Source organism: Macaca fascicularis, chromosome 11, assembly GCF_037993035.2.
Source record: "Macaca fascicularis isolate 582-1 chromosome 11, T2T-MFA8v1.1".
In the NCBI taxonomy this organism is placed as follows: Eukaryota; Metazoa; Chordata; class Mammalia; order Primates; family Cercopithecidae; genus Macaca; species Macaca fascicularis.
The window spans coordinates 46,690,363-46,893,947 of NC_088385.1; the positions used below are offsets into that span (position 1 = coordinate 46,690,363).

Here is a 203,585-nt window from a genome sequence, read left to right on the forward strand (position 1 = left end):
CTTTTTCAATAATTTGTGAGTTTCTTCAGAGCTATTTACATAATAATCAATTTGTTCCCCATTGATTCATGATGTTTACTAAGTTCTCATGTATGCTAAACTCTGTTTTAGATCTATCAATTCTGTTTCATTGCCTAACAATATTTGCAAAAATTGCCTATTCTATTATTTTTGTGATATAATATACCTTAATATCTTATAAAGAAAATCTCCTATAATTTTTGTTTCAAAATTTCCTTAGCTTTTCTCACAAACTTGCTTTTGACTTTCCAAAACATCATGTTTAATTCCAATAATGATAATATACCCAGGGCCACCTTCATTGGAATCATGGTAAATCTGGGATAAATTTTATAGGTCTTTATCATATGAATTTTTTTGATTTAGAAATGTGGAATAGCCATCTATTTAAACCTCACCATGTATTCGAATAGTTTTACGATGTTTTCTGTGTGTGTGGATGTGTATGTATGTGTTTATTAGACGCTGACATGTTTCTTGTTAGGGCAATTTCTAGAGATTTTTGTATTGTTTTGCTTTATAATTTTCCATTTTTAGACAGGTTCTCACTCCAGGTTGGCGTGCAGTGGCACGATCACGGCTCACTGCAGCCTCAACCTCCCAGGCTCAAGGGATCCTCCCACCTCAGCCTCCTGAGTATCTGGGACTACAAGTGCATGCCACCATGCCTGGCTAATTTTTGTACTTTTTGTAGAGATGGGGTTTCGCCATGTTGCCCAGGCTGGTCTTGAACTCCTGGGCTCAAGTGATCTATCTGCCTTGGCCTCCCAAAGTACTAGGATTACAGGTGTGAGCCATCATGCTCGGCATTGTTTTGCATTTATTATTTTGTTGCTATTTGTATAAATCACTTTTCCCTATTTATTTACACACTGTTGTTATGCTGCAAATATTTTAATATAAAGTTTCTATTCTACCACTTTATTAAGCTCTGTTACTAATTCTAAAATTTTTGTAATCACTCTGTTAGGTTATCTAGACTCATAAAAATACCCGTTGCAAATAATGAAGCTCTTTCAAATAATTACTGCTCTGTTTCTGTTAATCTTATGCCCTTACCAGAATTTCCAAAGGAAAGCTAGGTAACAATCTCTGTTTGCCTCATTAGACACTAGAGCATGTTGCTAATGACAAATTATATGAGTATCTGAGTTCCTTGAGACCAGCGCTCGTGCTTTCTCCATTTCTGAATCTTCAGCACCTGTCGCAATGCCTAGAATAAAGGAGGTGCATGATAAAAGTGTATCTCATCAATAAGCTGGTTCAAGTGAATAGAAATGTCTCTAAGGTTTTCCCATTAGTTATTATCCATGTTAAGGGTGTATCTTCTTATTCACAAATTTATGAGTTTGTATTTTAATTAATGCTACCTAATTACAAGAGTGGGAATTACTGATACTGATTTGTTACATGTTTCTAGAGGATTATTCTCACTAAACATAGATACTCTGTATGTTCTTTTTAATGGATATGCTTTACAGTAAGAAGTTATGCCAATAAACGCAAACCTACTGAGTGCTGTGTTCGTGATGTATTCAGTCTTTGAAAGTATCTATAGTAACATGGAGGTAAAGAATTATATAGCTTAGTCAAGTGACACAGGTATATAAACATTAGTTTTTCTTGGAATTATGTCAGACATAATAAATTAGAAAAAACATTTTAAGCATATTTTTTAGACATTGTACTAGATATTTTACCTATGTTACTTTTTGTTATTGTTGTTAATTTCATCAAAGGACTGTGATAAGAAGTTTTGAGATTTTAAAAGTATTTTTTAAATGTTACCATTAGACCCACTTTTGTATAACTGCCTTCAAAGGAATCATAGTTTTCCAGGTGGCCAGTCACGGTGGCTCATGCCTGTAATCCTCATCACTTTGGTAGGCCGAGATGAAAAGATTGCAAAGAGTTAATGACCAGCCTGGGCAACATAGTGAGACCCCATCTCAAAAAAAAAAAATTCCCAGGTAAATGATAATCTCCAAATCTATTTCTTTTAGACAACTGTGGTATAGAATTGTGACTAGTGTATTATTTTGTGATCTTTTTTGTTACATCCTTAGTGTCCAATAGGATTTTTGTTGCGTTTGCTTTAAATCTGAAATGCTGCATTTTAATTCAGCTACATAAATAATGCATGTTTTCAACAAAACTCAGATACAAATAATGTTCTAATATTGTTATTTATTTGCATATAGCATTAATCTCTAGTAAGTCTAACTTCACAATCTCTTTTCTCACTTTTCAGTATACCTCTAGCTTCCAGCTGTTTTACCTAGAGACTCTAAGACCTATGACTGCCAGAATGAAAGATTGTTACTCTTTTCCCTTGCTTATTAAGGTAGGAGGCCATGATGACGTACTTTCCTCAGTCTCTTGGCTTTAACTGGATTTTAGCTTGGGAGAGTTACAGTGAAGGAATGAGTAATTATGGTTTAAAACTTTGCTTCTGTGTCATACAACAATGCTGCATCCTGAAATGTTGAGTCTTGTCTCTTTTCCTGGCAGAGGGCCAGAGGGTGTGATGGCTCCGACTTGACTGATATAATTGAAATCAAAGACTTGCCAAGTTATACCAGCAACTCCAGCAAAACTGTGAATTTACTGGCCTTGGAGGACTATGGATTGAAACACACAAAACATCTTTGACTGTGCATGCCCTTCACACTGACTGCCTAGTTCCCTCACAGAAGACTGTACCATGTGGTAGTTGGTGTAAGAAATCATTGTGTATATGAATTTTGTCATGAGGACCTAGTGGTCAGCACTCCTTCACATTACAGAACAAGGAAAATATAGTATGTATAAACTCTTCAGCAATCCCTATTTTAGGGAGCCCAAATTCAATTCACCTAAATTGAAAAAGTTCAAATATAACAAAGGATTAGATCAGTTATCAAGCTAAATGAATCCCAAAGCATATTGCCTTCTAAACTAATTTTATTCTATACACAGCTGTAAGATTACTATGTAGATGGACTTTTTTTTTTTTTTCAATTAGCTTTGTGCCACTCAGGAATATAAAAAATGTTTGAAATATCTTTTTGAATCCATTATTTGTTCCCAAATATTTATAAACTTCTTTCAATTTTAAGCCAAAATTCTGTTGCACACTGTGAATATAAAGTCAGCTGAATTATAATAGCTTGTTCATCCAACTTCTGTGAACAGGTAGACATTCACTGGAATCTTTCCAAGCCCTTGGCAATGGAAATTTTTACCTATTGGCTAAGGCAACGCTCTTTGCATTTCAAGTAGTGAACACGATGTTAATGCTTAAGCTATCTTAATTTTCCAAATGCTAATGGCATAGTTGAAAGTGTTAATAATATGACTATATCAGATCTTGTCTTTAGGGGGGCTTAATTTATCCTATCCTTGAGCAAACCATCTGGCATTGCTAAGCCCCAAGTTGCCTGGGCCTGTGTAACACTGGGTGGGTTTTAATTCTTTTGTCTAGCCTAGTAAATCATTCAATATGGTTAGTTTTTAAATGCCGGCTTGTTTTCAAAACTGAAATAGTAAGAGCTGATGATATAAACCAAAATTGAAACTAGAAGAAATTTCTCCTTCCTTATTTTACACAGAAGTGGGCTGGAGCTGCTGCAATCATGGGGATGTTTGATATTGCAACAAAGGAAGCAAAACAGAGCTAAATGAATCCTGTGCAATGAGGAGGCATTTTCAGGTAGTGGCCAGAAACTAGAAACTGCTCTTTTCTGGTTAAAAACATTTGTGACCCATAAAACCTTCTCACTGCTTACTGAATAGCACAGCTCTGAGATACAAACCAGCAAATTTACAAATCACAATGCTTTTCCTGCTGAACCAATAGCTGTAGCAAATATATATGTAAAATGCGATGGAAGAATGAAGACCTCTTTAAAAGCCTGAAGAAAATTTATACTAGATATGAAAGTTTGAGCAATCACATAAAAGCCCTAGTCCCTTAACATTGCTTTTAAGGTCATCAGTGTCCTGGATGTTGGTGACTTCCTTGGACCCATTTCTCCACTCCCCACCTTGAACTTCATGTTTAACTCTTATTTCTTCCAGTACTTAGTGAATATTCTCTTCTCTCCAAGCCTTTTCCTGGAGGAACATTCTCTTGTCTGACTTCCTAAGTCTGAGTTAAGTGGTCTCCTATGTCTCCTCTGATAAACTTATTTTACCCTGTCATTATTCTTAGCACACTTATTTAATGCCCTATTTACTGGCTTATCCTGCTTCTACGCTATAAGCTCTGGCGTATCTGTCCTGTTCACCATTGTATCCTGAATGCCTGGCACTTAGAAAGCCTTCAATAAATACTTTTTGAATGGAGTTCATTGCAGAAACACTAAAGAATTTTTGCATGTTTTTACATTAAGAAAAATCTTAGTAGCAGGATCAGATCTCAGTCATATAGTACACTCAATTGTGCACATGATTCCTGTATTTATATTCTTTAAATAAACTGAATTTTAATTCCAAACTACCATTTCACTTGGATGTCAAGAAATTTAATCTCAGTCATTTAGGGGCTGGATCCTTCCCTGGGATCTCACAGAATCAGGGAGGTTTATATGAAATCCATGAAATGGCTGAAAGGTTTCCACTGTCTTTCTGGTCCTGCTCCTAGTCCACGCATGAGGAAAGAAGCCCTGTCTATCTCTGCTCCTAAGCTACACAGGGTTTCAAGAATCTGAGCTGCTTCTGGGAAGCGCTGGCCCAGAGCCCCACCTTCCTAGTTATTCCTGCAAGGAATTTGCTCTGAAGCCTGGTCACTGCCTCGCCTTCTCCAGTTCACCCCACCTCCATCAATTCTGACCTTTTTTTTTTTTGATCTGAGAAAAATTTTACCTCCTCCACTTCCTTCTCATTTCTCCCCTGAATACGCTTTCCCCCTTTCATTGGCACTTAACCTTTCAAAATAGGACAGGTCTTAGAATAACAATTGCCGGGAAAGCATCTTGTTCTCCAGCCCCATAAATCTTGGGCAAGAAACATAAAAGGCATGAATAATCAGTTACAAATAGGAAGTGGAAGGAAACATACAGAGAACAAATATCCAAAATAATTTTCCAACAGAGAAGACAACTACAAAATCCTGCTACTTCTTGATTTCCTTACGTAAAGATTTGGCCAGATGGCCCAAGATATTAATAATGTTAGATACAGGATTGGAGATAACTGCAGATGGGCAAAGATCAGAACCACTTCCCTCAGGCACAAGCTAAAATGGGTACCAGCTTCCAGAAGCATTTGGAAATTAGCATCTAAAACACACTGTTTTATTTAAAGTTTATTTTTCCTTTTTCTCTTTCATATTTATATGTATACACACGTATATCAATCATATGTGTATGTGTGATAAGCTTGCATATAATATATATATACATGCATACATATATAATACATGTTATATATAAGTATATAGTATAACACATTATATTTATTTTCTATTTGTTTATTATATATTAAAGTATACATTATATTTATATATTATAATATATAATATGTTAATGATATTAGATACAATTTGTGTATTGCATGATATTGTATGTTATACAATGTGAAAGGAAAATATCTTGTGCCCTCAAAATCACTAAGCTAAGGGGAAAATTCAAGCTAGGAACTGCTTAGGGCAAACCTGCCTCCCATTCTATTCAAAGTTTTCCCTTTGCTTACTGAGATAAATGCATAACTGATTGCCTCCTTTGGAAAGCTTTGGAAAGGCTAATCAGAAACTCAAAAGAATGCAACCATTTTTGTCTCTCACCCACCTGTGACCTGGAAGCCCCTTCCTGCTTCCAGTTGCTTAGGAAAAAAATAAAAATTAAAAAAAATTTTAAATTCAGATTATTACATCTGTGTATCTCTTTGTATGCACTTTCAAAGTACTTATGACATTGAGTTACAGGGCTTTGACTCCCAGGTCCTTAAAGGGACACCAAGTACTGCTAAATTTTAAACACTAACAGCAATTGAAGCCCCATCTTCGGGCCCAGTACAAGATGCCAATCAAAATAAACTGCATTCCTGAAACACACAGCCAGAAATTAAAGCTATTCAACTCCTCAAGGCCCAGGAACTGTCATGGAAAAGGTGGGTGTGTGAGAATGTAAGGGCCAATTTTAAGAGATAAAATGAGTTCAGTTTCTCTATAAATTAATCATTAATGTCAAAGGCACACTGATGCAAGACCAGCATATGGACCCATATCAGATTAACAAGGTTTTCTTGAAGCAGTAGCCAACTCTTAAATAAAGTTTATAAAAGGTTTATGAAAGTTATATCTCATGGTCAAGATTAAAATTTTATAGATTGTTTATAAAATTTTGAGAAACAAATTTAATTGGCTTCATGCTGTTTTTATTAGGGCTTATTGTTTGGAAAATTCAGTCTCCTCTCAAAGAATGAAAGTTTTTGTCTCTTTTTTTGAAATTTTTGAGTTATTACTTTTGTCAAATGAATGACTTATTTTACGATGACCTGTGATATCAAGTGTTTTAACCCTTTGATTTTTGACAAACTGTCCAAAATCAAATTATAAATTATGTCTTTTTCTGATCTAATTAATCCTTTAAGATATTAGGTACCCTAAAGTCCAATAATGACATAATTTGGCTTATTTGGTATAAAAATTGTACAGGAAACATTGTTAAATATGAATGGTTTGTTGTTGTTGTTGTTGTTGTTTTGAGACAGAGCATGGCCTGCTGCCCAGGCTGGAGTGCAGTGGCATGATTGTGGCTCATTGCAGCCTCTGCCTCCTGCGTTCAAACGATTCTCCTGCTTCAGCCTCCTGAGTAGTTGGGACTACAGGCGTGAGCCACCATGCCCAGCTGATTTTTGTATTTTTGGCAGAGATGGAGTTTCACCATGTTGGCCAGGCTGGTCTCAGTCTCCTGACCTTGTGATCCACCCGCCTCAGCCCCCCAAAGTGCTGGGATTACAGGTGTGAGCCACCATACCCGGCTGGTGTTTGATTTCTTTAGGCTATATTTATATAAATGTGTTATTGGTATGAATCCTCAAATCATGGGAAACTCCTATAATTCTAATATGACTTGGTGTACATTATCAGTAATAATTATCATTGTTATGTTAAATTGTTGTGTGGCACAGAGGTAACAAATTTTTTTGTCAATTATGTCTTTAACTATGACTGCCCTAAAACCGTTGGTCATCCATGGGCAATTGTTGTCTTATTTTGGTCTTCCTTAAAAGGTGACTTTATAATCAGCTATAGAACTCTAACAGGTATTCTTAATCACAGATTTCTGTTAACTTGGGAGATTGTGACATTAGAATAGAGGAAAAACCTTTCAGGACTCTCATGGAGAGCCAAAATGTTCATGAATATCAAGCAGAACAGGCGTAAACTGTGTGAACTGAACTAATAGAAGACTAAAGTAATCTTTTTAACTTTTTGGTTAAAATGTTGCTGATCCTTTGTTTTGTTTTTCAGAGTCAAGAAAAATTTTCTTTTAAGCTCTTTACAGCTTTTACCAATTAAGTAAAGTATACTCCTATAAACAAAATTTGAAGTGTATTTGTTTTTCTCTACCTGATTTCTCCAGAATTTGGAAACTAATTGTGAGTGTTCTTAACTTACAACAACACAGTTATTTGTATAAGTGCAATAAAAATCTGTTTTCATTTGTAACAGGACACAATTAAAGAAACTGGTCATTTTACCAAGGCTTTAACTGAAATGGTGTGATTTCCTTTAAGGAATCAAACTTAACTTATAGAGCCAATAAAAGCCCCTTGGAAAAACTAGCCTCATACCTTTTTCTACACAGTTGCTGTACAGGGTTTCTGACCTGTAAAGAATGTCAATTTGTATCAGGCCCTGGAGCCCTGGTTTACCGTGGAACTTCAAAAGGAGAGAGTCATCCATCTCATAGGTATTTAATGCACAAATCCATGGGTCGGCTGGGCTTTAAAAAAGTCTTATCTGAGAGTCTTCCTAAGGAATGCAGTTCCCTCAAAGCCAATTTAAAAGCATATGTAAAAAACAATTAGTTTTGCAACACTGTATGCAAATAATTAAGCCAAATATAACAAAGCAAACCAGCCCTACCATGATTCATCTTTAGTAAAAATTGGAAACTGGAGAGAGAAAAATTATGTTTCAAAAACTACAGTACATTCTAGCCTTGCCTAACGTTTTTCAATTTTTATTATTTTCTACAGATTGGACAGGATTCTAAGTTTTCTTAGCTATAAGTCTTCAAAATAATGTTTTCAATTTTTTTCTTCTTTTTTCCATTTTTCCTTATTTGAAATTACTAAAAACTAAGATGTGCTTTCATAAAGCCCTGCAAACTGAAGCTAAACAACTTAAACTTCAGAAGAAAATAACAGCAATCTATTTACATAAATAAGCCACTTTCATACCTGCCTATCAATGTATGGACTTCAGAGTAATGTGGCCTACATTTGTCTCTCACCTCTCTGTGACCTGGAAGCCCTCTCCCTGCTTAAAGTTGTTTCTCCTTTACTTCAAGTTGTTCTGCCTTTCTGGTCCAAATCAATGTTCATTTTACATATGTTGATTATGTCTCATGTTTCCCTAAAATGTATAAAACGAAGCTGTGCTCTGACCACCTTGGGCACACATCATCAGGACCTGACTGTCTTAGGCCATTTTGGCTGCTATATCAAAATTCCTTAGACTGGGTAATTTATTGACAAAAGAAATTTATTTCTCATACTCTAGAGGCTGGGAAGCCCTAGATCAATGTACTTTGTTGCTCTGTTCTCAAATGGCAGAAGGTGGAAGGGCAAGAAGGGTCTTGTTAGCTCCCTTGAGCCCTTTTATAAGCTTACTAATCCCATTCATGAGGACAGAATCCTCATGACTTAATCACCTCTTAAAGGCCCCATCTGTTAATACTGTCACATTGGGTCTTAGAGTCCAATGTATGAATTTTGGGGAGACACATACATTCAAACCATAGCATAGGCTCTGACTTTCTACTCACTGACTCATGAACCCTGTGGGCTGGCTTCAGCACACACCACCCTTTTATAATAGTTCTTGGCAACAAAATCATTACGTCTCTGCCACTAATACTAAGAGACATGGTGGCACATTAGCTCCTTGAGCTTATTTGTCCTTACAAATGTCCTTTTCTGTCCATTCCTTAAGTGTTGGTATTTACTATGGCCTGAATGTTGGTGCCCCCTAAATTCATATGTTGGAACTTGCTACCCACTGTGATACACTACTAATAAATGGGGTTTGGGGGAAGTGATTCAGGAGGGTAGAGTCTTCATGAATGTTTTTAGTGCCATTATAAATGAGATTGAAAGAAAAGCACTAGTTTCTTATACCCCTTCTGCCATGTGAGGACATAGCATTTTTCCCTTCTACCATGTGAAGACACAACATTCACCCCTTTTGCCGTGTGTGAATGCAGCAAGAAGGCACCATCTGGAGGAACAGGTCTTGACCAGACAACAGATCTGATGGTGCCTTAATAGTGGACTTCCCAGCCTCCAGAACTGTGAGCAATAAATTCTGTTGTTTATAAATTACCAATTCTAATATAATTTGTTACAGCAGCCCAAACAGACAAAGACAGTATTTTTTAGTTTTCTGTCCTAGGTGTTCTTTTCCTACTCTATAGCTTTCTCTGAGATATTTAAGTTTTTCCTAAGAATAATTTATTATTTTTAAATTGGAGGCAAACCTACTAGAAGCTACATTTTTTTTCTCATAACTCCTGACCTGCAGGTATAGCCACATACCACTTGGATATGCTATTCACATGTAACATCCAGGATTCCAAAATTGAACTAGTTACTCCTATCCCTGCCCCTCCCCAACTAAGCCTTGTTCCATCTCTGGTGGTACTTGGCTTGGTGAATACCACCACTATCACTTATTTTGTAAGCATTCATATTCCTTCCTTTGCACCCTCACATAAAATCAGGAAACCAATTTAACCCATTCTGTGACTGAAATTTGTCTCAATTCATCAACTGTTTTCCAATTCTATTGCCATGGCCCCATTCAGGCTGCCATCCTCTCTTTCCTAGATCCCTTCAATAGCCTCCTAACATTCCTTCTTTTCCTCTTCCTCCAATCTTGTCATTTTTGTCTCTTTTCCCACCCTAAAAGAATAAACATGGGCATAGTGATCACTTAAAAGTACAAATATTTACACCTCACTATCTTGAGGAAAACTTTGCAGTGGCCACCTTGTTTTGTTTAGGTAAAGTCCAAAGCCCCTAACCTGACTTACAAGACCCTTCATGATGTGGCCTTGGCTTACTTTCTCAGCTTTATCTCCCCTCTCACTTATAATCATGCTGTCATCTAGCTATCAGATCAGCCTTCAAGACTGAAAGGTTTATTCTGACAGCTACTGGCACTGCTGTTGGTAGTCAGCCCTCAGCAGTCATCCCTTTTCGGAACTGCATATATCAAATGGCTGATATACATGAAGTTATTGTAGAGAGCTGGTCCTGTCATTTCAACTCAGGACAGCTCTGAAGGGCCATCTCAGCTTCAGAGCTCCTGGTGAGGTTGGCTGACGCTTCTGTTAAGACTATCACAGCCCGACTTTTCTCTCCTCTCAATCTAATTTCCTTCCCTTCTTCCCCATACTACCTGGTAAAGATAAACCTTCTGCATACTAATCTCTGTCTCTGAGAATCTGCTTCCAGGGGAAAACAACTTATAACAACTCTCTGGTTTGCATTCCTGGCTGTAGCCATACTGAATATCATTGAGTTTCTAGAATGCCTGTCTTGCTCTCTTTTGTCTTCAGGTTTGTGCCAGGAACACAGGCTTGAAGAAAGCCTTCTCTCATTTTATATCTTATTCTAAAAAGGTTGCCATTTAAATGTATTCTCATAGTACCCTCATTTTAATGTATTCTCATTCCCTCATTGCAACACATGTACTACTCAGCACTGTAACATCCCGAGATCATAAACTCTATGTTTATGCCTGGTGAATAACAGATTGTCAGTAAACAATTGATGAATTCATTTGTTCATTAATTTTGGTAATAGGGTAGCTTCACCAAGTGTCCAAAATCCAGTAGTGAAGACATGCTCTCCAACAGTTCAGTCTCCTTTTCCACCAAAATTTATGTTAATAGGGACTTTTTCTAGATGGCAATTACTCAAGGTTGCTGCTTGGTTTTCTGTGTTTTCATGCTCAATCCCTTTCAGATATTTAATACACTTGTTCTTTAGATATGTTAATACATGTAATCCGTTAAATATACTGTTGCCTGCCTGGGTACAGTTGTCTTTCTTCAAAGTGATTTTAATGTACTAGTTTTAATCTGATCTGCTTTTGTTGATTTTATCCTTCAATTTTTCCCCAAGATCTTATGGGGATGAGGAGTTTCTCTCTATAGTCCCCATGTTCTGGCTGCTAATTACGACATAGCCCTGTGGTGGAGGGGACTGTGTCAACATTCTTATTGGTTTAATATTCCTTTTCTGGTGTATAGTAAAACAAGTATGTTTTCAATTCTTTATAGCAACTTAAATTGTGTTTTAGCAGGGTTATTGCTTTTACTTGGAGAGAAACACTAATTTTATGGAAAAGGTGACAATGGTAATGTAGAGATAATAAAAAGAGACAAGAAGTAGATTCAGAAATACTCTTCTTAAAGATAGTTACAATGGGAAAAAAGCCACCTCATATATATATATACACCTGAAGATTAACCTCACCTGTAAAACAGTCATCCATTCCCATTCACAGTCCAGAGAGCATGCTACAGTTGGATTTCAGAGCTCACCACTGTGCAGAATTGTTCTCAGTAAGGTCGTCACTGTTACCTAATCTCAAGGGCACTTTTCAGTTCTTCCTGCTTTTAACCTCACTGGTAAACACTTCTCCTTGTAAGTACCTGCCTCCACTCTCTCCTTTTTTTTCTCCTCTCACCCCGTCCCTGTACCTCCTGAGCCTCCTCTTACTCTTTCACTTCTCACATTCCTGAGTCCCCTCTCTTTCTTCCCTTCTAAGCATGGTGAGTACATCAAACTCAGGATTTTCTAGGCAGTCTTAGGAAACTTTCCCTTTTTCCCCTTATAACAACTACTATTGTATAATAGAATGTAACAGTGTTGTATTGTTTCTTAATTGTTTGAGAATTTGTCTCACTAGATTGTCAGCTGCTTCAGGGTAGAGATTGGGTCTTTTGCATTCCCAACACACAGAGCAGAGTCCACAAACAACAGGTACACAACAGTTGTTGATTTAATAAATAAATACTCTGGGAGATACTTGTTCCTATCTATAAATATACTTCTTTCTATATAAATTCTTGTCAGAATTTGCCTTCTTATTTCAGAAAGTACTCTAAACAAAGTAAACAATCACATTGAATACACTCTAGAAAGATGTGTGCTCCTAGTAGCAGGTTTAATTAAAATCATCCATATGTCAGTAAAAAAAAAATCTGGATGTTTCAGAAACTCTATTACCAGTGGTGAAGGCTATAATCCAAACATTTTTTTTTTCATTTCGAAAATGTCTTTATTTTATAATTACCTTGGTAAGGTCATAAAACTATGTTCTAAAGATATTTTAAAGTTATTGACTTGAAAAAACAATGTTTCTGCAAAAAGAAATTTCAAGTTACTTTTTCCTATAAAGAAGTGTGATAAAAAGATTCATCATCTTATTCTTGTTCTTAATATAATAGAGATTAAATATCATGACTAATAATTTAGTTTAATCCAATCAATATTTCTTTACCTATAATATAGCCAACAACCTAAAGGCAATGATCTGTTTTGGGTGAAACAGACAGTGACTTGGTTTCAGCACCATACTAGTTCTCTCTGATACACTTAATATATACATGCACTTTTAAAACTTTTAAACTAGAATACAATATTGCCATATTGTTTTGGAAGACTGCTTTTTCTGAGAGAACCAAGCGTGAAGACTGGATACTCTGCTGTTCTAATCTCAGAGTGACTCGGATTTGACTTTAATGAGCGATTATTTCAACTAATATGAGAATATCATACCATAGCACAGTTGTCATTTTTATCTCTAGTTCAGAAACCAGAAAAAAAGATTTTTTTTTTCAGTATATATAAGGCACAGATGATAAAGGATAAGTGCAGTTTCAGCGATTAGATAGCTTATCTCTGGTTTAATGAAACTCATCTAAGAACAATAAAGTGATGGAAAAAGTTTGGATTGGGAAGCTGGCATTACACAGTACAGTTCTGCCTCTTAGTAATGCCTTTGAGAAGGTCATTTTATTCTGCTGGTCTTCCATTTCCATTCATTCAGTTATTCATCTAAGTATCAACTATTCCTCTAATGGCTCCTGTGTGCCAAGAACTGTTTTGAAGAGTTGGTAGAGAACAAAATCCAGGATGTCCTATGGAATTTTCAGTTATCAATGAAGTACAGTTGACCCTTGAAAAATATGAGATTGAACTGTGTAGCTCCACATATAAACCTTAGATGCCTTCACTAGTGTGCCTCCTCTTCCACCTTCTCTACCTTTTCTTCCACCTCTGTCAACCCTGAAAGGGCAAGACCAAGTCCTTCTCCTCCTCCTCCTTCTCAGCTAACTCAACGTGAAGATGATGATGATGAAGTCCTTATGATGATCCCCTTTCACTTAATAAACAATAAATATATTTTTTCTTCCTTATAATTTTCTCAATAGCATTTTTTCTCTAGTTTATTTTATTTTAAGAATACAGTATATAACACATATACAAAACTATGTTAATTGACTGTTTATGTGACCACCTAACATGAAGCATTGTTACATGTGTTTCTTATCTACTTTCAGTAGTTTTATTAGGCATATACTTTTTTGGGTGTTTTTGGAAAATTTGGATCAAAATTCTGAAATTTTATGACATTGTTTTCTCATATATTGTGAACAATTTATTATTATGAAACTCCCACACACATTTCAAAGACTTCTTTCATAATTTGGTGAATGAAAAGGGTTAATTTGTTGATTTATTACTTTGAGCATCAGTGAAGTTGAAAATATGTTTAATTATTATTATTATGAAATAAGTTAGAAACAGAATATGGGTAATAATATAATGAATTCCCATGTACCCAATGACAAGCTTAAAGAAAAAGTTACAGATACACTTGTAGCCTATAAAATATCCTTCCTGGATGCATTTCTACTTTCTTCTCCCCAGAGATAACCACTAGCTAGAATTTGGTAAATATTATTCCCAAGTATAATTTTTATACTTTTATACATACATAAATATCCCTAAAGTACATGAAACCTTGCATATTTTATATCATTGGAGCACTGATATCATGCTATAAGTATCCTCTGCAACTTATAAAAAGCCCAGTATTACAATTTTTTGCTATTTAGCCATTTTGCTATTTTGCTATGGAGCTCTAGTTTAATAATTTTCACAGATTTGTAAAAGTTCATTATATGAATATATTCACTTTAAGTGTTGAAAGATATTCATATTGTCTACATTTTCATTGTAAGCAAAAAATGATGCACTGAAAATTCTTACATAAATGTCTTTATGGACATTTGAGAATTTCTCTAAGAAACAGCCTTAGAGTGAAAATGTCAGATCATAGGATAGACATATCAGCTTTCCTAGATTTTGCCATTTGCTCTCCAAGGAGCTTGCTCTGATTTATACTCTTACCAATACCACAAAAAGTATTCTAGTTGCTCCTCATCCCAGCCAGTAGTTATTGGTAATCGGATGGTCGTGAAATAGTATCTCATTATGGCTTTAATTTTTATTTCCTTGATTACTTGTGTAATTGAGCATCTTTGGATAGGTTTATTAAGTTTATTGGCTTTTCCTCTTCTACATATTGCCATATATATATATATATATATTTAGGCAAATTCTCATCCTGTTGCCCAGGTTGGAGTGCAATGGTGCAATCTTGGCTCACTGCAACCTGTACCTCCTGGGTTCAAGCAATTTTCCTGCCTCAACCTCCCAAGTAGCTGTGATTACAGGCATGCACTACCACAACTGGCTAATTTTTGTATTTTTAGTAGATACAGGGTTTCACCATGTTGACCAAGCTGGTCTCGAAGTCCTGGCCTCAAGTGACCCACCCACCTTGGCATCCTAAAGTGCTGGGATTAAGGTACAAGTCACAGTGCCTGGCCATATTTTTAAAACTTATATAAAAACCAGGCTACTTATCTTTTCCTTTATAATTTGTGATAGTTCTTTTTGTATATTCTTCTTATTAATTTTTACTTGTTATAAGCTTTCCAAAAACCTTCCAGCCTATGGTCATCTTTTAACTTTGTTGATGGAGTCTTTTGTATGGTGTTACTTTTAATGTCTGTAGTTTAATAATTTTTTCCTTTATGAACTGTGATTTTATTTTATTTTTTTTTTAGTTTAAAGAGAGGACCTTGCTCTGTCCCTCAGGCTGGAGTGCAGTGTGACAATTGTAGCTCACTGTAACCTGTAACTCCTGGGATCAAGTGATCCCCTTGCCTCAGCTTCATGGGAAGTTAGGACTACTGGCACACACTACCATACCTGGTTAATTTCTAAATATTTTGTAGAGACGAGGTTTCTCTATATTGCCCAGGATGGTCTTAACTCTTGGTCTCAAGTAAGCCTCCCACTTCGGCTTCCCAAAGTGCTTGGATTACAGGTGTGAGCCACCATGCCTGGCCTGAACAGTAATTTTTTTTTCCCCTTTTAATGTCAGATACTTTTCTATTTTTTCAAATGTTTTCTTTTCTTTCCTTTTTTTTTTTTTTTTTTTTTTTTGAGATGGAATCTCCCTTCTTCTCCCAGGCTGGAGTGCAATGGTGTGATTGGCTCACTGCAACCTCTGCCTCCCGGGTTCAAGCAATTCTCCTGCCTCAGTATCCCCAGTGGCTGGGATTACAGGCACATGCCATCATGCCTGGCTAATTTTTGTATTTTTAGTAGAGATGCGAACTCCTAAGCTCAAGAGGTCGTCCCACTTCGGCCTCCCAAAGTGCTGGGATTACAGTCGTGAGCCACTGCACCTGGCCTATTTTCATTTTTTAGGCAAAAATGTTCAATCCATGTGGAATTTATTTTTGAATATGGTGTGAGGTAGACATAATCATTTGATGCTTTTTCCACAAGTAGTGGTCTCAGATTCATTTATCAAATTGCCCTTTTTCTTCCCACTGATACATAATGCAACATGTCTCATATATCAGGAAAGATGTATTTCTGGGTTTTCTATACTTTTTCATTGGTCATTTTGTACAGCTGTGTCAATAACATGTCAATTAATTTCTATAGCTTCAAAAAATATAATGCTTCCTATATTGTACAAGTTGTGTCCTCCATAAGAACACCAGGGTGAAGAAATGGGTAGAGACTGAAATCCAAATCCTGCTTGATACTCCCAGACATAAGGCTGTGTCTACCTGGAAGGAGGGGCAGCTTTTTCTAATTCATAGAAAGACTGCCTGCTGGGTAAACTATGTGCTTTCAGGGCTCCCCACTTTCATCCTAGGGGCACTTTTTCCTTCTTGGGAAATTGATAGAGAAAGCCTACTATATACTCTGAATGGATGTCAATTGGACATCCAAAAGGACAAGATGGCAATTCTCCCATCTTGTCCTTCTTCAAAAGTGTCTAGTCTATACTAGGTCTTTTGATCTTGCTGAAATCTATATAAATCTTGTTGAGAATTTCACTAATCTTGCATTGTTTTTTATTACTTTGTCGAGAATTGATATATTTTTGAATTTTCCCATTAATTAATATGTACTATCCATGTATTTGTGCCTTTTTAATGCCTTTTAACATAGTTCAATAATTTATTCATAAAGGTTTTGTAAGTATTTGTTAGATTTATTTTCAAAGTTTCTCTCATTGTCATGATACACACACACAATTACACTTTATAATTGTGTGTCACTCAGGTTTATGAACACAATTTTTTTTTAATGATGACATTAAAAAATACTCAGTGGTCATTCAAAGTGAATTTCCTTTTCAAAACCTTAGTTTATTACTATTTTTTTCCTGGTCTATCTGTGGCATAATGCCCTCCTCCCAGTGATTTGTAAGAACTTTTGAAAGTTAAAGGCAAATTGTGTTTCATCATATGTATTACAACTTTTTTCTTCCAGTTTGCCATTTGACTTCTAGTTTCATTAATGGGTATTTTTTCTTTGACTGCAGAGAATTTAAATTTGATGGAGTCACATACACCAACGTTATGTGATTTCTTTCTTGTTTTTATGTTTTCTTATTCAAGATTATATAACTATTAATTTATATTTTATTTTTGAAGTTATTTTTATTTAACTTTTTAATCTATCTGGAGTTTGTTTTGATGTTTGCTGTAATTAGAAATGCCAGTATTATTTTTTTCTTTTCAGGAAGTTAGCCAAATGTTCTAGCACCATTTTATTCTCCACTGAGCACTGCTTCCATCATAAATTTGTGCCTGTAATCTTCATTTTCAGTCTTGTTAACTACCTGAAGAGTTGATAAATCTTGGAATTTTAGTCAGTCAATTAAACATTTTTGAAACCTAAGAGAATACTTTACCTTAACACTGCAGTAGTTCATGGGAGAATGCTCCCAACAGATAATTCATATTTTCATACTGCCTACTCACAGTCTGGCCAATATAGATTAGATAATAAATAGGCAATAGATGGATGAATGAATTGTGGAAATTGGAGACATCTTTTTTTTTTTTTTTTTTTTTTTTTTTTTGAGACGGAGTCTCGCTCTGCCGCCCAGGCTGGAGTGCAGTGGCCGGATCTCAGCTCACTGCAAGCTCCGCTTCCCGGGTTTATGCCATTCTCCTGCCTCAGCCTCCCGAGTAGTTAGGACTACAGGCGCCCGCCACCGCGCCCGGCTAGTTTTTTGTATTTTTTAGTAGAGACGGGGTTTCACCGTGTTAGCCAGGATGGTCTCGATCTCCTGACCTGGTGATCCGCCCGTCTCGGCCTCCCAAAGTGCTGGGATTACAGGCTTGAGTCACCGCGCCCGGCCGGAGACATCTTTTAATTTAGATTTATTTTGCTTTGGAAGGGAGGTAGGTTTTAATTTCTTGCAAGGTTGTAATTCAGTAGAATAGGAAGGGAGAAACTAATGCAGAGGAACAGAAGGAATGCATGAGATCGAGAATGCCTAGAAATATTTGAGACATTGATTAAGTCATCAGAAATGGAAACAAGTTTAGAAACAACTTAGAAAAGAATACACTGTAGGTCTGATAAATATTGTTAAGATTAGGATTTTTTTTTTTTTAAATTATGGAAAATGTTATACAGACAGAATAGTAGAACAGACCACATGAACCCATCTCTTATTATCTTCAACAATTACCAGTTCAAAAGTTGTTATTGTTATCTCTGCCTCCACACATTTCATCTTTTCCTCCACCACTGGATGACTTTGAAACACATCCTAACCCTGCTACCATTTCAACTGTAAATATTTCAGCATGTCTCTGTAAAAACTGAAGACTCTACAACAACAAGACATAGACCTAATATCCAGGTTAAGTAGGAATTTGCTATCTTACTAATCTGATGAAAAAACAAAGTCTAGAGCATTTTTATTAAAGTGGTAGAGCATGAAGAACCATCTACCGGGTGTTAGGAGATTTGCCTGAGTTGAAGTCCTGGCTCTCAACTTCCCACCTGTGTGACTCCAGCAAAGCTCTTCACTTCTCAACTCCAAATCTCAATTTCCTCATTAGTGAAAGAAGGATACATAGTAGTAGTTTTATCCATTTCAGACTTGTCATCAGGATTGAAGTAACAGATGTGAAAACAAATCTAAAATTGTGAAGTAGTAACTTCCAGTCCAATCCTCTTCTTTGTAAATAACCTTGAGGACAGACACATCAACTGAAGGATAGATCATCTTTGCCTAGCCTTGTTTACAATGTTCTTGCTAGGTTTCTCTTCCTAAAAACACATTACTTAAGTACTTAACAGAACAAACAATCAAAAAACGAAACCAAAAAACTTTGGGGTTATAGACACCCATACTCATAAGTAATTTTGAATGCCAAGAGAAGAGTATTTCGGTTTGCTTCTCTCACCTTTTCACCTTTCATTTCATGTACCCTGTCCTTTGTCTCAGTTCTAATAGCTCTGAGAGCTGATTACTTTTCGGGTGTCCCACGTATCAGGATCCTGCCTAGTGCAACTCAATTCCAAAAGTTAATTTAGTGGCCTTTTGGTGACCAGAGCTTCAGATAACTCACAGGGAAACAATGTTTATTTCCTCTCCCACTAACAGTCACAACAATAATAAAAAAGACAGTAGCGGGGCAAGTTTTGATGGCTAACTTCTCTCTCCATCCTTTAAGGGGAGAACTCTATAAAGAGAATGTTTTCCTAAAGGGGCCATCTGGGCGGTGTCCTCTTTTTCCCAGCGCCCTGATTTCTATTCTTAGATCTGGAGATAGGCGGCTTTCATTTTTCCTGCTGCCAGTTCCCAGACCTTCCCTGGGGCCGCAGGATCCCCGGCTGGCGGGTCGCGGAGGGTGGCCGGCCGGGCTGCGCACTGCGCGCCTCCGCTGCGGGGCTCCGGGCCTTGGGACTCGGCGGAGTCCGCTGAGTCAGTTTCTTCCTGCGCGACTCCCCGCCGCGCCGCCGCTGTGGTGGAATCTGGTCCCAGGAGGCGGCGTCCGCCCGGGTCCAGTCTAGGCGTGCGTGGGGGCCACCGGCACGGTCATCCCGGCCAGGCCCGGCTCCAGCAGCCCCACGGCCGCCGCCGAAGTTCTGCGCGGCCCGTCGCCCCGGCGGAGCCTCTGGCAGGCCCCTGAGCTGGTTTTTTGGGGCCTGGCTGGGGGAGGAGGAAGCCGAGCAGGAGGGCTCTGGAGAGGGAGGGCACCGCGGGGCGGGGAGCCACCGCCTTCCTCATAAACAGGCGGGCGTGGGCGCCGACGGGGCCCCCGGGGAGCCCTGGCTGAGGGCGGTGAGCTGAGCTAGATCCCGGGGAGCTGTGGCCGGCGCCCCTGCCGGTTCCCTGAGCAGCGGACGTTCGTGCTGGGAGGGCGGCGGGTTGGAAGCAGGGGCCACCATGGCTAGTGGCAGCTGTCAGGGGTGCGAGGAGGACGAGGAAACTCTGAAGAAGTTGATAGTCAGGCTGAACAATGTCCAGGAAGGTAAACAGATAGAAACGCTGGTCCAAATCCTGGAGGATCTGCTGGTGTTCACGTACTCCGAGCACGGTAATCACTTGCGAAGAAACTGTGCTTTTGTTTTTGCAAACTTTCGCCCCCTCCTCACATTTGCAAACTTTGTCCTCCTCCGCTGACGCTGCTCAAACCCGGACTCTTAAAGAGCCGTAAACTCCCATATCCTTTCCTTAGGGCGGAAAGGAGCTGAGAATTCCAGGAAGGTCTTCACCTTTTTGACTTTTCTCCCCTTTTCAGACTTAAAAGGAAAGGGGGTGCTGTGGATTGTGACTTTGCTTCTTTTCCCCACCCACTTGTTTTCCAGCCTCCAAGTTATTTCAAGGCAAAAATATCCATGTGCCTCTGTTGATCGTCTTGGACTCGTATATGAGAGTCGCGAGTGTGCAGCAGGTAAAGGCATTGTTTTCACTTCAACTCATTCGCCCTTCTGTTTGGAAGGAGACGTTTTACTGGCAGTGTTATATAGCCGGGAGTTCTTGGTTATTCTGGAAATTTGGCTTGAGGAACCTCCGACTGTGATTTTCAGATGGGGACATTGTTAAATATTTTGATCATGTAAAAAGGGATGAAGGGCCGCAGTATGTGTTCCCTGAGTGTCTTTAAGTAGTAACTTTATAAAACCGACAGTATGGGTGGTGGTAGAAGGGGGATAAAAATGGGTTCGGGTTTAGTCCCGTTATTGGCAAGATGAATTAATTACTGTTTAGACCTGACTATTCCAGGAATCTTCCCAATGTAGAACATGTCCTAGATGAGAGGATTATGAGTAGTTTGGAAAAGGGGAATAACTAATAGTGATAAAATGCCACTTTGTCACTGGCAAACTCTTGTAGAGTTCAGCATTTCTTAAAATTCAAAGACAGATTTCTAGCCTTTAGTTTTAGAATACCTTGTAGTATCTAAAGAAAGTCATGTCTTTTGAGACCCTCATAATTTACAACTGTTGTCATATAAAATGCATGTAAAACTGAAACTTTTACAATCTGTACCACAGGAAACCCAGAAATTTGCTAAATACCTTGGATATATATTTTTTTAAGGGGGGCTTTAAAATGGTAATTAAGAATGATTTACAGTCAAAACAAAATTATAGGCCAAAGTGATAACTTCCTTTGGAGTACTTAGAGATTTGGGGAACTGAAATCAGTTTTGTCATCTGCATGTTAACTCATGCAAAGAAAGAGAACTGGACTTTGAACTCCATGGAGGTGCAGTCAGAAAGCCAATGTTTCTTAATACTTGAGAGGCTTGACAGAGGTAAGGCATCTCAATCTTTAAATTGGTGTGGGTCTATCTTTATCTTTATGCTTATCTCTGTATCTAGCTCTATCTGTCTGGGTGAACCATCTAGCTTCTTTCATATGAGGACATTTATATCTGGAAGAAATATTTTAATTTGTTTTCAACTGTGAAATATTTTCCATCTGACTGTTACAGATTTTCACACCACTATCAAACCAAACCAAGAAAAGATGGAGGCATAATAAAGATGCTGTTCTTTTAAGACTCAAAGTCGGAATTTTGCCTGTGGAATATGAGTCACTCTTTGGGCAATGGCCTATTGTGCTTCCTGCTCTGCACCCACGTCATCCCTTCTTGCCTCTGCTTTGGTGTTCAGAAGTGCCTGGTTCTGGCCACTTTCATTCCCTAGACTCTGTACTTCATAGAGTCACTTCTGCTTGATACCGCTCAGGACAGTCAGACCCTAGGTAGGCTTTGGTCTGCAAGGTCTAGATAAGGGAGTGCTAGACTTGAGAACCCAAGGGACTCTGGAACATACCACCTAATTCTTAATTTTAGAAATTGCTCAAGCCTGAGCATACTTGTCTGGAGTAGTTATGAGTGTGTCACTCAGTATTTCTGCCCAGAGGATACTGGAGGCAAAGTATGCTGGAAAATAAGGAAGAGTCTTTTTATAAGTAATTAATTACTTTTTTGGATGTATCATAGTTGTATATGTTTTTGGGGTACATGTGATATTTGATACATGTATACAATGTGTAATGTTCAAATCAGGGTAACTGGACTATCCATCACCTTGAACATTTTTCTTTGTGTTGGCAACATTACAATTCCTTTCTTCTAGTTATTTTGAAATATGCAATAAATTCATAATTTCCCTACTGTACTATTAAATACGAACTTAATTGCTTCTATCTAATTATATTTTTGTACCCATTAACTACCTTCTCTTTATCCCTCCCCATCCGTTCATTCCCAGTCTCTGGTAACCACCATTCTACTCTCTCCCTCCATGAGATCCACCTTTTGGCTCCTACGTATAAGTGAGAATATGCAATATTTTATTTCTGTGCCTGGCTTATTAAATTTAACATAATGACCTCTATTTCCACCCAGGCTGTTGCAAATGACAGGATTTCATTTTTTATGACTGAATAATATTCCATTGTGTATGTATGCCACATTTTCTTTTATTTTTAGTTAAGTAATTAATTTAGAGACAGGGTCTCACTCTGTTGCCCAGGCTGGAGAACAGTGGTGTGATGAAATCTCACTGCAGGCCTGAAATCTTGGGCTCAAGTAGTCTTCTTTCCTCAGCTTCCCAGGTAGCTAGGAGTATAAGCATGTGCCACCATGCTCAGCTAATTTTTTTTTTTCTTTTTTTACTTTTTGTAGAGATGGAGTCTTGCTATGTTGCCCAGGTTAGTTTCAAACTCCTGACCTCAAGCAATCTTCCTGCCTTGGCCTCCATATTTTCTTTATTAATCTGTTGATAGACATATAAGGTGATTCTGTATCTTAACTATTGTGAACAGTGCTGCAATAAACATGGGAGTTGAGACATGTGTTTGATATACTGATGTTCTTTCTTTTGGATATATACCCAGCAATGAGATTGCTGGATCATATGAAAGTTCTATTTTTAGTTTTTTAAGGGACCTCCATATTGTTTTTCATAATGGCTGTACTACTTTATGTTCCCATCAACAGTGTACCACCATTCCCCTTTTTCTACATCCTCACCGGCATTTGTTATTTTTTCTCTGTTTGATAATATAGCCATTCTGTCTGTGGTGAGATAATATCTCATTGTGGTTTTGATTTGCCTTTCCCTAAAGATTAGTGATACTTAGGATTTTTTTTTTTTCATGTATCTGTTAGCCATTTGTCTGTCTTTTGAGAAATGTCTATTTGGATCTTTTGTCCATTTAAAAATAAGATTTTTTTTTTTTCCACTAACTGAGATTTTTGAGATCCTTATGTATTCTGGTTGTTAATCTTTTGTTGAGTGGTTATTTTGCAAATATTTTCTCCCGTTCTTTATGTTGTCTTTTCACTTTGTTGATTATTTTCTTTGTTGTGCAGAAGCTTTTAGCTTGATACAGTCCCATTTGTCTATTTTTTGTTGTTGTTGCCTGTGCTTTTGAGGTCCTACCCCAAAAGTCATTGCACAGACCAATGTCCTGTAGTATTTCCCCAATGTTTTCTTCTAGTAGTTGCACAGTTTCAGGTCTGAGATATAAGTCTTTAATCCATTTTGAGTTGATTTGTGTATATGGTGAAAGCTGTGCATCTAGTTTCCTTCTCTGGCATAGCCAATATCCAGTTTTCCCAGCACTATTTATTAAAGAAACTGTCCTTTCTCCATTGTAGGTCTTTGGCACCTTTGGAAATAGGTTGCCTATAAATGCATGGATTTTTATCTAGGTTCTCTATTCTGTTCTATTGATCTGTGTGAGGAATAGTCTTTTGATTTGGTAATTTAATGCAATAGAATTATTAATTTCAGTACCATATGTGTATAAGTCTATAAAGGGCATTGCATATTACATGATTTGATTCTTACTGAAATCTCACTGCCCTCTCAGAAATCTTACCGGATGGTTTACTCTCATAGCTCAGTGAGAGTAAGCTACTAACTGAGGATCAAAGAGCTTGTGACAAACCTGAGACCCAGGTCTTCTCACACCTTCAAAATCTCTTTCCATCATACAATCTACTAGCTGCTGAATTCACAAGCTTTTTGTGCAAGCTCATAAAAAGCAAAATGGTTTGGTTTTTGCTTTGGCCATGCTAGGTACAATGACATCAATTTAAATTAGCATTGGTCTTACCAAGGGGATGTAGAAAGGGGTCTCCTACTGACATTTTAATACTCACTTGAAAGTAGTGTTTTTCCTTCAGATTTCTTTATATAATTAGTATAATTACTGTAAGTATCCTTTAATGTTTTATATGTTGAGTTAGCTGGAAGTGCCAAATTAAAAACTCTTAATGATGAATTTAAGGTATTAAGGTAAATTACTCCTTCATTTAATTTAATTGTAATTCTTAATTACTATTTAAAATAAAGATTAAGGTTTGTTTCTAGATGCCATTTAACATGATATTCCGGGCTATCAATTTTATTTTCGAAGTTTATTTCATATTTTATTAATGCTTCTTCATAAATGACAGTCTTTAGAAAATTGGTAGTTAAGCTGCTTTATATTTTTCTTTTCCTGCCCATCGTTTCACTGTGCTCCTAAATTTTACATCTCTTTATTCTCACGGTTTCAACCTTGAAGAAGGGGAGCAAAATACATGAAAGTGGCTAAAAATTTTTCTTTAACCCCTAGACTCTTTCCTGTTGTGCCTTAATTACATGCTTGAGATTTTAGAATAATTATAATAAAGTAAAACTACCAATTTAATTGTATTGTAACCGTGCAGGATGGGAAATTTCTCTCTTTGAAAGATAAGCTTTTAATTGAATAGATTAATGGATCAATTGTTACCTCTGCTTTGCTGCCAGAGATTCTGTTTCATCACAGAAGTTCCATGTAGTACTGGAGAGCTCAGTTGCCTGAATCTTTTTGCAAAGCACTTACTTAGGCTGTTGCTTCACCAACCAAAACAAAACAGGTTTTTTCCTTGAGTCAGCTTTGTAGGTATAGGGATGAGTTTGGCATCCTATGTGATTTTTTTCACCACCAGAAGCTGTTCAGAATGTTATTTTCTTAAATACTTCGGAAAAAAGTCTTGATGTATTTTATGAAAGCACAAAAATAGTTGGTTTCTATGACAGCTGGATTGTCAATGTCTGTTCAGCTTACGTGGAGGAGGATGTCCTACTTAAGTAGTATAGGTAGAAATAGCTGTCAGAAATTGCTGCCTTTGAAAGCAATTTGAAATTATGTAAAAGGAAGTAATGACGAAATAAAGCAATTTCTGTTTAATCTGGAAAAGATCCAAAAGTAATATTGTAAAGAGATCTTGAGTAATCATTTTTATCTTCCTAAAATAACCCTTGTTTACTCCTGTAAACAGGTAAGAAACTTGTGCCATTATTCCTTATTGGATGCATATAGATTTCTCACCTTGTCATTCAACTCCTTGCAATGTTCAACTTTACTTATGCATCCAGCCTTATCCCAAAATAGCCTCTTTCCTGTAGCGGCTTCCTTATTATGTAGCAGCCTACTCTCCTCACCACTCAACAGTTCTTATACAATCTGACTCAAGCTCTCCCTCTTCCTATTATATTCTCTGAGTAATTTCAACTCACACTGAATCTTACTTTCAGTATTTCTATTGTATTGGTATTTATTACACATCACACTTAGGTACTTTTCCATAAGTCTCTAGAGGGTGGTGTGTGTGTGTGTCTGTGTGTGTGTGTGTGTGTGTGTATATATAAATGCACTTTCTTTTTTTTTTTTGACCATGTCAAGTATAGTTCTATAGTATAATAGAATTGGAGACCCTTTACATTTAGAGAGGAGTCTACAATAGGAGGAGTAGGTTAATTTTAATCTGTGGTTTGAAATCAGGACTTTCAATTTTTTTTTCAGAGGTAAAGAGCAACTTAGGCAAGTTGGCATCTTGTAAACAGACTGAGTGAAGATATACTTAAAATGCATCCATAATTTCATATTTTATTTCGAAATGTGAAAGAGCCTACTAGGGGTGTCTGTATCTCTAGACCTTATCAATTCATTCTAGAGAAATCTAGAGGGAGCCATTGAGGAGTTCTACCTCCTGTCTATGTTATAGAGCCCTTTCTTTTTTTCTCCTATCAGATGTAGAGTCAATTGCTAAAAATGCCACGTTTCTTGCCTCTATTATTCTAGCTTCATTAATTGGGGAGCAGCCATTCTGATAACTTACATTTTGCTACTAAAATTTTCAACTTGCCCTAATCCTTCATTTTAAGCCACTTCATTTTTTCCTATAATTAAAAATTTAAATATGTGGAGGAAATTCTGTCAGGTAGCTATTACTTAAAACCTACTAAGGGCCAGGTGCGGAGGCTCACGCCTGTAATCCCAGCACTTTGAGAGGCCACGTCAGAAGGCTTGAGCCAAGGAGCTTGAGACCAGCCTGAGCAATATAGAGAGAGACCTGTCTTCACAAAAATGTTTTAAAAATTAGCTGGGTGTGGTGGCACATACCTGTAGTCCCAGCTACTTGGGAGGCTGAAGTGGGTGGATCACCTGATGCCGTGAGTTCTAGGCTGCAGTGATCGGTGATTGCGCCGTTGCACTCCAGCCAGGGTGACAGAGTGAGACCCTATCTCAAAAACAAATCAAAACCAAAAAAAAAAAAAAAAAACAAGAAAAGAAACGTACTAAGGATCCAGTATAGCCGTTCTTGCACTTAATAATCTTGGTACAACCTCTAAAACTATTTTTTGTAGTTTATTTTATTTTGCCTTAGACAATAGGCATGTCTATGTTCTTCAAAATTTAGAAATTATATATATTTATGTGTGTGTGTGTGTGTGTATATATATATATATATATTTTTTTTTTTTTTGGAAATGGAGTCTTGCTCTGTCCTCCAGGGTAGAGTGCAGTGGCGCAATCTCGGCTCACTGCAACCTCTGCCTCCTGGGTTCAAGTGATTCTCCTGCCTCAGCCTCCCGAGTAGCTGAGGTTACAGATGCCTGTAACCTTACCACCATGCCTGGCTAATTTTTGTGTTTTTAGTAGAGACGGGATTTCACCCTCTGCCATGCTGGTCTCTAACTACTGACCTCGTGATCCACCCGCCTCCGCCTCTCAAAGTGCTGGGATTACGGGCGTGAGCCACTATGCCCAGCCGAAATGTTATATTTTTTGTATGTCTTTCTGGTTTGATTTTTGGAGAAAGGTGTATCCTAAGGATATGGCTTGCTTTTGTTTCTTGGTAAGCATTTTAGGGTATCATTTTGTTTTATAACAATTATTTACAAGTGAGATAAGCATATATTCCACTAAGACTGAAGAGATTCATGTTTGACTCAGTATGTTCTATTAACATTCTTTAAAACACGTGAATATATGTCTTTCTTGTTTTCAGGTGGGTTGGTCACTTCTGTGCAAATTAATAGAAATCTGCCCGGGTACAATGCAAAGCTTAATGGGACCCCAGGATGTTGGAAATGATTGGGAAGTCCTTGGTGTTCACCAGTAAGTATGATAGATATGTAAAAACAAACTGCCTTGAGTATTTATCTATACACATAAAAACCTTCCCTTTGACACACTGAATTTGCAATCCAAGGCTACTCTTGTGAAATTCTTTGAAATACAGATATTTTTCCTTGAGTCAATGATTTACATTTATAGAGAGCTTTAAACTCAGAAGTTTGATTTAGAAAGCAAACATTTAAGGTAACATGTCAGGAGTTATTTTAATAATATAATCATATAATTATAAAACTGGTTAACTTGTAGATTTTTGATGAGTACTTTTGCATTCAAACCATGAAGATATTTTGCCCTTTAATAATAGAACTGATACAAACCACTAGTTCCTAAAAAAATGGGAACTGAGAAAAGTTAGTTCTGTACGTAGTAATTTGAAAGTTGATGTTCTGTCTTTAAATGGTACATTTATATATATTCATATATATACACAGTAAGTTTAAACTACGGCTTTCAAAAAGAGTAAGAAAGAGGAAATTACCTTTCAGCACATCTGCAGCCAAATCTTGATGACAATTTTACCAGCTATGTTTTTGCAGTTTGCAGCATAATGACTTCTTAAATGAGACTACTTCCTTAGCCACAATTAATTAAGAAAACCTTTTCTGAAGAAGAATGTGTTTTCAGGAAAATACATTATTTCTTGACAGTTAAAAAATATCTTCTCAGCTACTCGGGAGGCTGAGGCAGGAGAATCACTTGAACCTGGGAGGCGGAGGTTGCAGTGAGCCGAGATTGCAGCACTGCTGTCCAGCCTGGGTGACAGAGTGAGACTCTATCTCAAAAACAAACAAACAAACAAACAAACAAACAAACAAACCTTCTGTCATTAACTTTAAATCTTTTTTATAGTAATGTGACTTTTCTTTACCACGGAAAAGGAAATTGTGAATATATCTGGCTTACAATGGTATACAGTTTATGAAAATTTAATTTATGAAAAATTTTTAGGTGTTTATATTGGTGATCAGTATCAAGTAGTGCTGCAAATTTAGACAAATTAGAGCTATATGTTTGGCCATAAGTGAACATATCTGTGCTTATACATTTTCCCCTCTTTGACAAATGTGTTGCTCTTCTTGTTTTCAGTACATAAAGGGTGTGTTTGGAAAGAGCATATTTACAATTAATTGGAGTTCTCATCTTCAATCTAATCTTTGTAATTCTATGTTTCAGTTCTAAAGTATACAGCTTTTGATGAGGAATTACTCAGAATATACCAGTAATTAGCAATTGTAACTTTTAAGTGTCCCTTGGTTTGGTTGAGAATTTCCAAGATGTCCAAAGATGAGCCAGTCTATAACCTCAGGGAGTGTTTGGGAAACTCATCTAGTCATATTCCTGTTCAAACCAGCTGTTCAAATTAAATTACATAAATATTTATACAGGAAATTTGTTCACTCACTCACTTACTCATTCACTCACTTTGTTCATCCAGTCATTCATCTTCCATTCATCAAATGTTTTTTAAGCCCCTCCTCTAGGCCAGAAACAATGCAGTTGTGAAGAAGATAGACACACTGCTCTCTCCAGTGGAGTGTATTAGGTCACTCCCGGCAAAAATTGATTGCAAAACAGATTTCTGTTTTTTCAAGGCCTTTTCTCTCCAAAGACTTACCAGTTCTGAAGAAAAATTTCTTCCGTGGTGTCAAAGTCAGGAAGAGTGGGAATGGTACAGGGAGAGGTAGGGGCAGGGTGATTAGGAGGAAGACTGGCAGAGAATTGAAGACTGGCTTCATTCAGTTCCTCCAACTGCCAAATGGAGATTATGCAACGTTTCTTGAATACGTACAAAGCTCTAGATGTGGTCAGCTCAGTCTTTTCCCAACAATTCGCCAAACAATGCTGTGCAGGAATAGACTAGAGATTATATTTTGGGATTAATAATATAGAGATTAAAATCTCATGAATTTGAACTAAACATTATTGATATGTTAAGTTCACTTTTTTTTTTTTGTTTGTTTTTTGAGACAGAGTCTTGCTCTATTGCCAGGCTGGAGTGCAGTGGCCTGATCTCGGCTTACTGTAACCTCTGCCTCCCAGGTTCAAGTGATTCTCCTGCCTCAGTCTCCTGAGTAGCTGGGACTACAGGAGTGCACCACCATACCCAGCTAATTTTTGTATTTTTAGTAGAGACAGGGCTTCATCATGTTGGCCAGGATGGTCTCGATCTATTGACCTCATGATCCCCCCGCCTTGGCCTCCCAAAGTGCTGAGATTACAGGTGTGAGCCAGTGCTACCGGCCCACTTTTTAATATATTATTAATTTCTCTTTTAAAAACAGTAGCAATCAATAATTTAAATATTGAAATGAATTCTTAATTTATATACACAAACTAACATCTTTATATCTCTCTATATTTTAATATATCAACATGTCTAAGATAAATTATAAATTTATATCACATGTAAAAATGGGTTTGCTCTCGATGTATATAAGACTTCATGATATTTTGAACATGGAGTTGGGTGAAAATAGTGAATCTGAATTTTTGAATTTGAATATTTATTGGAAAATAAGTAGCGCTTTTACCTTTTTAAATGAGACACATAATAGTTCCCTGTTGATTTTTTGTTTGTTTTTTTAACTTTATTAGAGTTGACAATTAGAAATTGTTTATATTTAAGGTACATAGTTGATTTGATATATGTGTATATTGTGAAATATTACCACAATCAAACTAATTAGCATTCCCTGTTAGTTTTTATAAGCCTGATTCAGGTTTGTAGAAAGAAACAAACACACATGGCCAGGCACGGTGGCTCATACCTATAATCCCAGACTTTGGGAGGCCGAGACAGGAGGATCACTTGAGCCCAGAGGTTTAGACCAGCCTAGGCAACATAGTGAACTCTGTCTGTCCAAAAAAGAATGAAAAAATTAGCCTGCTGTGGTGGTGTGTTCCTGTATCCCTAGCAACTCAGGAGGCTGAGGCAGGAGTATTGCTTACTTGAGCCCGGGAGTTTGAGGTTTCAGTGAGCTGTGATTGATTGCACCATTGCTTTCCAGCCTGGGTGACACAGCAAGACCTTGTCTCTAAAAGCAGACAACAGACAACAAAAACACATGAGCTTCACTATAGGGAATTAAATACAATGAGAGTAATAAAAAATAGGTGAGCAAAAAAATCTAAATAAGCAAATTTCTGAGTATGATATTTCATTCTTATCTTGATTTCTGTTTTTAACTCCAGATTGATTCTTAAAATGCTAACAGTTCATAATGCCAGTGTAAACTTGTCAATGATTGGACTGAAGACCTTAGATCTCCTCCTAACTTCAGGTAATACATGTATATGTTTTTCGTGTTGATTCAGTTTAAAAAAAATTGATGCCATTAACTTAAATTTTTTTTTTTTTTTTAAAGATCAGGATTAGGGTAGCTTGATTTAAATGTCCTAAAATTGCATCTTTTTTTAGACCTTGTGATGTGACAGCCACAATGTAATCTAAATATCAGTTATTTCCAAAATTCTTTCTGTTTCCATCTTTTCTCCTTATCTCTTTTCTCTATACGTTGCCTCTCAAAAAATCTCATTCAATACCTTGGTTTTAAACATTACCTTATATATTGTCCCCAAATCTCTGTTTGTAGCCTGATGTTTGCTCCCAAAATCTGGACCCACATCTCATATTCTCCCTAGGTTAGTGGTCATTCATGCCCTTGCATTATTACTTCTTTCTCCATATATATCTTGAATATATTTTCTATAATGTATGTTCTGGAGTATGCCATAATAGTTACATTTTGAAAATACATAACATTACTTCTTGAGTATTTGCTAGATGCCAGGCTTCACAAGTAAAATGCTTCACATTCTTTTAAACACCTAAACCTGAAAACACCCCTCGTGATAGGGATTTTATCTCAGTTTTCTAAGTGAGAAACACTGAAATGCAGAGAAGTTGCTTCCGCCACTAAGTGGTAGAAACAGGGTCTGATTCTCCATGTCAGGTTCCTTCCCTGAGAAAACTTTGGCCTGGAAAATAACGGACCTGAAAACAAAAAATCTTGAAATGATGCAACAGTTGTGGGCATTGCTGTGCTGGACACTGCCTATTATATAAGGTTCTTAGAAGAAAGGCTGCTCACAGGGAGCTAATCTTGTAGGGCTGGGAGGAGTTTCCTTCCATGTAGGGGAGGGCTTTTTAGGTTGAGAGAAGTATGGGTGCACAGGCCTGGGAGAATAGCATAAGAGAGGCTGGACATGTGATTGGGAAGGTTTGAAATGTCCTCATCAGTCCACATCAGTCCTGCTAAGAGATGAAGACCTTGATGGAGAAAGAGGAAGATGAGAGTATGAGGGAAAAACAAGAAAGTACTCAGCATTTCACCACCGCTTTTTATGACCATATTGTATGGAATGCACTAACAGTCTTAACCATGATTTAATTTAACCTCATACTTGGGAGGTATTTTTTTTTTTTTGAGGGGTATTCATTCTTCATTTGGCAATGGACAGGAAGATGAGGGTTTATTAATCTGAAAAATCTCTCCACACTGGAATATATTAAAGTTAGCCTCATACAGTACTACCATTCCTATTCCAGTATTATTATTTTTATTGACAGAATAGATGCTGTTTGTGTTATGTTTTGGATTATGATAGGAGATGTTTGATATAGTAAAAGGCAAGAGTATGGCAAGCAGTTAGTCCAAGTACAAAGACGTAACAAAATATTTAGTGAGGAACAGTGTTTAGCATATTTGGAGTGAAGACAATGTGCAGAGGGATAAGGGGCTGATGAGATACATGTACTATAGTCAGTTGTGTGATGGGTCTTGTTTTTTCATACTAAGGAGTATGAGAAGATCTTAGAAGATTCCAGCAAGGGATTTGCAAGACCACAATTGTGTTTTAGAAATATAATGCAGGCAATAAACTAGTTGGGTAGAAATTGGGGCCTGTAGAGCAATTAAGCATCTGTTTTTGCATTCTAGATGAGAATGCAAAACACAATAGGAATGAAGGTGCCTTGTTCAAAAGGCATTTTGTTCAGAAGGAATCTTCAAGATGTGTAGGAGATATACTTAAAGGACTTGGTAACGAATTGATTTGTTGTTTGGATAGAGAATGAGAAGAGAAAGGATGGTGGAAAAAGAAGATGACTCAGGAGTTTCTCTTGGGTAGCTATTGGATTATGGTATCATTGATGAAGACAGGGAACAGGAGTAGACCAGGTTTGGGGTACCTGTAGAATATTCAGATGATGTCTAAGAGGCATAAGAATGTATTTCAGGTGTTTGGGGCAAGTTATCTAGGGTAGAAGTACTGATTGGGACTCATGAAATTGTAATAAAGTGAACTGAGAATTTATCTCATTTATAAAGATCTAGAGCTTGATAAGTCTAACATCTAGGGCAGTTAAGTGGTTTGTCAATAAACAAACAAAAAAATCGTGAGTCTACAAACCATTCACAGTCTTCATGTAAAAATTAACACATTAAATGTTAAAGCAGATCTTTACTCAGAGCATATTATTCTCTTCAAAATAGGTAAAATCACCTTACTGATATTGGATGAAGAAAGTGATATTTTCATGTTAATTTTTGATGCCATGCACTCATTTCCAGCCAATGATGAAATCCAGAAACTTGGATGCAAAGCTTTACATGTGCTGTTTGAAAGAGGTATTTTAAAATGTCAAATTCCTTAAAGTATATATAAGAAAAAAAGGCTTATACTGGGAAAAGTAGAACACAATTATAAGAAGAAGAAGGTTTCTAAAATCCTACTATTAAGAAGGGGGAGTTGTCTGTCAAGGGTGAGGAATGGGGTTAATTCAGCAGTATTGCTTGTTTTGGTGGAGTGAATTGCATTCATGGGTTATAAATCATGCCAGTGGAGTAGACTTTCTTCAGTTGCATAACAAGGCATAAAGTTTACTTTGAAAACTGGATGTGTGGGTGTTATGAAAGAAAAAATACAACTGAAGCCAAGCATAGGTTACATCGGGATTATGATGTTGAGTCATCATCAGAAGTCTTAGAAATTGATAAAGGCTCTGCATAAAGAGCCAGGAGGTTTACAAAGTGTCCCTCAGGAAAAAGACTAATATGCATTTCATAGCCTGGCCCTGAGATTGGTAACTGAGATTGTCATGTAATTTTAGAGTTGGTTGGAGTCCTTGTTTAGTCTTTCCATTGACCTGAGGAGGAAATGGGTCACAGCAGTGAAGTGAGCATCCTGCCTCAGGGCACAGAGCTTGTGACAGTACAGTTCAATTAGCAATTATTTTGAGAGCCCCTTTTGTATCATTATGGGAGCCAACCGTGCTAGGGGTTTAGATAAGAATGATTTTTGCGGGCCCTGTGTCAGTTATCAGTTTACCAGTCTAATTTCTCGCAGTTCCCAGAATGGGATAGATCACCTAATAACTGAGACAGTTTCATGATGTTCTTCACTTGTTAGAAAAACTTAACTGATTTCGCATTATATTATAGGGACACTGGCATAAAATTAAAAAAAAATTAATGTTGATCACTTAGAGTGCCGTATTTTCTAACATATTTCTGGCACCATTCTCAAGCTAGATAAACTAGAATTTTATACATGTTTTTGAGGTTGTTGCCCAATAACAGTGACTCCAAATGGAACTTACTGGCTTGATCAAATGACTTTAATTGTGAAAATTAATGATCTATATTTTTGCTGTCTGATGGAAAATCACTAAGACAGAGTATTTCAAAGTCTGATTACTTGCCATTTGCTCAAGTTGACAACTCTTGAACTGAAACATTTAGCCGAGCTACCCTTCAGCAGCCTACCATTAATGCCTCCCTTTCAAATATTGTAATATGTCCAATTCTAGTTGACCATCTTTATTAGTCACTGTCAGTTTTCTCTAGAATTTCCCAAATGAAATTGTAAATAATTTTGTTTTTCTGAGAATGACTAGCACTTTTACATTTCAAAACATTGAGTACCGAACATAGACTGAAACAAAATTATTTTAATCTCTGTAGCTTGCTTTCCCATTATAACATTCTTAGGAAGGGCTGTTTTCACAGAAATATATTTTTTATTTAAGGAGATTACATTTTTTTACACAACTATCATGAATGTTGTAATTTTTGAATAATTAAACTTCTGTATCATCTTTAGGCTTATTCAGTATTTTGTCTTTCATTTTTTAGTCTCAGAGGAGCAACTAACTGAATTTGTTGAGAACAAAGATTATATGATATTGTTAAGTGCGTTAACAAATTTTAAAGATGAAGAGGAAATTGTGCTTCATGTACTGCATTGTTTACATTCCCTAGCAATTCCTTGTAAGTAGCATTTATATGTGATTTCTTTTTCGTATCTGAAAAATCACAATATATCTCTTTCTGAGTATATTTTAACAATATTTTTATTATTTAGAAACTTGTGGATGCTAAACCCATTCATTCATTTATCCATTTAATTAATTTACATTAATTGACACTATACTGAAGTTGGCTGTGGGCTTGGTGCTGGAGAAACAATAGTGGAAAATACAAATGTGTTCCTTACCTTTTCAGAGCTTGTAGTACAATGGGGGACACAGATAAGTATAGAGGTGATTACAATGGCAGAAGTGATGGCAGAAGTACCCAGAGTTAGGAGAACAAATAGGAAGTGAGGCAATGTCTCTTAGCCAAGATTGAATAAGTAGAGCTTCCTGTGCACAGAGGTGTGAGCTGAAGTGAGAGTGCAGGCAAAGTGGCCCAGGCAGTGGGAATGGTTAGTGTAAAGATGCTGTAGCAAGAGAGAGCAGACTGCCTTCAAGAAGACAAAAGTAGCTCAGTAAAGGTGTGGGGTTATGAGTGTGCATGCGTGCATGCGTGTGTGCCACTGTGCATGCGCATCCCCAAATATCCTGTCCGTTTGTGTTTCATTGACAGAGGCAAGGGAGACCTTGATAAGAGGCAGTGGGTGAGGCCAGAGACATGGAGTGGAGAGCATGAAGGGCCTAAAAAGCTGCATGAAGGAGTTTGAATTTTATTGTGATTCTTGATTAGCATTTTAATGATGCTTTGAAATTTAGCCACCTTTTTCACCAAAAAATATTAATCAGAAGAAATTAATTTGATGTGTATGTTACCAATGATTACTAATAAGCTAAAATAATGGCTCATATTCTGTTTTGTTTTGTAAATGCCCATTAACACTTTGTATTTCATGTATTACTTGTGTAGGTTTCTACAGGATATACATATGCATTTATCTAGTGATATTTTCATCCTCACACATGTGAAGTTTTGAGGATTCAACGAGTTAAAAATGTAGAGTAGTACCTGGCATGTAATAAGTGTTCTAAAATCACTGACAGGATTATTACACAATATGTATTTTATATGTATGTTGTATACTATATGTAATTGCATTTATGGTTTCAGATATGGAAATCACTGTGTCAGTCTGAAGGTGTGAGCCTTCAGTGTAGGCAGAGTAAAAACCCAATGCCCTTGTGAAAGAATGCCTTTTTTTTGGTGATGTTTATAAAATCACAACGTTTTCTTATCCACAGGAAATTAAACACTAGAAAGTGGGTGGGGCTGAACAATAATAGAGAAAGGCCATGCTTTTACATTTCTCTGAGTCATCATTGCCAACAAACTGAATATATTTTTCATTATACTTTTCCTTGGCTATATTTATTCATTTATTTATTTATTTTGGGCTGGCAGTTTTTGGAATCCATTGTTTTCCACCCACATCTGACATAACTCCAGTAAAAATGTGTTGATTCATAATACAAAAGTCAAAGAAAGTGGCAGCTAAAAATTAAGACTCAAGAGTTTTTAAAGCACTGATTCTAACTGAAAAACATTTGCTTTTCAGTCTTTAAGTCTATTGTTTTGAATCAAAGCAGGTAACTCCTTTAACAGACCATTTCCATACATTATTAACTTTTTTTCTATGTTTAAGCATTATAAGACACTTTTTGTGAAAACAGTTGATTAGTTTTGGCTGTGCCAAAACAGATACTAAAATGTTTTGCAAACAGCCCTTTTTAAAAAAAAAAAAATAAAAGAACAGTTAACATTTGATGCAGAAATAGACATATTTTCTCCATGTAGGTTCGCACTTCACTCCCTTTATTGATTCATTGCTTTTTCTGGTAGAGTCTTTCCTTCCTTTCTGTTTCACCTGTGTTTGTCCCTTAGACTTATATTTTAGTATTGTGCCTCCCCTTTTTCCTTCTCCCATCTTTTCTTCCACCTATTTTGGAGCCTTCAGGAAGCTTTATTTTGCTGCCTTGTACACTGGTTGCTCTCCTGGAATGGAGGAGGAAACAGGTCATAACTGATTTTAACTCTTCTATCTGGTGACATATTCTTGATTTTCTTTCTTTTGGTTGGGGGAAAAAAATGCAAAAGTTATTATCCAGTGAGGTTGAGCCTCGTTAAGAAAGAGACCCTCCAATTTATTTTTTGAAAACTTAGACCAATACATTACATTTCTAGACTTTCATTTTCAGTACTTTTCATTTCGTTTTCAGTACTAAAAGTACTCTGAATTTTTCCTTTTTTTTGATCTTAAGGCTTTAAGCCAAGAAACAGGAAAGAAGTAAATTTTTCTTAATGCTAAAGATGAGTCCTACATTCCATTATGTTATCAATGAACAGCCTAGAATTTTTTACAGCTGCTTAACGGAACATGATGTTTAAATTTGGAAATGCAGTCATTATGCTGCCATCTATTTACAATCTATATAAGACATCTTTGTATGCATATTTGAAAGGGGAAAATGGTTACCTTATTGATAATTATGATCTCTTTAAATTCAGGCAATAATGTGGAAGTCCTCATGAGTGGCAATGTCAGGTGTTATAATATTGTGGTGGAAGCTATGAAAGCATTCCCTATCAGTGAAAAAATTCAAGAAGTGAGTTGCTGTTTGCTCCATAGGCTTACATTAGGTGAGTTTCTTAGTTAATATATCATCACAATCTGTATGATATACATATATATAATATATATGTTGCATAATGATGGATAAGTAGCATATTGACATACTTTGAATGAAAATATTGTAAAGTCCCAGAAAAAAATAAATTAAAAAAAAGAAAATACTGTAAATTACCAAACCGTTTTGCTATGTTTAGATGGACTTTTAAAAGGAGTGTCAAAAATAGGTGTGTAGAATGTGAAAGAAGTATTATCTTAATCTTATTTTTATAGAGATAGTTCTATAGATGAGTTTTTTTATTGTTGAGGCTATATTTAAAATGTAATTATGTAAGAATTGATATATACAAAAAATATGCATAACATATACAATGTAAAGCATAATGCAAAGAACTCACCATCCAACTTAAATATTGTATATTCCCAGTGGGGGAAGCTACCCTGGGCTGCTTCTTGCCCTTGCTTTCTCTATAGAGGTTAACACTATCCAGAATTTTGTGTTTACAAATCTTTTGCTTTATAAATATGATTTACTACATTTTCATGTTTCTTTAAGTAAATTGTTAACACTTGCCTCCTTTTGCTTCATCACAATGTAATTATATTGTATGTTGTCTTCTGCAATTTTCAAATATCAATATGATTATAAGAATCAGAAATATTTTTGCATGTGGTTGCTAGTAGTAGTCTATTATTTGGAAATACCACAATTTATTTTTCCATTTTTCTATCAATGGACATTTGGGTTCTTTCTTGTTTTATGCTACTACTATCTGTGTTGTTAGGAAAATATAAATAAGGGTTAATATTTTTAAAAATATTTACTTGCCATTGGTAGGTCCTTCTTTGTGAAATACACAATCTGTCATTTATCAATATTTTTCATAGGATAGTCTGTCTTTTTAAAACTGATTCATAGATTCTGGACAATAATATTTTGATGGTAGGTTATATGTATTGAAAATACCTTCCCTTGACTTGTAGCACGTCTTTTCACCATCTTTATAGTGGCTTTTGTGATATAGTTAAATTTAATAATCAGTTCCTTTGTGATTTACTCTATGTATCTTGTTTAAGAAATCTTTCCTTTCCGAGATAATAAATATATTGTATATTTTATTCCAAATCTTTCTCATTTATTAAACTGTTGCAGTTTGTTTTTGTAAAGAACCCGATTCTCCCTCTTTTTTTCAAGTGTGGAGAGCTAGTTACCATCATAGCACAATTTATTAGAGGTTCACCTGTTTCCCAGTTGTGTGGTACACCGACTATATATATTTATGTTTCTGTCCCTGCTGTTCTGTTGCATTAATCTGATTTGTCTGAATCAATTTAACGCTATTTAAATTAATAGTTCTGCAAGTCCTGATATCTGAAAAGCTAGTAGGTCAAGTCACTATACATTCTTTTTTAGGCACAGCTTGCCTTTTTTCTTGGGCCTTTACTATTCCATACTTATTTTAGAATTAACTTGTCCAGTTCCTTGGAAAACACTGTTGAGATTTTGACTGGAATTGCACAAAATATGTGATCATTTTAAGAAGAACTGGTGTCTTTACATTATAATTTCTTCTATACGTGTCTTGCACATCTTTGTTAGTTATTGCTACATATCTTATTTTTATTATTATTGTAAATGGTATTTCTTTTTACATCGTATTTTTGAACTGTGTTTTCATAAAGAAATGCAAATGATTTTTTTGTATATTGAGCTAACCTACCTTTCTAAACTCTTCTATTAATTCTGACAATTTGTTTCCAAATGCTCTTAAATTCTCTACATAGCAATTATATAATTTGTAAATAATGACAGTCTGAGTTCTTCCTTTCTGCTTCTTATATTCTTTATTTCATTTCCTTGTCTTTTTACATGACCCAGAATTATTAATACAGTGTTAAATAGAATCAGTGATAGTAGACATCCTTGTCTTGCTCTTTTTCCTGATTTTAAACAGAATATTTTTAATATTCTCCCATCCAAAATAATGCATCTTACAAGGTTCTACATTTTAAAAAAAATTTTAAGAAATTTTATTTTATTTCTTCTTTGCTTTTATTTTTACAATGTGGGCTTTAAAAAATCACGGGTGAATATTTAATTTTATCAAATATACTTAAAATGTAAGTCTTTTTTTTTCTTTTCATTTTGTTAATATGAAGAAATACATCTACAGGTTTTCTAATACCAAGCTACTTTGCACTTCCTGATAAATTTAACTTGGTCATTTATTAGATTTTTAAAAACACTTATAAAAAAATCTTGTCTGTTTATTTTCGCATATACCAGGTGAGTTTTGGCAGCCTCTTGTTTTTTTCTTTTTTACGCTTTCTTTTTTTTAAAAAAATCCTTCTATTTCTTTAATGATTAATACATGGCTATTTTGTGTTTTGTATCTGATAACTATATGTAAAGTTCTGGGGAGTCTAAACCAACTGCTTCTAGGCTGACTGCCCATCAGTAGCCTTGTTTTCTTGTATGCTTGTGAGTTTCTCTTTGATTGAGTTTAATATTTGAACATCCTGAGGACTTAAATTAAAGATGCTCTTTCAGAGGTGTTTGCCAGAAGTCAGAGCACAGGACTGACGTGGGAGCAGTTTAGGATCTTAAGATCTAGGCTTAATATGGGAGACTCTGGTTGAATTACCTTACCTTGCAGAGAGTCTGAAACTCGATTGTTGAATGCAGCGCCGAAATTCATGCTTTCCCTCGAGACTACTCTGGCGTTCAACTCACAGCTCTTGTTTCAGCTTCTTTTTGAACTCCCTGTGCCCCTCAACACACACCTTGGAAACTTCCTTGATATTTTTGTGAGGACAACAATGCGTGTAAAAGGGAGTGGCTGGTGACTAATAAGGAATGATGGCTAACTGTTGGAAATTGATTCTGATGACACTTTCCCAAAAGGATAACCAGGAATATTTTGTGCAAAATTAGGATTATTATAATAGGCATTTAGTTTTTCATCATTACAAATTTTTGGGAAAATCATTAATCATTTGAAAAAACTAATTGACACATCTCCATTGTAGCAACTCGTATTTTCACTTCTAGTATCATGATTATATCCCCTGTATAATTTGGAAATTGATTTTAGCATTAGGAAAGTTCCTAGTTTCAGTTAAAATGAATTTTTTGTAAGTTGAATTCTATTTTAAATGCACAACTTTAGTTTGTTATTTCTTTCCTTGATAAGCATTTATTGAATGTTGTTATATGACTAAGACTGTAAGATGATCATGTTTAATATTTTCACATTTCTTTCATAGTTTCCAAAGTGTATATATACACTTATATATTTGATATGTATGAATCTACTTATGTACTGTATATATAAATATAATAACATTGTATATAAATGTATATAAATATATATACATGTATAGAAATATACAAATGTATATACATATATTTATATACAAATATACAAATGTCTATAAATATAAATACATTTATATATACAAATATAAATACTGTGCATATATATATGCACACAGTATATATTTGTATATATAAATGTGTATACACACACACACACACACACAGTATTTTTTGATCCATGCAACAATCTTGGGAGATGGGATATTGTTATTATTTGTACATTTACAGATGAGGTCCTGTGGTTCACCAATCTTTGTGTTTTATTCAAGATTATGTAAGCAGTAAGGGGTGAAATCAGGCTGAGAACCCAGATTTCTTCATCCCTAAACAAAGTATTTCTTCTAAAATTTGGTAGCCATTTACTAGTTTATCTCTATCAGGTTACCCTTTATTCATTATTTTTCGTGAGAAGGTTGTAGTTGTACAAACTGGCTGATATCTGATAATGTTTTAATCTAATTCAAAGTTGATTTCTTAAATCCAGGTGTTAGAGTAGCACACTACTGTACAACTCTCTGTTTCATGTTTTACACAGTCAAGTTACAACTTGCACATGTTACATTAAAATGTGAGTTCGCCTTCATTTCTTGAAATGAGCCAGAGGAAGAAGTGATTTTGTTTTTGTGATGAGGGAAATGCTACTTGACTGCCAAATTGGTCTAGAAGAGCACATTAAAGGTGCTTGATTTTATACTGTTAAAATTAAATAAACCATGGCAACTGTCATGTCGTATGCAACTTTTGTATTATTCTGTAAGATTTTTTAAAAATAAAAAGAGATCAAACTGATCTTCAGGTAAAGATGCTTTTTTCTCTTGTTTATCTCTTAGTGAATGATTATTAGTTCCATTTAATGGGTAGATAATTTATTGTTGCTGTTATTGTTTCAAAAGTAGCTGAATAAAATGCTTAACTTTTTCTTCATAGTTAAAATTAAAACCTCAAGTAAGTAAATATTTAACGTTTTGCCAAATTATGTAATCTAATTATGGGCTTAATGCATTTAAGGACTCTGTACAGTTTGCTATGTATTTTCACACAAGTTGTCTGAACATAGGTCTAGTCTTCCTGCCGTTTTCTGAGTCACACAGTGAGTCAGTGACGGAACAGCTGTAGGCAGTGGTGTGGGTATAATAGGGAAAAGAGAGTGATGGGGACCACCCAAGTTTAGACAAGCTGGTAAAAGTAGAAGAAAATCTTTTTGAAAACACTAGTGATCTTTAAGGGCTGTGGAGAATGTTTGCTTGGTGGGTGAATGTGAAAGAGGCAACAGCATGGGAAGGTGTTGGTAAAGGAGCTCCATAGTTGCTTAAACGGCCTTTTGATTGTGAGGCCGTTGATGAATATTTGGGCTTTAGGTTTTTTATGATACAGGATCTTTTCCATTTCTGGCTTTGTATCTCAGAGATCACTTAGTTACGCTTATAGATGAACAGGAGTTTTAATTCTTTGTTTTAGAAAGAAGCTTGGCAATTGTTAGTGAGTTACAAATAAGCCAAATGGAAAAAGGTACATATTTCTGGAATATCACGTAAAGTTTTTCCTCATAAGGATTTAGACTCTTGGGTGTCATATTAATTCTCAGAAGAATGGGTATAAAAAGATATGGAACTTCTTCCCAGGGTGGGTTGGAGGTGGTGAAATATCTCATTTATTTTAGTTTTTATTTTTTTTTCTGAGATCATCATAGACAAGATCAAGTAATGGTAAGCATGCCAATGAATTTTCTGAACACTATTCCTTTAAGTGAAAGAAGAGGGTTTCAGCAAAACTATTTAATATTGGATCTTCTAAAAGACAGATTTAAGAGTTTCATCTTTAAAAGTCAGAAAAATTAAGTTATTTTATACAATGAATATTGCCGTGCCATGTGTAACAGACGTGACATGAGAGGGAATCAGAGAACATGCAGTTAATACAACCCAAACTAGTATCATTATTTTTGCTCAGTCACTTCCATTGTCTAAGTAAGATAAATAAATGACAGCATAAAATAAAATTTCAAAACTACTCAATCATATTAAGCTATTTTAATTACAGTAAATGTTTTAATGCCATTAAATATTCATCACCATCCAAAATTACTGATGTAAATAGTGTTACATGTTAAAGGTAATTTAACTTCCATGGATGAGAATTGAGCTAATGTTTCACTTAACTTTTAGGTAATTTTTTTAATATCCTGGTATTAAACGAAGTCCATGAATTTGTGGTGAAAGCTGTGCAGCGGTACCCAGAGAACGCAGCATTACAGATCTCAGCGCTCAGCTGTTTGGCCCTCCTCAGTAAGTAACTTCACTAAAAAGGAGATTCTTCCAGAGGCATTTGACATCAAATATGAACATTGTAACAAGAGAATCATATGTACAGATGGGAGTTCTGTCCTGTGTAGCTCATTTTCTAGTAGAGAATACTTTCAAGGAAACTAACAGTTATGACAAGTATACACATCTCCATGTAGAGTTTTGCTTTACATCATTCTTGATTTAGCTTTGTCATTAAGCAGCTAATCTTTTTTTAAAGAATTTTTACTTGTGGCCGGGCATGGTGGCTCACGCTTGTAATCTCAGCACTTTGGGAGGCCAAGGCGGGTAGATCACAAGGTCAGGAGTTCGAGACCAGCCTGGCCAACATGGTGAAACCTCGTCTCTACTAAAAATATAAAAATTAGCCAGGCGTGGTGGCGGGCGCCTGTAATCCCAGCTACTCGGGAGGCTGAGGCAGGAGAACCGCTTGAAACCAGAGGGTAGAGGTTGCAGTGAGCTGAGATCGTGCCACTGCACTCCAGCCTGGGCAACAAGAATGAAACTCAGTCTCAAAAAAAAAAAAATTTTTTTATTTTAAATTCTGGTGTACACGTGCAGGATGTGCAGATTTTTTACATAGGTAAACGTGTGCCTTGGTGGTTTGCTATACCTATTAACCCATCACCTAGGTATTAAGCCCAGCATGGTTTAGCTATTTTTCCTAATGCTCTCCCTCCCCCAGTCCCATCCCCCAATGGGCCCCAGTATGTATTGTTCCTCTCCCTGTGTTCATGTGTTCTCATTGTTCAGCTCCCACTTATAAGTGAGAACATGCGGTGTTTGGTTTTCTCTTCATGTGTTAGTTTATTTGAGGATAATGGTTTCCAGCTCCATCTGTGTCCCTGCAAAGGACATGATATCATTGCTTTCTATGGCTGCATGGTATTTCATGGTGTATATGTACCACATTTTCTTTATCCAGTCTATGACTGATGGGCATTTGGGTTGATTCCATGTCTTTGCTATTGTGAATAGTGCTGTGATGAACTAATCTTTTCAAATAATCCTTCTCTAGTCTATTAGGTTTTTTTTTTTTTTTGGTACCCTCTTCCTGATTTTATTATTTATCTGTATAGGATGGTAGTATTATGAGGTGTGTAATATATCAAAAATTATCTTTATAATTGACCAAGGCTTCTACTAAAGCACACCTCATTCTGTTGGTAATATTTCAAAATATTGAATTAGAGTTGGTCAAACTGTTAAGTAAATCATATATATAATGCTTTTATTTATTTTTTAATTTTTTTCAAGCTGAGACCATTTTCTTAAATCAAGATTTAGAGGAAAAGAATGAGAATCAAGAGAATGATGATGAGGGGGAAGAAGTTAAATTGTTTTGGCTGGAAGCCTGTTACAAAGCGTTAACGTGGCATAGAAAGAACAAGCACGTGCAGGTTGGACTCTCATAAATATTAGAGTTACTCAAAATTGTGTTTTCTAATCATTTATATTTTGACAGATTTCTTTTTTCTCCCCTAATCCAGGAGGCTGCATGCTGGGCACTAAATAATCTCCTTATGTACCAAAACAGTTTACATGAGAAGATTGGAGATGAAGATGGCCAGTCAGTAGTTTTGATTTTATATGATAGAAAATTTCAGTTATATTTTAAATCAATACCTACAAAATACTTTAACCATAACTTTTATTGTTAGAAATATTTTTGATACAGCCTTTTAGTTTTAGATGTTGCTGCCAAATAGTAGTATGTATGTAGCATTTTGATCTTATTACCTCCAGGAGTTAGAAAAGGTAGCATGTTTGAGAGTTATTATTGAGAGATTTGGAATCAAGAGTCATTTGGTAATTCACAAATCATGGAGAAAGAATCTGTTTCCTGGCTGTTCGTTTTAAAATGCCATATTAATTCATCTTGGGTGATAGAAATTGCAGAGCCATCTGTGATCTTTTCTTCTGTGGTGACTAGCCAGCAGGTTGTCAATATCAGGAATTAGATTTGGTTAGAGAGCTCCCTATGATGAGTTCCCATCTGATGTGACAGAGTTGACCTGTCTTCTTTTGAGAGGGTTATTTGAAGCTGTCATCTCCAGATAACTCTTTCACTAGGAGTGCCATTCAAACATCATAAGACTGGCACTCTCTCCCAAAGATACAAACTGTAGCAAGGAGTTTTGTGCATATCAGGTTTGTTTCATATCCGTGAGCCTTTGTGTTTTATGGCAACTGATTATGCTTGTGCTATTTGCAATGGATATCCTCTGGGTTTTAAATTGTGAATGACTTATTTTGGAAACAAATAGTAGTATTCTACATCTGAAATCTTGACAGTCTATTTGTTTAATTATCTATTGCTGATAAGAGGGGAATTAATAACACAGATGCTACTTAATTAAACATTTTCATTTTGACAAGAAACAGTAGTTCTTTTGAAAACTATGCTAAATTGGCATCTTAATAATCTCATGTTGAGCAAGGCTTTTGGAGATTAGGGTAAGGGAGATTCATGTTGCAGTTTATAAATTTTAGTTCATAGGATACCTGTTTCTCAATATCCATAAGAGAACTTTAAAATAAATATATTATTAAAACAAAGAAAATAAATTTATGTTGTGCATCTTTAAAACTTATCTTGCTTCTTGACAGTTTTTTATTGTTCTTTTCTTTTTACCATTATCTTCTTTTCCTCACTTTATGTTTTTCCTCAGCATCTCTTTACATATCTGCTAAGCTTCTTTATTTCTCTCTGCTGCTTATTGGTTTTTGAAAAAGCATAAAAATACTAATTTATTAGTATTTAATTAATTTGAGTCTTAAAAATGAACTATAATTAACTCTTGTAAGGGGAGGTGGCATAAAATATTGTTTACATGCTCTTAATTGTTGTTAGAGATATTTGATAATGGTAAGTGAGAATTTGAGATAATTATTTAAAAGATTACTACTAACATTTTCGTTGAATTTTTGAAAGTTTCCCAGCTCATAGGGAAGTGATGCTGTCCATGCTGATGCATTCATCATCAAAGGAAGTTTTCCAGGCATCTGCTAATGCATTGTCAACTCTTTTAGAACAAAATGGTAAGCAGTGTGCCATATTTTCAAATAAAGGGAAACACATTTTTGTGGTAGTTTTAATTATAAAAGCTATATATTGTGAGAAACTTACATAATTTATAAAGCTATATATTGTGAAAGATCTCTCTGTGTGTAGAGATATATTGGCATGTGGATTATGAACATATAGGTACAAGGATGAAGAATAAAATAAACATTTATTGTATATTTTTCTGGACTTCTATGTGTAAACTCACACATGACATATACAAAATTTTACATATTTTGTAGAAATATTATACTCTTTCATAACCAAATTTTATTTTCTTTTTTATGTTGATACATGTGTATTCTCACATTATCATTTTTTATTTTTAATTTTTAAAATTAATTTTTGTTTTTAGATATGGTCTCACTCTGTCACCTAGGCTGGAGTGCAGTGGCATGATCATGGCTCACTACAACCTCAAACTTTTGGACTCAGGTGATCCTCCCACCTCAGCCTCTTGAGTAGCTGGGACTACAGGTGTGCACTGCCATGCCTGGCTAATTTTTTGCAGAGATGGTGTTTTGCCATGTTGCCCAGGCTGGTCTCGAATTCCTGGGCTCAAGCAATCGATCTGCCTTGGCCTCCCAAGTGCTGGGATTACAGGCATGAGCCACTGTGCCCAGCCCAAATTATCATTTTTAAAAGCTATGTAGTTTTTCATTGCATGCCTGTATTCTATTTTATGAACCAATTTCTTATTAATGAAGTTTCAGTTTGTGTCTAGTGGGATGTTTCTGAAACCCATAATACATACCAATGATCACTTTCCTCCTCTGTTTTCCTTTATACATGGTTCCTATTATTTTCTTGGGAAAATTTCATAGAAATGCAACTGGGCAGAAAGCTATTCACCATTTTAAAATCTGGTAAAATTGTCTATTATAAATTTTCACACTATACTTTTTAAAAAAATGGTTCTTTACATATAATTCTTATAAGTCTTATAGCTTTGTATAATTAAGAAGAGAAAATGGCTTGTATACCTTCAGAAAGACATGAGTTTTAAGCTTATGGTTCAGGCTGCTCAAATTTCTTCCCCCGTAAACAGGAATACTGACAGAAATCCTTAGGTGAAAACTCATCATAAAGGCATTGGGACTTGGCAGCTTTTGTAGGATATTTTTATAGGGCGAAAAATAGAGAAAAGCACTGAAAGCCAGAGACAGAGACCAGTGTAAGCACCAGCTTTTAATAGAGAACCTGGGTAGGGTGGGAAAAAAAAATAAAGCCACCACCTCATGCATGTTTCTTTATATCATTATTGAAGCTAAATAAAGAGGAAAATCATTTCTTCTTCCTCTTCCTCCTTTTCCATCTCACCTCTCTGATGGCACTTTAATAAAACGCTTGGAGTGGCAAGGGCACTGACAGACAGACAGGGGCTGCTCTCAAGGATAATGAGTCCGAGTAACAGGGGAAGGAGAGGAAATCACTGTTCTCGAATCTCTCATATTCTACTGTGCAGTTAAAGAGGTCTGGACAGGGATTTCACTCCCAAAAATGAGGACTGGACTTTGTGGCTTCTGTTGAGGCACCTTAGAGTGGAGGTAGACTTTTACTATGTACAGACAACATTGCGTTGGTGACGTCATTCATAACCACCTGGAAATCTCCTTTGATATGCAAATTAAACAACCAAAACTTTGTGAAATTTCGACTGCTTCGTATTATGATGTCTGAGGACTGGTTACATTCAGAGTACACCCTGATGTCTTCGTTCAGTTCTCTGCTCTTTCTAGTTCCCTACTTCTTTGTTCCTGACCACCTGTCAGGTAAAATGTCCTCAGATCCTTTTGTATTGTCTTTGGAGTTCTGCCTTAATAAAGCATGAAGAACTTGAGTAGCTCATTCATCACCTTTCTTGGGCAATTTCTCATTGAAAGACACTTGAGAACCTTTGGGTGTACAGAGCTGGGCATGGCTTTTTTAGAAAAATGGCTACACTGGCAGGCAGAAGAACTGGGTCCTTGGAACCATGGAGGTCCCAAAGTTGCACACATCTTGTGTGACATTTTCCATTCAATTAATTAACTAATATTCATTGAGCTCCCAAGTGTCTAGTGTCTGTAGGCACTTGGGATACATTCATTAAGTAAAAATCCCAGGCTCATGGAATTTAAACTGTAGTAGGGAAGATAATAAGACTAACTAAAATATGTAATATTTGAGGCAGTTAAGAATAAAAAATGAAGCAAGGAAGGAGAATATGATACGTTAGAAATCAGAGGAGATGAAGTTGTGAATAGGCAGCCAGGAAAGAAGGTGTCTATTGAGTAAGACCTGCAGGGCGTTGCATATTGTTTTTTGCCTCTTAAAGCAGTTAATTTCCTGTTAAAATGGAGTGGATGAGATCAGGAGTATTATGTAGATAGCTGGTAGATGCGATAGCATGTAAAATGTTCTATAAAGTCTGACGTGACTTTATGATGAAATTTCTTCTCCTAGGTTTATTGCTCGCAATTTTCAAGTCACACATTGGGTTACTGTCTAGGATAGTGATTCTTAAAGTGTGGTTCCTGGACCAGCAGCATTTGCTGGGGAAACTTGATAAACAATGTAAATTCAAGGGCCCCATACAGACCTTCTGAATCATAAACCCTGGAGTTGAGACCCAGCAATCCATGTTTTAACAAGCTCTCTAGATGATTCTGATGCACGCTACAGTTTGAGAACCACTGATCTAGTGTTGTTTTTGTCTTTTAAAGCGTCGTCTTGGCTAGAAGCTAGCCACTTTGGGAAAGGTTGTTACAACTTCTGATGTGATCGAGCAAAGTAACCAACTGTTTATTGTATATTAACGTGTGCTATTCTGAATGTGTTTAAAAGATACGAGTTTTTCAGGTTCTGGCAGTATTGTAGAATGTATACGTGATTTCTGTTTGTTTCCATGTTTTGTCCTATCTTCTTGAGATAGACTACTTATTTTATTTATTTTTTATTTATTTATTGTTATTTTTTTTTATTATTATACTTTAAGTTCTGGGGTACATGTGCATAATGTGCAGGTTTGTTACATATGTATACTTGTGCCATCTTGGCGTGCTGCACCCATCAACTCGTCAGCACCCATCAACTCGTCATTTACATCAGGTATAACTCCCAATGCAATCCCTCCCCCATCCCTCCTCCCCCCTCCCCATGATAGGCCCTGGTGTATGATGTTCCCCTTCCCGAGTCCAAGTGATCTCATTGTTCAGTTCCCACCTATGAGTGAGAACATGCGGTGTTTGGTTTTCTGTTCTCGCGATAGTTTGCTGAGAATGATGATTTCCAGCTGCATCCATGTCCCTACCAAGGACACAAACTCATCCTTTTGTGTGGCTGCATAGTATTCCATGGTGTATATATGCCACATTTTCTTAATCCAGTCTGTCACTGATGGACATTTGGGTTGATTCCAAGTCTTTGCTATTGTGAATAGTGCCGCAATAAACATACGTGTGTATGTGTCTTTATAGCAGCATGATTTATAATCCTTTGGGTATATCCCCAGTAATGGGATGGCTGGGTCATATACTTATTTTAAAAGCAGTACTTAAGTTAAAACTTTTTATGTTTCTTTTTCTGCCACTTTCAAAGTGTTGAATCACAGTGTGTAATGTTGGAATTGATATTTTTATAGAGGCTTCAAGACAATTGATGTTTATGTGGAAACTTGAAGACAACAGATTTATGTTTAGTGAAGGAAGTTTATTGCAAAGAGGAAAATTGGCCTATTGTGATGGCTCATGCCTGTAATCCCAGCACTTTGGGAGGCCAAGGCAGGAGGATTGCCTGAGCTCAGGAGTTCAAGACCAGGCTGGGCAACATAGTGAGATCCCCTCTCTACAAAATATTAACAAAAATTAGCCAGGCATGGTGGCACACTTGTAGTTCCTGCTACTTGGAAGCTGAGACAGGAGGATCACTTGAGGCCAGGAAGTTAAGGCTGCAGTAAGCTATGATCTTGCTACTGCACCCCAGCCTTGGCAACAGCGAGAGATGCTGTTACAAAAAGCAACAACAGCAAAAAAAGAGGAAAATTATTCCTTAATCATTATTGCTGGAATATAGTTACTTTTCACAAATAAATGAAATACCAGTTGTAAAGCATATCTCTATGTTTCCTAGAGTTTGGCATTACTTTGTGAAAATAACCATAATTACTTATATTCTTATATTAAATGCTTATATTAAATGCTTTCCATTCCTTTGTATATGATGGACTATATTCTAAATCTTATGGTAAAATTATGAAAATATGCTTTCATATCCATAAGTGACACTTTAAAAAATCTCAGTTAATTTCAGAAAAATCCTGTTATCAAAAGGAATATACCTGAATGTTTTGGAGTTAATGCAGAAGCATATACATTCTCCTGAAGTGGCTGAAAGTGGCTGTAAAATGCTAAATCATCTTTTTGAAGGAAGGTAATATAGATTCATTAACTTGTACAGAATATATCATATTGGGCCAGGTAGAATATCAATATTTCAAGCATATTTCTAACAATGAAAAGAAAAAGAAAAACGTAAGACACTTGAAAATTGAAGCATTTTGCAATGTAATCTCGTGTCACTAGTACCATAGACTTACTTTATCTGAACACTGAAAGGAATGGCAAGATTGTGGAAACATGTTGAAGGTCTGGTTTTGAACCTGATGCTTGATGTTGACTATATTTTGAAAAGTGGTAATTGTATAGCACATAGCATACAGCAGTTTTTCTAATATTGTGTGTGTGAAAGTTATAAAAGATAAAATCAGGATATAGCTTCCTAATTGTTGTTCTTTCACAACGAATATATTATTCCTTCATTTGAATGAACTTTGGCTTCTCTTCCTGCTCTCAATCTTTAGTTAGGGAAAATTTTAACTACATCTAGTCCAAGTGCAGAGATGTTAAGATTATACAGCTGCTGGTTAGTGGCACAACAGAGACCAGATCCTTTGATCTATGTATGGATGGTGGTGGGATAGAGTGGGATGAGGTGGGGGTGAGGGGTGGTAGGTGTGGGCAGAACTTGTGGCTTAAAAAAAAAAAACCTGTTTAAAAGACGAAAAATGAATAATATGCAGAAGGTACCTACTGTAGAATAGGCTCAGTGCCTTTTTGCATTTTGTTAAGCCAAAAAATATGATGTAAATTTGGCATTGTCTGAGTAAATTTCAAACAAAAAGAGGCTATATAGAAAACTCTCATGTGTAGACAAAATAATTGGCACAGAAGTTGCAGTAAAAACTAATTTTGTTCTTGGCTTTGCCACTAATTTGAGCCAACTGTTTCATCTCTAAAACTTCATGTTCCTCATTGGTAAAGAAGAATGGTAATAACAACTTTGAAAGTTGTAAGCTTAGAATGTAAGGATTAAATAAATTAATTTTTACAAAGGGATTAGGATAATGCCTGCTACATTTTAAGCACTCAACAAATTATATCTATTGTTATACTGTTATTAAGTGTGAATAGATGAAGTGCATGTAGCATGAAATGTAACATAACTGCAGACTTGTAAGAAGTAGGGTTACACTGTTTTTAACATCAGTCTAGCTAATCTATGTTTATATATCTCTTTAAGTTGTATTTCTCTTATTTAAATGTTGTTTTTGAACACTGAGATGAAAAGTTTATCTTAAATGTTGATTTTAATGGCGCCGAAAGTGTGCAAACCTTTATAAATGAGGCACAAAAACAGTGGAATAAACTCCAGTCTAGGATTCTGTAGATTCTGGGCAAGCGATTTGATGTTTCTGGCTGCATGCTCTTAAGTAAAATGTGTACAGTTGCAGTCCTGGAGATTCCACATTGGCTCTGGCAATGTGTCTGCCCCTAGAGAACTCATGTTAGTTGAGAGACTGATATGTAAACAGGTTATTATAATACAGTCTCAGAATGCAGTAACAGTAGTGTGTAAAATACACAATGGTAAGAGTAGAGTGGACCCAGCTGGGGTTACCTAAGGAGGGCAGGCTCCAACAGAGGGATGTGTTTAAACTGGGACTTTAAGTTGGAAAAGAAGGAGTGTATCTCAGTGTCCACAGAACCATGCAAAGTGAGAACATGGTTCTGATATGCACAAGTTTCAGTTAGCAAGTAAAGCAAGGATTGACTGTATTAAAGTTCATAGTACCTACCGCATTCTAGTCAAGTGACATTTGCTCATATGTAAAAGAAAGAATAGCTTAAATACCTTAGAGAAAACAAGACTGTAAAACAAATTAAAAATAATTAAGGATACTATATAAGAAGTCCAGTGATGTTAATCTGGAAGAGGAAGGTTCATGTGCTGTAAAGAGGCCTTATCTTGGGGTCAGACAAGTTTGGGTACCAGCCTTGTCTCTGTCACTTTCTAGTGACAAAACCTGAATATTTAACCTCTATCTGCCTAAGTTCTTCATGTAGAAAATGGGGATAATAACACCTACCTCCTGGGATTGTTGTCATTGACCCATCCTAGGTCAGAAGGATGTTGTTAGTTTTATGAAATGAAATAATTCCCAGGTTACTATGAATTCTATCTTATGAGTTCAAAGTTTAGACAATTAAAATTATGTATGCTTATACTGCTGATTTCAAATGCATTTTCATATAGTCTTTCCTGATAAAATATATTGGTTCTGTCCTCCTGTACTTACTTCAATTTGGTGTTTATACCATTGAATCAGATCGGTCTTCCAATAAACATGCCAATTTTATATCCCCAGCAACACTTCCCTGGATACAATGGCAGCAGTGCTCCCCAAAATAATAACAGTTATGAAAAGTCATGAGACATCATTACCAGTGCAGCTGGAGGCGCTTCGAGCTATTTTACATTTTATAGTGCCAGGTAAGTTACATAGTTGATTGTGAGAAGAGATAACAATTTAAAGGGATTTTTGACTTTTCATGAAATAGCAATTTTCTAGGCAAATATTAAAAGACTAGTTTCTGTTGACTAAATGTAAATCTTTCTGTTACACCAAAAACAAAAATAGGGGTTAAATATGATGCAGAATTGGCATTTAGATTAATTTTTATAAAAAATATGAAATTCAGTAATTTATTTGTTTTAAATAACTACAATGTAAGATGTGGAGATTTTATTTTTAAGGAGAGTGTTCATCTCTGATAATTGTTTTCTATTTTTGTTGCTGTGACCTGAGTTCAAGCTTTTTTTCACTTGTTTGAATTGTACTATTAGCTAATTTTCATACCTATTCTCTTCCTTCATTTCCATCCTTTTCTTACTCTGTGATTGAATTAATCTTTCTCCAATATGGCGTGTACTCATTTACCTCAATGGCTTCCACCCTCCACCCACCTTTAATTCCTACTTACATCTGTTATCACCTTATTTGTTCTCAAAAGCCCCTTTAAAATACCCATGTCTCTATTCATTCAGCACATTTATTAGGTGCTTCTTATGGTCTAAGCACTGTGATGCTGTTAAGCTTTGAAAGATGAATTGGAAAAAAAGCACAACTGTACTATTATAGGAGCTTAGAGGTAGATGGACGTGTAAATAGTTAATTAACAGGCAGTGTGAGAGGGGCCATGATAGATGCATGTATAAAAGGCTTTGAGAATATTGATTGAGGCACAAATAATTTCTTCAGAGGAGTAGGACAGAGATTATAATATTTGAGGTGGAAGGGTAAATAGAGCTGGCCTGGCAGAAAGACGAAGGGGGACATTTCAAGCACACGAACATGCACATGGTCAGGGGTGAGTGAGGCATAGAGGATGAGGAGAGTAGTGCATGGGGATGAGTGTGGAAGGACAGGCTGAGGCCCAAAGAAAAGGGGCTTGAATGCAGTGTTGAAAAATCTATGCCTTGTAACAATGGAAGTTAATCCAAGTTTATGAAAAGTGTTTACAGATTGTAGTGTCACACCGAATTTTGCAACTAAAGACAATAGCATTGTGGTGTAGAGGATGATAGACAGGGAGAGAGACTATATAAAAGGAGATTGGGTTGGAGGTCTGTGGTAGTCAAGTGAGACCCGGTGAAGGAACCCTGCAGTGGAAACACAGATGAGAGGGCAGATTGGACAGATGGTTGGGAGATCTGTTTGATGTGACATCGTGATCCCTAAGTATGAGGGATGATGCTTTGTTCTGTGAAGTTCCCAATCTTTTGCAGTCATTTTTGCTTTGTTCTTTTAAAATGAAATCTTCCTAAATCTATCATTTTCTCTAGTTATATAGACATTTTATGTTTCTCTGTATAAGAGTATTATTCGATATACAAGTTTTTTAAGGACAGAGCTTTCTTCAGTCATGTTTTTCCAGTCCTCTGGTAGCTATTCAATCAGTGTTTTAAAAATTGAGTCATGGTGTCCTATTCATAGTTTCAGCTTAATTTTGAGACATAATTTAACAGATGTAATTTTGCTTGCAAATATTATTGCAGGTTTTATTGAATTTTATTTTTAGATTGTAATTAAAAACAATAAAAATGCCTTTTGATTATCCTTAAAGTTGACAGCCTTATTCTTTTGAGAGAGGTTTTGAGTTTTAAAGATAACCAGAGGACACTCAAAAACCGTATCTGTTAATGAAATAATATTCTTTTAGTCCAAAAGTAAGTTTGGAATACAGTGTTTCTTTTCTTTTATTGTTCTTAAACTGACCCTGAAGCAAAATTGTTAGTCAGCAATCAATCAGATGTATTATGGGTGCCCTTGAAAATAATCACTTGAGGACTGTACTTCATGTAAAAAAATACATTTTATAAACATATCAGTATGTAAGTACATTCTTCTGGTAGGTAAAGGCTTAATCATTTACTCTATGCTAACATATTATACTACCACATTACACCATACTGTATTGTACCCTACCATCATGTACCATGCCGTGCAGTACCATATCATTCTAGGTATCAACAAGGAACTATTGTAGCAATACTCCGGTAGTTTCTAGGTTGAATATGATTCTGTTTTGAACATGCTAAGTTGAGGTTCTTATAAGATACCTAGGTGTACATGTATTCATTTATTAACTAGATTATATTCAGGTTTTTTAGTGGCAAAGATGTACGTTATGGCAAATGTGTATAATTTAGTGTCCAATTAAGGATAGCATATTGCATCTAGTGTATGTATCTTAAGTTTCTTCCAATTTATTACTGTACATTTTCTCTTTTACTTTGTAACAACTTGTTGAAGACGTTGAACTGGTTGCTTTAAGAAAATAATAATAAAGACCCAGTTACTTCAATAAAATATCATTTGACTTGTTGTTTCTTGAGTTACTGCTAGTTTTAGAGGAAATAATGTGAAGTTCTTTAAGAAGGGATATAGGCGAATAGGGAAGTATACAGAGGAGAGTGATTAGGGAGATAAAAGCACATCAAAAAGAGCGATAAAAGGAACTGAGATTGTTTTATTTGAAGAAGAGATGACTCAAGGGGATATGAAACTCTGTTAAAATCTACTCACTTACAACCAGTAACAGTAATAATACTAAACGAACATGGAGAACTTAAAAAGTATTAGTCATTGTTTGAAGTGTTTTAAGTATATTAACTCTTTCAATTCTCACAATACTCCATGAGGCAGATATTATTATTATTATTATTATTATTTTGGTATTGTATGGACAACAAAACTGAGGCATAGAATTGTAGAGATTTTTAAGGTCAGGCCTGATATAACAGCACCAGATTTTCAGTGTATGCAGGCTGACTCCAGAGTAGGCATTTTAAAATAAATGTTTGTGCAACAAATTTGTCCTGAACAACTGTTGTATTTAAAGCACTATGTCTAGAATCCTTAAGGTCTGGGGAGATGATGAGGTTATGGACACTGCTCTCAAAAAAATGTACCATCTGCACAACTTAAAGGACTGTTGTGTAGAAAGGAGATTATATCCATTTGAGTAGTAGGACCTCAAGTGATAGAACAAAGACTGGAGAAGAAATTTACAGGAATGTTCATTTGGTCTTAATATAAGGAAGATGTTTAGTAAGACCCATTACATGTAGCATGATGTTTTTACTACTCAAACAGGCCAGTTTTAGTGGTCACATTTTCTTAAGGCATAATAGGCAGCCTCAGAAGTTAGTGTGGTCTTGGTCACTGGAAATGATACACAGAGAGTTTAAGGGACTTGCCCCAGACCACACGACTGCAGTGAATGTCAGAACCTCTTTGAATACATTTTAAAATAAGGACTGAAAGTTGGAGTAGGGTGGTTATCAAGGCTGCCTTCTTTACCATAGTATTCCCAGCATTTAACAAAATCCTTGGCATGTAATTGGAATTCAAATTCTTCTTAAATAAATGAAAAACCTGCTGTAGCCAGCTTATAGTTTGTATTAATGTAGATTATTAAAGTGGAAGATTTTAAATGATTGTTTGTTAACAATTATGTCTATAATCTTAGGTTTGGAAAACATTATTCATTCATAATATTTTTACTTACATGTTATATTACATTTTTGACTTGTAGTGTTTTTAGCATAGTTCAACTATAGTGTAGCTTAATAAGGAGTATGATTTTTTAAAAATAACAATGCTATTCTATAGCCTTTACAGGACTTCTAAAAAACGACATGTTCTCTACCACTTTAATACTGAAACTCAAATCTTATTTTTTGCCACGATTATTCCAGCTACTCTTTTTTGACTACTTTTCATTTCTGACCTTTTTATGTTGTAGTCCAAATAACTTTGAACTTTTCTCAAGTTGTCCATTGTTGCATACAAATCTTCCAGCATCTTAAAGCACAGCCTACTCACACAAAAAAGTGATTGCTTGCCGCAGAAAATTGCTTCACCATCATAATTTTTTGCTACTTCAAATTCAGTAAGCATTCTTACACATTATATTTATTTTATATTCAGTGATGAACTATCTTTATAGATTCCTTAAAATTTCGGGTTATTTCTTTGATAAGGAAATATGTAGTAGAAAAAAGTACGACACATATATTGTAAGATTAATTATGACAATTTCTAGAAAGTAACAGTCTGTTCAACTCAAATGTTTATAAGAAAAGTCTTTCTTTATTTATTTATCTGTGCATTTAGGCATGCCAGAAGAATCCAGAGAGGATGCAGAATCTCATCGTAAGCTAAATATGGTTAAAAAACAGTGTTTCAAGAATGATATTCACAAACTGGTCCTAGCAGCTTTGAACAGGGTATGTTGAATATGAGTTTTCTGTCTTTACACTGTTAACTAAAGTATTAAATTTGGAGAACTAGGGGGCTTTTTCAGTCGAAGTTTTCTATTCTCCATTTACTATGATAGCAGGAAGTCATGTGGTTAGAGACATAAGATGTGGGAAGTGAAAAGATACGTACTAAGCTAAGTCCAGCTAAGTGTATTATCAATTGCAAATGTAGGCAAGATTCTTTTGATTGCCAGTAATATAAATCCACTCTAGTTTGCTCAACCAAAAAGAGAACCAAAGAGCCAGATATGCAGCTAGACCTTATGAGTCATGCTGGGTGCTATGGCTGCTGTTTTCTCTGTCTGTCCTCTCCGGCTACTTATCTTTCTTTTCTGGTCTCATGGTATATGATTTAGCCCATGAAGACATACCAGGGTTAAAAGTAAAGTCTTCGCTGGGCACGGTGGCTCAGGTCTGTAATGCTAGCACTATGGCGAGGCCGAGGCGGGTGGATCACGAGGTCAGGAGTTCGAGACCTACCTGGCCAACATGGTGAAACCCTGTCTCTACTAAAAATACAGAAATTAACTGGGCATGGTGATGCACGCCTGTAATCCCAGCTACTCGGGAGGCTGAAGCAGGAGAATCGCTTGAACCCAGGAGGCAGAGGTTGCTGTGAGCTGAGATGGCGCCACTGCACTCCAGCTTGGGCGACAGAGTGAGACTTTGTCTCAAAACCAAAACAAAAACAGAAACAAAAACAAACAAACAAAAACAGTAAAGTCTTCTTTGATTCCCTGTGCTCCTTTTCATTGCTCTCCTAAGAGATAACCTCTGAAATGATTTGGTATACATTGTTTCCATTTATTAGCATTTATATATCTATGTTCCTACGTTATAATTAAAGTATCAATAAATCATACTGAATATGAAAAAGAGAAAAAGGGAATTAAATTTAAATTGTGTAATGCAAAAAGTTTTGGTGGAATTAAGTTTTGGAAATTTTGCATAAAATGCATTGGTTCTTTATTAAAGATGTTAAGAATAAAGACATGATTAGTGTGAACGTTTTTATAAAAGGAGGAGCCAATTTAAAGTAATTAATGGAAATGATTCCATGTGTTTGATATACTTTGATAAATGTCATAAATTAATTAAAGTAGCTTCCAAAGAGATCTCCCTTAAAAATTCATTTTAAAGTGAACTTTATAATGTCACTCACTGCCTATAATATGTTTGAGTCATTTATACTCAAACTTTAATACAGTCCTTGAGTATGGCAAGAATTTATGTTGTAATGGGTTAAATTTAACTTGAGAAATATTTGTTGAAAATAAGTATATGGAAGGAAGCGGTTAGGCATTTAGAAGATAAATAAAAATGCTTTGTACCCTTCTCTCCTGAATCTCATAATCTGGTTATTGATGTCTGTTGTGAAACCTTGGTTCTTTTCTGTAAACAAGAGACACACAGCAGAGGAGATGCAGCATCAAGTAATTTATTGCAAAAGAAAGAATATTTTGCAGGTTAAGTGAGGAATAGACACTTACCCTGACAGAATTCAGGGCGGGCTTGCTAGTAAGGAGGAGACTGCATAGACTGGCACTAGGAAGACTCCATTTGTGGGAGTCATACATGACTTTTCATAAGCAGGTGGGAAGATGTGTTACTAGTAAGCATATTCTAGGTTGTCCTCTGGGTGCATATGTGCAGTAGCTGTACATGTTTGTTCATATATCCCATGTCTCATAACTCTCTGAAATCTCCACCCAGTGGTGTGTGTTTTACTATTATAATGAGCAAAGGGTCAGTCTGAGGACAGGAAAATCAAAATGTGCATGCTCCCTACAGGGGCAATTCCCTACTGGAGATAGCTTTGCTTGAATGAGCTGGACTACAATGCGAATGCTGAAACTTATTATGTTGACAGTAAGATTGCCACAGTTGCCACGTCCTGAAGACATGGTTACTTCCTTTTAATACCTATCCTGCCTCATTGTTAGAGGAATAACAACTGTGCATAAAATCAGTTGTTCTACACGAGCACTTAGGAGGGATACCAGCATTGTGAACATAGTCTAAGTACATAGAGGAGGGAACAGTTAATTTTATTCATGGTGAGTGTTGGTGAAAAGTGGAAGAGGTACCAAAAAAGCCATATATATAACTGGTTCCAGTTAGCCAATATTCTCTAAAGTTATTAGAGAGGCCTAAGTGAGATGTAACCTCAGCAGTCGGGAGCCAAGAGAGCAGGTAAGTGCTGTGATGTGGAGAAAATCGCTTTGTTCCATCTGAGAAGAAATGGTTGAACACTGCTTTTCCCCCCATGCCAGTACTTCAGTAATGACGCACAGCCTTTCACTCAGCACTGATTATCGTTAGAGGTGGCGAGTTAAGGTCATGGAGAAACACAAGTAACAATATTTTATTTCAAAGACCTCTCCAGTGTAATTCCCCTAATCCTTCACCATGGTTGAGAAAAATGGCTCTAAGAGATGAGAGTGATTACTGTAGCTCCAAAATTCTGTGATTGCATGTCTTACTCTGAATAGTAATTACAAAGCATCAGAGGTTTTAGGTCCAAATATTGCAGACACGATAAAATGAATTACATTTTAATACATCTAAACTTGGAGAGCAGAGTTCCAAATAAGGTAGAACTTGAGATTCAACTCTGATTTATAAAGCAGACTAAGAAGAGTATTTATGAAAGTGAATCCATGTTTGGATACATAAAAATGCAATAAAATTCAAGCTGAAGTTAAAATCTCTGTCTAGAACAGCGATGTTCCATTTATGCCTGATCCTTTTAGCTTTTCCACAGATGAAGACTTTGTCACCTGTTCCAGAGAGATATATTTGTCCATTATTGTTTCCAGAGAGCAAAGCAGAAAATAGACTCTACACATTTTGGCTGCATCTGTGTTTTATATGTGGTGACATTCCTGTGTTCTTCAGTGAGGAAATCCAGTAAAGTAAAACAAATCTTCAGATGAAAAGGGCACAAATCAGAGAACTTGTGAGCTTCACAAAAACCTTGAAGCAAAATATACTCAGCTTAAATATTGAATATATTTATTTCAGTAGTCAAAAAAAGAGCTTATCTGCAAAAGCAACACCAATAACAATAACAACAAATTGCATATAAGTAAAATTTATAAAAGGTTTACAGGAAGGATATACAGAAAACTACGAAGCTTAGGGGTAGAGAGGAGTAGCTGAATATATGAAAAGATACATCTTCTATTTTGATAAAAGGACTAAATTTTTAAAAATGAAAATTGATCTATGTTTATGAACCCTTAGTAAAAATAACAATAGTATTTTCTGGAACTAAGTAAGCTAGTGTAAAATTTGCATGAAAAAATTAATACATATGAGCAATCAGGAGAATTTTAAACAAGAGTGTTAATTCATATGGCCTAACTCCAAAAGATAATCAAATGTATTATACAATTTTAGTAACTATAATGGTGTGATACTGGCACTAGAGGAGACAGATCAGTGCCACATAAGGGTGGCTCAGGAAATAGACTTAAATAAAAATTTGTAATGTTATGATATTCCTCGACTGCTGGGAGGAAAATAGATTACTCAGTTACTTGTGTTGGAACAACTAACTCTTCAGCCATTTGGGAAAAGCAAAGGAAGCTGAATATCTTACTCCTTTTGCCAAAACAAATTACAGATGGATGAGATTATGGTCTATAATGAAGTTGGTATATGTACACATTAAAAGTTTCAACTATAATTGTTATTAACATAAATGATAACGAAATAGCTTGTTGGAGAGAAATTTGGTAATATTTATCAAAATTAAAATGCCGTATTTTCTGATCAGCAATTTCATTCTAAGAATTTTTAATGTAGATATACTTGCTCATGTACAGAAATATTATTAGACATGAATGTTCACTGTGGCAGGATTTGTAATTAAAAATGTGGCAACAAACTAAAAGCTTACATGGTAATCATTCATGCTGTTCGCCAAATATTTTTAGTTCTCCACCTTCTGGTGATTCTGGCATAGGATTTAGTAGTTAGGTTGAAGCATGTGACTAAGTTTGGTCAGGGAGTTGTAAATGGAGGGAGCACCGTCTCAGGTATGTTGACCTGCAGTGTTTAAGATAGTAGTTGATCTGTCAGTGGAGGTCCCTGAGGGACTACAACAAGCAGAGTCCCCTCCTGACCTGCAACACATATGTAGCATGAGCAATAATGGAGCTTATTATTTTTGCACCCCATAAAATTTTGAGAATTGTTACTGCAGCTTAATTTAATCTTTCCTGACAATGCAGTACTCATCAATAGAGACTAATCAGATAAATTATACCATTTCCAAATTATATCATCCTACGTAAATATTAAAAAACAATGAGGTGAGATTCCTAATGTGCTGCTTTGGAAAAATCTTCAATTTTCTATGTGTATGAATGTATTCCCCAGGTATTCATTTTTTCCTTCCTGTGTGTTGACACCTTATGCACACTTTTGGCTGAAATTAATATATTTCCACTGCTTTATGTCCTCTCCCTCGCTTTTATCACCCAATTGTAGCAAATTATATGTTCGCTTTTATAGCTTTAGCTATGTAAAATTTTCTAATAGCTAAGTTTGTGGTTTCTGGAATTAAGATATCTGAATTTAAGTCTGACACCACTACCTACAGACTCTGCACCCTGGACAAGTACTTAATGTCTTGATTTTATTATGTATAAAATGGAGATAATAACTGATTTTTCAGTTAGAGTTGTTGAAGATTTTATAAGATAATTCATGCAGAAGTGTCAGTATAATGATTGGCACATAGTACGCACTCAATAAATGTTAATGTTATTGCTATTAGATTTAAAAGTATGTTTTGACTCCTGGCTATATAAGATGAGAGTATTTGCACTTCTGATGTCTCCTGTTTTCCCACCTACTTTTTTTCAATAAACTAACTCCACATTGGCAGAGTAGATAATATTTATATTCAGCTTTCTAATTATGCTTTCTAAGTTTGTGTTTACCTTATTCCTACAGTTATTTGGAAGCAGTCTTCATCTCAAGTCCTTTTGTTATTGTTTTTCCATTCATCTTTTAGTTGTCTGAATTTCTTTAGAAAAGTTTAATTCCTTGAATATCTAATGTTTATATTTCATTGTTGCTGTTTTTGCCTTTATAAATTTTGCACTCTTAAAAAAAGTTATGTTGGTTGTAAAATATTGTTTTTTTTTTTTCCCTGAAGTGTTTGTAGGCATTTCACTGTGTTCCAGTACTGAATGTTTTAGTGGAGAAGTCTGAGACCAGCTTCATTTGTTTCTTACTGTTAAGTGCTTGGATTCTTTGCCTGGCGCTGAAAGAATTTTTTCTCTTGAAATCTATCCACTTTAGTAGGATATATCTCAATGTTAGTCCTGGGATATGGTATTCTCATTCTAGCTATACATTCAACTTTTTTTTCTGGAAAGTTTTATTGAATTGCATCTTTATATACATGTATATTACATATACATATACATATACATGGTAAAGATATTAAGGATAAAGATAGATGCTTTATAAATATCAATTCGATATAATTTTGGCGTGAAAATAAGCCTGTGGTGCATTTTGAGTTTGGAAGTAGAACTGGATCTACTTACTTATTATTATTTTTAATACAAAAGTGGAGACAGGGTCTCACTATGTTGCCCAGGCTGGTCTCAAACTCCTTGACTCAAGCAATCCTGCCTCGACCTCCCAAAGTGCTGAGATTACAAGTGTGAGCCACCGTGACCAGCCTAAATATCTGTATTTTTCTCTTTCATTATTTTAGCTCTCTTCTTTGAGGCTATCAGTCATATGATGTTGGATCTCTTTTGCCTTAATCTTTTAATTTTTCAAAGACTGATCCAGCGACACTATCACCATGCCACTTACTTGTAGACAAGGGAGATGATTCCAAACATTTAGCTTATTTATCAAAATCAGAGATGGGATTTATAAGAAAAAAAGGATAAAGGGAGAAAACAAAACACAAATTATCTGGGAACGTGAGTCTGTTTTCCTTTCTTTGGCTAATCTACTTACCTAGTAGCTAGGAAAGAGGCCAGCGTGAGTATTTTTCCATTGAGCTGGCAAGCTCACTCATTAGAGAAACCATTTCAATATTTATGGATTCTCTGAAAAAAACTTGGAGAGTAGTAAAGCATAGGTGGTAGGATGCTGCCATCCTTCTGTTGGCATCTCCAGAGTTTCACTTGAAAAACACCTCCTAAGTAGACACTAGTAAATTGATTTTAATCCCTATTTGAGCACCAGTGCAATACGTTACTATTGCAAGATGGAGCATTAGATAACTGAAGGAAATTCTTTTGTGGGTTTGTAAATATCACGATAGTCATACCTATATAATACATATATGTATATATAAATATTAATTTTTAAACATTTACTTAGCTATTAAAAATCAAATGCTCATATTTAAAATTATGAGTTTATACTCTGAATTCTCTTTTTGCATAGACAAATCAGAGATTATCTGTTACAAGTCATTAGTCATCATTGACCTGGACTGAAATGGTTAGAGCCTAGGGGAGTTCCAGGTAAAAGGACCAGTAAATGAGTAGAAACTCGTTAGATGTAGAGCTATTAAGGACAAAGGTAGGTGCTTTATAAATATCAATTTGATATAATTTTAACATAAAAAGAAGCTTATGATACACTTTGAGCTTGGGAGCAGAAGTGGATATGTAATTGTGTAATAAAATGGAAATGCACTCTCCTTGTTTGAAAATTATTAAGGATTTTACAAGGGTGATGACAGAGCATTGAAGCAAGTGCTCTCTGAGCATGAAGCCGTATATGATTGTACAAATACACACCTGTGAAGCTGGCCTTGCCTGTCAAACAGGAATGTTGGTCCCATTAATCGAACAGAAAGTTCAGAATGACAATCTGACTTTGTTTTGTAGAAGATACTAAGTTTTGGCCTTGAATATTTGAGTTAAGATACTGGTATCAAGCAAAAATAAATTTGGGCTTAGAACTTTAGAGAGTTTAAACTTGTGCTTTGACTTGTGTGCTCACATGTCTCTGTGTCACAATTTTTTTCATCCGTACATCAGGACAACAATAGTGTGTCTACATCACAAAGGTTTTGGGAGGATTAAGAAGGTGAATACATATGAAGTACTTAAAAGAATGTCTGGCACAGAGCGAGTGCTACATAGGTTTTGGCATTGTTATTGTGGTCATTGCTATTGTTATTACGACCTGAAGTCATCTTAGTGTATGAAATCCCACATATGAATAGAAAATAGAAAGAACTTTGGGCAAGGTTTGGAGGTGAAAGAAGAGATCGTAAAGAAGATGGGTAAAGGAATGGTTTTAAAGATTGAGAATAATTAGGGGGGTACTGTGTCATGGAAATTAAGGGGTGAAAAGCACCAATTAAGTTGTTATTAGACTTTTTTCTTTGGTTTATGTTCAGAATGGCTAGGAAAGAAGTCTGATTATAGGAAATTAAAGGGTAAGGCGAATGTGGAGGTAGTGGGAGTCGACTTTTCTATTGATAAGTTTAGAAATAAAGAAAAAGTGGTAACTTGAGGAAAGAGAGGACCAATTAAGGGAAAGTCTCTCATTAACTCTGAAGTTTTTCATCTCTGAGGACAGCGCTTAGCCCCAGGCCTGACCTGTGATGATTGCTCTCTCCAGGTCTGTTCCATGGACAGAGCCATCTCATCTCCTCCCCATCACAGCCTGCATTAGGAGAATTGTTTTAAGGATGAGGGAGCTGAGACACAGCAAACCAGCCTTCCAATTTCACTTCGCACGACTCTGAATTTCTTTATATTTCTTGAATAGAAGATTCACTTTTTACTTACCACTTCTTAGTAGTCATTGTCTGAGTAATTGTTACTTCATTCATTTAATGGTTCTCAGATTTATTTAATGGTTCTCAGATTCACAGAATTTAAACCCAAATTTAATTGGCCTCCAAGCTGATGTGCTTATGGAAACAGTGACAGGAAACAAAAACGTCACGGGAGACAATGTCTTATTAAGATGATACATGAAATGATGTCCAAGCTGAGCAATTAAAGTGTGAAGTGGAAGGACACAGGGTGAGAAACTGATACTTCTCAGCCTCTGTAAAGAAGATAATGAGTAAAGATAATTGAGAGGCATTAGGGGAGTAGACTGAGAAAGGGATAGAAATCTGTTCACTGAGAGTACAGAAATGAGGAAGCTTGGAAGGCAGAAGATTTCGGTCAAAGACATCCGGCTTGAAGCTATTTCAGCTCTTTGGATTATCTGTGGTGGAGGCCATCACGTCTTTGGAGTGGAGGTACCATGAAACGAGTGTCTGCAAAACATCATCTAAATGAAAGCAAAATTCCTGGGAAGGATGGCATTATAATTTTTGAAACAAAAGCTATGAGTTGAGCATTCACACCAAGGTAGATGTTTGGAGCGTATTGCTTGTGTGTGAAAAGGCAGAGATGACCAGAATAAGAGTTAGATGTATGTTGCATTTTCTTCTTGGTTGATGAGTAGGATGGTCTGGACAAAGAAGTGACCTGTATTAAAATACCTTTATAATGTCAAAGCATCTGGAGGAAATTCAGATTAAAGAGGTTGGATGATGTTGTAATTAAGATCCTGGGCTTTTAAGGTGGAAACATTTATATTCAAGTCCCAGGCCCAGTGCGTATTAGTTCTGTGACTTGAGCTCTTACTTCTGCATCTTCAAAGTTTGGCAAACCTATTACATGAAGCTGTCGAGGAGATAAATGAAATAAGGCATGCAAAGAACTTGCAGTGAAGAGTAATTATCAATATTTTCTTTGTTGAGAGGCAGCATTGCGTTTTACTGGTCATTACATTTTACTAACTATTAAGTTAGTGTGGACTTTGAGAATAGTTCTCAACCATTCTAACCCTCAGTGAATTCTTCTTCTAATGGGAATGCTATCAGTATGGATTTCATGAGATTATGAAAAGAAAATGCCTACAAAGTATTTATTACAATGCCTGGCACAGAGCAAGCTCTCATTAATTGTAAAAATGCTAACTCTTATTCTTCATAATGCATAAACATAATTAATATTATAGAAAACAAAATCAAGGATACTAATTTGTGTTTGGATTAATTGATTTATATTTCATCAGTCTATAACTGGTCTTAACTAAGGTAAGTATTAAGATCTCATTTTTAAGAGCAAGTATTCTTTTGATTTCAGTTCATTGGAAATCCTGGGATTCAGAAATGTGGATTAAAAGTAATTTCTTTTATTGCACATTTTACTGATGCATTAGGGGTGTTATCCCTGGAAGGTGCTGTGGATTCAGTGCTTCACACACTGCAGATGTATCCAGATGACCAAGGTCAGTACAATTTGAATTCTGGATTTAGAATAGATTTTTGTAGGCCATTAGCTGGCGACTGGATGTCTGTAAATATTTTTCTTCAGTTTTGAGATTTAAAACAATTCTTTTTTTTTTTTTTCTTCTAGAAATTCAGTGTCTGGGTTTAAGTCTTATAGGATGCTTGATTACAAAGAAGAATTTATGCATAGGAACTGGACATCTGCTGGCAAAAATTCTGGCTTCCAGCTTATACCGATTTAAGGATGTTGCTGAAGTACAGACTGAAGTATGTGCATTATCTTGGAAAGAACTTGGGAACTTGTGCAAATTTCACTTTTGGAGCAGTTCGTGTAATTCCCACTTTGCATGAATGGGGTATTCTAGTTAATGGAAAACCATTTATCATTTTGTAGTTATTTTAATTATACAAGCAAAGAAAATTGGATTGAATCTCTAAAGATCCAGTGTTTCATTATTAAATCTCTAAAGTCAGCATGTTTATTCACCATTTATCTTGCCCATAAAAGTTCAGAGACTGTGCTTAGAAATCTCAGCTAGAGCTGAATTTATTCACTTAGATTTTAGATAAATAGAATTTATAAATATTCCAAAGTTTGTCACTCTCTGGGTTTTATTGTAGGTTGCTTACCTCTAATAATTTGACTTGTTAATTTTTTTCCTTGCAGTGAAAAAAATGTTTTTAACATTTTTCATCAAGCAAAATTTAAAACATGATATATAATAACTATCTTTATAAGGAATTCAAGATATTGGCCTAGAGTGAGTTCAGGGGAGATTAAGAAATAATTTTTTTTTTTAATTGTAGCAAAACAAATAGCTTTTCTTCAAGAGTTTCTGTCTTAGTTGTGGAGTTTGCAACTTTCATAAACTACACTAAGGAATTTTTTTTTTTTTTTTTTTTTTTTTTGGAGACAGGATCTCACTCTGTCACCCAGGCTGGAGTGCAGTGGCAGATTTCAGCTCACTACAACCTCTGCCTCCTGAGCTCAAGTGATTCTTGTGCTTCAGCCTCCTGAGTAGCTTGGACTACAGGCATGCACTCCCATTCCTGGCTAACTTTTGTATTTTTTGTAGAGATGGGGTTTCACCATATTTCCCAGGCTGGTCTCAAACTCCCCAGTCTCAAGCAATCTGTCCTGCTCAGCCTCCCAAAGTGCTGGGATTATAGGTGTGAGCCAAGGTGCCTAGCCGACTCAGGAAATATTTTTTGTAACTGGCAGCATTGACCAGGAATAAAAATACTTGGTCTCTAATCTTTGCACAGACACCATCAGTAAATGAGAGAATGTGTGTAAAGTGTTTTAAAAAATTATGAAGTTAAGAACATACAAAATTCTTACATTAATAACAACAATGTGTTTTATAACTGCTTTTCATAATGTGCCTCAGGATAGGCTGATTAGAGCAAGATAGGATTGATTAAAAGTAATCTTAAGGAAAGGAAAGGATTTTATATGGGTATGGAACTCTCAGTCACTCTGGATTAATTCATCTAGGCATTAATTTTAGAATCTCTACAGTAGAGGTTATGAACTAAATCTGTCCTGCCAACATATTTTATTTGTCCAGTTCAGTGTTTTATTTTATTTTTTGAGACAGGGTCTCACTCTGTTGCCCAGGCTGTAGTGCAGTGGTACAATCTCAGTGCACAGCACCATCCGCCTCCTGGGTTCAAGCAATTCTCCTGCCTCAGCCTCTCTAGTAGCTAGGACTACAAGTATGCACCAACATGCTCGGCTGATGCTTGTATTTTTAGCTGAGAGGGGTTTTGCCGTGCTGACCAGGCTGGTCTCAAACTCCTGACCTCAAGTGGTTCGCCCACCTCGGCCTCCCAAAGTGTTGGGATTACAGGCATGAGCCACTGCACCCAGCCTTCAGTTCAGTGTTTAAAAGTTTTTAATTCGATTGATGTACTTTCTGCACATTTGCATGACCTGCTCTGCTGCAGCATTCACTAGTTTTCAGGGACCTCTGGCTCTAGAGGCAGGTAGACCACCTGTCCCTCAGACATACATAAATTAAGGCTACTTTGCTTATCAAATATTAGTATTTGTAGAAACTCAGTATCATAAGAGTTTGAAGTAATAATTTTAATATTTAGATGATTTAACTTAATTTAAATTTTTTTTGAGATGGGGTCTCTGTGGCCCAGGCTAGAGTGCAGTGGCACAATCTCGGTTCACTGCAACCTCTGCCTCCTGGGCCCACCCTCCTGGGTGGGCTCAAGTGATCCATCTCATTCTCCTGAGTAGCTGGGACTACAGGTGCACGCACGGCTAATTTTTAAATATTTTTCACAGAGACAAGATTTTGCCATGTTGTGCAGGCTGGTCTCAAATTCCTGGGCTCAAGCAATCCCAGAGCGCTGGGATTATAGGTGTTAGCCACGGTGCCTGGCCAATTTTATTAATATGTAATTTTAGAGGTAATAAAATGTTAAAAAGTTAAGATGATCTTTGGGTTTACCCAAGCTAAATAATACTAAAGTCAAATCCCAGTCTTTCATTAAAACATCACATGGGTGAAGAGGACAGACTCTGGGGATGTGCTTAAGGTGGTTCTAAAAAAGTAATGGTGTTCTTTATAAATAACTTATTATTATAATGTAATCCTCAGAGTGCCCTCAGTGCTTCTCTATTACACTCAACATAAATGAAACCTAAGAGTCCACGCTAGCCTTTTTGAGGTAAACATTTCAGAAGACAGCACAGAAAGTTGGGGGATATGCTAGGCTCTCTAGAGAACCTACTATTCATATTATAATAAAAATTTTTACTCTATTTTCCTATTTGGATGTGTAGCTCTGCTGATCCAACTGTTTTAATCCTGTTTAATATCTGGGTTTCATCCTACAACTATGGCTTTAGACAAGCATCTTTGAAAACCAAATTTGAGGGGATTAGTTCTTTTTTCTGCTTTGCTACTGGATGGTTAACTAGCATTTTATTCTTTGTACCTGCTATATTTCTTAGTCATGAGAGAGAGAGGGAGTATTTATTTACAGGATAAATACTTTCAAGCACCAACCCAGTATATCTATAGTTAAATGAACATCCTAGGTATTGTTTCATATACAAACTCTCTGCTTTATACTGTTTATTCTTTTTGCCTATAATTGCTTAGTTTATTATTTTTTTCTTATACTTTTAGGGATTTCAGACAATCTTAGCAATCCTCAAATTGTCAGCATCTTTTTCTAAGCTGCTGGTGCATCATTCGTTTGACTTAGTAATATTCCATCAAATGTCTTCCAGTATCATGGAACAAAAGGATCAACAGGTACAGTGTTTTCCACTTGCATCCTAAATGTTATGTATTTATCTGACTCTAATTCTCTTTTCCACTCTTTTTAGTTTCTAAACCTCTGTTGCAAGTGTTTTGCAAAAGTAGCTATGGATGATGACTTAAAAAATATGATGCTAGAGAGAGCGTGTGATCAGAATAACAGCATCATGGTTGAATGCTTGCTTCTATTAGGAGCAGATGCCAATCAAGCAAAGGAGGGAACTTCTTTAATTTGTCAGGTAAATATTAAAGGCCTCACTTGTTTCTTTGCTCATTATTCTTATCAAATGTAAGAGCCCTGCCGCTGTGTATCTCTTACTTACATCATATTATTCTTCACTACGGAAATTTACCAGTTTATTGTAATTGCTTGTATCTTGTAGTAGGGATTTAGATTTATAGAATTCCAGAAGTAATAGGGTCCTTTAGGTGTTATCCAGTCTAATCTTTCATTTCATCTGTTGGCTTATCTTGTTAAGTTGATAAATAACTTTTCAAATGTGTCCCTTAGTAGGCATCTCTACAACTTGTTCTCCAGATACACTCCACATAACACATAGTTCTAATATTTTGATAATTTTTTAACCATTTTTTTTCCATGGTTTTAGTTTCTTTGCCTACAAAGTTCTCCTCTGAGGGCTACCACACATGGCTATGCAGGCTGTGAATGTCACACTTTTGTGGGTGCCATTCACACTGACATGAGATGCTATTGGCCAAAGTTGTGTAGTAGTGTGGTCTTTCTTTCCTTCTCTCTTCCCTCCTGAACCATGCAAACATATATCTGTCTGATTGTTTTGCTCTTCCTTCAAAATATAATTCAAATTGCCTTTCTTTAATAAAGCCCTCCCCATACCTCCAAACAAAATTAAGATTTACTTCTTCTGTCAGTTCATGAAAATATATACATATCTCTTGTGTACTTGGTGAGTTGTGTGAAAATAACCATGTATAGTGTTCGTCTTTGTATGATTCAGAATATCTAGCTCATTGCTTTACATATAGTGTGTATTCTAATAAATACTAAGTTCATTGCTTGTATTTCAGATTTGTATTATTTGTATAAGTGTTAGAGTTTATACTAGCATTCAGGTAGCACTATGTCTATTTTCTAGAAATTTAACATTTCTAACAAATATTAAATTTCAGTATTTAATAATCAGTATTATTATCAGTAAATAATCAGTAAAGTACTACGTTTGCCAATAATTTACTTTTTAAGCTTTACTGTATTTAATATCCCACTTGCCTATGAATTGAAGTCAATTTGTTGACTGTTAAGATTAAGTTAATACTAATTAGTAATCAACATAAAAAGAAACAGAACGTGGAACCCATTTTCATGCACCATTATGTTTATGCATTAAAATCACATAAACAATCTAATTATTCAAATTTAGTCAAATTTCTTTTAAGCAAGCAAAAATTAAAATAGTAGTTCTACTTTATTAAAGATAATTAAATTTTTCCATCAATAATTTAATACATTTTTATGGTGCATCTTTTGCATGCAGATTATTGTATTAATGTTAATTAAAAATACCAAAGAACTAAAAAGAAACTTCCCCTTCTAAGTCCACATTAAGGAAACAACATACCTAAAAGCTCCTGATACAACTTTACTGCATTCCCCACAGGAAATCATTTCTGCTCTTCTTTCCATTTATCCAAATCTTCCTATACAACAGGATTTTTACTTTATTTCTCTTTCCATATTCTTTTGGCCTTCATATGCTTATTTTTATCTTTTCTTTTCAAAACAAAATCTTAAATCCAAGGATTATGTATTAGACTTAAAGAATTTATCCCAGTTGTCAGAAGTTATTTATACCTAGCAAATAATAACTGCTGATTAAATCTTGTGGATGAATTTATTGTATGTACCTTATTTGTGCCAGAGCAAAATAAGGTAATGAAGACTATTCATTTAACAAGAGGTTGCATGTAGAAGGAGTATCTAGTGCACGGGTGGAGTTGTGTTAGGCTTTCTGCAGAAAATTTAATAATGGAATGTACATGACTGGTGGAGAATAATATGAAAGGTTAATACTGGATATGCAAATGCATGGATAAAAACCTCAAGGTAAAACTCATCAAATCACAGTGGAAAAAGTATAGTGAAGTCTGAATAAAAATAATAAGAGGCTGGGCATGGTGGCTCACATCTGTAATCCCAACACTTTGGGATGTTGAGGTGGGAGGATCACTTGAGCCAGGAGTTAGAGACCAGCTTGGGAAACATAGTGAGACTCCATTTCTACAAAACAAAACAACAAGCAAAAACCCATGTATGATGGCACACACATGTAGTCCTAGCTTCATGCAGAGTGGCTCATGCCTGTAATCCCAGTGCTTTGGGAAGTCAAGGTGGGAGGATCATTTGAGCCCAGGAGTTTAAGACCAGCCTGGGCAACATAGTTACACTCCCATGTCTACAAAAAGTCAAAAAATTATCTGGGTATGGTGGTACCTGCCTATTGTCCCAGCTACTTGGGAGTCTGAGGTGGGAGGATGACTTGAGCCTGGGAGGTTGAGGTTACAGTTAGCTGAGATTGCACCACTGCACTCCAGCCTAGGCAACAGAGCCAGACCCTGTCTCAACATAACATAACGTAACATAACATAACATAACATAACATAACATAACATAACATAACATAAGAATGCTGAGGCGGGAGGATCACTTGAGCCTAGGAGGTCAAGGCTGCAGTGAGCTATGATTGCACCGCTGTACTCCAACCTTGATGACAAAAGCAACCAACTAACCAACAAACAAAAAAACAATAAAACCAAACACCTCCATCATATGCATTACCAGCTGGGCACTGCTCCAAATACTTTGCACAATTTAATCCTAACGACAACCTATGAATAGGTCCAGTAGGTTCTAATGTTATTCCCATTGTACAAGTGAGAAGTTGAGGCACTGAGGGATTAAATAACTTGCCTAAGAACAAGCTCCTGGTAAATAGTGCAAAATCTGCCTCCACAGTGCCTGCTTTGATTTCTTGGCTACACAGCAGATTCATGGTAGTGGTGGTAGTGGTGTTCATTTACTCTAAAATAACAGTTTAAATAATTTGATTTTGATAATGTGCTGCATTTATTATAAATTAGATGATCAGAGAAAGATTGCAGGGATAAGAAATTATGCTTTTGATAATCTTTAGTTATTATATTCTGAATTTTCTTCATTATTTAAATGTGAAAATAAATATCTGTAAGCAGTAGTATTTTCCTGTCATGAAGTTGAAATTACTTTCATAAATATGTGTGAATATTCTAAAGAGAATGACTCTGTAGGATTTAAAGAAATTAATTCTTATTTTTGCTGACATTTATTTCTTTTCTCAGATTCCCTTTCTTATATATCTCTCTCTTCATGGCACCCATATGCCTAAAGTCAGCTTGGATAGTTTGGATCCTCCAAGGAAAATTCCTTCCACAAACATGTGCAGAGCACAGTGCTAGATAATTAATAGAGAATATATAAGGGGTTTCCTGTTTCAAGAAGTTTATAGGTCTGTATGTGTTGGGACATTGACAAGAGAATAAAACATAAATCACCTTAGTACAAAGTAAGGAGTGAGTGGCTTATCCTAGAGAAAAAAAGTTACTGGGCTACAGGAGAAGGCATTTGTGAGTTTTTCCCTTCCCTCCCCTCCCCACCCTCCTTCCTTCTTTCCTTCCTTCCTTCCTTCTTTCCTTCCTTCCTTCCTTCCTTCCTTCCTTCCTTCCTTCCTTCCTTCCTTCCTTCCTTCCTTCCTTCCTTCCTTCCCTCCCTCCCTCCCTCCCTCCCTCCCTCCCTCCCTCCCTCCCTCCCTCCCTCCCTCCTTCCTTCCCTCCTTCATCTTTCACCTCCCTTCCTTTTAATTTTGCTGTGAGCCCTTAAGGAGGATTTTAGTAATTTACTACTTAAATTAATTATACGTCCTAGGTGTTGTGCTAGGCTTCAGGAATACAAGTTGAATTGCAGTAATGTACAGGCCTTTGCATTCTAGCAAGAAAACAGATGGGTGTGTATGTTTGTTTGCTCAGTGCTACATTAAATGAAATGGATGGGAGCCAGGAGGGGAAATAGTGTGTTTGGCCTGAGAGGTTAGTAGCAAGGACTTCTCCACAAGAAATTTTGAACCCAATTCTTCAAGAATGAACACCTTTTTGCTGGGTGAAGAGTAGAGGAAGGCATTTGGGGTAATAGAAATAGCACAAAAGATAATGAGGTTTGAAAAATTACATGCTGTGTTTGGAAGAATGTCCGGAGCAGTGGCATTTTAGGTTTTTAAAGAGGACAGTGACTTGATCAGAGCTCTGTAGTGCTTTGAGTATGGGTTGAAGGTGAGTGTACTTGGAGACTGGTGGGCATTTAATTGGTGCCTTCCAACCGTATGAATGAATGTCCCCTTAAATCCCTTGGAAGCACTTTGATCCTAGAAAATTCAAGAATTGTCCCCAACATCTTTTTCCTCTGAGTTGGTACCCTGGATCTTAGGGTCTTCTTTTCTTTCCTTTTTTAATGTTTAATTTTGGGTAATGAAAGTCGCACAGGTTTTGAAGCCAGCAGATTTGGCTTCAAATCCAAGTTTCAGTTGCTTGCCAGCTTTACGGGACAAATTATATATCTTTTCTAAATACTCATCTATTAGGTGGGAGAAATAATTGCTATGGCATAAGATTTTTTTTTTTTTAAAGATTAGAAATCACATGTGTACAGAATTTAGCACAGTAACTGATGGATATTATTTCTATTACCTGTTATTTTTGTCTTCTAGTTGATAGCTCCTTGCTAACGTCTAGCTCCTTTCCAAAGCTCTTCCTGAGTAGGGCCAGTGTGTAGTGCTGCAGGTTGCTAAGGCTTCTCCTGGCTTGCTGAGTTGTTCTAGTTTTTGTAGCACCTTGCGTGCTAACCCACCCCGAGCACATGCTCTGAAAACATAACATTCAGAGGAAGGTTGAGGACTGAGAGACAAGGTATATCTTTGAGGAAATTCAGATGCTTGTACTGAGGAGATGAAGAAAACCAGACACGAGTAATGATTGTCGTTTGCGTGTGGCATTAATAAATTTTACAATAGCTAAGTCCTCATTTAGTTATTCTATGTCACAGATAAAGACAGGACAGTAGTATTTACTGTGTTAAGGTACTGGTTTCCCAGATATCTTACAGTGAGAAGACAGAAGCTCAGAAAGTGTAAGCAATGTGCATACTTGTTGGAGTCTGGATGTAAACAGAGATCTTGATGCCAAGCCTATGGAACTTTGTCTCCATATAATATTGTCTCTTTCATGGATAACTGACTGCCATGTGGCAGATTATTCACGCTATTCTGACAGTTATGGCTTTAATATCATCTTATTTTCCCAATCTATTCAAGGATCAGTTTTGTCTTATTTTATTTTGTTTAATTCCAAATTGGAGATGTAGAGAAAAATCACATGACGTTTGATTTGCCAGTCTCCTAAAAAGAAGAAAACTATAGATTTTTAATATACTTAATTTTTTTTTCTTTAACAGGTATGTGAGAAAGAGAGCAGTCCCAAATTGGTGGAACTCTTATTGAATAGTGGATCTCGTGAACAAGATGTACGAAAAGCGCTGACAATAAGCATTGGGAAAGGCGACAGCCAGATCATCAGCTTGCTCTTAAGGAGGCTGGCCCTGGACATGGCCAACAATAGCATTTGCCTTGGAGGGTTTTGTATAGGAAAAGTTGAACCTTCTTGGCTTGGTCCTTTATTTCCAGATAAGACTTCTAATTTAAGGAAACAAACAAGTAAGTAACAAGGAGAATATTTTTGACAGTTCTTATTTTTAATAGTATTTTTTTAAGTCACTAGTCTTTTAGTGGTTATTCATGCCAGTTTGAAGGACCTTAAGCCAAAAATATTGCAAAGGTTTGGATTTTTTTGGCTATGAAATACTTCAAAATGATGTATTTAAGTTCTTTATGAGATAGCAAATAGGTACTTATAAAATTAGAGCAAAATAGCGGAAGCTTTTTGAAGAGCTACTTTTTAATATAGTCCTTTTTTATTTTTAAAGTAAAGCATCCTTGTTTTTTTAAAAAAATATAAAATTATAAAAAAGAAAATAAAAATAACTTATTTTTTCCCTTTTAAGTAATTAAAACGGATATTTTTCCTAACTTTTTGTATGCTTACATGTACCTATGCATTCAAATGTATGTAAAAGCATACACACATATTCACTTGGCATTTTTAACTTAGCATATATATATTTCAATTGATAATGCATTTTCTTTATACATTCAAGCTCATATGTATTTTGTACATATTATGTGTATTGATGGTAAGTTGCCATCCTCTGACACTGTTTTTGTCTTTTGAGCTCTTTCATTTGTTCACACTAAATGTGTTTTTAGCGTGTGAGCTCCCAGCTTTTCCTATGTTAATTTAGTCTCATGCCCATCTCCTTCCCCATGGTCATGATACTCCATGACTCAACACCTTTAGGACCATCTTGCAAATAGCATGTTTGCTTCTCTCATTTTTATGATGCACTCAATAGCAAAACACCAGTTTTGGTCAGTCTACCAGTCTACTTTTTCCCTCACTTTCACCAAGATAACTGAGTGCTGCTAGAGAAAAGTACCCGTCCATGCAATTTGGTGCCTTTTTACATCAAGGTTTCCAACCTCTCAGTAGGCTTCAAAAGTTCCAGTCAGGCTGAATTTTCCTCGGTTTCTCAAACACTTCATGTACCCTTACTTCCAGTCTTTTTCCATTGTTACTCTCTCTACCTAACTCTAAATTCTCTCTTCACCTGGCTGTCTCTTCATTCTTCCTGTCTCAGCACCATCATCAGTCTGGAAGGTCCTCTTACATGACCCTATAGCACCTTATTTCTCACCTATACTACCATTCACCACATTATATAATTTAATTTTTCATTTTTATTATCTACTTTTTGGTAGATTGTTAGTACCATGAAGTCAATGTCAGTTTTGTTCATGGTTGTAACCTTACCATTGATACGAGTGCTTTGCACATAGTAGATTATCATTTAGAATTAAACATTTAATATTGGCAAAAATAAAAATTATGTAATACATTATGTTGCTAAGCATATGTGGAAACATGCTTCATACATTGATATGAATTTAAATTGTCCTCTTTTGAGGACAATTTGGCAATATCCACTAATATTTTTTAATATACAAACATACTTTTTTGACCTAGCAGTGTACTCTTAGGAATCTATGATACAGACATTCTCAATGTGCACAAAAAATTATGTACAAAAATGCACATTAAAACATTGTTTATAATAGCAAAAGAGTAGGGAAAAACCTAAGTATTCCCCAAAAGGAACTATTCAAATAAATAATGGTACATTCATGTAGTGGAATGCTTTGCAATCATTGAGGAAAAAAAAAACATATAGCAAACTTAATGTCTTGATAAAGATTACATTACTCAATGGCAAAAAAACAGGCATAGAACAGTGTTTTTACTGTGCTAATGTTGATGGAAATGCAATTGGAATATGATAGTTACAAAAGTTTGAATATGAAATAAAACCCTCCAGAAATGGGGTCCCTGATTGTCTCTGGGGTCTTTGGAAATTACTGAGACATGGTTAGATCCCATGTTTCATTACTTAAACTAGTCTCATGCCAAAAATCTGCTTACTTTAATCTTCGCTGTCTGATAGAGAGGAATTGTGGGCCCATTGGAGAAGGATGGAGGAGATTTATCATTCACTATATTCCCTTTGCTGTGTATGAAGTTTTTACCATTGACACATCTTACCCAATTAAAAGAGCACAGTAATGTCATTTGATTAATTGGAGGGTATAACCATGATTTCATTGGCAGCTGGTCTGAGTAAAGAACACTTTGGGTCATAGCTTTCAAACATTTTTCAGGTAGTATTTGCCTGAGTGACATATATGTGTGTGAACTCATCCTGCTGGGCTTCGGGATAATTTCCCATATCGTAACATATTACTCTGGAAAAAAAGAACTATTTGGGTATATGGGTATAGTGTAAGCCACAGTATCAAATGTCTTCTTGGGGTTTATCATATGGGCTCACCACATATTTACAGTAGGAATAGATGTAGATACATGAGCATACTTCACCTCTGCTACTATAATGATTGCTATTCCTACTGGCGTCAATGTCTTTTAGCTGATGAGCTACACTTCACGGTGGTAATATCAAATGATCCCCCACCACGCTCTGAGCCCCAGGGTTTATTTTCCTTTTTACAGTAGGAGGCCTAACCAGCATTGCATTAACCAACTCATCACTGGATATTGTACTACATGATACAGTGGTATCCTTAACTTTGTTAAAGGTAGTAATGTTAATAAGATGTTTGGTAAAAATGGAGTGAGGGACTTTTTTGTTAACATAGTATGATTGAAAACATTGGTTGATAGAATAAGGATATTTGAGAGGGCAAAAAATGAGAGTTGTTCCAAGATATTGTGTCTCAAGTCAAACCATTTTTAAAAATCAAGTGTAGTGACTTATATACATATATAATTTATATAAAATAAAATGCATATATATAAATTTTATATATAATTTATATAAAATTAAGTGTATATTTTCATGTGCTTTGAAAATTACCACTGTATCATGTAGTAATATTTGAAGTAATTACAGTAGTAATATTTGAAGAAATCTTCCTGGCTGTATGTAGAACAATGAGGACTCTGTCAACTTATTCTTCATAGTAGAGCTGATATATAATGTAATGAAGTTGTGAGAAGAATGTTAATTTTGAAATTCCATCAAATTTCCCAATAGTCATAATGAATCACTCAGCAAACTTTATAAAAATAACAACATCCTTTATTTAGTATTTTATGTGTTCTATGCATTGTGCTAAACATTTTATATACATGGTTTCATTTACTCTTTTCCATTACCATATGCTGTGTATGTTATCATCTTCATTTTCCAGGTGAGGACACTGACACCCATGGAGCTTATATAACTCACAAATGGCATTTCTATGACTTGAACACAGGCCTGTCTGGCTTCAAAGCCTAGGCCTTTTCCTGAATAAAGTTCCATAGAGATTCAATTTTGCTATCTACACCAAGCATTGTATACATGGTTATGTTTTTTTTTAAAAATATGATCTGCCACCTGCTAATTATTTAGGATCACTAATGTAAGGTGACTTTGGAAGGAAAAATAGAAATTTTCTCTAGAAGCATAGGAATACATAAGAATTTTGGTCCTATATATGTTTATTTTTGCATAATTGTTGATTTCTAAGTTCCTGGTGCATCTCTTTATTTTCAGATATAGCATCTACACTAGCAAGAATGGTGATCAGATATCAGATGAAAAGTGCCATGGAAGAAGGAGCAGCCTCAGGCAGTGATGGAAATTTTTCTGAAGATGTGCTGTCTAAATTTGATGAATGGACCTTTATTCCTGACTCTTCTATGGACAGTGTCTTTGCTCAAAGTGATGATCTAGATAGTGAAGGTATTTATTATAAAAAGAAATCCCTTTATGTTTTATATTTACACACTGATATTGAACAATAGGACCCGAGACAAAAACCTGACTTAAATCATTTGGAAAAACTTAAGTAGAAATGTGTTTATTATCACAAACGGTTAGGTTTACTAATTTTGGTCAAAGTGATGTTTCAAGGAAGTGTGTCTCTGTGCTTCTAAATGTTATTCTGACTAATTGGTTAATGGTTAATATTCCAGGAAATAAACTCTGACTAGACTGGAACGAGATTCCACACTCTGACACTGACTAAATCCTTTTGTGGCTTGTGTAAGCTCCTTAACTTTGTTAAAGGTAGTAATGTTAATAAGGTGTTTGGTAAAAATGGAGTGAGGGACTTTTTAGTTAATATAGTATGATTGAAAACGTTGGGTGATAGAATAAGGATATTTGAGAGGGCAAAAAATGAGAGTTGTTCCAAGATATTGTGTCTCAAGTCAAACCATTTTTAAAAATCAAGTGTAGTGATTTATATACATATATAATTTATATAAAATAAAATGCATTCACTTTAAGTGTATATTTTCATGTGCTTTGAAAATTAACATATTCATGTAGTCATCATCGCTATTAAGTTATGCAATATTTTCATCATCCAAAAAAGTTTCTTCATGCCTCTTCACTGGAACCGTCCCCTTCCCCTGCCCCTGCCCCTTAGCAATCATTTGCTTCCTGACACTGTAGATTAATGTTTTCTCTAGTTTTATGTACATAGAATCATACAGTAAGTACTCTTTTGTGTCTATTTTCCAAAGTGGTTGTACTATGTTCTACCTCCACCAGCGATACATGAGCATTCTGGTTCCTCTACATCCTTGTCAGTACTTGGTATTTTCAAGTTAATTTTAGCTCTTCTAGTGGAGATTTAATTCATTTGGATGTAATTTTCATTTCCCTAATGACTAATTACATAGAGGACATTTTCATGTTCTTATTGGCCATTCTTATTTTTGTGTGAAGTGTTGAAGTATTTTGCTTTTAATTGGGTTGTCCTACAATTACATAAAAGTTCTTTGTATATTCTAGATAGAAGTTGTGACAGGTGTATATATTGCATATATTTTTTTCCCAGTCATAGCTTGTCTTCTCATTTTACTAATTCTATAATTTTTAAAAAACAGAAGTTTTAAATTTTGGTGAAATGCAGTTTTCCAGTTTTTTTTCTTTTATGGTTTGTCCTTTTTCTATCCCACTTAAGAAACCTTTTCTTAGCCTAAATTTGTGAATATTTTCTCCTATATTTTCTCTTAGAAGTGTTAAAATCTCAGCTTTAACATTTAGGTCTAAAACATTTTAAGCTGATTTTTGCATGTGATGTGTCAATGAAGGGTTGACACTTATTTCTTTCTGTGTGGATATCCAGTTGTTCCAACATTACTTGTTGAAAATACTATATAATTCCTCATTGAATTAATGGAAGCTTTGTTCTCTTTAATTGACTATTTAGGTATGGTTCTACTTTAGCATTATTTATTCTGTGCCACTGATTTATACCTTATTCTTATGCCAAAACCACACTGTCTTGATTACTCTGGCTTACTAGCAGGTCTTGAAATCAGGTAGTCCAAGTCCTCTGGTGTTCTTTTAAAAAAATTGTTCTTATTAATCTAGATTATTTGCATTTCCATGTAAATTTTCAATCAACCAACTTTATGCTGGGATTTTTATTGTAATTAAGTCCATATTTGGATTTTATATTGAATTAATTTATAAATTAAATCATATTACCTGTAATGTTAATATAATCTATACCATATAATTAATACATAAATAATTTCTATAGATTATATCTGTAAATCAATTTGAGGGAACTAATACATTAATAATGAGTCTTTTGACATATTAATGTGATATATAGTTCAATTAGTCTTTTAAAATTTCTAACAGTGTGTTGTATTGGATGTTTTCTGATGCTGTTATAGATGGTATTGTATTTGAATTCTAATTTCCAGGAGTTCACTGCTGATATATAGAAATACAATTCATTTATTAGTACATGAATTTTTTATCCTGTAAACTTGCTAAGCTCACTTATGAGTTTTCCAGTACCTTATTATAGATTCCACAGGATTTTCTTTGTTCGTAATTATACCATTTAGTAATAAAGACAGATTTGCTTTTTCTTTTCTAATATTTATGGCTCCTTTTTTTTTTCTTGTCATATTGCACTGGCTAGGACCTCCAGTACTATGTTGAATAGAATCGGTCAGATTGGGCACCATTCCCTGGTTTCCAAACTTAGAGGAAAAACATTCAGTCTCTAATCACTAATTATGACATTATTTGTTATTTTTCATAGATGCCCTTCATCAAATTGAAGGAGCTTCTTCCTAGTCATTTTTGGAGAGCCTTTTTTTTTTTTTTAATCATTAATAGGTGTTGAAAAATGCTGTTCAGCATCTGCTGAGGTATTCATATTTTTCACCTATATTTTGTTAATATAGTCAAATACACCGACTGATTTTCTAATGTTAAACCAATTTGCATTCCTGGAGTAAATCTCACTTGGTTATGGTACATTATCCTTTTTATATAGTATTAAATTTTATTTTCTAAAATTTTGTTAAGAATTTTGCATCTGGCTGGGCACAGTGACTCACGTCTGTAATCCCAGCACTTTGGGCGGCCGAGGCAGGCAGATCGTGAGGTCAGGAGATCAAGACCATCCTGGCTAACAGTGAAACCCCATCTCTACTAAAAATACAAAAAATTAGCTGGGCATGGTGGCGGGTGCCTGTAGACGCAGCTACTCTGGAGGCTGAGTCAGGGGAATGGCGTGAACCCGGAGGTGGAGCTTGCAGTGAGCCGAGGTCATGCTACTGCACTCCAGCTTGGGCCACAGTGCGAGACTCCATCTCAAGAAAAAAAAAAAAAAAAGGAATTTTGCATCTGTGAGAGATATTAGTCTGTAGTTTTATACTTCCTTGTAATTATGGGAGTAATGCTGGCCTCTTGAAATGAATTGGGAAGTGTTTCCCATTCCACAATTTTCTAGAAGAGTTTGTGTAAAGGTGTTTTCTTCTTAAATGTATGATAGACTTCACCAGCAAAGGCCATCTAGGTTTTAAATTTTTGTGGGGAGGAGATTTAAACTTATGAATTTAATAACTTTGATAGATGTATGATTATTTTAATTTTCTTTTACTTCTTAAGTCAGTTTTAGTAATTTGTAACTTTCAAGGAATATGTCCATTTCATATAAGTTGCCAAATTTATTTGTTTAATGTTACTTATAGTAATTATTTAATTATCCTGTTAGTGATTTAATTATCCTATTAATAATCTCTTCAAAGAATCAGATTTTTGTTTTATTGATTTTCTCTATTGTTTGTGTTACTTTCTCACTAACTTTTGTTCTTACCTTTATTGTTCCCTTTCCTTACTTATTTTCATTTTAATTGACTTTTTTTTAATAGATTCTTAATTTGGAAGCTTAGAACTCTGGTTTTTAGAACCTTCTTATTTTGTAACAGAAACATTTATTTAAGGCTATATATGTCCTTATAAATATCACTTTCACTGCATCCCAGTATTTTGATGTGTCATCTTTCCATTCATTTAAAAAAATTTTAATTTCCTTTGTGACTTCTTTGATTCATGAGTTATTTAGAAGGCTGTCGTTTATTTTCCAAATATTTGGAGATTTTTCTGGATAACTTTTTGGTTATTGGTTTCAATTTAATTTTGTTGTGGTCAGACAACCTACTCTGATGATTTCTATCCTTTTATATTTATTGAAACATGCTTTATGGATTATTATATGATCTGTCTTGGTGGTGTGCCATGTGCAACTGAAAAGAAAGTATATTCATCTGTTATTGGGTCAAATCAATAGGCCAAATTGTTTGGTAAAATTTCTCAAGTTTTCTGTGACTTTACTGATTTTTCTTTCTATTTATTGTATTTGAAAGAGAACTATTGAAGTTGTAATTGAGGATTTGTTGGTCGTCTTTTCAGTTTTATCTGTTTATGCTTTGTATATTTTGAAGCTATGCTGTTGTGCAAACGTTAAGGATTATATATAAAAAATAATTTTTTAAGTGAAATAACCACTTTATGTTAATCTAAGTTTGCAGTTAGTATCATTTTCTTCTTCTGGAAGAATTCCCTTTTACATTTCTAGTGCAGATCTTCCAGAAACCCATGTGCAGATTACTGGAGCTATTTTTCTGTAACTGCCCCACAACTCCCAGCTATTGTAGTCTCCATAAATGTTGATGTCTATCTCCTCATCTCAGGAAAGCCGTGAGACTGTTTAAATTTCTTCTTATGTGTATGCCCCTTAATTTGTCTCCAAGCAGAAGACCAGAGTGATCATAGGGCTCACATAATTTGTTACCCTTCTTTCAGGTATTACATAGTCCTGTCTGTCTGTCGCCCAGTGTCTATATCCAGTCATTTAATGTATTTGTCCAGTTTTCTTGTTGTTTATGTAAGTAGGTTAAGTTCATTCACATTTGTTGCTCTATCATGCCTGAAAGAACTCTCTTCAAGTATTTTTAAAGAAAACATTAGAAATTTTAACATAAAATAATTATAAAATGCACTACGCTGCTTGTACAAATAATGTGCTAATAGACATTTCACAAACATATAAAGTGGGATAATTATGATAATTTAATAATCTTTATAATTATGTAATTGTTACTAAATTATAAATTCTATTTTATTAAAATTCTTAAGCATTAAAATAATTTAAATTATAGAATTAATTGAACTTCAGTAATGAACCAGGTAGGAACTGTTTATATCAGGATTTATACTGAATATTATAAAGGGGATATTTGGATATACAGATTTTATAATTTGGTTTTGAAGTAAAATGAATTCTTTGTTTTTCTAAGATAAAGAGTAGGGGAATTTAAAATCATAATTTTCACAAATGCATTCACATTATTTATCTTTAATATGATTTATTTATTGATCTTTTTTGTAAATTTATTATTTTGAAAGTACTGCCTTTTCCTTATTTTATAAAATAATTATTGCCAGCCAAATTTATTGTGTTTATTTTAATACCATTCCATAAAAGAAACCATGAAACATGAAATTCAGATAGGAATATATTCAAAATTGCTGTTAAATAATTTGTGTGATTACAACATTTAAAGCAAGATTTGAAAAATTTATAAGAAAAATTCAGGGAGTTAATCCACTCTCTTTCCTTTGCTGCTAGATCCTATTCCAGTGGTCTCTATAAAAAAAATTCAGAGAAACAGAAAGCAGTAACATTGATCAGATTGCATCCAAACTTTCTGCACACACACGTATTTGTTATAGCTTATGTAACCATTGATTGATTTTGCTTTTTTCTGCTGGACTATGAGCTCCTCTGAGGGATAGATTTATTTTTTTCCTGCATATCATTATCCAGTGCTTACCCAGTGTCTAGTCTCTAACAGCCATTCCATAAATATTTATGGGTGAAGAAAAATGTTGTTGAATTTTTAAAGTGAAAAACCAACATGGCTTATCATTTCTATTTTAAAGATTTTACAAAGGAAATGGACTGTGAAATTTCCATTAATAAAAATAGGTTTAATCTTCCATGACTGAACAAGGATCTTATGATTGAGTAAGCTTTTCATACTCACTTTCATGTTACTTTATCATTTTCAAAATAGGAAGTGAAGGCTCATTTCTTGTGAAAAAGAAATCAAATTCAATTAGTGTAGGAGAATTTTACCGAGATGCCGTATTACAACGTTGCTCACCAAATTTGCAAAGGCATTCCAGTTCCTTGGTAAGTTGAATTGTGATTATGTTGTGTTTTGCTACTGACATTCTCTTGATAACTAAAATTTATGCCAAAGCTAGGAACAATTGGTAGGGATTTCCCTGATGTATGAAAACTATAATTTTGAGATGTTTTCTATATGTATATATATGAAAACACAGTAGATGTAAATTATGCTAAATTCACATTTGTAGTCTTTTGAGTATGCAGGGTATGAATTTGTTTGGGGCATATATATGTATACTTGCAGTACACTTCAAGATGGTTTTCTTCTTCTTTCTTTTCAGAACTTCATGTCTGAAAAGAGCCCAGGCTAGACCTGTACCTAATGGTCCCATGAACACTTTAGCTAGAAATCTTATAGTGATTTCTAAGAAACCAGACAGAAGTCTGAAGGACACTGAACAAGATGGAGTAGCATAATATAATTCATTGCTTATCTTTGTCTATGTCTATATCTATATCTATATCTATATCTATATCTATAGGTGTATTGAAAGTTATTTAATTTTTTAGGCACCATTATTATTATTTCAACCTCCTGTCTGTTTTGGAACTATAGAAGGACTATTGCATATTTGCATGAGGAGTTTTATCATTCTAGTTGAGGAAATTGGGAGCCACCTTATTCTCAGGTTCACTTTGAAGGATCTATTCTAACCTATGCTCTAATTTTGATTATAGCTGAGTACTAAAAATATCAGTGTTTTTATATGTTAATTCTAGACCTTAAGATGGGTGAAATGAATGACTATAGTTGAATCAGTTAAATTAGCTCTCAGCTTTATATATGCTCTTTCGAATTTATATATAAATTTAGTTATAAAAAGTAGTTTGGTTAATGAGAGAAATTATATAGATATAGCTTTTTGACTCAACCTTTCTGTTTTTCAGTTTCCTTATATTTAAAACAAAAGAGAAAGAGTAGATACTAAGGTCATTTGAGCACAAAACTGAATTGTTTTCTTTTATCTTCATAATTGGGTTCTTAGTTTTTACTTGCCTATTTTTTCCCATAATTATAAATACCATTTAACCCTATTAAAATTTCATGGTTCTTTCCTTATAAAAATGTCCTCTTGTCCAACAAGTGACAGCAATTTTATTATAAATATCATTTTTTTTAATAGGGGCCCATTTTTGATCATGAAGATTTACTGAGAAGAAAAAGAAAAATATTATCTTCAGATGATTCACTCAGTAAGTATTTGGATGTAATCATAAGTAAATAGATACTTTGGGCAGAATACAGTGTTTGGTTGAATTTCCTCCAATTATTCAAATATTCTTGGGGCCAGTTTCATCTTACATAATTTCCCATAAGCTATAGAAAAATGAAGTATACATTTAAAATTTACCTTTCTTGAATATTATAGAACACGTTAGTCTTTATTTTTACAAGTTTTCTGAAATGTAAATAACACCTCCCACCAGTGCCACTCTTCATCCTCTCTTCCAGTTTTTCTTTTTCCCACACCATTTATACCACCTGATTAAACGCTTTTTATCTACTGTTCATCTCTGCCACTGGAATGTAAACTCCATAGTTTGGTTTTCTACTGAATCTTCAGTGCCCTGAAGAAAGCCTGATTGCTAGGAGGTGCTCAGTAAACTTTCACTACATGAATTTAAATTATTTGCTTATATTTCCATTGTCTGTCTGTTTTTGACAAAAGGGTCATCAAAACTTCAATCCCATATGAGGCATTCAGACAGCATTTCTTCTCTGGCTTCTGAGAGAGAATATATTACATCACTAGACCTTTCAGCAAATGAACTAAGAGATATTGATGCCCTAAGCCAGAAATCCTGTATAAGTGGTCATTTGGAGCATCTTGAAAAGCTGGAGCTTCACCAGAATGCACTCACGAGCTTTCCACAACAGCTATGTGAAGTAAATTTAATTTATCCTTGTAACTTTTAAGACGTTTGAAGAGCTTTTGTATTTATATCTAGTTTGCCTGATTAAGTCTTTTAAAAGAACATTCTGCTTTTGTGTCACTGGGCAATAAGTCCCCCGTTCTTCTGGTTTTTGCACACATATCTTAGTCTGTGTGATGTTCAGGAGCATCTTTGAGGGCAGGCCGTGGAAACAGATCTGATTAGAAAGAAATTCTAGGTTTTGTACAGAGTACATATTAAAGTCTATCAAGTGTATATTGATTAAACTTTAATCATTTAATTCAAGTAAGACAACGTCAACTATTTAAATTAGATTAGGTAAACTAGAATTAGACCTGGTTTGGTAGTACTGGCTCTGACTCAGCTACAACTGTGTGACAATACGAACATGTCACTCCTCCTGCTCTAATCTTTCATTTTCTCATCTGTAAAATAGAGATTCAACTAAATGATTATTGTGGCTTATTTTTTTTTCCAGTTTAAAATAATGTGTAACTTAAAAGATTTTCATTTTTGGTCAAAGTTCCTGTCTTATAAGAATTAAACTATAATATAGTTTGTTGATAGGATAGCTCTCTGAAAATTGACTTTGCTCAACATTTGTATGTACTACAGATCAAAATAGTTTTGAAAGCCAAAGAAGATATGAAAATTAAAATTATTTTAATGCAAATGTTTAAATTGTTAAATTAAATTCTCAAGGCTGGGCGTGGTGACTCATGCCTATAATCCCAGCACTTTGGAGGCTGAGGCAGGTGGATTTGTCTGAGTTCAAGAGTTCAAGACCAGCGTAAACAACAGCAAAATCTTGTCTCTACCAAAAATACAAAAAATTAGCCATGTGTGGTGGGGTGCACCTGTGGTCCCAGCTACTGGGTGCTGAGGTAGGAGAATTGCCTGATCCTGGGAGGCAGAGGTTGCAGTGAGCCAAGATTGCACCACTGTACTCCAGCCTGGGCAACAGAGTGAGACCCTATCTCAAAAAAAAAAACAAAACAAAACAAAAAAAAGTCTTGTTGCAAATGCATTTCCCCCTTTTTAAGTCTAAAAAATTATCATAATTTTGAGATGTTTTAAAGGCAATATTACATAAATTTTAAGTATATTTAAGGGGTGTTTTTCTCTGTAAAGTTTTTATATCTGGAGACAGAGAGAAGAAAGAAAGGTGACCCACTCCTCCAGCCATGCTGTAATGTCTAAAATGTGTCTTTCTCTCTTCACCTCTTTGCCTTGCTAAATACTTCAAGTCACCCAGGGCTCAATTTAAATGTCACTTCATCACTCTCTGCTTCTCTTCCTTTTTCCTTCTACCCTCCAGCCAACCTGGCCACCTAACCTCCATTTCCATAACACATGATGCTTTCCCTCTAATTCTCATTCAGTCATCCAATTTGATTTAAAGTACCTTTGCCCTCACTAAACTGTGAACTCCTTGAGGACAGGACTTGTTTCAGGCTTGTTTCTGTCTATTCCCAGTGCCTAGTGAGACCTGACATATGGTAGAAGTTTAGTAGATACTTACTGAATTGATTTGTGGAGGCATTAATGCCTGAAACTTGGTAATACTTCAATTAATATTTGTTAAATGAGCAAGTGAAATAATTCTGAGATTTAGTCTAGTTAAAACAAAGAGAATTGGAAGGCTGGGCACGGTGGCTCAAGCCTGTAATCCCAGCACTTTGGGAGGCCAAGACGGGCGGATCACAAGGTCAGGAGATCGAGACCATCCTGGCTAACACGGTGAAACCCCGTCTCTACTAAAAAATAGAAAAAACTAGCCGGGCGAGGTGGTGGGCGCCTGTAGTCCCAGCAACTCGGGAGGCTGAGGCAGGAGAATGGCGTGAACCCGGGAGGCAGAGCTTGCAGTGAGCCGAGATCGCACCACTGCACTCCAGCCTGGGCGACAAAGCGAGACTCCGTCTCAAAAAAAAAAAAAAAAAAAAGAGAATTGGAAGAGATGGTGATAAGGTGAGACATGCTGGCATTCAATGACTGGACAAGCTCAGAACCTTCTCTTAGGGAAATTTCAAAATGACACCATTAGATGGTACTTTGTTTGTTTGTTATTGTCAAAGAGTCTCAACTATGTTCCTTTTTATAAGAAAATTTTCTGATTAAACCCTGGGAATAATTTTAAAATCTTTACTTTGGAATAAGTTAATAAGGGTCTGAAACAAAGGCAGGAATTTTGAAACAACTTCTGAGGCAAAGAGTCATTAATAAGCCTCTATAATCATATCAAAGTCTAGAATTTCTTGTGTGGATAAATATACTGATATATAAAGAAGAACATAGAGAAGTGATTGTTTTTGGCAGTTGAGCTCTTTAAGAGTATTACATAACAAAGTTGTAAAAAGTCGATGTAATATGTAAGTAGGGGTTTGCTGTTATCATTGTAAAATTATAAACTGCTTAAAAATGGAAAGTAGAAATTTGAAACAAAAAGTTTCATAAAAAAGAGGAGGTTCTAAAATGAAACACATATTGTATGTAACTATTTTTATGGTTAAATCTTATATATATCAAAATATGTAACAATTTCTGACAGCATTTAAAACATATTCCCAGGATTATGTTGTGCTTTTTCTTAAATCATTAATTCAAATATTTGTTGAGGCCTATTCTGCTTCCATTTTGCTCTTTCTGGAAATAATTTACAAAAAAGCTGAAGGAAGCTTTCAACTCTATTTTCATGAACCTGCTTTTTACAGTCTACCGTTGTAATTTTGCTGGTTTTACCCATGCTATAAGCAGAGGTGATTGGGCTAATCAGTATACTGAAATTCTGTTGTGGATTGTGTTTTCAACTTTTTGAAAATTCTTGATGGTTCTAGTTACCAGAGGTGTGTAAGGCAGAAATATTAGCTAGACTTAAGTTCCTCAGATGGTCCACTTTAGAATTTTAAACTCTTGTCTTTTCAGACTCTGAAGAGTTTGACGCATTTGGACTTGCACAGTAATAAATTTACATCATTTCCTTCTTACTTGTTGAAAATGAGTTGTGTTGCTAACCTTGATGTCTCTCGAAATGACATTGGACCCTCAGTGGTTTTAGATCCTGCAGTGAAATGTCCAACTCTGAAACAGTTTAACCTGTCATATAACCAGCTGTCTTCTGTTCCTGAGAACCTTGCTGATGTGATAGAGAAACTGGAGCAGCTCATTTTAGAAGGGTAAGAAAGAGCTCATTAAAAGTAAAAGGACTGCCTAAATATGCTGATGTTAACAAAATACGCTGACATTTGTGTAGTCATGAGTTTTGACAACATGGTGAAACTCCATCTCTACTAAAAATACAAAAATTATCCGGGGTTGGTGGTGCGCGCCTGTAATCCCACCTACTCAGAGGCTGAGGCATGAGAATCGCTTGAACCCAAGAGGCGGAGGTCGCAGTGAGCCGAGATCGCGCCATTGCACTCCAGCCTGGGTGACAGAGGCGAGACTCTGTCTCAAAAAAAAAATATATATATATAATATATATTTATTATAATGTATAAGTATTATTATATATAATAAAAAACTGAGACAATGAATATTACAACTTTTATCAATGACTTACATTTTCACAACTAATTTTTAAATTAATGAGTCCTCTTCGATGCTATTCTTCGAAAGCAAATTGTTCTTGGTATTTTTTCTTTAAAGCATATGAATGAATTTACGCAGTTTAATCATTATCTTGTCTCTTGTGACTAGAAATAAAATATCAGGGATATGCTCCCCCTTGAGACTGAAGGAACTGAAGATTTTAAACCTTAGTAAAAACCACATTTCATCCCTATCAGAGAACTTTCTTGAGGCTTGTCCTAAAGTGGAGAGTTTCAGTGCCAGAATGAATTTTCTTGGTAAGTGTTCTGTGTGGGTCTCCTCCTTACCAGGCCCTCTAAGTTGTACAAGATGAGTCACATATGGACCCTTTAGGTGGGGATTGAAAGGTGGCATTTCAGTTTAAATATTATGCTGGATTTAAAAAATAAAGTTAGCAGGTTGGCAATAAAAGAAAATGCTATCAAACTATGAAAATAAATGAAAGAAATGTAAATGCATATTGCTAAGTGAAAGAAGGCAATCTGAAAAGGCTACATACTATTCGTTCCCAACTATAAGACATTCTGGAAGAGACACAATTATGAGGACATTAAAAAGATCAATGGTTGTCAGGGGTTAGGGGAGGGAGAGATGAATAGGTAAAGCACAGAGGATTTTTAGGGCAGTGAAACTGTTTTGTATACTACAGTGGGGGATACGTGCCATTGTACACTTGTCAAAACCCATAGAATGTACAGTACAAAGAATGAACCCTGATGTAAACTATGGACTTTGAGTGATAATGAAGTGTCAAATATTGGCTCATCGATTGGAACAACTGTGCCAAACTAATGCAAATTGTTAATAACAGGGGAAAATATATGTGGGGTAGTGGTGGTGAGAGAAGGGATATATTGAAAGTCTTTGGACTGTCTGCTCAATTTTTCTGTGTATCTAAAGCTGCTCTAAAAATAGTCTATAATTTAAACAAAGTTATCACATTTTTATTGTCAGAGGTTAAAATGATAGTTACTTGGCCTACTGTGTAGTGCACTGTGGTTCCTTTTAGTCTTCAACTAAACATGACTGCCTGAGCTGGGTAAGGCATCCTTATACTGAAATACTGTTTTTCATACTGAAGTTTCTTCAGCAATTTTTTGTATGATAAATATGATTACTCTTATTGCTGTTGTTAGAAACAAAATTAATCATTTAATAGTTTTCAATTTAGTGAAGTTAATATATATTCAATCAGCCCTTGTGCTTTGCAAGACATTACAATAATGCAAATTATTATCATCACTTTTATTAAAAGTTGTAGAATCCCCTGCATTCTCTTAGCTTATGAAATAATAGAGGAAATTATGTTCATTTGTATCCTAAATGAACATTTTAATATTAAGGAACAAAATACTTTTATGATAATAAACAGGAATTCCCCATATTTTATCTTCCTTCATAGAGAATACTCACTTCTTGCCACCCATGTGATTATTCTATACCTGACTCAGTAAAATAATTTTTAATTCTATTTAATAGCAGAATATGGCTTGACTGCTTATTAATGGTATTTTAATTTGTCAGAGCTTTCAGAAACTAATAATGATCAAAGCCATCTTAATTTGGATAGTATTTTCCTCATTTATCCCTCCCTCCCTTCCTCCTACTCTCATGAATATTGGCCACATTCTAACTATGATCCTGAAACTGGAGATAGAGTGATTCACTCACTCACTAGTAAGCAAAGCAAACTTGGTCTCTGTCCTTAAGGAACTTGTGATTAAGTTCAGAGGACAGACAAACATTAAGTAATGATGGCACAAATAAATGTAATTTTATATTGTGGTACCTTCTGTGGAAAAGTTTCAGGATGCTCTGTGGTACCTCAGGGGAATCTGATTCAGACTGTGGAGTCAGGGAAGCCTTTCTGTTCCTGTGACATTTAAGTTGGGTCTGGAAAGAGGAGCATCCAAAATGACCCTGAAGCTTGTGTATGGTCAGTGTGTCATCTCAGCTGAATCTCACAATGATCCTAATGGTCGTCGTACCTAGGACAGGTATGACCTCTGCCCAGTTGAGGAAATTGAAGCAGCGAGATTTTTTTGTGTGATGTTTACAGGTGCATGTAATTAATTATCTTGTGAAAGTTTGAATGGGCCCCAGTTCAAAATCTGTTTGCTTTGCACTACACAAGCTTAATAGTTTGAAAAGTGGTCTTACATTTGAGAAGATGCCCCACGGAGGTGACATCTGAGCAAGACCACTAACCATTAAAAAATAATCCCATGTAAATGGTGAAACCTTGTCTCTACTAAAAACACAAAAATTTTTAGTTTTTTTTAGTAAGCGTGGTGGCATGTGACTCTAATCCCAGCTACTAGAGAGGCTGAGGCAGGAGAATCGCTTGAACCAGGGAGTCGGAAGTTGCAGTGAGTGGAGATCATGCCACTGCACTCCAGCCTGGCGACAGAGCAAGACTCTGTAAAAAATAAATAAATAAATAAATAAATAAATAAATCCCATGTAAAATATAGTTTTAGTTTTGTGGCCTTATGAATGTTTTCCATACAACATATGAAACTCAAGACTCTGAAGTCTTAAGTGGAGAATCATTTCTACTCATTTATTTTGCCAATAGGTGAGGTATAATATGTATCATTCTGCTTCTCAGGAAGACAGCTTCTGGGAGTGTCCTGGAACATTTTGACCCTTGAAGATTGTCTAGATAAATCATAACCCGTATTTTTTAACCTTGAAAATGCTAATAACTAATTCCTCAAGCCATTTTCACAGAACCGTAGATTTGTAGATATTTCACGTATCTCAGCGTTCATCTGATCTAGCTGCACTCTTTTACAGATAAGAAAACAGGCTGTGTGATTTTCTGTTTCCCAAATTGTGTTTCACAGAATTTTATTCCTTGGAGGTACCTCATACTGCATTTCCTTCTTAAGAATTCACAAAATAGGCCAGGCGCAGTGGCTCACGCCTGTAATCCTAGCACTTTGGGAGGCCGAGGCGGGCGGTTCACGAGGTCAGAAGATCGAGACCATTCTGGCTAACATGGTGAAAACCCATCTCTACTAAAAATACAAAAAATTAGCTGGACATGGTGGCCCGCACCTGTAATCCCAGCTACTCAGGATGCTGAGGCAGGAGAATCTCTTGAACCTGGGAGGCAGAGATTGCATTAAGCTGAGATTGTGCCACTGCACTCCAGCCTGGGCAACAGAGAGAGACTCTGTCTCAAATAATAATAATAATAATAATAATAATAATAATAATAATAATGTAAAAAATAAAAAAGTAAAAAATAAAAAAAATCATAAAATACAACAGAGTTTTGAGAACTCAGATATTTTACTTTATTTTACCGAATGTTTCCCAATCTCTTAAGATTATATGGTCAAAGAATACTTTCATTAAATAACACCCATTATTATTCCATAGAACACTGTTTATGAGCTAGTACTATAAATAATTTTTGTCCTTATAATATGCTGTATATTAGTAAAGTGTTCAAAGTTGTTTTGCTATAGTTATTTAAGAGTAATTTTAGTTAATCTATATGATATATAATAACATCACACATAATTTGAAATGAATATTCTAATAATTTTTACTTTGTACAAATGTTGGGTAGTTAAATTTATATTTAAATAGCTGTTTAGCTTCCAGGTTAAAAGATTCTGGTAAGTATGGCATTTTGTTTTATTGTTTAGTGGAAGTATTAAGGCTATTACTTTATTTTTAAAAGTGGATTTTTAAAAATTGTCAGTGTGAGAATGGAAATTAAATTAAATTAAACACCATTGGTAGCTGTTCTTATTTTTGAATTTAATGGAAATCTGGTTAAAATGATTAAAATGTTTATCTCATTTTTTTTCTTTTAGCTGCTATGCCTTTCTTGCCTCCTTCCATGACAAGCCTAAAATTATCTCAAAACAAATTTACATGTATTCCAGAAGCAATTTTAAATCTTCCACAGTAAGTTTATTGTTTTTTTAATTTTAAAAGCACATCAGCTGGAACAGAACCTTTAGAAACATGATTTCGATTCAGTCATATGGAGGTAATTGCTTTCTAAACCTACTTAGCTTAATGTTTTTGTATGTATGAATGATTTTCACTAGATAAAAGACCCAACTCATTACTTAAAATGGAAACTTTTATATTAATTTAGTGGATCATTGTGTAAAAACAACTTAGGATTGTTTAATTAATTGCTGTATTAGTATAATGAAATGAGATTATACTGGCTATCACTTTAACTTGATATGTTGCCAGAATACCCTTAACTTTGACATTATGCTTAAGTTGTGTTTGAGTGAAATTTTGGGTGAAGATTAGGCAAGTTTATGTAGTTCCAGGTTTTTGAGGTATTTTGGTTAATTTCATGAAACCAGAAGTTTCCTGTTAACTTTAAATTGAGGCATTAATTCGATCTTGATTGTGTTGTAATCTTAAATTCTAATTATATCATACATGATAAACCAAATTCATAAAATATATGTGTAAATCTATCTTTTCCTTTGTTTTCTTGCTGTCAGCTATTCCTTCAAACACTGTGGCTTTTTAGAATTAAGACTAAAATGCTACTTGCATGATGCTGCAATGAACTCTTCTGTGAGCTCATATTTAGGGAAATAATAATTATAATTTAGCCATAGAGAGTGTTACACAAACCTATAATAGCTAACTTACATCTAGCTTTAGAATGTGTCGAACTATTCTAACTACTCTACAGCGGTTCGCCTCTTTAATCTTCCTAATAATCCCCTACAATAGCCACTGTTATTATCTCCACTTCATAAGAGATGAAGTAACTTGCCCAGCTCATGGTTCTTAAACTCTGGTGGTTCAACTTCAGGCTCTCAAATCACATGCATACTCATATGTCAATAATGCTAGTTTTGACATTACACCTTATTCTCACCCTGAGGAAAATTATTTGTGATGTTATTTCATGTATTTTGGAAATACTCATATGATTTACATCTTTCCATTGTATTGTTTTAGCTTGCGGTCTTTAGATATGAGCAGCAATGATATTCAATATCTACCAGGTCCTGCACACTGGAAATCTTTGAACTTAAGGGAACTCTTATTTAGCCATAATCAGATCAGCATCTTGGACTTGAGTGAAAAAGCGTATTTATGGTCTAGAGTAGAGAAACTGCATCTTTCTCACAATAAACTGAAAGAGGTAAGATGTCACTTTTAAAATTATTGCCACTTAAAAAATATACTTTATGATTTGCATCATCACAAATTATCATTTTAACTGATATTTAGCTTCTAAATACCAGTTTCATGAAACTAGAAGCTTCCTGTTAACTATAAATTCCTGTCAACTATAAATTCAGATTTCCATTAAATTCAAAAATAAGAACAACTACTAATGGTGTGTCACTTAATTTAATTTCTATTCTCACACTGACAATTTAAAAAAATCTGCTTCTGAAAATATTTAAAACTCGTAGCTGTAATATTTCCACTAAACAATAAAACAATATACAATACTTATCAGAACCTTTCAATCTGAAAGCTAAACAGCTAGATATAAATTTGTCTACCCAACATTTGTACAAAGTAAAAATTATTAGAATATTCATTTCAAATTACGTGTGATGTTATCATATAACATATTATAGATTAACTCAAGTTACTCTTAACTGTTACTTAACTATGACAAAAAAACTTAGAATGCTTTACTAATACACAGTTCTTTATAGTACTAGCTCATAAAGAGTGTTCTATGGAATAGTAGTTGATGTCATTTAATAATTATAAATTCAAAATAAGCATTGTAAATATCAATACTATTCAATTTTTTTGGTTTTTAAATAAGTTCTAAGCCTACCCAATGGTAAATGGATATGGTAACACAGCGTAATTTCCTTAAAAAATACTTTTGTGCTATATTTTTTAAGGATTATATGAATTATACATAATTATAGATTAATGTTATGCTGTGTGTCATTGTATCACTAAATCTCTGTCCAATCTGTTAACAGACTCTTAGATGCTCCATTTTTCTCAAGTTGTTGCTGGCCTGTGTACTATATTACTTGTTTTTCAGCTTTCTTTGGTACATTCTTAAATTTCTGCATTCCTGCACCATGCTACCTATCACCCTAATGGATCAATCTTTTTTGTTTTGCTCCATTCTCTCTGTTATAAATCTGAAACTGATAATCTATTTGTCTCAGAAAATATTTTTTTTTCAAGTTCTAGCGTGTTGCCTACAAAACCAAAAGAAGTAAGTGTCTGACACTGTGAGGTTCAGAAAAACTGTGCATATATTTTGCTACCTGATTTTTTGCCAGCAAATGAGTGTTTTCTATTATAAATACAGTATATATTACTTAAAAATTTGGAACAGAAGAGAAATCACTCCAATTAGGATGCCGCCTAAAATATAAGCATGTTGCTTTACTTTGAGAATACTAAATTGCATGCAGGTTTGTAGTGACTCTAGGTCTTCTTTCCTTTACTGAAGGAGCAGAATGAAGCCACAGATAATGGATTTGGATAACCAAATCCATTTTGTGGTAAGAACTTCCTTACTTTCAATGTCTTGAAGAGATGAAGTATGTTACCAAAGGAGATGGGGTTTTTTAAGATTACAGATGAGTGACATAGATTGTTTGGGAGTAAGTTTTTATATGTAAGTTTTCATGTTTTTAAACACATACTGACAACTTATGACAAACCTTTGGAAAGTTTTAGAACTCTGTTGAAAGATTGTGCAAGCTGCTAATGGAATCTGTGAGCCTTTCTTGTTTCTTATCATCTTGTTTTTTGGCAGAATACATTTCTTCCTTCCCACCAACAGCTTTTGCCCCTTTTTTTCCATTAAGATTCCTCCTGAGATTGGCTGTCTTGAAAATCTGACATCTCTGGATGTCAGTTACAACTTGGAACTAAGATCCTTTCCCAATGAAATGGGGAAATTAAGCAAAATATGGGATCTTCCTTTGGATGAACTGCGTCTTAACTTTGATTTTAAACATATAGGATGTAAAGCCAAAGACATCATAAGGTTAGATTTTTTTTTTTCTATTTGTTTTTATTAAATTTATTTCAGATTTTCTACTTTCTGTGACTTTGATGGACGTACATTGTTACAATTTAGGGAAAAATGAATAGTAATATTTGGCATTAATATGCTGTGTCATTTGCCTTTCATTTAATGAATGCGTTTCTGTGGTGCCGCTGTAGAGATTTTTCATTCTTCTTAGCCAGGCTAATGTTGAGAGCAGCTTCTCCTCCTTCTGTTTCTTTTCACTGGAGTAGACTCTAAAAGAAAATAAGTATTGTGATTTGGTCTCTCGATTACACAATCTAAAGAAATATAGCACAGTTTAATAACTTCTCACACTGAATTTCATATAGCAACTAGGTAACATATGCCTCTTACATCTTAAAGTATTATCATTACTGACATCATATGAAATTACTAACTTCTATTTTGCCCATTAGGATGAGTAATCTACTCACCTTGATCAGTTTTGAAAGCACCAAAACTTCTCAAGTATCACTGTTTCTGGTCTTTACACTCTAAGCACTTTAAGTGTCTTTGATAATGGATTTTATCCCCCTTTTTATTCCCTTTCAGCACATTGGTCTTATTACTTTCTCATAAAATCCTTTGCTCCCTTTTCCACAGTTACTGTATGAACATTGCAGACCTCATTTCTGTCATCACCTCTCAACTTGACTGTAATATCCCCCAAGGCAGAGACTATAGCTGTGTTCAGTCACTATTCAAATCTTGGCACCCAACACAGTGCCTGGCATACAATTAGTAATTGTTTAATTATCAGTGATTTATACTTACTCATTCTCTTCTGCCTAAAATCTCTTAAATTTGTATTTAACTTCATCTCTTTTTATGAGGAAGGATTTTGTTTTCTGAACTCCTCCTGAGCTTGATTTCATTTTAAAGGAAAGAATTTGTTAACTTTTGTGCTAATTGTGACTACCCTTCATCCTACACAATTATTTTTCTCTCTTGAAACTGGAAAAGATGGTTATATAAAAATTGGTTCAATTCTTACTAAACATTTAGTAGAACTAGCTTTCAGTGTATTATACTGTATTATCAAAATATATATCTAAATATTTTTAAACATGTTTAACATTTTCAGAGAAGACAGAAAGACCTGGAGCAAGTTAGAAATTGTAAGCATCATTTGCTTTTTGAAGAAAGCCATTTTTCGAATAGTGGTGCATTCTTAAGAAATAAATAAATCAAGAAAAGTAATCTTTTTTGGTCATATCATCAGGAATGTTGGTGAGATTCTTATTAGTAATAGGAATGAATTGGTCACTACTCCGATGTAGTGACTTATGATTTAGTCTTTTTCTCTAATTTGAGACTGTGGCAACATTTTAACATATTTCAAAATGTATCTTTATCTATCCATTATATTTTTTATAACACTTTAAATCTATTAGTTTAAAGGTAGTTTTTAAGCTACCTAAACACTTCTATTTAGTTCAGTTTTTGCATTAAGATCATTAGGGATGAAAGCTTGTTAACAGTTGCTGATAGTATAATAGTTTATATTTATTTATTTATGAAGTAAGGTGATCTCACTATACATATATACTATTATATGCATATGTGATATATATGAATACATATCTATACATCATATATACCATATATGTGTATATATACACACATATATAATGTAACTAATATGACCTTGTTATCAAGCTTTATTATAACAGTATACATATATGTATACCTTGTTTCTATGTCATATGGACTTTGTGAAATTTTATACTTTATAATTTATAGGGTTTTTCTTTTCTTCTTTACTTTTCTTTTTGAGATTGAGTTTCACTGTTATTGCCCAGGCTGGAGTGCAATGGACTGATCTCGGCTCACTGCAACCTCCGCCTCTTGGCTTCAAGCGATTCTCCTGCCTCAGTCTCCCAAGTTGCTGGAATTATAGGCGCCTGCCACCATGCCCTGCTAATTTTGTGTATTTTTAATAGAGATGGGGTTTCACTATATTGGCCAGGCTGGTCTTGAGGTACTGACCTCGTGATCCACCCGCCTCAGCCTCCCAAAGTGCTGGGATGACAGACATGAGCTACCACACCTGGCCTGTAATTTACAGGGCTTTTCATACTATTTAAAGAAATTCAAATATGTATACATGTATGTATGTATATGTGTGTATATTTAGATGTATATATATTGCATATCGTATTCTAATTAGTATTGCAAATGTATTTTGGCCTTTTGATTATTTCTGGCGCTAGTGTAACATTTTTTCTTTGGTGATTTTACCAAATATTATCAACCACACTAAAATGTCTAGCAAAATATATGCATTAACAGTACTCTGAAAGACATGTACATTATTAGTTATATGAGCTATGCAGTCTTTTGGATATTATATTTTAGACTAGTGTGACATGCAAAAGAACTCACCTAAATCTTAAGTGTACTTTTCAATAGTTTATTATTTTATTTTTATATTTCAAATACTAGGTTTCTTCAGCAGCGGTTAAAAAAGGCTGTGCCCTATAACCGAATGAAACTTATGGTTGTTGGAAATACTGGGAGTGGTAAAACCACCTTGTTGCAGCAATTAATGAAAACCAAGAAATCAGATCTTGGAATGCAAAGTGCCACAGTTGGCATAGATGTGAAAGACTGGCCTATCCAAATAAGAGGCAAAAGAAAGAGAGATCTCGTTCTGAATGTGTGGGATTTTGCAGGTATTTCTTTCTATAGAATTTTAAAATTCACTTTTACCATTTGTTTTGAACAGGGATTCAAAAACTGAACTTTCTGTTCTAATATCCAGAAACCTGGTATACTGTATAGAATTATTCCAAAGCCCTTTACTTCTCCTAATTTTACCCTTGCCTCCAGAATGGAGGAGAACATGGAGGGATATGTTGGTAACAATACGGTGCTAGGTATTTTGATCGGTTGGTGCCATATATGCTAAAAGTGGTCAATCTCTTGTAAAAACCCAGAATAGTTCTCTAAACATTATCTGTTGTTTTTCTCTTATTAGTATGCTAAATAAAAAATAGTATTATTCCCCCAGATATTTTTTTAAAAAGAGTTCTTGCCTGTTGTTTGAAAGATTTAAAAAATTTGTCTCTAATCTTTATTTAGGTCGTGAAGAATTCTATAGCACTCATCCTCATTTTATGACGCAGCGAGCATTGTACCTTGCTGTCTATGACCTTAGCAAAGGACAGGCTGAAGTTGATGCCATGAAGCCTTGGCTCTTCAATATAAAGGTGATTTATTCTGATCTTTTGAAAATAGAAAATAGTGTGTGTGTGTGTGTGTGTGTGTGTGTGTGTACACGTTAATTTATTTTGGGCAAACAGTTGCTTCAGTCTCTTTAAATACTTTCTTAAAAGAAGCACTAAAGTTTTGAGTTGGGAAACTTTCAGAGTAATTAAATCATAACATGAAAATGGTATGTTCCATATTGGTGAATGTTATTGATAACCCGAAATTCTTTTATGCTGTGAAACTTGAAAATATATATGTTCAACTGTTTTTTTAATCATATTATTTCTTAAATGAAATCTAAATTTTTCTAATTTAAAATAAGCTATATTAAAGAAAAGCAATCTATATATATCATCAACTTCGTACTCAGGGGCCATTTAGTGTGAAATCCTTCAGATTGTATCCTTTAAGTGGTCCCAGATTATTATGCTGTTATGTCTGGAATCTCCCTTTTGTTGCTTTTGTATCTTTTCCTTTGTTGTCTTGTTGTCAGCTATGCCTTCAAACACTGTGGCTTTTAAGAATTGAGACTAAAATGCTGCTTGCATGATGCTGCAATGAGCTCTTCTGTGAGCAAAGTCCTTAAAAAGGCTTGTGTCAGGATATTCAACCATGTCATTTGGCTGCATACATGCTTGTTTTGTAATTTGGGTGTTTTTTAATGTTTCTTTTATTAACTTTTTTACAGCTAGCCAACATGAGCAAATATTACAGTGGCAGTCATACTTGCTTGAATGGCTTTTATTCTTTCATTGTAGACTCCAAATTGAATGACTTTAAAATGAATTTAGAAGATTAAATTCACAGATAAGGAAGAGAAAATATACATGATATGACGTTAATTTGATATAATTTGTGGATTTATGAAATGCTTGTTTTATTTAGGAGTGGATAACTCATCTTAAGGCATGAAGATGAGAAAGGAAAACTATGCTACTACCATTATATAGGCTACCTAAAAGGGATAAAAACTGGATTAAGGAAAGCCTAAAAATGATTTTTTAAAATGTCGAGGTTACGTTGTTTTCTTAGGTTTAAGGAAAAAAGGACAGTTGTTCTTTTCTTCTTCTGAAGTCTGTTAGTTTCTCTTTTCCACTCAAGTGAATGTCATGGAAAGCAAATATCAACAGGAATGTGAGCAGGCCCAATTTGAAAGCAAACACAAGAGGGTTTTGTGTCTTTCCCTCCAGGCTCGCGCTTCTTCTTCCCCTGTAATTCTCGTTGGCACACATTTGGATGTTTCTGATGAGAGGCAGCGCAAAGCCTGCATAGGTAAAATCACCAAGGAACTCCTGAATAAGCGAGGGTTCCCTGCTATACGAGATTACCACTTTGTGAATGCCACCGAGGAATCTGATGCTTTGGCAAAACTTCGGAAAACCATCATATACGAGAGCCTTAATTTCAAGGTAACATGGTAGGCTGGTAGAGAAATGTAATTTATTAATTCTCATGTTATGCAACTGTCTAGAAATGTCAGAAATTTTGAGAAGTGAGCAACTCACTTAAAATTGTGGGGTTTCTTTCCCCGTTGCTGTTAGCATTGTTAAAGTCTTTTCCATTTTAAAATTATTTATACCAGACTTCATTTCTAATTCATAGAAATGGGAATAAAAAATAATTAGAGGACTCTGAGAGAAACTAAGAGAACATTTCTGGGATACTGAGAAAATGTTTCTGAGAGAGAATCTGAGAAAATGTTTTTGATGTCTTTTCTCATCCAACTTCTTGTAGTGGTGGTTCAGTCCAAGGGTAAAGGTGAATACTGAGGTCTTGGGATCATCTTTCTTCTATTATTCTTTGACTGTTATTTTTCCATTTGCTCCTTTCATTTGCAATTCCTATTTTATGGACATCTTGATCCTTTGTGCCACTCCTTCATGTATTTTGTCACGGTGATTCCCATTCCAATTTTTTTCCCCTCTGTATTGTGAGGCAGCTGTTTTATTTAGTCATGAAGACCACTGACTTGGTTTTCGGTAGTATCTCACTAATTACTTAGTTCATACAAAATGGACTTTTTATTTTAGGAATTATGTTTTAAATGTTTAAAATTCTCTTCTGGTAAGCCAAATCTTTATAAAGCATAAATAAATCAGTTATCAGAGACAACCCTCTTTTTTTAATACTTGCAGGAAAAAGAAATATTCACTGGGATCTACAGGGAGTGTGGTGTAAACTGTACTGAAAAATACCCTTGATAGTTCCATATGACAAATATAATGATGAATTTCACTTAGTCCCTCTTGGCTTAGCTCATTAGCACTAATGATCAAGATCCTGGCTGATAAATAGAGTCCTATTTCGCCTGGGCAGTACCAGCGTAATTATTAATAGTGTCCCACTATATTCTCAAAAGCATTCCAATTTGGATGATAAATTATATAGTCACCTTGGTTATAACTCCGCGTTGGCCAGTTAGCTTACATAATCCATTTATATAGATTATGTGTGCTTCTCTGCAAAACCTAATGAGCCATTTGTAAAAGTGATGGATTTTGCGGTGTCCGGGGAGAGAATTTGTATGTTCGTGTCCTTCAGCACACATTTATTATAGTTATTAAAAGGTTTTATTGATGATAGACAGTAATGTCATGTAAAAATGACATTATTTATTTGTAGATTTTCCTATTCTCTTGTTGGACATGTAATTAGAAAGTAATATGACTTAAAGAAAAACAAATACACAAAATTTATTCATCCAGTTAATCTCTTAATCGAGGTTTTTTTTTTTTTTTTCTGAGACTATACCCATACTTCAAAAACTTTGTTGTTACTGAGAATATTTTGATAATTTCCCTTTTCGTCATTGCTGTCAGATAATGTATCATATCTTTAAAAAGACTTGTTGGAGGACGAGTTTGTTTTGAAAAGGCCTGAATTTAGTTGATGCAAAGTCACAGATAAGATGGCTCATTAAGCTGTATTAATACTGCTTTTGTCTAATAGATATCATTACCAATAAATCAGACCAGATTTCCTTTTGGCACTTGTAAATCAACTTTGAAGACAACTTTTTACAAGGAAGTAAAACAAATGCTTTGAGAAATACCAGTATTAGTGAAAGAAAAGTATATATTGCTAATGGATGCAGCATTCTGGCATAATGGTTTGAAAACTCATTTGATTGCTTTGTAGAAGAGTGACTCTTTCGGAGGACCCAGGGCCTGTGGGCCTGCCAGAACTTGAAAATTCTTTCTTCCCTGAGGTGCTTCAACCTGAATTCAAAGAGCAGCTTTTAATCTATTAGAGATCTTTTTTTGTCCTCTCATTTATTTTTCATCTTTCCCTTTGATCTTAGCTCTTCTCTAATCTTTTTCTGTCTCAACCTTATTAACATGTGTCTGTGCAGACACTTTAAGTTTTATTTTTTTGACTCAGCCTGTCAGTGAACTGATTATCATGCTGAAAGGAGAAGCAGGACAATACAGAGTTGAATGCCGACAATACTCCTTTTAATCTTGTTCAGCCCATTAGCAGAGCAGGCATCCCTTTAGGCTTTGAGACCTAGTCCCCTAAAACTCATCCCGTTTCTACTTGATTTGCTTTCTTTGAGAACTCTTGTTTACTTTTATATGGAGGTTTCCCTCCTTGGATTAAAACATAAACCTCAATCTGAAGTTCCATTTCATCTTAATTTATGAACAACTCTGAGAGGGAACATGAAAAGTGGAGATTAGTGAAATTATCTCCAATTCTCTGGGTCAAAAGATACACGAAAACAGTCTCTTGAGTAACCATTTACAGGTAAATACAGAAGTAATGGTTATGGTTGTCTCCTTAAGGTTTTAGTCACAAATGAAAAAGACCAAGTTAATTTTTTGTCTCTGTGTGCTGAATTTCTGTTTGTAGTAAGTGTAAGAATTTAAGCAGAAATGCTGTTTCTTATTTTCAGGTGAAAAGAATATGTAATTTCCATAGGCCCAGAAATAGGGAGAGTTTGCCATCTGGTGGTTCTTAAAGGCATTGCGGATGTTATTAAGAGTTGCTTTTCTATTTAAAATTATATTTTAAAAAATGTTTGGAAGATACTTTTATTATAGAAACTATCCTCTTAAGCCCATTCTTTAAAAAATCTTCTTTTATGCATTTCTCATTTTGTAGACAGTGATTAGATTCTAAAAGCAACAGAACAATGATCATCCTCTCCTAGCAGAATCACTGGTGTTTAGATGATTTCTCATTTTCCCAAATACTCCATGAACAACATAGCTTGAGTGGGATCTTATGTCTCCAGGTTTCACTGTTGATATATGCATCCCATCAATATAACATTTTACAAATAACAAGCACAAAATTTAATGTTTTACCTTGAATATTTAAAATATAATATCCAAAAGCTCTTGTAATTTGTACTGATATCTTATGCTAGCGTGTCTGTTTCACATTAAGTTTAATGTCTTAAGATATAAAAAATCTTTCTTATGGTTAGTGATTTATCTTGATTTTTGCCATGGAATTTCTGTGTAGCAAGATAAACATTTCCATACCATTTTATTTGATATTTCCTAATTTGCCTCTGGATCAACAGTTTTCCTATTTTAATTTCATTGTACTTATTCCTTACAATCTAAATAGCTTTTTATTATATTTTGATTTTATTTAAAAATGTACTTCTGAATAACATATCTGTTTCTGTAAAAACTGTTAGCACTGAATTTGCCAACCATTTGACACATACACGAATAAAATAGATTTTTACGGCTTGTCATTTGTAATTTCATAGATCCGAGATCAGCCTGTTGTTGGACAGCTGATTCCAGACTGCTATGTAGAACTTGAGAAAATCATTTTATCGGAGCGTAAAAATGTGCCAATTGAATTTCCTGTAATTGACCAGAAACGATTATTACAACTAGTGAGAGAAAATCAGTTGCAGTTAGATGAAAATGAGCTTCCTCACGCAGTTCACTTTCTAAATGAATCAGGTTTGTGTGTTTCTTTCCTTACTTTCAAAGCTCAGCTGTAATAACTTATAAAAGTGTTTCTGAATCTTGTATAGAATTTACATTCAAAGCTGAGAGAATATCCATACAGTTCTTTAATAGGGCACTGATTTTTTTCTTTTTGGAGGATCATCATGTGTGTGGATGATAAATCATGTATCATGTTGTAAGAAAACAAATTTAGAAATCACCTAGGAGTAAAGTAGTGGAAAGATTCCCTGAGTGGGAGTTAAAATATTTGGGTTCTAGAACTTACTTGTACTATTCAGGAGCTGTGGAACCCCAAGCACAACCATATCCTTCCATAATGTCAAATGAGTTTAGTGCATGTGAAACTTATTTTTATATTGCAAAGGGGAATTATTGTTGGAATGGTCTAACTGGGACGCTTTGAGAATCAATGGCTCCCTGAGATGATGCAGCTGCTGAGTGGAAGATCTAGCTCTCTTTCATCAAATATTGGTCTCAAAGATGAAAATTCTCAAACCAACTTCAGTGCTAATTGTGTACTTGATCATATTACTTTGCCAGAAATGTGTGAGTTGTTTGATAGTACTAGAGTAAGTGACTGGGAAGCTGCTTTTGATCCCTAGATTCTGTTGTGTGAAAAATAGCTTCCTGTGGTTTATGATCTGTTCCTTTTCCCCATTGTTCTTAAGGTATGCTGAAATATGCTGTGTTTCTTATCTGTATTTGAAAATAAAACATGTCTTTGTAGTGTTTATTCAGCAAGCAAAACAGAAAATTATGAATTTCTATGTATGCATGAAATATGCTTTGTAATGCATGTCAGTGTCTCAAATATGTTTATATATGATTGTTTTATGTAGTTTAAAAATACTCCATTATAATATTGGGACTTTAGACCATAGGATGCACAGCTTCTAGTCCCAGCTCTGCCACTAGGTATGCTGAAATTTCTTTACCTGTAAAATGAGGAAGTTGGACTAGATTCTTTCTAAAGCCCCTTGATAGTTGTTCTACATTCCATGTTTCACTGTTTGATGAATTTTTACTACAGGAGTCCTTCTTCATTTTCAAGACCCAGCACTGCAGTTAAGTGACTTGTATTTTGTGGAACCCAAGTGGCTTTGTAAAATCATGGCACAGGTTGGTGTCTTTTATTTTTGTGGCACGGGGTTATGGTCAAAGCATAGAACAGATGGCGCCCAGAGCATTGAGCATTTTAGAGTTTGGGTTTAGTTAAGGCAGAAACTTTTGTGAATTTAGAAGACTGTGGAACATTTCACATAGAAGACTACTTGAAGAACTTCATGGAAGAAGGAAAGATGTCTTGAGTTCACTTCCATGACTTGGTTTTCCAGCCACATACAGATGTTTGTAACACTCTGTCCCATGCTGCTTTACTAGATCCTGATGATGTCATCGATTTGGTTACTGAATTAGTCAATTGAACGAAGGCTTTGTGGAAATCCTTGGGGTAAACACATAGAAGAAAATTGGGTTGCTGAGCCTGTGAAACCTCTATCTAGATAACATGGAGGGGAGTTTTGACTTAAGTGAAATGATCTGAACTTTAAATGCTTATGATTTTGAAAACTTTGGATGGCGTTGGTTATAGCTGTTTTTTTCTTATATTTCACATGGAAAATGTTTTTTTCTCCGAATGGTAATCCATTACCAGTGAGTTTAATTAGTTACAATAAACCATCTCTGTAGCTTTGACATAAAAGACCATTTGAGCAAAGCATACTACCTCAGGGCTTTTCAACCCCAGCATGATGACATTTTGGGTCAGATAATTCTTTGTTGCACATTGTAGCATGTTGGCAGCATTTTTGGCCTTTATATTCTAGATGTAAGTAATATCCTTTAGCTGTGACAAGCAAAAATGTATCCAGACATTGCTAAATATTGCTTGGAGAATGTGAAAATGACCCTAGTTGAGAAACATTAAGCTTCTGATTTGTTGATGAGTAAAATTTATAGTTTTGCATGTGGCTGCCCGAGTCCCTAAAATTATTATATATTTTTATATTAGAGATATCTCTTCCAATTAAACCATAAAGGTAATTAAATTCACTCAGACAGTCTTGAATAATTGTTCCTAAATTCCATCTAAGGAAAAAAAGGAAGGTATTGTGAAGAGAGAACTTAGTCGAGGCTAAATCCAGTACCATGGAACTCGAGAGCATATTGAAACATTGCAGTCAGTGATTATTTGCAGTATGCTAGTTATTGCTATTTTGGGAGGTATTTTTAAATTAGACTTTCAACCTTCTACACATATTGTCATGGATCGTGTGATTTTACTCAATTATTAAACGATAATGGAGACAGTAATGTGACCCACTGCACTTACTTGAGGTAATTGATTATTAGTTCTGTGAAATTTCTTAATGCATTAAGCCTTTGTTTACTTATTTTTTAAATAAGGAAAATAACAGTTGTCCTCTATATTGCCTCCCTAGTTCAGTGTAAGTGAGGGGTAAATGTTAGCTAATTTTATATTGGATCTACTTGGCAATTTAAAGAATGTTAATTAGGAAATTTTAAAAAATTCAGAACTATAAAGAGGTACTCACGTAGTTTTGGAAAGTGTGTCATTTATGGGCACAAATAAAAAAGATGTGTAGGTAGCTGCATCCTGTACAGCAAAGGAAGTTTTAAATATATCCAGCAATTTTGTTGTCCTAGTTGGCGCATGGTAGCTATCAGGAGGTAACTCAACTCCATATAGTCAAGGAAACGCTATAGTTGCTCCCTAAAGTGATGTGTTTCCATGTCACTATGGAACACTTGAAACCGCACACATATGAACATTAGGGTGGGCATATCTTGTACAGTAGAATAAGGAAGAGGTTTGCATCAGAATCCCCCTTTTAAAAAAATGCAGATTTTCACTATGACTGCAATAAAATTCCTAAAGATTTTGTGGAGTAATTAAGTTGAAAATCCATGAAAGTTCTTCTCATTAACATAGTTATAAATATGATAACGTAAGTAAAAATTAAGTTAATTTGAGCCACTCAAAGTTACTTTGAAAGACAGATTTAAAATGTCAATAAAATGATAATTTAAATTTCTTGTTAACCTAAAAAAGAAGTACCATCATTTTTATTTATGCCAATAAATTGAAATATAATGTCATTTTCTCACTAAGGTTTAAAGGAAATGAAAGCTCTAAATAATCAAGTGAAACCAAGAGCAACTTGTCTGACAGCTATTAGCAAAAATAAATAAGAGTATTCACCTTCATGAATCAAGGCAAGGGCACGAATAATTTCATGGTGCAGAAGCTCTAATGAGCCCACCCACTCTATGTGCCCCGAGCTGTAAGGTCACTAAACTAATTTTAAAAAGGTACCATTAAGGCAGGTAGAAGCTTACAAGACTCATTTAACTGTATGATAAAAGAGATATGAAAGGGACCTATTGAATTAATCAGGTGGAACATTAAAAAGCTTATATGGTAATTTAACCTTGATAAAAATACATGGGAGAAATACAAAGGAATTTGGAAAATTCTCTTTCCTTGAATAAGGCATCAGTTAGCTATTCAGGTTATTAGGTTGAAGGAATGTTAGGAGCTCTTTTAAAGGTGATAAAGTCAAGATAATGTTGCAGATTTTATTCTTACGTAACAAACCCCCTCAAAACTTGGAGGCTTAAAATGTGAACAATTTATCATTTCTCATTGTTCTGTGGCTTGACTGGGCTCAGCTGCGTGGTTCTGCTCCACATGGTATTGGCAAGGGTCATTCACTTGGCTTCATTCAGTAAACTGAGCTGGAAAGTGCAAGAAAGGTACGTGCACGTTTTTGGAGTATTGGTGCTTCTCCATGTGGCCTATCGTATGGCTAGGTTGGGCTTCCTCGTGGCGTGGTGATTACAGAGTAATTGGACATCTTTCATGGTGGCTGGTTACCAAGAGAAATGAAGCAGAATTTTTCTGTCCTCTTAAAGGCTAGGCCGAGGACTGGTGAAAGTATTAATTCTGCTACATTCTAGTAACCAGAGTAACCACAAACCTACCTCAGAATAAAGGGGAAGGGAAATAGACTCCATATGAATAGCACCTGTGTATAGCGATAGAAATGATGTGTCCATCTTTGGAAACTTCTGCTGCAAGTAGTGGTAGCATGCTATAGATCCACTAGGAAAATCAAGCACAAACTCTTTAAAAAATAAATGTATCTTAGTAAAATAAATTAGAATAACTAGATAATAATGGCTAACACACATGAGGTTAATACGTGCTTTTCAAAGATTATCTCATGTAATTCTCACAGCAACACTTCCAAATGGTATTTTATTAACCCCTGTGATACAGATGAAGAAACTGATTGACAGAGAGGTTGAATAATTTACCCAATGGTACACATTCAGGAAGAGGTAGAGTTAGAATTTCAAACCAAGTCGTTTGACTCCAGGGCCTATGAGTTACGTTCATAGGGCTAATATTCAAATGAGAGAAAAGAAGTAATAAATAAACATATAATATGTTGAGTGGGTGCTACGAAGAAAATATGAAGTGTAGTTGGAGATGAGTTGTCAAAAAAAGGTCTTAGCACTTAAAAAACACTGAAAGAGCAAACAATTCTCTTTACCACCTGAATTGTAACAGCAATCTGGAATTGCTATAAAGTACACAACATGGGAGAAGTCTTAAACAACAGTTTTTATTATTTATAGGCCCATTGCACGCTGTCATTAAATACCAATATGTACAATCAATCATGCATTCATTGATTTAATAAATACTGTGCAAACAAAATAGAAATACAGAGATGGGTAAGACAAGTCCTTGGGCCTAAGGACTTTATAACCTGGTATTTCACCCAACTACATGATAGCATAAATAATGTTTGCTTCTGTTTAAGTATTCCTTGAACATTATAGATCTACCAAAGAAAATTAAATACAAACCTCTTTTTAAAGTGAATTTGAAAAGCAAAATAAATTGGAATATATAGATAAATATGCTAAAATTTGTCATATGTACTTTGTGGGCTTTGCATGTGTTATTTCATTCTCAGGGCAATCTAAGACGATTACTTTTACTGTCTCATTTTACAGAGAAGAAAGCTGTGCATTAAAGAAATCAAATACCTTTCCCAGGGTCACACAGCTAGTAGCAGAGCCTGGATTTGAATCTGGGTTCTGATTTTTAACTGCCATGACAATGATCAAAGCTCAAAGTATGATCTCTGTGTTAGAATTATCAGGGTTGCTCGCTAAAAAAGCCGATTCTCAAACCTCATCCCAGACCTACTGACCCAGACACTGCAAGTAGAATCCATCAAAATGCAGTAGTTACTTTGAGAATCATGAAACTCTACTACACCGTCTGTCTTCCTATTCATGGAAACCCTCTCCTAGTATATAAATGTGAAGAATATTTCTATTTCAAACCTGTATTGATAATTCTCTGGAAGATCATTTTCCTGGGAATATATTATTGATGAGACTGCAAAACAGAAGTAAGGTATTGGATTGATTTTTTCACTGAAGCTAGGGAAATATTGATGTTCATTGGTTCCAGAGAAGTTCAATGATTTCCAATCTGAATTAACTCCTTTAACAATTTTTTTTTTTTTTTTTTTTTTTTTTTTTTTTTTTTTTTTTTGAGAGTGAATGTCCCTCTGGGCTTCTAGGCCACATAGTTGCTTAGAGAAATTAGGTACTTTGTTGCACTTGAAAACATTAAAATCTTTCTGACTACTTTCACTGAGCAAAGAGACCTAAAATGCTTTAAATTTGCAACCTTTCAGAAAATAAATTCTAGTGATTATTTATGACTCAATCTTTCAGATTTTGACAGTGAAAGTGGAAGGTTGTCCAAAACACCCTAAGGGAATTATTTCACGTAGAGATGTGGAAAAATTTCTTTCGAAGAAAAGGAGATTTCCAAAGAACTACATGTCACAGTATTTTAAGCTCCTAGAAAAATTCCAGATTGCTTTGCCAATAGGAGAAGAATATTTGCTGGTTCCAAGCAGGTAAAAAAAACCTTAAAAAATAATTACTACATGGAAATTCACTATCTATTCTTTTAATTGTCAAAGTAACTGTAGTCTATAATAGATGTATTAAATAAATAAATAAATATATTTTGCTTCCAGTGTAAACTTCCTGCTGACATATTTATTTTGGAATGAAACATTGCATCTGACACTTTAAAGATATAGTAAAACTTATTTTATATATATAGTTACTAGTTGACTTATCACTGTTTAAATTATTTAAGAAAGGTAAATATTAGAGATAAGTGTGTGTGTGTGTATGTGTGGGTGTGTGCGTCCCTGTTTATGTACGTGTGTGTTCTTAAACAACACTGAGAGAGTTTATTAAGCAAGTTCTGAGAAGATAGTGAGTTTTCAACAGAATTTTAAAAGCATTTATGGCATCATAGTGGATGCCTAAGTTTTAGCCTATACTTTGGCTGTCCTACTGCTTTATAAGCAAGTGGGAAATGTTATAAAGTAATATGATGTTGAAATGTGCAAATTACATTGATGGATGCAGCCAATTGTAAAAATAAATATACACTTTTTTTCTAGGACATGTATTTTTCAGGATTTATGTAAGATTACATTTGTCTATTCATAACTAATTATAATAATTTATGTATTAGTGCACAGGGATTACCAAAAATATTTCATGCATCTATATCTGAGCATGCATTTGAATTGATTAATGACCTCTGAATTTTTGGGGTAGGAAAAACATGTGAAACAATGTTACAAAAAGACTACAGTTGCTTGGAGTGGTTACCTTCATTGATTTTAAGCAGTAAAATCATTTGCTCAACATTTTTGGGTATGCTGTGAGGCTGTATAACCATAGTGTCCTTTTGCCTTTAGTTTGTCTGACCACAGGCCTGTGATAGAGCTTCCCCATTGTGAGAACTCTGAAATTATCATCCGACTATATGAAATGCCTTATTTTCCAATGGGATTTTGGTCGAGGTTAATCAATCGATTACTTGAGATTTCACCTTACATGCTTTCAGGGAGAGGTGAGTGTTTAATGAAGACTTAATATTTAGAGAAATTAGGGAGATGGCATATGAAAAGTAATATGCCATTTTCTCAGAGTTTACTTGTTTGGAAGGCAGCTGAAGAATTAGAAAATAAGCTCATAAAACCTTGGAGTAGGCAACGTAAAGATACACAAGCACATATAACCTCATCCAATTTGTCAGGAAGAAAACTCCTTAGGTGCTCACTCAGCTCTTGGCCGTGATTACATTGTAGGGAGTGTGATTATCTCTTTTCTGTTGCACAGCCACTAAGCCATTTACAAAGAAAAGAGCAAATCCGGTGTTTATAATGCTAACTCTTTCTTCTAAAATAAATAGAGACATTTTGGTACTGCAAAGGGAAAATACCATTTTGGGGATTAAAATTAGCTTTACACAGGTGTTACAGGTTTCCAAAATAAACCTTATCTTGATTGGAATTAATCAACATATAGGTAGTTACATTGCATTAAAAAGTTCAGAAAGTTTTGGGTTTAGCACAATCAATTTCTTTTTGAAAATTATGAGGATTGATTTGTGATTCTCTTTCGTCATCGGTTGAGCCTATTAAACTGCTTAACAGCATCAACCTGAAATGGATCTTAATCTACAGGGGATTTAACTGGTTTTATTGTAAAGTTATGGATAAAATATTTAATAGATATGGATGAGGACTCATATCGTTAACAACCCAATACTTTCTTTCAAAATGAGTAGATCTGTATTACAATCACTTGTGGTGTGTGCAGTAGATTTTTTCCCTTTAATTTAGGAAGCAGTTAACAAACAGCTCCATTTGGATCCATTTAAATTTCTTTTAGAACGAGCACTTCGCCCAAACAGAATGTATTGGCGACAAGGCATCTACTTAAATTGGTCTCCTGAAGCTTATTGTCTGGTAGGATCTGAAGTCTTAGACAATCACCCAGAGAGTTTCTTAAAAATTACAGTTCCTTCTGGTAGAAAAGGTAAGGAAATCAATTTAAATGCTTCAATTGTAACACTAAAGAAATCTAAACTTAAAAACATATATGTATATAAACAAAAAACCTTTACTTTAAAGCTTTGTGACAGTATGAGGTTTAGACAAGACGTTGAGCTCTGTTTTCAATCATGTAGGCTGTATTCTTTTGGGCCAAGTTGTGGACCACATTGATTCTCTCATGGAGGAATGGTTTCCTGGGTTGCTGGAGATTGATATTTGTGGTGAAGGAGAAACTCTGTTGAAGAAATGGGCATTATATAGTTTTAATGATGGTGAAGAGCATCAAAAAATCTTACTTGATGACTTGATGAAGAAAGCAGAGGAAGGTATGTTTTGAAACAACTTACAAATGCGTTTATGTGATCCTTCAATACTTACAAAATGACTTTTATTAAATGTAAATATTCTTATTCATAACGGATGAGTTGAAAAATAGTATATTCAATTATAGGGACTGTTCAGAAAACTGGATTATATTTATTATCAATAAAATCTTGTATTCTAGATTCAGAAAATGTTTTTGAGGGTTTGAATGCTGGCTCATTGAACAACATATCCTCATCTGTGAAACAGGAATACCAACCACATCTATCTCATAGAATTGTTATAAAGATTCAAATGGACAATACATGGATGTAATTTACTAACAGGTCTGCCATATAATAACAGCTTCAGCTTCATGAATGTGGCAAAAGCAGAGAATAAATAACTTTCTAGTCAGATGTCTGGTAGTCTGCAGCAGTTCAGAATTCTACAAGTGAACGTAGGAATAAATTTTTGAAATTCCAAGTAGATAGATATTAAGTGAATCTTTAAAATGTTCTCAAATTTTCTAGAGAAATCTAGGATTGGTTAGAAAGGGAGGGGTTAGAAATTATAGAAAATATTCCATTATTTTTTCATATCAAAACCACAGATTTATGTATCTCCTTAAATGTTGTTTTTATTTAAAAAATGTTTTATTACTTTTCAGGAGATCTCTTAGTAAATCCAGATCAACCAAGGCTCACCATTCCAATATCTCAGATTGCCCCTGACTTGATTTTGGCTGACCTGCCTAGAAATATTATGTTGAATAATGATGAGCTGGAATTTGAACAAGCTCCAGAGTTTCTCCTAGGTAATTCTTTTTGTTAATTTGAGAATAAAAATTAGGATGTATTTTTCTCCTTATAATTTAGAAAATAGATCTCATAATTATATTGTCATAGATTTTTACTGTCTTCATATATTTGTTATAATGTTTTTTATTTGGAATGATATATTTTAAAGGAATATCATGTTACACATCTGGAATTTGCTTTGCATATAATCATGTAGACTAGGATCAAGATGAGGATGAGATTATCGTGGAAGCACAAATATTTATGAAATATATCTTTGTATTTGCCTTAATTGCCAGGGATGTGGGAGGCAAATAAGAAGGTTTTCAGGTGAGTTAAGTGAAGCAGCCATATTTTATATTTAAAATGACAGAATAGGTAAAGGAAGCACACCTCAGTGTAGTCATAGCAGGGGTTTTATGACTGAGTGTGACAATGCTGAATTCTCATAGAAATATTCATAAAAAGCCTTGAAATTAAGAAGTCAGCAGTGTCACATGGTGATATACTCAAACTCTTTTTTTTTTTTTTTTTGGTATGCTGAACAATTTACATTTGTTGGTTCCATGAATTCAATCAGTTATTTTCAATAGAGGATGATGGAAATCATTGAATTCATGTAGCATGTTTAGGTGTTCATTGAGAAAAGGTGAAGTCATGGTAACCATGTTCCAATATTCTCGTTTGTATCTTGACTTCCTGGACCTGTCCTATCATTGTACATGGATTTTTAGGCCTAAAAGATGTTTTTAAAAAATGCTCATACACTTCAGAAGATGAAAAATGTATGCATTATAACTACTTTGGGAAAGAAGCAGTCAACATAAGATATGTCACTGTATGTCATTCAGTAGATTACATGTGTGGCTTCTCATGTCTCTCAGAATAAAAGCTAATGTCTTTACAAGGCCTGTGATGCCATGATCTATCTGACTCCTCGGTTGTTTGTTTGTTTGTTTTTAATATATTTTATACAAATTTATTTTTTTAATTGACAAGTAAAAATTGTATATATTTATGGTGTACAACATGATGTTTTGATATATGTATATGTTGTGGAATGGAGAAGTTTAGCTATTTAACATATACATTATCTCAAATACATATTTTTGTGGTGAGAAGTTTTAAAATCTACTCTAATAGCAATTTACAAGTATACAGTATGTTATTATTAACAGTAGGCTGATGTACTCAAGTTTTAAACATTCCAGAGAGTCATTGAGGCAACTACGAAATGCATTAGACTGATTTGATGTAAAGCATTTAAAGACAATTTTGACCTTACTTTGTTTAGTTTTTGTTGTTGTTTAGTTTAATTTTAATCAAATTACCCCAGAGATAATGCCTAAAGTCTGTCAGTCAGGACATAATATTCTTAGCAAAAAACTGCCCAAAATTTGGGACATGATATTTAAAGCTAAATAAACACCTTTATACTTTTCATATTGGCATTCATTGGGAAGTTTAGGATGAATTTAAATGCTTTGGAACTGAGGAAGTTAATGTATTAGTAATAGAGGATTAACACAAAATGCTGAATCGTCAATGCTGAATCCTACATTTTAATCAACCCCAAACTTCAAGGTATACAGGAAAGTACCAGACATAGTGCATCCTTCCTCTGAAGAAATCCCAAACTGTCAGACACAGATTCCTAAAATATTTCTTTGTCCTGCATTAAAATGTGTTTCAGATGAATGGACATGTTTTGAGTAGTGTATGTGGAAACGTCATTTACAAAGTCTGTTTAGTTGGCCGGGCGTAGTAGCTTACTCCTGTAATCCCAGCACTTTGGGAGACCAAGGCAGCTGGATCACGAAGTCAGGAGTTCAAGACCAACCTGACCAAGATGGTGAAACCTCGTCTCTACTAAAAATACAAAAAAAATTAGGCGGGTGTGGTGGCGGGTGCCTGTACTCTCAGCTACTTGGGAGGCTGAGGCAGATAATTGCTTGAACCTGGGAGGTGAAGGTTGCGGTGAGCCGAGATTGTGCCACTGCACTCCAGCCTAGGCGACAGAGTGAGACTCCGTCTCAAAAAACAAAAACAAAACAGAAACAAATAAACAAAGTCTGTTTAGTTACACAGATAAGAAAATGTTTGTGATTACTCTCCCTTCTCTAGACCTATGTCCCATAAATCCATAAATCCCATGTTCACTTACAGAAAGCAGTCTAGATAGGAGTTTCTCAGTCTTTGAGCTGTTGCCATTTTGGCTGGGATGACTGTTATCGAGGTGCATCGTAGGATGTTTGGCAGCATCTCTGGCCTCTACCCACTAGATGTCAGTAGTATCTCCCCTTCTTCCCTCAGGTGTGACAATCAAAATGTCTCCGGATGTTGCCAAAGATAAGGGGCGGGGTTGAGTATCCGTGATTTAACAAATTAGGTGTATCCTTCTAAAAACATTTTACAGGTAGAGACTCCAGCATCTTTATATTAGGGCAATCTGGAGAAGGTCTTGCCTCTCTCCGTTTTCCCTCTTCCCATTTTTATTGTAGGGCAGCAGTGCATTCAGGCTTTTTGAAAACTCTCTTTTTCCCAGATAGCAGTAACTATTATGCAGTGACTAATACGACCCACCTTAATAGATATGAATAGACTTGTTTTGTGAATATATTTTAAAATATAAATGTATGGGATTTTGTTCGTGCATCTAAGAAGCTACAAGGTACATTTCCTCTTGGTGGAGCTATTTATTTTTCTGGAGAGCCAAGACAGGTACTTCTACTTCTGTGGTGTAATTTGAGGGGTTAGGAAAATTTCCTTGCCTTCAATTTTCCTTCCAACCTGGATATCACAAATACACAATAGTAGTCCTCAACTTTATTTTTGTTCTCAGTCACCTGAAAGACATGACAATCCATACTCTATATTAATGCAGCAGTGATTCTCAAATAGAGAAGGGCTTTAAAAATTAGAAATCCCTACTCCATCTTGAAATTTTGATGTATCTCCCTAGAGTATGTTACTTCTCTATGCTCCATTACAATTTCTCTTTATTGTTGATAGCTGTCCAGATTGAGGGGAAGCAGAGCAAGATGCATCTATTATATGTTTCCATCTCTCCGACCCATTCTCTCCCTTTCCCCTCTACTTGCTTGCTTTCTCTTTTCCCTCTTCTGTTTACCCGATTCTATTTCTGATTCCAATATATAACAGTTTCCCCTGAAACTCTCTCAATACCAACAATCCTAACTAATGGTTTTTAAAAGTCAAATACTTATTAAGTACTGGAGGGATAGAATGAGAGAATACCAAGACTGATAAGATGCAAATAATACTTTTAACATATTTACAATCTAGTAGAAAGACATGCTCAAATGAGTTAATTATTTTAATATACTCTGTCTCTGAGCATAAAATATAATTATATATGCTCATTATAGATGTATAAAAAATAAACAAATAGGTAGAAGCTTTCCATAGATGTGTAATTTCACCACTTGGAAATTACAAATTGTTATAGACTGTTTTGCGTGTATTCACTTATATCCATCAAGTGACTACATTTCAAGGCACTACATGAGAACCATAAATATTGTACAAACAGGATTTGCTGAATGTCGTTGGAGAGTAACAGTCCATGGGGCTGATTGTGATCAGTTTCTGAGGCAGGCCTCTATTTCTTGGTATGTATTGGTCCCTGTAGGCTTGATAAACTCCCTGGAGGTGGAGATGATGGAGCAGCAGAGCTCATCAAGGGTATGGAGGCTTGAAGGTACAAAGCATGCTCAGGAAATTTTGGCTATTCCGGTTTGTCTAGAGCACTTGTTCTCAACCTTACCTGCTCGTTACTAATTCTACTAAATATAGAATTAAAAGAAGAAAAAATCTGATAACTATTTTCTCCTGGGACTAATTAGATCAAAATCTTTGAACCCAGACATTAGTGTTTTAAAAAGCTCCTCAGATGTATTATTGTTCAGCCAGGACTGGGGCAGGGAAAGCTACTGAACTCATCAAGCCTTGAGAATGAGAAGAGCAAGAAGAGAACTTTAAAAGGATTTAGGGGCCACAATATGACTATGGAGCTGAATTTAGATTTGGTTTCGTAGGCAACATGGAATAATTTGTGTGTGAGCAGGAGAATGACACAATCAAAGTGGAATGATAGGAAAAGTAAGTTTACGAGAGAGAGAGAATGAGTTGGAAGTAAGGAACTCAGGAGGCCTCTTGGGACTCAGCAGAAGGCTCTGAGGCCACCAAATGGGTGTGGTGGTAGTGGAAATGGAGAGGAAGAGAATGTGAATGAGGCTGCACAGTGAACTGCCAGTGTTAGCCGTGGGGTTAGACCGGAGCAAGACTTAAAATGGTTCGTCAGTTTTAACTCCAGAAAGACCTCAAAAAGAGCTTTTGTCTTGTTATCATCAGCTATATGGAAGGTAGAATAAAAACTTGTTAGGAGAAAAGATAATAAATGTGGCTTTTGATAGGCTGTGATTGAGTTGGAAGGGCATACCAGTGAAATATCCAACACAAAGTTAGAAGTGTAGAAGAGCACTTAGGAGGTGGCTATAAGTGAAAATGTGAAAATTATCTACGTTAGAGGGATAGATGAAGTCACAGAAGTGGATGACATAATTGAGCAGGTTATATGTAGAGGAAAGATGGGAAGGTTGAGGACAAAATCTTTAGATGTATCTTTCTCGGAGTAGAAGGAAGAGGAAATGTTAAAGGAGATTTGATTCAATGAAACAAGTAGATCAGATTTCTATTCAAATATACAACAGATATAATTAAAACAGATATAATTTATTTAGTTTTTTTTTTTTTTTTTTGCTTGGACAGATTAATTTAAGTGCTTTGTATTTTATTTTCAACAGGTGATGGCAGTTTTGGATCAGTTTATCGAGCAGCCTATGAAGGAGAAGAAGTGGCTGTGAAGATTTTTAATAAACACACATCACTTAGGCTGTTAAGACAAGTAAGAAATTCAGTAATATAATTATATTAAATTACACATTATTAATCTGCTGGAATTCTTATTTTGCATACAGTTGTGAAAATGCAAAATAATGACCACATTTCTACTTGAGTTTAATTATGCAATTCTAGTTTGTCTTTTCTTTGTAGAATAGAAAGTTTTGTGTTATTTCTCCTGTTGAGAAACAAAGCACTATATTCTGAGAATCCTTATAATTGTGATGCATAGTATGTTGTAAAAACTTTTGTAAGACTCACTTACCCTCCTCTTTTTACTTTAGAACCTTACTGTTCAAAATGTGTTCCATGGATAAGTAGCCAGGCATTATCCAGGAGATTGTTAGAAATGTAGAAACTTGGGATTTTTCAGCGCCATGTTTTTGTCCCCGGTGCTCCACAGTAGTCAGACTCCTAGCTGCCTCCACTTGCTTCCAGACCTTGAAGCCTAGCAAGCTCCTGACTTCACCTTCTATTTTCTTCAGAGTGTTTATCTTTTACATTTCTGGTCTAGGGAGAGTATGATTTTTATTTTTATTGAACATGACTTCCGTGTGTTCAGAGTGAAAGAAGAAGTTTAATGCATGACCTCACATTGCTAATTTGATTGAAGGTGAGAAATCTTAAACCAAAACTCTCACTGATAAGCTTGCACCTTTCTTTTCTGGATTTATCCACTTCAATAAGAACCGCTATTGATTACTTGCTACAAAGATGGAAAAGTCAGCACGCTTATCCTATTTCCTACTTCCTGTCCCTGCCCACTTCCTAAAATTTAAAATTGGTTAAATTAGTTTTCCTCATATATAACAATTATAACTTGGAATGATTTACAAAACTTTTGATTTTTTAGTACACCAATTCTAGACAGCATGGACTGACTCCTTGCTATGTGAGATGAGGAAAATTACTGCCATTCTTTCTCCTCTTCCCATCACCTTCTCACGTTCCCTAATTTGTTCTATTATTTTTATGTAGTGAAAGTTTATAACGTCTATATTCTGTTCTGTGCTCATAATTAAATTGTTCACATTTTGTCTATAGTTTGGTTCTGAGGACAAAACCAATAAATGCCATTTATATATATTTTTATTTGTACAGAACCAAAATATTTCTACTTTTAGACAAAGAAATGCAACCTTCTGTCACTAACTTCTTTTCCTAATAGAATAGTAACAGTCCAAATAACAAAGTCAAACGGATCCTCTATTGTTATGTATTTATCATCAGTCTATAAAAATAAGGGCATATTTTAATTCAGGCCACATTTTTACCCTGATTTTAAAAAAATTGTTTTTAGAGACGCAGTCTCACTAGGTTGACCAGGCTGGTCTGGAACTCCTGGCCTCAAGTGATCCTCCCACCTTAACCTTCTGAGTACCAGTGGTGATTTATTTTATGTAGCTTTTTGAGGTTTTCTGATTATATGTATATATATTTTAAAAAACATACTTCAGGAAAAGATATTTTCATCATGCCTTCAAGTGTTTCTAAGTTCTTAATCATACAGTTTGTATAACAGAATCTACTTTCTTCTTGAAGACTTTCATCATTCAGCACATGACTTACTGCTCTAAACAGGAGAGATGGATTTCTAGGCTGCTTGCGCACTGATTAATCTATGAGTTAGTTTCCTTGCCCTCTTTGATTATTCTCAATGTTTCTTGGATTCCATGCCTTCTCTTGGTTGAATTGTCCTTAGTTTATGTTGAAGAATATCTTTGAATAATTTTTTTTAAGAAAAGGTGTTTGTAAGGTAAATGTTTTCAGTCCTTACATGTTAAAAATATCTTAATTTTGCCTCCCATGTCGTGGATATGTTATCACACTTTATATTTTAGGAATCTAGGTTTGAAATAATTTTTCTTCAAAATTTGAAGAAAATTCCGCTGATTTTTAGTGCCCACTGTTGCTAATGAGAAGTCTGCAGTCAGTCAGGTTTGCTCCTATCTAAGCTACCTTTAATTTCATTTTAAAAACTGAAAATTTGATCTTTTGAATTTCATTTGTTTTCATTGTTCTGAACCTTCACAAGTATATGTTTGTGTGTAGGTTGTTTTTCATTCCATCTAATTCATTTTTTTGTGAAAAATTATCTTCTGTGTATTCTCTTCTATTATTTATTATTTCCTCCCTAACCTTTATTAATCATTTTTATTGACAGCTACTATGTACCAGGTTAGGTGATAGGATACATAATATACATATAGTACTAAGCTAAACCCAGTCAAGCCTCTCCTTCTCTGGAGCCTGTATCTAGTTACTTATGATTCATTATTGCTTGCCATTGCTCCAAGAGTATGTATTAGATGACAAGCCTTCTGGGTCTATCTCATCCATGTTTGAGTTCCCTCTTCAAGTTTTATCTATAATTTGTGTTACTTACTTGACTATCTCTTGCAGGTTTCTAGTTTGTTTTTCAGAATTGCCTCATCTATTATTTAGTTTTCTGCTGAATTTTGTTTTGATAATCATATCTTTCACTTCCAGCAATTCTTTCCATCGCCTCTCCTTGTTCTTTTGTAGCCATATTTTTGGATGAAATACCCTCAAGTGTTTCTGTTCACATCAATTGGAATTTAATTTTTTGTATTACTTGCATTATTGCTGTTTTCTCTGAGGTCATTTGCTCTATGGGTTCACCTTGATTTTTCTCTTTTATATTGTTGGTTTTCCAAATTGAGTAGTTTTGGATGACTTCATATCTATGAAGTGAGTACTATATTGATTATCAAAGATAACTAGAATGGGCATTCTTCACATTTATGTAGGTTTGCTTGTTCAAGTTACCACTTTCTGAACAAGAAGGTAGACCATAGACTTTTAAGGGCTGTGTACTGCTTAGGGATACTCTGTTTTTAGGTTACATGGGCAGGGATCACCAGGACTGCTGAGACCATACCTAGCAAAGGAAGGCAGGCTAACGATAGTTGATGAGCTAAAAAAAAAAAAAAAAAAAGTAAACAAAAAAATCTCATAATGTTTTAAGAAAGTTTATGAATTTGTGTTGGGCCACATTCAAAGGCATCCTGGGCCACATGTGGCCTGCGGGCCACGAGTTGGACAAGCTTGTTGTAGATACTTCAGACTCTGTTCTACATCTCTTCATAGATCGATAACTTGCTGCAATGAGCTTATCAGAGAAATTATCTTCTTTTCATCCATAAAAAAAGTCATGGGAGGTACTCACTATAGGATTGGTTTATTCCAGTGACTCTGGCCAATTTTCTTTAAAATTCCTTTAACCTTGTTATATTGGTTTAATTTCTTCAGAATGACTTTTCCCATTGTGGTAAACTGGTTCTAGGCTTCACAATTACTTATTCCAAGTACAGGAGAAAAGAGGACACCTCTTTTGAGGACTTGCATTTCAAAGGAATCAAATGGCCTACATAATAACCCATTAAATAAATAAATGTCTCTCAGCACCAGTTGAGTCACCTGTGCTTTTCTCAACAAGCACTATATTCAGGGCAATGCTCTGTGCTAATTGGCTTTAGGTCTCTGTTACCGAACTGATCACTGTGGCCCTGAGGGTGCTGTTACTTAGAATATTCTCACCTTTTCTGAGAGGCTGATGTTGGGGTCAGTTCCACCTGAACTAAAGTCCATGGGCTGCATGGGTAAAGGTTGAGTACCTCAGCAAATATCATGGAAAGGAAGGGGAATATACACTGTTAGTTAACAGTGGTTACTCCTGTACTCTCTCTTGTTTGGATACTACTGGGTATTTATTTCTTTTTCTGAGTCTTTATTGACATTAGGAATGAGAGATAGAAATAGGGTGAGAGAGGAAGTAAAATCAATGCTAATTTTTCCATCTTATACCAGAACTCAACTGTATTTCTGGAATCTATGTATCCTTACTTTTCCTTTGATTTATTACAAAAAAATTCTTAGTGGCTACACTAAAAATTTTGTAACCTTTAAAAAATACATAGTTACACTACTTCAGTTACTCTGAGTAATAGAAAATTTCATGTGTGTACAAAATATCCTGGGGGCATTTTAATTATTAGTAACTACAGTCACAGTGTAGTTCTAGAACCAAATTAAACATTTTGCATATAGAAGCTTATCTGTGAAACAAATCTGGCACAATCTCTTTTAATGTGTAGGTAATTTGTTATATAAATTGATTTTTTAGCTTTGTTTGTTACTTGTCAGCATGCATTTCAAATTTTACACAATGTGTTTGGGGAACTCTGATGGAAGTCAGTGCATTAAAAATGTCTACAGGGCCAATTAGTGTATAGGCAGGGAGGCAAACTAAGGGAATGGTGGAAGAAATTGGAAAAAAAAAAAAATAACCGATGTGCATAATATACTACTTCTCGTAAAAAAAAAGAAAAAAAGACAACAACATAAAGAAATAAAAATGACATTTGATGGTCATTCTGCCAGTAGTCATGGGGCAGATCTATGTTACACTGTACTATTATGCTCTTTTTTCTTTGCAATCAGTGAGTTGCTTTTCCAGGATAGAAAATTTGGATTAGGCCTCTGTCTGTGCCTGTGAAAATAAGTAGAGCTAACTTAACTCGTTCTCATCAGTTTTAACCAACTGAGCTAATCAGACATGGGCATTAAAAAAAGATTTTATCTACTAAGCAAATATGATCACAGTCTGAAACTTTGTTCTTGGAAAATCCCCTCTCAGGGTGTTCAGCCTTTCTTCTTCAGTTTGCAGAATTCTCCACGTTTCAGTTTCCTGATAAATCAGTGGGTGCTGCTACTCCACATCTTTGAAGCTGGTTGTTAAGAAGCAGCACTTCTACAGCGATCACAGTTTAAAGCATGAATCAATTTAACATCACATAAGCTATAAATTTCAACGGAGTTACAGTTTCAGAGTAAAGTGCAATATACAGTATAAAGTGAATCTGGAATTCAAGCCCAACAATGTCATAAAAGAGGCTGTGAAGTCTCACATGATGTGGGCCACAGAGAGGATTGTTGCCATTCAGATCTTAGCTCAAATACTACCACATCCTTGGAGTGGCCCGCCAGGGGCCACCCTTACTAAGCCAATCCCTCTGTTCAAGCCAAAATGATATCTCAGACTTTTTTTGAATTGCAGAGAGATTGTTGCAGCCAGGGATTGCATTAGTAAGGGTGGCCCATGGTGGGCCACTCCGAAGATGTAGTAATATTTGAGCTAAGATCTGAATGCCAAGAAGACTTCAGCCATGTGAAGGGTGGAGGGATTTCTGGGGAGAGGGGTCAGCACAGGCGAAGACCCTCTGACGGGAAGAAGCTGAGCACAGCTTGGGATTGAATGAATGCCAGTGTGGCTGAAGGGTGGTGAATGAAGGGGAGGGGAAAAGGAGAAGGTCTGGGAGGCCTGGGCATGATCAGATCAGGCGGTGAGGCCATGGAAGTAGATGGGATTTTCATCTAAGAAAAATAAGAAGTCTTCAGAGAGTTTTCAGGAGGGGATGATATATATTTCTTTGAAGTTGAGCGTTATCCTCGGTAATTTTTGTAGTCATTAAACCAGAGATTATAGACAGATTTTCCCTCATATGCCAGTTGCAGCTGATTAGTAGTGGCTATAGAGAACACTGGGCTGAGAAGGATTCTGTGGCTAACCAGAATTCAGTAGACGAGTTTGACATGGCCCATTAGTATGACTGTACTGTGTGCACTGTTTCTGCATTAAATGTCTGACAAAAGCAGAGCCAAAGGAAAAATAGAACTTAACAATTTAATTCTGACAATACAGTTGACCCTTGAAATACATAAAGCTTGGGGTGCTGACCCCTTGTGCAGTCAAAAATTTGCATATAACTTTTGACCTCCCCAAAATCTGAACCACTGATAGCCCGCTGTTGACTGGAAGCTTTGCTGATAACACAAACACTTGATTAACACATGTTTTGGATGTTATCTGTATTATATACTCCATTCTTACCATAAAGCAAGCTAGAGAAAAGAATATTTTATTTAAAAAATCATAAGGAAGAGAAATATATTTACTCTTCATTAAGTAGAAGTGTATTATTATAAAGGTCTTCATCCTCATCATCTTCACATTGAGTGGGCTGAGGCGGGGGAGAAGAGGAAAGGTGGGTCTTGGTGTCTCACGAGTGGCAGAGGTGGAAGAAAATGTATGTATATGTGGACTCAGGCACTTCAAACCTATGTTGTCCAAGGGTCAACTGTAGTTTCAAAACCAGCTTTTTATTTCTGAAAATATGTTAAAAAAACTCAGAGAAGAAATGGAAAGTTTGCTATGATCCAGTCATCCAGAGAAATCCATGGTCACCCTGTTGATGCACTTTAAAGAAGGAGATACGTGGGTAAGACCTGATGGTGAATTACTCTTATATGATTTTGGACTTTTGCAGGAGCTGGTGGTGCTTTGCCACCTCCACCACCCCAGTTTGATATCTTTGCTGGCAGCTGGTATTCGTCCCCGGATGTTGGTGATGGAGTTAGCCTCCAAGGGTTCCTTGGATCGCCTGCTTCAGCAGGACAAAGCCAGCCTCACTAGAACCCTACAGCACAGGATTGCACTCCATGTGGCTGATGGTTTGAGGTAAGTAGGTCTTGTTGTTTAATATTCAGTGCATGACAAGTGTGACCCCAGACTTACTCTCAGGTTCCGAGAACACTTCCCGGTAACACCGTGCCCCAGTAACAATTTACAAACAATTTGGATGAAAACTACCATTTCCCTGATCAAATTTGGTTAATTTCAGAAAATAAGACTATGAAAACCATGTAGAACCTCATAGCAAGTAGTAATAGACTTTGAACCCACAAGTTCAGCTGTGGAACCCATAATTTTAACCCTGTACTGATCTGCCTTCTGTACAAATGTATAAGTTAGGCTTCACAGTATCAAATTGAGTGTCAATTACATGATTCCAGTGAGGAAAGATGAGTCCATACTTCTCAAGGGGACTAGAGTGATTCACGTTGGATTCTTCGGTATGACCATCGCACATGTCTCAGAGGTACACCTATCCACGCAGCCAGAGCAAGCTTTGGAGAGGGAGCACACTGGAGTGGAAAGCCTGTTGTCTTTGAAGGCAAAATGCCTGGGATTAATCACTGTTCCACACACTTAGTAACTGTGATTTTATATCTCTGATTCCCATTTTTTAAATAGTGTGTGAACCATGACTTATATTTAATGCATAAAATTGTGATGACCTCTTGTAATAATGGAAGACATTCCAGATGAAACTCTTGATGTCCGCTCTGCCATTGCTCCCCAACCCCAGTCACCTCTTTACACCTGAGAGTCACCTTTCATTCTTTTCTTTCTCTCTCATCTCATAGCTAATCCTTTAGCAGATCTTTCAGCTCTGCCAGCAAAATATATCTTAATGCTTCTAACAATTTCTCTCACTAATGTCTGAGCCAGTATCATCTCTCATTGCCTTTCGGTCCCCTGCTTCTATCTCTGTCTCATGATACATCCCGTTCTTCACACAGCTACTGGGGTGATTTTTCTAACATGAAAGTTGGATCAGGCCTTGTTCCTGTTATCAACCCTCCCCTGCCTTATTTCTTGGGCAGGGTGCTCAGCCACTCCTATCCCTGAGGTTCCTTGCAGATACCAGAGGCTTTATATTGGCTATTGATTTCACTCAGGAGTGTCTGACTCCCAGATATGTTCTCTACTTATTATAAAGGATTATTTGAATCCTTTCATTCAGGACTCTCAGCACAGAGGATGTCCCCGACGACCCTTTGTCTCTCCAGCCCCTATAGGAGTATTCCTGCCTAGGATTTTTTATGTTTTCATTTTTAAAAAATTTATTTATTGTCTGTCTTGCCATCAGAATCTAAGTACCATTAAAGGAGGGACTTTTCATCCTATTCACCATTGTATCTCTAGCTCCTAAAATAGTAAGCCTTCAGAATTATTGTGTTGACAGTAGGGGAAGAGGGAGAAAGGAGGAAAGAAGGAAAACAGTGCCTGGTGCATAGTAGCAAAGCAGTGTATGTAACTTTCCTTCTCTTCTGAAATGCTATGAATATGCCTTTTAGGTAGTATCCAGAAATGTCCCTTCCTGAAAGGGTCCAGAAACTACTGAAAACTGTCCAGATTATGAAATGAAACAGGGTGCAGGGATTTGCATTTGAGTTGATATTTCTGCTTTTGAACACCAGGGGGAACCTTGGGTTAAATTAATGTAGGTAAAGTGCAGCTTAGTCTCCTGTATTTCAATGCCCTCTTTCCTTCATTTAACTAACTCTAGGTTCAGTTTTTCCCTAATTCTTCCACAAATCCGCAAAGTGTTTATTTATAAAGTGAAGAATTGCTATTTTTTTTTTTTTTGCTTAACACTGTTCGAAACACCTTGTCTCTAAAATGACTTATTCTAGTTCTGTGAAACCTTACTTTAAACAACAAATCCAGCAGTTTCTGATGAAGTAAATGAAATGTCAGCATATTTAAAATAATTTGCCTAATTTGTTCTTAGCTTAATGCCAGAAAAGATTTCTGGATTTTGTATCACAAAAGGCTAGTAGATTTCAGTATCTATCAATCTTCTACCAGCACTAAGTAATTTTTAAAACTCAGCATTAAGGTTTATTTTCCCAAGTATGTTTTAGCACAGAAAATAAAATCATGCTCCTTTGGAGTCCCTTGAACGCTGGAGCTGTTTAGAGTGACATACAAGAACTTTCTTCACGTTACATGCTCTCCCTCCATCTTGCTTTTACCTGTTAGCTTACCTCTCCAATCCAATCCACTTCCTTTGAACGCTTTATCATAATTCTATAAAACTTATGAAAATATAATCACCTGCATTTTCTATATGTTTCTGTGTTTCAGTATCTTCAAAATGGAATGTACTGCCTTGGTACATCACCCACTATAAATCTATTATTTCTGCTATATCCCACACTTGCCAGGCCAGGATACTTGTTGCCCCATCCAGGCCAAACACCATTCCCAAAAAGCAACTATGCATTTGTCCACCAGGTCCTTGACTCTATTTTACATTATCTTTTTATTCAATTCATTTACTTTTATGCTGCTTACTGCTGCCTTGGTTCAGCATGTCCAGGGAATTATCAGAATTTCTTTTCTAAAATAAAAATCAATTTATGCTTGCAATTCCGTGGCAGTTCTCAATTATCTGCAAAGTGCATCCAAACTCTTGGCATAGCATCAAAGCTCTTTCTGTATGCCTCTTGCTTCCCTTTACAGCCCCTGCCACCCTACTGCCCACACTGCATTCTAGCCATGATGACAGTCTTGAATTTTCAGTTATGCTCATGTCTCTCCGTCATTGTATTTGTTATTCCTCTCTTTCCACCAAGTTGTCTTACTAGAAAACTAATTTTTCTTAAGAATTTCCTCACATATCATCTCTACTGTGAAGCTCAAATGTGTCATGAAGTGTTAGCTTCTCCAACTTGTGTTTCTTGCACACGCTCTGTGCAAGACATTGTCTTAGGTGCTAAAGAGAGAAAGCTAGATATTATATTGTTCTTGAGGTTGAAAGCTTACAGTCTAGTGGGAGACTCAACTTTGCTGAGTTGAGTCTCAATGTTTTTCTTCCTCTGTGCTTCCCTAGCATGTGGTAGTTACATATTTCTGGAACCTTGTTTGAACACCTGTTTGAGGACTGTTTGAGCACAATCCTTCTGGATTGTGACACCCTCAAGAGAGCAGATATACAAAGATGGCTTTGTATACTAAATGACTGGCCCTCATAGATACCTAGTACATATTTGTCAAATGAATGAATGCATTCTATTTTTGGAATAATTCTATTCAGAATGAGATAAAGTTTACTTTAAGCTATGAAGAAAGAAGTTTCTTAGCAACTCTTAAAATAATCACAAAGAATGACTGTTTAACTTAATATAAACCAGTTTGTTTTAATAAAATATTTGACAATAGTCATGGTTACAAAATGCATAAATTATGACTAAATTATTGTCAGGAAGGAAAGATCTTTACTTATTATTTCAAAAGCTATTTTGCTAGTCTATTAAAAGCTATTAAAACTGCACTTCTTAAGATTAAATTCTATAATTGAACATTTTAACTAACCAAGATATTATCTCTTTCCCACTGACATTATTTCAAATTAAGCTTAACTATTCCTTTTTAGCCTTTGGAAAGTATTCTGAGTCTGTGTTCTATAAATATACTTAGAGAGGCATGTCTTATAAAGGATTTGGATACTGTTCAGTGATGTATGACTTGGCTTTAGTTTTTCTATTCTTAATCTCTCAGCTTTTCTCTTCAGCATGGCAAGAGTACCTAATGGCCTTTCAGTAAGCCCTTAGTAAATTTTTCTTTCAAGCCCATTACTTACTGTGAAGGTCAACTTCATTAGTGTATTTATCTTATTTTTTTCAGCCCAAAATAGGTATATTGAAATGAATGGGCCTAATGTCAAATGTCCCAACTACATCCTGGAAGAGAGAGAATCTTCTGCTGTATTAGTTGATGCAATTAAATAATATGTACTCTCCAGGCCATCATACAATTCAAAGTTCAGGGTATCATTGCCGTTCTCTTCTAATCCTTCCAGAAGAGATTGGTACTAGGTAATGGAGTAACTATTAATTGATATAATGTGAGCCAAAACTAACAGTCATGAATAAGCAAAGAATTTAAATTTAACTCCATTAAGTCTTGTGAAAAATTATTTTCAACCTAGGTTGTCACATAGCTGTGACATCACATGAAATGCTGTAGTCAATTTGACATCATGGGGCAGAGAAGACAGAGTTGGAAATCAGAATTTTATAGACATATAATGTGATAATAGCATTAGTAGCTGAGACACGGTAAGCTCACTGACCATGTTTCCAGAATGGATAAGACCTGGTTGAGATGAAAACTTTATGTTGTTTTTTTTATATTAACTAGCTTTTACTCTTTGCCTGAAATGTTCAACTCTAGTTGCTCATGATTGCGTGGGTTAGTCTCCAAAAGGATGGAATTTAATGTTACCCATCATCTTTTGCAAGACAATGTTTTATTCATTCTAACTCAGCCCAAAATACTCTTTTTTAACCTTAATATCTAACATGATTAGGTTTATGGTAAATTATATACTCAAACAGAAGAAGAGACTAATAGCAAGCAAAAGTCTTATATTTTCATTTGTTTTCATCCAAAAAGTAGAAAATATTTTCCAAACATTGGGAAACATTTTAGTCAGAAAAATAAATATCAATGGTAAATAGGATAGAGAAAAATTTTAAATCTGAGCTAAACCTCTATATGGTTTTAAGAAAATCAAAACTATTAAATAAATGGCAAGTACAACAAAATCCCATCAATTCTTATTTAACTTATTTGAAATAGCTAAAATATTCACATGATCATTGAGGGTATTCAGAATTGCCTTTAAGTAATTGTTCATATATACTAAAGAAAAGTCTCCAAAAATTCGGTCTTTGCCTGAGATAGATTTGTCTTAAAATTGAAATCATTCGCTTATCAGATTTGACCGTGTTTTAAAGCGTAACTTTACTTTGTAATATTAGACTTGTATGTTTTGATTTTCTTCTATAATACCACTTAACTTTAAGGGTCAAAGTGAGCACAGAATTTTTGATGCTTGGCATAATGGACATGTATATTTAAGGAAATTAGGAGAGAAATTATTATAATGTAATCACATTTGAATAAGATTTCCTGTGCATTTTCTGGCAGATACCTCCATTCAGCCATGATTATATACCGAGACTTGAAGCCCCACAATGTGCTGCTTTTCACACTGTATCCCAATGCTGCCATCATTGCAAAGATTGCTGACTATGGCATTGCTCAGTACTGCTGTAGAATGGGGATAAAAACGTCAGAGGGCACACCAGGTAGGTGATCAGGTTTGTCTCATAATTCTGTCTTCAGGATGGATAACCACTGACCTCAGATGTGAGTTCAGAAGAGTCAAAAGGAAACCAGAGTCTATCACATTGGGAACAGAGGTTTACTGTGTGAAAAATTGCAAGCATTACATTGTGATTTTTATCATTGTATTTTGTAGGAAAAAAGACAATTGATGTAATTTTTCAGGGCAAAAACTGAATAAAAAAGAAGAGAACATTTGATATCAAGTTATATTTTTATAAGTTAGATTTTTAGATTCTTTAGATACTCTAGAGGTTGTAAAAAGTAACAGCAAAAACTTCAGTCTAGGTACTGTTGACACTTGTGAGGCAAATCAAATTCAGGTCCACAGATTCTTTTTCATAACTCTGAAATCCACAAATTCTTTTTCATAACTCTGAAAACCCCAAGTTTTTTTTTTTTAATAACTAATTTGGTGTCAAAACCTAAGCAAACTGACTTGATGCTTATTACAGTCTTTATTTCTCATGCCCAGTGTGAATATGCGTACATTTTGCTGCAGAAATATATACATGTTTGAGTACAGGGGGCCGGCCCTGACCCTTCAAAGGGTTTCTGTGCACATCACTAACTACCCCATGGAATATTCCCTCCCTTTCTCAGTTCCCACTCCACTTCTTCAACTCAAATTCATCAGAATTTCAAGCTCAGATTCCTAAAAAGCAGTTATGGGGCCAGTGATCTGTACAGACATGTTGTCTCAGACATCAGTTTGAGCAGGAAATACAACATTTAGGGGTTGGCATTTGTTTGGAGGGGGGGGATCACTCTATCTTTAGGGAAACTTTATATAGTTAGTTATTTGTAAGTAAAATTACAGGTGGCTATACGTCATCTTGATGATTGCAACTCAATTAAATCACCATGCCTGACACAGAAGAAAATATGCTAGAGGATATCTCACTAGGGAAAAGTTTCCAGTTCAATTCTTGCCCACTCAACTTTTGTATTTAGATAAACAAATGGCTCCAGATTCCAATGCCTGGTTTTATTTTTGCTCCAAATACATATATACTCTTTTGTTTTGCATAGGTACATTTTAGAAGTAGACTGTGTATTCTCATAAACACTTCAAAGTGTATGTTCTGGCTGAGAGTGTCTTTGTGTAGTTCAATGAAATTAATTATAATTTTTTTCAGTACCGTGCTGTGTGTCAGGCCCAGTGCCAGGTATATTAGAGACAAGATCTCTTATCCTCATGCCAGGGCTGAAAGTTAGCTATTATTTTCTCATTTGCCAAATGAGAAAACTGAGGCTCAGGGAGATTATATAACTTGCAGAATATCACTCAGTAATTGGCCGAGATAAGAATTCGGTCTGAATGAGAACCAGATCCAGAGATATTTGGCTTTAAATTCTATAGTCTCTTCTAAACCATATGTGACTCTAACATGAAGAAGCTTATTTAATTTTCCCTATTAAAAAAATCAAAACAAAACAACAGAGCCATGAATAGCAAATATTGTCAATGAGAGGTTTGGAAAAACAATCTTAAAAGATGAAATTCCATAGACCTCATATATTCCTACCTGAAAAAAGTGGGCACAGGACAATGATTTTCTTTTGGAAGATCTGCTCATTTTTGTCATGGGACATGAAGGTGGACTGGACGACTCAGTTTCTTCTTTCTGCATCTCCCAACCCAGTCTTTCTGTTCATGGGGTGAAAATCTGTTGTTGAAGCCTTGTCTACTTAATTGGACAGTGGAACTCTCGGGTCTCTATGGGCTGTGTTCTTGTACTTGGGCTCTGCTTCTCTGCTCTGTGGTCTGGGTCAGCTAGCAGCCACTCAGTTCACCTTGGTTCAGACTCATGGCCTTTCATTTTCAGTATCTGATTTCTGGTTTTGCTCAATACCTGTCTAAAATGTAATACCCATCTGATTCTTCATACCAAGCGACACAATTGCTCCTGATCCCTTTTAATCTCCAATATTGAATGGTGGTAACATAAATATGGAGACAGATCATGACAGAAACCCAGGGCCTAATCTTTTGTGCCCACTCTTCTCACAGGCTTCTTAATACTTTGGAAGCTTTTTTTTTTTTTTTTTCTGGCTGTAACCTAGATTTTCCCTTTATCATTACTCTATTATTGTTAGAGCACTTCTAATTATTTTAGCCCTAAACTCTGCCTCCAATTTTAAATAACAACAATTCTCACTCCTACTAATACTGGTACTAGTACTACTGTCACCAAACTTTTTCTTCCCCAAAGCAGTTCTGTTTGGGAAGAAAACAGTTCCCTCTCATACAATTTCAGTTATCTTCTTGTCTTTTCTGTTTCATGAATCTTCCTGTTAATGTTACATCTTTTAACATGGAAACTTCTAGAGAAACAAAAGACGATGGATTTGTTAAACTTTTTGGGTGCAGTTTTATACGAACTCTTACCGAAGTGTGTGCATTATGAGTGTGGGTCCATTACAGCTGTAATAGGAGCAGAACCTTCCAGAGCATGAGCGATGTGCTGGGCTTGTGCTTAGCTCTGTCCATGAGTTGAGCATCTCAATCCTTAGGACCCTCTGATATATGTGCTATTACTATTTCTAGTCTATAGATGCAGAGACTAAAGTTTAGAGAGTATCAAAAACATTTACAAGGTCCTATAGGACAAAACTGTAAGACAAAATGCATACCCAAGCAGCTTGAGAGCAGAGCTCCTGTCCAGCACTGTGATAGCTGGGGACGCAGAAACAGAAACAATGCAATTATTGACAAGGGCCGTGGTGCCGTGTCTGTCCATATTTTGAAAATAATTATGGTATGGATATTTTCACCTTTAAATAACTTGGAGAGTTTCAACATTAACTCAGTCAAATGGATATATTTATATCATATCTGGTTGGGAGTGACAGTTAATTCTGGGTCCTGTGGCAATTGCACTTTTGACTGAGATGAATGCTGACTGATGGCTTTAACATTTAACTAATGTGATATTATTTAACACACCCACATAAATACTACAGTCTTTGGGTAAATAAAATGTTACTGGCTGGACATACACGAATATCTGATGGAGATTATGGAACATACTCTACTCATACTTCTCTGAAAGTAAAAAATAAAGTATATGTTTCAGTACACAATGTGATATATACTCAGACTTAATTCATAAATTTCTCTTATTCTTCATCTATGGATCCTTTATTTATTTACTTATTGCATTTGTTAAAATACAAGCTTCTCTGAAAAATTATTTCTAAAAATAGTTTTTAGACAATCATATTTTCTCAAGTATTTTAACATTATAATCATTATGATAATTCTCCAAGGGGAAATTATACTTATTTTTTATTCATTTATTCATTCATTTGGCAACAATATATTGAACATTTACCAAGCACCAAACTGGCTCTACCGCTTAATAGTGGCATGACGTTCATCAGGAAATTGTTAGTGCAATCAAGAACACTAGAGATTCACTGGGAGAATTTAAATGAGCTTTTAGAAGGATATTATATTAGAATTGAGGCACTTGATGAATCTATAAATAGTACTATGTTTTCATGCTAGAGATCGTGCCAATGAAGATATTTACTTTGAAAAGGGGAAGATGAGAAGTTTAAAAGCATTTCCATATTGAAGTAAATATTCATTTCCATATCTTCACAGTTATCTTCTCAGAGTTCTCTGACTCGTAGTGAAAAAAAATTCCAACCTTCTGCACAGCTCTACGATCTTCAGATTGTTGCCTAGAGGGGTAAAATCTATTCTAAAAGGAGGTGTGCACTGGATGAGAATTTAGAATTAGATGAAATGACCCCTAGAGTCTTTTCCTGCTTTAAGAGCCTATGATTCCAAATTCTAACAGTGCATTTATCAAGAAAAAATATGCTGAACATTTTAGTAGTTTTTGAATAGTACCTGGATAAAATAGATACCTAATAAATGTGCTCAATGAATAATAAATAACTGATTAAGATTTAAATAAACCTCCCAAATCTCTTTCACATTCTAAGATGGGAAGCATAAAGGTTGTTAATGAACTAGTGACTGCGTGGGTAGCTCATTATTTTTAAGTACTCTTGACTTTGCTGTTCATTATCTGTGTGGCCTTAGGAAAATACATATATTTCTGAAAGGATTATGTCATTTGTAAAATAGAAAGTCCTTATCTGTCTACCACAGATGATTCTTGTGCATATCAAAAGAAATATTCAATAAGGCATCTGTAAAATAGTAGAGAGAGATGAATTAGGAGCTATTGTGATTCGTTTACATTATGTCACAGGTGCACTTTATTAGGGATATGTTTTAGAGCTGTCTTAATTACGTAATTCTTTAACTTAGATTGTGAGAATGATATTATGGTTATATAGGAAAATACCCTTATTCTAAGGAAATGTATATGTATGTCTGAAACATTGTATCTGTAACTTAATATAGTATATAAATTATGCTAATTTACATGATAATTATATGTAATTATATTACTATGTTACTATGTATACAATCTATTTACATGCATGTATGTGGGGGAATGTTATCCTCGGTTAGTGTAGTAGGAGTTATCATGCTCAAATTCGATATCTCCACCCTTCCAACTCTTCATGCTTTTCTAGCATGGTGAGGACTGCTGAGCTCCATCTTTTGCTGGTAGTCTCTCTGTCAAATAGAACTGTTTCCAAATTCAGTCATTTACTCCTTGAAGGCTATGAATTCATACTTTGTTATATTTTTCTGGCTGCATATTTAAATTACTCTTACAATCATATAAGTTCATTGTAAAAATTTTCGAAATAAAAAGGAAGATAAAATGTACAGATAATTTTAGCAAATGAAATAATAATTATATTGGGATGTTTTCTTCTTAGATTTTAATTATGTATATTCCCATCAACTTTTTATTTTGAAAATGTTTAAGCCTACAGAACAGTTGAAAGAACAGTACAGGCCAAGTGCAGTGGCTCCTGCCTGTAATCCCAGCACTTTGGGAGGCTGAGGTGGGTGGATCACTTGAGGTCAGGAGTTCAAGACCAGCCTGGCCAACATGGTGAAACCCCGTGTCTACTAAAAATACAAAAATTAGCTGGGCATGGTGGTGGGCACCTGTAATCCCTGCTACTCGGGAGGCTGAGGCAGGTGAATCGCTTGACACCAGGAGGCGGAGGTTGCAGAGAGCCGAGATCACACCACTGCACTCCAGCCTGGGCAAGAGAATGAGATCTCCATCTCAAAAAAAAAAAAAAAAAAAAAGAAAGAATAGTGCAGTATACACTCATATACCCTACACATAAATTCATTGGTTATTTACTTTTTGCCCTACTTGTTCTTTCTTGCTCTGTTTGCATATGAATGAATCGCTGAAATTAAGTTGTAGACATCATGCCATGTAATCTCTGAACAGTGTGTGTGTATTTCTTTAGAATAAGGATGTTTAATCCAGTCTGTCACTGATGGACATTTGGGTTGATTCCAAGTCTTTGCTATTGTGAATAGTGCCGCAATAAACATACGTGTGCATATGTCTTTATAGCAGCATGATTTATAATCCTTTGTGTATATACCCATACACCATGGAATACTATGCAGCCATAAAAAGGGATGAGTTTGTGTCCTTTGTAGGGACATGGATGCAGCTGGAAACCATCATTCTCAGCAAACTATCGCAAGAACAGAAAACCAAACACTGCATGTTCTCACTCATAGGTGGGAACTGAACAATGAGATCACTTGGACTCGGGAAGGGGAACATCACACACCGGGGCCTATCACGGGGAGTGGGGAGGAGGGAGGGATAGCATTGAGAGTTATACCTGATGTAAATGACGAATTGATGGGTGCTGACGAGTTGATGGGTGCAGCACGCCAACATGGCACAGGTATACATATGTAACAAACCTGCACGTTATCCACATGTACCCTAGAACTTAAAGTATAATAATAATAAAAAAAAAGAATAAGGATGTTTACTTACATGATCATAATACCATTATCACAGCTAAGAAAATAATTCAGTTGATTTTTTCCACATATTTGATAACTTTCTGTCTATCCAGGATTCTATCCTACATTTTCTTTTAATTTATGTCATAGCATATCATCTTAGAAAGTGATCCTTAAGTTACTGCATGGTATACATTGTTTAATTGTTTAACCATTTCCCTTTGTGATTGGATTTCTTTAGGTTGTTTATATTTTTATTATTATCACAAATGTTGAAATCACTCTTTTTTTCTGAAGAATTTAAAAGTAATTTATCTCTCTTGTGGAATAAAAGATTTATTTCCCCTTAAAAGAATTTCAGGCATGAACCCAAGAGAGAAGGCATTTTTTGTTTTAGTTGTTGTTGTTATTTTTATTTTTTATTTTTTGGGTAGAAGGAGCAAAGTGACAAGTTCAGGAAATAATGAGAGTGTTAGAATTTTGGTCAGGTTAAAGTGAGTTGGAGTGAAGTTTAGAAATCTTTCTGCTCATCTCTCCTGTTTTTAAAACACTGTCCTGGAAATAGTTAATATTAGGAATGAGAAAAATGATATAGGTTTTCCTAGTAAGCTTTATTTCTTAATTATGAAATACTACTTAATAACTTACCATTGAATGTTTATCCTTATTATCCTTCAAGGTAATTTTATTGAAGATTGAAGATACTTATAATAAAGATTGAAAGGATTTTATTGTCCTTTGAGGTCAATCTCGGGGGATGAGATGTTATGAGACAGGACAATTAATTGACTTGATCAAAGTACCTGGTTATAAAAATAACACAGCCTGGTTTAGAACGTCTCTTCCTGACTCTCTTGTTTGGCATAGAGCCTAAGTGTATGCCTCCTTGGATGTATGAGCCCTGATGTTGGGCATATTTATTTTATCTGCTTGCTTTCAGGGTTTCGTGCACCTGAAGTTGCCAGAGGAAATGTCATTTATAATCAACAAGCTGATGTTTATTCATTTGGTTTGCTACTCTATGACATTTTGACAACTGGAGGTAGAATAGTAGAGGGTTTGAAGTTTCCAAATGAGTTTGATGAATTAGCAATACAAGGAAAATTACCTGGTAAGCTCTGTTTCCTCTACAATGAAGATTATTTTTTCTTAATATCAGCAGCCTTATTTTTATGTAATTGTAATTGTATGCTTAATTCCTTAAACAGATGATCATTTTTTGTTTAAAGCATAAATATTCTTAAATCCTATGGCATATTAATAAAAATCACCTGAAAAAGGTAACAATTTTAGGCTTTTTAAAAGAATTCTAAATTAATATTGGTGTATTTAGTATTATATTTAGAAATATACTCAGAAAAGGAAATTGCTGTTAGAACTCCACATTTGGTGATTTTTAATTTTCATAAATAATTACTATGTACTCATTATCCTGGAATGTTTTCATTTTCTTGGAGTGAAATAATTTACATGCAGGAATGGAAGACTGAATGATCTATAATAATAATTTTTAGTAAGAATCGGTAAATGCATATTTAATGTTATCAAAGCTCATTTGGAATGGTTGTCTCAGGCTTTCAAGAAATTAGAGGACTTTGTAATTCATTCCTTAGCCATTACTTTGGTTCTCACCCCAAAATACCCTTTTAAATTTGTTTAGCTCTTCTCATATTTTCTGCTTTCCCTTTCATTTAAAAAATACTTTTGAGTGTACACGACGTGCCACGTACAGGAAATAGAACTTTATCTTTTTTGAGTGTAACTTCAAGATTGTGGCAAAACACAACTTATTATTAATTGGATAAACCTTAGATATAATCTAGGTATTTCCTTTATCTTACTAGTTTTCTAGTGAAAATATTCAGGTCTCTGCTGGGTACAGTGGCTCACACCTGTAATCCCAGCACTTTGGGAGGCCCAGGCAGGCGCATCACTTGAGGCCAGGAGCTGGAGACCAGCCGGGCCAACATGGTGAAACCCTGTCTCTACTAAAAATACAAAAATTAGCTGGGCATGGTGGTACGTGCCTGTAGTCCCAGCTACCAAGGACGCTGAGGCATGAGAATAGCTTGAACCTGGGAGGTGGAGGTTGCAGTGAGCCAAGATCGCACCACTGCACTCCACCCTAAGCAACAGTGAGACTCTATCTTAAAAAAAAAAAAAAAAAAAAAAAAAAATCAGTTCTGCATTCTGCATCAACCGGAAGAATAAGCAACATCTTACAAAAAACAAATGTGCACAAACCATCTGTGAGGACATAAGGATTAAATGCTTGCCTACTTTGAGTATTAAAATTAAAAGTAGAAGCTTAATTATTATATGAGTAAAAGTGTTTCCAATGTCTATTTGAAATGCAGGTATAGAATGAAAATCTATTATTTTATTAAATTGTTATTTGGGTCTCTTTTGATTCCATAAAAAAAGTCTTTTTCCACAGCTCTTAGTGGAGATCAATTTAACAAAATTAGCTTTTATTTTGTGATAAGTAAATTTACATAAATATAGGATTATGGAGATAATATTTTTCTTTGCAATATCTGGACCTTTTATAAACATTGAGGGGAAATATAAGTGTTCTTACTTATTTAGTATGCTAGCATGATGTGTTTTAATGTTTTAGATCCAGTTAAAGAATATGGTTGTGCCCCATGGCCTATGGTTGAGAAATTAATTACAAAGTGTTTGAAAGAAAATCCTCAAGAAAGGCCTACTTCTGCCCAGGTATTCTTATAATAAAATTTTGTTAATATTTTGTACAGAACATCATGTGCATATATGCATATATATATAAAATCTTCAAATATATATATACTTAAACACATAAATAAACACACACAGACAGAATTAAAAATACTTATAAGGCAAACCTCCTATAATTTTCACCATCCCAGGCACAGAAAAAGGACATTGCCAAAACCCCACGTGCTCCCATATGCCTGTCTCCTCTCCTCTTCTTCGAAATGCCTGCCCATTATTTTGCCCATTTTTCTGTTGACTCTTTTGCCTACAAATCAAACGAGAAAAAAATTTTCATATATAACCTACTAATCCTTTGTTGGTTTTATATGTTGCAAATTTCTTTTTCGAGTTCGTGGCTTGATTTTTAAATTTGCTGTAGGGTGCCCACTAATGAACATAATTTCTTAATTTTAATATATATAAATTTAACAATCCTTCTTTTTCCTTCTTTTTCTAGTTATTCCTGTTCGGTCCTGTTGTAGAGTCCATCTTTCTTTTAGAGCCACAAAAATATTTACCTATGATTTCTTCAAGCGTTTTAAAAGTTTGGTTTTGACAATTTTTTAATCCATTGGAATTGACATTTTTATCTGTATCCAACTCCTTTTTTTAATGTGGAAAACTAGTTTTTTCAGCTTGATTTACTGAATGGTTTCTCCCCTTTTGTCCCATTGATCTGATGTGTCCCTTTTGTAATTTATTAAAGATAATGCACATATCCACATGTACACTGTCTTCCACTGATCAACTCGCTTATTTTTCCTCCAGTACTAACCTGTCTTAATTCCTGTAGCTTTATAATGCTCTCTCCCTATTTACTTTTCTCATCCAGGAATATTTTAACCAGTCTTAGGCTTAGCTTTTCTACATAAAATTTAGATGCATGCTGTCAAATCTTATGAAAAACCCTATTGTCCTTTGGATTGGTCTTAAATTAATATGGAAACAATCTGGAGAGGATATCCTTATGGTATTAAGTCTTTGGAATCCTTTTTTTTTTTTTTTTTTTTTTTTTTGAGAGAGAGGGTCTCGCTCTGTTACCTAGGCTGGAGTGCAGTGGCAGGGTCACAGCTCAATGCAGCTTTGACTTCCTGGGCTCAAGCTATCCTGTCACCTCAGTCTCCATCAGCCAATTGTGTGCCACCAGGCCTGGTTAACTTTTCCTTTAATTTTTTTTTGTAGAGAATGAGTCTCACTATGTTGCCTAGGCTGGTCTTGAACTCCTGGCCTCAAGCAATCCTCCAGCCTAGGCCTCCCAAAGTGCCGGGATTATAGGCATGAGCCACTTGTACCCACCTGGCCAAGTCTTCCTATTCTGGAATGGCATAAATTCTCTCTGTTTACTTAGGTCTTCTCAAGTGTCTTTCAATAAAGTTTTGTAATGCTACGTATAGGTCTTGCATATCTTTGGCTGGATTTTTTTGCTGCAAATTGCTTCAAATGCAATTCATGGCTTGAGATTTGTTTTTTAACTGCCTAGTTGATGTAAATCTGGTCTATGAATTGTACTGACAACAAGCTTGTGAATAGCAATTTTTCAGCAACCTTTTGCTCCCTCTCCCCCTTTCCCTGCACAGTCCCAAAGCAACTTTCCTTATATACCAGTGAAGGTGGAAATGTGGACAGGTTGATTTCTGCTTCTTGTTTATGCTGAATATGCAGTCCCTTAGGGTCCCAGCTTTATGGGTACAGTCCCTTTACTAAGACTGTCTTATCTTGGGAAGGCCGTAGACTCTAACTTCTTTCCCATGGGCCCCACAAAGCATCCAAGAGTATACATTTATTTTGTCTCACTTTGTCTTGGCAGACAAATGTCTTCAGGGCAAGTCTGGCTTTAGGGTCAACTGACCCCTCTGGTTTCTGTCTCTCACTGTGATTTTGGCCTGATAATGCCTTATGGTGTCAGATCTTCAATGTTTTTAATACATTGTTTTTAAAAAAAATCATTTAGCATTTTAAATTGTTTTTAGTTGGAAGATTTGCCCAAGTAACCTCATCCACCATATTATCTGAAAGAGAACTCTTGTGATGTTTTATACTTACACACATTTTAATAAATGTGGGTTATCTTTAGGTTGGGAGCTCTTGATTTTGTGTTATAATTAATTGGAAAAGTTTTAACTTTAAATTTTCTGATCAAAAATAGTCAAGTACAACTATGTTGACTTTATCAAACATTACATGCTTTCTTTTCTACATGGCTTACTTGTTTTTAAATTTAGGTTACCACCAATGTTAGTCACATGAACTTTTATATTTATGTCCACAGTAAACATTTTTCATAACTTGTTGTTTTACTATATTCTTTTTTCATTTTCAACTGTATTTCACTTATACTTAACAGAATATATAACAAGTATATATATATATATGACAATATTAAAAAGCTTAGACATACTTATTTTATCTTTAAAATATAACATATACTAGGCAAGACAGGAAAACTCATCACTTTTATGGGATGAGGCACAGAGAGAGTAATGGGCTTTCTTGGTGTCTCCTGAGTGGTGGGTAAGTGGCCATGTCACACCTCTAATCCCAGTTTCCTGACTTATGGTTCTGTTTTCTTACAGTGCCTTCACACTGTCTTTCCAGATCATTAGTGTTTGAAGGACAAACATAAAAACATAATCTAGAGGTGACTTCTAAATTTTGTTACCAAAGACTGAAATTCCTGTTCCTTTCAACTACTAGAAGCTCAACTAAATTGTTGTCCCAAGGGTTTTTCTGTCACTTACGATGGCTCTGCAATGTAGAATTGCATGAAGAGTACCTCCTGACTCTGCTAAAATCCTATTTAATTGACCCTTGAGATTTTCAAGTGAAAAAAAAATACTACACATACCAAAAAGTATCAAGTACAGTTTAAAAATACAGATCTGCCTTTTCATGTAATTGTATCTGTAGTTTAGACACTAATCTTGATGAGCTAGTTGGGTTCCAGTTTAACAGTTTTTGGTTTTGCTTGACAGAGCTATAATATTTAAGTCTATGTTTGATTTTTCAAGGGAAATGAGTTAACTTGATAAGTACTGTTTTGTTGTCTTTGAACTTTCTCAGGTCTTTGACATTTTGAATTCAGCTGAATTAGTCTGTCTGACGAGACACATTTTATTACCTAAAAACGTAATTGTTGACTGCATGGTTGCTACACATCACAACAGCAGGAATGCAAGCATTTGGCTGGGCTGTGGGCACACCAACAGAGGACAGCTCTCATTTCTTGACTTAAATACTGAAGGATACACTTCTGAGGTAAATCCAATGCTCTTTAAATCTTTTGTAATTTAAAGCATATACCAGTTAGAAAGTTACTTAGGGAGAATTTTTTAAATTTATTTTGTACAAAGTAAAAATTTACAAATTTTACTTTTACAAAGTAAAAACAAAAGTATAAATTTTTTACAAAGAAAATAAGAGCCAATGTAGGAATATTATTCAATTAGCCTTCTGTTAGAACAAGAGTATTCAGGGGGACGGAGCAAGATGGCCGAATAGGAACAGTTCCAGTGTCCAGCTCCCAGCGCAAGCGACACAGAAGACCGGTGATTTCTGCATTTTCAACTGAGGTACTGGGTTCATCTCACTAGGGAGTGCCGGACAATCGGTGCTGGTCAGCTGCTGCAGCCCGACCAGCGAGTGCTGAAGCAGGGCGAGGCATCACCTCACCTGGGAAGCTCAAGGGGGAAGGGAATCCCTTTTCCTAGTCAGGGGAACTGAGACACACAACACCTGGAAAATCGGGTAACTCCCACCCCAATACTGCGCTTTACCAAGGGTCTTAGCAAACGGGCACATCAGGAGATTATATCCCACACCTGGACGGGAGGGTCCCATGCCCACGGAGCCTCCCTCATTGCTAGCACAGCAGTCTGCAATCTAACGGCAAGGCAGCAGTGAGGCTGGGGGAGGGGCACCTGCCATTGCTGAGGCTTAAGTACGTAAACAAAGCTGCTGGGAAGCTTGAACTGGGTAGAGCTCACAGCAGCTCAGGGAGGCCTGCCTGTCTCTGTAGACTCCACCTCTGGGGACAGGGTACAGCTAAACAACAACAACAACAACAACAACAAAGCAGCAGAAACCTCTGCAGACACAAACGACTCTGTCTGACAGCTTTGAAGAGAGCAGTGGATCTCCCAACACGGAGGTTGAGATCTGAGAACGGACAGACTGCCTGCTCAAGTGGGTCCGTGACCCCTGAGTAGCCTAACTGGGAGACATCCCCACTAGGGGCAGACCGACACCCTACACCTCACACGGTGGAGTACACCCCTGAGAGGAAGCTTCCAAAGCAAGAATCAGATGGGTACACACACTGTTCAGCAATATTCTATCTTCTGCAGCCTCTGCTGCTGATACCCAGGCAAACAGGGTCTGGAGTGGACCTCAAGCAATCTCCAGCAGACCTACAGCTAAGGGTCCTGACTGTTAGAAGGAAAACTAACAAACAGGAAGGACACCCACACCAAAACCCAATCAGTATGTCACCATCATCAAAGACCAGAGGCAGATAAAACCACATGGATGGGGAAAAAGCAGGGCAGAAAAGCTGGAAATTCAAAAAATAAGAGCGCATCTCCCCCGGCAAAGGAACGCAGCTCATCACCAGCAACAGATCAAAGCTGGATGGAGAATGACTTTGACGAGTTGAGAGAAGAAGGCTTCAGTTGATCAAACTTCTCAGAGCTAAAGGAAGAACTACGTACCCAGTGCAAAGAAACTAAAAATCTTGAAAAAAGAGTGGAAGAATTGATAACTAGAATGATTAATGCAGAGAAGGCCATAAACGAACTGACAGAGATGAAAACCATGACACGAGAAATATGTGACAAATGCACAAGCTTCAGTAACCAATTCAACCAACTGGAAGAAAGAGTATCAGCGATTGAGGATCAAATGAATGAAATGAAGTGAGAAGAGAAATCTAAAGAAAAAAGAAGAAAAAGAAATGAACAAAGCCTGCAAGAAGTATGGGATTATGTAAAAAGACCAAATCTATGTCTGACTGGGGTGCCTGAAAGTGAGGGGGAAAATGGAACCAAGTTGGAAAACACTCTGCAGGATATCAACCCGGAGAACTTCCCCAACCTAGTAGGGCAGGCCAACATTCAAATTCAGGAAATACAGAGAACGCCACAAAGATACTCCTCAAGAAGAGCAACTCCAAGACACATAATTGCCAGATTCACCAAAGTTGAAATGAAGGAAAAAATCTTAAGGGCAACCAGAGAGAAAGGTCGGGTTAACCACAAAGGAAAGCCCATCAAACTAACAGCAGATCTCTCAGCAGAAACTCTACAAGCCAGAAGAGAGTGGGGGCCAATATTCAACATTCTTAAAGAAAAGAATTTTAAACCCAGAATTTCATATCCAGCCAAACTAAGTTTCATAAGTGAAGGAGAAATAAAATCCTTTACAGACAAGCAAATGTTTAGAGATTTTGTCACCACCAGGCCTGCCTTACAAGAGACCCTGAAGGAAGCACTAAACATGGAAAGGAACAACCGGTACCAGCCATTGCAAAAACATTCCAAAGTGTAAAGACCATCAAGGCTAGGAACAAAATGCATCAACTAACGAGCAAAGTAACCGGTTAATATCATAATGGCAGGATCAAGTTCACATATAACCATATTAACTTAAATGTAAATGGACTAAATGGTCCAATTAAAAGACACAGACTGGCAAATTGGATAAAGTATCAAGACCCATCAGTTTGCTGTATTCAGGAGACCCATCTCACATGCAGAGACACACATAGGCTCAAAATAAAGGGATGGAGGAAGATTTACCAAGCAAATGGAGAACAAAAAAAAAGCAGGGGTTGCAATCCTAGTCTCTGATAAAACAGATTTTAAACCATCAAAGATCAAAAGAGACAAAGAAGGCCATTACATAATGGTAAAGGCATCAATTCAACAGGAAGAGCTAACTATCCTCAATATATATGCACCCAATACAGGAGCACCCAGATTCATAAAGCAAGTCCTTAGAGACTTATGAAGAGACTTAGACTCCCATACAATAACAATGGGAGACTTCAACACCCCACTGTCAACATTAGACAGAACAACGAGACAGAAAGTTAACAAGGATATCCAGGAATTGAACTCTTCTCTGCAGCAAGCAGACCCAATAGACATCTAAAGAACTCTCCACCCCAAATCAACAGAATATACATTTTTCTCAGCACCACATCGCACTTATTCCAAAATTAACCACGTAATTGGAAGTAAAGCACTCCTCAGCAAATGTACAAGAACAGAAATTATAACAAACTGTCTCTCAGACCACAGTGCAATCAAACTAGAACTCAGGACTAAGAAACTCAATCAAAACTGCTCAACTACATGGAAACTGAATAACCTGCTCCTGAATGACTACTGGGTACATAATGAAATGAAGGCAGAAATAAAGATGTTCTTTGAAACCAATGAGAACAAAGACACAACATACCAGAATCTCTGGGACACATTTAAAGCAGTGTATAGAGGGAAATTTATAGCACTAAATGCCCACAAGAGAAAGCAGGAAAGACCTAAAATTGACACTCTAACATCACAATTAAAAGAACTAGAGAAGCAAGAGCAAACACATTCAAAAGCTAGCAGAAGGCAAGAAATAACTAAGATCAGAGCAGAACTGAAGGAGATAGAGACACAAAAAACCTTCCAAAAAATCAATGAATTCAGAAGTTGGTTTTTTGAAAAGATCAACAAAATTGACAGACCGCTAGGAAGACTAATAAAGAAGAAAAGAGAGAAGAATCAAATAGATGCAATAAAAAATGATAAAGGGGATATCACCACCGACCCCACAGAAATACAAACTACCATCAGAGAATACTATAAACACCTCTACGCAAATAAACTGGAAAATCTAGAAGAAATGGATAATTTCCTGGACACTTACACTCTCCTAAGACTAAACCAGGAAGAAGCTGAATCCCTGAATAGACCAATAGCAGGCTCTGAAATGGAGGCAATAATTAATAGCCTACCAACCAAAAAAAGTCCAGGACCAGATGGATTCACAGCTGAATTCTACCAGAGGTACAAGGAGGAGCTGGTACCATTCCTTCTGAAACTATTCCAATCAATAGAAAAAGAGGGAATCCTCCCTAACTCATTTTATGAGGCCAACATTATCCTGATACCAAAGCCTGGCAGAGACACAACAAAAAAAGAGAATTTTAGACCAATATCCTTGATGAACATTGATGCAAAAATCTTCAATAAAATACTGGCAAACCGGATCCAGCAGCACATCAAAAAGCTTATCCACCATGATCAAGTGGGCTTCACCCCTGGGATGCAAGGCTGCTTCAACATACGCAAATAAATAAACGTAATCCAGCATATAAACAGAACCAAAGACAAAAACCAAATGATTATCTCAATAGATGCAGAAAAGGCTTTTGACAAAATTCAACAGCCCTTCATGCTAAAAACGCTCAATAAATTCGGTATTGATGGGACCTATCTCAAAATAATAAGAGCTATTTATGACAAACCCACAGCCTATATCACACTGAATGGGCAAAAACTGGAAAAATTCCCTTTGAAAACTGGCACAGGACAGGGATGGCCTCTCTCACCACCCCTATTCAACGTAGTGTTAGAAGTTCTGGCTAGGGCAATCAGGCAAGAGAAAGAAATAAAGGGTATTCAGTTAGGAAAAGAAGAAGTCAAATTGTCCCTGTTTGCAGATGACATGATTGTATATTTAGAAAGCCCCATTGTCTCAGCCCAAAATCTCCTTATGCTGATAAGAAACTTTAGCAAAGTCTCAGGATACAAAATTAATGTGCAAAAATCACAAGCATTCTTATACACCAGTAAAAGACAAACAGAAAGCCAAATCATGAACGAACTTCCATTCACAATTGCTTCAAAGAGAATGAAATACCTAGGAATCCAACTTACTAGGGATGTAAAGGACCTCTTCAAGGAGAACTACAAACCACTGCTCAGTGAAAAAAAAGAGGACACAAACAAATGGAAGAACATACCATGCTCGTGGATAGAAAGAACCAATATCCTGAAAATGGCCATAGTGCCCAAGGTAATTTATAGATTCAATGCCATCCCCATCAAGCTACCAATGAGTCTCTTCACAGAATTGGAAAAAACTGCTTTAAAGTTCATATGGAACCAAAAAAGAGCCCGCATTGCCAAGACAATCCTAAGTCAAAGGAACAAAGCTGGAGGCATCATGCTACCTGACTTCAAACTATACTACAAGGCTACAGTAACCAAAACAGCATGGTACTGGTACCAAAACAGAGATATAGACCAATGGAACAGAACAGAGCCCTCAGAAATAATACCACACATCTACAGCCATCTGATCTTTGACAAACCTGAGAAAAACAAGAAATGGGGAAAGGATTCCCTATTTAATAAATGGTGCTGGGAAAATTGGCTAGCCATAAGTAGAAAGCTGAAACTGGATCCTTTCCTTACTCCTTATACGAAAATTAATTCAAGATGGATTAGAGACTTAAATATTAGACCTAATACCATAAAAACCCTGGAAGAAAACCTAGGTAATACCATTCAGGACATAGGCATGGGCAAGGACTTCATGTCTAAAACACCAAAAGCAACAGCAACAAAAGCCAAAATTGACAAATGGGATCTAATTAAACTAAAGAGCTTCTGCACAGCAAAAGAAACTACCATCAGAGTGAACAGGCAACCTACAGAATGGGAGAAAATTTTTGCAATCTACTCATCTGACAAAGGCCTAATATCCAGAACCTACAAAGAACTCAAACAAATTTACAAGAAGAAAACAAACAACCCCATCAAAAAGTGGGCAAAGGATATGAACAGACATTTTTCAAAAGAAGACATTCATACAGCCAACAGACACATGAAAAAATGCTCATCATCACTGGCCATCAGAGAAATGCAAATCAAAACCACAATGAGATACCATCTTACACCAGTTAGAATGGCAATCATTAAAAAGTCAGGAAACAACAGGTGCTGGAGAGGATGTGGAGAAATAGGAACACTTTTACACTGTTGGTGGGACTGTAAACTAGTTCAACCATTATGGAAAACAGTATGGCCATTCCTCAAGGATCTAGAACTAGAAGTACCATATGACCCAGCCATCCCATTACTGGGTATATGCCTAAAGGATTATAAATTATGCTGCTATAAAGACACATGCACACGTATGTTTATTGCAGCACTATTCACAATAGCAAAGACTTGGAGTCAACCCAAATGTCCATCAGTGACAGACTGGATTAAGAAAATGTGGCACATATACACCATGGAATACTATGCAGCCATAAAAAACGATGAGTTTGTGTCCTTTGTAGGGACATGGATGCAGCTGGAAACCATCATTCTTAGCAAACTATCACAAGAACAGAAAACCAAACACCGCATGTTCTCACTCATAGGTGGGAACTGAACAATGAGATCACTTGGACTCGGGAAGGGGAACATCACACATCGGGGCCTATCAATGTTGAGGGGGGAGGGGGGAGGGATTGCACTGGGAGTTATACCTGATGTAAATGATGAGTTGATGGGTGCTGACGAGTTGATGGGTGCAGCACACCAACATGGCACAAGTATACATATGTAACAAACCTGCACGTTATGCACATGTACCCTAGAACTTAAAGTATAATAATAATAAAAAAAAGAAGAAGGGTATTCAAGAGCTAGTGTGTTTTGCTTTAGGATAACAGTATATGTCTTAGTTCAGCGTCCCCAGAAACACCCTGAGATGTTGCACAAGTGATTTAAAGAAAGAGAATCTTAGAGGGAAGTAAAGGAAGCCAGAAAGGGCAGAGGAAGAAGCTCAGCAGAAATGTGGTTTCTCAGGAGGTCTAGCCTCAGTCTCTGCCCACAAGGAGCTCTGGAGTATGAACAGTAGCACAGAATTTTCCCACCGCCAGGCAAGGGGGCCAGTCTTTTATACTCACATACTGGTCACTCATTGGCTGCAATCTGCTGGGAGGTGGGGGTAGTGTAACTTACAAGGCATTTCTGGGAAAGCTGCCTCTTGTCATCTGAGGGCATTCTGGGGTAAAGAGCACAGGTCTGAACTATAGTAGCCAACACTCATGGTAGCCAGGGGTGGCGTACCTGATTAATAAAGGAGATCCGGGCATGGCTCTACAAGTGGATCAATACATTGTATTGGCAAATATAAGATAAATTTCTAGACTTAAAAGACAACCTAATATTTTGACTGCTGCCTGGAAATAAATATTGTGCCTTGACATTAGTTCTGAAGTTAAATAATATTCTTATATGGTTTGAAGGAATGAGAATTCACACTGAACAATAATTTTTAATTTTACTTTCAGATGTTATCTTGATAGACAAAACTTGTTTGCCAATTAACTCAATTGTTATTGAAAATTAAAATTGGCATTGTTTTTAAAAGTAAATGCAAGAAAGCAAAAAGAGTTAAGTATGTTGATAACAGAATCCTTTATTTTGTACAAGTTCTAGTTGCTTAAGCTTAAATCAAAGCCTTGTAAGAATATTTTCTTTTCTTAACAGGAGGTTGCTGATAGTAGAATATTGTGCTTAGCCTTGGTGCATCTTCCTGTTCAAAAAGAAAGCTGGATTGTGTCCGGGACACAGTCTGGTACTCTCCTGGTCATCAATACCGAAGATGGGAAAAAGAGACATACCCTAGAAAAGATGACTGATTCCATCACTTGTTTGTATTGCAATTCCTTTTCCAAGCAAAGGTATGGTAGTGAATTTGATCATTGGGGGAAATTACAGACCTTTTAAATGACTTAATTGTGTGCAGAATTGTTATTGCATCAGTAAAGATTGTTCATTTTTAACCCATTTGCATTGGTTTGCATATATTAAAGGGAATTGTGGAAGGTCACAGAGATATTTGTTATTTTTCTGAATACAGACCTAGCTGAGACAGTTATAAAATAAGTCAACCATTTCTTCAGGCCTACCAGCCCTGCTCCTGGTATTACCTCAACTGTGGCTCTCTCTCTTTACTTCTCCTCAGATCAATGCATCTTTGTAGGGCCTTTTCAAGGATAAGTTCTCATTCATTCATTCTTTGAATATGTGTGTGTGTGTGTGTGTGTGTGTGTGTGTGTGTGTGTGTGTGTGTGTGTATAAAAAAGCCCATTGTGTGCCAGGCTTAAACATACCAACTATCTATGAAATTAAGAAAAAAATTAAATAAATGAATTAATAAATTCTGAATTGGTGAAAATGACTTAGCTTTTATCAGTTGCAGGGTTCTTGTCCCAAAGAAATATATCTACATAGCAAAATTTCAGGTGTGAGTTGTAGGTTGGTGTCTGTAATGGGGCAGGATGATTTCCAGGAGGCATTAAGATTATATACCCCATATATTTCTCTGGTTTAAGTTAGTATTGGAAAAAAAGTATTAGAAAAATGTGAAGCCTGTTTTTGGAACCTGAAATATCAGCTCCACTGGCAGTTTCGGAGTTGAAATTATTTGAATATGGTCAAAGAAAAATTTCAATGGATGGGATTGGGCCAGGAAGACTTTATTCAAGCCTGTCACAACAGGGGAGAGAGATCTGATTGAACTAAACTCCACTGAAATAAAAGGTGGGAGAGTTTTAAGTGCAGGGGTGAGCTAATGGAAAAGTACCTGAGGATGTGTTGTGGGGAAGTGGGAGCAGTTGTCAATGTGATTAGGCCATCTGTGCTTGCTAATTGTCCCTTCTTGAAGGTAGGCTCCTATTCTCCTACAGACACTAGAGAATAGTCGTCCTTCCTTCTTTCCTTCCTTCCTTCCTTCCTTCCTTCCTTCCTTCCTTCCTTCCTTCCTTCCTTCCTTCCTTCCTTCCTTCCTTCCTTCTTTCCTTCCTTCCTTCTTTCCTTCCTTCCTTTTTTTTTGAATGAGTTTTGCTCTTGTTGCCCAAGTTGTAGTGCAATGGCAGGATCTCGGCTCACTGCAACTTCCACCTCCTGAGTTCAAGCGATTCTGTAGCCTCAGCCTCCCGAGTAGATGGGATTACAGGCATACAACACCAAACCCAGCAAATTTTTTGTGTTTTTAGTAGAAATGGGGTTTCACCGTGTCAGCCAGACTGGTCTCAAACTCCTGACCTCAGGGGATCTGCCCACCTCGGCCTCCCAAACTGCTGGGATTACAGGTGTGAGCCACCGCACCAGGCCTCTTTCTTGATAATTACATTTCAAAGGAATGGCTCCCAAGTCCTTGGAAAAGACATTCCTGGGGTATAAAACTGGAAAGAGTCTGGGAAAAGGGGCAGAGAAAGAGTTTATAATTGCAAGTCTTCTAAAGTAAATACTCTAAGAAAAGGGAGGTTAGGAGTTTATAGTTGAGAAGTCTATCTAAAGTTTAATAAAGCGGAGGAGAACATTAAGGCCATTTTAGCCAATGTACATGTTCTTTTTGTAACAATTTCAACATTTTTCCTTTTAGCAAACAAAAAAATTTTCTTTTGGTTGGAACCGCTGATGGCAATTTAGCAATTTTTGAAGATAAAACTGTTAAGGTAAATGTTGAATGCATTCTACATCTAAATTTATTTTAAATCTTTTGTTTTATATATATCTCACCGCCCTCTTATGGGATTATAAACTCCCTGAGAGCAAGAATCATAAATTATGCTTATATTTGTATTGCTTCATAAAGTCTTGCACACAGTAGATCCTCTGAAAATACTTGCTGATTGACTGTATATTTTATATGAATGAACTAAGAATAAGATGATAAATGACATCTGATTGATAATGTTAGGAATGGAAATAATTCAATTTGTACAGATTTGTATCTGAGGCAGATAAGATAATTCCTTATAAATATATTGTGGGAAAAAAAACCAAAAAGATACTTAAGTTTTAAATATGACTTGCCATTAACTTTTTCTTAAGCATTGAAGAAATCATTTAATTTTGTGTTCTTCAGATTCTTATTTAGTCATTAAAGCATTTATTCCTCTATCCATCTATTCATCTTTGGTTCCATCTATTCACTCTACTTCCTACCCGTTCATTCTCCTATTACCAAAAAGCTTATTATCTGAGGAGAGACATGGAAGTAGAGTATAATAACCCTTAGGTTATTTCTTATGTAATTTTTACATGGGGAAAAAGAATAGATTGAATGTAACAATAATATTTTGAATATGACTTAAATTTTTTAATATATAGTATTTGTACATATTTATGGGGTACATGTGATATGCTGTTACATGCATAGAATGTCTAATGGTCAACTCAGGGTGTTTAGGATATCCATCACCATGAGCATTTATTTCTATGTGTTGAGAACATTTCAAGTCTTCTCTTCTAGTTATTTTGAAATGTTTTTAACTGTAGTCACTTTATTGTACTATTGAACATTAGAACTTATTCCTCCTATCTAACTCTGTGTTTGTACCCATTAACCAGCCTCTCTTCATCCTCCCCTTCTCCCACACACCCATATCCTTCCAAGCCTCTGATAACTATCATTCTACTCTCTACCTCCATGAGATCAACTTTTTTAGCTCCCACATATGAGTGAGTACACGTGATATTTGTCTTTCTGTGCTTGGCTTATTTCACTTAACATAATGACCTCCAGTTCCATCCATGTTGCTGTATATGACATGATTTCTTTCCTTTTTATGGTCAAATGGTATTCCATTATGTAAACACACACATTTTCTTTATGCATTCATTCATTCATGGGCACTTAGGTTGATTCCATTTTTTAGCTATTGTGAATAGTGCTGCAATAAACATGGGTATATAGGAATCTCTTTGATATACTGGTTCCCTTTCCTTTAGATTAGTATTAGTAGTGACATTGTTGGATTGTATGGTAGTTCTATTTGTAGTTTTTTGGAGAAATCACCGTTCTGTTTTCCGTAGTGGCTATAGTAATTTACATACCCACCAACAGCATATGGGCATTCCGTTTTTTCCACATCCTTGCCAGCATGTTATTTTTTGTCTTTTTTACAATAGTCATTCTAACCGGGTGAAGAAGATCTCAGTGTGGTTTTCATTTGCATTTTTACTGATGATTAGTTAATGTTGAGCATTTTTTTTCATATATCCATTGGCCATTACTATGTCTTCTTTTGGAAATGTGTATTTAGATCCTTTGCAAACTTTTTGTTTTGTTTTAAGACAGGGTCTCGCTCTCTCACCCAGGCTGGAGCACAGTGGCATGATCATAGCTCACTGCAGCCTTGACCTTCTGCACTCAAGTGATCCTCTAACATCAGCTTCACGAGTAGCTGGCACTACAGGCATGTGCCACCATACCTGGCTATTTATTTTTATTTTTTGTGGAGATGGGACCCCACTATGTTGTCCAGACTGATCTCAAACTCCTGGGCTCAAGCAATCCTCCTGCCTCATCTTCTCAAAGTGCTGGGATTACAGGCATGAGCCACCGCACCCTGCTCTTTGTCTACTTTTCAATGGGGTTCTTTTTTTTTTTTTTTTTTTTTTTTTTCTGTTGAGTTGCTTTTTCGAGTTTCTTGTGTATCCTGGATGAATAGTTTGCAAATATTTCCTCCCATTCAACAGATCGTCTCTATATTGTTGATAGTTTCCTTTGCTGTGCAGAAGCTTTTTAGTTTATTATTGTCCCATTTGTCTATTTTTGTTTTTGTTGCCTGTGCTTTTGGGATCTTAACCATAAACTCTTTGTCTAGATCAACGTTCTGAAATGTTTCCCCTGTTTCCTTCTAACAGTTTCATAGCTTCTGGTCTTACATTTAAGTCTTTAATCCATCTTGAGTTGATTTTTGTAAATGGTGAGAGAGTGGGGTCTAGTTTCATCCTTCTGCAGACTGATATCCAGCTTTTCCAGCACAATTTTTTGAAGGTAGTTTTCTTTCTCTCATGTATGCTTTTGGTGCCTTTGTTGAAAATCAGTTGGCTCTAAATATGTGGGTTTATTTCTGGGTCCTCTACATTGGTCTATGTATCTGTGTTTTTGCCAACACTGTGCTGTTTTGGTTACTCTAGCCTTGTAATATATTTTCAAGTCAGGTAGTGTGATGCCTCCAGCTTTGTTCTTTTTGCTCAGGATTGTTTTGGCTATTTTGGCTCTTTTTTGGTTTTATAATTTTTTTTCTATTTCTGTGAGAAATATCTTTGGAGCTTTCATGGGAATTTCATTGAGTCTGTAGATTGCTTTGGGTAGTATGGTCATTTTAACAATATTAATTCTTCCAGTCTGTGAGCATGAATATCTTTCCATGTGTTTGTGTCCTCTTCAATTTCTTTCATGTTTTTCAGGTTTCCTTATAGAGATTGTTCATCATCTTGGTTAAATTTATTCCTAGGTGTTTTATTAATTTTTTGTAGCTACTTTAAATGGGATTGCTTTCTTGATTTTTCAGCCACTTTGTTCTTGTGTAGATATGCTACTAATTTCTGTATGTTGGTTTTGAATCCTTTATTGTCCTTATTTATCAGAACTAAGGGTTTTTTTTTGATGGAATCTTTAGGTTTTTGAGTTTTAATTTTAATATCTCTAATCATTTAAGATGGAAAGTCGTTTTTTGAAAGCACAGATTTTTAGTGTTTTATTCTGTGGATACTCAATTTGCTGAGTGTGTTTTCTTTTTTTTTGACAAAGCTTGAAGGAGCTGCTCCTTTGAAGATACTAAATATAGGAAATGTCAGTACTCCATTGATGTGTTTGAGTGAATCCACAAATTCAACAGAAAGAAATGTAATGTGGGGAGGATGTGGCACAAAGATTTTCTCCTTTTCTAATGATTTCACCATTCAGAAACTCATTGAGACAAGAACAAGCCAACTGTAAGTTATTTTTTATCTGTACAAGTAATTTGTCATTATCTTTATGTTTATTCCTTATAATCATTAATAATACTGTTGATAATTCATAAGGAAGATCTTTTAAAGTGCATAATTTATTTCTATCATAAAATTAAACATTCATTATAAAAAATTTTAAAAATTTCAAAAAGCAGAAGGGTGTTTTTAAAAAGTCACTCAGCCTAATATATAGTAATATATAGCCTAATATATAGCCTAAACATACTTTTAGGGATAAAATATGTAAACCCATTGTAATCTTAGTAGTATTTATCAATCTAAATTTTTAAATAATTTTTATTATCTGTGTTTCAAATTAGACATGAAATTGGAAGACAATCAACTCTGTATTTTACCAAATTCATAGACTTTACATATGCAATTTGGGTAATTTCCATTAAGTATTGATTGTAGGAAAGATAGACAGCAAGTATTCTTGCTTGTCTCAAGTTGTTTCTAGATTTGATAATTATACAGATGTCTACTAACAACCAAGTTAGTGATACCAGTTTCAAACAAGAGTAAAATAAAATATTAATATAAACCTCTTTCAAGTTTGTTTTTTTCAGTTGTATTTTAATCAAATCTTTGCCATTGGTCCTTATTTATCACATTCCTCAGTGATAAGCAGTGTAGGATTGTGGATAAGAGCATAAACCATAGTTCACGTATTGCTTTGCCATCTATTGGTTTTGTGAACTTGGGCAATTACCTTTCACATCTTCAGTCATCTCTTACCTGAGGATTGTAATATTCTCTATCTCAAAGGGATATTTGGAGGAGTAAATAAGAACATTAATATATGGAACTTAATTAACGTAACAACCAGCACCTGGTAAGCTGTCAATAAACATTAGCTATTGTTGTTATTATTATTATTAGCTTTGAGTCACAAATCCCTACCTTAGAGAATATCTTAGTTTCCCAATATCCATCTAATTGCCCAAGATTGGCACTTGGGAGTAATCTTTGACTCCTTTGTTTTTGCTCCTTTTATCCACTTGACCCTCCTAATTGTCATTCGAATCTTTGTACTTCTCACTGTTCTCAGTGCTGCTACCATAGGCCAGACTGCCATCCATCATCTGTGGCCACATTAACAAGAGCATCCAGTTCTCATCCTCTGATTACACTCTCTTCCACCTATTTTCAGCATTGCAGACAGAGGGACCTTTCTAAAATGTACATCAATCTGATGCAATTCTCCTGCTTAAAACCCTTCGGTGGCATCCCATTGTCCTTTATATGAAGTCCAGATTCCTTAAGATAGCCTACTGGGCCCTTCATAATTCAGTGCTTGCTTAGCTGTCTAGATTCATATTTTGCAACCTTCTTGTCATCTGTGCTTTACCCAAACTGAAATTGACTCAGATCTCTAAGATAACCTGTTACCTTTCACCCCCAGCCTTTGAATGTAGTATTCTCTTTACCTGGATAACTATTATGCACCCTGCCTATTTCAGTCCAAATGCCACTTGCTCTGAGTGGCAGGTTAGGTAACTTTGTGCTTCCATTGCATCTATTGTTTTCCATCACAATAGCCATTTTATTTTTATAATTGTATTTTTTAAAGTAGTTTCTTAATACCACTAAATCTACTAGTTTTCAACATTGGCTGTGCAATTAGAAACCACTAGGTAGCTGAAAATAATGATACCTGGGCCCTACCTCAGACCAATTAAATTAGATCAGTTAAGCCTGGGATGGGGATCAGACTTGTTTTTTTTTCAGGTTCTCAAGTGATTCTAAAGTATATTCGAGGTTAAGATATACTGCAGACTGCAATGTATTGTAAGTTCCCATGAACGAGGATTTTTATTTCTGTGTGTACATATTTGTTTACTAGTATGTGGTTAACATTTAGATCAACTCATTTTCATTCTGTAACACCCACTTTTTAAAAAATGAACGTAAAAATGTATTTTATTATTTTTATCTTTCAAATTTTATTTTAGACTCCAAGGGTACATGTGCAGGTTTGTTAACAAAGGTATAGTGAGTGATGCTGAAGTTTGGAATACAACTCAACTCACAACCCAGCAAGTGAGCATAGTTCTCGATAGGTAGTTTTTCATCCTTTTTCCCCTTCCTGTAATTTCCACTTTTAACCTAATTATACAAGCCTGAAAACCTTTAAAAAGAAAGGGCCTCCAGTTTATTTTTTTATTTCGTAAGACATTTTATGGGCTCATGGATATCAATTAAGTCCTTAAAGTTCCATATAAGATTTGGAGCACAGATGCTTTACTAGAGAGCATCCATAAAGATCAAGCTCTCAAAGATGTTCATCTCCCAAAAGAGATTGGGACTTAGTTGCATAAACACTTAGAGAGAAATATTTGCTCTCTTCTGAACAAGTATCTCCTGTGGCCTTGATCTCTACCCCACGAAACAGACATCACATCACGAATCAGAGGTTGCCTCATTATCAGTACCCTCATCATCATCAATACACACCGACTGAGAGGCATATTGAGTAATGAAAGATGACTGCCTTTGAAGCCAGAAGACTGCACAACTTGTGGAGTTCTAGGTCTGCAACATGTTTTTAGTCCTAGGTCAGCAAGCATGACGTCAGTAGTCATGGAACCCTGAGCAAATTATTTAGCATTTGTACATGTTTCTTTCTACAATTAAAAACATTGAGATTTGTCATATTTTATGTTTTTTTAATTAAGGGTCAAACAAGATAGCACACAAAAGTATTTTATAAAATACGAAAATTCCCTGCAAAACTTTATCCTAATTGGAACTATTTTCTATTAAATACAGCAAACATCCAGGAAGGCGTTACCTAAAACATAGTGGCTCTCTGACAACACATCATATTTTTATCTCCTTTTCCAGAATAGAAAGAAAAGGGGGAGAAAAAAAAATCTTCCTGCTCTAGGATGTACTAATGATTGTTGAATCATTATGGTATTTTCATGTTATCTATCTGATTTAAATGCAATTTTGACTATTTTTACTTATTCCTGGTTGTTCATTCATACTGGAGTGCCGTCTATCCCCCACTTCATAGACTGCTTGGTATATCAGAGGTGCTTATCTGTGCAACTCTTTACTGGACGAGGGTTATGTAGAAAATACATCGTCCTCATCCTTACGAAATTACACTCATAATCTAGTGTGAGGGATGCCCTAATAAAGACAATTTTATATTTAATAAGGTCTATAATATGACAGTGACACCAGTGGGGAAAAGGGACTGGTTAGTCTATTTTGATAGGTCAGGGAAGAAATCCAGAGGAGCTGACATTTAAGTTAATCCTCAAAGGCCGAGTAGGAGTTTGCCGTGTTGATGTGGCCCATGGTAGCCAATCTGTTTGTGAAATATGTACAATGTCAGATGCCTTAGGTTGAAAGGGAAATATTTTAAGGTGTTTGTAATTTTTCTTTATGTTTAAAAGGGGAAAATGGCAAATATTTTACTTTCTGTTTATGTTTGAATGATGTGGATTTTTGTTTCCTATAATTTGACTGGCTCAACTGCAAAGATATACCTTGCTTTAAAATTTGAAGACACTGCAACTAAATTTTTTTTCAACATTTTATATTTTATAACTCTAGATGTAAAAGGCTAATGCTTAGTTTTCTGAGCATTCATGAAACAAAGTTTTGCAACGACATTCAAAAGTTACAGATATTATAATATTTCCTTCAGAAATTTAGATATAGTATAAAATTCTACAAAGAGCTACATAGAATTGAAACTAAAAGTAAGACCAAAGTCAACATTGGACATAATCTTTATTTTATTATCAAGAGAAATTAGTATAAAGTAACCAAAAGTATGTAAAATACCAAAGCATGTTATATATTCAATTCAGAATTGTTAGGGAAGAATATGAAATAATTGCAATAGTCTAGCTTGTTTAGTTTTCAAAATAGTGTTTTTACATGCATTAAGAACTAAGGTTGTATTACACGTAGAAATTTTAAGAAGAAAACAAATAGTGATGACTTTCTATTTTTTTTTCTCTGTAGGTTTTCTTACGCAGCTTTCAGTGATTCCAACATCGTAACAGTGGTGGTAGACACTGTTCTCTATATTGCTAAGAAAAATAGCCCTGTTGTGGAAGTGTGGGATAAGAAAACTGAAAAACTCTGCGAACTAATAGACTGTGTGCACTTTTTAAGGTTAATTCATTGGCTTTTAAGTTTATTTCCAAAAGAATTATCTTTGCACTTCATGTGTCGCAGAGGAAGGATTTGTCTTCCTTTCTGCCTCTGAATAGAGAATTTTTTAAAAATGCAGAAAAAAATTTGTAATGCTTCTCAGCACCAGCTCTTCAAATCAGGAACATTTTGTCTTGGGAAAATAAAAAAATAGGAGCATAATATGCATAGTTTTTTCACGGTATTATAAAGAATGCTCTCGAATGAAAATAGTATATTATTGAAAATGAGCATACTGGAGTCTCTGCTAGCTTTGATGTAGTTGTGTCACAGTGTCAAATATACTATTTATAATTAAATTATGGGCCCCAGGATTATCTGCTCAAAGAAAAAGAGTCACAAAATAATAGACGAATATGGGGGGAAACACAATGGACTCAGCAAGGCACTAACTAAGGAGTTGGGATCAAGACCCCAGAATGAGAGCATAGTGCTTAGTCTGATGCAGCCAGTGAGTGACAAATCCATAGCAAGCACATTCTTTCTGTGCTGCTAAAACAGGACCATTTTCAAGCTTATTTGCTAGCCACTTTATATTTTTATTTTATTTTGGTTTTACCTTATAGATCTATGATACTCTTAGGAACATTTGAGATTACACACTGTATCTGTAAAAGGAGACTTCAAAGTTTCCTTTCTTAGATTCATCTGACAGTTTTTCTCTCGATTGTGAGAAGGGCTCACAGTTTATGTTCAGAAGAACCAACAGGTCTCCTTGATAAAGGATTCCTTACTTCCTGGAGTACCAAAACGATTAGGATTCTTTTATTTCTGGACACTTCATTTTGGTCGTGAATTAGACTATTCACTGGTTCTGGGAAAAAATCCAGTGGTTTGTATGGATATCTCTTACATGTGAATGACTATAATTTTACGTTCCTTTGTAACACTGAGACATCATGTAAAGCTTTTGAGTCTAACTTTTTTTTCTTTATCCTGGGCACATGCATGCTATTTTTACTGAATTAGATAGCTTTGGTATTTATAAAAATTGTATCCCTCTTATTCATAATTTCCTGAAAATGAAGGGCTATTGTTGTCTTTGATAATTTATGCTTCAAGTAAAGAAATGTGGCTCTTTGGCATTCTGTGTTTAGCAAAATTTGCTTTGTATAATTTTAATGATGCATAATGTGTGGTGTCATGTTTTCATAATTTAAAATGTTATTTATGTTTTCATATATAAATAGCATTTATGTCTTAGCTGGTGGTAAAATTATTAATGTATACTTTATGGTTCTAGGGAGGTAATGGTAAAAGTAAACAAGGAATCAAAACACAAAATGTCTTATTCTGGGAGAGTGAAAGCTCTCTGCCTTCAGAAGAACACTGCTCTTTGGATAGGAACTGGAGGAGGCCATATTTTACTCTTGGATCTTTCAACTCGTCGAGTTATACGTATAATTTACAACTTTTGTGATTCGGTCAGAGTCATGATGACAGCACAGCTAGGCAAGTTTCTTTCCTTTAGATATTTTTCATATTCTCTAAGTCTTATAAAATATGCCTTTATTTTACATTTACTTTTTCTCTGCACTTTCCAGTGTCATTTGGATGGTCTTGGAGGTTCACACAATGAAACATAAGACTGGTGTAAATTGTGAATAGGGTCATTACAGAAATGGTGGGAGTAAATGCTCTCAGTCCCATAAGAGAAGCAGATTACTGCAGCTGAACACTCAGTTTGGGTCTTACTTGCTTTTTTCCTTTTTACCTAAGGCAAAAATGGGAAATACATAGTGTTGAATATATTTCACTTTTTGAGCAAAGAAAATAAAGAAAATGTTTATTTTAATCATAGTCTAGCCTCCCACGCTTGTTAAAGAATCTCATTTAGTTTTTCATTCTATAGCAAATCTTTATTCTTACAGCAATACATGCTGAACCACACAACCTACAAATATTGACAAATCATGTTTTACTGAAACTTTGTCTTTTTTTGCTTCTGTTTTTCTATTTAAATATGATGAAATCGTGATAGCACATAAAATATATTTTCTGCATAAATATATTTGTGTCTTCCTTTGATAATAATTTGATTTAGAAAATAACAATAAAAGCACATATACAAAAGTTTACAAAAACAACACTATGGGGTTTAATTCCGAAAAAAACTAGAATTTATGTAACTTTAGCAAATAATTAATGAATGTTTTGAACGTGGTGAAGAAAATAGATTCATTACAAGTATGTGTGAAAGAGGAACATGTGTTTCTCTAACACCTTCACCTATTTTTCATTTATAGACGTTAGAGTTGCACAGAAGGAGTTAGAATTAGATGCTCTTAATGACTGTGAACTATTAAGATACATGTCCACACAAGCAGAACAGTAGGTATCTCAATGGGTTGTCTCCGTAGTCTTATTCTACCAAAGTTGTTGCATTCTCTAGTTGAATTGTATGTACTTTGGGACCCGGATAGCTTGCTTATAACTGAAGTTATAGTGGAATTTCAATGGGTTACAGTTTGATTTTAAAATAAAGATCAATTTGAACATAGCCTACAAGGTGCTGCGTGAGCTGGCTTCACTGTACCTCTCCTGCCTCCATCATCTACCACATTCCTACCAGATCTTCCTCGTCTAGATGAACATCCAGTTCTTAATTACTGTGCTATATTTTGCCTCAGGGATTTGCACATGCTGTTTATTTCTTTGCTTAAAGTAGTTTTTTTATGCTTAGTTAACTCATACGCTTTGAAATGTTAGCTCCTGTGTCAAAACCTCTGAGAAGCAAACACTGATTAGGTCAAAGTTCCCACTTTGGGTTCCCATAACAGCTTTCTTGCATAGTTGTGATCATAGTCATATATATATTTTTTCATTAATACTAGTCTCTTCACTAGAATATAAACACCAAGCAGGTTGGGTTAGTGTGTTTTGGTTTACCCCTTTATTCCCAGGATCTAGCCTAGGACTTACATAGAAGACTTTTGATGCAAATTTGTTGAATAAATTAGTGAATGATTTGAGAAGAAAATATGATATTTTGACATCAGTATATCCATCCATCTAAGTGTCCATCTAAATACTCATATTTGTACCTTACCATATCCAAAGAACTTTTCACACACATTACCTCATTTAACATTGTAACTTTGGGGAGGGTAATGTATAAATACTAAGCCTATTTTATAGAAAGGTTAAGCTGTTTTCTCAGACTCACATAATTAAGAGTTGCAGCAAGGAGTGGATCACAGATTCTGTTACTTTTTTTTAATGCTGGCCTTTATTCAATATAATTTAAGGGTCACCTAGAAAATAGAACTGTGAATTCAGTTCCAAGGTATTTGTGTCTTAGACTATGAACAACTTTAATTTTTTTCAGACCAGCTTAATATATAGTTTTAACGGAAAACTTCCATATTTTGTTTTTGTAAAGGGAGCCTTAAAAATGTCATGCTGGTATTGGGCTATAACCGGAAAAGTACTGAAGGTACACAACAGCAGAAAGGTAACATTTAAAAGGATACTGTATTCCAAACAGTGCAATGACATGAATGATAGTAACATATTATGTGTTTTATAAATTTGTAGAAAATATTACATATGGTATAATCAGGAATTTTAATTGGTAGTTTATAGTATAAAGAACTTAGGCATAAACTTTCAAAATTACAAGTGATATGAAGTGTTAAATATTTATATTTTCAGATGAAGTAGAGGTGTCAATCACTAGCTCAACCTTAAACTAAATGTGAATATTTTTTACAACTTACCTGTATCTACATAATGTTTAATTTTCAACAGTGTTTGAAGAGCTTTATTTCTTTTAGATTATGAAATGTTAATTTATTAAATGTCCACACTCTTCTTGAAATTTAGTAGTTTCTATAATGTATTATAAAAATTGTCCAAGTACAGTTTTTTATAAATAATTATTTAGTGCATTAGTTATAGCTGTGTTTATATATACATTTATCTAAGTCAACTAAAAATACATAAGCCAAACTGAAATAAAATAAGAATGTTTTATGGTGGATCTTTGAAACTTGATTTCATTTTTTTCTTTTTCTAGAGATACAATCTTGCTTGACTGTTTGGGACATCAATCTTCCACATGAAGTGCAAAATTTAGAAAAACACATTGAAGTGAGAAAAGAATTAGCTGAAAAAATGAGAGGAACATCTATTGAATAAGAGAGAAACAGGAATTGTCTTTGGATAGGAAAATTATTCTCTTGTAAATATTTATTTAAAAATGTTCACATGAAAAGGGTACTCACATTTTTTGAAATAGCTCATGTGTATATGAAGGAATGTTATATTTTTAATTTAAATATATGTAAAAATACTTACCAGTAAACATATATTTTAAAGAACTATTTAAAACACAATGTTGTATTTCTTATGAATACCAGTTACTTTTGTGCATTAATTAATGAAAATAAATCTGTGAAATACCTAATTTAAGTACTCATACTAAAATTTATAAGGCCGATAATTTTTTGTTTTCTTGTCTGTAATGAAGATAAACTTTATTTTAAACTCTATGCTTAAGACAAGACTATTGCTTGTTGATTTTTCTAGAAATCTGCAAGGTAGAATGAAAATATTAAGACAGTTTCCCGTGTAATGTATTCCCTCTTAGATTGCTTTGAAATGCACTATCATATATGCTTGCAAATATTCAAATGAATTTGCACTAATAAATTCCTTTGTTGGTATGTGAATTCTCTTTGTTGCTGTTGCAGACAGTGCATCTTACACAACTTCACTCAATCCAAAAGAAAACTCCATTAAAAGTACTAATGAAAAAACATGACATACTGTCAAAGTCCTCATATCTAGGATATGAGGAGAGTTTCTGTGTCTTTCTGTGTCTTTCCTAGACATGATAGAGTTGTCTCTATCTTTTCAACTCTATCTTTGAGTATGGATACCCTGAATTTTGTATAATTAGTGTAAATACAGTGTTCAGTCCTTCAAGTGATATTTTTATTTTTTTCTTCATACCATTAGCTACTTGTTTTCTAATCTGCTTCATCCTAATGCTTATATTCATCTTTTCCCTAAATTTGTGATGCTGCAGATCCTACATCATTCAGATAGAAACTTTTTTTTTTCAGAATTATAGAATTCCACAGCTCCTACCAAGACCATGAGGACAAATATCTAACACTTTTCAGTTGCTGAAGGAGAAAAGAGCTTTAGTTATGATGGATAAAAATATCTGCCACCCTAGGCTTCCATATTATACTTAAATTGTTTACATAGCTTACCACAGTAGGAGTATCAGGGCCAAATACCTATGTAATAATTTGAGGTCATTTCTGCTTTAGGAAAAGTACTTTTGGTAAATTCTTTGGCCCTGACCAGTATTCATTATTTCAGACAATTCCCTGTGATAGGACAACTAGTCTATTTAATATTCTCAGAACTTATGGCATTTGACTATATGAAAACTTTAAATTTATTTATATTCAGGGTGATCAAATTCTTAAACATGAAAGATTTTCTGTATTTTAAAGGAACCCATGCTTTAACTTGCTACGTAATTAACGACAACAAAAAAAAATACAGTAGAGCTCTTTGTTCCAGTGTTCTCTCTTTCATTGTCACTTTGTATGTATTTGCAAATTTTTTTACCAAAGACAAACACAAAAATAGAATACTGTATTTACATGGAATAATAAAATTTTTAAAAGCATGTTTATGAATTTTTAAACTTTGTGATAGTGTTTTGCTTTTCACATATAGGTCTGTTATCCACCTCAAAGGAAACTTTGTATATTAATTTGTATATGGAACATTCCACGATAAGAAAGTGCAACTAAAGTTTTCTCTTGAGAACTTACAGAATATTTAAATTTACTTTTCTATAATACGTATGGTTGCCAGGATCCCAGGACAAAATCTGATGGGTATGAAACATTCTATTTTCAAGTTCTCTTAAAAATTTTTTGTGAGTAAATTTGTTTGCTCTTGAGTACTGAAACAAAATATAAGACTTTAGAGCAAATGATATATACAAAAAATAGGCACAGTCACTTCAAGTGTTTTCTGATTAGAAGCCTAAAATAACCTGCTAATTATGATCAAAATACAAACATTATCATAACAGAAAATATTCTTTTGGGAAAATTTTGAATTCAAAAAAGGGCGCCTCTCTGACTCTAATTCACTCTATCGATTATGTGTGAACTATTTTAACTAAAATGCAACTTATTTTTCATCAAGGCAGTGAAATATATTGATGAAACATAGCAGAATTAACAAAAGAAGATTGTGAACTTTCCTAAGTTAAATGTAAGGATGCAAATGTTCTAATATTGAGGGGAGATAAAATTCAAAACCGTTGGGACTTTGCTTCTTTATCCATCACTTTGAGTAGCTTAACACCTAACCTGGTAAATTGAATGTTTTTCATGGAGGCTCATCAGCAATTCAGTAAAATAGTAAACTATGTCAACTCGGGAGAAACTGACATCCTCATTCTCCATGCTAGCCAGTTGCTGATCCAGGGTATCATTGTTTCTAATAACAATTCAGAATCTGGCTGCTTAAAGGCACCTAGGTACTTGGTTCTTTCTAATTTGTCAAGGAATTTGGAGTGATCCTATCACCCTGATTTCAAGCAAGAGACAGTCACCTGACCCAAAGGCCTGCTGTCTGAACACACTCTGAGTGAGTGAGCAGAGATGTGGTGGTTCTATGTGCTGCCGCCACACTGCTCTTGATTTCTACCCTTACCTGGGAAGTCTCTACTTGATGTCTGTCTCAGGCTAAGAAAAAGAGAAGAGAAAGGGAATGAGTATTAGCATCTGGATCATGGGGCTGCTTCTTGGCCTCTATGAGAATCCACTGTTTCACAGCAATCAGGGCCTACAGAACTGGATGTTACAGAGTAAACAAGAGGTATCATTCTGACCTGGGCTTCGCCACATTTACCCACTGAACACTCCCAAGAGAAGGTTGTTACCATTTATTTATGAAAATACCAAACTCCGATACATACTCTATTAGAAGTATTATGGAAAAGTAGAGCATATGTCTATCTGGCCAGAGAATAGAGGATCCTGATCACAAAAAAAGTACAAATATTTAAACAGAGACTTAGGACAAATGGGCATTCAACAATTTCCAGAGTGAAATAACATTCTAGGCAGATGATGACACATGTGCTGTCTTAGGAACTTGAGCTTATTTTGAAAGCATCCCTATCAAATACATGCTGAAATTTGTGACAAGTTCCCATTCCTTACAGTACTTACGGGATACACTTAAGTGACTGAAGATGCAAGAGAAGTATATATTTGTGTATGGATATAGCACTTTTATCATTAATTGGGAGATTATAAAGTTAATGAGCTGTTCTTTGCAGAGGGAGTATTTGTTAGGATGAAATGGGGAGAGATGTTTCAAACACCAAGTTTATCTTATAGGTTAAGAAATCCTAGAAGGAATCCATGACTTTATGTATATGTACAATATATGACAAGAGATTTCCCTATCTCCTTGCAAAATAAGCACAAATTAACGAACTCAAAGCTTGTGCTATTATGATAAAAGTTTAAAAGGTTAGTACATAGCAGAAATGTGATATACTATAATGGGGGTCCAGGGGATAAAATATTTGCAAACTGATTCTCCCATGTTGGCACTGTTTTGATTACCTACTATGTTATGTAACACAAATGAGATCGTACGTTAGAGTAATAAGGCAACCACTGATAGAAGCTGCATGCAGGCAAAAGAGTGTTCTCTGATCATAAGCTTAGTTTAGTTGGATCCTTGCTGCAATCACTAAATTAATAAATCTGTGCTAGTATTGAATCAGGAAATCTCTGCCACAAGCAGATAAATAAAAACTTTCTGCTTTGGCTGAAATAACTGCTTTTAGGAAAAGAAAGAGTATACGCTTATTAATATAGCTTGGGATGTGGACCTCTTTGATGAGACTATACAATTCAGGGTAGACAAAGTATGCCTATAAAGAAATTTAAAATAAACTTATACGTTCAAACGGAACATATTCTTTAATAATGACATTTTTAAGGGCTCTGCATTTATTCCATGAATGTTGGCATTATTGTTCAGTTTTTCTTAATTACCTGCATTCACTTTAAAAAACAGAAAAAAAAGAGAAACAGTTGCAAAAGAAAGCAGCCAGAAAGAACATACATTTAGAATTGAAAAAGACCTTGGTCTAAATTCTAGATTTGACGTTTACTTAGTAATCTGAACTGGAGCAAGTTGCACAAATGGCCAGAGAATCATTTTTTTTTTTTTTTTCTGTAAAATGGCAACAGTAGTAAACCCACCTTCTAGAAGGATGAGTGTAAATTAAGGAATTGTGCAATTAATTCCCAGGCAAGTCACACACAAGCACCACCTTATGAGGGAATTCATATTAGACATCAGTGTCACTAAAAATTCATTTCTCCAATAAAGCACACATACTATACGCTTTGGATATTTGGAAGTTGCTCCTGGTAACCACTAATAATAAGTTCAAGGCGCCAAGGGTTTTAATCGAATTTGCCAAACAATTAATTTAAAGTGTGAAAAGAAACTACTATCAAGATATTGACTTATTACATTATGTTTTTATGCTTTTAGTGACCAGATACAGCTAGAAAAATGATCTCTGCCTCATGGTGTCCTTATGATTGCCTTCTCTTCTGTTTCCATTGTCACTTGATAACAGTTGATAACATCTATGATTTTTTTTCTTTAAACAATTCACTCCAATGAATTGCCTGAAGCTGTTGATTTCTAGATTGTATACATCATCCATTCTGAGTGGGATAATGTTTTATGCAACAAGAAGGAGAGCAAGTTTGCTCTTTCTGTTGATTTTGGTGGATGGTGTGGGAGAAAAGAGCAACACTGAGGTTGAAGATCATTGGGTGACAACTCTTTTGCTATAGCCAGAATTATTTTTTTGATGTAACTTACACACATTACAAACAATCTCTACTTCCCTCCGTGCTCCTCCCTTCCCCACCTACAATATAGGATTTTACTATTTACCCATTTCGTGTCCACTGTGTCTGAGTAACATTACTAACTAGTACAATGCATGTAGCAGATAATTTTACATGAGAATTAAATTTCACATTAAAAACCACCTACACAGCTCTGATAATTTTGGACAGTTCTTTATTCTTAGAGTGGAAAATTATAAAATAAATGAAATAATTATTATGTGTCATTGCGCTTAGGTAAAGATGGGAGTATCTTTGGCTCTCAATAAACTGTGTGTTTAGCAAGAAGGATTTTATTTAAAAGATAAATATGTTTTTGCCACATACAATAGAATGTCTTCATTGATATATATTTATTTCAAAAGTAAACATAAGTGGTAGCAATATGTTGTAATACCATAAGTTAAATATTATGTTAAGCTTTTAAGTAAATTCAATCACCTCTTCTCTAAATGCTCTCAATTATTTTATACACTTTGGTCTTCCATGAAGATAATTAGTATGTGTCAATTACTGAGAAACAAGCTGTCCTTCATCCAGGGTTGCTGATATTTTGCTTCTTACTTCTTCCTTTTGTGTTACTTTCTTTAAAGAAAATGGTTTTCCAGGTGTTATTTTCTAAATGTCATCATATAAACTGAGGCATAAATTATTTAATTGCTCTCTCAAGTAGCTTTTATGCTTTCCAGGTAATGTAAACAGGAAGAAAGAAAACACGTAATTTGAAACACTGACTGAAGAAGATTTTTATAGCACAATTATAAATTATGGAAAATGAGAAGAAATAGTCAACCTAAATCTTTAATCACTAATTGGAATCTTGTGTATCAAAAAATGATGAAAAAAAATCTCCCTTGCAAATCTACACAAGCAGAAGAATTATTATTATTTTTTTCATCGTGTGACTCAGAATTAAAGACATCATAGAGGTTAGAGACATGGGCCCTGGGCTGTTGGGCCTGGGCCCCTCTCTTACTTATGCCACTTTGTTGCTCAATCTCTCTTTGTACCAATGTCCTCATGTGCAAAAAGATATAAAAATAGACAGTTGTTGTGAGGAGCATGTTGTTCTCAGATTCTCCTTATCCCCAAGCCTAAAAGGACTCTTAGGTGCTTTCTATTTGTTGATAAGAAAAAGGAGAGTTTTAAAGTTTGAAGCTGGTAGATGGAGCCGATATTCTGGTGATTATTCATTCAACTGAGTTACTTGAGTGAGTGGAAGATTAAGATCCCTAGATTATAGAGTATGAATATCAGTGACCAGGAAAGCTGGTAATTTGGCATCCTATCAAACTCATACTTTGTGTTTAGCATTTGTTTAGTTGGACCTGGGAGAAACTGACTTTGTGTCAATAAAAATAACATGAAAACAAATTGGCTTTGGTTTCATTTCCAGTAACAAGATAATGATTTGGAGAAGTCCACCTGCTGAAAACTAAAAAGGTTAGCTTAAAAGGAAAGGAAGAATATTAAAATGAACATCTAAAATTACCAAAGATCTGATGAGATGGTATGGAACTATCTGGCCAAAATCAAAGTGAATTGTAAGCAGAGCACTAAAGCTATGTTTTCTTGTGAGCATTTGCTTAACCTAGTGAATCTGACCTTTAGTTTCCCCAGCCTTGAAAGGATTGGATCACATCTCAAGGTCAGCAGTCAAACACATGGGTGTTTCCGTTAGACTGGGGCACCAAAGGAATACAAGTCAGTGTGACAATCAGAAGTATAACTGTCCACCTTCTACTCACTGACAAGATCCTGAAAAAGCTCATAAGCAATTCCTCCTGGAGTTGCCCAAATTCACATCATCTATGTTATTTTTTTAAAAAAATTACTCAAGCTTTTAATTAAATGAAAATTTCAGACAGAGAAGACTTCAAGCAAGGAAATTTATCAGGGAAAAGAAAGGCATTGTGTAATCATAGAAGTGTCTTTATACCCACATAGACCAGTTGTTGGATGGGGGATGCCGGGAGAAGGCAGAGTGAGCTTGGGCATGGCCACATTTTCAGCAGAGGTATTTCTAGGAGAAGGCTGTAAGGTAAGTTGACCACTTTCCTAGCAACTGGGAAGCACTGGTCAGGTCTGGGTGGCATTGAACAGTATTTATGAAAGAAAACTCAATTAATAAATTAATAAATGCATGTGTAAATAATTGCTTTGGTGAAGGTATTTATTGATTCAACTGAAATTGAGATGAGGTTTCAAAGGACTTAAGGTATATGTGAAATGGAAGACATAAAACATGGAGATACTAACTACAGATTGACTCTTCAGTAAAAGCTGAAACCCAAAATAACTACAGTCATGTGCTGCACAACATTTTGGTCAATGATGAACTGCATATACAATGGTGGTCCCATAAGATTATAATGAAGCTGAAAAATTCCTGTCCCCTAGTGACTTAGTATTGTAGCACAATGCATAACTCATGTGCCTGTGGTGATGCTGACATAAACAAACCTACTATACTGCCAGTCTTTTAAAGTTTAGCACCTACAATTATGTGAATTACCTAAGACTTGATAACAAATGTGATATTACTGGTTTACATATTTACTACATATACTTTTTATTATTATTATTATTATTATACTTTAAGTTCTAGGGTACATGTGCATAACATGCAGGTTTGTTACATATGTATACTTGTGCCATGTTGGTGTGCTGCACCCATCAACTCGTCAGCACCCATCAATTCGTCATTTACATCAGGTATATCTCCCAGGGCAATCCCTCCCCATGATAGGCCCCGGTGTGTGATGTTCCCCTTCCCAAGTCCAGGTGATCTCATTGTTCAGTTCCCACCTATGAGTGAGAACATACGGTGTTTGGTTTTCTGTTCTTGTGATAGTTTGCTAAGAATGATGGTTTCCAGCTGCATCCATGTCCCTACAAAGGACACAAACTCATTGTTTTTTATGGCTGCATAGTATTCCATGGTATATATGTGCCACATTTTCTTAATCCAATCTGTCACTGATGGACATTTGGGTTGATTCCAAGTCTTTGCTATTGTGAATAGTGCCGCAATAAACATACGTGTGCATGTGTATTTATAGCAGCATGATTTATAATCCTTTAGGCATATACCCAGTAATGGGATGGCTGGGTCATATGGTACTTCTAGTTCTAGATCCTTGAGGAATGGCCATACTGTTTTCCATAATGGTTGAACTAGTTTACAATCCCACCAACAGTGTAAAAGTGTTCCTATTTCTCCACATCCTCTCCAGCACCTGTTGTTTCCTGACTTTTTAATGATTGCCATTCTAACTGGTGTAAGATGGTATCTCATTGTGGTTTTGATTTGCATTTCTCTGATGGCCAGTGATGATGAGCATTTTTTCATGTGTCTGTTGGCTGTATGAATGTCTTCTTTTGAGAAGTGTCTGTTCATATCCTTTGCCCACTTTTTGATGGGGTTGTTTGTTTTTTTCTTGTAAATTTGTTTGAGTTCTTTGTAGGTTCTGGATATTAGCCCTTTGTCAGATGAGTAGATTGCAAAAATTTTCTCCCATTCTGTAGGTTGCCTGTTCACTCTGATGGTAGTTTCTTTTGCTGTGCAGAAGCTCTTTAGTTTAATTAGATACCATTTGACAGTTTTGGCTTTTGCTGCCATTACTTTTGGTGTTTTAGACATGAAGTCTTTGCCCATGCCTATGTCCTGAATGGTACTACCTAGATTTTCCTCTAGGGTTTTTATGGTATTAGGTCTAACATTTAAGTCTCTAATCCATCTTGAATTAATTTTCGTATAAGGAGTAAGGAAAGGATCCGGTTTCAGCTTTCTACTTATGGCTAGCTAATTTTCCCAGCACCATTTATTAAATAGGGAATCCTTTCCCCATTTCTTGTTTCTCTCAGGTTTGTCAAAGATCAGATGGCTGTAGATGTGTGGTATTATTTCTGAGGATTCTGTTCTGTTCCATTGGTCTATATCTCTGTTTTGGTACCAGTACCATGCTGTTTTGGTTACTGTAGCCTTGTAGTATAGTTTGGAGTCAGGTAGTGTGATGCCTCCAGTTTGTTCTTTTGACTTAGGATTGTCTTGGAGATGCGGGCTCTTTTTTGGTTCCCTATGAACTTTAAAGCAGTTCTTTCCAATTCTGTGAAGAAACTCATTGGTAGCTTGATGGGGATGGCATTGAATCTATAAATAACCTTGGGCAGTATGGCCATTTTCACGATATTGGTTCTTCCTATCCATGAGCATGGTATGTTCTTCCATTTGTTTGTGTCCTCTTTTTTTTCACTGAGCAGTGGTTTGTAGTTCTCCTTGAAGAGGTCCTTTACATCCCTTGTAAGTTGGATTCCTAGGTATTTTATTCTCTTTGAAGCAATTGTGAATGGAAATTCCTTCATGATTTGGCTCTCTGTTTGTCTTTTACTGGTGTATAAGAATGCTTGTGATTTTTGCACATTAATTTTGTATCCTGAGACTTTGCTGAAGTTACTTATCAGCTTAAGGAGCTGATAAGTAACTTTTTGGGATGAGACAATGGGGTTTTCTATATATACAATCATGTCATCTGCTAACAGGGACAATTTGATTTCTTCTTTTCCTAACTGAATACCCTTTATTTCTTTCTCTTGCCTGATTGCCCTAGCCAGACCTTCCAACACTATGTTGAATAGGAGTGGTGAGAGAGGGCATCCCTGTCTTGTGCCAGTTTTCAAAGGGAATTTTTCCAGTTTTTGCCCATTCACTATGATATTGGCTGTGGGTCTGTCATAAATAGCTCTTATTATTTTGAGGTACGTTCCATCAATACCGAATTTATTGAGCGTTTTTAGCATGAAGGGCTGTTGAATTTTGTCAAAAGCCTTTTCTGCATCTATTGAGATAATCATGTGGTTCTTGTCTTTGGTTCTGTTTATATGCTGGATTATGTTTATTGATTTGCGAATGTTGAACCAGCCTTCCATCCCAGGGATGAAGCCCACTTGACCATGGTGGATAAGCTTTTTGATGTGCTGCTGAATCCGGTTTGCCAGTATTTTATTGAGGATTTTTGCATCGATGTTCATCAGGGATATTGGTCTAAAATTCTCTTTTTTTGTTGTGTCTCTGCCAGGCTTTGGTATCAGGATGATGTTGGCCTCATAAAATGAGTTAGGGAGGATTCCCTCTTTTTCTATTGATTGGAATAGTTTCAGAAGGAATGGTACCAGCTCCTCCTTGTACCTCTGGTAGAATTCAGCTGTGAATCCATCTGATCCTGGACTTTTTTTGGTTGGCAGGCTATTAATTATTGCCTCAATTTCAGAGCCTGCTATTGGTCTATTCAGGGATTCATCTTCTTCCTGGTTTAGTCTTGGAAGAGTGTAAATGTCCAGGAAATTATCCATTTCTTCTAGATTTTCTAGTTTATTTGAGTAGAGGTGTTTATAGTATTCTCTGATGGTAGTTTGTATTTCTGTGGTGTCGGTGGTGATATCCCCTTTATCATTTTTTATTGCGTCTATTTGATTCCTCTCTCTTTTCTTCTTTATTAGTCTTCCCAGCGGTCTGTCAATTTTGTTGATCTTTTCAAAAAACCAACTCCTGGATTCATTGATTTTTTGAAGGGTTTTTTGTGTCTCTATCTCCTTCAGTTCTGCTCTGATCTTAGTTATTTCTTGCCTTCTGCTAGCTTTTGAATGTGTTTGCTCTTGCTTCTCTAGTTCTTTTAATTGTGATGTTAGAGTGTCAATTTTAGATCTTTCCTGCTTTCTCTTGTGGGCATTTAGTGCTACAAATTTCCCTCTACACACTGCTTTAAATGTGTCCCAGAGATTCTGGTATGTTGTATCTTTGTTCTCATTGGTTTCAAAGAACATCTTTATTTCTGCCTTCATTTCGTTATGTACCCAGTAGTCATTCAGGAGCAGGTTGTTCAGTTTCCATGTAGTTGAGCAGTTTTGATTGAGTTTCTTAGTCCTGAGTTCTAGTTTGATTGCACTGTGGTCTGAGAGACAGTTTGTTATAATTTCTGTTCTTGTACATTTGCTGAGGAGTGCTTTACTTCCAATTACGTGGTCAATTTTGGAATATTGTGATGTGGTGCTGAGAAAAATGTATATTCTGTTGATTTGGGGTGGAGAGTTCTATAGATGTCTATTAAGTCTGCTTGCTGCAGAGATGAGTTCAATTCCTGGATCTCCTTGTAAACTTTCTGTCTCGTTGATCTGTCTAATGTTGACAGTGGAGTTTTGAAGTCTCCCATTATTATTGTATGGGAGTCTAAGTCTCTTTGTAAGTCTCTAAGGACTTGCTTTATGAATCTGGGTGCTCCTGTATTGGGTGCATATATATTGAGGATAGTTAGCTCTTCCTGTTGAATTGATGCCTTTACCATTATGTAATGGCCTTCTTTGTCTCTTTTGATCTTTGATGGTTTAAAATCTGTTTTATCAGAGACTAGTATTGCAACCCCTGCTTTTTTTTGTTCTCCATTTGCTTGGTAAATCTTCCTCCATCCCTTTATTTTGAGCCTATGTGTGTCTCTGCATGTGAGATGGGTCTCCTGAATACAGCAGACTAATGGGTCTTGACTCTTTATCCAATTTGCCAGTCTGTGTCTTTTAATTGGACCATTTAGTCCATTTACATTTAAGGTTAATATTGTTATGTGTGAACTCGATCCTGCCATTATGATATTAACTGGTTATTTTGCTCATTAGTTGATGCAGTTTCTTCCTAGCTTCGATGGTCTTTACATTTTGGCATGTTTTTGCAATGGCTGGTACCGGTTGTTCCTTTCCATGTTGAGTGCTTCCTTCAGGGTCTCTTGTAAGGCAGGCCTAGTGGTGTCAAAATCTCTAAGCATTTGCTTGTCTGTAAAGGATTTTATTTCTCCTTCACTTATGAAACTTAGTTTGGCTGGATATGAAATTCTGGGTTGAAAATTCTATTCTTTAAGAATGTTGAATATTGGCCCCCACTCTCTTCTGGCTTGGAGAGTTTCTGCCGAGAGATCTGTTGTCAGTCGGATGGGCTTCCCTTTGTGGGTAACCTGACCTTTCTCTCTGGCTGCCCTTAAGATTTTTTCCTTCATTTCAATTTTGGTGAATCTGGCAATTATGTGTCTTGGAGTTGCTCTTCTCGAGGAGTATCTTTGTGGCATTCTCTGTATTTCCTGAATTTGAATGTTGGCCTGCCCTACTAGGTTGGGGAAGTTCTCCTGGATGATATCCTGCAGAGTGTTTTCCAACTTGGTTCCATTTTCCCCCTCAGTTTCAGGCACCCCAATCAGACGTAGATTGGTCTTTTTACATAATCCCATACTTCTTGCAGGCTTTGTTCATTTCTTTTTCTTCTTTTTTTCTTTTGGTTTCTCTTCTCGCTTCATTTCATTCCTTTGATCCTCAATCGCTGATACTCTTTCTTCCAGTTGATCGAGTCGGTTACTGAAGCTTGTGCATTTGTCACGTATTTCTCGAGTCATGGTTTTCATCTCTTTCATTTCGTTTGTGACCTTCTCTGCATTACTTACTCTAGCTCTCAATTCTTCCACTCTTTTTTCAAGATTTTTAGTTTCTTTGTGCTGGGTACGTAATTCCTCCTTTAGCTCTGAGAAGTTTGATGGACTGAAGCCTTCTTCTCTCATCTTGTCAAAGTCATTCTCCGTCCAGCTTTGATCTGTTGCTGGTGATGAGCTGCACTCCTTTGCTGGAGGAGATGCGCTCTTATTTTTTGAATTTCCAGCTTTTCTGCCCTGCTTTTTCCCCATCCATGTGGTTTTATCTGCCTCTGGTCTTTGATGATGGTGACGTACTGATTGGGTTTTGGTGTGGGTGTCCTTCCTGTTTGTTAGTTTTCCTTCTAACAGTCAGGACCCTTAGCTGTAGGTCTGCTGGAGATTGCTTGAGGTCCACTCCAGACCCTGTTTGCCTGGGTATCAGCAGCAGAGGCTGCAGAAGATAGAATATTGCTGAACAGTGTGTGTACCTGTCTGATTCTTGCTTTGGAAGCTTCCTCTCAGGGGTGTACTCCACCGTGTGAGGTGTAGGGTGTCGGTCTGCCCCTAGTGGGGATGTCTCCCAGTTAGGCTACTCAGGGGTCAGGGACCCACTTGAGCAGGCAGTCTGTCCGTTCTCAGATCTCAACCTCCGTGTTGGGAGATCCACTGCTCTCTTCAAAGCTGTCAGACAGAGTCGTTTGTGTCTGCAGAGGTTTCTGCTGCTTTTGTTGTTGTTTAGCTGTGCCCTGTCCCCAGAGGTGGAGTCTACAGAGACAGGAAGGCCTCCTTGAGCTGCTGTGAGCTCCACCCAGTTCGAGCTTCCCAGTGGCTTTGTTTACCTACTTAAGCCTCAGCAATGGCGGGCGCTCCTCCCCCAGCCTCACTGCTGCCTTGCAGTTAGATCACAGACTGCTGTGCTAGCAATGAGGGAGGCTCCGTGGGCGTGGGACCCTCCGGGCCAGGTGTGGGATATAATATCCTGGTGTGCCCGTTTGCTTAAAGCGCAGTGTTGGGTTGGGAGTTACCCGATATTCCAGGTGCTGTGTGTCTCAGTTCCCCTGACTAGGAAAAGGGATTCCCTTCCCCCTTGCGCTTCCCAGGTGAGGCAATGCCTCGCCCTGCTTCAGCTCTCGCTGGTCGGGCTGCAGCAGCTGACCAGCACCGATTGTCCGGCACTCCCTAGTGAGATGAACCCAGTACCTTAGTTGAAAATGAATAAATCACTGGTCTTCTGTGTCCCTCGCACTGGGAGTTGGAGACTGGAGCTGTTCCTATTTGGCCATCTTGCTCCGCCCCCCCTTACAGTATACTTTTAATCATTATTTTTAGAGTGTGCTCTCTGTTTTTTGTTTTTGTTTTTGTTTTTTTTGAGACAGGATCTCACTCTGTCACCCAGGCTGGAGTGAAGTGGCATGATCTCGGCTCACTGCAACCTCCAACTCCCAGGTTCAAGGGATTCTCCTGCCTCAACCTCCTGAGTAACTGGATTTACAGGCATGCACCATCACATCCGGCTAATTTTTGTATTTTTAGTAGAGATGGGGTTTCGCCATGTTGGTGGGGCTGGTCTCGAACTCATGATCTCAAGTGATCTGCCTGCCTCGGCCTCTGAAAGTGCTGAGACTACGGACACAAGCCACCACATGGTGCCTGGCCTATTTTACAGCGTGTGTGTGTGTATATATATATATAAAGTTAACTGTAAAACGGCCTCAGGCAGATCCTTCAGGAGGTGGCCCAGAAGGCATTACTCTAGGCTATGGTTTATGTTTGTCTTTGTTTTTAACCAAAAAGTTAAAAAAAATTAAAATAGACAAAAGCTTATAGAATAAGAATCTAAAGAAAAAAATATTTTTACAGCTGTAAAATATGTTTCTGTTTTAAGCTAAGTGTTTTTACAAAAGAATCAAAAAGTTTTAAAATTAAAACGTTTATAAAGAAAAAAGTTATGGTAAGCTAAATTAAATTTATTATTTAAGGGGAAAAAATAGGATGGGTGCAGTGGCTCACACTTTTAAGCCGAACAATTTGGGAGGCTTAGAAAAGAGGATTGATTGAGTCCAGGAGTTCGTGACCAGCCTTGGCAACATGGTGAAACCTCATCTCTACTAAAAATGCAAAACATTAGCTGAATGTGTTGGCACACGCCTGTAGTCCCAGCTACTTGGGAGACTGAGGTGGGAGGATTTCTTATGGCCAAGAGGTGAAGGGCAGAGGTTGTGGTGAACTGTGATTGTGATTCCAGCCTGGATGACAGAGCAGAACTCTGTCTCCAAAAATGAAAATGGAAAGAAAAAAGAAAAAAAATTGTTTTAAAATACATTTAGTGTAACCTAAGTATACAATGTTTATAAGGCCTACAGCAGTGTACAGTAATTTCCTAGGCCTTCACATTCACTCAGCACTCACTCACCGACTCACCTAGAGAAACTTCCAGTCCTGCAAGCTCCATTTATGGTGCCCTATATTAGCATACCATATTTAATCTTTGATATCAAATTTTTACTGTACCTTTTCTATGTTTAGATATGCTGAGACACACAAATACCAGTGTGTTACAATTGCCTATAGTATTCAGTACAGCAACACCCTGTATTGATTTGCAACTTAGGAGCAAAAGCTTATTCCATATAGCCTAAGTGTGTAGTAAGTTATACCCTCTAGATTTGTGTAAGTACACTCTATGATGTTTGTGTAAAGATGGATTTGCCTAATGACACATTTCTCAGAAAGTGCCCTTGTTGTTAAGTGATGCATAACTGCTACTCTTAGCATGGTAGACCATATTTCACCCATGCCATGCTTTTACAGTCCCTCACTCCACAAAGTAAAATAGTCTTGGTGTCAAGCATAGCAAGGTGGTAAGAAAAGCATCAGAGTCATTGTAACTCTGAAATCACAAGAGATTTACAGGTCAAATGTATGACACAGATACTTCCAAACACATTGAGAGGTTTATTATTGAAAGCAGTTCCATTAGTAGTTAGGTGCCTGGGATAAGAAAATCTAAATCTTCTCTAATGAAATATATATTTATCCTATTAATATTTCTCAAATAATATACTTTCTAAAGATAATAAGCAGTATACAATGTACAGTTCAAATAAATGAAGCTTAAGAGAGAAATGAAAATGTGAAAGAGACGCTTTAGGATCAACTAAGAGCAGAAGAAAGGTAAGAATCCAAATATTAGAAGGTGAAACATAGAATCTGAAATAAAGATACACTTGAATGTTTCTTCAGGGGGCAGGAAGCTATAAATATGATTAAGAGGATTCGAAAAGGAGTCAAGTAGAACTTCTAAAAAGAAAAAATATAATACTTATAATTTAAAATATCATATATGGAGTTAATAGCATTTTAGATACAGATGAAGGAAAAATTGATTAACTGAAAGATAAGGCAAAAGGGATTTTCTAGAATGCAACATGGATAGAAACAGAGATGAACAATGTAAACCAAATAGTCAAGACTCTTCAAGGTGGAGTAATAATGTCTAACTTATGTCTGATTGGAATGCCAGAGAAGGGGAATATAGAGGAGAAATATGTTTGAAGAGATAATGACTAGGATATAACTAGAACTGATGAAAGATACCAATTTGTATACATGCAAGAAACAGACTCCAAATGAAGATAAATTGGGGCATCCCCACATTGACATACCAAAGTGAAAATTCAGAACATAAAAAGAAAAGGCATGGATGACTCCCACAAACAATGTTGGCTGAGAGAAACACAATGCAAAGAATTTACATATTATGCATCCATTCACATAAAATTAAAAATCAAAACTGAACTTCATTGTTTAATGATGTACAAATAAGTGGTAAAATTATAAAGCAAGTAAGAAAATGATAAATAGAAACATCGAGAGTGGTTATTTCTATAAAGAAGGGAAAAAATTATAATTGAGAAGCAGGCAGGTAGAGGATTCTAAGATGCTGGAAAATATTCTATTTCCTGACCCAGCTGGTGGGTAAATGGGTATTTCTTGTATAATAATTCTTTAAACTATACATTTGTGTTTTATATATTTATTTAGTACACTATGTCTCTAAATTTAAAGATGAAACAAACTAGTTTACTTTCACTGAATGAACTAAAATTGTCCTGAAAACATTTGGTAATACATTTCCCAAATGTCTGAATTTCTCATCTCAGTTTTAATTGTTGATTTTCTCCAGCCTGTCAACTAGGGCATATGGTTTAATAAATATAAATGGTTCACAAATAATGAATAAGCCATTCATTTCCACTTAACATTGCTACATCACGCCTTTTCAGTTTTAACATCACAATTAAGACTATACATTCAATAAAATTATGAGATTTTAAGCTTAGATTGTTGGACACAGAGATACACTGAGAAGTAAAGAAGATCAGTAGGTCTGGTGCAGATAAGTATTTAAAGTTTGACATATTTATTTAAACTTCTTGTAAAACGTACAGATGGAAATGTTCAATAGATGGTTGTGAATACTGATTCAAATCTCAGAAGAGACTGGGGGGTCAGAAACAGATTTGTAAGTCATCTGTTGAGAGGCCATCTGTATTTGTTTTCTAGGACTGCCAAAACCACAGACTGGATGGCTTAAACACTGAAATTTATTTTGGCTAGAAGTCTGAGATCAAGGTATTGTCAGTGTTGGCTCCTTCTGAGGGTTGTGAGGGAACTATTTGTTCCAGGCCTCTCTCCTTGGCTTGTAGGTGGCTGTCTTCTTCCTGTGTCTCCACATCATCTTCCCCCTGCACCTGTCTTTGTCCAAACTTTCTCCTCTTATAAGGCACCAATCTATTGGATTAGGGTCCACCCTAATGGCCTTACTTTAATTATTTCTTTAAAGATCCTATCCACAAACAGAGGTACATTCTGAGGCACTAGGCATTTCGACTTCAACATAGGAATTTTTTTTCAATGTACGAGGAAATTTAGCCCATAACACCATCAATTAAACCCTCGGACAAGATGACCTGGCCAATGTGCAGAGCACATTGAGAAAAGAGCTCTGAAAAAAGCCATATTCGGAAGAGACAGAAGAGGACAGAGGCTGAGAAGGAGATCGTTTAAAGAGATAATCAGTGAAGTGAAAAATGGCAGGACACTCAATGAGGATCTATCTGGACTTAGTAAAGCAGATGAACTTGATGATGCTATATGTGGTGACCATTGGTACAACAGAGTTTATGGAGTGGGAAGGAGTGGAAGAAAGATTGAAGTGGGTAAAAGAGTACATCTAAAAAGGCACAATGAGAATGGAAAAACAGCAATGAACGTTAAGAACTAGAAGAGGAGATTTAGAAAGAAGGAGCTGATATAATAACTGTGTGGGTGATTGTGTAGAACAAATGATAGAGTGACCATTAAAATATGGCTTATGATTGAGCACAAGAAATCATTTCAATGATACAAATGCAGACAGAAGATGCAGGTATAGAACTTTTGTCAGGAATACAGCTTACTATAGACCTATTTACCAGGGGAAGGCCAGTGTTCAAATTCCTCTTAAAATGTTATTAAGGGGAGTTCACATGGCAACTGCAAGTATCAATACCACTATAATATTCTATTCAGAACACTGACAACATTTCTCATTTATGCTTTTATAAAATCACTATCTGAAAGTCCATTCCAACATTGTGAATTTCTTCTGCATACTAAATACTACTCTAGGAAAATGCTGAAAATTTAAATTGGAGGAGATAAATCACTTTAGAAAATTATTTATTGTTTACATCTAATAACTATTATTTATGTTTTACATAATTAATGTCAATTTAAATAATATTTATTTTAAAATTTAATTGTACTTTTACTTCTCTTGGAATGAAACTTTCCATATAACAAAAATTTTTTAAATTTTCAGACAATCCGTTTTCAAATGTAATTTCAGCTCATAACGTATAGAAAATGGGGAGCTTCTTTCTCACAATCCAAATAGATATTATTTAGCATTTTCTGTATTTTCTCCTGTCAAAAACGTTTCACAAAAATAAACTGACTTACAAGGAGGGGAACAACACACACTGGGCCTGTTGTGGGGCGGAGGGAGGGAGAGCATTAGGATAAATAGCTAATACCTAGGTAATGGGTTGATAGGTGCAGCAAACCACTATGGCACACATTTACCTACGTAATAAGCCTACACGACCTGCACATGTTTCCAGGAACTTAAAATAAAATACAATAAAATTTAAAAAATGCCTTGTACATACTGATGCTATTGTTCTTTCAACAGTTGACCTTTTGTCTGGCATTATATTTTTAAGTGTGCAAACACTTAAGCCACATCATTTTAAAACAAGAAGGAGATGTTTGACTATTGTTCTTTCTGATGGATATGCTTTTAATCTATGTATAGAAGTTATGCGGTATATGTTTTCATATTATTAGATGACTTTATCCAATTGATATATTGTTACAAAAGAGGTAAATGCTTAATGTCCTTGTAAAACAAGCTACCTAGTGAGAAGTTCCTGAACAAAATGAATCATTTCCTAAAAAAAAATATTTTAAACCACCCTATTTAACATTTGCTAAGTTGATAGTATTAATTCATGTATATATATTATATAGTTTTTCGATTATGTTATCAATTACACGTGCTTTGAAATCTGAGAGATAAAGCTTTCACACATATCATCAAATTATCAGGGTCTTCATAAAAGTTTTAAAATACTCATAGAAAAGCAACAAATATAAATATAATATGCTGCCATTTTATTATTATCTTGACTTTCAGTTCCAATGTAAACCAAATTTTATCTATGGTTATTAACATTGCAGTATAGAAGTTCTAGAAAGCATCATTAAAATTTAGTGATTATTTTTCACTACTAGACAATTTTGAACTGTTAAAATCAAACAAAGACTGTTAACACCACCAGTACATTTGTCCTTTGTGATAACTCATTGAGGGTGAATCTAGGCTAGAAGTTTCTAATGGTGGGAACCTCTTCTTATCCATCATGTATTCCCAGTTTAAGTGCTGTGTGAAATAACTGCAAGTTGTATTAAACTGAGTCATGTCTCAATGTAAATATCTGCAATAATAAAACCTATTTAAGAATTGGTTTTTTGAATAGATTATTTAAGTCGATTTAAGACTGAATGACTATTATGACTATTACTATTGCCATTGTTATTTAATGTAACTTTTTTTTTGAGATAGAGTCTCACTCTGTCACCCTGGCTAGAGCGCAGTGGCGCAATCTCAGCTCACTGCAACCTCTGCCTCCCGGGTGCAAGCAATTCTCCTGCCTCAGCCTCCGGAGAAGCTGGGATTACAGGTGCCTGCCAGTAAGCCCAGCTAATATTTGGAATTTTTTTAGTGGAGACGGGGTTTCACCATGTTGGACAGGCTTGTCTCAAACTCCTGACCTCAGGATCTGCCTTCCCTTGGCCTCTCAAAGTTCTGGGATTACAGGTGTGAGCCACTGTGCCCAACCTTAATGTAACCTATTTTTGAGCCCAATAAAATTATTCACTAAGTCAATCATTCAATATTTATTAAGCACTTATTTGTGCCAGGTTCTCTTCTGGGCATTGAGACTCAGGAGTGAACAAACATGCAGAAATCCCTACCCTAATCAAACTTATATTCTACTGCTAAAGACAGATAATAAACACGTGTAGTAAATAGATTACATTAAGATGTATACATCAACTGGTGGTGAGTGCTACAGAGAAACAAAACAGAAAATAGGTATAGGGAAGGAGTGGAGTGGGGTGATATTTATAGTTGAAAGTAAGGTATTCAGGAAAGGTCTTCATGTGAAATTAGTATTTGAGCAAAGACATAAATGAGGTGAGGAAGTGAAATCTGGGAGAATTAGCAATTACACAAAAGTATAAAAGGGTCGGCAAGAAATTTAAGTCTTTTAATTTATTTCAGAATTTGGTATAGTATATATATATATATAAATATATAAATATATATATATATATTTTCTTTTTTTTTTTTTGAGATGGAGTCTCGCTCTGTCGCCCAGGCTGGAGTGCAATGGCACGATCTCGGCTCACTGCAACCTCCGCCTCCCGGGGTCAAGCAATTCTGTGCCTCAGCCTCCTGAGTAGCAGGGATTACAGGCACGTGCCACCACGCCTGGCTAATTTTTGTATTTTTAGTAGAGACGGAGTTTCACCATCTTGGCCAGGCTGGTGTTGAACTCCTGACCTCGTGATCCACCCACCTCGGCCTCCCAAAGTGCTGGGATTACAGGCGTGAGCCACGGTGCCCAGCCAGAATATTGATAATATAATCTTATTATGTTATCTATCCATCTTCTTAGACATCTGCTTAAAACATATGCAAATTATCCACATTTTAAATCACTTACATATGGAGAGGTTTTACCTCATTAAAGCTAAAGTCTAATTATAACTCTGAAAAAGTTATTTTGGAGGAAGAACTAATTATAGTACACAGAAGTGTAGCAGGCCAGGTCTCACTAACGCAGGCCTCCAAAACAACTATTTCAGTGCTGACTGATCCGTGAAGTTCAATATTAAAAGCCAGTGCCCTTAGACAAAGGCCAAGATGTAACAAAAGCCCATCATTAGTTTTGCCTAGGGGTTTCCTGGGCCTTAAAGCATGACAAAACAACGAAGGAATTCTTAACAGGACCACTGAAGACTAAATAAGTTTTATTGTGGGTCTAAAGAAACTCCCCAGGCCTCCATAAACAAGTTTATTGGGAGTCTGAAGGAACTCCTCAAACCTCTGAGATTTAGCAGGAGACAAGAGTAATCACCCCAGCTCCTGGACCCATTCAGATTAAGTAAATTTACTGAGGCTTCACAGGAACGCCTTCAGGACTCAGATGTTAGTTAGAGATTAAAATAAATTTGGCTGGGTGTGGTGGCTCATGCCTCTAATCCCGTCACTTTGGGAGGCCAAGGCACGCAGATCACGAAGTCAGGAGATTGACACCATCCTGGCCAACATAGTGAAACCCCATCTCTACTAAAAATGCAAAAAATTAGCTGGGCATAGTGGCACATGCCTGTAGTCCCAGCTACTCAGGAGGCTGAGGCAGAATTGCTTGAACCCAGGAGGTGGAGGTTGCATTAAGCTGAGATTGCGCCACTGCACTCCAGCCTGGGCGACAGAGCAAGACATCATCTTGAAAAAAAAAAAAAAGGAGGTTAATCACTTGTCTTTAGATGAATACACACTTACACATATAGTTTATATAGTATATAGATTAAGGTATATAAGCTCTTGAAAAATTTGTAATTTGGAGTTGGCCTGGTGATAGTTTCCAGGCCTTCTCCCTGTAACTGGTTGCAGAAATTAAAACTCTCTTCCTCCCCAGTTCATCTGCATTTCATTATTGGGCCATGAGAAACAGCAGCCCAATCCTCAGTTTGATCTGGGAACAGAAGTAAGTACTAGCTATTTGTAAAATATGTCATAAAAATCTGAGTTTTAGTGAAGTAAGGGAGCATATTGTGTGGATATCTGAAGAGGGTATTCTAAGGAGCAGAAGCAGCAGTATAAAGGTGGGATGGTATAGTAGTCTGTTCTTTCACTGTTAATAAATACATAACTGAGACTGAGTTATTTATAAAGGAAAGAGGTTTAATTGACTTGCAGTTCAGCTAGGCTGGGGAGACCTCAGGAAACTTACAATCATGGCGAAAGTGAGAGACAGGACTAGCTGAATTTCCTATAAGAATTCCTAAGCCTATCTGAGGAAGATGACTACAGCCACCTTTAAACATGAGGCTTGTAACTCAACTCACACCCAAACAATCAGGTAGTAAAGAGAGCTCACTAAAATACAAATTAAGCTAAGAGCAGGAGGTAAAGAAATAGTCAAATCATCTATTGCCTGAGAGCACAAGGGGAAGGACAATGATTGGGATATAAACCCAGGGCATTTGAGCCAGCAGTGGCAACCCCCTTTGGGTTCCCTCCCGTTGTATGGTAGCTCTGTTTTCACTCTATTAAATCTTGCAACTCCACACTCTTCTGGTCCGTGTTGTTCCGGCTGGAGCTGCCAACCGCTGCTGAATGCTGCTGTCACAGACCCACAGTTAAATCCCACCCCGATCTGGCAGGGTGTCCGCTGTGCTTCTGATCCAACGAGGTGCCCATTGCTGCTCCTGATCAGGCTAGAGGCTCACCATTGTTCCTGTGTGGCTAAGTGCCCAGGTTCATCATAATTGAGCTGAACACTAGTCGCTGGGTTCCAGGTTCTCTTCCATGATTCACAGCTTCTAATACAGCTATAACACCACATGGTCCAAGGTTCCATTCCTTGGAATTCATGAGGCCAAGAACCCCAGGTCAGAGAAAAAAAGACTTGCTGCCGTCTTGGGAGCAGCTGCCACCATCTTGGGAGCAGCCTGCCACCATCTTGGGAGCTCTAAGAACAAAGACCCTCTGGTAACATCTGGTGGCCTGTACGGTGATTCTCCAAAGCGGTGAGTAATATTGGACCACTTTCGCTTGCTATTCTGTCCTATTCTTCCTCAGAATTGGAGGAAATACCAGGCACCTGTATTAGCATGGCCACCAGACTTAAGACTCAGGTGTGAGGCTTCCTGGAAAAAGGCTTTCTAACAACCCTCAACCCTTCTGGGTTGGGAGCATTGGTCTGCCTGGAACCAGCTTCTGCTTTCCCAATTTCCTGGGGGAAGCCGAGGGCCAACTAGAGGCAGAAAGCTGTCGTTCTGAACACTTTCATGGCACAGACAGAAGTCTCTACTCCACAGTCGCCCATGTGTGTGCCCCTACCTCTCCTCTGACCCATACCTCCTTGGTCCTGACCATGATTTTCTTGAAAGTGTAGCCCCAAAATTCTCCTTACCTCTGAATCTACTTCCTCCGATCCCTGCCTCCTAGGTACTAATGCTTCAGACTTTCATTTCCTATCCCAAGTACTAGAGCAAGTTGTATCGCCAAAGTGATCTAAGGAAGCTCAATGCTGCATCCTTAGGCATCTAGGCTATGAATCCAGGGAGTCTTGCCCCTCGTGTCCCTCCTAATTTAGGTATACAGCTCTCGACATGGGCAGCTATGTGGGACCCGTTCCCCATCACCCTTGCCAGGGCCCCAAGTTTGTAAATGGCTAGGAGAATTGCTCTCTCATTGTGCAAGATGCTCTCCTCCCCAGTTTCTACCCAGCTTACCCCCTCTCCCAATACAATCTCCAAGTCTTGGCTCCTTGGCTAGGGCCTTAGAACTGATGACCCAGTACTTTAGCAGCTGGAATTGGGTCTACAACAACATAATAGATCAGGATGAAAGCAAATTGAGTAAATTAAAGGAAAAAGAGAGAAGGCAGAGAGAGGGAGAGAGAAAAGAGAGTAAGAGAGAAAAAGGGAGAGAGAGAAAGAGAGAAAGGCAGAAAGACAGAGAAAAGAAAGAAAGAGGGAAAAGAGAGAGAAAAAAGGGAAAAGCGGGGGAGGTGGGAGGAGAGAGAAAGATAGAAGTAGTAAAGAATAAAAAGTGTGCCCTATTCCTTTAAAAGCCAGAGTAGATTTAAAACCTATAATTGATAATTGAAGGTCTTCTCCGTGACCCTATAACACTCCAATATTACCTTGCTGTCAGAGTAAACAAGGACATAGCCCAAAAACACTGAGACCACTGACAACCCGTAGCCGTCCTATCAAAAATCCTTCACCCAGTAACCCATGGATGGACCAAATGCATTCAATCTGTAGCAGCAACTGCTTTGCTAACAGAAGAAAGTCGAAAAATAACTTCTAGAGGAAACCTCATTGTGAGCATACCTCACCAATTCAGAGCTATTCTAAGTCAAAAAAAGCAAAAAGGTAGCTTACTAACTCAAAAATCTTAAAGTATAGGACTATTCTGTTAGAAAAAGGTGATTTAACACTAACCACTGATAATTCCCTTAACCCAGCAAATTTCCTAACAGGGGATTTAAATCTTAATTATCATGCAAAGGTCTAACCAGACCTAGGAGGAACTCCCTTCAGAACAGGGCAATAGATGGTTCCTCCTGGGTGATTGAGGAAAAGAACACAATTGGTATTCAGTAATTGGGGGAAACTCTTGTAAAAGTAGAGTTAGGAAAATTGCCTGATAATTGGTCTGCTCAAATGTGCGAGCTGTTTGCACTCAGCCAAGCCTTAAAGTGCTTACAAAACCCGCAAACCCATCTTTTTCTCCTCACTCTCCTTCTCATAGGAAAAAGGCATAGGATAAACAGGATCCGTCTCTCATATTTTGTACCCAAAAGGACTTAACCCAGGACAACAAAAAGTTTAAGACTGATAATTAGGGCATATTCCTACAAAGGAAAAGAAGGACAAAAGCCCTGGTGGGCAAAAACTTTATCTCAATCCTGACTCAAAAGGTTACCTACACAATCTCTGAAGCGAATTTGCATAAAACTGTTGTTTATGGGAATGCATCTTGATGGGGCAACTGGGTTGTTATGAAATACTCGGAAACCCAGCCCAGCTCTAGAAGTCACCCCTGAGCACAAAGGCAATGTTGGGCATGCTGGTAAAGGACCACTAGAATCCAGCAGCCTGGACCCCTTTCTTTGTGGTCAAGAAAGGCGGAAAAACAGGTGCAGGACTGCTACATCAGCGAGCATAACTAATCTGATAAGCAGAGGTCCATGGGTGGTTATGCACCCTGGACAGGAATAAGCATTAGGACCACAGAGGATGCTCTCAGACTGATGCTCATTGGAAAATGACTAAGGGTGCTGGCATTCCTATGCTACTTTTTCAGATGGGAAACATTCCCCCCAAGGCAAAAGAGCCCCTAAGATGTATTCTGGAGAATCTGGCCCTGTCAGAGTGCCAATTTTCATTTGCTTTTCAGACTTGAAGCAAATGAAAATAGACCTAGGTAAATTCTCAGATAACCCTGATGGCTATATTTATGTTTTACAAGGGTTAGGACAATCCTTTGATCTGACATGGAGAGATATAATGTTACTGCTAGATCAGACACTAACCCCAAATGAGAAAAGTGCTGCCATACCTGCAGCCCAAGAGTTTGGCAGTCTCTGGTATCTCAGTCAGGTCAATAATAGGATGACAGCAGAGGAAAGAGAAAAATTCCCCACAGGCCAGCAGACAGTTCCCAATGTAGACCTTCACTGGGACGCAGAATCAAAACATGGAGATTGCTGCCACAGACATTTGCTAACTTATGTGCTAGAAGGACTAAGGAAAACTAGGAAGAAGCCTATGAATTATTCAATGATGTCCACTATAACACAGGGAAAGGAAGAAAATCCTAATGCCTTTCTGGAGAGACTAAGGGAGGCATTGAGGAAGCATACCTCTCTGTCACCTGACTCTACTGAAGGCCAACTAATCTTAAAGTATAAGTTTATCACTCAGTCAGCTGCAGACATGAGAAAAAAACTTCAGAAGTCCACCTTAGGCTTGGAACAAAACTTGGAAACCCTATTGAACTTGGCAACCTCGGTTTTTTTATCATAGAGATCAAGAGGAGCAGGCAGAATGGGACAAACAGTATAAGAAAAAGGCCACTGCTTTAGGTATGGCCCTCAGGCAAGTGGACTTTACAGGCTCTGGAACAGGGAAAGGCTGGGCAAATCAAATACCTAATAGGGGTTGCTTCCAGTGCAGTCTACAAGGACACTTTAAAAAAGATTGTCCGAATAGAAATAAGATGCCCCCATCGTCCATGCTCCTTATGTCAAGGGAATCACTGGAAGGCCCACTGCCCCAGGGGACTAAGGTCCTCTGAGTCAGAAGCCACTAACCAGATAATCCAGCAGCAGGACTGAGGGTGCTTGGGGCAAGTGCCAGGCCATGCCATTACCCTCACAGAGCCCTGGGTATGCTTGACCATTGAGCTCCATGGGGTTAACTGTCTCCTGGACATTGGCACCCCCTTCTCAGTCTTACTATCTTGTCCTGGACAACTGTCCTCTACATCTGTCACTATCCGAGGGGTCCTAGGACAGGCAGTCACTAGATACTTCTCCCAGCCACTAAGTTGTGACTGGGGAACTTTACTCTTTTCACATGCCTTTCTAATTATGCCTGAAAGCACCACTCATTTGTTAGGGAGAGACATCCTAGCAAAAGCAAGGTCCATTATACACCCGAGCATAGGAGAAGGAACACCTATTTGTTGTCCCCTACTTGAGGAAGAAATTAATCCTGAAGTCTGGGCAACAGAAGGACAATATGGACAAGCGAAGTATGCCCGTCCTGTTCAAGCTAAACTAAAGGATTCCACCTCCTTTTCCTACAAAGGCAGAGACCCAACAAGGGCTCCAAAAGATTGTTAAAGACCTAAAAGCCCAAAGCCTAGTAAAACCATGCAATAGCCCCTGCAATACTCCAATTTTAGGAGTACAGAAACCCAACCGACAGTGGAGGTTAGTGCAAGGTCTCAGGATTATCAGTAAGGCCGATGTCCCTCTATACCCAACTGTACCTAACCCTTATACCCTGCTTTCCCAAATACCAGAGAAAGAGAGTGGTTTACAGTCCCGGACCTTATGGATGCCTTTTTCTGCATCCCTGTATCTTTAACCTCCTTGTTAAGTTTGTGTCTTCCAGAATCAAAGCTGTAAAAGTACAAATGGCTCTTCAAATGGAGCCCCAGATGCAGTCTATGACTAAGATCTACTGTGGACCCCTGGGCCAGCCTAATAGCCCATGCTCCAATGTTGATAACATTGAAGGTACCCCTCTCAAGGAAATGTCAACTGCATGACCCCTGCTATGCTCTAATTCAGCAGGAAGCAGTTACAGTGGTCGTCAGCCAACCTCTCCAATAGCACTTGGGTTTTCCTGTTGAAAGGGAGTACTGAGAGACAGGACTAGCTGAATTTCCTATAAGAATTCCTAAGCCTAGCTGGGGAAGGTGACGGCACCCACCTTTAAACACAAGGATGGTAACTCAGCTCACATCCAACCAATCAGATAGTAAAGAGTGGTCACTAAAGTACAAATTAGGCTAAAAGCAGGAGGTAAAGAAATAGTCAAATCATCTATTGCGTGAGAGCACAAGGGGAAGGACAATGATAGGGATACAAACCCAGGGCATTTGAGCTAGCAGTGGCAACCCCCTTTGGGTTCCCTCCCATTGAATGGGAGCTCTGTTTTCACTCCATTAAATCTAGCAACTGCACACTCTTCTGGTCCATGTTTGTTCCAGCTCAAGCTAAGCTTTCACTCACTGTCAACCATTGTTGAATGCCGCTGTGGCAGACCCGCCATTGACTCCCACCCCTCCAGATCCGGCAGGGTGTCCTCTGTGCTTCTGATTTAGCAAGGCATCATTGCCACTCCCTATCACACTAGAAGCTCACCATTGTTCCTGTGCAGCTAAGTGCACGGATTCATCCTAATCAAGCTGAACACTAGTCACTGGGTTCCACGGTTCTCTTCTGTGACCCACAGCTTCTAGTAGAGCTATAACACTCACCGCATGGCCCAAAGTTCCATTCCTTGGAATCTGTGAGGCCAAGAACCCCAGGTCAGAGAACAAAAGGCTTACTGCCATCTTGGGAACAGCCCACCCCATCTTTGGAACAGCCTGCCACCACCTTGAGAGCCCTAGGAGCAAAGACCCACTGGTAACAAAAGGAGACACAAACATATCCTTCTCCACATGGTGGCAGGAAGGTGAAGTGCCTAGCAAAGGGGTAAAGGCCCTTATAAAACCATCAGATATCATGGTAATTCATTCACTATCACAAGAACAGCATGGAGGTAACCACCCACGTGATTAAATTACCTCCCCCTGGATCCCTCCTACAACACAGGGGGATTATGGGAACTACAATTCAAGATGAGATTTGGGTGGGGACACAGCCAAACCACATCAGATTCTGAGTGTGATTCTGAGGTATGATTGTACCTGGTAAGCTCCACCAATAGAAGGGAGGCCTCTGGGACTGGAGTAGAGACAGTAAGAGTAGGTAGGTAGAAGGTGAGATGAGAGAGTTGGGGCTGATGGAGCAGGACCTTGTAAGCCATGTTAATGGTGTTGATTTTATTTTGAATGAAATAAGGCCATGAGAGTTTTGAGTGGAGAAACACAGCATAAAAGCCAGTTTGCACAGGACCATGCTGGCTGATGTCCTGAGATTAGCCACAGTGAATAAGTAGATAAGTAGAGAGACTAGTTGAAAGTCCATTATGGTAATCTAGGCCAGAGGTGATAGCAGCATAAATGAGGGGTATCAGGGTAGTGGTAGTAGGGGTACTGAGAAGAGGTTGAACTCAAGATGAAAGTGAAAATTAAGACAATCTTCCAATGGAATGAGTAGGGGATGGGTGAAAGAAAAAGAGGAGTCAAGGATGGCTCCAAATTGTGGGTAGAGGTAACTGGAAGAACAGAGGCTCCATTAACTGAGATGAAAAGACATTAGGCGAAGCACATCTGTGGAAGGGATGGAACATAGCACTGGAGTTTCATGTTGGACACACTGAGTTTCAGCTGCTTAGCAGACATTCAAGTGAAGATGATTAATATGAGCCTGGAGCTCAGAGGAAAAGGCCAGGCTAGATATATAAACTTGAAAGTAAGGAGCATATGCATGGTATTTAAATTCATAGAATTTGAATAGTATCCCTCCCAAGGAGTGAATAACAAAAAGAGAGATGCAAATTTGAACCTCAGGGTCCTCATGTTAACAGGCCTTGGGATATGAGAAGGAATCAACAGAGGATAAAAAGGAGCAACAAAAGAAATAGAAAAAAGCTTGGAATTTGCAGAAGTGACATAAGGTGTACTGAAAAGCAGGAATTGATCAACTGTGTTCAATGCTGTTGTTGAGAGGTAAATAAAAGGCATTAGATTCACAAAAGGGGATCAATCACCAGTGTCCTTGCCAAGGGCACATCTTGTGGAGTGATGGAGTGAAAACTTGAAGGAACAAAGTTCATGAGTGAATCCATGAGCACAAATACCTCTTTTGTGATATTTAATCATTAAAGGGAACAGAGAAATGGGAAGAGAGCCAGAAAGGAAGTGAGTTCCACAGTTTTTTTTTAAACAGCTTTATTGAGATATAATTCACATTTCATAGCACTGTTTCATGTACGTATTTATTTATTTTGAGTTAGGAGAAATAAGCTCATGCATTTATACTGTTGAGAATAATCCAAAAGGGGGGACAAACTAGAGATGAATGAATTGCTGGCATAATATTCTTGGATGGAATCCAGTATACAAATGAAATAGTTGGCCTTTGATAGTGGCACAGAGAGTTCATCTGGATAAATAAGAAGGTAGGTAATTGAGTAGAAATCTGGTAGAGTTTTCTTTTGATAGCTTTTGTTTTCTCAGTAAAACTGGAAATAAGCTATTAACAGAAAGGGATGATGGTAAAGAGGTGTTGGATGTTGAGAGGAGAGAAGATATGAAATGGAAGAGTGTGACAGCAAATGGACTAGAAAATATAATTGCCTAGCTGTCTTAAGGGTCAATTTGGGGTAATGGATTTAAGAGAGGCAAGTTAGCATGTGCTTTGTACATGTGAAACTAGGCCTAATAAAACTTAGAAACTAGGCCTCATATAGAAAAAAAATTAACACCAGGTGGCTCTGGATAGGGTCCCACCCTGCCTCGATAAGGACCCACCCTGATAGGGTCCCACCCTGCCAATTCTGGGAAACAACCTCATGGGGTCCCACCCTGCCAATTCCGGGGGTCCCACCCTGCCTCGAAGTTCCCAGAATCAACAACTCCAGGAAAAAAACCTCATAAGGTCCTGCTCTAACCAATTAGCATAAGACACCTTGCTCAGGCCATAGCTAGACCCAATCATTTTGCGCCTTAAGCTTTGTTTGAATTTCGCGCCATAAGCTGTGTTTGAACTTGTGTTTGCCTATATAAACAGCCTGTAACAAGCAGTCGGGGTCCCAGGGCCAACTTAGAGCTTGGGACCCTAGCGCGCTAGTAATAAATAACTCTCTGCTGTGAATCTCGTGTCAGTGATCCTTCGTGGCGACCCCTGCCCAGGAGGGAATCGACAGTTCGGTTCCAACATTTGGTGCGTTGGCCGGGAAGTGGGGTCATCCGAGGACCCCCGACCCATCCGGCGGAGACCCATCTGGCCCGGGCCACGGACTGCTGACTGAACGGACCCACCAGGTACTTTCGTTTTGTTCTGTCTGTCTTGCCGGCTAACTCTGAACTCTGGGGTGTACTCCTTCTGAATTAAGTGGGGAAGGGGGACAGACGTGTCCGGCACCTTCCCACTTACGCCCCAGGGGACACCCTGGCAGTAGTCTGGGAGAAGGCTGACGACTCAGTCAGCCTCCTCAAATCTGTAGGCAGGTCACCCCTGCCATCTGAATATTTTGTGATCTTGTGGCGCCACTCTCTGGCCGCGCGGCTTCTCCTTACTTGTCTGGTCTTTATTTTTGTTACTTTCGTTTTGTCCTTGTTATACGTGGACGAAATGGGACAGACGTTGATGACTCCTTTGTCTCTAACCCTGACTCACTTCCCTGACGTCCGGGCTCGAGCCCACCACCTCTCTGTAGAAGTCCGTAAGGGACGATGGAAAACATTCTGCTCGTCCGAATGGCCAACCCTCCATGGGGAGTGGCCCCGGGACGGAACATTTAACCTCTCAATTATCTTGCAGGTTAAAGCAAAAGTGATGGATCCTGGGCCACTCGGACACCAGGACCAGGTGGCCTACATAATTATTTGGGAGGATCTGGTCTGAAATCCTCCCTCTTGGGTGAAACCCTTCCTCCATTCCCCTTCCCCATCCCAATCTACCCTCCTTGCCTTAGAAGCCCCAAAGAATTGGAATCCGGACCCGCCTAAGCCAGTCCTCCCAGATGAACCCCAGAGGGATCTCCTCCTTCTTGACCCCCTGCCTCCTCCACCTCAGAACCCCCTTCTGGGATCTCCACCTTACGCTTCACTCTTGCCCCCTGTCTTGTCCCCAGCTCTTTCCTCTACTGCCTCGGCCCCTACCCTTTCTCCAACTTCTCCCTCGGCCCCTCCCTCCACCCCGTCTCCTTCTCCAGCCCCGCCCAAGCTCACCCCTCGGACGCCGCCGCCAACACCTCCACGTCTCCGCTTGCGGCGGACTGAGGACCCAGATGGCCCTTCCACTTGGCAATCCTCCCTTTTTCCCCTCCGTACTGTCAATCGCACGGTCCAGTACTGGCCCTTCTCTGCCTCTGACCTCTACAACTGGAAAACCCATAACCCTTCCTTTTCCCAAGACCCCCAGGCCCTAACCTCGTTGATAGAATCCATTCTCCTCACTCACCAGCCCACTTGGGATGATTGCCAGCAACTCTTGCAGGTCCTCCTAACCACTGAAGAAAGGCAGCGAGTCCTCCTGGAGGCCCGGAAAAATGTGCCAGGACCAGGAGGCCTCCCAACCCAACTTCCCAATGAAATAGACGAGGGATTTCCCCTCACCCGCCCAGACTGGGACTATGAAACAGCACCAGGTAGGGAGAGTCTCCGAATCTATCGCCAGGCTCTGTTGGCGGGTCTCAAAGGGGCAGGAAAGCGCCCCACAAATTTGGCCAAGGTAAGGACCATAACTCAGGAAAGGGACGAGAGCCCGGCAGCCTTCATGGAAAGGCTTCTGGAAGGGTTCCGAATGTATACCCCATTCGATCCAGAGGCCCTAGAACATAAGGCTACCGTAGCTATGGCATTCATAGACCAAGCTGCATTAGATATAAAAGGAAAACTCCAAAGGCTAGATGGAATCCAAACCTATGGATTACAGGAATTGGTTAGGGAGGCAGAAAAAGTATATAATAAGAGAGAAACCCCTGAGGAAAAGGAAGCCAGGTTAGCGAAGGAACAGATGGAGCGAGAGGATCATAGGGACCGAGTGAGGGATAAGCATTTAACAAAAATCCTGGCGGCAGTTGTGAGAAAGAAAGGACCAGGGAGAGAGGGAGAGAAGCGGAGGCGGCCAAAAGTGGAAAAAGACCAGTGTGCCTACTGCGAAGAACGGGGACATTGGATTAAAGATTGCCCCAAGCGTCCTAAAGACCAAAAGAAACCTGCCGCTGTCCTCACCCTAGGTGAAGATAGCGAATAGGGGTGTCAAGGCTCTGGAGCCCCCCCCGAGCCCCGGCTAACTCTCTCTGTAGGGGGGCATCCCACCACCTTCTTGGTGGACACAGGGACCCAACATTCAGTTTTGACAAAGGCAGACGGGCCCCTGTCTTCCCGCACATCCTGGGTCCAGGGGGCAACAGGGGGAAAATTGCACAAGTGGACTAACCACTGGACAGTTAATCTTGGACAAGGAATGGTGACACATTCCTTCTTGGTGGTACCTGAATGCCCCTACCCCCTCCTAGGGCGAGATCTTCTGACCAAGCTCGGAGCCCAAATCCACTTCTCTGAGACTGGAGCCCAAGTATTAGATCGGGACGGTCAGCCCATCTAAATTTTAACTGTGTCTCTGCAAGATGAGCATCGGCTTTTCAACGCTCCAGTCATCACTAGCCTCCCCGATGTTTGGTTGCAAGACTTTCCCCAAGCTTGGGCGGAAACGGGAGGACTCGGGCTAGCTAAGTATCAAGCCCCAATCATAATTGATTTAAAGCCCACGGCGGTGCCCGTGTCTATCAAGCGATATCCCATGAGCCGAGAGGCTCATATAGGAATTCGGCAGCGCATTAACAAATTTCTAGAACTCGGAGTGTTGCGACCTTGTCACTCACCCTGGAACACTCCTCTTCTGCCAGTAAAAAAGCCTGGTACTCAGGATTACAGGCCTGTCCAAGACTTGAGAGAAATTAACAAAAGAACCATGGACATTCATCCCACGGTCCCCAATCCTTACAACTTACTCAGCACCTTAAAACCAGGCTATAACTGGTATACAGTATTAGATTTAAAAGATGCTTTCTTCTGTTTACCTCTGGCCCCCCAAAGCCAAGAACTCTTTGCCTTTGAGTGGAAGGATCCTGAGAAAGGAATTTCGGGCCAATTGACCTGGACCCGGCTTCCCCAAGGATTCAAGAACTCTCCCACTCTCTTCGATGAGGCTCTTCATCAAGACCTGACCGACTTCCGGACCCAAAATCCAGAAGTGACTCTACTCCAGTATGTGGATGACCTCCTCTTGGCTGCTCCTACAAAGGAAATCTGTATACAAGGTACCAGGCATCTACTCCAGGCACTGGGTGAAAAAGGATACCGGGTATCCGCCAAGAAGGCACAGCTCTGTCAGACCAAGGTAACATATCTGGGGTATATCCTGAGTGAAGGGAAAAAGTGGCTCACCCCTGGGCGCATAGAGACAGTGGCTCGCCTTCCACCACCACGAAATCCCAGGGAGGTACGTGAATTCTTGGGAACTGCTGGGTTCTGTCGCTTGTGGATACCCGGTTTTGCTGAACTGGCCGCCCCCCTTTATGCACTCACCAAGGAGAGCACCCCTTTCACCTGGCAGACAGAGCATCAATTGGCTTTTGAGGCACTAAAACAAGCACTCTTGTCTGCCCCGGCCCTTGGGTTACCGGACACCTCAAAGCCCTTTACCCTCTTCCTGGACGAGAGGCAAGGGATTGCCAAAGGGGTCTTGACCCAAAAATTAGGGCCTTGGAAAAGACCGGTAACATACCTGTCTAAAAACTGGACCCTGTGGCGGCCGGCTGGCCCCCGTGTCTTCGTATCATGGCAGCCACCGCTATGCTGGTCAAGGACTCTGCTAAGTTAACCCTTGGGCAGCCACTGACTGTTATTACCCCACATGCTCTAGAGGCCATAGTGCGGCAGCCCCCGGACCGGTGGATAACCAACGCACGCCTAACCCACTACCAGGCCCTCCTACTGGACACGGACCGCGTCCAGTTTGACCCTCCGGTCACCCTAAACCCTGCTACGCTGCTGCCGGTACCAGAAGACCAACCAAGCCCACACGATTGTCGGCAAGTACTGGCTGAGACCCATGGAACACGGGAAGACCTTAAAGACCAAGAACTCCCAGACGCGGATCACACCTGGTATACAGACGGCAGCAGTTACCTTGACTCAGGTACCCGGAGGGCGGGAGCGGCGGTAGTAGATGGCCACAACACCATTTGGGCACAATCACTACCTCCTGGCACGTCTGCACAGAAGGCTGAGTTAATAGCACTAACCAAGGCCCTAGAGCTGTCCAAGGGAAAGAAAGCTAACATTTATACTGATAGCCGGTATGCCTTTGCAACGGCTCATACTCATGGAAGTATCTATGAAAGAAGAGGTCTCCTAACCTCAGAAGGAAAGGAAATCAAGAACAAAGTTGAAATAATTGCCTTATTAAAAGCCCTTTTTCTTCCTCAAGAAGTGGCTATAATTCACTGCCCCGGGCATCAGAAAGGACAGGATCCAGTCGCAGTAGGAAACAGACAGGCTGACCAAGTAGCCAGGCAAGCCGCCATGGCAGAAGTACTGACCCTAGCCACAGAACCTGACGAAACCAGCCACATAACTATTGAACATACTTATACCCCAGAAGACCAGGAAGAAGCAAAGGCCATAGGGGCTATAGAAAACAAAGACACTAAAGACTGGAAAAAAGGAGGAAAAATAGTCCTTCCCCAAAAGGAGGCCCTGGCAATGATCCAGCAGATGCATGCCTGGACACACTTGAGTAATCGAAAGCTAAAATTACTGATTGAAAAAACTGACTTTCTAATCCCAAAGGCAAGTACCCTCATAGAACAAGTGACATCTGCCTGTAAGGTCTGTCAGCAGGTAAACGCTGGGGCTACCCGAGTGCCAGAAGGGAAACGAACTCGTGGTAACCGCCCAGGAGTCTATTGGGAAATAGACTTCACTGAAGTAAAACCTCACTATGCTGGATATAAGTACTTACTGGTGTTTGTAGATACCTTTTCAGGATGGGTAGAAGCCTACCCCACCCGGCAAGAAACGGCACACATAGTAGCCAAGAAAATTTTGGAAGAAATCTTTCCTAGATTCGGACTTCCCAAGGTAATTGGGTCAGATAACGGGCTGGCCTTCGTTTCTCAGGTAAGTCAGGGGCTCGCCAGGATATTGGGGATTAATTGGAAATTACATTGTGCCTATAGACCCCAGAGCTCAGGACAGGTAGAAAGAATGAATAGAACAATAAAAGAGACCCTTACTAAATTGACCTTAGAGACTGGTTTAAAAGATTGGAGACGCCTCCTATCCTTAGCTCTGTTAAGGGCCCGAAATACGCCTAACCGTTTTGGGCTCACTCCATATGAAATCCTCTACGGAGGACCTCCCCCTTTGTCAACCTTGCTTAATTCCTTCTCCACCTCCGATCCTAAGACTGACCTACAGGCCCGGCTAAAAGGACTCCAAGCAGTACAGGCCCAAATCTGGGCCCCCTTGGCAGAACTGTACCAACCAGGACATCCACAGACCAGTCACCCCTTCCAGGTGGGAGACTCTGTCTACGTTAGACGGCATTGCACTCAAGGACTAGAGCCTCGGTGGAAAGGACCCTACATTGTTCTCCTGACCACGCCCACAGCCATAAAGGTTGACGGAATCTCCACTTGGATCCACGCATCCCACGCCAAGGCTGCTCCAGAGACGCCCGGACCAACTCCACCTAAGACATGGAGACTCCGACGCTCCGAGGACCCGCTCAAGATAAGACTCTCTCGTATCTAGCCCCTTGCTTATTACTAGCCCTCCTTCCCTGTGTCGCTGACAGTAATAACCCCCACCGGCCATATAACCTGACCTGGCAGGTAATTGATTTTAGTACTCATGAGGTCTTAGATAAAACCTCAAAAATTGCTCCTATGGGGACTTGGTTCCCTGACCTCTATTTCAACCTAGACAAAATAGCAAAGATAGATGACATGGAAGGAGGAGAATGGAGAAAACAGGCTAGAAAGGTGTCCGTAAGCCGGAATGGGTTCTATGCCTGTCCCGGATTCAGGACAGGAGAAATGAGAAAAACTTGTGGAGAAATAGATGCCCTGTTTTGCGCTAGTTGGTCCTGTATAACTACTAATGATGGAGAATGGAAATGGGCCACGAAACTCTGGTACATAACCATGTCCTTTGTCCAACGCTGCACCAGAACCCGATATTCAAAAACTTGCAATCTGGTCCGCATCAAGTTTGAAGATGCAGCAAAATCTGATAACCGTTGGATATCTGGGTTAATATTGGGCCTATATTTATACCAAAAGCCACTGTATGGAATCCCTATCCAAATCAAATTAATAGTCAACCCTATCACAGCCCCTGTCGCAGTAGGACCAAACCAAGTTTTATCAGAAACAAGGAAGCCCCTGGTTCCTGCACCAAGAGAGCCCCAACCAAGAGCTCCTAAAAGCATTTCCCCGCCTTTAATCTCCACCTCCTCTAAATACACACCCTCAGCCCAAAACGTCACCCGCGGGCCCCTTGACCTGGGAATAGGTGACAGGCTCCTAAATCTCATAAAGGGCTCCTATTTCGCTTTAAACCAGACAAAGCCAGAATTTACCTCCTCTTGCTGGCTATGTCTGGCAACAGGCCCCCCTTACTATGAAGGCATTGCCTCCACTAATAATTTCACTAACTCCGCCAATCCTACTGGATGCGCATGGGAACAACAAAGAAAACTAACCCTGGCTGAAGTTTCTGGGTCGGGAACCTGCATAGGCCAAGTGCCCCCTAGTCATCAGCATCTTTGTAATGTAACCTTGACAGTACCCAGCTCCAATCACTATTTGGTCCCCTCCGAGACGGACTGGTGGGCTTGCAACACTGGGCTCACCCCCTGTGTATCCACAGCCGTTTTTAGCAGTGGCACCCACTATTGCGTGTTGGTACAAGTTGTTCCCCGAGTATACTATCACTCTGGAGATTCCTTTGATCTCCGGTATGAGCAAAAAACTCATACTAGACCAAAGAGAGAACCTATCTCCCTCACCCTCGCCGTAATGTTAGGAATTGGGGTAGCGGCTGGAGTTGGGACCGGGACAGCAGCCCTAGTGCATGGTAACCATCATCTGCAACAACTTAGAGTAGCCATAGATGAAGACCTTAGAGCCATAGAACAATCTATCACAAAACTTGAAGAGTCCTTGACTTCTCTGTCTGAAGTTGTATTACAAAACTGACGAGGACTAGAAATTGTCTTTCTGAAAGAGGGCGGGCTCTGTGCAGCCCTGAAAGAGCAATGTTGTTTTTATGCAGATCATTCAGGAGTAGTTAAAGATTCTATGGCAAAACTAAGAGAAAGATTAGACAAGAGGAAAAAAGAGAGAGAATCTCAGCAAAATTGGTTTGAAAATTGGTACAACCAATCCCCTTGGCTTAGCACCCTAATCTCCACCATCTTAGGACCCCTCATCCTGCTCACGCTCATTCTGACTTTCGGGCCATGCATACTCAACCGCTTACTCACCCTTATTAAAAATAGATTAAACATAGTACATGCTATGGTTCTGACCCAACAATACCAGACCCTCAGGACTGAAGAAGAGGCTCAAGATTGAGCCTCTGACACAAAAAGAGGAGGGAATGAAACTAGGCCTCATAAAACTTAGAAACTAGGCCTCATATAGAAAAAAAATTAACACCAGGTGGCTCTGGATAGGGTCCCACCCTGCCTCGATAAGGACCCACCCTGATAGGGTCCCACCCTGCCAATTCTGGGAAACAACCTCATGGGGTCCCACCCTGCCAATTCCGGGGGTCCCACCCTGCCTCGAAGTTCCCGGAATCAACAACTCCAGGAAAAAAACCTCATAAGGTCCTGCTCTAACCAATTAGCATAAGACACCTTGCTCAGGCCATAACTAGACCCAATCATTTTGCGCCTTAAGCTTTGTTTGAATTTCGCGCCATAAGCTGTGTTTGAACTTGTGTTTGCCTATATAAACAGCCTGTAACAAGCAGTTGGGGTCCCAGGGCCAACTTAGAGCTTGGGACCCTAGCGCGCTAGTAATAAATAACTCTCTGCTGTGAATCTCGTGTCGGTGATCCTTCGCGGCGACCCCTGCCCAGGAAGGAATCGACAGTTCGGTTCCAACACATGAACAAGTTGTGTTCATCTGCATAGTGTAGTTGGGAACAGGAAATAGTTTAATTTAAGCCATGGTTAGGGTTGTGCCAAGCAAGTGTAATGAAATGTTCCCTGATTCTTCTAAGCTAAAAGTAATCTCACCTTCCTCGGATCTTCCATACCATTTCCATTCAATCTTGCTTATTGAAATGTTCTATCTTGCATATATTCTTAGTTGCTTAACAGCCCCTGATAACTTTGTATCATTCTAGTCTCTTACATGTCTAAGCCTACTGTGAAGCATATAGCAGAATAATTATGTCATAATGATAATCTAAAAAAAATGGCTTTCCTGGGATTAAATCTTCTTCACAATGAAGTCATGTATGATAAAGAAAAGAACATCATCAATGGCAGTGTTACTGTGAGTCACATGTCTCAGTGTATAATATAGTTCCCTCTGAACTATATTTTTTTCTATATTGGATAAAAGTCCTTTATGTACCATCTTAATAAATTTGTGAATCATTGAAAGAAACAAGGCTGGGTTTTGGAAAAATGACAAAGTCAGTGAGTCAGTTGTTAGTCTCTTTAACCTCCATTTGTTACCTCTTTCTCTGTTCTTGGAGTGAGTCCTCTTCTCCAGCACTAAAATATCTATTGTTTACCATCTCCAAAAGCCTGACTCAGAAAAAGCTCTGATACTTATACTGGTGTCAGATTTAATATTGCACGGCCTTCAGTAAATGTGCCACCTTGATCAGGCAAATGCAATTAAAATGTTTAAATCTGTTAAATTCTGTCCCCTTTGGAAATAATTTAAGACTCAACAAATAGACTAAACAGATTTGGCCAGCCAAGGAGCATGTGTAAAAGCATTCAATATGCATTGGTGAGGCCCTCTGAAAAGGTAGGAATTATTTATTTGTTCTAAGTTAGTTGAGTCATTAGTGAATAAAGGGGAAGAAAAAGGATGTTGGGCCATACCTTTTCCCCCTTTCCTGGAT

The 203,585-nt window shown here is 36.6% G+C and overlaps 1 protein-coding gene across 5 annotated transcripts; it reads left to right on the forward strand.

Annotated features, from left to right (window-relative positions):
• The first annotated feature begins 19,903 nt into the window (after window positions 1-19,903).
• On the forward strand, window positions 19,904-165,928 carry LRRK2 (leucine rich repeat kinase 2). Of its 5 annotated transcripts, XM_065524029.2 has the most exons (52): window positions 19,904-20,189; window positions 20,461-20,546; window positions 27,441-27,550; window positions 30,764-30,852; window positions 33,067-33,201; window positions 34,708-34,842; window positions 37,330-37,461; window positions 42,995-43,114; window positions 44,390-44,532; window positions 44,623-44,702; window positions 46,068-46,174; window positions 50,480-50,609; window positions 52,885-53,009; window positions 57,199-57,311; window positions 66,494-66,638; window positions 66,767-66,906; window positions 69,792-69,920; window positions 69,995-70,165; window positions 75,442-75,700; window positions 79,213-79,401; window positions 85,059-85,177; window positions 86,302-86,371; window positions 86,848-87,065; window positions 89,996-90,246; window positions 90,770-90,918; window positions 94,495-94,588; window positions 95,621-95,807; window positions 97,465-97,646; window positions 100,116-100,345; window positions 100,755-100,882; window positions 102,074-102,292; window positions 105,610-105,811; window positions 106,851-106,939; window positions 111,605-111,792; window positions 112,657-112,811; window positions 113,636-113,782; window positions 113,934-114,125; window positions 114,773-114,919; window positions 119,729-119,829; window positions 126,176-126,366; window positions 131,473-131,633; window positions 138,498-138,668; window positions 140,178-140,278; window positions 143,357-143,551; window positions 150,835-151,028; window positions 152,735-152,807; window positions 155,897-156,081; window positions 157,831-157,890; window positions 160,087-160,239; window positions 161,522-161,734; window positions 163,665-163,732; window positions 164,297-165,928. In XM_065524029.2, the coding sequence occupies exons 1-52, from the start codon at window positions 20,039-20,041 to the stop codon at window positions 164,416-164,418; spliced, it is 7,644 nt and encodes a 2,547-aa protein (XP_065380101.1). In that variant the 5' UTR covers window positions 19,904-20,038; the 3' UTR covers window positions 164,419-165,928. The 5 variants fall into 5 exon arrangements, 4 of the variants coding, with proteins under 4 accessions (XP_065380101.1, XP_065380102.1, XP_065380103.1 ...); XM_065524030.2 differs by lacking the exon at window positions 157,831-157,890; XM_065524031.2 differs by lacking the exons at window positions 19,904-20,189; window positions 20,461-20,546 and adding an exon at window positions 21,340-21,413.
• Window positions 165,929-203,585: the final 37,657 nt, after the last annotated feature.

Excerpts from the sequence above, each read along its gene's own strand:
- LRRK2 (XM_065524029.2), top strand. The coding sequence starts at position 20,039 with ATGGCTAGTGGCAGCTGTCAGGGGTGCGAGGAGGACGAGGAAACTCTG. Across the intron at positions 44,703-46,067 it reads ATTGGAGATGAAGATGGCCA|TTTCCCAGCTCATAGGGAAG; the intron begins GTCAGTAGTTTT and ends AATTTTTGAAAG. Across the intron at positions 143,552-150,834 it reads CTGAAGGATACACTTCTGAG|GAGGTTGCTGATAGTAGAAT; the intron begins GTAAATCCAATG and ends TTTTCTTAACAG.